The sequence below is a fragment of the Chlorocebus sabaeus genome, chromosome 10 (genome assembly GCF_047675955.1).
Source record: "Chlorocebus sabaeus isolate Y175 chromosome 10, mChlSab1.0.hap1, whole genome shotgun sequence".
Lineage (NCBI taxonomy): Eukaryota > Metazoa > Chordata > Mammalia > Primates > Cercopithecidae > Chlorocebus > Chlorocebus sabaeus.
The window spans coordinates 106531058-106809389 of NC_132913.1; the positions used below are offsets into that span (position 1 = coordinate 106531058).

General features: G+C 48.1%; 14 protein-coding genes and 1 pseudogene across 40 annotated transcripts; 6 read left to right on the forward strand and 9 right to left on the reverse strand.

The window, feature by feature from the left end:
• Positions 1-12350: 12350 nt before the first annotated feature.
• Positions 12351-19099, reverse strand: IHH (Indian hedgehog signaling molecule). The gene is made up of 3 exons (XM_007966333.3): positions 18192-19099; positions 15495-15756; positions 12351-13911 (listed from the first exon to the last, which is right to left on the reverse strand). Exons 1-3 carry the CDS (start codon positions 18504-18506, stop codon positions 13253-13255), a joined length of 1236 nt encoding a protein of 411 aa, XP_007964524.1. The 5' UTR covers positions 18507-19099; the 3' UTR covers positions 12351-13252.
• A 659-nt stretch (positions 19100-19758) lies between these two features.
• Positions 19759-121532, reverse strand: NHEJ1 (non-homologous end joining factor 1). Of its 2 annotated transcripts, none has more exons than XM_007966334.3 (8): positions 121417-121532; positions 118953-119129; positions 118236-118448; positions 107543-107681; positions 106567-106625; positions 36231-36348; positions 35387-35505; positions 19759-34604 (listed from the first exon to the last, which is right to left on the reverse strand). In XM_007966334.3, exons 2-8 carry the CDS (start codon positions 119127-119129, stop codon positions 34530-34532), a joined length of 900 nt encoding a protein of 299 aa, XP_007964525.1. In that variant the 5' UTR covers positions 121417-121532; the 3' UTR covers positions 19759-34529. The 2 variants fall into 2 exon arrangements, with proteins under 2 accessions (XP_007964525.1, XP_007964526.3); XM_007966335.3 differs by lacking the exon at positions 121417-121532 and adding an exon at positions 121295-121410.
• Positions 121533-121641: 109 nt separating this feature from the next.
• On the reverse strand, positions 121642-133068 carry SLC23A3 (solute carrier family 23 member 3). Of its 3 annotated transcripts, none has more exons than XM_038001501.2 (12): positions 131396-133068; positions 131101-131258; positions 130888-130985; positions 130606-130679; positions 130230-130411; positions 129773-129896; positions 129508-129622; positions 126727-126980; positions 124883-124988; positions 124063-124230; positions 122975-123070; positions 121642-122880 (listed from the first exon to the last, which is right to left on the reverse strand). In XM_038001501.2, exons 1-12 carry the CDS (start codon positions 131555-131557, stop codon positions 122585-122587), a joined length of 1833 nt encoding a protein of 610 aa, XP_037857429.1. In that variant the 5' UTR covers positions 131558-133068; the 3' UTR covers positions 121642-122584. The 3 variants fall into 3 exon arrangements, with proteins under 3 accessions (XP_037857429.1, XP_037857430.1, XP_037857431.1); XM_038001502.2 differs by having other exon boundaries at positions 130864-130985; XM_038001503.2 differs by lacking the exon at positions 126727-126980 and having other exon boundaries at positions 129508-129556; positions 129773-129865.
• A 384-nt stretch (positions 133069-133452) lies between these two features.
• On the reverse strand, positions 133453-139748 carry CNPPD1 (cyclin Pas1/PHO80 domain containing 1). 2 transcript variants are annotated; one of them, XM_007966340.3, is made up of 9 exons: positions 139648-139748; positions 138291-138378; positions 137753-137861; positions 137121-137202; positions 136522-136642; positions 136312-136440; positions 135686-135747; positions 134898-135015; positions 133453-134679 (listed from the first exon to the last, which is right to left on the reverse strand). In XM_007966340.3, exons 1-9 carry the CDS (start codon positions 139653-139655, stop codon positions 134137-134139), a joined length of 1260 nt encoding a protein of 419 aa, XP_007964531.1. In that variant the 5' UTR covers positions 139656-139748; the 3' UTR covers positions 133453-134136. The 2 variants fall into 2 exon arrangements, with proteins under 2 accessions (XP_007964531.1, XP_037857433.1); XM_038001505.2 differs by lacking the exon at positions 139648-139748 and adding an exon at positions 138622-139590.
• A 23-nt stretch (positions 139749-139771) lies between these two features.
• Positions 139772-145032, forward strand: RETREG2 (reticulophagy regulator family member 2). Of its 2 annotated transcripts, XM_007966337.3 has the most exons (10): positions 139772-140171; positions 140468-140574; positions 141282-141312; positions 141659-141794; positions 142217-142301; positions 142610-142753; positions 142917-143011; positions 143187-143322; positions 143561-143856; positions 143962-145032. In XM_007966337.3, exons 1-10 carry the CDS (start codon positions 139891-139893, stop codon positions 144175-144177), a joined length of 1527 nt encoding a protein of 508 aa, XP_007964528.2. In that variant the 5' UTR covers positions 139772-139890; the 3' UTR covers positions 144178-145032. The 2 variants fall into 2 exon arrangements, with proteins under 2 accessions (XP_007964528.2, XP_007964527.2); XM_007966336.3 differs by having other exon boundaries at positions 139775-140171; positions 143561-145032.
• Positions 145033-164312: 19280 nt separating this feature from the next.
• Positions 164313-167502, forward strand: ZFAND2B (zinc finger AN1-type containing 2B). Of its 4 annotated transcripts, none has more exons than XM_007966342.3 (10): positions 164313-164392; positions 164517-164589; positions 164874-164968; positions 165195-165326; positions 165417-165568; positions 165790-165882; positions 165961-166021; positions 166107-166174; positions 166827-166899; positions 167113-167502. In XM_007966342.3, the coding sequence occupies exons 1-10, from the start codon at positions 164324-164326 to the stop codon at positions 167155-167157; spliced, it is 861 nt and encodes a 286-aa protein (XP_007964533.1). In that variant the 5' UTR covers positions 164313-164323; the 3' UTR covers positions 167158-167502. The 4 variants fall into 4 exon arrangements, with proteins under 4 accessions (XP_007964533.1, XP_007964532.1, XP_007964535.1 ...); XM_007966341.3 differs by having other exon boundaries at positions 167217-167502; XM_007966344.3 differs by lacking the exon at positions 165195-165326.
• Positions 167503-167616: 114 nt separating this feature from the next.
• On the reverse strand, positions 167617-177102 carry ABCB6 (ATP binding cassette subfamily B member 6 (LAN blood group)). The gene is made up of 19 exons (XM_073020082.1): positions 175976-177102; positions 175513-175650; positions 174241-174421; positions 173953-174054; positions 173586-173769; positions 172539-172660; positions 171958-172067; positions 171692-171757; positions 171397-171522; positions 171160-171236; positions 171009-171072; positions 170811-170896; positions 170588-170645; positions 169943-170047; positions 168801-168975; positions 168567-168679; positions 168235-168329; positions 168085-168153; positions 167617-167900 (listed from the first exon to the last, which is right to left on the reverse strand). Exons 1-19 carry the CDS (start codon positions 176522-176524, stop codon positions 167789-167791), a joined length of 2532 nt encoding a protein of 843 aa, XP_072876183.1. The 5' UTR covers positions 176525-177102; the 3' UTR covers positions 167617-167788.
• Positions 177103-177204: 102 nt separating this feature from the next.
• ATG9A (autophagy related 9A) lies at positions 177205-187203 on the reverse strand. 7 transcript variants are annotated; one of them, XM_007966358.3, is made up of 16 exons: positions 187086-187203; positions 185989-186040; positions 185474-185605; positions 185322-185365; positions 184411-184475; positions 182924-183085; positions 182584-182725; positions 181619-182367; positions 181382-181535; positions 181098-181277; positions 180473-180721; positions 180101-180279; positions 179879-179996; positions 178909-179131; positions 178581-178726; positions 177205-178286 (listed from the first exon to the last, which is right to left on the reverse strand). In XM_007966358.3, exons 3-16 carry the CDS (start codon positions 185574-185576, stop codon positions 178281-178283), a joined length of 2520 nt encoding a protein of 839 aa, XP_007964549.1. In that variant the 5' UTR covers positions 185577-185605; positions 185989-186040; positions 187086-187203; the 3' UTR covers positions 177205-178280. The 7 variants fall into 7 exon arrangements, with proteins under 7 accessions (XP_007964549.1, XP_007964552.1, XP_007964553.1 ...); XM_007966361.3 differs by having other exon boundaries at positions 185989-186037; positions 187086-187195; XM_007966362.3 differs by having other exon boundaries at positions 186997-187124.
• A 112-nt stretch (positions 187204-187315) lies between these two features.
• On the forward strand, positions 187316-194515 carry ANKZF1 (ankyrin repeat and zinc finger peptidyl tRNA hydrolase 1). 3 transcript variants are annotated; one of them, XM_007966356.3, is made up of 14 exons: positions 187316-187441; positions 187792-187969; positions 189490-189602; positions 189824-189926; positions 190054-190247; positions 190642-190754; positions 190849-190996; positions 191277-191505; positions 191695-191850; positions 192695-193181; positions 193343-193454; positions 193577-193744; positions 193877-193962; positions 194186-194515. In XM_007966356.3, exons 2-14 carry the CDS (start codon positions 187822-187824, stop codon positions 194307-194309), a joined length of 2181 nt encoding a protein of 726 aa, XP_007964547.3. In that variant the 5' UTR covers positions 187316-187441; positions 187792-187821; the 3' UTR covers positions 194310-194515. The 3 variants fall into 3 exon arrangements, with proteins under 3 accessions (XP_007964547.3, XP_072876187.1, XP_072876186.1); XM_073020086.1 differs by having other exon boundaries at positions 191698-191850; XM_073020085.1 differs by lacking the exon at positions 187316-187441 and having other exon boundaries at positions 187448-187969.
• Positions 193345-204146, reverse strand: GLB1L (galactosidase beta 1 like). Of its 6 annotated transcripts, none has more exons than XM_073020088.1 (17): positions 203844-204142; positions 202205-202334; positions 201846-202012; positions 201466-201616; positions 201225-201285; positions 198044-198138; positions 197773-197947; positions 197628-197686; positions 197413-197534; positions 197263-197303; positions 196948-197066; positions 196560-196634; positions 196349-196438; positions 196104-196217; positions 195690-195821; positions 195380-195595; positions 193345-195218 (listed from the first exon to the last, which is right to left on the reverse strand). In XM_073020088.1, exons 2-17 carry the CDS (start codon positions 202274-202276, stop codon positions 194943-194945), a joined length of 1965 nt encoding a protein of 654 aa, XP_072876189.1. In that variant the 5' UTR covers positions 202277-202334; positions 203844-204142; the 3' UTR covers positions 193345-194942. The 6 variants fall into 6 exon arrangements, with proteins under 6 accessions (XP_072876189.1, XP_007964538.1, XP_072876190.1 ...); XM_007966347.3 differs by having other exon boundaries at positions 202205-202346; XM_073020089.1 differs by lacking the exon at positions 196104-196217 and having other exon boundaries at positions 202205-202346; positions 203844-204146.
• STK16 (serine/threonine kinase 16) lies at positions 204131-207593 on the forward strand. Of its 2 annotated transcripts, none has more exons than XM_007966346.3 (8): positions 204131-204210; positions 204591-204780; positions 205352-205571; positions 205808-205941; positions 206110-206230; positions 206357-206452; positions 206884-207005; positions 207112-207593. In XM_007966346.3, the coding sequence occupies exons 2-8, from the start codon at positions 204695-204697 to the stop codon at positions 207248-207250; spliced, it is 918 nt and encodes a 305-aa protein (XP_007964537.1). In that variant the 5' UTR covers positions 204131-204210; positions 204591-204694; the 3' UTR covers positions 207251-207593. The 2 variants fall into 2 exon arrangements, with proteins under 2 accessions (XP_007964537.1, XP_007964536.1); XM_007966345.2 differs by having other exon boundaries at positions 204167-204487.
• Positions 207594-208972: 1379 nt separating this feature from the next.
• Positions 208973-213435, reverse strand: LOC103217904 (tubulin alpha-4A chain). 3 transcript variants are annotated; one of them, XM_007966368.3, is made up of 4 exons: positions 212789-213435; positions 210697-210919; positions 210255-210403; positions 208973-210012 (listed from the first exon to the last, which is right to left on the reverse strand). In XM_007966368.3, the coding sequence occupies exons 1-4, from the start codon at positions 213014-213016 to the stop codon at positions 209041-209043; spliced, it is 1572 nt and encodes a 523-aa protein (XP_007964559.2). In that variant the 5' UTR covers positions 213017-213435; the 3' UTR covers positions 208973-209040. The 3 variants fall into 3 exon arrangements, with proteins under 3 accessions (XP_007964559.2, XP_007964560.1, XP_007964561.1); XM_007966369.3 differs by having other exon boundaries at positions 212914-213005; XM_007966370.3 differs by lacking the exon at positions 212789-213435 and adding an exon at positions 212554-212683.
• Positions 213436-227294: 13859 nt separating this feature from the next.
• LOC103217905 (tubulin alpha-1B chain-like) lies at positions 227295-231299 on the forward strand (annotated as a pseudogene).
• Positions 231300-239143: 7844 nt separating this feature from the next.
• DNAJB2 (DnaJ heat shock protein family (Hsp40) member B2) lies at positions 239144-246716 on the forward strand. Of its 2 annotated transcripts, XM_007966373.3 has the most exons (10): positions 239144-239296; positions 239574-239674; positions 240372-240481; positions 241509-241562; positions 241730-241852; positions 242641-242733; positions 242937-243039; positions 243223-243293; positions 244448-244651; positions 245807-246716. In XM_007966373.3, exons 2-10 carry the CDS (start codon positions 239610-239612, stop codon positions 245815-245817), a joined length of 834 nt encoding a protein of 277 aa, XP_007964564.1. In that variant the 5' UTR covers positions 239144-239296; positions 239574-239609; the 3' UTR covers positions 245818-246716. The 2 variants fall into 2 exon arrangements, with proteins under 2 accessions (XP_007964564.1, XP_007964562.1); XM_007966371.3 differs by lacking the exon at positions 245807-246716 and having other exon boundaries at positions 244448-244913.
• A 2756-nt stretch (positions 246717-249472) lies between these two features.
• Positions 249473-269165, reverse strand: PTPRN (protein tyrosine phosphatase receptor type N). 2 transcript variants are annotated; one of them, XM_007966374.3, is made up of 23 exons: positions 268949-269165; positions 267510-267560; positions 267157-267270; positions 263489-263585; positions 262327-262588; positions 261888-262242; positions 261330-261464; positions 260684-260718; positions 259738-260012; positions 259452-259538; positions 259082-259161; positions 258824-258888; positions 257668-257886; positions 257016-257216; positions 256768-256915; positions 256541-256614; positions 256226-256303; positions 256012-256131; positions 254799-254965; positions 251313-251366; positions 250678-250742; positions 250390-250463; positions 249473-250147 (listed from the first exon to the last, which is right to left on the reverse strand). In XM_007966374.3, the coding sequence occupies exons 1-23, from the start codon at positions 269061-269063 to the stop codon at positions 250076-250078; spliced, it is 2943 nt and encodes a 980-aa protein (XP_007964565.1). In that variant the 5' UTR covers positions 269064-269165; the 3' UTR covers positions 249473-250075. The 2 variants fall into 2 exon arrangements, with proteins under 2 accessions (XP_007964565.1, XP_007964566.1); XM_007966375.3 differs by having other exon boundaries at positions 261330-261461; positions 268949-269164.
• Between the last annotated feature and the right edge of the window lie 9167 nt (positions 269166-278332).

Below are 278332 nucleotides of genomic sequence, written 5' to 3' on the forward strand. Positions count from 1 at the left end.
ATTACGCCAGCATGATTAGTAGTTTTCCGGGAATCAAAGAATGTGGAACTCAGTGAGCTTTTCACTGGTTTTAACGGGATTCGCAGAATCTGAAACCTGCACTTTGGACATGACGACTTTTACGCTGTTTGTAGTTTCTATAATGATTTCCTTTTTGTTTTTCCCCAAATTCTTTTTGAAATGGTCAGCCTGACTCAGCTAGACCTTAGGGACAAGGAAAGTAACTGGTTCACTTTTAGGATAAAAAGAAATAGGGACTTTGGGGGCAGGGTTTTGTGTTGGCCCCAGGAATCTCAGTGGGAAAACCCCAAGGAGGAAGAACAGCTCATGCTAAAGGCGTCCTTGTGCCTCTTCACTGGGGAGCCTCCTTCCAGAGCTCTTGCCTGCTCAATGGTGGATTCTGGGTTTGGAAAAATTAAAGGGGATGGTTCCTCCTCTTAACAGGGCCCCTGTAGGCTCTGCTTCTGTAGGTGTCTACCTGCCTCTTAGAAGCCCTGATGCCTAGTGACCGCAACTGACATCGGTGGACTCCCAGGGAGAAGCCTGCGTGCTGGACTTTGCCCAGGGAGGCACACACATGGAAAGAGGCTTCACAACGGATTGAGCCTGAGGAGGGAAAAGAGGAAGCTGGGTTTGCTTTGAAACTCTCCCTTTCCAGGAGCCCAGAACCAGTGAAATAAGGGGTACTGGGACCTGTTGATCATATTCTCCCTAGACCCAAAAATAGATCATGGGGGAGGTGGCCAAGTGTGGTAGCTCACACCTGTAATGCCCACTCTTTGGGAGGCTGAGGCTAGTGGATCAGGAGTTTGGTCAAGAGTTCAAGACCAGCCTGACCAACAGGGTGAAACCCTGCCTCTACTAAAAACATAAAAATTAGTCGGGCATGGTGGCTCATGCCTGTAATCCCAGTTACTCGAGAGGCTGAAGCAGGAGAATTGCTCGAACCTGGGAGGTGGAGGTTGCAGTAAGCTGAGATCGCACCACTGCTCTCCAGCCTGGGTGACAGAGCGAGACTTTATCTCAAAAAAAAAAAAAAAAAAAAAAAAAGAAAGAAAGAAAAAAAAAAGATCATGGGTTCAAGACTGGGTGATGATACAGGAAACTGATTATCAGTATGTAGGAGAAGGGAGGAAGGATGGAAGGGAGATGGCCTCAGATCCTCCTGGCCTGGAAGCTGGGGTGAGGAATAATAAAGGTAAAAGCACACTCCATGATTTGAACTTCGACACACATACAAAAAAAAATACATTTTCTAAGCTTCTTTTTCCCAGGTATCTTCCCACACCCCTCTGCCCTCCATCATATAGAGAAGACCCTGGGCTGGGAAATCAGGCAGACCTGAGATTAATCCCCACTCTATTACTAACTGTCTGTGTGACTTTGGGAAAGTCACATGACCTCGGGCAAGTCACATGACCTCTCTGGGCTTCAGTTTCCTCATCTGTTACCTGGGGATAATTCTGAGAAAGCAGGTGGGAAAATTGAGTGATAAGGTATGTGTAAAGTACTTGACATGTGGTAGGCAATCAACAAAATCTCTCTCTCACAGAGAGAGAGAGAGAGAGAGAGGGAGAGAGAGAGAGAGAGACAGAGAGAGAGAGAGAGAACATTCACTAAATGGGAGATCTCTGTAGGTAAGCCACTCAGCCTTCTGCACACCTGCGCCTCCTACAAGCATCCAGCCTCTCTGCTGCATGCTGGAGAAGTGGGAAATTTTTGCCATCTCCACATCCTCCTGCTTTGTTTCTCCAAGAAGGAGGCTACCTTGCTGCTCTGGATGGAGAAAGACAAAAGGAGACACCAGGGTGCCTTGCTATCCAGTTACAAGTCCACCCAGATCCAGCACTTAGAAAGCCCTCTCCTGCCTCTCTCCGTCCTGAGATTCTGACTCCATTTTGAGTGTTGGTTCTGGAATCAGTTTGCATTCAAGTTGTACTTGAGGGATGGAGGCGAAAAGGTGGGCTCTCCTCATAAAAAAGGATGAGTTCATGTCCTTTGCAGGGACATGGATGAAGTTGGAAACCATCATTATCAGCAAACTATAACAAGGACAGAAAACCAAACACTGCATGTTCTCACTCACAGGTGGGAGTTGAACAATGAGAACACATGGACACAGGGTAGGGAACATCACACACTGGGGCCGGTCGGGGGATACGGGGCTGGGGGAGGGATAGCATTAGGAGAAATACCTAATGTAAATGACAGTTGATGGGTGCAGCAAACCAACATGGCACATGTACACCTATGTAACAAACCCGCACATTGTGAACATGTACCCTAGTACTTAAAGTATAATAAAAAATAAACAAAATAAAATAAAATGTAAAGGTATACTGAAAACAAACAAATAAACAAACAAACAGAAAAAGAAAAGGTAGGCACTCCCACAGAAGCTCCTGTCCTCAGAAATGAGTGGGGTGAGTATTCTCAGCCCAGTCTGGAGTGGGGGATAGAGAGCGAGAAAAGGTTGTAGCTAAGAGGGCCACTGGGTAGTTTAGGGCTGGATCTAGGAGCAGACAGAGGACATTCTCTGCATTAGAGGGTCATGGTCCCCTGCAGCTACTGGTATTGTAAGGTGTTAAGAGACTGGTTGCAACTCCAGTCTGAAAGGGCTGCCGGGGCCCAAAACTGGCAGGGTTTGGGGATAGACTGCCAAATGGCAAGAAAATTTAAAGGAAAGCATTCCTTTCTGCCTGGGACCCCTACAGGATTTTCTTTTAATTTTGTTCTTTTTTTTTTTTTTTTTTTTTTTTTTTTTGAAACGGAGTCTTGCTCTCCTGAACTGCACTGCCCAAGCTGGAGTGCAGTGGTACGATCTCGGCTCACTGCAAGCTCCACCTCCTGGATTCACAGCATTCTCCTGCCTCAGCTCCCTGAGTAGCTGGGACTACAGGAGACCGTCACCACGTCCCGCTAATTTTTTTTTTGTATTTTTAGTAGGGACAGGGTTTCACCGTGTTAGCCAGGATGGTCTCCATCTCCTGACCTCGTGATCCGCCCACCTCGGCCTCCCAAAGTGCTAGGATTACAGGCGTGAGCCACCGCGCCCGGCCAGGATTTTATTTTTATTTTATTTTAGTTATTTATTTATTTATTTATTTATTTATTTATTTATTTATTGAGACGGAGTCTTGCTCTCTCACCCAGGCTGGAGTGCTGTGGTGCGATCTCGGATCACTGCAAGCTCTGCCTCCCGGGTTCACGCCATTCTCCTGCCTCAGCCTCCCAAGTAGCTGGGAGTACAGGTGCCTGCCACCACGCCCAGCTAATTTTTTGTATTTTTAATAGAGACGGGGTTTCACCTCGTTTGCCAGGATGGTCTCCATCTCCTGACCTCGTGATCCACCCGCCTTGGGCTCCCAAAGTGCTAGGATTACAGGAGTGAGCCACTGCACCCGGCCCAGCCAGGATTTTCTAACTCTCCTATGAAAACTCAGGCCCCATAGATAACTTTCTCCCGCTATTCATTGTCCCCACCACAGGGTAGAAAGACATACAAGCTAATAGTAGGAGGATGGAGGAAAAATGACATGAAGTCTAATCTCAGAAAACTCAAGTTCAAGTCCTGGTTCCAGCTTTTAATAGCTGAGCAATGTCAGGAAAACGGTTAAACCTCCCTAAACCTGACTTTCCTCATCTGTAAAATGGGAACAAACAGGAGTGTAATCAAAATACGTAACAATTGGTAAGGTGTGTGCACCTATGAGCATGAGAATGGACCTGTGAGCTGGACACCAGCTGGCCTTAGAGCCAGAGCCAGGGTCCTGGAAGCCCACATTTTGCCAGGGTCATAAGGAAGCATAAGTAGTTTAGGGAGGGGACTGGAAGAGCGTCCAGGGCAATGTAGGGCTCAGTAAGTGACTGTTTACCAACTGGCACCAAAGTATTTCCAGATATAAACAACTAGTACAGCCATACTGTACTGGGTGCAAGTCACACCTAAGGGCAAATCCCTACCTTATTAGCTACTGTATATATGGTTGTTTATTTCAACTTGAAGTCCTTCCCCTTCTTGATCCTCCTCACTGGGGAAGGAATTGTGAGCACAGCTAACTACTTGTTTTCTTCTAGTCTAAACATTGCTCCTTCTCTGTGGTAGCTCTCCTTGCTGCCTTCACCTACACAGTCTCCAGCTGGTTCTATGACCAGCACCACGGACAGCTCCCGCTGGCCAGGCCATCCCCCTTTCTCCTTCCTCCAACCTTCTATCGCCTCTTTCTCCACTTACCCTAATGCAGAAATCCCGAGGTCTGAACTGAATGACAACACCCCTGAGAAGACAGTACAGTGGAGTGGCTAGGAAAAAGACTCTGGAGCCAAGCAGACTGGAATTTGAATCCCAACACCATCAGCTATCAACCGTATAATATTTTCCTTCATTTCTGTAAGAACCAGGTTCCTCATCTGTAAACAGGCAAACCTATAACTGCTACCTCAAAGGTTATGAGGTTTATGGGAGACAAAAGAATTAAGAAACTTAGCACAGTGCCTGGTTCATTACAGGTTCTGAGTCAATGAAGAACGCTGTTATTCTGTTACTTTCCATCTTACTTAATTCCTCACACCTTTTTCCACTCCATTTCTGACTAGAGCCCTCTCTCAAATGAAGGTGTTATGATATGACCACCAGCTCAGCGTGGCTGGCCTTCCTCAGTGTGGAAGTCAGCCTGGACTCAGGTATGGTAAGAGAGCCCACCTTTGACTGGTCCGTAAGATTCTGTGTTTGTTAGTTTTCTGTGTTTGTTCGCTATTTTTGCATTTTAAAATTTTTGAGTTAATTTTATTATTTTTCTTTTTAAAATTATTATTATTGTTACCAAGATAGGGTTTTGTTCTGTTGCCCAGGCTGGAGTACAGTGGCACAATTATGGCTCACTGCAGCCTTGACCTCCTGGGTTCAAGCAATCCTCCCACAATCCTCCCAACGCCCACCCAATCTGCCACCACCAGTAGCTGGGACTACAGGTGCGTGCCACTATGCCAGACTAATTTTTTTTTGTACTTTCATTGTGAAGATGGAGTTTCACCATGTTGCCCAGGCTGGTCTTCAACTACTGGGCTCAAGCGATCTTCCCGCCTCGGCCTCTCAAAGTGCTGGGATTACAGGAGTGAGCCACCACTCCAGTGGAGTTAATTTTAGATGTACCAAAGTGTCACGAAAACAATACACACAGTTTTCATAAACACTTCTCCCACCTTTCCCTTATGTTAACATCTTACATGACCATAGAACAAAACCAGGAAATTAACCCTGATACACAAATGCTATTAACAAAAGTATGGCATTTAGATATCTCAAGTTTGTCTGTTAGTGTTCTATTCCTGTTCCAGTAGTTGAGGATCCCACTTGGCAGTTAGTTTTCATGCCTACTTAGTATCCTTCACTGTGTCCTGAGTCTTTCCTTGCCTTTCATGACTTAACTGTTTTCAAGAGTACTGTCAGTTATTTTGTAAAAGGTTCATTCTGGGTTTGTGTCGTGATTTCTCATGATTAGAGTGAGGGTAACACAGAGGTGATATGCCCTTCTCAGAGCACTATATCATAGTGTTGATATGCATTATCAGTGATGCTAGCTTGATAACTGGCTAAAGTGGTATCTGCTGGGATTCTCCACTATAAAATTGCTATTTCTCTCTCTTTTTAGATGCTGATCATCCCCATCTTTTGCTTCTCTAGGATTAATAGGTCGAAACCAAGAACCCTGTCCTCACACTATCCTTTCCACCCCTACACTCCTAACCACTCTCCCAAGCCACACCCATTCCCTATCATCTACCTGATTCCTTTCCTCTGAGGTTTCCTAAGTCAGCCATTCAGAGGTATGTGCAGAAGCCAGATGCAAATGCACTTGGAGTTTGCTAGGGGAACAGGGTACTTTCTGAACTTTCTTGCTGAGGTCCTGCATTTTCTGCTTGCAGGGACATTCTGAGCAAATGTGGCTAGCAACGGTCCACAGGCGTGTCCAATCCAATTCCCAGCTCTGGCTGCAACCCTCGAGCACTTTCTTCAACATTTAACGTTTGGGTTTTTAAAATCTCTAATCACATTTCTCTCCAATTGACCATGTATAACTTCTTGCTAACCACAAGCTTGTATCCACGAGCTTCCTTTCTTCTAGAATCACTGCAAAGCTCCTCGCTTCTGTGGCGGTACTGCCAGAAAGGCAGATGTACAGTTGATTTTTTCAATCAACTGAATGTGGGGAGATGTGCTCATTCAATCCTCCCCTTTGTCACCATCTCCATCTGCCCCAAGTTTATTCCATTTCATAGTTTTCTTGTGCTGCCTCTTCAGATGACAAAGGGTTAGGCCACACCTCCTCCAGGCTCATGCAGTCTCCATTTTTAAAAGCCTTTGTGCCAAATTGTGTTTTGAGGCTCTGGAAAGCCTCAGGAGAAACCTTCATTAGTCCACATTCCCTCTTTGCCCTTTGTCCTGGTTACTATCGCTGTGTAAGGAGTCACTCCAAAATGTCAAGGTTCCAAACAGCCATTTTGTTTTGTGGTTTTGTGAGTCAGGAATTCAGAAGCAGCTTGGCCATGTAGTTCTAGCTTGGGGTCTCTCATGCGGTTGCATTCAGACTTTGGCCAGGGTTGCAGCCATCTGAAGGCCCGGCTGGGCTGAATGTCCAAGATGGTGCACTCCCATGGCTGACAATTGGCTCTGGCTGTTAGCTGGGGTGTCAATTGGACCATGGACTGGAACACCTCTCTATAGGTTAGGTGCACACACTCTCCAGCATGGCGGTCTTAGTGTAGAACCAGGCAGAAGCTGCATGGCCTTTCTGACCTAGCCTCAGACCAGATTTGAGGTAGACCCAGCATCTCTACAGGAGAAATGTCAAAGAATTTGTGGACATATTTTGACCGTCCCTCCAACCCAACCCTATCCTGGATCCCCTCACAGCACCTAGATCATTATTCCTCCAGAACTCCCTTCTCTAACAGCGTTCTGGTTACTACCAAGTTCATCAGTCCTTTAGGCTGAGGTGAGGAGTATGTCCCTCCCATCCTCTTGGTTTGCTGCTGTGGGAGACTTGGGATCTGGTCTGAACTCTGCTAATGTTTGATTTTTAAGAAAATGACTTCACCTCTCTGGGCCTCTGTTTCTTCATCTGCAAAGTAGGAATTAGGAACAACCTCATGTCACACACTGTTAGGATGAAAAAAGACATGTGAATATCACACGTAGCACACCTAATCCATAGTAGGTGCATAATAGATTATGGAAGATATGGCTGTGGGCAAGGCATTTTCCCTCTTGGGGCCTTGGTTTATTTATCTCTGAAATGGGGGTAATAATTCCCCAATTCTGCTTCCCCACATGGATGAGAGAGCTCTTAAATAGGCTGCAGGGAAGGCCAGCCCAGAAGTCAAACCCTGACCCTGCCTGGGCAGAAGGCCCAGCTGGGGTGGATGGGATGTGCATGCGTGCCAGGCAGCAGGTGTGACTCAGGCCGGTGAGGCACACAGGGCGGGGCTATATCTACCCAACCGAGCCTTATCAGATCCGAGCCGGCCACCACTTGGCCCCGTGAAACAAAGAGGCTTTGAGAACCAGGCTGAGGTGTGGGAGGTGGGGCCAAGCCCCAGAAGGCACAACTACCCAGGGACCAGAGGGCACAGGCTGGGAAGCTGCCACCACCTACCCTGCCAAGGAGGTTTGCCCTGAAGGGGCGCCCCCAAGGTGGGATGCTGGGTCTGTGTTCTCCAGAGAAGTCCTCCATTGTGGCAGCCCAGCCCTCTTTAGGACACTACCTGCTGGGGCATTTCCCTCCAGGCCCTCAACTCCATTCCTGCCATGGGATACAGCATTTCCCTTCCCCACCTCCCATTTTGAAGTCTCCCCTCCTCAAACTTCTAGCCCCAACTACACTGGCTCCCAATCCTTGGGCATGCCCTGAACTTCCCCTCTGTACATCTGCTCCTGATGATCCACCCACTTGCCCTTGCCCAAGTCACTCATACCCCTGAAGACCCAGACCAACACCAGCCCCAGGAAGTCTCTGAGCATTGCGCATCCTGCCCCTAGTCCTGTCTAATCGCTCTGCACTTCCTCTGGCGTCACACTGTGTGGAGCTTCTGTCTGAATCTTCATCCCTGGCAGAATCTGCTGAGCCTGGCAGAAGCCCAGGCCCACCAGGACCAGAATTGATGGTTGTAAAAGTTGTACACTGCACGGGGCTCTAGGTTGAGCGAGCAGGGGGACTGCAATCCAGACACACTCTGAAAGTCCCAGCATATACCCTGCACTAGTCTCTTCTAAATGGACTTCCTGCTCCGGGCACCAGACCAGGAGAGCTGACTTTTCTAGTTGAGTGTCCCTGAGGGAGCACTTCTTACTAAATATTTCAATGGAGGGCTCCTTTTTCCAGTTCCCACACAGGTGGCATAGGTGCTAGCAGTAGGCTCTGCTGTCTAAAGGCCATGTGCATTGGGTTCAGCCCTTTCCAACCAACACAAGACCACTCACTGTCAGAAGCCATTCTATCCTGAGCCCTGTGTGTCTTAGGGAAGATGGCTGAGTGCAGGCCTGCAGGGCTTCCAAAGAGCCATGCAAGCAGTGACTGGGGCTTTCCAAACAAAAGAGAGGAGGCCGCAAGGCCCGCCTGAGGAAGAGTACTTACGGAGAGGCCCCAGCACAGCCAGATAGGGGAACCAGGGTGCAGTGAGCTTCTATAGAAGGTAACTGGCCCAGGCAGCTCCAGAGGCCTTGCAGCCAGGAAGTTCCCCCATTGTGACTCCTAGACCCTGACACTCCAGGTCCTCCCAGGGACCTGTGGACTTAGGCACAGGTCTTGCATTTTGCCTGGACTGGGATATCAGAGGCTACTCTGAATTTCTTTCCCATACATTTCCAAGACAGAGCAGAGAGGCAGGCAGACAGAACAGGTGCTTGGAGGGTCCCTTGAACCCAAGTAGACCCTTGGATGACAGGGAGAGAGGATATCTCTACAGGAAAGCCCTGGACATCACCCTTACAGGTGCAGCCACTAAGGCCAAAGAAGACCAAGGTCCAAGGTCAAGGATGCTGTGGGTGGGGGAGCTGGATTTCCTATTTAAAACCCCCAAAGTTGACCTGGGCCCTTTTCTCATCCCCCTGGCTCATCCAACACTGGCTTCCATCCTGGCCACTCTATTGCCTAAGTGTCTACAATCCGTCACCTTCTTTATGACCCTAGAGCCACTTCCCTAGTCTAGGACACCAACTTCCCAGTAGTGCTTCCACAATTGTTCCCTCTGGTCTGCCTTCCATACTGTAGCCAGATGAGCTTTTGGAAGCAACCTAGTCATGAGCTTGCCCTGTTTGAGGGCTCCCAGGATTGAGTCCTATTGCACGCAACACAGGCTCTGTGTCATCTGCCTCCTGCCTCTCTCTCCACTTTGGTTTTTGCCAAGCCCACGTGACCTACATAACTTTACCATGCTGGCCTAATGGTGGTTCCTCTAAGCCTGCAAGCCCCCAAACCTTTGATTTAACTATGTCCTTAGCCTGGATCTCTTCCACATGCCTGCCAGGCAAACTCCTTCTTGCCCCATGTTGTAGCGTCATCGCCTTCAGGAAGTCTTCCTAGTCACCAGCCACTCCATGGTGCTTCAGGAGCCACTGTAAGGATGTCAGCCACAGCAGTTGGTGCACCATGTGGATATCCCTGTCTCCCACACTTCTCCCTCCCAACTTAGTTCACTGAAGACAGGCACTGCCTCTTTCCCCCAACTTGGGCACAGAGCCTGACATGGAGTGGCATCCATTAACACTGACTATGAGATTGGCCAACCGCGGCGGCTCATATCTGTAATCTCAGCATTTTGGGAGGCTGAGATGGGCAGATCACTTGAGGCCAGGAATTTGAGACAAGCCTGGCCAACATGGCAAAACCCCGTCTCTACTAAAAATACAAAAAATTAACTGGGTTTGGTGGCATGCATCTGTAATCCCAGCTACTTGCGAGGCTGAGGCAGGAGAATTGCTTGAACCTAAGGCAGAGGCTGCAGTGAACTGAGATCATGCCACTGCTCTCCAGCCTGGGTGACAGAATGAGACCCTGTCTCAAAAAATAAAAAAAAATAAAATAAGCATTGACTATGAGCGAACGTCACAGTTGTGGATGCAGCAGCCTTTGGGGCTAGGCTTGGGCCCAAGTGGAGAAGGAGGCGTTGGATCTGCACTGCCTGCGTCTGGGCAGTGCAAATGACCCTCCTCTGGGTCTCGGCACTATACAGAGGATGGGAGAGATTTGGGCCACCACACTGCAGACGCGAAAGATGATCTCCAGGCTGTCTCCTTGTTTCTTCATATCTGGGCCTAGGATTCCAGGAAAAGCTGTAGGGTCCCACTCCCACCCCAAATTTGTTCTTTTGAGGGACTGAATTCATACAAAGTTCTTTGTCTTTGAAATCTTTGAAATCTTTGTCTGAAGAATGAATTTGTTCCCTGAGGAGGCCCATCTAGAACAGAAAGGTCTAGGGACACCAAATGACTGTGTCTGCTGGACCACGTGTGCCCAACCCCAGTAGGAGAGGCGCCCCCCCCACTCCTTCCCCCATGACCTGGGGAGTCATCCACTGCATGCATCCACACTCACCAACAACTTGTCACTGCAATCTGATCTCCCAGGTAGAATGTCTACAGGGAGAGAATGTGTGAATGAATGGACGAGAACATCTTGACCTAGGCCTGATATTTCTCACTGTGAATGAGTTCATGAATATTTTGGTCCCTGTGAGCCTGGTCAGTAAGAGTCTGCCACAGAGAGATGGGTCCACTCTAGATGTGTTGACAAAGCAGATTTCCAGACCTCAGATGCTGAGTGTGACCTTCCAGAGAGAACCTGAGTTCCCCAGAGGAAAAGCTTGGGGGTAAAAACAATGTGCACAAGAGCCAGTCTGGAAGGATTCAAATTCTGCTTCTGTTGTTTGCTGTGTAATCTTGGGCAAGTTTCTTAACCTCCCTGTGCTTCTGTGTTCTCTTCTGGAAAGTGGTAATATTAAATGAAGTACACACCATGTATGGTCATTATGAGTATTAAATGAGCTACTGAGTGTAAAGATCTAGAATGATGCCTAGCAAGGGTTAGTCATCATTAAATGATAGCAATTATCAATACAGCCAGTGGAGCCCAATTTCTCCAGATGACATGGACCACAGAATAATGGTTTTCTCTGGCATTTTCTTCAATGGATGTGAGGAGAGGATAAGCTAAGATTCTGAACAGTCATCCCCACCACTTTCAACACAGTCATCTGTGTAAGAGGACAGAGCCTGGACAGTGGCACACTTCAACAACTAGCTCCCCAAGGTGGGGGGAAACCCTAATTTGTAGTCTCTGCCAATTTCCAGTGTTCTATGGCCACTGTGCCTATTTCAACTGACTCACAAAACTCCTGAAAATTTTGTATCACTGGCCCTAGAACCTCAGTTTATCTGTAGTGAGTATAGAAAAATTTGCCTTGGGATGGAGGGATGGAGGGAAAGTAAAGAAGGGGGTCATGCTGTCTTGGCAGTAAACCGGGCCTCCTCTGGACTAAGCAGTAGTTCTTGAGTGTGGCCCATGGACCATCTGCCATGTTTGGGGTGTTTACAAAACTAAGCTCCTGGGCCTTGCACTGGATCTATTAAAGTGGAATCCTGGGCTGGGCACAGTGGCTCACGCCTGTAATCCCAGCACTTTGGGAGGCCAAGGTGGGTGGATCACGAGGACAGGAGATCAAGACCATCCTGGCTCACACGGTGAAACCCCGTCTTTAGTAAAAATACAAAAAAAATTAGCCAGGCATGGCGGCAGGCACCTGTAGTCCCAGCTACCTGGGAGGCTGAGGCAGGAGAATGGCGTGAACCCAGGAGGCGGAACTTGCAGTGAGCCGAGATTGTGCCACTGCACTCCATCCTGACCAACAGAGTGAGACTCCATCTCAAAAAAAAAAAAAAAAAAAAAAAAAAAGTGGAATCCTGGAAGTGGGGCCAGGAATCATCTTTAAACAAGCTTCCCAGGTGATCCTGACGTTTCAGAACTGCTGGATTAGAGATCTCTGACCTGTCCGAGAAGTCAGAATAGTCCACAAGATAGATGTGAATTTTACAGAATATTTTCACACTGTGGTCCATTACCAACAGGGAAGAGTCAGAAGCCCAGGCCCCAACAGCACAAGGGCATGATTATAGATGAGTGAGGTGACCATGGACTAGTCATCTCTGTTCTCTCTCGGATCCATCCTTGTTTGGGGTAAATGGTGAGGCCAGTGTGTAAAGGCCCTGCGCTGCGCAGAGCACAGCTCTCTGTAGGGGCTTTGCAGAGCTACTGGGTGGGAATAGACCTGCAGGGAGGGTGGGAGGCCTGGAGTTTCTGTCCTTGGAGGAAGGTGAGCCAGGCCTCTCTGAGGAGGGAAGAAACCCTGGACATACCCTTCCAGGGCTCCAAACTATCTGTGAATTGTCCCCTCTCAGCATCTTGGACTCTGTGGCTCTAACAACTTAAATAATTTTTATTACAAAAGGAAGAAAAGACCAAAACATCCCCAAAATTCTCCCATGGGCTTCCCCCTCCGCGCCAATAAATAAGGTATGGGAGACTGACCAGCGGAAGGGGTGGGGATCATGGTTCAGCAGAAGAGGGAGCTTAGCCCGGGGGGTGGCAAGCACATCCAGCCCACTTCCCCCAGTCCCCGGCACTATGGTCACATTGGCCAGAACACAGAACTCTGCCCACTGACAGCAACAGTCTCTGGATGTGTCTTGAGGAGTGTGGCCGGGGAGGAATGTCATACCTCAGAATGGCCGGGATGGCTGCCCCACCCCTGTTGCCTTCCCAGTTCTGGACAGCATCGGGTCCAGCCAGCTCCATGCTGGCTCCCAGGGAATTTAGCAGCATCAACTGAGGTGCAAGCCCACCCAAAGGGGCCTAAGACAGATGGAATGGGCCCTCCCCAATGGGGGAGGCAGAGTATGAAAACTCATAGTGAGAGCAGGCTGAGTTGGGAGTCGCCGTGCCAGCCTCAAGGTCTGTAGGATAGAGGGGTCAACAACCACTCCCTCGCCAGCTCAGCTTGCAGCTCTATGACTACACCACGGCGGGGGTGGGGGACCCTGGTGTTGCCCAGTCAAGTCTCAATGATGTATCTCCATGGCAGAGGAGATGGCAGGAGCCAGTGCACCCCAGCACAGGTCCCTTCCAGGGCCAGCTCCCTCCTGGCCGAGAGGCTTCTGGACCCAGTACAGCAGATCCAGGAGGGCAGCGGTGGAGTCCTTTCAGCTCCCTGCCCCGGACATGCCCAGTGGGTGGAAGCTGCCCTCTTCTAGCAGGAGACGCCCCAGGCGGTAGAGCAGTTGGGGGTACCAATGTACACCCTCCCCAGGGGTCCAGCTGCCCCACGCCAAGCTGTGAAAGAGTCTCAGGGGCCAGAAGGCCAACTGAGCCAGGTGGTGGTCAGCCACGGCCGCGAAGCAGGATGCCACCACATCTTCCACCACCAGTGTCCCGTGCCTTGTGAGTGGGGCATAGGCCCCAAGGGCCACGTGTGTAGAGACAGCTGCCACGCGGGCAGGCTGCAGGCCTGGCACCCCAGCCACCAGCACATACTGGCCAGGCTGCACGTGGCTGGCAAATGTGGCCCGGAAGCGGGCTGCCGGCTCCGTGTGATTGTCAGCCGTAAAGAGCAGGTGAGCGGGTGTGAGTGCCAGGCGGCGTGGGGGGTCCTGAGTCTCGATGACCTGGAAGGCTCTTAGCCTGTGGGGCTCGCGGTCCAGGAAAATGAGCACATCACTGAAGGTGGGGCTCCCGTCCTCCCCCATGGCCAGCACGCGGTCTCCCGGCCTCACAGCTGACAAGGCCACACGCGCCCCACTCTCCAGGCGTACCTGGGCTCCGGCAGGGAAGCAGCCGCCTGTCTTGGCTGCGGCCGAGTGCTCTGTGGGAGAAAGGGACATGAAGGTGTTACTGCTGTGTACCTCAGCCTCCCGGTCACAACGATCCTCCCTTGGCCACCCCAGCCAGCCAGAGCTCCTCTTGCTCCCAGAGAGCCTCTGTCACCATATCCTGGCTCCTGCCCCCCACTTCCTATGCAGGCTTGAACCCACACTTCACTGCCCCCCATCCCCTCACTCCAATGTGATCTTCTGCCCCCTCCTCCCCAGCCTAATACTTTGCCAACGAGAGGAGCCCAGTAGGGCTCCAAGACCCAGTGGATGAGAAGGAAAGGGCTGCCTCATGAAGCGGGAGGTTGCTTAGCTCCTCCGAGCCCTAGATGTTTTGTTATTTCTCACCCCTTGCTCAGACACTCCCCAAAAATTGCCCTCTCAGGCTGATTCCCCAGGTTCTGTAACAGAGCTGGCCCTTTGAACATAGGGATGTGGGAGAAGCCCACCCAGTGGGGCAAAGGCAGACTCCTGGGCAGCCTCGGAGTGAATGGTTGGGTCAGGAGCAAGCCAGGGGCGAGGACACAGTCACCATCTTCAGTTCATGTGCTGAGTCCCTGTGCAGGGACAGGACACTGCGGCATCAGCAAGTGAGCTGGAGAACAGTGTTTGGGGGTCAGGAGTAATGAACAGAAGTGGCTGTCGTGGGCTGGTGTTTGCAGTGAAGGGTGGATGGGGCTTGCAGTAGACACAGTTGGCAGGGAAGTACTGAGTGGAAGGTTCAGGGTGTGGTTGTGGGTCAGGGTAGGGTCAGGAATATCAACATGTGGGCCTGGGCTCATTGTGCAGGTCTATGAGAGTGCGACTACTACATGCTGCCAGTGTGAAGGGCTGAGCCGGCAGCCAGGTGGGGCTAGGCTGGAAGCCACACAGGAACCATTTGGAGCCTCCATGGCTGGGTTCGGTGTAGTTGACAGGGTGCTGACAAGACTTGAGGGAGGGGTGAGACCCCAGTGCCTGCCGATTCTGATCAACAATGCGGCCAATCTGGGAAAATCCACTTTATTGAGTCCACTTTGTTTAGTCTGGCTCTCCTGGCTGGCTTTGCCCTGAAATGTCCAGCTTCAGGGCACGGGGGGTAGAGTTTGAGTTTGGGGACGCCTGCGCCCCAGGGAGGGCTGACCTGCAGCTGGGTGATGGGTTCGGAGCCTCTGGGCTCCTGGTCAGGCATGCAGGTGTCAGGGCATATCCCGGCCCCTGGCCCCACCACCCGCCTTACTCTGCACCAGGTGGGGTGGGGAGGCCTTTTCTGGCAGCCTGGCTTCCTCCATCTGTCCAGCTTGCTCTGTCTTGCACCTCCTGTGGCAGGCTCTGGACTGTGGGCCACCAGGTCAGCACCCAGCAGCCCTGGGACAGGGCCCTATCTCCCTAGGCTCCTACCATGACACTACCAGGCATGGGATGAGCAGGCAGTCAAGGTCAGGAGTAGCGTTGGAGAGCGCCGCCGATGTCCTCTTCCCCCGATCCCTGCCTCCATCCCTGGGTGGGCCTCTTCACCTTCTTGGCACTAGGCCTCCTGCCCACGCCCTGCGGCCCCGGCCCCGGCCCCGGGCCCAGCCCCCCGGCGGCGGCTCACCGGACTTGACGGAGCAATGCACGTGGGCCTTTGACTCGTAATACACCCAGTCAAAGCCGGCCTCCACTGCCAAGCGCGCCAGCAGTCCATACTTATTGCGGTCGCGGTCTGATGTGGTGATGTCCACCGCGCGGCCCTCATAATGCAGGGACTCCTCTGAGTGGTGGCCGTCCTCGTCCCAGCCCTCAGTCACCCGCAGCTTCACACCGGGCCACTGGTTCATCACGGAGATAGCCAGCGAGTTCAGGCGGTCCTTACAGCGCTGGGAGAGGAATGTGCGCGAAATCAGCTGGAGCGAAATCGGCGGGAGGAGACTGCCGAGGTGCAGGTGTAGGCGCAGCCTCGCCCAGAACTCTCCCGCCACACCCACGGGAGCTGGAAGCCCGGGAGGGTGCTGTCCCTCTCCCTTAGGAACAGAGGGCTCTGAAGTGCTCCCTCCCTAGCATACAGCCTCCCCCGGGGATCTAGACTGCACGACGGTATCACAAATCTGGAGGAGGCATGGAGGCAAGCGCCCTGGCGGCGCCTTCTCTGGTAGGTAGAGGTCCCCTGCCTCCCTGTGCTGTCTTCAGCTCTGGGTATCCATCCCTCCACAGACAGGACTACACCTTTCAGCGCCCGGTCCCTCTGTGCCTCCAGCAGGAGGGCCAGCCAGCGGCCGGGAGGGAGGAGTGGCAGCGGAGTCGACTGCCTGCGGCGGGCCTGCGAGGCGTGCAAGGCCCGAGGTGCCCAGTAGGTGTCACCGCAGCCTCAGGGCTGAGGCCTGGGGACGACGGGCTCTGGAGGCGCAGCAGGTGCAGAGCGTCTCAGCAGCTTCAGGGGGTGTGTTGGAGGGGAATCGCCGGCCTGCCTGGATCCCTCGAGCATCACCGAGGACTCCTGCCGGGACCCTCTTATAATCCCAAACCGGCCCACACCCCCGCTAGAGATGACAGGGCCAGGGAACCAGAAACCGGTGGACTAGCGCCAGGGCCACCCAATGCGGGGCCACATGCAGCGTCTTCCTCTGCAAGAAGCATAAGGGGCTGACAATCCCAGACCTCCAGGACCTCTGCACCGGTGGCCCGCCCCTATACCGTGGGAAGGAACTCCATAAACCAAGCTTCTGATCTCAGGGAGCCAGCTCCACCACCCTCCTCATGTGGAGTTGGAGTAGAGCCGTGCCCTGGGGGAAGGACCCAAGCGGCCATCCCTGGTTGCTGCCTCCTGGTGTGCCTGGGTCCTGAGAGCCCAAGGGACTGTGCGGCTGACTCTGAGAAACTGGGGCGGAGGCCTTGGCCTGAGGGGAAAGGCCCTTCCACCAGTCCTCGACTCTGAGATTCAAGGCGCCAACCAGTGTGGGCAGCCCAAGTTTCAACTTACCCCCACCCTGCAGAGCCTGGGCCTCACAGACCCTTGGACTCAGCCTCCTAGGAGCCAATAGCAGCTACAACCCAGGGCCTTGCAGGTCCTTGCTGGTGCACAGCCTGGCTGGGGGTGCTTACTGCCCAGGGAGGGAGTTCCGCTTGCTCCTTTGTAGACCCTGCTGTCAGGCTTCTAGCCCCCCACCTATGCCCGCCTGCAGCCCTGGTTCCCCGCCTCTCTCCCTCACTGCCACCGCCCCCTCTCGGGTCCAGAGCCCGGGCGTGCGCTGTCAATGATTGCCCAGCCCGTGGCCCGGATCCTTATCTGCATTCCTCGGCGCCCGGCCCGGCCCGGCCACCAGCCAACCTTCGGCCCCGACACCGGCCGGCCAGCCCCGGCGCCAGGGTGCATGCTGAGGGCCCTGAGTCTAGCTGCTCTTCCCAACGGATCTAGAAAGTCAGGGGCCTGCTTTCAGGGGGAAGCCTCAGGGGACCCCGGAGGAAGGGGGTGAAGGTCTCTCCCCTCGCGGACCTGGCTGCAGGGAAGGAAGTTTGCGCCTCTAAGCTTGGGTGGAGCGCGGGTCCTGCTCCCAGCATGCAGAGACTAGCGTCAGCCCTGTTCCCTGCCTCCTTCGGCATCTCAGCCTCTCTCTTCCACCACCAAGCCCAGGAATCCCCTAAGCTCAGTCCCAGAGCCCAAAGACCCCAATAACCTACCCTTCCACCGCAGTAGCACCCCTCAGCTCTCCGAACAGACACGTGGGCTCGCTGAGCGGGTTCCCTTTCCCACCTCCGCCTCCCCATTCAACTCTTCCTTGCTGTTCTTAACCCCAGACCCAGCCGGGACGGACGCTGCTCCTGGAGGGGGCAGCGCATAGAACCAAGAGCGCACAGGGAGGAAAGGCCGTGGTGCCCCTACGCATCAAGAGTTTCTTTGCCTCAGGGATGCCGAAAGGTTTCAAAATGAAAGGGGCACAGCTGTGCAGAAGGTTAGGCCAGGAAGGACTGCGTGGGTCCCGGAGGCGCAGGAGGCAGCCGGGTAGAGGTACCTCCGGGTGCCGCGTCTGGCTGAGCTGCCAGTACTTTGGGGCAGAGGAGCCGCCGCCAACCTGCTGGGCTGTGGGGCTTGGCAGCGAGGAGCTCTTCTAGCAGTCTCCGCCGGGCTTGGGGATGCCGACACTCCTGCCTGGACCCCTGGCCAGCCCATCGTGGGCAGGAGGCAGCGGGGCTTGGCGAGAGGGGCAGGTGCCAGGGAGTGTGCCAGCCAGTCGAGAAAAGGTGCCAGGGGGTGGGTAGGGCCGGGCAGGTGGCGGTGCTTCGGCGGCGGCGCGCTGGTAGGGCGGATCGCGCTCACCTGGGTCATGAGGCGGTCGGCGCCTGTGTTCTCCTCGTCCTTGAAGATGATGTCTGGATTGTAATTGGGGGTGAGCTCCTTGAAGCGCTCGGAGCTGCGAGCGATCTTGCCTTCATAGCGTCCGCTGGCGCCCAGGGTCTTCTCGGGCACGTTGGGGCTGAACTGCTTGTAGGCGAGCGGCACGAGTTTGCGCGGCGGTCGCCGGCGGCTGCCCACCACCCGGCCCGGCCCGCAGCCCCATGCCGCCGGCACCACCAGCAGCAGCAACAGGAGCAGGCAGAAGTGCAGTCGGGGCCGGAGCCGGGCGGGAGACATGGCCAGGGATCCCGGGGAAGCGGCGGGCGAGGGCTCCTGGTGGGCTGATGGGCAGGCGAGTCGACGGGAGCGCTGCGGGGGCTCAGGCGTCCGGGTGGCTCCGGGGGGTTCCAGGCGGGGGCGCCATGGGCGGCACGGTGCGGCCAGGGCCGGCGGGACTCAAGTGCGGGGCGGGGGCCCGGGGCCCGAGCTGGTGGCGGCGCGCTGTCCCCCTCGGCGCCTCGACTCTGAGCTGCCGGGCTCGCCGGCCGCCAATAAATAGGCCGGCCCGTTTGTTTTGGCAACGCGGCGGCGGCGGGGGGCGGCGGGCGGCGGGGCTGCGGGCCGCCGGGCTGGGCTGGGCTGGCCGGGCCGGCGGGCTGCAGGGCCCCGCGGTTAGCACCCCGGCCCGGCGGTCAGGCGGCTCTGGCGGAGCGGGAGCTGCTGCCGTCTGCGGCGCGGCCCGGGGCCGAGTGAGAGGGGAAATGGAAGAGATCCGGGCTCGGGCCCCGCGCAGACCGCACCCTACCCATGTCCCTGCCTCCTGTGCGCTCGACAGCGAACCTGCAGCAAGGGCAACACAGCCTCCTCCCCCTCGGGCGGGCGGCCCCGGCACTAGCCAGCCCTAGTCCCGCTCGCGCCTCCGCCGCGCGTCCGCCCGCCCGCTGCCCTCTGCGCCCCCTGCGCGCCCGAGTTTGCCCTCCCCGCCTGGACGCGCCCCACCCCGCCCTGGCCTCGCCTACCGGCTCTTCGCGGCTCTGGGGTGCCCCGCCAGGCGCAAACCTCCCGGACAGGAGCTGCCACCCCCACGGAGACCGCAACCCACGGCGCGGCCGGACGCGAGGGGCGGGGGGCAGTGACCGGACCGCACAGCCGCCTACGGCGTCCCCTGCGGGGAAGCAAACCCAAAAGGCAGGAGGCCGCTCATAACCTGGTGCCCCACCCTGGCCCAGGCGACGCGCCCTTTAGCTTGGTGGAGCTGGGTTCTGTATCAACCCGGTGCACATCCCACAGCCTGCCTGTTGGTGTCAAACTGGGGGTGGGGAGTCTAGCCTTTTGAAGAGTCAAATAGGGGGTTTTAAGTTGGAAACACTGTTAAAAGCGACAATATGAAGTTGCAAAGGGATAGGTCAATATGCAGAGAAGGGTAGCTAAAATGGTGACATCAACAGAATACCGAGGAACCCTGACTGACCATGTTAAAGAGGGGCCGCAAATATCTCAGTAACGAGGGCTTGCTATGAATGCCAAAATGATGCAAAGCCACCGGAACTGCTAAATAATTACTTGCTTCTATATTACACATTTAAAAGAACAGAGAATATGTAGAAACAACTAGGAACGTGAACATGTGTTATGTGTTTTTATACGACATTCGGGAAAGCTGAATGAATTAGGATCCCTTCTGTCAAAACAAGTAAAGGCAAGTGTGTTAAAGGCAAACAAAAAACATCACCACCACAACACCAAACTATATGATTTGACTGTAATAGATTCTACAAATCCAATAAAGGTAGAAATGAAAAGATGAGAAATAAAAAGGCTTAAAAATTCTCATCCAAATTCTATTAATACAATAGGTACCATTTTATTGGTACTTATATTCCTGAATATGGGAGTTATTAGATATTATTGTACTACTTGTTCTACTTGCATTATCTAATTTAAACTCAAAACAGCCAAAGGAGTTATTACTGTCCACATTTTACAAATGAAGATATTGAAGTTCAGAGAAGATGAACAACTTGCTAGTGGCTGAAAAGCAGGGATTGAAGCCTATGACTCTGGCCCAGCCCCAGTTTTCGCCTAGGCAGGTGCATTGTCCCTCTGTGCAGGACTAATCCGCCCAACACCACCGGGTTTGGGGCTGAAGTAGCTCTTCACAGACTTACTCACACTCTCTGGATCAGTTTTATAAACACAAATTCAGGATTGAGACTCAAGAGAGTGCTTAATCTAAGCGCTTGAAAGGAAACTGAGGCCCACAGAAAGAAATTTAGGATTGCTCCACTAGGAGTGGAGTGGTGCCTGCAATGTGGAAACAAAATGGATCGCCTCCTTTCCTCCCCTTTGCCCGCACCTTCTCCCCACCCCGCGTGTTCTTTCTTGCATTGGCATTCAGATTCTGTTTCCTAGTCAAAGATGAATGTTGCTTCTTTTCCCTGAAAGCTTTCCAAGAGCTTTAACTTGTATTTTCCAGGGCTCAAGAACTATCTCTGCGATATTCTCCATCTCCTTTCCCTCCTGCCCCACTACCTCAGATTTCTGGAGCAGGGTCAGTAACTCTCACAAACCAGACAAACAGGGGCTCTCTGTTTTTATGGAGCTGCATGAAAGAAAATTCCATAGGCTTCTGCGGTCACCTATCCCAGTGTTTAATAATATTCTTCTAGAGAAGTTTCGCCTTAAATTTAGTCTTTCTCCCTCCCTCTCTAATGCAAATTCAACTCATTCCTCTTTTTCTGGCCTTGGGGTTTAGGGCCATTATCCTGCTGATTATCCTTCATGCATTGTCTTGAAGAGTTGTTAAATTACTTTCAATCTTCTTTTCTCCAAGTAAGAGACAATTTCTTTAAGTTCTCTCAGAGGTTCTAATTTATAATCATTTATTAGTTTTTCCATTCTTCCTCTCATTTCTCCTCTCTCAGACTGTGATTCTAACCTATTAAATGCAAATCTGGTAAAGATCTGATCCATGTCAAATAAGTTCTTATGCTGTAAGTGCTGCCATAGCTTGCCATCAGGTGTGCCTCTGCAGCAGAGCCACCTCGTTGGTTGAGATTGGGCTTCACTAAGACCAGACCCTCCTCTGCCATGCTAACTTAGGAGCAGTGATAAGGGTGTATGCTGGAGAAGCAGAGGGAGACCAGTGTATCAAGTTTTTTCTCTCTGCCAGGTGCTTTACACAATTAGTAAAATCTCCACAAGAATCCTCTGTGCATGACATTATTCTCCTTTTACAAATCTATAACTCCAAGATCTAGTCGCCAAGTAACTTGCCTGGGGTCCCAGAGCTAAAAGTTGAACGCAGAGCTTTTTCACTCCAAAGCTATACTCTTTTCTCAGGACATAATGGTGCTCCAAGATCTGAATCTCAAATTTGGGTCAACATTAGTCCAACCTCCTTCAACGGAGGAAGGGCGGAGACTGGGAGCACCATAAAGTGACCTGGAACACTTTAAATCCAACCTGGGGCCTCAGTACCCGGGTCATTTCTTGGTTGCCTATGTTCTCAGCTGTTCAGTAGGTGTAGGGTGGCTTTTAAACTGGGCTAGTAGTTCCTTAGACCTATCAAACAAGACCTGGTTCTTTTTCTGATCATTGCCAGCCTCTGCCAGCAGTATTAAAATTGGACAGGGGCAGAGTATGCCACTCTGGAAGCTCCAATGGCCTACAGCCTGGGACATGTGACCTCATTATCAGGAGAGAGATGCAGTGATCGAGCCTCACTGGGCTCGACCCTCCTGAGCCTGCTGGTAAAATCACTTTCTTCTCTCACCTTTAGATCTCTTCTATCCTTCAATCAGTTCTATTTTGAAGATAACAAATTATCCATTGCTTTGGATAATACAATTAATTTTTTGTTTAGAAAAGTGAAAGTTAAAAAAAATTAGAAATGGAGGGAAATACATAATAGAACATAATTAAAATATCTACTTAGTAGACTACCATGTTAGCATTTTTAGTTAATCTTACTTTAACACTATATAGTACAAATACATTGTAATTATAGTATATACATGATATTCTATAGCATATCTTTACATTCATGTACATACTGCATAGGTCCGCACTTCTATAGTCAACTAGTATTTTTTCTCCTAATCCTGCCACTCGACTGGATCAATCCAGCTCTAAATCCAAGGGTGGTAAGCCACAACCAGACAACTTTCAGGAATGCAGTTAGTCCAACACCCCCCAGTGACCCAGTGCACAGCAACCCTGGCTCAGTAGAAACAGTGGACGTGGAAGTGGCAGACCCGTGCCTGAACACCATCTTTGCTACCTTCTACCTGTGTGACCTTAGACATGTTTCTGAACTTCCATTTCTCATCTATAAAATGAAAATAATACCATATACCTCATAGAGTTGTTGAAAGGGTTAACAAATATAAGCTTTAAAGTACAAATGTTACTTATAATTCACTTTTATCCTCTGCTGGGTTCACTTAGGAATAGCAGCAGTTTTCTGATTCCTATTACTCATCTAGGGGGAATACATAAGGAGGCTCATGTGTGGTGCCCCAAGACAGCAGTGGTGATTAGGAGCCCCTACCTCTTTCTATTAGTGAATATCTACCTTGATGCTATTGTATAACAGGCCCATAAGAACACAGAATGCAAACAGAAAAGTAGAAGATACAGTTGTCCTTGAGGAATTTACTATTTAACCTTAAAGATAAATCATGAAAATAAAAGACAATTACAAAGCCACAAATGCTACTCACAAATGAATACAGAATAATGCATTATAAACTAGATAGGCTAATAGATTAGATGAATTTGGTCTAGGAGAATATGGAAATAAGAAGTGATTAGCCTGGGGTTAGACCTCTTGGATAAAATCAGTTCTGAAGGAGGGAAGGGAATGACTGAAAAGAATGAAGAGGATATTCAGGAAAGGGGAGTGGTACAAGCAAAGATGATGGCCTAGTAATGAAGGGCCAAGTTAGATGATCTAAGAAAGAGAGGAAACCCTAGTATCATCTCACAAAACCTTCACAAAAACCTTATGAAGTTCACACTATTATCTTAATTTTACAAATGCAGAAACTCAGGTTCATAGCTTGTCCAATAGGGAGCTGGAGTTGGAATCCAGGCCCCTGTTGACTCCATGATAACAGTTTCTTGGTGAGTGATTCCCAGAGCAAGCATGCTGGGTTGTCCACCTCTGTTCAAGTCAACCATTTTCCTTCCTAAATTGAAGTAACTGTTTTTCCTCCTTCTAGAACTGTTACCTTCTTCTTGGGCTTTTAACACCTTATACTTTATTTGACCACTTCCCCAACAGGATGGTGTCACTCTGACTTCTACTGTTGATTTTTTGAAAAGGTAAGCAACTCCTTACCTTTTCAAAATTACCTTACCAAAAGGTAAGCAAATTTGGCCCCATGTGCAGAAATAAAAGCATACCTTTCAAGCCTCTGATCAGTCCAGGTCACATTTGGAGATCCAACTAGAGCCACTCAAAACTAACAATGCTTTGAAAGCTGGCTGTTGATTAGAAATGGGAATGTCAAGTTACCTTTGCTCAAACAATAAACTCATTACGAGGTACTTCAGAGAGAGTCAGGCATTAAAGACCTTGCTTTGATGACTTTGAAAAGCTAGGAAAAGGCAGAATTAGTTACAGAGTGTTTTTCCCTCAAATCAGAGACCAAAGATTGTGGGAAACTCTTATCGTATAGAAAGACATTTACAGAAAAAAAGACAGACATCTTTTTTATCTAGGGTTGGGCTCAGTGGCTCACACCTGTAATCCCAGCACTTTGGGAGGCCAAAGCCAGTGGATCACTCGAGGCAAGAGCTCAAGACCAGCCTGGCCAACATGGCGGAACTCCTTCTCTACTACAAATACAAAATTTAACTGGGTGTGGTGGTGCGCGCCTATAATCCCAGCTATTCAGGTGGCTGAGGCACGAGGATGGCTTGAACCCCGGAGGCAGAGGTTGTAGTGAGCCAAGATTGCACCACTGTACTCCAGCTTGGGCGACAGAGCAAGACCCTGTCTCAAAAAAAAAAAAAAAAAAAAAGAAAAGAAAAGAAGAAGAAGAAGAAAAACAACATACATACATATATCTCTGTACATAGATTGTAACACATTGACTAACTAATGAGTTTTTTTTTTTTTTCTGAGCCACCATGCCTAACCTTTATTTCTACTCCAGTCTCTATTTGAGAAGAAATGAGTTGCTTAATAGAAAATCTTAGAAAACACTAGTTCAGTTAATGTTCAATAACACTCAAGTGATTCCCTGGCACACCTATCAGCTTTCTGTAACTGGGTTGTACTAGTCTACCCACAGTCTCTTACCCGGTCCCTCTGGGTAGAGATGCTACCCTAAGGATGCTGGGGATCTGTAGCCAAAGAAAGCAAGAAAGGATACAGTCAATTACTTTTTAGTAACTTGTACTCTTAGCTTCTGCAAAATGACAAGTTTATTCTATTCTGGTTATAGCTAAAAAAAGGGTATTTAACTCTCACTCTTATCCTACAACAGAGTGCCCCAAACAAAACAGACTTCATTTATATCCACAAATTTCTAAAACCACCCAAGATACTGCTGGTGTGAACAGGGGTGTCTCATGTGTGTGATAATCTTTCTTCATTTATTCACTCAACAAAAAAAAAATTTTTTGAGAACCTACTAAGTGCCAGACACCATTCTAGGTGCTTGAAATGTGACAGAACAAAAAAACAAAACAAAACAAAATTCCTGTCCCCATGGAACTTTATTCTAGTAAACAGGAGTTGGGGAGACAGACAATTTAAAATGAACATAAGAACAAATAACTGGCCGAGAGCCATGGCTCATGCCTGTAATCCCAGCACTTTGGGAGGCCAAGGTGGGCAAATCAACTGAGGTCAGGAGTTCGAGACCAGCATGGCCAGCATGGTGAAACCCTGTCTCTACTAAAAATACAGAAATTAGCCAGGCATGGTGGTATCCACCTGTAATCCCAGCTATTCAAATGGCTGAGGCACCAGAATTGCTTGAACCAGGGGGACAGAGGTTGCAGTGAGCCAAGATTGCACCACTCCATTCCAACCTGGGTGACAGAGCAAGACTCTGTCTCTAAACAAATAAATAAATAAACAGGCTGGGTGCAGTGGCTCACACCTGTAATCCCAGCACTTTGGGAGGCCAAGGTGGGTAGATCACCTGAGGTCAGGAGTTTAAGACCAGCCTAGCAAATATGGTGAAACCCCATCTCTACTAAAAATACAAACATTAGCCGGGCATGGTGGTGCGTGCCTGTAATCCCAGCTACTAGGGAGGCTGAGGCAGAAGAATCACTTTAACTCAGGAGGGACGTTTCAGTAAGCCAAGATGACGCCATTGCACTCCAGCCTGGGCAACAGGGTGAGACTTCATCTCAAAAAATAAAATAAAATAAAATAAAATAAAATAAAATAAAATAAAAAATAAAATAAATAGTTGCACTTCAGTTTACAATGAACCCACTAAACCCACTGTAAGTTGACAATATCCTAAGTTGAAAATGCATTTAATATACCTAACCTATCAAATGTCATATCCTAGCCTACCTTAAACATGCTCAGAACACTCATATTAGCCTACAGTTGGCCAACATCATCTAACACAAAACCTGTTTTATAATCCAGTGTTGAATATCTAATGTAATTTACTGAATACTATACTGAAAGTGAAAAACAGAATGACTGTATGGGCACTCAAAGTACAGCTTTTACTGAATACAGATGGCTTTTGCACTATTATCAAGTCAAAAAATTGTAAGTTGAATCATCGTACATTGGGGACCATCTGTAATAATAATAATGTGTTAGAAAGGAATAAGAAAGGACTATGGGCAAAACACCACATTCCAAGCACCTAAAACAGGGTGAAAGGATTGGGGTGCAGCCAGCTTGTGGCAGGAGGGGGATGCAAGGTCAGAAGGCAGATTCCTCCGTTAAGTAGAGTGGTTAATGTTGGTCTCATTGAGAAGGTGCGATTTGAGCAAGGACCTGAAAGAGGAGAAGGTTTTCACCAACCAGGTACCTAGGGGAAGAGCATTTTAGGCAGACAGAACCATGGCATGTCATGGAAATAGCAAGGAGACCATTGTGACTACAGAAAATAAAGCTAGGCGGGAGAGTCGCAGGAGAGGAGGATGGAGTGAGTAAGCTTAACTTTCTACTTTCTGATCACGAGGGTGTTTTTCAAACTTTTTGTAAAGCTCAGAGTGAAGATAATTTACCCTTTAAAGAGATTTACGTATTGACATGTAAATATAGACACAACATAATTAAGTAAAAGTAGGTAACAAAACAGTATTTACATACAGGATTCTTTTAAACTTTAAAAGAGAGAGAGAGAGAGAGAGAGAGAGAGAGAGAGAGAGAGAGAGAGAGAAAGAGAAACCCTCTCATGGTTCTCACTTTCTCCTTCGTACACTTAAAAAAATTTTTTTTTCTTTTGAGACAGAGTCTCGCTCTGTCACCAGGCTGAAGTGCAGTGGCGCGATCTCAGCTCACTCCAACCTTCTCTTCCTGGGTTCAAGTGATTCTTCTGCCTCAGCCTCCAGAGTAGCTGGGACACAGGCGTGCACCACCATGCCCAGCTAATTTTTGTAATTTTAGTAGAGACGGGGTTTCACCATGTTGGCCAGGATGGTCTCCATCTCTTGACCTCATGATCCGTCAGCCTCAGCCTCCCAAAGTGCTGGGATGACACGTGCAAGTCACCTCACCTGGCTCCCACACTTGAAAAATTTGAGAGGAATGCTGGGTGTAGAGGCACTCACCTATTGTCCCAGCTACTCAGGAAGTTGAGGTAAGGAGATTGTTTGAGCCCAGAAGTTTGAGACCAGACTGGGGAACTCAGTGAGACCCCATGGGGGAAAAAATTTAAAAAATGAAACAATTTGGGGGAAAGAATCTATCCTTTAAATATCAACTTCAGGCTGGGCCTAATGGCTTTCCTTGAACCCAGGAAGTTGAGGCTGCAGTAAGCCATGATTGTGCCACTGCATTATAGCCTGGGAGAATGAGTGAGACATCTTAAAAATTAATAAAGGAAAATTTTAAAAATAAAGGGGAAATTTAACACAGTGATATTTTCAGCAAAAGGCAGAGAAGACTCCTCACTAGGACACCCAGCTTGTGAGGCAGCTGACTTCGAGCTTGTACTTGGCTGTCATGTACCTGGGACGTACCAGGCACAAGTCACAGCCACACTGTTTTTGGAGGGGTCACCAGTCAACAAGATGAAGTACAGGGAGGCCCCAGTTCCCATACTATGGACTAGTGAACGGTCAAACTGTGTGTGCATTTTTAGAGTTTGACAAATGAAAATAGCAGAACTGTGTCAAATGAAACTATTTAATCTGTTCATATAGGGTAGGGGTGGAGCAACAGCAGAGAACACTTCAGGGTTTCTCACCTAGGGTGCTCTATGATGACTCAGGGACTGGCCTGGCTCCTTTGGGTCATTGATCAAAGCCATTTTGAAGCAGGGACTGCTTAGTAGGAGCTGAGCTTTCCACCAGAAAGACAACTTAGGAAATAGTTCCTGGCTGTGAGAACCTAAGAGGTATCCAGAAGGATGGGAATCTCAGAGATAATGGCAGTCATCAAATGGAACTGAAGCAGGTAGAGAAAGTGGTTTCAAAAGGATCTAAAGATGATGGAAAACATTTCAATGGTTAAGCCACTTAGATAACTAATAGGAAGAATTCAGTGGGAAGAAAGATCCCCACTGGAAGCTCTAGAAAATGGGCTATATTGCTGACCAGGAAGGGAGATACAGGAAGCCTATAAAGTTGGCTTAAACCTCATGTTGGTTAAACATCATGGTATTCACAGACTCGAACTGCAAATGAGAAGATCCAGTGGGAAAACATTCCAGATCACTAAGGGAACGGCACAGGCTTGTAGGAAATGTATTGGGAATTAGATAGAGAAACCCACATTCAACAAGAAACAGGAATCCTTAAACACGCATTAACTCAAATTATATACTTACTGACTGCATTGAGTGCTTATTCACTATCACCACCAACAGGGGCATTATGCTTCTTGCTGAATGGCCACAAAAACATACTGCCTGTGTTCAATAAGCCCACAATCTGCCGCAGCCTCCTGAGTACCTGGGACTACAGGCGCACATCACCACACTAATTTTTTTTTTTTTTGAGATGGAGTCTTGCTCTGTCGCCCAGGGTGGAGTGCAGTGGTGCGATCTCAGTTCACTGCAGCCTCTGCCTCCCAGGTTCCAGCGATTCTCCTGCCTCAGACTCCCAAGTAGGCTAGCTGGGATTACAGGTGCGCGCCACCACATCCAGCTAATTTTTGTATTTTTAGTAGAGATGGGGTTTCACCATGTTGGCCAGGCTGGTCTCGAATTCCTGACCTCAGGTGATCCACCCACTTCAGCTTCCCAAAGTGCTGGGATTACAGGTGTGAGCCACTGCACCCGGCCCACCACACTAATTTTAAAAATGTTTTGCAAAGACAGGGTTTTGCCATGTTGCCTAGGTCTCAAACTCTTAGCCTCAAGCAATCCTCCCGCCTCAGCCTCCTAAAGTGCTGGGATTACAGGTGTAAGCCATGGAGCCCAGTCTCAAATTTCCCCTTTAGTACAATCCAGACACTCAATCTTTTCTTTTTTTCTTAATTCAAAATACCATTGTACAGCTTATCCTTCTGAAATGATCTATTCCCTTTGTCTTGCCATTCTAATTATGTAAATTTTCCTGCCAGATGTAATTCACACCTATGAAAGAGGGCAACACAACGGACACTACTACTACCAGAAAACCACTCAAGTTGGGCCATCAGTATCACCTTCAAATGTCATCACACTGTTATTAGTATTGCTGTCATATATGAAACAAAACCTAATTACCAGCTTTGCCTTCCGCAACTAGTGCCTCCTCATTCCTCCCACGTGACAGGACACCCTGAAATCCCCCCTAGGCAACAATGCTAAATGAAATTGGCAGTCTTTCCTTCTCGTGTGGCATCAGGCTTTTTCTGTCTTGAGTAAGGGCTGTCTTTATCATGCATGATTCCCAACAGTACTGCTCTTGACTCCTGAGTGGAGACCCACACCCTATGGAGCTTCTCTACTAGCTCCAACCCCTTTCACCACTCCCTGCTCAGCCTTTAAGGCCTGAGGTAGGAGGGAAAAGCCAGGATGAAGTGGCAGTCAAGAGGATCACCCTTCCCCTACTCCATTCTCCCCTCTCCTGTCACCCATTTCTGACTGGCCGTCAATCCTATCAGGGGTCCATAAAGCTGGGAGGACTCTGGCCCGGGAGAGGGGGGTAGGGGTTAGGCAAACAGGCCAGGGAGGCAGTTGGTTGAAATTTAACCACAATATTCTCAGTCTCTATTGTTTTGAGTGAGGCCCAATATTTCCACAGCAGGATTATAGGATCTGATTAACCATGTTAGACAACAATGCCGAGCTGGGATGGGCTTCCCCTTCCAGTTGCCAATATGAAAAAGTAAATACAACACATTTCAGAAGGGACTCCCAGCAGCCCCTGAGCCCTACTCCCCAATTCTAACTCTGCTACTGTTTTGGGCCCCAGAGTAAGGGGAGGGAGGAAGAGTGTGGCACTGCATGCTCCTTTAACTACTGGCCCTTGGCCCAGCAGGACAAGTAATCCTAGCACAATCTTCTCAGGTGAGTCAATGGCTGTGCGCTCCCCACACCCTGGAGCTCTTCCAGTGCTTCTTCCGGGTTCCCCTGGTAGACTGGCCCAGATTCTCAAGAACTCATGAGAGTTGGGTGCCGAGTGGGTGGAAGGGTAGCAAAATCTGTTGGACTCCAAACAGAGAAACTGAGTGGGGTGGGACTTAATAGCTGAGAAGAGTGATGAAGCCTTTACTAGAATACTTGGGTGCTACCTAATGATTTCCTATGTGCTAGGATAGAGAACTGAGAGCCCAGAGCTGAGAGGATACATAAAAGGCCACCACAAAAAAAACTCTCAGAAGATGGGATGAAAGATCAAGAACAGATAGACTTCTAGATCCTCAAATAGAGAAGGATTCCCTATGGTCCCTCTTCCTCACATAAGACAAGCTACCTCATACCCTCCACGCACTGGATATTCCACTCATGGTGAGGTCTTCTGAGGCCTTGGCCAAGAACACAAGGAAAAAACACAGAGCAATGAGCTGCCCTGGACAAGAGTACCCTGTAGCAGCTTCCAGGGCGTCACTGCAGCTGGGAACCCCCCTCCTACAAAGTGTGGGCTTCCTTCTCTTCCTGCATTCCCCTCTGTATCTAAGAGCCTAGCGTAATCCATTACAATTTTGCTAGCCCATACATTTATGCATGTTAGTAACAGAGATGAGGAACCAAGGTTCTTGAGCTCTGAGTTTGGTAGCTTCCTTGCAGTATGTCACTTATTCCTTTCAAACAGATTTTTCTTCAAGAAAAATTAGAAGACAGAAACTATTTCACAGCAGAGTTTAGAAAAACATATTCTGATTGTATCAAAACCTAGTTAACGTAAAATTATATTATTTAATGGTATAATACCCCTGCAGTGATATTTTCTGAGTTAAGGTTAACACTGACCCTGTTCTCAAAGAGTATAATCTAATGAAAGGATGAAAACAGAAAAGTGCACAAGAAATGTGTCTATTAACACAGTCTACATTAATAGCATAAGCAGAACAGACAAAGTGAGCTTACCGTATCATGAGGAAGGGCTATTAAGAGAATTTAGGCTTACCCTATACTCTTTGGAGTGAATTTGTGTAGTTTTGTAAGTTGGAGAAAATGAGAGACAGAATAAATGGAGAGAGGAAAATGCTCCTGGTGACAATGTAAGGAATGAAACTAGGAGGAGCAGCACAGCCTTTTCCATTCCCCACTCCTCCCGCCAGCTTTGTACAGAGTATACAAGGGGCCCCTGCTTATCTCCCAACAGATGTGGGCTAAGGAGGAGGTAAGGGCTTGGGAAAATGGGAGGTCTAAGTGAAAAGGAAGGAAAGAAAAGGGAGTCCAAATGTACTGCTGGATAAAAACAAGCAGCAGTAGGGCTGAGTATCAAGAAATGTGAGCATCTCTCCTTCCCCCAGTGCTCACTGGGTGCGCTGCACCAGGCCTGTGGAAGGATTTTGTTCTCAACAGGCTAGACTCTTTCCAGTTCAGAGCACAGGAGCAGGGATCTCACTCTTTGCCACCTTACACCATAGGAATTAGCTCCACAGGAGTCAGGGAAAGATGGAGACTAGAAGTTTTCTTTTTGCCTTCTCAATAACTTTACTATCCCTTGGAAATTCTCCTTGATCTGGGAGACTGGCTGCCTGGTGACAAGAGAAGAGAATGACCCTAGTGATATCTTTCAGGACTCAGCCTGAGCTCTGCTTTTAAGGGTTGCTGGGGAAATCCCCATTGAGGCATGAGAAAAGGAGGTGCTATCCAGCTGGAGTGGAAAGGGATGAGGCTTTCTCTCCAAGCAAAGAGCATGCCTGTTCTAGCTAACTACGGGGGACCAGCCGGCAAGGCCAAGTAGGCCTTGCAACCTAGGTGGCGCTATTTCTCTACTTTTTAGGTCGAGTTCCTGCAGGAACTTCCTCGAGGTCCCAAGTCCTGCTCCTGGTTTGCTGGCTTGCTCGTGTAAACCACCTTATATTATTTTTTTTTCTAAAAATACTCCAAAGCAATTGAAAGAGTCCCTTCTCCCACCAGCCAGCTCTGGCCCCAGCCCCAGCCCCGGGGAGCGGGCGGGTAGGCGGGGAGGTGGGCCACTGCTTTATTAAACACAGGGAAAACTAATATTTACGGAATAAAATTTATGGAGCAGCCACGAGAATTCGACCCTTTTATGTGCATGTAGAGTGGGGGTTGGGCCAGGCTGGGGGCCTCAGGGAGGGGCCCAAGCCAGGGGGCAGGGCTGGAATACAGCCTGGCTAGGCCAATTTGTCAAAGCAGGGATTTCCCTGGAGTTGCCTCAGGATGAATGATGCTCAACCACTGCCCCTAGTTTTTGGGGGTAAGGGCTTCAGGGCAAGAATGCCTATGGCAGGGCCTCTCGTAGCAATGTTTCTCTAAGGACGTATTTAAGCAATACCCCCATGGAGACAGCAACCTTTGGGGATGATGGGGGCAGTGGATGGAAGGTTACTAGCTATACTCTTACTTAACCTTTTTAGAAGGTCACACATTCTTTTTGAGAACATCAACATTTTGCTCTTAAGATTTTACCTACAATTTTGAGGGATTCACAGGCCTCTGGCCCCGCTGTGATGAAAAATGTCTTGAGTCTGTGCTCTTAAAGAGTACAGGGAATGCCCAGGGTGAAGAACCTGTATTTTCTCCAAGCTTGCTTGGGAAGCCTTTCCATTTCCCATGTGCCTTGTAGATAATGAAATCTGACTATCTAAATTATGCTGAAAAGAAACAAAAGATCGGCTCGGTGTGGTGGCTCACACCTGTAATCCCAGCACTTTGGGAGGCCGAGGCAGGTAGATCACCTGAGGTCAGGAGTTCAAGACCAGCCTGACCAACATGGTGAAACTCCGTGTCTACTAAAAATACAAAACTTAGCTGGGCTTGGTGGTGGGTGTCTAATCCCAGTTACTCGGGAGGCTGAGGCAGGAGAATCGCTTGAACACAGGAGGTGGAGGTTGCAGTGAGCCAAAATCGTGCCATTGTACTCCAGCCTGGGCAACAAGAGCAAGACTCCATTTCAAAAAAAAAAAAGAAAGAAAGAAACGAAAGGGCAAAGTAAGCCAGCTGATAGGCTGTTTTTATTTAGTTCCCAATTCACTTTGATGACAGTCACTACCACATAGTATACTCTAGGGTCCTCTGGTCTGGGGGTAAAGTTATCAGCAGTGACTGGGAAGGAGCCTTGGTGGAGCTCTCAGACTCTGCTAGCAGGAAAAAGCATGAGGGTAAGTCCTGGAGTCCTCAAGAGCTCCTTCCTTGAAGAGCCCCAGGGGAGTAGAACATCCTATTGAAAGGAGGCAAGGTCATGGGATACGGACGTTTACAGTGGGAGACTGGAAAGAAGGACCTAATGTCCTTTCTGGAAAATAAATGTTTTCATTAGTGTATATAATAATGCTGCGAAGAACTCAGCTGTCTGGGCTTAAATTCTGGCTGTCACTTATTAGCTGTACGATCTTTGATAAGTCACTTACTCATTCAAGACCCAATTTCTTAGTGGGTTAACAGCATCTTCCTCATATGATGACATGAGGATCAATGTCAGGTGCTCATTAGAGTACCTGGTATACATTAACTGCCCAATAAATGTTAGCTATTTATTATTGTTGTTCTTATTATAATTATTTTATTATTGTTTGATCATCTTCTCTTGAGACTTGACATCAGGACAGAAACACCACTATATATACAAGATATATGAATAAGGAGGCATTTAACCATCACAAGTAAATAAACCAGAAATGGGACAGGCATGGTGGTTCATGCCTGTAAACCCAACACTTTGGGAGGCTAAGGTGGGCAGTGATCTCACTAGAGCTCAGGAGTTCAAGACCTGCCTGGGCAACATGGCAAAGCCTTGTCTCCACACACACAAAAAATACAAAAATTAGCTAGGCATGGTGGTGTGTGCCTTTAGTCCCAGTTACTCAGGAGGATGAGGTGGGAGGATCAATAAACTACCCCGCATGGTAGTTTAACCTGTTGCCTATACTTTGGAAACAAAGAGAAAAATGCATTCAGGTTTGACACAGGAAAACAGCAATCATCTATCTATCTTGTGCCCACCATGAAGAGAGTTCTCAAGATCGAAGTTTCCAAATGGAGGTTTAGCTCTGGCCACTGCAGAGAAGTTTAAGAAGAATCTGAAGGACTGGACTGATGGCTAGACTTCATCCAGAGACAACAATGGGGTGGGACCCAGTGAAGTGAATTGGGTTATGAGTTCCACAGCATAAGTGATCCCAAAAGCAGGGGAGTGTGAGTGCTTCTTATTCCATGCAAAAGACAGAAGTGGGTCTCTGAGGAGTGTCGGGGGCTGGCTGGCTAGAGACTCTAGGGAAAGGTAGACAAGGCTTCCTGAGTGTGTGGTGCTTTCTTGCTGACTTGCCCTATATACCTAAAGTCCATGGTAGAAACCTGAATCTACAGAACCTCCACCAAAAGAGAGGAGAGCATGGGATTCTCAGAGACTGGCTTCCACTTGAATAGGAAGGCCAATTCCCTGTGGGCCTGTCAACATGAACTTCAGTTCTCTTGCCCTTACAGTAGGCCTCTGACTGGGTCACTGTTTTAGAAATATTGCTGCCATGCAAGCTTCTTTCAAGGTGAAGCTTGGAAGCTATTCTCCAAGTCCATCCTCAGCAGCTGAGGCCACAACAGGTTAACTGAAGAGCCCCCTTGGCTTCTTCCTCTTGACCTTTGACAGCTGAGGTCTCTGCAGAGGGCCTGAAGTACCCTAGAAAAAAGGGAACCCAAGTTAGTAGGGGTTTTGAAATAGTTCCACTGAAATTAGGAAAGGAACTTTCTTCCTCTCATGGCTCCTGGTTAGGATGAGACCTTCTTTTTTTTTTTTTCGCCCAGGCTGGAGTACATGGACACAATCATAGTTCACTGCAGCCTTGAACTCCTGGGCTCGAGCAATCCGCCTGCCTCAGCCTCCAAAGTAATTGAGACCACAGGCACATGCCGCCATATCTGGCTAATTTTGTTTTTTGTAAAGACAGGGTTTACTTTGTTGCCCAGGTTGGTCTCAAACTCCTGTCTTCAAGTGATCCTCCTGCCTTGGCCTCCCACAGGTTGTGATAACAAGCGTGAGCCACCATGCCCAGCTAGAAAGAAGAGGCATTCAGGAAGTGTCTGACATAGGTATTTTGAAGTCTATGTCAGGCAGCAAATGTGATATAAGACCCTAAGCAGGAGATGGAGATGTCCCTTTTCCCCCAAGGAACAGCCTTGCTGACTATCACTGGCCATCACTGGCCATCACTGGAAGTGGGATAAGGTGAAAGAGGAGTCGAGGCACATCATTCGTACAAGAACTACAGAGAAGAGACAGCAAGGGAAGATGTGCAAGACCAGGACTCTCCATCTAGACACCTACAATTTGGAGCCTGGTCACAAATACCCCTCAATATTGTTGAGGCAGTGCCAATGAAGTAGCAGTTCCAGGGACCACTGGTTTGGGGGATATAGGTGCCAATTCTCAGAACACCATCCAAGAAGCTGCTCATGACTTACTGTGGACTCCTTCTCAGGCACTGAGAGGGTTGGAGCTGAGGAGACCAGTTGTTCTGGCTGGTTTACACATTGGCTATGAATTCCTTGCGGGGAAGCACTGTTTGAGGTCTGAGGATCTCCTGAAATCAGAAAGATCAAGAGAAGATAGTGGTAAATGCCTTCTTCTTACCAGGAAGACATTAGTATTCACCAAGCATTCTGATAAAGGCCAGGGTTTGGTACAAATATATAAGTAGACAGAAGTAGCCACAAGTCCAACTTCCAGCTGACTTTTAGAAAGCCCTGTTTCTGCTATGAAGATTTCCCCAGACCCACTTTCAGCAGGTAGGATGAGAGTTTCCTTTACTCAAAATAGCCAGCTGTTCTTCTACATATTCCCTGACATGTCTCAGGTATGGAGATTAACTTTTTTTTTTTTTTTAAGAGATGAGGTTTTTGCTATGTTGTCCAGGCTGGTCTCAAACTCCTGGCCTTTCCTACCTTGGCCTCCCAAAGTGCTGGGGTTACTGGTGTGAGCCACTGCGCCCAGCCAGGGAAACTAATCTTTCTCCTGGTTCTTTTGCTAACCCTTCTAAGCACCTAGACCAGAGCCACCCAATCAAACTTTCTGCAGTGATGGAAATGTTCTGTGTCTGCACTAACTTGGTAGCCACCAGCCACATGTGACTACTAATCACGTAAAATGAGGCTGATGCAAAAGAGAAAATACATTTTTAGTATTATTTCATTTTTATTAATTTAAACTTAAATAGTTATATGCGGCTAGAAAACTATCATATTGGACAGCATAAACCTAGATCCTAATTGTATCCTCAGACAGACCAGGTACCTCTGGAGTGCTCACCAGTGCCTTGATGCTTCTGTCCCACTTGGACCTCTTGTTTGGTGACTGCCATATACAGATTCTGCAGATTCATGACAAAGGGCTTTCCATCACCAATGCTGCATGCCTCTGGCAGTTTCTGTAAGAGAGAGGAGATACTGTCATTGGTTACACTGTACTGCTGGAGAAGTGATCTAATACCCCACATGCAGAACTGGCATCAACCCCAAATGAATTAATATAAAGCAGTTAGATCCAATAGGGGGCGTCCATATCCAAGCCTGGTGGCACCAATATAAAGATTTCTCGGGACATCTCCTCTGAAGGGCAACTCCAAATGTGTATCTTATTTCCCCTAATCCTTAGGTCTATTATGTTTTCCCATGAATACCCTATAGATTTCTAGGCTCTTTTTCCAAAGGGATGATTTCCTAGAGGGCTACTTTAGGAAATTATTTCTCCTAAATTTTCCCTGAGCTGAACAAATTACTATTTTCATTAAATTCATTCCTAAACTAGAGAAACATGATAAAAGTCAGGATAAAGAAGAGAGAGCAAAATGGTAATGACAGACTGAAACACAAGAAAAAATTATGGAGTTGTGATGTTCAGGCAGAGGAGACAGAAAAAACAAAGCTGACAAAACTTTTGAGGCCCCCTGCCATTTTCCATTCCCCACTGCTGTCCCACACTCCTTTACTCTATCACCCACATGCTCACAGTGGGCTGAGATTCCTCCAAGGGGGTGAAAACTGTTCTTGAGGGGTAAAAAAAATTTACTCTTTTAAAGCATAAAGCGTGCACACACATACACACACACACACACAGCGTACATAGATTTTTTGGTATATCTGTGGCATTAAAATTTCCTCAGAGGGAGTGATTAGGCAAAAAATGTCTTAAAAGGTTCCTCAGGGAAGTGATAATTTTTAAAAGGCTGAGAAACACTGTTATGATTACATTATATTTATCCGTTTCCTTCACTACAGAATGAACTGTGGACTTATATCCAGAGCAAAATGATTTGCCTAGTTGTAGTTTCATACACTTGGCTGAACTGGGTTGAGGGAATGGCTGAAGACTGAACAAAGTGCAATAAAAATGAGATGAAAGAGTAGGGTATCTAGTGGTCCCAAACCTGGCTGCACTTCGGAATCTTGGAAAGGGCCCAGAACTATTTCACCTGTTCCTAGGCGTGCAAATCACCATGGTTCCCAGCCAAGTTAGCAGGTCCCCAAGAGCAGCCATGCCAGCAGCTCACATGGGAACCAACCCAAGAATCCTGGATTGGCCCATATCGTGGGTCAAGGGCACCTTTTTGTGCTATAAGGGCATTCATTTCTGAAAGCCCCTCGTGGGAGAAAGACAGAAAAGAGAAAGTGTGAGAAACAGGAAAGCAGGTGCTGAACCAGTCAGGATAGCTGAAAACCTTGTTGATTACCAGGAAATGTCACATACATTTCTACTCCAACCCTATCCCCATAAAGACTATATCAGGCCTGGACTTTCACTGGAAACCACAGGCAATGAATCAGTGCCCCGAGTCCAAACTTTGCCTCTAGCCAGTAATCACACTAGAAGTCTAACAGCCCTCTGGCAGCATTCCCTGAGGAATGAACTGAAACAGGGAAGGTAAACTATCAGGCCACACCACCTCTACCCTACCTCACTCTCCTTCCTAAGTTCAGCTCTCTAACTCTCAAGACACCGCCTTCAAAAGAGGGTTCTCTCCTCCACAGCCAGAGAGCCCTGATGGTGGGGAGGCAAACAGCTGCCCTCCTTCCTTATATATTGACCTCTAGCATCTCCCTTCATACTACCCAAGAAATGCAGCCTCTCTTAGGGTCACTCATACATGACTTGGTAGGCACTGTGCTGTCTACACAAAAGGGTTAGGCAGAATGAGGCAGTCCAGAGTCATTTCCTCCTGCCCTTTCCATGGAATCAAACAGATTCATCCATTTTTCAGGGTGACCTTCACTCAGCTCAAGTATTTAACCTCAAAATGAAGTTCCAGAAATGTTGGACCTGCGTCTAAATGTGGAAACTAATCTAAGCCCTTCCTCTGTCCTTCCCCTTCTCAGAGAGATCTGGTCCTGCAGTTGCTGGCAGTTATTCCACCTGACTATCTATTCTCAGAAAAGTCCTAGGAACAGCATATTGCTAGAATTGTCGAATACTTAATATATGCTAGACATTGCTCTAAGTACTTAAAATGTATTAAACCATTTTTGTGTTTTCTACTACTATTTCCCTGGCATCTAGAAGAACCCTGAGCTCACGGTAGAGGCTCAGTAACTATGTGTGAATAAATGAGCACGGTAGGCACTAGCATGACCCTGTTTGGCTGAGATGGTCCCAGCTAGTAAGTGGTGGCACAGGGTTAGAGTCCGGGCAGTCTGGCTTCAGGGCCCACACATATAATTACTATCCTATTTACTTCCCTGAACAGCAAAATTTTAGTCAAAAGGGCAATCCAGCTTCTCCGAGGATCACAACCTGCAATCCTTCACATCCCAGATGACCTGCCATCCAGCTGAGGAACAAGTTCCCCAAGGTGTCAAGAAAAGGGAGCAGATAAAAAGGAGACAGCTGGACCAGACTGGAACCCGTGGGAGCTGAGAGACCATACTCTTAATCCCATTCTAGCCATTCCCCATTATCACAGATTCCTTGGGCCTCATTCTCAAAATATACTAGGGAAGAGAGGTGGAGAGGCAGGAGCTTGGGAAAGAGAAACATTAGCTCCTGGGGCAGGACAATGGTAGTGGCTCTCTGGGGCAGGCAGCAGAGATCAAAGGGAGAATGCTGGAGTCAGGAGTAAGTAAAGTAAATAGTGCCCCCTGCTATAGGTGCGACTGAGCCAGGAGCACGATGTACCAGCCACAATGCGGGTCACTGCCCAAAGTGGGGAGGGAAAGAAGAGTCAGGTCAGCCTACTTGTAGAACGTGTTCATCTGATTAACCCAGAATCAATTCTAGTAAGCAAAAAAGTTACTGAGAGTCTGCTATGTGCCAGGCACTACAGGATTCAAAGCAGGGGAAACAGATGCATCAATCCTTCCCTCATAACAGGTCTGAGTTAATAAAAAAATAGTAACTCAGAGTCCCTACCTCAAAGAGTTCATATTTGCATGTGGGAGATAGGCAGACATATGTTGTTTGGTTCTATTTTTCAAGTGATTTACTATAACAGAGTTCTAAACAAAGGGTAATAGGGAACCAGAGAAGAAGAAAGGGATGAATTTTGACACAGAATTCTGCAAAAAGCATCAGAGGTGGTGACATCAAGACAAGCCTTGCAAAGTTAGACTTTGGATGTGCTGGAAGTAAGTGAAGCATAAAGGTGTGAAGACAGGATATGTGGATGTGTCTCATGGGAAACAAGACTAGGCAGCTAAGTTCACATTCACTAGTTTGCAAAGGACTTCATTTTTTAAGGTTATGCCCAAGGGAATTTCCTTTTGTTTCACAAAGTGGCTTTCTCTGCTCTACAACTGTTTGCCAAAGCTTCCTTGGCTCCAAACTAGCACTGATGGAACAGCGAGGAATCCAGAGCTGCTTCCAGGCTTCACTTTTTAGATTCTCTGTTACATTTACCTAAACTCTTAGTACTTCCTCATTACTTACTTCTAGTAGTGTGATTTTTCAACAGCCACAAGAGCTATATTACTCTCCCATCTCCAGTTCACTGGGACTTTGGACCCTGGTATACGGCCATACCAGAAACTTTAGGCAAACCAAAGTGACAGAAATCCTGTAGGGCATTTTATTTCCCCTTCTTGTCCCTGTTGCAGCCCATCTTGGTTCTGAGGGTCCAACCTCCCCTCTTTAGAGGTAACTCTCATCTTCGTGAGGTCTAAACTCACTCTCCCAGTGGTCCAGAAAACCCAAGACTCTCTCAGGATTTTCTAGAGAGCTTCCAATTAGCATTTTCAACTACAAATACAAAATCTGCCTCTCCTCCCTGCCTTACTTTCCTCTGAGTTTCAGAAAAGAAACTTCTAGAATCCTGGGTAAGAAAGGCTAGATCTGATCTACTGCTCACCCTATAAATATGGGCCCACAGTCTGAGGATACAGGTTTAATGAAGAAAAAGGGAAAATAAGCTAACTGGAGCTCTCCAGAGTCAGCCTTTGAGCATGTCTTTGGTTCTGGCATCCGCCCCAGAAACTGGCACAGCCCCAAGGCCCTGGCACTAACCATCACAATATCGCAGGGGCAGGGCTCACAACACGTGACTTCCCTAAGAGTAAGAATTCCGCTCCTCCCTCTTGCAATGTGGTAAACATTGCTGGTCTGGATACAAACTTCCTTCCCTCGGGAGCCCGGGTCTCCATTTAGGGAATCACGGCAATGTGAACCATCAGCTTCCCTTAGGAATAAGAGCACATTAGAAAACTCTCCTAAGGTCTCAAATGGCCAGGGAATTTGCCAGAATAAAGAGAAAGGAACAAGAAATGTAGTTTAGGAAGAAGACTCTAAAGAGAAGGACTCTTCAAGAAACGTAACTCCCCCTCTACCAATCCATTCATATTTAACAAATATTTGCTGATCATCTACTGTGGTGTTTGGGACTATTTAGATGCTGGGAATATGGTAGTGAACAAAAGAGATAAAATTCTCTGCTCTCTTGAAGTTTACATTCTAGAGGGGAGATCACCAACAAATATATAGCTAATTAAAATGTATACTCTGTGAGATGGTACTATTACCATCCAAATGAAATCCCTAAATCAAAGATAATCTGAAATGGCCCTGGATCCACGACACAGACCCAACTGCAGTAGTAAAACGCTGAGAGTCAGAAGGAAAGATGAACCCAATGCATGAGGATAGTATCAAGGTTTAAAAAAGAAAGCCCAAAGTAGCTTCTCACTCAAAGAGGAAGAAGCAAGGCTATTCAGGAATTAGAAAAAAAAAAAAGAAATACACTTTAAGTTCTGGCCTTAAGGTCTCAAAGATGTGGATTTGTACCTAAGGTGGTCTTCTACTGGCTAGCTGTGACACTGTGGGCAAGCCATCATACTTAATGGTTTATTGTGAGAGAGAGGGGAGGGAAAGGAGAGACACTGGGAGTCAGGCACTGAGGGATCAAGACTAACAACATTTATATCACAGAATATGTGAAAGAATTAAATGAGAGAATTGAGTAAGTGCCCAAGAAATGTCTGTTCCTTCCCTTTGCAAGGCACACTGAGACTTTTCTTGCCTGGCCCTACTCCAGCGAGTGCTAAGTGGACTTAAGAAATGCCCTAATGATAAAGTACATAGAGAAACCAGGTCTGATCCAATTACAGATGGTCCCTGACTTAGGATTTTTCTATTTTACTGATGATGTGAAAGTGATAGGCATTCATTACACTCCTTGACCTATGATGGGGCTATCTTTGCATAGTCTCATAAGTCAAAAACACAGTTTCAACTCAGGATATTTTCTTTCTTTCCCTTTTTTTTTTTTTTTTTTTTTTTTTTGAGATGAAGTCTTGCTCTGTCTCCCAGGCTGGAGTGCAATCTCCGCTCACTGCAACCTCCTTCTCCCAGGTTCAAGCGATTATCCTGCCTCAGTCTCCCAAGCAGCTGGGACCATGGGCGCCTGCTGCCACACCCGCCTAATTTTTGTATTTTTAATAGAGATGGGGCTGCACCATGTTGGTCAGGATGGTCTCGAACTCCTGACCTCAGGTGATCCATCCGCCTTGGCCTCCCAAAGTGCTGGGGTTACAAGCATGAGCCACCACACCTGGCTCTACTATTTTCAACTTAGGATGGATTTATTGGGATGCGGCCCCATTATAAGTTGAGGAGCATCTGTATTAACTTCTCTCCATTGGTGTCCCAAAGCATACTATTATCCAGTCAAGGTCCAGATCAGGGAGACACAGAAGTCTACCCAGTAACCTGTAGGTAGTTCACTGCCCACCATCACCACACTAGCCGACTCCTCGGTCTCTAGTAATGACCGAGGCAGCATGGCTTTTGCATCAGAAGGTCCTGGGTTTAAATCCCGGCTTTGCCAGTTACCAGGTATGTTACTAACCCCTTTTAGCCTCTGTTCCCTTACCAGAAAAATGAGGAGACCAACAGCTACTTTGATGAGGCTGATGGAAGGATTCCATGGGATGGTATGTTAAAGGGTGCCTGCTCAGAAGGTATTGTCTCCCTACCTCCCCCAAATAGCCCCTGCTTCTCAAAGCTCTCCTTTACTCTCCAATTCTTCAGGACCTACCCAAGAGGCCAAGGTTTCATCTTCATTCTCTCCACCCTATTTTCTGGGTGGCAAGTATAACAGTAAAGAGTAAAGTTCCTACTCTCTCCAGAAGCACACAAAGCACAAACAGCTTGCTTCCAACAACATTTTAGCAAGAGTATTCTGCATAGCCCAACTGATCCCACAATGCTTGAACCAAGAACTCTCTCACCACCATTTCCTGCTTCCTAATGTGGCTTGTGCAAATGCTCTGCTATGTCATTTCCATTTTCAAGTAATATACACTCAATAAGGGCTATCTGGAAAACACAAAAATACGACCTGCAGATATGGATCATAAAAATAGCTAACAGCCAAATGGTTTTTGAGGGGATTAATTTCAGTTTCCTCAGAGTCTGAGAGAAAAAATTCTCAGGACAGAGAAAAGAGGTAGGGTGGTGATATCTGGATTTTTAGAAGACAACTTTCATTCTCCTTTCTCCTCATTTCAAATTTTCCATAGCAGCTCACTTGGATGAGCTATCTCTGAGTTTCAGGCAATAACCAACCCTGATACTGGGTCTCTCTCTCTGTCCTCACAGAATACCCCTCTATCAGTTCACTGATCAGAAACCTTGGTGATTTGGGAAAACACATAGTACCCTAAATACACAAGGCACACTGCCCTTGAAGGTCCAAATGTGAAACTGAAGAGAGAGCTGACACTGCCCCTGTGTTTGGTCTGATTTAGCTTTGTTTGGGTCTGTCCCTGCAACAAGGTCTTCCCTGATCATGCTGCCCTGTTGCAGCCGACCTTGCCATGCTCTATGATTAGCCTCCAGCTCCTGAGCATCCACTCAGTGCTGGGCTATAAGGAAAAAGAACACACAGAAACCCAAACTTAATCTTGTGTTTAGGGACCTTGCAAATTAATTAAGTCATAGTCCAACTCGCCCTCCCGACCTTTAAAAACAAGGTGGGAGAATGGATGCAGCCATACAGTCATATATGCAAACATGCATGTATGCAATCTAGTCAAGTTACTAAATCACTTTCTTTGTGGCCTCCCTTCAAAATGAGATAATTTTGCTGCCTCTCTCTCACGATGCTGTAAATGCAATGGAGTAAGATAGGTGCAGAGTTCAAAAGAGTTTGAGACAAAGTCCAAGTCCTATGTATACTGTTCAGATTTTTCTGGTTCAGTCTGAGGCCTGGCTAGCTCTCTGGACTGCAGGGTCAGAAGAGGAGGGGGATGGGAAGAAAGACTATGAAAAGAGGTCCAAACAGAAGGCTTGAAAAATATTAGTAAGATTAACTTTGTAAATGCTTTCTATGTGCTAGGTAGTTAGGCTATGCATTTTGACACATTACTGCAATTAACCTCCACTGTTACCCTATCAGTTGGGCTCTAAAATCATTCTCATTTTATTTATTTTTGGTTTTTTTAAGTTACTTATTTGTCATGACTTGAAGCCCAATCTCATTTTATATATAACAAAACAAAGGCTTGAAGAGATTAAGTAACTTGACCAAGCTCACAGCAGAATGGGGAAACAGAAGGCCCAGGAAGTTGAACTCTAGAACCTACACTTGAATCACTCCACTATAATGCCTCTTACCAATGAGACATCCATTTCTCCCTGCCATCTCCTATCCCTGTAAGGAAATGGTCCCTGTTCTGAGATCTAGTGGCACTAGAAGCTGGCTCTCACTTCTCTTCTTAAATCTCCAAATAGCTCAAGAGGCTGAAAGAGGGAAAAGACAAAATGCCCTCTAGAAAAGGAAAGCCTTACTTCACCCCTTGAGTGTCCTCCAAGTATACTGGAAAATCAGAAAAATGAATCTCTGGTATGGGAAGTCTCTAGACTTGAATCTCCTTTTAAAATAAGTACAGCCCCTCAGAGTCATAGCAGGAAGGCCCCTCAGCTCTGCCCCCAAAGAAAAATAATGGTAAAGGGAGTGGAAGTGAAGGTGGGGGTGGGGCAGTAGCTCTCATAAGAGCCCTTTGTGGTGGCTGCCTCTGAAAGGAGGTTTTGCTAGACAAGGTGGAACTTCTCAAGGTGACAAGCAAATGGTACAGACTGAGCTGTGACCCTCTGCTTGCTCTATAGCCACCCCCTCCCCTTTGGAGGGCCAGAGCCTAAACTGTCCCTGGAGCCCCACCCAGCCCCAGCACAAACCATGGCTTTCTAGTCTGGAGGGCAACTAACGAGCAGCAGAGGGGCTTGGGGAACGAAAGTGGTTTCCTGGGGTGGACGGATCCTCAGAGCCCCTCAGAAAGTGTAGGAGCAACTCTCATTCGTTCTTTTCTCTACTCCCACTCCTTCTCCAAGAAGAACAAGCAGCTCCTGTCAGCTCTGGCTCAGGGAAGGGGCTCTGACCAGCCTAGCAGGGGAACAAGCAGTTTGAACATTATTTTAGTACCTCTCTCAAATTCAGCCACCTCAACATCCTCTTCCCAAATGGAAATGAAACAATGTGGTAGAAACTGGAAAGAACAAAAGCATCAGATTTAATAACAAAAAGAAAATCACAGCTATAAGGCCGAGAGTCTGGCTCTGAAAGCTCTTCATCCCTGCCCTGTGCTACTGGCACTGTGCAGGAGTGCAGATTCCTTTTTTTTTTTTTTCCTGTCTTAGTGGAGAAAAGAGGACAGTCAACTGAGTGTGTAGGGTACAAAATTGATTTAGAGTACCCTGCAGTATCCTCTGTAGGACCTCCACCACCAAAAGGATTCTCTTTCACTCCAGATTACACGCTTGACAGCTGGGAACACAGCCCATAGCAGCCACGTTCTCATGGACTCCCTGCCCCCATCCTGCCTGCTGCCCGCCTCTCTGGAGGGTGGCAGTGTCCTCTCTGCCCTGAGAAATCTTACTCTATAGGGTGATGCACCACCTCCCCCACCTGCCACACACACTGGAAATAATATAAGGTACTGATCTTCATGACCTTGAGGAGGTAAAGGTTTCTTAACAGGACAAAAACTATAAAGGAAAAGATTGATAAATTGGACTAGATTAAAATTAAGAACTCCTGTTCATCGAAAGAGATATTTAAGAGCGCAAAAAAGCAAGCTATAATGTAGGAGAAAATACTTGCAATACATATACCAACAAAGAACTCATTTCCAAAATATATTAAAAACTCTTAAAAATCAGTAAGAAAAAGACTTAGTCATACCTAAGTCTTAGTCATATTTAAATGACTGATAATTACATAAAAATGTACAGCACCTCATTGAGAAAATTAAAACCACAACAGAATATCACTACATATTCATCATAATGGCTAAAAGGAAAAAGGAAGATAATATCAAGTGTTGACAAAGAAATAGTACAACCAGAATTCTCCTAAACTGCTTGTGTGGTTATAAATTGATACAGTCATTTTTGAAAATAGTTTGGCAGTATCTATTAAATCTAAAAATATACACACCTATGACCTAGACATTCCACTTCTATGTATTTCTCCAACACAACTAGGTAAATACATGGTGGTATAGTTTTATAATCAAATATTATACAGAAGTGAAAATTTTAAAAGTATGGCTACAAAGAGCAACATGGATGAACTGCATTAACATTTTGAGCCAGGTGTGTGGCTCACACCTGTAATCCCAGCACTTTGGGAGGCTGAGGCAGGAGGGTTGCTTGAGCCCAGGAGTTCGAGGCTACAGTGAGCTATGATCGTGCCACTGCAGGCCAGCCTGGGTGACAGAGTGAGACCCTGTCTCAAGAAAAGAAAAAAAAAAAAAATTAACATTTTGTTGAGTAAAAGAAGTCATACACAAAATAGTATATACTATATTATTCCATTTCTATGAAGCTCAAAAACAAGCAAAATTAACTTAATGATCATATATTAGAAGTCAGGATAGTGGTGTTACCCTTTGGAGGTGGTAGATACTGGCAGATAATAGGGGAGTACTTTTGAGTACTGGAAATTTTCTAGCTCTTGATTTGGGTGCTGGTTACACAGCTATGTTAATTTTGTAATAATTCTTCAAGCTGTACACTTCTGATATGGGCACTTTCCTACATGCATCTTATACTTCAATTTTAAAAGTTTATTAATAAAAGATGAATCACTATGGAAAACAGCAAGGCAGTTACTAAAAATGTTAAACATAGAGTTACTATATGACCCAGCAATTCTATTCCTAGGTACATCCCCAAGAGAATTGAAAACATATGTTAACACAAAAATGTGAACACAAATGTTGGTAACAGCATTATTCATAAGAGCCAAAAGTAGAGACAACCCAAATGTCCATCAACGGATGAATGGATAAACAAAATGTGGTATATCTGTACAATGGTATTTTGTTCTACCATAAGAAGGAATAAAGTATTGATATTTGCTTTAATACATGAACCTTAAGAACATAATGCTAAGTGAAAGAAGCCAGACACGAAAGACCACATATTGTATGATCCCGTTTTTATGAAATACGCTGAATAGGCAAATCCATAAAGACAAAGAGTAGTGATTTCCAGGGGATAGGAGACAGGGCGAATGGAGAATGACTGCAAATAGGTATGGCATTTCTTTTTGGGGTGATGAAAATGTTCTGGAATTAGATAGTAGGTATGGTTGCATAACCTTGTGAATACACTAAAACCACTGAATTGTATATACTTTTGGTATATACTTTTTGGTACATTTCATGGTATGTGGATTATAGCTCTAATTTTAAAAACAAGTTTTAAAATAGATAAAGTCTCTATTCTCCCCATCTCTTTTGCCTATTCTCCACTCTATTTCCTCTTTTAGGAATAGATGCTCAGGCTCCCAACAGGCTTGGACAACTTTTAAAGAACTTTAAGCAGTCAGTGGAGCAGATACCTACCAGTGGCTGAGAGACTGGAGGTGGCATGGCATGTTGAAAGACCACAGGATCTACAGTCAGACAGACCTGGTTTTGAAAATAAGTCCACCACTTACATGTTTGTTTTATGATCTTGATCTTGGCCAAGTGACTTAATTTTCTGAGCCTCAATTCTCCCTCTATGAAATGAGTAAAGGAATTCCTACTAATGAGGGTTGTCCAAGGATTGTTAAATGAGATAATGTACGTAACATATTAATTCTGTTCCCTTGAGAGTTCCATGCACTCTCAACTATTTGAAGGCAACTAGGAAAATCACTTTATTTCAGCAAAAACAGTGTGGGCTCTGGAGTTCAACTGCTTACACTCAAATCCCTGACCCATTATCTCATCTCTAAGCCTTAGTTTCTTCAGCTGTGGAATGGGAATGATATTACTACCCGCACTATAGACTTATTATGAGGATTAAATGAGATAATGCAAGTAAAGTTCTCCCTATCATGCCTGGCACATAGGAAGTGCTCAATAAGTATTAACTGTTATTATTAATTCGATCATTAAACAAAATTGCCAAGGATACACTATAGCATGCTGTGTCCTAAGGATAAGACAGGGTTCACTGTCCTCAGGGAGCTCATAGTCTGGCTGAAGAGTCAGACACATAAACAAATAATTGTTCTTCAGAGCTAGTCACACACTGGAGCCTTTGATTCCCAGTCAACAGCACTAGGTCTGAGGCCTTATTAAACAAAGCCAGATATGTAAGGAACAGTGTGGGGTGGGGGCAGCAGTGAATAGACGAACCGTGAATCAACAGTAGGCCCTTCTTTTCCCACAAATAGCCTACAAAAATCTAGATAGGTATACAGACTTCCTCCTCTGAATTACTACTAAGGGGCCATCTGTGTCCTCCAACTTATTCAAGTGGCTGGTTTCTTCTTATCTTTCAAGTCTCAATTTAAATGTCACTTCTTCTGGCCCCCTGACCATATCATCTGAAGTGCTTTTACAGCATTCTATTCATTTTCCTCAAGTAATTATAATAATTTTCCATTATTCATTTACTCATTTCCTGTCTTCCCCATTAGGCTGTGAGTTCAGGGACCTAGAGTTCAGGGACCATTCATCCAGCAAATATAAGTACCTACTATGTGCCAGGCACTGAAGTATGTGCTGGGAATTCAGTTTCGGGGGAGAGACATGGCCACTGCCCTCATAGAGCTTACAGTTTGTATCTGTGGAAAAAGTTTTAGGATGCAGGTTTATCCCAGTTCCGGCTGAGGACTCTCTTATGACTAGCCCAGTTAGACAGGAGCCCTTGGCAGCCAATCTCTCACTGAGTCCAAAAAGCCAGAAGCTGAAACTCTGGTGATGTCTCAGTTCTTTTTTCCGCAGTCCTAGATTCCTGTGGAGTTTAAGCTAGGGTAAATAGCATAACCTCAGAGCCATTTCTGCAAGTTCTTTCCTTATAAAGCTATTCCTATCAGCATTCTAAGGGCAAACATGGTATCAGGCAAGAAACACATGGCTGGGGTGGAGGGTGGGGTGAGGATGGGGATAGGGAGTCAAGAGTCTCCCAAAGTCCTGTAGAGATGAAATGACTGAACTGGAAGTGTTGAGCCCTCAGCACCTTTCAAATTCGATGCCCTGGATTTCTCAGATGGCTGCTTCCCACAGTCTAAGCTTCTCTACCATTGAGTCTGACTTCGTTCTAAAGGCTGCTTCCTGCTAAGCTAGCCTGAGGTCTAGAAATGCTGAATTAAACTCTAGGAAATACATTCTGCTGCAAACTCTCTGGGGAAATGCCAAGGGAACACTGTTTTCCAGCACTGGGTGATAACAAAATTCAAAGGATTGTTGAAAAAGCTTCTTTAAATTTGTTATTAAATGAACAAGGGTATGTGTATATATGAAGTGTGTGTGTATATAAAATTAATGAATAAATCCTTGCTTAATAGCAGGAGATAATGTCCTGAGAGCAGAATCAGGGACAAAGTTTCAAGCCACATAAGCAAACAGACCTATTCATTCAAGAACTATTTACTTGACACCTTCTCTGAGCCACATTATTCTAGGTACAAAGAAATAAATGACGGATTGTGGGTTTAGCAAAATATGTTCAGTTCTATGATACAGGTCTATGTACAGTCTGCTTTGAGAGAAGAGCAGACCAGTCTGGGCAACATAGTGAGACTCTGTCTTTATAAAAAGTGAAAACTTAGCCAGGTGTACTGAGTGGCACATGCCTATGGTCCCAGCTACTCAGGAGGCTAAGAAGGGAGGACTGCTTGAGCCTGGGAGTTCAAGGCTGCAGTGAGCTATGATTGTGTTACTACACTCCAGCCTGAGGGACAAAGTGAGACACTGTCTCAAAAAAAATAGGAGTACAAAGGAAACCAATTAATTGAAATGTTATTATTCAAATATTTTTAAACTAATCTGTAATATTATAACATACGAACTTCTTTATTAACACATTAAATCATGAGATCTAGCAATGAGTCTAATAACCGTAATTTCAAGCAGTAATCAGCAAAAACTATATTTCAAGATATCTGCAGCAGTATAGAATGATATGAAAGTATCTGTGATTTCTACTGGTGACAGATACTTCTAATACACAGTGTCTTTTGCTTACATTTATAATTGAAGGAAATGCTAAATTCTAGTTACAGGTTAATGAAAATAAGATGCAACTTTCCCTCATTCCATTCATGAAACCCTGAACTCTAAGCATGAATTCCCAAGGCATCCATAGACCCCAGGGTAAAAACCCCTGCTGTAAAGATGTAAAGACTCTCATTGGGTAACAGTGGATGCATAATCAGAAAGCCCACATAGAGCCAGTTCAGAGTTAGCAGTAAGGGGAGCCAAAGCAAGATGCCAGTCAATGGTCTGCAGGAGTAGGAACAAATTGGCTGTAGGGGGCAGAGATAAGAGATCTTGAGATCACAGAGAAAGAAGCTGCCTGTCCAGTTCCTGTTAGGCATGGGTAGCCATCTGCAATTAGGTACCAAGAGACCACCCTGTGCCTATTCAGTAAATCCCCTTTTCACTTAAGCTAATTAAGGGGATTTTTCTGCCTCACAATTAATTGCTAATACTTCAAACAAAAGTGCTCAATGAAACATGTTTGCAAGACACTATGTATATCTGTGTATATTAACAGCCTTCCAGATGAGAAATTCCTTAATTTATAATCAGTTCAGGGTATGTATACTCCAGATTCTGTAAAGCCCACAGCGGCTGATTTCCAAAAATCTCCTGTAGAAGATACCACTGTTGAATACCTTAGGGAGGAGGGAAAGCTGCCTGTCCTCTACATAGAGGGCTACCCTGGCAGGCAGGGTGACTAATCAACAGGTAGACAGTGAACTCATAGGAGCCAGAAGAAAGGGAGCAGGATGAACAATCAATAGAGAAGCCAGGGCACTACCTGAAACTGTGCATCTTTAGGTTTAAGGAGACAAGGACAAGAGGGATATATAAATGGCCAGAAGAAGAATCCTAAGCTATCAGAGGTCCTCTTGCAAAATGTGTCTTAAAACAGATTTTCGATACTACTGACAGGGAAAAACTGAGGGGGATAAACTGTGCCCTGAACACAGAATGGTCAGTGCCTAAACTCCCACAAGACAGACGTAGATCTGGGGCCACTTCTGTGGAGAAGGGAACAGAATGACCTTGCAGGCCTCTCCAGCTGCTCTTCCCACTGTTTTTAATCCCACTAAGGGCAAACAGGAAAGGAGAAGTGACTGGGAAAGGAACTGAATATTACTATTAATTGTTGAAAAATATAGTTGAATAGTGGGTATATCGTGTTTGTTTTATTATATGTTCTTTTGTGTGTATTAAATACTTTATAGTAAAAATATATATATATATATATATATATTTTTTTTTTTTTTTTTTTTTTTTTTGAGACGGAGTCTGGCTCTGTCACCCAGGCTGGAGTGCAGTGGCCGGATCTCTGCTCACCGCAAGCTCCTCCTCCCGGGTTTACGCCATTCTCCTGCCTCAGCCTCCGGAGTAGCTGGGACTACAGGCGCCCGCCACCTCGCCCGGCTAGTTTTTTGTACTTTTTAGTAGAGACGGGGTTTCACCGTGTTAGCCAGGATAGTCTCGATCTCCTGACCTCGTGATCCGCCCGTCTCGGCCTCCCAAAGTGCTGGGATTACAGGCTTGAGCCACCGCGCCCGGCCAGTAAAAATATTTTTAAAAGACACCGTGAAACCAAATCAAACCAAACACACAATTGGAAAATGAAGTTACTTAATACAACACCAGCAGTGACTACCGAAGTCCAAGCATGGAACGTGTGTTGAGGAACATCTCCAGCCTGTGTCAATGCCTGGTCCCACTAGACTCCAAGTTTAAAGATGGGCAAGGATTCTGAGGAGAGGCTCTAGAGAAAAATAAGTTCTGGATACAAAGTCACTTTCCAGGAAATCAAGACTGGCAGGTTTTGAGGTTAGGAAGTCGAAGGGGAGAAGGTCAACTGCTAGGCCTGAGTTATCTGCCATCAGTTTAACTTAGAAGACTCATTCTCAACAGGGTACCTGCCTAACCCATAGCTGGGGTGGTGATGGAGGGATCTGATCTGATCTAAAATGTTAGGATGACCCTAGCATCCAGTGTCTGGGGAAAATTAAGCAAGACTTACTAGCCATTAAAAAGATCCCAGAAAAAGATGGAGGGTAGGGAGAAAAAAAGAACTGGAAATTAAGATATACTTCAATTCAGACCCCCCACTCAGAGCAGGAGTCTGACAGTACTGTGGAAACGGAGGTTGTGGCTGGGTGCTGGGAGAAGGGGACTGGAGAAAGAGAGAAGTCTGAATCTGCAGAAGAGTCAAGACGGCTTGATTTGGAAGAAGTTTTCCTAAATGGATATGATCAGGCTTGAGGCTAAGAGCTACTTCCTGAGACTTCTAGTTCCCCAGTTCAGAATTTCTGCATCCTTGTCCTCACTCCTGGCTATTGTCCAGGTACTCTAAAATGCCCAGATCATTTCTAGGTACAGTACATCTCACACTCTTTTGGGTCTAGGTTTCACTAAGCAGGAGAGAATGCCCTGGTTACTTAATTTAGCATTTCCTAACTGATAATCTCTCCACTTCCTTGCAGGAAGTCATAGCTGTGGGTGTAGGATTCCCATTGAGTGTGCTAACCCCCTATCCTCAGGCTCACTTAGGAGGCACAAACAGGCAGCCCTGACACCAGGCTGACCCTAGGCAACAGAACAGCACTCCAGGGTTCATCTCCAGGTGAGGGGATGAAGGAAAGACCAAATCTAGGCTCTGGTTACAGGGCATCTTGAACACCTGCTAATAATAAAACATTATCTGTCAAGGCCTTGACCCTCCAAACCACCAAAACAGAGGAAGAGGGTGGGAGAGGAATTTTAGTCCCTCTGATTTTCACCCCAGGTAATAACAACCCCCACTCCATCCCAAAGGCCACTAGCCAGAGTAGAAGAGCACCTAGGAGGATCTAAAGAAAAGACTGACCAAGGCATGTGGAAGACCACATTGGTCCCATCCTAGAAGGTGGGCAGTGGGTGTGGCTAAGGAAACACTTGGCTAAATCAGGTTTCTTCCTTTCCCATTTCCATTCAGCCTAACTACCAAGGTGGCTTTTGAAAGATCTGTGAGAGAGTAAGTCAGGGAAGACAACGGAAACAAAAGCCTACCATGATAAAAAGAGACCGACACAGTGTGTAGAGTTCTAGGCCAATATGCCGGGTCTCCAGTTTTGATGGGTATATCTTTTAACTGACAGATGATAAATTATTTGGTTACTAGTAGTCCTGACTGTTAAAAGATCTTACCATCAGGTTCTTAGCATGTGTTTCTGGGTGATATTGTACAATGCTTTAAACCTAATGGTCACTTAATAGCTGTCTCCTTCCCATATCATTCCCCATACAACTGAAACCTAAGTTAAAGACTCCTTAGCCTCTGCCAACTTCTTGTGGCCAGGCCTGGACTGCTTCAAGGAAGCCCTTACCACAGGGATGAGAGCTCACAGCCAATGGGGAGAGCACCATCCATAGCAGGGATTAATTTCTTGATTAAATTCTTAAGAGCCTAGGATCTAGTTCAGGGAGGAGGGGTATGGGTACTATTATAAATGCAATCAGAGAGCTAAGGGGCAGGTTTCAAAGTACACACAAAATTCAAAACATTTTCCACGAGGTAATGAGGAAGACTGAAAGCAGAAAACCAGATAAAAGCTGGCGAAGCAATAAATGTATCAATGTGACAACATCTGAATTGGGCCTAGATAGAGAAGCTTTAAAAAAAAAAACTGGCAGGCCGGGAGCCGTGGCTCACGCCTGTAATCCCAGCACTTTGGGAGTCTGAGACCAGTGGATCACGAAGTCAGGAGATCGAGACCACCCTGGCTAACACGGTGAAACCCCGTCTCCACTAAAAATACAAAAAAAAAAATTAGCCAGGTGTGGTGGCGGGCGTCTGTAGTCCCAGCTACTCGGGAGGCTGAGGCAGGAGAATGGCATGAACCCGGGAGGCAGAGCTTTCAGTGAGCCGAGATCGGTGACAGAGCAAGACTCTGTCTCAAAAAAAAAAAAAAACTGGCAAAGAGTAAGAGGCTTGATAAACCAAAATTTAGATTCAGGGAGACAGGTGGAGACTAATGTTAAGGAGCTCCTAGATACAAAGCATTCTACCTCATACAGAAACATGTCCTAAAACTCAACATCAAAGCCCAGAAATCAAGGAATCAAACTTAGAGAGGGCCACTTGGATCATGGATACATGTCTTTCTAAGATTTCCTTCTTCTAAATAATTCAAAGCAGGAGGAAAGTGAGAGGACCCATCTCTTGCTATTTATGTATTTTTTAATTCTTTGAATTTTTATTGCATAAAGTTGATAGAACTTTGCAAGACTAATCCCCCCTCAGGAGAAGAATACTTGAGGAAGCAGGAGAAAGAGTTGGCAATGACCTGGGAAAGATTCTGTAAACATAAAGTGCTGTAGAGATATATGAAATTACTACTCAATTGACTCAGATTTTCTGTCATTTTTGCTCTGCAATCATGCCTAAAAGTAGACAAGTATTAATTCAACAGGTACTTATTGAGGCCCTACTATGTTCCAGGTACTATTTCTGGCTACTGAGACACAGAAGTCAACAGAACATACAAAAATTCCTGCCCTTGAGGAGCTTATATTTTAGCAGTAGAACACCATCAATATTAGTTATGTTAGGAAATGTTCAATGCAATGGGGGGAAAAAAGAGTAGGGTAAAGGATTGGGAATGTAGGGATGAAAAGGTGGGTTGCAATTTGAAATAAAGTGATCAGGGTAGGCTTTGATGAGATGACATTTAGCAAGATTTGACAGTGTGGGAATTAGCCGATAGATATCTGGGGCACAAGTGCTGGAAGCAGAAGGCATGAGACAGGAGTGTGCCCAGGGTGTTAAACAAAACAGTAAGATGACCAATGTAGCTAGAGTGACGTAAGAGAGAGAAAGGTGGTTAAGAGATGAGGTCAGAAAGATTATAGGGATCAGATAAGAAGGGGCCTTGTGAGCCACTGTGACAACTGTTTTTACTTAGAGTAAAATGGAATCCCTTGCAGAGTTTTGAGCAAAGAAGTGGCATGAACTGACTCAGAACTTTAAAGAATCACTCCAGCTTCCAGGTTGAGAAGAGATTATAGACAATACCTGGCTTATGATTTTTTTGGCTTTACAATGGTGTGAAAGTGATATGCATTCAGTAGATATTCAGGGATATTCAGCATTTCATTATAAAATAGGCTTTGTGTTAGATGATTTTGCCCAACGGTAGGCTAATATAAGTGTTCTGAGATGCTTAAGATAGGCTAAGCTATAATGTTCTGTAGGTTAAGTGTATTCAATACATTTTCAACTTATGATTTTTTTTTTTTTTTTTTTGAGACGGAGTCTCGCTCTGTCCCAGGCTGATATTTTAAACTTATGATGGGTTTATCAGGAGGTAACTCTATCATAAGTCAAGGGACATCTGTATAGGAGAACAAGGATGGAAACCCAGAGACAACTGTAGTCCCCTAAGCAAGAAATGATGGTGGCTCAGATCAAGGTACTAGAGCAGAGGCAGATTCTGTATTTATTTTGAAAGAAGGGCCAATAGAATCTCTTGATGGATTGGATGTGGGGTATGAGAGAAAGACAAGAGTCAAACATGACCCCAAGATTTATTTGTTTCAGACACAGAATCTTGCTATATTGTCCATGCTGGATTCAAACTCCTGGGCCCAAGAGATCATCCTATCTTGGCCTTCCAAGTAACTGGGACTACCCATGTGCTCCAGCATATCTGGCTCAACTCCAAGATTTTTAACCTGAGCAAGTCTGAAAGGATGAAGTTGCCACTAACCAAGGAAAAGGCTATGGGATGAGCAGGCTTGATGTGGGGGTTGGCGGGAGAGGGGAGGAAATGAGAAGTTCAATATGAATATGTTGAGTTTGATCTATTAGACTTCCAGGTAGTTGAATATACAAGTAGTTGAATATACAAGTCTGGGGTTTGGGAGAAAGAACTGGGCTAAAGACACAGGGATAAAGATGATGTTTAAAGCCATGAGACTGAAAGTGATCACCAACAGGGCAAACATGGGTAGAGAATAGAAGAGGGCCAAGGACTGAGCCTTGGAGGTAGTGCAGAAGAGAAGAGATCAGCAAAGAAGATTGTGAAGAAGTAACTGATGAAGCAGAAAATAAAGCCAGGAAAGTGTATTGCTCTGGAAACCAAATGAAAGTATGTCGAGAAGGACTGAGCGACCAACTTTATCAAATGCTGTTTGACCAAATAAGATGAGAGATGAGAACTATTTACTGGATTTTGCAACATAAAAGTCATTAGTAACCTTTTCAAGAACAATTTCAATGGAGTGATGAGACCCAAAACCCCATTTAAATGGTTTTAAGACAGAACTGGAAGAAAAGGAAGGTAAGATCACAGTAAAAATAGACAACACTTGTAAGGAGTTTTGTAGCAAAGGGGAGTGAAGATGTAGGGTGGTGATTGGTGGGCAAACTGGGGTGTCAGATATTTTAAGGTGCAAGAATAATAGTACACTTGAATACTAATATAACAATGTTATAGAAAACAAAAACTTAAGGAGAGGGCAATTACTGAGCAATTTCTTTGATAGGTGAGATAGAATCTAATGTACAAATGGAGAGACAGCCTTTAGACAGAGGCAAGGCTACTTTATCTTTGCACACAGGTGGAAAGGCAGTGTCTGAGGGTACATATGTTAGCAGGAAGCAGAAGTATGGTTTAAGTCTGCAAAAGTTCATTTCTGACTGATTCTTCTTTTTTAGGGAAATTTAATTGTCTGGCAGCATTAAGGGTGCATTTGAGAGGCAGGGTCAAGAATTTAAATTGAAACTAGTCAGGCTGGGTGCAGTGGCTCACTCCTGTAATTCCAGCACTTTGAGAGGCCAAGGTAGGAGGATTGCTTAAGCCCAGAAGTTCGAGACAAGCCTGGGCAACACAGCGAGACCCTGTCTCTAAAAAATTTTTTTTAATAAATAAATAAAATGATGAAACTAATCAGCATGGTTGTTATATTTTGCTTTCTGACTACATTTGACTGCATAGGTATGGAGGAGGTAGAAAGTTGAGTTTAACTGTACACAAGAAATGGGCAATAAAATCAGGAGTACGTGCAAGGGAATGGTTATAATTGACCATAGAAGCTGGGTAAGGAAGGGAGGCAGGATATCACAGGAGTCAGGACAATGAAAAGTAAGGTAAGATCAATGGGCTGGAGCTCTCTGTAGGATTAAAGGAATGTTGAGTCAAGGCAGAAGAAGAGAGCTGGAAAAACAGGATGGAGATATGCTCAGAAAGTAAGATGTATAAAACTGAGAATATGGAGGAGTGCAATGATTGGTGATTACAAGGCCTAGAGCAGACTCTAGAACAGAGCTTCTAACAGTGGCACTACTGCCACTTTGTGCTGAACAATTCTTCAAGCTGGAGGGCTGTCCTGTGCACTACAGGACATTGAACAGTGTCCCTGGACTCTACTCACTACACCAGATGCCAGTAGCACTTCTCAAGTTATGAGACCCAAAAATATCTCTGGACCTTGCCAAATGTTCCCTATGGGCAAAACCTCCCCTTGTTGAGAACCACTGCTCTAGAGTATGTCCAGAGAAGTCAGTGAATGAGATAGGGCAAGAGTCAAGATAATTAGAGAAGTACTGGAGAAGGCAGTAGTGAGTCAGGAGCTAAACTCCTCAAGAAATGAGTGAGAATTACTCAGAGTCAGTGCATTTTACAACAGTAAAGAGTCCTGGGTGACAGGTTCAGATGCATCAGACTCAAAGCTGGGGCTTTTTAAAGAAGAGGGAGCGGACATGGTCAGAAACCAGCAATTAGAAATAAGGAAGACGTGTATCCCAGCTCCATACTCAGTAGTAAGAGGACTATGAAAGAAGAAACAGCCACCGTGTGAGAGTGCGGCAGAAAAGACATGGGAAAAGTCTTTAGGGGAAGGCCAGGTTTCTGACCAAGAAGGAGAAAGTAATGCTCGAGGAAGAGACTGAAGATAAAGAAGATTTTGCTGATTATAAACTATGAATTTCAGAAGGTACAATGGTAGGGCCCAGGAACCGGGGAAGGGTAGGAAAAGAGGACAGAATGGGGAAATGCAAGGTGTATTTCTGAAACTGGTAGGTGGCATCCAGTGGGAGGTCCACTGAGGGAAGGGGTGGTATAGTGGAGGCACATCGTTAATACAGGAGAAGGAAGCCTTCGGTTATTGTGGCAAGAAGGTGGACATAAAGTAAGAATCTTCTGGGAACATGGCACATGACATATTCACACTATAGTCAGGAATCACGCAGTAATTACCAACCCTAGGCTAGAACTAGTTTAGAACAAAAGGATAGTTTTCTAAGCGTCAACAGCTTTAATATGAGGAAGTTGATCAAAGAGATACAAATCTATCAGGACGTGAGAACAGGGTCTTCAAAGGTCCAGGAGCTAAGGAAACCTTCAAGAATGGTGAAACTTGGCTGCGCATGGTGGCTCACACCTGTAATTTCAGCACTTTGGGAGTCTGAGGTAGGTGGATTGTTTGAGGCCAGGAGTTTGAGACCAGCTTGGACAACATGGCAAAACTCGGTCTCTACTAAAATGCAAAAAAAAAAAAAAAAAAAAAAAAAAATTGCTGGGGATGGTAGTACGCACCCGTAATCCCAGCTACTTGGGAGGCTGAGGCATGAGAATCACTTGAATCCAGGAGTCAGAGGTTGCAGTGAGCTGAGATTGTGCCACTGCACTCCAGCCTGGGCGACAGAACAAGACTGTCTTTAAAAAAAAAAAACCGCAACGAAATATGACTAAGAATCCAGAGAATCTGATCTAGTGCTCATACACTCTGGAAGAGAATTAGAATGCAGATTCCCACAGGGACCAAGAATCCCACCAAGCCAGACAGGGTTGAGGAAAGTAATCTGGACCCAGGAAGCTAAGAAGTAGCAAAGAACTCTATCAAGATAAAGAATTGGTACTGGGAAAATTCACCCATTTATATTTCTTCCTCTATGGGCATTTTACAAAATTATTTTTAAAATACTAGTCAATTTAAACACTATAGATGTATATAAATAAAAGACTTATTCTCTTTAACTCCAATCCCCCCCTCAGAGGAAACCACTGTGAACAATTTGATGTGTATGCTCCCAGACTTTTTTTCTATTTGGCATAAACATCCCAAATGGGATGACATTACATATATTCTTATGCATTTTGCCTTTTTTTTTGTGTGTGTGAAACAGTATATCATGGTCATCTTTTCAAGGCCATTTATTTATTTATTTATTTATTTATTTATTGGGGATGGAGTCTTGCTCTGTTGCCCAGGCTGGAGTGCAGTAGCACCATCTTGGCTCACTGCAACCTCTGCCTCCCGGGTTCAAGCAATTCTCGTGCCTCAGCCTCCTGAGTAGCTGGGATTACAGGCGTGTACTACCACATCGGGCTAATTTTTATTTTTAGTAGAGATGGCATTTTGCCATGTTGGCCAGACTGGTCTTGAACTCTTGACCTCAGGTGATCTGCTTGCCTTGGCCTCCCAAAGTGCTGGGATTACAGGGGTGAGCCACCGTACCCGGCCTATTTATTTATTTTTGAGACAGGGTCTTGCTCTGTTGCCAGGCTGAAGCACAGTGGCAGGATCATAGCTCACTGCAGCTTCAAACTCCTGGGCTCAAGCAATCCTCCCACCTCAGCCTCTTGAGTAACTGGGACTACAGAAACATGCCACTGTGCTTGGCTAACTTTTTAATTTTTAATTTTTTTTAGAGATGGAGTCTCGATATGTTTCCCAGGCTGGTCTTGAACTCTGGGCCTCAAGTGATCTTCCTGCCTCGGCCTCCCAAAGCGCTGGGATTACAGGCCTCTGCCACCACACCTGGACTATCTCATTCTTTTTTTTTTTGAGACGGAGTCTTGTTCTGTTGCCAGGCTGGAGTGCAGTGGCGCGATCTCAGCTCACCGAAACCTCTGCCTCCAGGGTTCGAGCGATTCCCCTGTCTCAGCCTCCTAAGCAGCTGGGATTACAGGCACGTGCCACCACGCCCAGCTAATTTTTTGTATTTTAGTAGAGATGGCATTTCACCATGTTGGCCAAGATGGTCTTGATCTCCTGACCTCGTGATCCGCCACCCGCAGCTTCCCAAAGTGCTGGAATTACAGGCGTGAGCCCCGTACCCGGCCCTCATTCTTTTTAACAGCGTCATTGCATTACCTTATATGGATAAACCATAATTTATTCACATTTCCATAATGATGGACTTTTAAACTGTTTCCAATTTTCTGTATTATAAACAATGCTGCTTTGAGCATGCTTATTAGGTATTTTTGTATGTTAATAATTTTATACAGTACATACCCACTGGCTAAAGGACATATTTGACACTACCAAAAAAATGCCCTCCAAAAACGTACCAATATACCTTCCAACCAAAATTGTATAAAGTGCCCAATTCTTCATACTCTAGTCAGAGCTATAATAATCTTAATTTTTGCCAACTGATAGGAGAAGATCAACTCATTCTTGTTTTAATGTTAACTATTTTTTTTTTTTTGGTTTTCTTTATTTTGGTGGCAGGGGATATTTCAGTTTAAGAATACTGAAAACTTGCTGGGTGCAGCGTGTGCCTATAGTTCCAGCTACCAGGAGGCTGAGGCAGGAAGATCGCTTGAGCCCAGGAGTTCTGGGCTGTAGTGAGCTATGTCGATCAGGTGTCCACACTAAGCTCAGCATGAGTATGGTGACTCCCGGGAGTGCGGGACCACCAGATTGCCTAAGGAGGGGTGAACCAGCCCAGGCTGTTAACAGAGCAGGTCAAAACTCCCATGCTGCTCAGTAGTAGGATTGTGCCTGTGAATAGCTACTGCACTCCAGCCTGGGCAACATTTAAAAAAAAAAAAAAAAAAGGCCGGGCACAGTGGCTCACACCTGTAATCCCAGCACTTTAGGAGGCCAAGGCAGGCAGATCACTTGAGGTCAGGAGTTCAAGATCAGCCTGGCCAACATGGTGAAACCCTGTCTCTACTAAAAACACAAAAATTAGCCAGGCGTGGTGGTGTGTACCTATAATCCCAGCTACTTGGGAAGGTGAGGCAAGACAATCTCTTGAACCTGGGAGGCAAAGGTTGCAGTGAGCCAAGATCGCACCATTGCACTTTAAAAAAAAAAAAAAAAAAAGCCAAAATGGGGAAAAAAAACCCTGAAAACTGTTTTCAGATTAGGTTATATGCATAAACATGGAACCAAGAGGACACTATTTTTATTTATTTATTTTTGACTTTTTTTTTTTTTTTTTTTTTTTTTTGAGACAGAGTCTCGCTCTGTTGCCCAGGCTGGAGTGCAGTGGCGCCATCTAGGCTCACTGCAACCTCTGCCTCCTGGGTTCAAGCGATTCTCCTGCCTCAGCCTCCCAAGTAGCTGGGACTACAGACGTGCGCCACAATACCTGGCTAATTTTTGTATTTTTAGTAGAGATGGGGTTTCATTGTGTTGGCCAGGATGGTCTCGATATCCTGACCTCAAGGGATCCATCCGCCCAGCCTCCCAAAGTGCTGGGATTACAGGCGTGAGCCACCGTGCCTGACCACCATTTATTTTAAAAAACAGAATGACTGCTAAATGGAAAGAAACCTAAGAATAACAATATTACACATATAACTAATACTTTCAAATGCTTCTAATGTGCCAAACACTACAAATAGCACTCAAGTATATCTCATTGAGCTCTCACAACTCTAAAGAGAACATTATCCCTATTTTACACCAAAATAAACTGAAGCCAGGTAGGTTAAGTAAGTTTCTCAAAGTCCCGCAGCTAGTAATTAAGTAGAGCCAGGTTTCAACTCAGATCACCAGACTCTGGAGCCTCCATTTAGACCAAAGTCAGCTCAACTGAAGTCAAATAGCCAGTAAGTGGTACAGTCAGGATTCAAACACAGGTTTGCCTAACTCTAGAGCACACATATGTAAGGTATTTAATAGAATTTATATTATCTGTATGAATAATGCTATGATAGTCTTGGGAATAATTTATTATTACCCAAACATTTTTGTTGTTGTTGTTCTGGTTTTGTTTTTTTGTTTGTCTGTTTTGTTTTGTCTCAGGTTTAAAAAACAAAATGACATTGCCTTGGTTGAACAAAGTCAGGGTCACTGCCCTGCATGAATCCAGGAGCATCCTACTTTATGAGAATGGAACTCACTGGCGCTGTGCCATGCACAACCTGCAGGGCCAAACATGGTGGCCCCAGGACCAGGTACAGACTGACTGAAGGAAAAAAGGGATTTCTGCCTGCAACCATGCCAAAAGAGCTACGGGAAACAGTGCGTCCCCTAGTGGTTGAGAACAGTATTGACAGCTGCAAATGTCTAGCTAGAGAGCTCCAGAACTGACAGAATTAGGGTAGTTGCTGCAGTGAGATCAGCACACATGAAAACTTTAATTGCTGCTCTCTCTACCCAGGGTGTTCCCTTACAAGAGGGTGCAAGATCTATCCAGGCTACTCTTTGAAGAATCAGAGGTTCCCTAGGAAACAAAGGGGAATAGAGGAGAAGTATCACCCACAACTTAGGTCTCAAGAATAAGACGCCTACATAATAAACAAAGAGAAGAAAACAACTTTTACTACATGAGAGAAGGTGGTAGAGAAAGAGGGATATACATAAATAGACTCAAGACTAGATAATCAATGCTGGAAACTTCGCAGTAATCTTCCAAAAGGCACCCCCCCAACAACAACAAAAAAAAGAAGAAACCACTAGAAAATTAGGAAAACCTTGAAAATGTTCTCAAGAGGGAAAATGATGCTAAAAGAAACCCAGATGTGGTGAATATAAAATGAATGGAATTTTGGACTCATTCCTACTGTCAGCCTCTCTTAGAATTGAGGCAAAGGCAATTGCAGACTTGGGAAGAAAGGCTTAACTTGACCAAATTAAAATGGCCTAAAGCCATGAAGAGATCATGGGTAAAACAGAAACACACATCAGCTGGGGTGGAAGACAAGCACTCAGATGTATCACAGGAACTGAGGGAAATGAAGAGGATTCACCAAGGTAAACCTGATTATACTTGAGTGCTGGTCACTGCTTGATTGAGAGGGGATATTCTGCTTAAACACATCTTCTAGTTTAGTCTTTACCATTTGTTCCGCAAGCAGATTACTAATTTTCAAATAATTAGAAAGTATATTATAAAATAAAAAGAACACACCTCATAATCTTCCAGTAACATAGGGTGTTAATCAAAAGTATCAACTGTCACTATTGTCTAAGGTTTGTGCAGAATCCGGTCTGTTATTGATTTGTCAAAGATCTGGCTAAGAAGAACTATCTAGAAAGATGTAGGTGGCACCAGATTTCCACTGCCCAGACAGGAAAGAGACTTTTTTTTAATTCAAAGAACTTGTACAGTAAGACATGTGGTTAATTATCACAGCAATGGGACAGAAGGGAAACCCTGCCACATCCGTTTTGACAGCTCACTAGACTGCAAGCTCTATGAGAACAAGGACTTTGCTTTGGTCACTGCTCTGCCACTGCCTCTAGAACAGTGACTGGCACATAAGGGGTGTTCACAAAGTATTTAAAGAAGAAATATTAACAAATGCTGTTCCATTTAATATGTCTTTTTCTCATTCTTTCAAAAAAACCTCTTGAAATAAAGAATGAATTCTGTTCATTCTGTCTAATACACCATCTTCCTATCCTCTAATTAAGGAAATCTCATTTATGAAGGTCAAACTCAAATTTCTTCTCTTCCTTAAAGTCTTCCCTGATTCCTTTCTGCTGCCTACAATCCTCCCTCCTTCAAATGGCCACAAATAAATCTTCTTTATTCATTTTCCCATGGTATGTTACTTGGACCTATATTTGCTCTCATTTCGTTTTATACTGTATTTCAATTCAGTATTTACATGTCCAGTTCTTCCATGGGGTTACAAGCTCCTTGAAGGCAAGGTTTTGGTTTCAGTTATCCTTGAACATCCATCCTCTAACATAATGCCTTGCATATAGTAATTACTTAAATGTCTTTTAAGTTTAATAAAATAGAATTATATTCTTGGTGTTTAATAAGGCACCAGCAAATACTAAGTGCTCACTAAACGTTCATTCCATGAATGAATGGAAAGAAAGGTAATACCAGCAAAACTAAGCTGCCTCAAATCCCAGGACTAGGAGGCATCATGCCTTGAAGACAGAGAAATGGTCTCTTTCTCTTGGTTCTAAGAAGACTTTGCCTGGCTCCTGTGCCCAATATCAGCCACCCTGGCACCAAAACTGTAGAGATAAGTTTGAAGAAGTTCCAGGGAGAGTCACATAATTGACTTGGGGTGGGGGAGGAGGATAAAAAAGGAGCGATTAGGGGCGCAAGTTAGACAGATGGCCTAAGTGACGTCTGAGACTAGACACGATAACCTTCTGCTAACACTGGGAGAGTGTAAACACCCAAGAGGGGAGGAATTGTTTAGCCTGGTCCAGTGGGCTCAAAGTAGGAGAAAGGATGAGACAAGGGACGGGAGATCAAAGCCCTGTGACAGAAAGCCAAGCAATAGAGACACTGCTCTCCTTGGACTCAGAGAAAACAAGGCCATATACATTTTCACAGATATCTACAAGTGTTATATCCTCATCTTCGGGCATAAAGGAGGCCTACAACAGATGGATTATTGAAACTTAATACAAAGAGCCTATGCTTGGAACAGAAAGTCCTTTTACCATTATGCAAAATGTAGCTCCATACTCAATGTTATTAAACAGTGTCCAAAAAAACCCACAGACTCAGGCTGTGCTCATAAGTAAAAGCACCTTCAAGAGAAGATGAGAAAAGAAAAAGTAGAGTCAGCAAAGCAGTGAACTGGAATCCCACAGTTTGGTAAAATGCATGAAATCTCTTACCTGTGTTCTCATTTGCTGTTTTCCATTTTACTATAACAAAAACACCTCTCAAACTGGCATCTGCTGAAAAAATATTCATTTTTTCCTATTTCCCATTCTACTCCAAGTCTGCCTTCCAGTAAGCTTGAGTGGGCTTCAATGGTGCCCACAATCTTGACAGTGAGTGCTGAGAGAGAGATACAGAAGATATGGTGTCCTGCTTCAACAAGCTTCTAATCTACTTGAAGAGAAAAAAGGTATGTGAAAACAGCAAGAAAATAACTGCAAAGAAACGTATGATATATGCAAGAGAAAGGAGGATAAATAAACTATATAACTACTAATGATCTGTCAAATCAGGGGAAGATAACTGAACTGATCATTCAGGGAGGGCTTCCCAGTAGAAGTGAATTTTCTTCCTAAAGAGGAAAAATAGAAATCGATTGATTGAAACCAATTTATGGTTTACAAAAGCTAGAAGGAACCTCAGGGTGCATCCAATCAAAATTGCTCATCTGACAGATGAAGCCCAGGGAGCATAATAATATGCCCAGGTGACAAATCAAAAAAGTGGAAGAACTGGAATTCAAATCAAAGTATTCTGATTTCAAAATCCAGGGCAGGTGACAGGAACAAATGCAGAGAAGCAAGAAACAGCAATGTCTATCAGGAAGAAGGTAAGCAGACTGGCATGGTGGGAACAGAGGAACTGTTTCATAGAGTAAGGAGAAATAAGAAGCCCCAGGCTACTCCCAAATAATCTTAGTTGCTCCATATGGACCCCACTTCTCTCCCTCTCCAGGAACATTCACCATACCTTAAATTAGCGGCAGGTGCCCTGCAGGACTTCTGTATTTCCCATACCACATGCCCTGCTCTGGGGCCTAATCTCCCCCTAAGGGCCACAATTCTCACTCCCAGAGTCTGTAGTGGTTCTAAAGGCCCTAGAAGCTCCAAGATATACATATGGCAAAACTAACCAAGAAGTTACTCCACATACGAACTTCTTGTTCTGCTTACAGCCCCACCCTCCTCCCTTGCCCCACCAACACTGAGGAAACCAGATGTACAAACGGTTAACAGAGAAAAAAAAAAAAAAATCCCACCCAGACCACTTGAAACGCGGCTAGTCTGGCTGGGCTTCGAGTCTGCTCAGCGACTGCACCATGACTGCTATTTATAGCTTCTGGGTGCCCAGCCCAGCTTCCAGGTCACTAATTGTGGCCCAGCCCCGAGCCAACCCCCACACCTCCTCCCCCGCCCTGTAATACAGGGAACAAGATGAAAATCTAGCTTTGTCCAGCCCAGGAAGAATAGCCAGGAGTGAGATCTGAATCCAAGACCCTGTATTATATGCCTTGTGAACAGTATCAAAACTGTCCAGAAGGCTCTGCCCTCGTTCCACACATCTTGAAGAGCTGAGTGTCCCTCCTTCCACAGCAGCCTCCTTTCCTGAATTCTCTAAGTTCATCCAGAGTTGAATCCTGAGTTCAGTCTAACCCATACAAATGCTAGAGAGCGAGAGACGGGTTTTGGCTATCAAGGACACCAGCCAACAGTTAAGTAAAGGGCATAAGTCTTTGAGCAAGCATCTAAGCACCCATGGATTCATGTGTTTGCCTCTTCCTGGGATCTATTTGTTAGATTATCTGTCCATTTATTTGTGTTACTACTCTAGTCACCCACAAAAAAAGTACCCAGGCAGGAGGCACGCTCCGAACTAAACTTCTAAAAATTCTTTTCTAGCACTCACCAAATACATTTTAAAACCCACATATTCTTAGTTTCAGATAGAGGACCTGAATAAGATAGTTTTATGAGAGTGCTATAAATAAACCCTTCTGATTCCAAGATGCTATTATTTGAGTATTATTCTATAGTACTGGTTTTCCCCCTAGAGATACAGATTACCAGATTACTGAGATAGGCAATGATCCTTTTTTTTTTTTTTTTTTTTTGGCATATGAGGTTTTGTGAAGTTATCCTGGGTGGGAAAAAAAAAGTTTTAATAAGGCATAAGAGTTAATGGCAAAAAGACTCAGTGAAGCTTACTCTGTTAGTTCTGTACCTGTGCTACAGTGGGGCAACCACCATGGGCCACGTTCCCCACTGTCAATTCTACATCTGAACCCTTGTTCCCATCCCAATTAAACTTAACCACTGTCAAAGACATCTATATTCAGAACAAAGGACTGGGACTAGAGATGAAAGAAGAGTTAAGAGACTAAGAGTGAGATATCTTTTTCTTTTTCCAGTGCCCCAGCACCTAAACTATGGTTACCATTCTCAGACAGAACAATAAGCTCCCAACCCTCTATATCCTTGACTGATGCTGCCTAAGACTACACATCCCAATGCCAGTCTTTTCCTTCTCATTTTGGGGTTCATTTGGGCAACTGGATAATATGCCAGGGATTCTGGTTATTGGAGCCAGAACCAGAATGCTGCTGTGCTATCTCATCATCACCCACAAATACCAATTCCCAGCCCCAAATGGTCCCAAATCTTTCCTCCCAAGACCACAAAGGATAAAAAAAAAAAAGTTTCCAAATTAAAAAACTAAAACTGGCAACAAAGGTGCCCCATGGCAGTAACCTTTAAAACTGGCCATTAAAGTTTATAAGTCAGACGGGCACCAACGTGAAGGATCAAGAAGAGAAAAACAGCCCCCTCCCTTGGGGACCCGGAGCCACAGCCTTCCCCCTAAAGCCACAGAGCTGATGTCACAAGAAGCGCTTGCTGCATCAAGGGCTCTCTGTGTCCCAGCTACAACCATTCACAATGTAGGCAGACTCTGCGTGCTGGAGGCGGGTTGGCAGAGAATAAAGGAAAGGGGAGGGGCAAGGAGGCATGGGTTGGGAGTATATATGAGGTAGGGAAAGGTGAGAAAGGAGAGAAAAACATCAAATCTCCTCCTAGCCCTCAGGACTGCCTGTAATTCACAGGCCAGAAGGAAACAGGCCCTGTCAGACAGGAATACCACAGATTTTCATCAGTAACGATGGCATATTATGCAATAATCCTTAACTATCTTGGGATGGATAGTTTTTTGATATGTGCATATCAAACATTTTTTGGTAAGGGTATGAATAGTTTGAAAAAACTTCCAAATAATCCTAACCATCTCCCCGATTGAGTATGTACCCCCTATGAAGAATCATGAGCTTAAAGAGCCTACTTTTCCTTCCCTCCCTTCCTTCCTTCCATGTATTCAACAAATACATTTCGGGAGTTTGCATGTGCCAAGCATTGTTCTATTGACACTGGAGAGATAGCAATGAACACACAGACAAAAATCCCTGCCCTCATTGAGAATCCGTGTCTTCATAGGGGGTAAAACCAACGTAATTAAAAAGCAGAATCTAGGGGGTACCCACTGCACCCTGCAATCCCAGAACTTTAGGATGCCAAGGCAAGAGGACTGCTTGAGCCCAGGAGTTCGAAACCAGCCTGGGTAACATGGAAAAATCTCATCTCTACAAAAATAAATATATAAAAATTAGCCAGGCGTGGTAGAGTGCACCTGTAGTAGAGTGCACTGCACCTGTAGTCCCAACTACTCGGGAGGCTAAGGTGAGAGGATCGCTTGAACCCCAGGAGGTTGAGGCTGCAGTGAGCTGTGTTTGCACCACTGCACTCCAGTCTGGGCAACAGAGTGAGACGCTGTCTAAAAAAAAAAAAAAAAAAAGTAGAATCTGTGGTATATTGGGTATGGAGAAAAATACGGCAGAGACAGAGACAGAGACAGAAAGTGCTTGTGGGGTAGGGGTGGAGGTGGGGCTGAAATTTTAGATGGGGTGGCAGGGAAGTCCTCAATTAGAAGGTATCACTTGAAAAAAGACCTGAAGGAAGTGAAGGAATGAATCATGCAGATATCTGGGAAAGACCATTCTTAGCAGAGGGAACAGCAAGTGAGAAGGTCCTGAGGTGGGGCACCGGTCTCAGATGTTCAGGGAACAGGAAGGAGGCGGCCACCGCGGATGGAGTCCATATGCTACTGTTCATCACAGCGCTCCTCCTCCATTTCAGATCCTTTGGCTCTGAGGAGTCTGGGCTGACTGCATGTTGGACTGAATTGGCCAAGGCAGGAACATGCTCGCAAGCAGAAAGAACTTAAATAGCTTGGTGAAAAGGGACAGGGGTAGATAAGATGAGCTTAGTGTTAAAGTATTTCTCTTCACTTAAAACAGCTCAAAGTTCCTTTAAATAAAACATCACCCATCCTCACAAAATCCTTGCAAGGAATAAAGATCATATTCCTTAACCAAGAACCAGAGGTGGGGAAATCATTTTAAAGATGATTTTAGAACTGGAATAGAATTTACTCTTGATACCCAGACCAATGCTCTATTATTCATAAAAGCATAGTACTAAAAGGTGGAAGCCAGATTTATCTCACCCATTCTCCTCATTTACTCAAAAGGCAGCTGACAAAATTAGAACCCAGGTTTCTTGGATAAGGGGTAACACTACTTAAAAAGCAAAGTAGGGGATGGTACAGCTTTTAAAAGAGGGGACCAGCTCTCAAATCCTGCATTCTAGAAACTCTCCTACAAGGGAAAGATATGTGATGACACCAGCATTACAGAATACTAATAAACAGTATTCTCTGTCCCCTGACCCCTAGAAAAAAATCTAGTTATCCCACACACTAGGCCCACTCCCCTTATTTAGATGCCTTCGCCCCAAATGTCTTTCAGGAGACAGTGTGGCCAAGCCAGTGGGCTGCAGGTTCTGAAGATCAGAATTAAGTCTACAGTGTGAATACAGACACATACACACACACACACACACACACACACACACACACATATACAGTCAGTGGGAAGGAAGGGGAAAGGAAAGCACACACAACACAACACACCAGGGCAGCTGCAGAAAACAACTGCTTGTTAAGTTAAAATTAAACTCTGTACAAATATTGACCTTTGGAGGGGACAGAAACCGGTCCCATATTTACCAGCTTTATAAATGGGACTGACCACAGCTGCCCCACGCGTTTGGCCAGCATCATGGCAGGATGGGGCGAGGCCACGCTTTCGGGGTGGGGGGATGAATGAGAGGGGCAGGAGACATTTTAAACACTCTCTTAAATGTAGTTACTACTGGTAGGTCAAAGTTCCCAAAAGCCTTAAAAGGGGAATTTCTAGGAAAGCAAATAAGGCAGTCTCTGAAAGTGGGGGTCAGAGAAATAGGAATATAGTGGAAAAGGAAAGCTTCAGAGAGGAAAAAATTGCTAAAAAGAATGAGAAATATAACACAGATTGTAACTAAATGGTGAGAGCACTGGGGAGCTTATCCTTTTGAACCCTGGCCCTTGGTCAAAGCAAGAGTCATAAGGTAGAAGACCAGGTGACCAATTTAAGTAACCTAATAGAACAATTTAAACTGACCTGGTTTGAGTTTTGGCTCTGTTGCTTATTTGCTGTGTTACCTTGGGAAACTCAAGGACCCCCAGTTTCCTCATCTATAAAACAGGGATAATAATACAAAAATATTGTCCTAATTCACAAAGACTAGGACCAGCCATAAACTTCACACATATATAAATCATCATTATTATTAATTCTATTCCAGCTAACTGTGCACTTTTATACTCCAAACTGGCCAAAAACTGCAGTCTCTCCAGGAACAAAGTCAAGGGCTAGAAAGGAGAGCTTGACCTTGCCTTGAACTTGTAAAAGTCCCCTAGGGGCACACACCTAGACCCTTCTCTTCTTGCAGGATAACAGGGAGGCCAACCTGCTCAAACAGGCCCCAAAAGCCATACTCAGGTTGCAAAAGGTCCAGATATGAAGGAGGAGAAAGGACTAATCAATACTACTTCCCTGAAAGCTGATCTCTAGCAACCTGAAGTTTTTCAGGAACAAACATCACAGATGCTGGGCAACTTAGTTCTGTTCCAAACCCCTGAAACTTTGCCCTCTTTTATGCCCTCCTTTACACTCATGACTTTCACAATGAATCAGAGTAAGCAGAAAAAGACCAGATCCATCTCCATATGGTAGGACATGACACATACACACACACACACACATGCACACACACACACACATGCACACACACACACACATGCACACACACACACACATGCACACACGCACTCTGCCACCAAGAATCACAATTCTGAAAGTATTTCCAATAAAAACACATGAAAAGATTTTGCTGAAATTAGTTGTCCAGTTTTACAGAAAGCTCTTGTGCCTTTATGTGGTATGTTGTTTATGCTATACATCTTAAAATCATGGGGTAGGCAGGCAGCTATCATGACATATGAAAAAGGCAACGACTAAGTCAAAGTACTTTACCTCCTCAGTGCTAACCAAACGTGTCACCAGCATCTTTTGACTTTGCTTCACTTGTTCAATGTTTTACCTTAATATATTACAGTTTATATTGTTAAACGTGTGTCATAAAATATAAACAATGTACAGCAGAACCAGGTCAGCAATTCAGGAAGAATTTCCAGCGCTGCAGTCTCTGTGGTCACAGGGCAAGATGATTTGCATTTAGTGCACCAAATACGTGCTGAAGCACAAACTCAAAACAAATTGAGGAGGGAGAGATGGACAGGAATGGAAAAGGGAGGAAAATGGAGAAACTATCCTCCAGGTAGGGACCAGCTTCCTTGAATTCTGATTCAATATATGTATTTTTTTGTAATCTGACATTTTTACCACCAAGAACTTATCTTAAAATGTAATCATTATTTATCTCTATAACCCTCTTTCTCTGGCTTTGTCCTTCTTCAGAGGCTCCAGATAACTGATAAGCCTCCAAGTTTAGCCACTCAGGGCCTCCAAGGCTTTTGTTCTGACATAGAAAAGAGCCCTTTTCTCAGTCCACTCTCATTTTTCTCCCCCACCATAAGTCTTAGTGTCACCTTCTATAAACTATAGAGAAGTGGAGTTAGCTGGCCTTACCTGTATGAGCCTAAGATCCTTGGCAAACCTATGAAGCTATAGCCAGAAATGCTATCATTTCCAAGATATTCTATACTTGGAATACCTTTCTAGAAAAGGGAGAGTTATCATAATGATGACCGTCACCCATTTAATACTCCAAAAAAAGTTCTTCCCTCTCATTCTCAGCAACAATGCTCACAGGAGAAGCCCGAAACAGAACTCAGCCTATCACTCTTCAGGATCCTCCTCCCACAATATTCTCATCCAAATAAAACCAACGCCTTAGGCAGGGAGGTTTCTAGGCTAGGAAAGTGGGGCAGGGGCTAAAAACAAGCATCTTCAAAAGCAAAATATTCTTAGGGAGAAGTTCACGGCTTTGAGCACATTAAGGAAATCTATGAAAACACACACACACACACACAAAAGCCCAGAAGGGGACAAACAATTGTCATCCAGCAATTAGAAGTGACATGTCTAAGGACACTTTGCTTATGAAGGGGTCTCCTCACTCCGCACCCATAGCTCCATCTGTGAGACCCTGCTGATCACCTCCCAGACTAAATTCAGGCTGCCTACATTCAACTCGATTCAGCAAAATGCAACCCCACATAGGATTTCTAGTTGAATATTGTTTGTTTCAGTGATCTCGTACTCTCTCCTCGTCAAGCTCGTATATCGGTCTCAGAGAAGTCCCTAAGCAGATCATGTGCCTAGACTGATTCCTTTTAGAATGTCTTGGCCTAAGCAAGCAAAATGTCATTACTGGGGGCTTCCAGACAGAAGGGCACTCCAATATTGAAGATGACAGTAGCATAAGTACTGCACAGGCCTACAAGAGGTAATGCTTACACAGGCCTAAGAAATAGAAAATGGAAGCCAAGATCCCAGGAAAATGCTCTGATGCAGCCCAACAAGAAGGACAAGAAGGGGACTCTTACACAGAAACTGGGTAAGGCTGGGAGCAGACTGCAAGCATGAAGAAGTGACCCACAGACCTGGAGAACATCTCCACACACCAGTGCCCATCTAATTCTATATCTGGGGCCCAGACATGGCAGAGGTTTCTGATTTTATAAGAACTATATCTGTAATGCAGAAACAACTAAATTTCGAGCATGCTAGGAGGCATCCCTCTACTGTAGTCTCTGAAGCCCCTAGAGAAGTAAATAAGGAAACATTGCTACTGGGTACCAGTGAGTGCTGCTGACTTACCAGGCCTAGGAAATGCCTGAACAGAGTCTTATTCAAGCCAAGGGAAAACGCTGTTAAAACACACAAAACTCCTTTGACTAATGTGAGAGGGGGAAAGAGCCTCTATAATTAACAGAAACTGTCACAGGCATTGGGGGCCTCCAACGTGTTCAATGCAAACCACTTGAAAAGACCCGGTCTTCTAGGAGATTAGGGTTTGTGAGTGGGGCTCCAACAGACTGGGGACAGCTTTTCCAAAAGAATCCCACCATATTTAAAAAAAAAAAAAGAAGAAGAAGAAGAAGAAGAAGAAAGGGGGCAGGGGGAGGAAAAACCCAAACCTCAGCTTAATGTTTTTCCACCAGTGGAACTAAAAAGCAAAAAAGAAGAAGAAAAGTCCAAATGTAACCAGTTTTCAATTAGGGCCTAATTAGAAAGAAACGTGGCCATGCTATTACAGATCTAGGAAGGAAGAAATGTAGTCAATGACTTTAGTTTGGGCTGAGCCATCCACTTGAAAGCTATGATGATTAGAGGGATAATTTATGGTGAGAGATGGCAGAGGGCAAGGGAGGAACAGAAGAAGAGAGCCTGGGGGTTGACTGATCATGCAAGTCAAGAGCCTGAGCAAATAGTCAAAAATATGTATTGATCAGCCACAATCTGCAAAGCATTACACAAAGGGCTAGAAGGAGAAACAAAGATCACAATAGATATAACTCTGACCTAAAGAGACTTATAAATACTGTCCCTGCAAAAAGCACCCACCTCTTAACACTCAGCCACTGTATACACATGCACAAGTCTTCAGAGAAAATTCAACCTTGACTTCTTTTCATACACAAAGTCCACTCCGACAACCCATGTGGGCTGTCTCTGCATTTTTCCCAGCTCCCTACTCATTTGCAATTATGACATACAGAGACCCCATAAGAAAAAGATGTTATCACATCAAATATAATTTCTGGCTTGGAGTGGTGGGTCACACCTGTAATCCCAGCACTTTGGGAGGCCGAGGCGGGCAGATCACAAAGTCAAGAGATCGAGACCATCCTGGCCAACATGGTGAAACCCTGACTCTACTAAAAATACAAAAATTAGCTGGTCGTGGGTACACATGCCTGTAGTCTCAACTACTCAGGAGGCTGAGGCAGAAGAATCACTTGAACCTGGGAGGTGGAGGTTGCAGTGAGCTGAGATCACGCCATTGCACTCCAGCCTGGCGACAGAGTGAGACTCCGTCTCAAACAACATCAAAAATATATAATTCCTGAATGAAGTGATTTGGATTTGCCTCCGCCCTCAAAAGAAACCAGTCAAGGTCTATACCCTGGCTCAGGCAAGCTGAGACACTGCATCAAAATGGAGAAACTTAGAACAGCTGAAAGAGCATTTCTTAATTTCCTTTTTATTTTTTTAAATAAAAATAAAAAAGATCAAGTAAGGTTTACACATTGCAATTGGTGGATATATCTCTTAGGATTTTTTTTTTTTCCTCTTTGAAACAGGGTCTCACTCTGTAGCCCAGGCTGGAATGTAGTGGCCTGAGCACAGCTCACGGCAGCCTTGACCTCCCAGGCTCAAGCAATCCTTCCAACTCAGCTTCCTCAGGAGCTGGGACTACAGGCATGCACCACCACACCTAGCTAATTTTTGTCTTTTTTTGTAGAGACGGGTTTCGCCATGTTGCCCAGGCTATCTCGAACTCCTGGGCTCAAGCGATCAACCTGCTTTGGCCTCCCAAAGTACTGGGATTACAGGCGTAAGCTACCATACCCAGCCTTTCTGCTTTCTTTATGATCCCAAAGGATTCAGGTCCATTTTCTGTAAAGGCCATAATACATGAGAACAAGCAGAAAGAAACTGGGGATGGGTACCCTTGTATATGGCTATAGGAAGGAACGGATCATCTGGTTCCATTCCACATTTGCAACAAACAAACCAGTTTGATTGGGAGAGGCATGGAATACTTTCTTCCCCTTGCTCTGGGGTACCCTCTCCTTTGTTGATTTAGTTCAGGCAACTTGGAGGAGGGACAGGAAGGGCTAGGGCAAACATGTCACAGCCTGCAGTGAATAGAGCCAACAGAAAGGAGAGGCAAAGAACAGAGCTGAGAGGAGAGGAAAAGAGGAGAGGCCTCTCTTCCCATCCCACAACCTGGGCTCCATCCAACACAAAGTTAATTCCTAACCTCGGCTTCACCACCCTGCCCACTGCTTGCATGATTTATCCCCCTATCTGCCTGCATCGCCTTTACAAGCCTCCCAGCCCTGCAGACCATTATAAAAGCTGTCTGTGCTGCTGGCTCGACCTGGCCTGGCCCAGGCTCCTGCCACGGTAACCCTTCTCCACCCCTTCATTTTACAAGTCTTCCGCCATCATGGAAACCTGAAATCCCACGAAAGAACAGTAAACATTGCAGGGGAAAGAAAATACCTAGCCAGGCTACTCTGGACAGCAGAGTCACAAATGGACTGATGTCTCTAAGCCAGGGATGAAGGCCTCTAGGCAACAGTGAGCTACCTTCTTGCCTGGACTCACCTGGTCAGTAACAAAGAGATGCACACACAGATGCCAATCCTTCATGGGGCACAGCCAAGTATCCTGGTGCCCTGGGAGTTCCCAGGCTCAGAGAATCAGCCAGAATGTTGGGGAAACTCACAAGTAAACACAGGTGTCAGGTTCAGAGAACCATGTGGAAATGTGAAATTTAAATAACGGAAAGAGACTAAACATTTTTCAAACCACGAACTCAGAATCAGCTCTGTCGCCTTCTTATGGGCTCCAAAGGGAGGTGATATGGTATAGTGGAAGGAGCATAGGCTTTCAATTCAGCTGAATGGGTCTGAAAGCTGGCTTCATCACTTATTTATTAGCTATGTGACTTTGGACAACTCATATTTTCTGAATCTCAGTTTTACTCTGTATCATAGAAAAATACCAACTTGTAAAAAGGTTGTGAAGATTAACAATAAGATTTACAGCCAGGATGCCTGTCATACAATAGGTATAAAAAGTTGTAGCTATTAATTGTTATTTGGGATGTTAGACATCCTAAAATGGGGATGTGGTAAGGGTGAACAGGTCCTATTCCTACTCCATGCAAATACAGCCTTTTTAATAGGTTTCCCCTTTATTCTATGCGGTTCCCTTTCTACACCAGATTCTACTGTTTGATCTCCTGGCCAGGGAAAGAGCCAAAGAGAATTTCCTAGGGGAGTATTCTTTCCTACCCACTGCTGTGAGGACCCCTGCCCCTTCATGACTTTGAACTCACATAACCTAGCTCTGCTCCTGGCCCTTCTCACTAGGCCCCCATTGGCTTCTTCAGCCTCAGTTTATAAAGGCTCTTCTTCTTTCTCTTCAGACGCCTCAAGAGAACCTGCCAGCACCCAATGGATTTCATTCTTTTCACGAAATGTTGGACTGCCCTATTACAACAGACTCTAAGCCAGAAGTGAGGGTTCATACCTTCCCCGAACTAACATAGTGGAGAATGGACACTAAGGAATTCTCCAGTCTCTGGGGGTCCAAAATGCTCTGCCAAGGAGACTGAGTGCTCCCCAGAGCTCCGTTATTCACTTGGGGGTAGGCAGTGGGAAGATGGAGGGGGAGGGGCCAGGAGGGCAGGAAGAGAAGAGAGCCTTGATTCAGGGGGCCAGACTGAGTCCGCTACAGGCCAGGCTCCGCTGAGGTTTCTCGGGTGAAACACGCCTCTGTGATGGCTGTGTCTGTAAAGCGGATGGAAATGCCCATAAAGCCGTATCAAACCCTGTGCAGAGAAGGACAGGGATATATATAGAATCAGGAACCAAAGGGGCCACAGGGGATTCAGGCGGACAGCTCCGCCCAGCCCTTAAACCCGCCCCAGGGAAGGGGGAGGCCCAAGGAACAAGCTGAAGGAATGAAGGCTGGAGACAGCCCGGCGGGCTTATGAAGGGAGTGGGGAAATTAGGGGCGTCAGGGACAATGCTGGAAGAGAGCTAACGACTGAGCTGTGGGAATCAATGGTGGCTGGTGGGAGCTGGGGCCCGCTCCAGCACACAGATAGACACTAAAGGGCAGACTCGGAGTTTCAGCAGATCCTGGGGGAACTTGAACCGTCTGCTTTGGTGTCCCACAGTCTTGACAGTGCTCTGCTTCTTTCTCAGGACCAACAAGCCTCTAACAAACCGCTTTCCCTGTTTTCTTCCTCTGCATCCCCACCAGTACCTGCAGTTTAAATTAGTCGAGGGGCCAATGTTCTCCATGCCTCACTCCCTTAACCCCACTCCCAGTCTCCCGCAGAGATGAGAGTTGGGGGCAAGTGAAAAAAAGAAACCTATCTGTAAAGAAGTGTCCTGAAGCAAGGAAAGTATTTCAAGACGGACATCTGTCAAAAGACAGAAACAAATTCACAGAAAAGAAAAAGAGGCTCACAGAATGAGACAATAGTGTAGAAACTATGGCATCTGGTGGAATTAGCCCTAAAGGAGTCTTGCCTGGGACAGAAAGTGAACTGTCTTCCACTCTGGTTTGCTGGGATCCCCCTCTCCCCATCAACCTTCCTGTCAAATCAGGACGTTAAGGGTAGAGATCCCAGTGATGGGGAGCTAGAAGACATTAAGCCTACAAGAATTTCTTACCTGAACAACAGCCAGGGTAACCAATCTCCCACTCCCCCATCCCTATTTCAGAAGAGAATCCCTCCCCCTCACAAACCTGAGTCTTCCCCGCCACCATGCCCCTGGCCCAGCACAAGTAGGACAATGTTTTGGCGCCACCTGCTGTCCTTTCATGACAACTGAGTAGAATAGATCTTTGAATTGAGTGGACCTCAAGCTTACCTTCCTTAATTCACCATAAATCCTAAAGGAACTTAATCCAAGAGAACAGAAACCATAATTTCTATTAAAGGGAGTACTCCTATGGAGCACACTGGAGAAATCCAGTGCTCCAATCTTCTTCTATTTCCTTGGACCCTAACTAGCCAGAACCTTCTCATAGGATTTTTACATCCAGTCCTACAGCTCTTTGTGAAGTTCCTTCTCCAAGAGTCTAGCCGATTTGAGAATGACGAATACTCAACAAACCCTTTTGCTACTTAATAGAGTCCACATATTTTGAAATTAGCATATCACATTGTTTTGGTTTTCTTGGTTTGGGGCAGAAATTCTAATTTAGCACTGAGAGGACATGATCTAGTGTTTGTCATCAAACACTAATAAATGCAGTATCACCCAAAAAGCAATGACTTCGATATATTATGCTGCTGTATCATTGCTATGATCTTCACTCTGGGCAAACATTCTAATATGTAGTAAATTCACTGAGCAGTCACTTCATCTCACAAAGATAGTTTTTCATTCATTTAACAATTTCTATAGCCCCTATTATATGCCAGCCACAAACTTGAGGTACAGTGGGAAGTGAGTCACACAAGGTCCATACTCTCAGAAAGGCTACATTCTAGGATCATTTATCTGACCCAACAAGGTAGTGTAGCAATTTCTCATTCATCTTAAAGAAAATCTATGTGAAGAGCAAAGATCAAGACAAAAATATAAACAGGCTTTAGAAAAAAGCAAAATAAAGAAATGTAAGAAGAAGGAATCAGAGTAGGTGGCAATTAATGAGTATATAAAAAATTGTTAATATTATTCTTTCTGGCTATGCTTTTCCCTAAACCCCATTCCTGGACCTAACTCTAGGAACTGCATGCCAGCGTCCAAGGTCAGCTTCCTCAGACCTCAAGATTTACAAGTCTTTGTAGAAAGAATGAAGAAGAGGTGATATTTATTCAATACCTAGGATTGCTAGCTTAAATTATATGCAAGTATTTCCCCAAATATCAATTCGGGAAATATGTGGGGCTCCATCAAGTATACTGCCATTTGTAGAAGAGAGAGAAGTCTCTGATCGACCCTAGTATGAGGGGAATAAATCTAGGGGAATAGAGAGCCACCAAATCTTAGGGCTAGCCATGTCCTCTCCTAACCTTGTCCTCTAATTGTTCCAAGCAGGGCTATACTATACTTATCATTATGTAAAGAATCTTAAGGAAATCACCCGGGTGCAGTGGCTCATGCCTGTAATCCCAGCACTTTGGGAGGTTGAGGCGAGTGGATCCCTTGAGGTCAGGAGTTCGAGACCAGCCTGACCAACATGGTGAAACCCCATCTCTACTAAAAATACAAAATTAGCCGGGTATGGTGGTGCATGCCTATAATCCCAGCTAGTGGGAGGCTAAGGCACCAGAATGGCTTGAACCCGGGAGGCGGAGGTTGCAATGAGCCGAGATTACACCATTGCACTCCAGCCTGGGCGACAAGAGCAAAACTCCATCTCAAAAAAAAAAAAAAAGAAAAAAGAAAGAAAGAAATCTAGGAAAGGAGTTCCCAAAGCTTCCCTAGTAACATAGTAACATAATCAGGTCAGGTAAAAAATTCTTCTCTCCACTTCAACTACATCTTTATAATTCAAGTTAATCCTTTCTTGTACTATCGTGAGCAAAATGCAGGAAAGCTATTTACTATCCTACATGTGTTAATTTTCCATAATTAAAAGAATGAACTACCATTCAATCTACTCTCTGAATTAAATAATTCCATTGTCCTTGGATTTTTCTTATTTATTCTATGTCCACCTCTTTTATTATTGTTCTGATTCTTTCTATGGGCATTAAGGCCCCCACGGTCTTCTTTCACACGAGACATTAAAATCTCAAGAGCAGCTGGGCACAGTGGCTCATACCTAAAATCCTGGCACTTTGGGAGGCCGAGGCAGGTGGATCGCTTGAGTCCAGGAGTTTGAGACCAGCCTGGGCAACATGGTGAAACCCAATCTCTACTAAAAATACAAAAAATCAGCTGGGCATGGTGGTGTGTCCCTATGCTCCTAGCTACCCAAGGGGCTGAGGTGGGAGATCAGTTGAGCCTGGGAGGTCAAGGCTGCAGTGAGCCCTGATTGTGCCACTGCACTCCAGCCTGGGCAACAGACTTAAATAAATAAATAAATAAATAAATAAATAAATAAAAATAATGAAAATTGTTTAAAACCTGAAAAGTTCAACTAATGCTAAATACAATGGTAGGGTGGCTTGGGGTTTTCATGCTATTCTTTTAATTACAGTTTGGAATTATATTCATCTTTTTAAACACCCAAAATATACCAAGAACTATATCGCAACTGGGAGCCCTTACTAGTTAAATCTTTCAAGAAAACAGGTGGGGCAACATCTCCCACCTAAGGAGTAGAAGACCACTTTATAAGCAGAAGTTCTATTCAACAAGAGACTAGACCAGATGGGAAGCATCTGACAGCAGGGGCAGCAGCCATGGCTGGTAAGTAGGGAGCCCAGGAGGGTATTTACAGCCTTGTGGAGGGTTAATCAAGAAGTCACAATAATTTTTTTTTTTTTTTTTTTTTTTTTTTGAGACGGAGTCTCGCTCTGTTGCCCAGGCTGGAGTGCAGTGGCCGGATCTCAGCTCACTGCAGGCTCCGCCTCCCGAGTTTACGCCATTCTCCGGCCTCAGCCTCCCGAGTAGCTGGGACTACAGGCGCCCGCCACCTCGCCCGGCTAGTTTTTTGTATTTTTTAGTAGAGACGGGGTTTCACCGTGTTAGCCAGGATGGTCTCGATCTCCTGACCTCGTGATCCACCCGTCTCGGCCTCCCAAAGTGCTGGGATTACAGGCTTCAGCCACCGCGCCTGGCCAAGTCACAAAAATTTTACTTTACTTTCCTTAGATCCATGCACCTTTCAAGAGCTCCCTGGGAATCTTTCACTAATATCCCCACCAGGGAATGACTACCTCATCTGTCCTCACTGAGCACTTCATGTTTGTCTTTATTATAGCACTCTTACTTTGGTAAGATAAGTGTGTGTACACCTATCTCCCTTTCTAAGCCATATGCTTCTTGGGGGCAGGAATCATGTTAGTTACCTCTGTACCCTTGGGACAGTAAGTACTTAAATATGCTAGTTTCCTATCCCCCATAGTACTGGTACGAGAACCTAAACCCAGTGGTATTCAATAAATGCAGGATAAGGATGATAACATTAATAACAGCCATTCAGCACAACTCCACTAAGTTGCCAGACCAGTTTAGGATATTGGCATGAAAAATGCTTTTTCTCCTGGCCCAGACATTTACTCTTAAGATTTGCCTCCTCCTCAATAGACTCCAGGAAATAGGGTTAGTTTTAAGTTCTAGAAACTCTAATCATTCCTGTTTTCTCCAAACTAAGGGCCTGAAGGAAGACTGCAGATACCTCATGAATATTGATGAGCCTCTGCGGTCACATGAATATTAACAACACCCTGTGGCTTTCGGGAACAGCAGCCCAGCTAGAAGGTCTAATATTAACCTTGGCTAGGCCCAAAAGGTAGAAAGCGCATATGCCCATACATCCCCATGGGGAGTAAAGAGTGGATAGTGGAGGCCAGTTTGGAGCTTGGCCCCTGTGCAAACACTGGGCACACAGGCAGTTAAGAAAGAACTAAACATGTGTCCTACGTCCCTGGCACTGGGGGGCTCTGTTAGTAGCTACCCAGGCAGGAATCCCCAATTCTCAAGCTTTGCAGAAGTTAGGATGTAGAGGCTAAATCATAATTCAGAAAAACACTGGTGGGGATATACTGACCTAGTTCAATAGCTACAGCAAAGGGGTAGAAAAGGTTGACAGTCAGATTACATAAGACAAAAACCAGAATCAAATTATAAGGCTCAATTAGGCAACAAAGACATATTTTGTAGATCACACATTAACAGTAAGTAAAGTTCTATAGACTGGAGTTTCCAGCCCCATACCCTCCCACGAGACTAGTGGACACAGAGAACAATGACTGAGACTTAAGCGGAAAGCTATTCTAGGATTGATGCAGTGAGAGACAGAAGGAGTCAGATTCTTTTTGCACCTACAGATCCTCAACCCAGGAAACATCAGAAAGAATGATGATCATTATTAAAAACAAACAAAAACAACAAAACAAAAAGTACTGTGAATCAGAGTTGACCAAACAAACCCATGTACTCCTAGCCCTGGGTCTAAGTTCAAAATCTACTTCTATGTCACATGACAGAACTATTAAAAGAAAAGGCAGGTTAAGTAACCCCATGCAGTGGCTGGAATTAATGCTAATAAGATTCCTGCTGTACTCATCCACCAAGACAGACTACATTTAAAACTAGAAAAGTGCCTCTTTACTCGCCTAGCCTGATCCTACTCAAAGGCCTTGACCCCTTAGCTCTGCCTGAAAAGCTGATCCAGCCCCCTTCACCCACACTCAAGAGGAACAGAGGCCTGTAGGCCTAGCCCAAGCTGAGGTGGTGAGAGGCCACACCTAGGAAGAGGGTGGGGGCTACTCTCAGGCGCTGTGTTCTGTCACACAATTACCATATTATGTAGCTCTAATAAAAAGAAATACTTGAAGTTTTATTAGTGCCATATAATAAAGTATTTATAGAATCCGGGCGGTGGGGGCAGAGGCAGAGAGAGGGAGAAGGAAATAGGAGGAATCGAAATTGTTAGCAATAACCCTAGCAATGGCAGCCCCCAGCATTAGCCACCCTGGGCAAACCTCAAAGCCTTCAGCCTGGGACATCAGGCCAGCTGTCATCAACCTAGATCAGCATGGCTTACTGTCCACTCCCTCTACAACAGTCTGTCTCTGACTTCTTCCTGGTTAACAAAGAAAGAGGTGAGGAACTGGGAGTAGTAGGGAAGAGGAATAAAGAATTGATATCAGCAAAACTGTGGAGCCTAGGCCTGAAAAGGCTGGGAAGCAGAGGAAAGCAGGCATCAGTTGAAAGAATGAGTGGAATGTAAGCTTTAAAAGGTTCCATTCTGGAGCTAAATTGGAGTTCTCACCATCCAGCATATCTGACCATTTTGAAATTTGCCCAAACAGGGTTTTCCATCACTGCACTGTCCCCTTCTGCACACCTTTCATACCCCCCACTCCAACCACACTCTCCACTCACCACCAGCACCACGAGAGGAGTGCACCCCACACCTACTCCAACCACACGACACACACCCACAGCTTCTCCCACACCGCCCCTCCTCACACATGGTCCTCACAGCCACAGGGCACACACATACAACACGCTCACCACAGCACACTCCTTCTTAAGGCCACGGGCTGCCTGCACTTCCTGGGCATCTTCCCAACTTAAGACACGTCCTAGATAAAAACATTTTCGGAGTCTACAGCACTCTTTAATATTTTAAAATTTTCTATTACCCAGAAAATCTCTCCAAAGAGAGAGAGAAGTGAGGGCTGTGACATTATTACAGAGAAGACTATAAACAGAACAAATATAGTGCTGCTTTATTACAAGGCAGTGTGGGGTTGGTGGCTGGCTGATTACAGGGCCACTCCCCAGAGCTCTCTGCAGTCCCAGACCTCAATAAAGGCCAGACTTGAGCTGCCTTCAACTGAGGGGCCCCCTAGAATCCCTTCAGATTCCAGTCCAGGATATGATATCTGCCTTGGTTGAAGATAAGGAGGAAAGCAAACACAATCTAAGAACGACCATGCTTGGCAAAGAGCCACTAGACCATCTTCTCAAAGGCAAACACAATTAGGATGGTTTGAGTTTCTTGGAATCAATAGATTCTAAACTTTGGAAATTAAAAAAGATAAAAAACCTAGAGAGATCAAGAACAATTGATAGACTTAAAACCCATACACATCATAGATAGTGCAGAGTTAAGGGGGAAGAATGGATTAGAGGACAGAAACAGAAGCAGCGCAGCTTGAGTGACTAAAGCAACCCATATTACGCATAAAATCATAGAAGGAAAGAGTGGGAAATCCACAAGTCCTCTCTCCTGGGCTCTGGGCACACAGCGTCCCTTCTTGAGTGACTCACACTGGGATCACCTTCACCCCTGCTTCATGTGGTAAGAGCCTCTTTATAAGGAGACACACCACGAGCCTTCTCCTCCTCCACCCCTGCGAGTCAGGGCAATTGCGTCACTGACCTCCACACACACTCACTCCCTCCTCTTTCCAGCCGGCCACCACACAAGGGATCTTGTCTTGTGGTCCCTGAGATCCTTTCATCTGGGCTCCAAACCCACTGTCACCTTGGCCCTGAATCACTCCCCAGGAGACACTGGGAAAACAGAGCTGGACAAAGAGTGTCTGGGTCCTGTATGGCTAGAATTTACTGATCCCTGCTGGTGAGAGAACCCAGGCTATGCTCTTCTCTGCCCAAAGGCAGGGCACAGGAATAATTTTTAACTTGGCCTTGTGGCCAGCCCTGCCTACAGACTAGGTGTCCACTGATTTGGGTGATACCCAGCCCCTAACAGCTGAGGGATAAAAAGGGCTGAGAGGAAGCCCTAAAGGTTCTAGCTCCTCTGCCTTACTTGTTCAGTGGCTGAGAAATTGCTAGAGTTGGAAGAGTGCCAGCAAATATCCCCCCAGTTCTGCTCTCATCCCACTTGGCTATTCTGTTCTGAGGGTAGCCCCAAGGAAAACATTTTGGCAGTTGAAAATGTTACTGTTTCTTAGATCCTTCTCCAAGATAGAGGATTCCCTCCAACTGTGTCTTAGCTCATTTCCACGTTTCATGGTCCTAACATTTTTCCTTGACCTTCTGTGTAATGATATTCCACTTTGGGGCTTTGTCATTTTTCTGTAATTTCAGAACCTGTGGTTCAATGGGCAGATTTTAGGATGAGTTACAGGAATGCTGTTTACTCTCTGACTTTTCTCCCTTTTCAAATATCTTTTATTAGAACAAAGTCTCTAAGATAGCATGGGATAACAGGGAAAAGCTCTGCACTAGAAAGTCAAAGGACAAGGCTCTGTTTTCCACCAATTACTTGTGCAACTCGAGGCCATTCAATTTTTCTGAGCCAACCCATCGTATCTCCTCATCCTTAAGTGGCCCTAGTGGGCTTTCAAAACAAACAAACAAATCCTCAAAACTATAATTATGTCACTTTGGTCTTCTTTTTATCTGAGTAGGTGATCAATATATTTGTGTTGAACTTTACTCAAGGAAGCCTGCTCATTTTACCAGGCAGTTATGCAAATCAAATGAAATCAAAAAGGCAAAAGTTCTCTGCAGAATTCATAGTAGTACAAAAATTTACTGAGTATTTATAACGGATCAGACAAGTTAAAGACATAATATCCCTACCCTTGGGGAACTTACCACCTAGTAGGAGGAGCCAGAAAAATCAGTAATTATAGTACAGTGTTGATATGGCCTATGATAGAGCAAACAGAATGGCACATAAGAAGGGTAAGTAAACTGAACTCGGAGGGCCAGGGAGAATTCCCTAGAGGAAATAACATATTCACTGAAATCCAAACAATGAACAGGAGTTACCCAAGTGAAAAGGTGGAAGGGGGTTTCCAGAGGGAACAGCATGTGCCAAGGACTAGAGATAATGGAATGATGGGCTCTAGCAACTGACAGCAGTTCACTGTGACAAAAGTGTAGATCTAAGAAGCAAGGTGGAGAGTGTGGATGGGCTTTGGGGAGTAAGGGTTAGTGTGGCCTAGCAGAAGAGTAGCAGATGAAGCTGAAGATGTAAGTTTTGGTGGCCAGATCATAAGGGCCTTAACGGTCTTATTAAGAAGTTTGGACTTTATCCTAAGGACAGCAGGAAGCCACTGAACAGTTTTAAGCAGGGACACATGACCAGATTTACATTGATCAGCAGCTTCCATTTGGTTTATTTTCCCGACTGTAGATACCTGGGGCTAGGGAGGTGTCAAAAAGAAAAGAAACAGAGGTTCAGACGTGGCCTACTTCTTTTCTTTCCATGGAACCCAGCAGGTTCCCACTCCCTTCCTCATGGGACTCTCCAGTCCTTTAAGTGTTTAGCTTACTTTCCACACAGTCTTCTCTCTCAGTCAGTCCCCTTACTCCTCCCTCTTTTTCTGGCAAAGAAAAACCTTTTATGATGTGGCAAGTCCTTTCCAATCAGCTGTCCTATTGACCTGGGATATTAGCCTCTTTTCTTGAATATTATCCCCTCACCAGCAACCTCCAAAGAGGGCTGTCAAGTAACCCTGCCAGTAATCTACATTTCTAATCCAAGGCCCATTTCTTATCTCTTACTTAAATTCCACCAACTCTGCCAATATTTACTTTTCTCCTCAATCCAAGATCTCTCAACCTCTAAAAACAATTTGGTGGCCTCCTAACAGAAGACCAAGATATGCTGACCAAACAGGTGATCAATCTGAAAGGCCTCATAAGAAAGACCTCATATCTAGATGATAATGATAAACTAGCAAATGAACTCTATGAAAACATTAATTCCTTTTCTTTCTTCCTTATCTCCTCTTAAACTGCAGTTTAAGGTTTAAAATCAATCCCATACAGGAAAATCATCATGGTCATTAATTTTATCTCTTGGCACTACCATTTAACCTTAGAATCAAAGAACCTTGGCACTGGAAAATAAACCTTTAGTCCAATCTTCTACCTCAGTGTCAGAGCTCTTTGGCATGACTTGGCAATTGAGATCAGATTGCTTTTTACTGCCTGAAATTTCCTGAGAATTCCTTTTTCTACTCATCCCCACTGAACAGGTTTAGAGTAAGACCTCTATATCCATTAGGAAATAGCTCAACTCACCAGGTCTTAAGCTTCTAGAACAATGCTATTCAAAGTGTGATCAGCAAACTGGTCAGTGCTGGTCTGTGAACTCTTTGTAACTAGCCCATGACGCGATAAGTATAGAAATTGAGTGTAAGCATTTTAAAACTTTTAAAGTAACTTGACATTACCAGGACATCAAAACATGTGTTCAGAGGACTTATGTCAATGAACAGAGTATAGTACAGTTTGAGTACTACTGAACTTGTATGGTAAGTCACATATGGTACATGCTGCACACTAGTTAGGCACATTAAGACCACAGGTCAGATTACTTTGAAACGCACTATTCTAGAAAGTTTTCGGAAGGGAAGAGGATAGGTCTGGTGGTAGTGGGGCTAGCTCTCTTCTTTTTTCCCTCCTCTGGGTACAATAGAGAGTGAATCTGCTACCTCGGATGAGGAACAGGAAGCTGCTCCCACCAAGCCACTGACTGTATGGGGTGAAGAGGAGGGCAGGAGTTGGTGGCCAGGTTATCAGGCAATAACAAACTCAGCATCCAAGCACGCGACTTCCAGCAATGCAAGGAGCTTCCTTTGTTTTGGGAAAACAAGAGCTGCAAGAAGCCTCTCCTTGACACGTTCTTGCCTGGCCTCAGGAGAAGCCCAACCACCCCTGACACACAAATAGGAGAGTCCTGGCCAATGACCGGCCAGCCAGAACCCTGACCACAACCCCTGTTTGCTTTTCCTTTTCCACCACTTCCTCAGTTCGAGGGCCACTGTGGGGCCATAAGTAGCTGCCAGCCTAGGTCACCCTTCAAGAACTTCACCCCCAATGACCTAGTACCTAGTCCATACAACTCTTCTAATGCACTTCCTATAGCCTACTTTCTATCCCCCATATGGTTTGGTCTGAGAGCAAGGGCTTTTGGCCCCTTCCCTAGAGTTGCAGGTAAAATTAAGTCTTGGAATACCACTCTAACAAAGGCCATGGTATGCTGTAGCGAACTAAATCCAAGAAGATCATCATCTAGCCAAGTGCCCAAGAAGAAGAATATTTGAGGCTTCAATAGAATATTCTGGGCTGGGTGTGGTGGCTCACCCCTGTGATCCCAGCACTTTGGGAGGCCAAGGCGGGTGGATCATGAGGTCAGGAGATCGAGACCATCCTGGTTAACACAGTGAAACCCCGTCTCTACTAAAAACACAAAAAAATTAGTCGGGCGTGGTGGCAGGCACCTATAGTCCCAGCTTCTTGGGAGGCTGAGGCAGGAGAATGGTGTGAACCCGGGAGGCAGAGTTGACAGTGAGCCAAGATTGCGCCACTGCACTCCAGTCTGGATGACACAGCGAGACTCTGTCTCAAAAAAAAAATAAGAATATTCTGAACAACTATTTTTTTTACCTAAACAAACTTACTTGATTGCATTAGATCCTCAGCTTCAAGAATTCAGTTATCATCAAGACAGAAATATGTAAAACAATATGCCTATACATGATGCAGAATGTCAAAACTAAACTTCCAAAGAGTTAGCTAGGAAGTTTAGAACCAAAGACCAAAAATCCAAAACCTGGGAGTCTAACTCTTGGAGGCATAAACAGAAAAAGAGTCTCAACTCTCAGACTCACATGAAGGTGCCATCTAATCTAAGACGAAAGACTTTGGGACATTTTCTCCAAGAGCTCTGAGAAGTGGGGCTAGCAAGTCCCACCTATGACTTTGCTATGATAAATCAAGAGCCTTGGGGACCAGCAAACCTTCCTCCCTCTCTGATTAATCAAGGGAGCTTACTCTTTATCCTGGCAGTCCAAGAGCCCAAGCTTCTATGAAGACTAATTTGTCCTGTAAGGGGAGGGATGTGGGGACGGGACTCCCCCCACTCCAGGCCTCCTTCATGCCAAAGGAGGAGGAAACAGAATAAGCAAAATAAAATTCATAAAGCGAAGCAGTAATTATGGTGTGGTCAACAAGAGGCTGCTCCTCAGGCCCATCATTATGTGGCTAAATTTAACGCCCTGCGCGGCCAGGGGAGCCGTGCGCCCCGGGCACGGTGTGTCCACACAGACGCCAGCTCCGCCACCTTCACCCGTTCGACGGCCGCCAGGGCTGCCAGAAAGCAGGTCACAATTTTTTTTATAGTCTGTTTACCAAGATGCTGTTTTTACTGCCGAGGTTTCTCTCATTTTATCTCTTTTTCCCTTTTCCCCAAACAGACTGGCCTGTATTTTCTGTCCTGGTTTTTTTTTTTTTTTTTTTTTTCTTTCTCCCTCTCTCAGTTCTATTTTCAGAACTCTAATTTTATATGGTATGTCCCTTCTTTTTTTTTTTTTGGTAAATATTTGCCATAACTAAGCCAGGCACATCCAGTTTAAAAGGCTCCGTCCCACAAAACATCAGGCCTTTAATGATATGCATCTCATTAGCGTGTCCTATGAAAGGGGGTATAGAAAAAAATGCAACTTACAGACTTTCTCACTTTTTATATCTAGAGAGACCTATATTTATATATGAGGATAAGCCAAAAACTGACGTTCTGAGCCCCAATACAAGGCTAGTACAATGGTCATTTGATTCAGACTTTGAGACCTCAGAAGCAGTTTCAGGAGAGAGGGGCTACTGGTCGGTATTACTGCTGGTCCTCCCAGGTGGTTCTGACAAGGTAAGTACAGTTAGAACCAGTCCTCAGACCCAGAAGTATTAGGGCTCTCTAGATCAGAGGAACAAAACTCTGGGAAGTCCTCTGACACAAAATTTCCCAAAATGGCTGTAAGAAAACAGAGTGGCAATAGGGCATCAATATTTCCCTCCTTCTCTGGCTGATAAGTTAAAGAAAGGGAAGTTATGAGTTAAAAGAGTGCTTGAAGAGATCCGTTCCAAGCTAGAACTTCCACATCTCCCATTTACTATCCAAAGGCTTCTCCAGCTATGCTGAGCCCCAGAACTGAAGGGAAGATTTCTTTCTGTACATGTTAGGTTGGATGAAATGGTTGAGTCCACTTATGGTACTGAACAAAAGGCACAGCATCAAATAAGCACTCTCCAAATACTTGTCTCTGATGTGCTTTTAAATCCAGTTTGAGGCTGGGTGCAGTGCCTCAGGTATATAATCCCAGCACTTTGGGAGGCTGAGGCAGGAGGATCGCTTGAGGCCAGGAGTTCGAGACCAGCCTGGGCAAAATAGTGAGACCCAGGATCTACTAAAAATAACAAAAACATCAGCCAGGCATGGTGGTACATGCCTATACCACCTACTCGGGAGGCTGAGGCGGGAGGATCTCTTGAGCCTGGGACATCAAGTCTGCAGTGAGCAATGACTACACCACTGCACTCCAGCCTGGGCAACAGAGCGAGACTCTGTCTCAAAAAGAAAACAAAAAACAAAAAACAAAAAAACCTGCAGCTTGACATTCTAAGATGGTGTTAGAGGAGCCCCCAGCATTCAGTGTTTTTGATAAGACATGCTGGGGGAGAGAAATAGATACATGAATTGAAAGACCCTGCATGGCTGTTCAGGTAGCACCTCCTGGGGACTCTATACATTGCAGGGGTCACCAAAGGTCCAGAGTCTCTAACTCAGTTTTTATTAGTTCATTTAGGGATGTTCAGACTTTAGAAGATTGGCTGATGTTAACTAAAAATTATAAGAGACTAATTTTGAAATTAAAATGCCAATTTATTAGTTTACAAGGTGAAGTGTAGTCCAGTTACTAAAATATCTTCAGCTGCTTTTTCCTGGGAAGCTGAATAAATATTGAGAATGCTACTTGTTAAACACAGGAAAAGGGCAAAAATCGGCAAATAGCTTTAGAGGATAGTCTACAGACATTGTGCAAGCTAGACATTCATCTCGTTCTACTGTATCAGTGTTTTGGCATTGTGCTAGATAAATTAATAAATAATTACTCCTTGGTTTTTCTTGTTTTGGATTCTATACAACTCTGTTCCTCTGTTAGTACATTTCCTCACACATCATAAATTAATTACATAAAGATTTTTCTTTAATTGCTTGTAAGAGTCTAGAGGTATACAAGACTAAAAGTGGCAAGAAAGGAATGTGGAATAAGAAAAGAGGCAGTACTTGGGGCACAGTGCTCTAGCTTTGAACCATTTTCCTACCTTTTAAGTTAGGTCTCTATACTGCTCACAAATTGGTCTCAATCTTGCCTACTGCCCACAAAACTTCCAACACGTATAACACGTGGCAAGGCAATCGGACATGATGGAAGAACATTGGACTAGAAGGTCAGAGTCCTGGGCTCTGGTGCAAGGCAGGGTCCTGGGCTCTGGTACCAAATTCTACAATTGTTTGTCTATGTAGAGTTATTTTATCCTCATGGACCCCAATTTCCACATAAGTAAAAGAGAGTGGCTTGATATAGCCTTAGATTGATAAAGTCACTTCAAAATTCCATGGCTCTAATCTGGACAAAATATTTAAGAGGCTGTAATTTCCTTCATTGAGATACTGGCCCAGGCCCTTGAGATTTATAATCTAGTTTCACGAGCAATGTATTTATAAACTGTTGGATAGATTACTCTGCTGAGAGCTAATCTTATCCATTTTATATTGATTCTTCTTTACACCTCAGTATGAGAGGTTACCCCAAATTTAGGGGGGATACTCTGCTTAAGACTTGCATTTCCTGTGTACTCACTAAACTCAGCAATTTCACTGTGCTCTTCCCCTAGCTGCTGGCGGCTGCAGAAAACAGAATGCAGTTGCCATCAACTATTCCTTCTTTAAATCAAGCAGTATTATCCTATCTCAGAATTTATCTTCATTGCTAGCTTTACCCATACCAAATTAGAAGGGGTTCTCTGGAGTAAAAGATTCTAAGAGAGCAATGCATAGCATCAGAATTGCTCAGGCTTCAAGCATAAGATTAACAAAAGCCAACGAGCTTTTAAAGGATTCCCTCAAACCACCACACTTCAGGAAAGCCCCTTAGATTGTGTAACTCAGTGAAAGATCTAGTTGTGTCTTTTCCTTCAGCAGCCATTCCCCACGTAATATTCCTCTGAACTCTTACCTCAAGAGTAACTTCTTCCAAAAATACTTTTCCCAAACTGGCCTGCTATGAACCCCAGATCCCATCCAAATGCCAAATGAATCCATTTCTTCCTCCTCTCAGGTACTCTCTCTCTCTCTCTCTCTCTCTATATATATATATGTACTCTCTCTATATATATATGTACTATATATGTACTATATACACACACACACGTACTATATATATACTATATATGTACTATATATATAATGTATTTAGAATATTCGTTGTAGATATGTAAATTCCAGCAGTTTAATCTGCATCAAAAGTCCATTTTTAAGGGCAGAAAACATGTTTTAACTTTTCAGTATAATTCCATCAAGTTTCATATCTTCAATGGGCTTAATAAGTACTGTCCACGAAGAGTTTAAACTTCTAAATAGAAAAACAAATAGACCAAAGATCTCCCACACTGAATGAAAAAAGTTATTCTGGGATCTTCTGGCAATTTCTCCCTTCACAATTCCCTTATGGAAGATAACAAGGATGTCTGTGAATCCTGCAGTCTCATTTCCTAAACACTGGACAGCTAAGCTGCCAACCTACAGGACTCAGCCTTTATAGAACTCTCACTTTTCAATGTGGCCCACTATGCAAAAGAAATATCACCCATAAGTGAAGGATATAAGAGAACGCGTTGGGTATACTGTTAAAATTATGAAGCCAACAGACCAGGTAAAACTTAGAGGTCAGTTGTTTGACACTTTCTTTGTTTTCTCCTAATTTCTACAACCAGAGACAACATGTCCCAGTGTGAGAGATTCCTCTCATGCCACCACCTTTAAAAAGGCTACAACCAGGTACCTTCTATCTACAAGGCCCTGAGGTAGAGTTAGAAATTACAAGAAGAAACAAAATGAGCAAGACAGTTCTGCCCTTGAGTACTCTGTAAGCTAACAGGGAGATAAGCATAGCAATTCTTAGAATACGAGGCAAAAGTGATAAGTGACACAGGAAAGAGAAAGCATTGAGAGTTCAGAAGAGGAAAATAATATAGCTTGTGATTTTACTTCTGTCCCTTTCACTATTTCTGTCGTAACAGAAAGGTCATTTAACTATCTGACTCTCTTTTTAAGTCAGGGAAATTAAATGCCCTTGGAAAAGACTTTAAAAATTATTGGATGAAAAGGCTGCCTCTCCTGGGGGAAAGAAGCTGGAAGTATGCAGAAATCTAGTCATCTATCTTCAAAGTACTGCCCATCCCTTCATGCCATCCACAAATCCCAGAGAAAGAACTAATCCTTCCACTTGGCTCAATACCACAGGTTCCTGCTTCCACACCATTCCTTTCCCTTCATCAGCATAAATTTTTCCTTTTCTACTGGTTTCTCCTTTGCCTTCAAACACATATGCACCTTTCCATCTTATTTCGCTTAACTACTTCTAGCTCTCCAGCTATCGCTCATTTATTTCCTTCTCATTGTGAAACTTCTCGGGTGAAGAGTTCTACACTCATTGTCTCCATTGCCTTATCCATTCATCGTTCTTTAACAGCCTGCTTTCTTCTGATATTGCCCAAGACCATGAATTGCCTAATGGCCTTTCTTCTGTCAGTCAGTTACCCCTTCTCTTTGGTCTCTCTCCTGCACATGACACTGAGGCCATCCTTGGTGATGGAAATAGCACCGGATTTGAGTCAAGACAAATATGGGTAAATCAACTGAATGGTCTTAGGCAAATTAGTTCACCACTGAGCCTCTGCTTCTTTATCTTTCAACTGAAGATATCACCTAGCCCACAGGTTTGTTGTAAGGATTAAGTTATAACTTAGATAAAGCACCTGTGTCTAGCACACACAGAGTACGGACTTTATATTTGTTAGTTACCCTTTCTTGGCTAATCTACTATGCTATTCTGATTATCTTCCTATCTCACATTTCCATCACTGGCTCCTATTACTCCTTCCAGTTATGACTGTTCCCCAAATCTCAATCTTTGGGTCTTTGTTCTTTTTTCCATACTCTTCCCAGTTAAAGATCCATCCATTCTCATGGCATCAAATATCACTTCTTTGTAGAAGATTCTCAAATCTATTTCTGTAGATCCTTTTTTTCTACCTGAGCTTCAACTGTACTTTTTCAACTCTTTCCTAGGCATTCTCACTTGTATGTCCCATAATCCATTTATGTTCAACATGTGGCCAGGTGTGGTAGCTCACGCCTGTAATCCCAGCATTTTGGGAGACCAAGGTGGGTGGATCACGAGGTCAGGAGTTCGAGACCAGCCTGGCCAACATGGTGAAACCCCGTCTCTACTAAAAATACAAAAATTAGTCGGGTGTGGTGTGGTGGGCTCCTGTAATCCCAGCTATTCGGGAGGCTGAGACAGGAGAATCACTTGAAACTAGAAGGCGGAGGTTGCAGTGAGCCGAGATTGCGCCATTGTACTCCAGCCGGGCAACAAGAGCGAAACTCTGTCTCAATGAAAAAATAAATAAATAAATAAATATATGTATATATTCAACGTGTATGTGAAAAAAATCTTCATCTTATGTTTTTAAATTAAGTCTAATTATAAATAAGCCATTGATTTTGTAGAAAATAGGCTAAGGCATTATTAAATGACCATACTGTAACAAATGGATTTTTATGAAACCCTTCTACTAGGGGGAAGAGGAGGGAGACTCAACTGTGTAAATCTTCACAAAAATCTCTGGAGGTACATGAAGCTTATAGGTTAGGCCCAAAAGGGCTAGGTATTTGTCAGAAGTAAGACATCAAGTCCGGGCACAGTGGCTCATGCCTGTAATCCCAGCACTTTGGGAGGCCAAGGCGGGCAGATCACTCAAGGTCAGGAGTTTGAGACCAGCTTGGCCAACATGGTGAAACCTTGTCTCTACCAAAAATTTAAAAAAATTAGCCAGGCATTGTGGCAAGTGCCTGTAATCCCAGCAACTTGGGAGGCTGAGGCAAGAGAATTGTTTGAACCCAGGAGGCAGAGGGTGCAGTGAGCTGAGATCGCCCACTGCACTCCAGCCTAGGGGACAGAGTGAGATTCCTCCTCAAAAAAAAAAAAAGAAGACATTAAACATCAATCATCACTGCCTCACAAATCAAATCTGAACCATATTTCTCAGACTGCAGATTTAAAGCAAGTAAGAATGGCTCACGCCTATAATCCCAGCACTTTGGGAGGCCGTGGCAGGCTAATTGCTTGAGCCAGGAGTTCAAGACCAGCCCTCGGCAACATAGCGAGATCCTGTCTCCAGTAGAAAATAAATAAATAAATAAACCAAATGAGAGACTGATGGTGGATTTGGTGGAGCAAAACAGAGGAAAAAACAGTTTTCAATTTGGCAGAGTTGGTAACTTCCTCTGAGTAAAGTAAAATATACAACCCCCTGGAGCGGAGTCTGTTAAACTATGCTAGCCTATCTGGGTCTAGATATAGGAACATGCATGATTTTGTTTTCCACAGGCCCCTACAACTCTCTATTGTCTTCTGTCCAGCCTGATATACATATTTATGTAATATGACTGGCCCCTGTAGATATATGATTTTATAATATCTGGTTTTGAGATTTTTTAGGATAAGAGAATTTGAGATATGGGAAAGTCCTTTGCTATTGGGATTCTTAGAATCAGAAACCCAAAATGGATAATTTTTACCCACTTTGTCCTCTTTCATTCTTTTTTTGAGACAGTGTCTTTCTCATAATGTATTCCCTCTTGGTTTCTTTCCTTTTTTTTTTTTTTTTTTTGAGACAAGGTCTCTCTTTGTCACCCAGGCTGGAGTGCACTGACGTAATCTTGGTTCACTGCAACCTCAGTCTCCAGAGTTCAAGCGATTCTCCTCCCTCAGTCTCCCAAATAGCTGTGATCACAGGCCTGTGCCACCAAGCCCAGCTAATTTTTGTATTTTTAGTACAGATAGAGTTTTACCGTGTTGGCCAGACTCATCTCAAACTCCTGACCTCCGGTGATCCACCCACCTCAGCCTCCCAAACTGTTGGGATTACAGGTGTGCGCCACCACGCCTAGCCCCTACTTGGTTTCTTGATTTGTTTGTTTCTTTGAGATGGAGTTTTGCTCTGTTGCCCAGGTTGGAGTACAGTGGCACAATCTCAGCTCACTGCAACCTCCGCCTCCCATGTTCAAGTGATTCTCTTGCTTCAGCCTCCTGAGTAGCTGGGATTACAGGCACCCACCACTGCACCCAGCTAGTTTTCTTATTTTTAGTAGAGATGGGGTTTCGCCATGTTGGCCAGGCTGATCTCAAACTCGTGACCTCAACTGAACTAAGCCACCACTGAGCCATCACTCCCAGGCCCATTTGTACTTTCTATATTGATTTCCTTTTTGTTCTCTCTCAAAATGTTAACAATTTTTTTTTTTTTAATTACTTTAAAATGCGGGGCACAGTGGCTCACGCCTGTTATCCCAGCACTTTGGGAGGCCGAGGCGGGCAGATCATGAGGTCAGGAGATCGAGACCATCCTGGCTAACATGGTGAAACCCCGGCTCTACTAAAAATACAAAACAAAATTAGCCGGGCGTGGTGGCGGGCACCTGTAGTCCCAGCTACTCGTGAGGCTGAGGCAGGAGAATGGCATGAACCCAGGAGGCAGAGCTTGCAGTAAGCCGAGATTATGCCATTGTACTCTAGCCTGGGTGACAGAGAGAGACTCCATCTCAACAAAAAAAAGAAAAAGAAAGAAAAAAAATTACTTTGGCCGGGCGCGGTGGCTCACACCTGTAATCCCAGCACTTTGGGAGGCCAAGGCAGGCGGATCACAAGGTCAGGAGATCGAGACCACAGTGAAACCCCGTCTCTACTAAAAATACAAAAAATTAGCCGGGCGCGGTGGTGGGCGCCTGTAGTCCCAGCTACTCGGGAGGCTGAGGCAGGAGAATGGCGTGAACCCGGGAGGCGGAGCTTGCAGTGAGCAGAGATCGCGCCACTGCACTCCAGCCTGGGCGGCAGAGTGAGACTCCGTCTCAAAAAAAAAAAAAATTTACTTTAAAATTTCTAACAAATTTCCTTTTGAAAGCATAAGCCCTTATAAACCTTTGCAAAAGGAAAATAAAGAAAGAGGTCTTTTTAGCTATTCTTGAGAAAAAAAGAAGAAGTGGTGACCCCTGGTTACTACAGGATTCAGAAGAGAAGGCGAAATTTAGAAAAAAAACTGTAGTTGAGAAACATGCAGAGCCATACCTTCCTCCCTGGAGATTTTCATTCCAGATTTCATTCTAGAATGAATAAGCCTTCATTCCAGAGCTCAAATACTGGTACATTCATATTTTCAATAAGGAAAACCATTCTTTTATACGCCCACGGTTTAACTGACCCCACCCATGATCTTCCTAGTCTATCAATGGCATCACTATTCTTCAAATCACATAAGCATATGACCAAGAGCCTAATCTTCCTAAAGATTACCTTCATATGTCAATTCTCCAGTCAAAATTTTCGATGGCTTCCCACTATCTGCAACAGTAAATAATAAGTGCAAGGAGTATGTGCCCCATCTCCTTCCTAGGAGATGTGTCCCTGCTTGAGAATCACTGCACATAATGACAGTTGTTAACAACTGAACTAAGTGGAGAAATAAACGTTACAGGCAAAAAAAAAAAAGCTGAAAACCACTTTCAGAATAAAACACTAATCTGCCAGCCCAACATTTAAGGCTCCCACAATTTAGCCTCAAGTTATTATCTTGCTAATTTTATTTTCTACTAATCCTCATCCATTCTTATTCTTATTTTCCATCTTTTGCCCACGTGCTTCCCACCTAAAATGCCTTCCACATAGTTTTCAATCAAAACCTCAATCAAAGCCCAGTTCAAGTCCTGCAATTTATAGAAAGCTTTTTCTAATCACTCCATTACTGTGGCCCTTATTATCATTAACTAAGCACTGTAAGCTCTTTGATGGCAATATTATCATACCTTATATGCTCACAGAACCTCATTCAGCCCACGTGCACCTGACCGAATACTGAAAGGATGAACTAACTGCAAGTTTTTCTAGGTCAGAGAACTGACACACACAATAGGAGGGAGCATATTCTCATGCATCTAGACTTATCCTTCTTTATGATGCCCGCAAGGATACTAAAAAACACCCTGAATCCTATGACTTGCTCTACCTATTGAACAATAGGTGCATGGTAAAAGGGCAGCCCTTCCAACTGTGGAATTGGAGCCCTTGTGACTCTATGACTAATTTTCTTTCCAGGATTTTGTTAAGTACTTAATCTTTTGACTTTTGAGGTGTCAGTCTCTTAACTGGCTCTAAAAAAAGAGAGGTTCTGGGATTTCTCAATAATAAAAGATTCAAGCTTTATATATACTTCATCCCAAAGTTGGGACTGCCTTTCAGAAAACATAAATGCCAAAGAAATAAGGCAGGTAGTAGAATGGGAATATAAGCTATTCATCTATTACATGTGAGGCTGCCTATGTCTAAGGCTACCAACAGGTGATTATTTGATGGCCTATTCGTAAGATGAGGAAAATAAAAAAGAGTGGGAAGATACAAGTCCTTCATCTATTCAACAAACACTTATAGAGTCCCTACTATGTGTGGAGGCGCTGTTCTAGGCACTTGGGCTAGATCAGTGCACAAAACATACATCTTTGTCCTTGTTGAGCTTACACTCTAACTGACAGGAAGTAGACCATAAACAATAAGCATAATAAAATAAGTAAATTTTATGGCAATATGTTGGAAACTAGATGCTATGGAAAAAATAAAAAGTAGAGGATGGTAAGGTGAAATTGGAGTTCTAAGGTGCAAGGGGGAGAAATGGAGCTTACAACTTTAAATGAGTGGTCAGAGTACACTCTATTGGGAAGGTAACATTTGAACAAAGACATTGTTGTAGTCCATGTAGATGGAGGTAGTCTATGTAGCTATGTCTCCAAATTCTTTGACACAGCTCCCCTTAAGAGGTGAAGTTTAATTACCCTCCACTTAACTGTGACCTAGACTTAGTGACTCATTTCTTTTTTTTTTTTTTTTTGAGACGGAGTCTCGCTCTGTCGCCCAGGCTGGAGTGCAGTGGCCAGATCTCAGCTCACTGTAAGCTCCCCCTCCCAGGTTTACACCATTCTCCTGCCTCAGTCTCCAAGTAGCTGGGACTACAGGCGCCTGCCACCTCGCCCGGCTAGTTTTTTGTATTTTTAGTAGAGACGGGGTTTCACCATGTTAGTCAGGATGGTCTCGATCTCCTGACCTTGTGATCCACCCGTCTCGGCCTCCCAAAGTGCTGGGATTACAGGCTTGAGCCACCACGCCCGGCCAGACTCATTTCTAATAAAAAGAATACAGTGAGATAGTGATAGAATGTAACTTCTGAAATTAGGTTATAAAAGGACTGCAGGTCCATTTGGTCTTGGTTTCATTTCTCATTTTCTTTTTTTTCTTTTTCTTTTTTTTGAGACAGAATCTCATTCTGTCGCCCAGGCTGGAGTGCGCTGGTATGATCTCAGCTCACTGCAACCTCCGCCTCCTGGGTTCAAGCAATTCTCCCACCTCAGCCTCCTGCGTAGCTGGGATTACAGGTGCATGCCATCACATCCAGCTAATTTTTGTATTTTTAGTAGAGAAGGAGTTTTGCCATGTTGGCCAGGCTGGTCTTGAACTCCTGACCTTGCCTGTCTTGGCCTCCCAAAGTGCTGGGATTACAGGTATGAGCCACCACAACTGGCCTTGGTCTCTGTCTCTTGGATCACTGGCTCTGGAGGAAACCAGGTCCTGTGAGTAGCCCTATGGACAGGCCATGTGGCAAGAAATGGCACCTCCTGCCAACAGCCACATGAGAAAGCTTGGATATGAATTATCTAGATCTTACAATGACTGCGTTTACCAGCTGACATATTGACTGCAACTCATGAGAGATGCTGAGCCAGAATCGCACCCACTAAGCTGCTCCCAGATTCCTGACTCTCAGAAACCTGCAAGATAATAAATGTGTGTTATTTTAAGCCATTACATTTTGGGACAATTTGTTACACAACAATGGATAACTACTACAGACTTTAAGGAAGTGAGGAAGTTGGCCACACAAATATCTGAAGAAAGAACATTCCAGGCAGAGGGAACAACCAATGTAAAGGACTAAAGGCAGGGCATGCTTAGAGTGTTAGAAAAACAGCAAGAGGCCAGTGTGTATGCAGTGGAGTGAATGAGGGAGAACTGTAGGAGATGAGGTAAGAAAGGTAAGAGAGTTCTATAAGTTCATATAGGGTTTTACAGGCCATGGTGAAGTCTTTGGATTTTACTCTATACATGAAGTGTTAAGCCAGTGAAGGGCTTTGAGCAGAAGAATATCATGATGTGTCTTGTAACTTAATAAGATTGTTTTGTTGATAATAGGCCAGGAGAGGGTAGGAGTAGCTGCAGGATACCAGTAAGGAGGTTTTTGCCATAATGCAGGTAGGAGATGATGGTGGCTCCAGTATGGTAGCAGCAGAGATGGGAATATGGGCATAGTTTTAGGGTACAGCCAACAGGATTTGCTGACGGACTGACTGTAGGAAGTGAGAGGACAGCAGTCAGGATGACTCCAAGGTTTTTTCACCCAACTAAAAGTGAAAGAATGAACCTTCCATCAACTTAGATGGGAAGGGGTTGTTGGAAAAGCAAATCTGGGCATAAGACTGGAAGTTCAATTTTGGACATGTTGAATTTAAGATATTTTTTAGACTTCTTCATGAAAATGTTGAACAAGCAGTCTGGAGTTTCAGGGTAAGATCTACAGTGAAGAATAAATGTGGGATTCATCACAAGATGGTATTTAAAGACGCTATAGTGGAATGCCAGAGGAGCAGGCTGAAGAGGTCAACAGGATCAAATCATAAATGATCATGTGTGGCGTGCAAGGAGTTTGAACTTTATCCTGTAGGAAACTGGGAACCACTAAAGGATTCTAAGCAAAAAAGTGGCATAATCAAGTTTCGGTTTCAAAGACATCACTCTGACAAAACTACAAGTTCAACTGCAGGGGAATAAGAACTGACCAGGAGACAAGTTAGGAGGCTGCTGCATGGTCAAGCCAAAAAAGGGACAGAAAGGCCAAGCACAGTGGCTCACACTTGTAATCCTAACACTTTGGGAGGCCGAGGAAGGTGGATTACCTGAGGTCAGGAGTTCAAGACTAGCCTGGCCAACATGGTGAAATTCCATCTCTACAAAAAATACAAAAATTAGCCAGGTGTGGTAGCTCAAGCCTGTATTCCCAGCTACTCAGGAGGCTGAGGCATGAGAATCGCTTGAACCCAGGAGGCAGAGGTTACAGTGAGCTGAGATCATGCCACTGTACTCCAGCTTGGGCAACAGAGTGAGACTTGGTCTCAAAAAAAAAAGGGGGGGGGTGGGGGAAAGGGGAGAGAAAAATGGCTAATCTCAGACAACGGAAGCTGGAATTGAGAAGACAGGCAGATTCAAAAGACAGTCAATAAATTAGGCTTTGAAAGTAAGGACAAAGAGGAAAGTGGGTGACTCCCAAATTTCTAGCTTAGAAAACTGAACGGATAATAGTATAATTCCCCAATTTAAGGAATATAAAGGAAATAGTCTGGGGGAGTAGATAATTCATTTTGGACATGTTCAGGATGTGCTTTATGTGGGACATCCAGGTGGAAATGCCAAATATGCAGAAAGAAATATGGGCCTAAAACACAGTGGAGATATAAAATTGGTATTCAGTGATGTACCAACAATAGTTGACACTGGTGTCTAGAGGAGACGACCCAGAGGAATGAAAGTGTAGCGTCAGAGGATCAGGGACCTGATCCTGGGAAACACTAACCTTTAAGAGGCAGGCAGAAGATGGAGAGCCAGTCAAAGAAACCAAGTAGAACTGTGAACAAGCTTAAAAGGATGGCAATTTTCAAGTTAAAGCATTGCCCATCTTCCCCAAGTGATATAAGCTGTTGCTTCATAAGAGCAGCAGTGACTATCTTCAAAGCTTAAAGTATCTGCTCTAGAATCAGGCTGCAACCAGACAGGAGCTGAAGACAGTAACTAAAACTAGACAGAATATAACAACCATGGCTGCATTTAGGATGCTAAGTCAAATCAACGTTAACTATAGCCCCCTAATTTCTTAGCTAAGGTATTATACTGAACAGATTATTTAAGACTTACAAGGCATTCAGAATGCAGCAGTAAGAACAACTGCTATGCTGAATACCCTCCTATGAAGAAAGAGGAGGAAAGAATTGCAAAATCTCCATCTCTGCTAAGGGACCCCTACCAAAGGAAGCCAACTTCATGCAACTGCCCAGGTTTTGGTGTCAAGAGCTGATTCCTAGCCAGGGGTTGCCAGCTGTAGAGGGCGGGGCTCTATTTTGGGCTGCCTGCTGTCCCTGAGCCTGGCCGCGTCTGGTTTGAGCAGCATGCAGCCCCAGTGACTCACACACCCATGCAAACCGCCTGTGGCTCAGTGGCATGGCCTTGGAATGCCAGCCTTAGGCCAGCTCCCTCCTCACCCCATTACACTGGGATAAATAAATAAAGAGCCCGCCAGCAGCCACACAGCCTGATGGCAACCAGATGGAGAGAGCGAGGCATGGACAGGGCCAGGGGAAGGAACTCCCTCCAGTGGACTAGACTGAGAGTGGGCTCTGCCCAGTCACCCTAAACTTCCTTTTTCATACAGTTCCTACTGCCATATAACAACAGTCCCTAAGTCCCTGACTCTTCTTTCACTCCTAAAGATGCCTCCCAACTCCCAGTCCTATAAAATGCCCTATATAGGGTTCTTGGCCTCCATGAAGATCATGCCAACAGACACCCCACCCAGCCTTGACTTGAGTCAATATTGTCAGTATTTCCCCTCTAGTTAGGCCACTATCAATTGGCTACTTGGGTTCCCCAGAATTGAGAAATCAGAGGCTCTTAGAGAGAGTGGAAAAACAAAAGGACCAAATAGGGAGAAGTAACCCCTGCTCAATTCTTATTTTCCCGAGCCTCAGTATCCTAGCAACCTGCCTGGCCTACTGCCCCCTGTGCCTTATTGTCTATAGCCTCTTGCCTAGTAATAATCCCAATGAGAATTTTAAAAACTGACCCCAGGCAATGACCGCATGGCCCTCTGACACCAGCCCTGGCCCCCCTGCGCCTTCATCCCGAGCTCTCTCCCTGGTTTGTTTATCTTCCTATTCCATGTTGCTTATTTTGATGGCACATCCTTTCAGTTCAGTCTTGGGTGACCCCATGACCCTTCTGTGTCCTGTTTGTAGGACCCCGGGCAAGCAGAGTAACTAAAAAGATGCAGTAGTCATAAGAAGTTCCACAGCCCCAGTAGGAAACCTTTCAGTTCTAGCAACTATACAGGACATTCTGAGGACAGTGCAATGACCCCAGAGGTCACAAGAATTCCATATTATAGCCCTTATATCTCTCCTAACTGGTGTGTACAACCAGTTAAAGTAGCAAAACAAAACAGAGATAATCCTAGACTATGTGTCAAGAAATGTGGGAAGTCCTAAACATAAAGCTACAGCTATATGACCTTAGGCAAGTCACTTAACCTCTCTGAGGCTCAACTTCTTCGTCTATAAAATAGAAAGCTATAACTACAACTACCTATCTCTCACTTCCTTTCCAGATAAAATAAAATTCTACAAGTCTATAAGATTGATCCACCTAGAACCTACAGGACCAGTATTCTTTAAGTAGCTGGTTCCAAAACACTAATACTCTTCCTGTGCTGCCACCTAAATTCTATATGCTTTCTCATTCAATTCTGCAAGGCTCCTCTCCCAACCTATAGTATAAAAATGATGAGCCTCTAATTTTACAAATGAGAAGTGATTTATCCAAAGCTGCAAAATGAGCCATGAGAATAACTGAAGACCCCAAATACAGGTCTAATAAGCAACACTGAGCCAGGTGCAGTGGCTAATTACACACCTGTAATCTCAGCACTTTGGGAGGCCAAAGTGGATGGACTGCATGAGGCCAGGCATTCAAAACCAGCCTGGACAACATGGTGAAACCCTACCTCTATTAAAAATACGAAAATTAGCAGGGCGTGGTGGGGCACACCTGTAATCCCAGCTACTCAGGAGGCTGAGGCACAAGAATCTCTTGAACCTGGGAGGCAGAGATAGCAGTGAACTGAGATCACCCCACTGCACTCCAGACAAAAAAAAGTAACATTGTATCCACAGGCCACACTGTCATAATTTTTATAAAATTCCCCTAGCTTAGACTTATCAAAATATTAACCCAAACTTATCGAAGACTTACTACCTCTAGGCACCATGCACAGTGCTGGGGATATAGAAACGCATTCAGCATGGTCCTTGCCTCAGAGAGTCCACAGATCAGTGGAGGAGAAAGCTATAGCCTTGCAAATGTACAAACAGTAATATTACAATGTTATAAGAGGTAAAACAGCCGGGCGCAGTGGCTCAAGCCTGTAATCCCAGCACTTTGGGAGGCCGAGACGGGCGGATCACGAGGTCAGAAGATCGAGACCATCCTGGCTAACACGGTGAAACCCCATCTCTACTAAAAAATACAAAACAACTAGCCAGGCGAGGTGGCGGGTGCCTGTAGTCCCTACTACTCGGGAGGCTGAGGCAGGAGAATGGCGTAAACCCGGGAGGCGGAGCTTGCAGTGAGCTGAGATCCGGCCACGGCACTCCAGCCTTGGCGACAGAGTGAGACTCCATCTCAAACAAAAAAAAAAAAGAGGTAAAACAGAGGTATAATCCAAGGTACTATTGCAGCAGGGAAGAAGAATAGTCCTTACAAGCAGAGTACAGAAAGGTCTCCCAAACAATGTGAAGCTGACATCTGGAAGATTAATTGAAGTTTACAAGTTAGGACCAGGCACAGTGGCTCATGCCTTTAATCCCAGCACTTTGGGAGGCCAAGGTGGGCGGATCACAAGGTCAGGAGATTGAGACCACAGTGAAACCCCATCTCTACTAAAAATACAAAAAATCAGCCAGGCATGGTGGCTGGCGCCTGTAGTCCCAGCTACTCGGGAGGCTGAGGCAGGAGAATGGCGTGAGATCAGGCCACTGCACTCCAGCCTGGGCGACAGAGCGAGACTCCGTCTCAAAAAAAAAAAAAAAAGAAGTTTACAAGTTAGATAAGGCCAGAACATTAGGCATTCTAGATCATGGGAAGAATGTGTACCTGGAGATAAGAAAAAACAGCATTTGGGGAAATTAAAAGTCATTCCATATAGCTAAGGCATAAAGTACATAGAGAAAAATGTTAAGAAGTCAAGCTGGGTAGGTTTGCAGGCACTAGATCAGGAAGAGACCTCTCTACTGAGCTAAGAACAAGCCTTGCAGTGCTTAACTAAGGGGATGAGGCAGGGAACCAGTATGTTATCCCCAGACTTAATACCTAAACTTATAGACCGGGGAAGCTATCTAAGAGAAAAACGGCCTAAGAAACCTCTCAGTCACAAGTTTAGGTTTAATAGTCTCTCTTTACCCATAAAAACTTGAAACCTTTTCTAGGCTGGGCATGGTGGCTCACATCTATAATCCCAGCATTTTGGGAGGTCAAGGAGGGTGGATCACTTGAGGCCAGAAGTTCAAGACCAGCCTGATCGACATGGTGAAATCCTGTTTCTACTAAAAATACAAAAATCAGTTGGGTGTGGTGGTGCATGCCTGTAATCCCAGCTACTTGGGACGCTGAGGCAGAAGAATTGCTTGAACCCGGGAGAGGGAGGTTACAGTGAGCCAAGATTGTGCCATGGTACTCCAGTCTGGGTGACAGAGCAAGTGAGACTCTATTTCAAAAGAAACAAAACAAAACAACAACAACAACAACAACAAAAAGACTTGAAACCTTTTCTGTTTCAGGACTTAGCAATACAAGTTTTCCTTCTTCTCCAGACTTACAATTGCTTCAGTACCTGGACTGAGCACCTATCTCACATTTTTTGCATTTAGTGTTTAGACCCCAACCATTGTAGCTCAGTCAATGCACAGAGGCAGAACGGGAGGTTCCAAATAAAGAATACTTGCTTTATGCCTAGCTCTTTAAAAAGTGCTAATTTAGGTTTCAAAAGAGGTATGGGACAGAGACCCTGTCCACAAAGACCTTACAAATTAATCCAGAAAACAATGCAGAAATATAAATAATCTATATATATAACACCAGATTATAATAGCATTATTTAGTTACATGATAAAGTACCAACTTGGGTAATATATATAATTAGAAAATGGGGCAATAGGCTGGGCACAGTGGCTCACACTTGTAATCCCAGCACTTTGGGAGGCCGAGGCGGGTGGTCACCTGAAGTCAGGAGTTCCAGATCAGCCTGACCAACATGGAGAAATCCCATCTCTACTAAAATACAAAATTAGCTGGGCGTGGTGGCACACACCTGTAATCCCAGCTACTCCGGAGGTTGAGGCAGGAGAATTGCTTGAACCTGGGAGGCAGAGGTTGTGGTGAGCCGAGATCGCACATTGCACTCCAGCCTGGACAATAAGAGCGAAACTCCATCTCAAAATAAAAAAAAAGAAAAGAAAAAGAAAAAAGAAAATGGGGCAATAATACTAAGGTACTAACTGTATAACCAACAAGTCACAGAAGAGTGAGGGAAGAAGATCAATACTGACTGGCATAATCAAAGGTCACTATTATTAATACTTTCCCTATTTGGCATTTAATAGATGTTTCTTTTGGCTGAGCTCAATCCTTAGAAGGGAAACCTAGGCAGGAGCTTCTGACAGGCCAGAATTATCTACTCCCCATTCATTCCTTTGCCAGTCCCCTTGTATAAACACTGTGATTTTCCACAACCTACTGTGCCCACAAGACAGCTCCCAAATGGTAGCCCTAAGCTTTTTACCTTCGTCTCCTGCTGGATCCTGAAAGGGCCTAGACAAGTAACGACGCCTACCCTTCTGCTCTACAGTCCAGACCTTATGACCAGACCTCAACAAGCAAAAATTTAACAACTGGTCAACCAACATTTCCAAGGTTAGAGAATTCTAAATGAAATCCCTGGTACTTTAACAGAGATATTTTATAAGTATCAATCAGCCCACTTTCGCCTCCTCCGTTCTTTCCCCCTTCTTCCCCTCATCCTCCCTAAGTACATCTCAAGCCTTATCAGACTTTCTATGGGCAACTTTTTTGGACAAAGGGCATTCCAACCACACAAGCCACCTAATACCCAAAACACAAGTGGCCACTCAGGCACCTGGAAAGAGGAAGTAGGGCAAAGACACACGAGAAAATAACAAATACCTTACCTCTATCATAAATTGTTCCAAGAAGGAATTTTCTTCAAATGGTTCTGTCTTCAATCGATCTGTAATAAGAAGGAACAGAGAAAAGAAACATGAGTCATATAGCATAAGCTTCTTACCTGATAGAAAGGGAACAAAACAGGGTTACTTAGGAAAGAGAAGGAAGGTGCATCATGCAGAGACACCTAGTTCAGTGGGAGAAGAAGGGCTGAGAGCATGTGGGCAAACAGTAGTGGGAGAGGGTGATTAGCAACAAATGGCAGGTTTGGTAGTAGCATCTGCTCTAGGAGTTTTTCCTGCCACAAAAACAAAGGCCAAATTGAATTTTTATTCTGAAGTTGGAGCCATGAAACTTCCTAAACTCCCAAGTCCCTGTTGCTCTGGTACAATTCTGTATAGCTATTGGCTCCTTTCCAAAGTCTTGCCCCGCCATTGCCTAGGGCATGTCTGGACTCAGTTACAGCTTCTATTGGCCACTTGGGCTCCAGTCAGGTATTCAAGGCAGAGAAAAGTGTCACCCAGGCCAGGCACAGAGGCTCACGCCTATAATCCCAGCACTTTGGGAGGCCAAGGCAGGCAGATCACTTGAGGTCAGGAGTTCGAGACCAGCCTGACCAACATGGTGAAACCCCATCTCTATTAAAAACACAAAAAAATTAGCCACGCATGGTGGCGTGCGTCCACAATCCCAGCTACTTGGGAGGCTGAGGCAGAAGAATCGCTTGAGCCTAGGAGGCGGAGGTTGCAGTGAGCTGAGATCACCCACCACACTCCAGCCTAGTTGACAGAGTGAGACTCCATCTCCAAAACAAACAAACAAAAAAGAGTCACCTAGTATCAAGACTCCAGTTTCTGATAAGTATTCAGCACGCATCCTGGGGGAAGCACCTCTCTAATGAAAATGAGTCTCCCTCTTTCCTAAGACTCTTTGACTATCTATACCACTCCCCACCCAACTCCTCCAAGAATGTCCTCTCACCTCGAATCAGCGTAGCCCCACTCTCCTGGTAGTCTTGGATCTCTAGGTCTTTCATATGAAGCAATGTTGCTAGCTCCCTCACTTGGCACTGTAACGCCAGACTCATGCCCATCAGAGGACGAATCAAATGTTGGGAGACCTTTGATGGAAGAGATATCCATTAGCCAAATACTCTTATAAAGTACTCTCCAATTCGGTTTAGGTACTAGAAAAAATACTGAAAATAAATGTTCTTACAGAAACTTATAGTTTCATAGGCAAGTAACCCATTTACATGAATGTAAACATACATACAATAATTACACATATTAAGAAGGTGGCTGATGCAGTGGCTAATGTCTGTAATCCCAACACTTTGGGAGGCCAGGGCGGGTGGGTCACTTGAGGTCAGGAGTTTGAGACAAGCATGGCCAACATGGTCAAACCCCACCTCTACTAAAAATACAAAAATTAACTGGGCTTGGTGGCAGGTGCTTGTAATCCCAGCCACTTGAGAGGCTGAGGCATGAGAATCATTTGAACTCAGGAGGCAGAGGTTGCAGTGAGCCAAGATTGCACCACTGCATTCTAGTCTGGGAGACAGAGTGAGACTCTTTCTCAAAAAAAAGATCCCACCAGCTGAGATGGCTCATGCCTATAATCCTAGCACTCTGGGAGGCCAAGGTAGGAATTCACTTGAGTCCAGGAGTTCAAGAGCAGCCTGAGAAACATAGTGAGACCCCATCTCTACCAAAACAGAATTTTTAACATTAGCCAGTCATGGTAGAATGCATCTATAATCCCAACTACTCAGGAGGCTGAGGTGGAAGGATCACTTGAGCCGAGGAGGTCAAGGCTGCAGTGAGCTGTGATCATGCCACTGTATTCCAGCCTGGGCAACAGAGCAAGACTGCATCTCAAAACAACAAGAAGAAAACAAACAAACAAACAAGAAAAGCAGAAGATCCAAGTATCCCTCAAGAAAGTAAGTGTGGCAAAAACAGAGTACACTAGCTAAAGCATTAACAGAAGACAAAAATCAACAGAAGGTAAAGACCCTTGAAAGTCAAATTAAATACAGACACTAACAGCCACTTCAGGGCTCATGATAGCCCAGAAGGAGCCTGGAGTTTCAGTCTGTTCCCACAAATGCAGTGTAGTCTAAGGTTATTGTTAAAATAGAAGCAAGCCACCTACCAAGAACTAGCCTAGGAAGGTATAAGCCAACCCACTCTACACACAACCCTTTTTTTTTTTTTGAGAAGGAGTTTCACTCATGTTGTCCAGGCTGGAATGCAGTAGCACGATCTCAACTCACTGCAACCTCCACCTCTCAGGTTCAAGCGAATCTCCTGCCTCAGCCTCCTGAGTAGCTGGGATTACAGGCACGCACCACAATGTCCGGCTAATTTTTGTATTTTTAGTAGAGACGGGGTTTCACCATGTTGGTCAGGCTGGTCTCAAACTCCTGACCTCAGGTGATCTGCCCGCCTCAGCCTCCCAAACTGCTGGGATTACAGGTGTGAGTCACTGTGCCCAGCCCACACCCCCCATTTTTAACAAGAGGTAAGAAGAATGCAAACACAGCCATAATGCTGTACAAATAGGGTAATATTCTCATATGATAAGGTGTAGCTATATAGAATAATCATTTAATTCACCTACACAAGGTGTCCATTAACCTGTCAAGAAAAAATAGCTAGGCCGGCACAGTGGCTCATGCCTGTAATCTCAGCATTTTGGGAGGCCAAGGTGGGAGGATTGCTTGAGTCCAGGAGTTCGAGTCCAGCCTGGGCGACGTGATGAAACCTAGTCTCTACAAAAATTACAAAAATTAGCCAGGTGCGGTGGCACATGCCTGTAATCACAGCACTTTGGGAGGCTGGGGTGGGAGGATCATGAGGTCAGGAGATGGAGACCATCCTGGTTAACACAGTGAAACCCCATCTCTAATAAAAATACAAAAAAATTAGCTGGGCGTGGTGGCGGGCGCCTGTAGTCCCAGCTACTTAGGAGGCTGAGGCAGGAGAACGGCATGAACCTGGGAGGCAGAGCTTGAAGTGAGCTGAGATCGCGCCCTGCACTCCAGCCTGGGTGACGCAGCAAGACTCCATAAAAAAAAAAAAGGCCGGATAGTCAATATTTTTCCCTTTGTGGCCTATCCAGTCCCTGTTGCAACTACTTGACTCTCCTGTTGTAGCACAAAAGCAACCACAGACAATATGTAAACAAATCAGGTGGCTGTGTTCCAACAGAGCTTTACAAAAACAGGCAGCAAGCCAGAACTGGCCCATGGCCATAGTATGCCAACCCCTGTCCTAGACCTGAAAAAGGAGTACTTTTAGACAAGATACCCCAACAGGCTTGAAATGAGGAAAAGGTACTACAGTGTCCCATATGTGCAAGCCAGACTCACCTGGATCCAGATCAGACGTCTGGCCTCTTTCAGACCTTTGTGTTTTCATTTTCCATTCATTTTCTAGGTAAAAGTTACTACTAAAAGTTCTAATTGTGCTTTGGCTCAAATTAAGAGGAAAAGACTTTTTTCCACATTTCTGTTAGATTAGAAGAGAAAAGACTGGATGTGGGGAGGTGGAAAGAAAGGAAGTTAGTGGCGGCAGCTTTTGTACCAAAACCAAAAACCAAGAAATGGAAGGGTTCTGGCACAGAGGGGAGAGCCAGAAATAAAGTCCAGCTATAGATACTAGACTCTTCCTTCTACTACATAGCACATCCCAACCTGGCACTGACCCCCAGTTGAGGTCCTTAGGAAAAACTTAACCCTCTAGGAATTACTGTTCAGAATGTGGCAGAAGTTCAGCTTTGGAAAAATTTATCTGCTCTACACTCAATCTTCTTTCCTAGGAATTGTTTTGTTAAATTTGGTCCTGCTGGGCGGGCATGGTGGCTCACACCTGTAATCCCAGCACTTTGGGAGGCCAAGGCAGGCAGATCGCTTGAGCTTAGGAGTTTGAGACCAGCCTGGGCAACATGGTGAAACCCCATCTCTACTAAAAATACAAAAAATTAGCCAGGTGTGGTGAGGCGTGCCTGTATTTTCAGCTACTTGGGAGACTGAGGTGGGAGAATTGCTTGAGCCCAAGAGGTGGAGGTTGCAGTGAGCCGAGATCACACCACTGCACTCCAGCCTGGGTGACAGAGTGAGACCTTATCTCAAACAAACAAACAAAAAAAAAGTTTGGTCCTGTTTAAGTAGATCAGGAGGAAAACAGGCAAATACTTGTATAAATGACAGTGAATATTTGATGACTTGAATTGAAATAATTGTCATTACTACCCAAGCAGCAACACCATCCAATTGGTGGCAGCACTGAAACAACAGAAACTCCTAAATTAATAACCAGCTTCCCTCTGGATAGCTACCTCAATAGCAATTTCTTTGAGTGACAGTAAATATTATATAACAACATGAAACATGACAAGGAACAGATTTTAATTAATATCATGTCTAATTAAATATGATAATGCCATACCAGGCAACTGAAATTATCTGTCAGACCCCAATGTCTATTTGGTTTTAAAAAAGTTTTTTTATCAGTAAATACTGTAACTGCTAAAATAATTTCATACGATTGGGTTACATCATTCTGAATTATTGAGGTATAATTCATTTCAAAGTTAGAGGAACACTAAAATGATTTCCCTTAGACCAGATAGCCTTAACTTAATGATCAGTAGAAATTGTGAAAATATGTGTTAATGGGCATATGAGAGACTAGATGAAATGTGTAAAAAAATCCCAGCACTTTGGGAGGCTGAGGTGGGCAGATCACTTGAAGCCAGGAATGAGAGATCAGCCTGACCAACATAGTGAAACCTGTCTCTACTAAAAATACAAAAAATTAGCCAGTCGCCGGGCGCGGTGGCTCAAGCCTGTAATCCCAGCACTTTGGGAGGCCGAGACGGGCTGATCAAGAGGTCAGGAGATCGAGACCATCCTGGCTAACACGGTGAAACCCCATCTCTACTAAAAAATACAAAAAACTAGCCGGGCGAGGTAGAGGGCGCCTGTAGTCCCAGCTACTCAGGAGGCTGAGGCAGGAGAATGGCGTGAACCTGGGAGGCGGAGCTTGCAGTGAGCTGAGATCCGGCCACTGCACTCCAGCCTGGGTGACAGAGCGAGACTCCGTCTCAAAAAAAAAAAAAAAAAATTAGCCAGACATGGTGGCACACACCTATAGTCCCAGCTACTCGGGAGGCTGAGGCACAAGAATCACTTGAAGCTGAGAAGCAGAGGCTGCAGTGAGCCAAGATCATGCCACTGCACTCCAGCTTGGGTGACAGAGAGAGACTTCATCTCAAATAACAATAATAATAATAATAATAATAATGTGTAAATAGTTCAAAGCAAATCCACAGACACTATAAGGAAAAATCTTGAAGTGCTTTAGGATGTCAGGGATACTCCCCGTAATTGATAGACAGCAATATATGAAGATATACAGTTCATCAGTCAATTCAACAAGTATCTGGGTTCCTAATATGTACTCTGACCCTATGAGGCCTCTGCCATCAAAGAGCTCACAACAGTTAAGGAGGTTAGGAAGTTGGCCGGGCGCGGTGGCTCAAGCCTGTAATCCCAGCACTCTGGGAGGCCGAGGCAGGCGGATCACGAGGTCAGGAGATCGAGACCATCCTGGCTAACACGGTGAAACCCTGTCTCTACTAAAAACATACAAAAAACTAGCCGGGCGATGTGGCGGGTGCCTGTAGTCCCAGCTACTCGGGAGGCTGAGGCAGGAGAATGGCATAAACCCGGGAGGTGGAGCTTGCAGTGAGCTGAGATCCGGCCACTGCACTCCAGCCCGGGCGACACAGTGAGACTCTGTCTCAAAAAAAAAAAAAAAAAAGGAGGTTAGGAAGTGTAATAGATATAAAAATAGGAGTTGCTAATCTTTTTCAGAGGAAAACCTATACATAATTTTCTCCAAAGTCTTCAGATTTTCCATAGAAATGTTCATAAGTCATGAGCAGGGGAGCAGAATGATAGGTCTCCATCTCAAGATGAATCAAGCTGGATGTGGTGGTACACACCTGTAATCCCAGCTACTCTGCAGGTTAAAGAGGGAGAATCACTTAAGCCCAGGAGTTCAAGACTAGCCTGGGCAACATAGTAAGACCCCCATCTCATAAACAAACAAACAAATAAACAAAAAAGATCAAGATGAATCATATCAGGAGATACAGTGAAGGCTGGAGTACAGTAATGCAATCACAGCTTACTGCAGCCTTGAACTCCTGGGCTCAAGTGATTCTCCCACTTCAGCCTTCCAAGTAGCTAGGACTACAGGCACATGCCACCACACCCAGCTATTTTTTTTATTTTTTTATTTTCTTGTAGGTACAGGTTTCACTATGTTGCCCAGGCTGGTCCCAAACTGCTAGTCTCAAGCAATCCTCCTGCCTTGGCCTCCCAAACTGATGGGGTTACAGGCATGAGCCATCATCCCCAGCATCTCTTTTATTTATTTATTTATTTATTTATTTTTTATTTAAAGACAGAGTCTCCCTCTGGCCAGGCTGGAGTTCAATGGCACAATCTCAGCTCACTGCAACCTCCACCTCCTGGGTTCAAGCAATTATCTTGCCTCAGCCTCCTGAGTAGCTGAGATTACACGCATGCGCCACCATGCCCGGCTAATTTTTGTATTTTTAGCAGAGACGGGATTTCGCTATGTTGGCCAGGCTGGTCTCGAACTCCTGACCTCAGGTGATCCACCTGTCTCGGCTTCCCAAAGCGTTGGGATTACAGGAGTGAGCCACTGTGCCTGGCCCCAGCATCTCTTTTAAAACGAAAAGTTATGGAGTTGAAATATTTGCCCTCACAGGTCCACTATAATGTTAAACATAAGTAATATTTCATATGTGCCTTTATTTAATCCTCACGACTCGACAGTAAGGTTGTGGTTGATTTATTTACAGATGAAGAAACTGAATCATAAAAATTCAGTACTTATCCAAATTAATACAAGTAGTCTCAAAGTGGTGGAGCTGAGTTACAAATTCAAGTCTGCTGGTTCTAAAACCTATCTCTTTCTGCCACTAAGAAACCTCCGGGCGCGGTGGCTCACGCCTGTAATCCCAGCACTTTGGAAGGCTGAGGCAGGTGGATCACGAGGTCATCCACCTGGTCTTGAGCAGATCAAGACCATCCTGGCTAACACGGCGAAACCCCGTCTCTACTAAAAATACAAAAAATTAGCCGGGCATGGTGGTGGGCACCTGTAGTCCCAGCTACTCGGGAGGCTGAGGCAGGAGAATGGCGTGAACCCGGGAGGTGGAGCTTGCAGTGAAACAAGATCGCACCACTGCACTCCAGCCTGGGCGACAGAGCAAGACTCCGTCTCACAAAAAAAAAAAAAAGAAAAGAAACCTTTGGATGTGGCTCCTAGGAATCAAAAAATGTCCAAAGACATGACAAATCTGAAAGCTAAAATGTGGAATATCAAAATTTATATTAGACATTAGAAAGAACAGACAACAGGAAACAGAAAGAGATGAAGTCTGTCATAAATGAAGATGGACTCAGTGTTAGAACACAGAGACCTGGGGCCAAGCGCGGAGGCTTATGCTATAATTCCAACTCTTTGGTAAGCCAGTGTGAGAGGATCGCTTGAGCTGAGGAATTCAAGACCAACCTGGGCAATATGATGAGACTTCATCTCGAAAGAAAAAGAAAGAAAAGGAGGGGGAGAGGGGGAGAGAGAGAGAGCAAGCAAGCAAACAGAGACCCAAAACCTAACATATTCCATAATACCCTTGTGGACTTAGGAACCATTAGCTTGTTAATGTGAGGATGTTATGCTGGAGAAGTATGAGGAACCGGTATTCTCCTCTTTCCTGTATAACTGGAAGGAGTTAAGCTGCATAATGTCTCTGAAAGACAATTTGGCATTATGTTATGTGGCAAGATTAAAAGATACAAATATTCCTTGACCCAGCTATTCCACTTAGGGGAATTTACTCACACATTTACATGCAGAAAAAGTAAATACAAGGATAGTTACCGTATATAACAACAAAAGACTTAGGTGTCTACTAATAGCAGATCAATTAAATATATGATACATTCATGAAATTAAATGCTATGTTGCCATTAAAAAACACAGGCCGGGCGCGGTGGCTCACGTCTGTAATCCCAGCACTTTGGGAGGCTGAGGTGGGTGGATCACGAGGTCAGGAGATCGAGACCATCCTGGCTAACACGGTGAAACCCCGTGTCTACTAAAAATACAAAAAATTAGCCGGGCATGGTGGCGGGCACCTGTGGTCCCAGCTACTCTGGAGGCTGAGGCAGAAGAATGGCATGAACCCGGGAGGCGGAGCTTGCAGTGAGCCGAGATCGTGCCACTGCACTCCAGCCTGGGCGACAGAGCGAGACTACGTCTCAAAAAAAAAAAAAGAAAGAAAACACAAAGGTAGGTCCTCTGAATGTGTTGATATGAATAATCTCTAAGTTCTTTTTTTTAAGGCTGGCCAAGTGAAGCAGTGGGTAAGTTCTACAATTAAGTGAAAAAAGGAAGGTACTAAACAGTGTGTACAGCAGGATACTATTTGTCAAAAAATACACATATACACAGATATATATTTGGTTATATGAGGATATATACACAGTATATACACATATAGCTTTAAAAATTCACAAGAAGCTGATATTGGTAGTTGCTTTGGAGGAAAAGGAGGGACTAGGGAAAGGGGTAGAAAGACCTATTTTTTCACTGTATACACTTAAATGCTGTTTGAAATGTTTGCCTTTTTCAAGAATTACTCATTCAAAAAAATTAAATGAAAACGATCACAAGAATGAGTTACAAACAAAAATTATGACTGTGTGACCTTACAGACATACACACAAGCCTGAAATAGTATCCACCTACATCCTTACCCGAGTCCACTGGCTCTTTTTCCATATAAAGCTCTCTCAGGTTCAGGCATTTCCCTAGGGGGGCATTCTTCTTTTAATGATAAGTATTTTATTTTAACTTGAAGCACAATTGTTCATCAATTGCTCAAATCTAATTTCTTCCTATGGCAAACCAAGACTCATCCCTCCCTAAACACTGATGTCTCTTTCCTTTAATGTAGTTCCCCAATTAGAGGAATTTGCCTAGAATAGCTAGTTTTTCTTTACATACTTTTATATTATATTGTATTCTATATTACATGTTATATTGTATCATTACATATTATACTATATATTACATTATATCATTATATATTATGTTAATATAGATTAATATAACATGTTAACATAACATGTATTATATATTACATATATTTATATGCTAATCTATATAATATAGATATTATATAATTGTAATATCATTATACTAGTGTTCCTTACTGTATTCTTTTGAAAGAAGAAACTATTAGAGTCCATGAGGCTCCAAGGAGAACTGCCTCCACAATCACACTACGTATTCTGCATTTCTAGGTCCATGTAATGCAAAATGAGATTAGCTATTGCTAGGGATTCCCAAAGGTCACCCAAATGGTTTGGTCCCAGAACAAACATTATTGAGGAAACACTGCCCCCTGGTGTTACTTAGTAAGTTTAAATGTTTTAAACCAAATAGATAAAATATGGGATGGGGCCAGGCTTGTAATCCCAACACCAAGGCAGAAGGATTGCTTGAGGTGAAGAATCTGAGACCACCCTGGTCAACACAGAGAGACCCCCATCTCTACAAAAAAAATTTTTTAATTTTTTTTTTTTTTTTGAGACGGAGTCTCGCTCTGTCGCCCAGGCTGGAGTGCAGTGGCCAGATCTCAGCTCACTGCAAGCTCTGCCTCCTGGGTTTACGCCATTCTCCTGCCTCAGCCTCCCGAGTAGCTAGGACTACAGGCGCCCACCACCTCGCCCGGCTAGTTTTTTGTATTTTTTAGTAGAGACGGGGTTTCACCATGTTAGCCAGGATGGTCTCGATCTCCTGACCTCGCGATCAGCCCGTCTCGGCCTCCCAAAGTGCTGGGATTACAGGCTTGAGCCACCGCGCCCGGCCTAATTTTATTTTTTAATTTATTTTTAAAATTTTATTTATTTATTTACAAGATGGAATATTTCACAAGAAATTCAATTAAAATAAACAAATGTGAGTATATGCTAAGCACTGTTGATAGGCCTTAGAAGTTAATAAATGAATAAGTAATTCTCTCAGCACTCAGTTCTAGTTTTACTGGGCTCCAGATCAAAAATAAACATCAGCAAACAGTTTCTCAAAAACTCTTTCTATCCAGTCTTCCATTGATGCCAAAGCATCACATCCCCTGTGGGAGACTAAAGAAGAAAAAAATGATGTCCTCTTGTCTTCCGATCCCTCTGCTAACAAATCTATACTCTTAGGTTTCGCAAAGAAGACCCTGTCCCCTAAGTGCTACTGACTGAAACCCTGTCTGTTATTCCAGAAAACTAGTCTTTAACATCCACTCTTCATTTCTAATAAAATCTCTTGGGAAACATAAAGCTATGAGTTAGTAGAGTATATTATCCCCCTACTCTAAAAATGAGGCTTTGGACCAGACTATTCTGGGATTCAAATTCCAGCTCATTTATTCATAAGCTGATGGCTTTGGACAAGTTACTTTCAATCTCAGTATCCTACTCTGAAAAACAGGGACAATAATACTTATCCTGAAGTACAGCTGCAAGGATTAAATGATGAGATAATGTTTAGAAAGGTACCTAACACTGGTACATATTCTACCCTGTTGCCAGAATATTCTTGATAAACCATGAATTGGATCATGTAAAATTCCTGTTTAAAGTTTTTCAGTGAATCCTGTTGCCTTTGAGATAAAATCCAAACTCATTAGAATCCTTCAAGATCTGGCCACTGCCTCCCTCATTTCTCATGCCTTCCTATCTACACAGCAGTCATGAAGTTCCCGAACTTGCCCCTCACTTACACATCTCTACACCTCTTGCCTACAATGACTTTTCTATTTATTTTATCCTACTCATCTTCAAAACTCAGCTCAGTAACAGTCTCTTCAAAGAGGTCTTCTCTAATCCTCAATCATCCAGGGTCTACCTCAATCAAAGAACCTATCATACTTTATCATAATTTCCTGTTTGTCTTCTCACTAGATTATGAACTCCAGGAAGAGGCTATATTGTTTCAGGTCTGGATAACCAACAATTAGCCCATAGTAGATGCTTTTAAAATGCTGAATAAATTGGCTGGGCACAGTGGCTCACGCCGGTAATCCTAGCACTCTGGGAGGCCAAGGCGGGTGGATCACAAGGTCAGGAGACTGAGATCATCCTGTGAATGGTGAAACCCCATCTCTACTAAAAATACAAAAAATTAGCCAGGCGCGGTGGTGGGTGCCTGTAGTCCCAGCTACTTGGGAGGCTGAGGCAGGAGAACGGCATGAACCTGGGAAGAGGGAGCTTGCAGTGAGCCAAGATCGCGCCACTGCACTCCAGCCTGGGCAACAGAGCGAGACTCTGTCTCAAAAAAAAAAAAAAAAAAGGGCTGAATAAATTAATTAATGCAAAAAGACACTCAATACTCTGCTCCTTTTGCAAGGAAAGGATGTAACAGTCAAGAATCCTTTCTGTCTTCTGTATAGTCAAGGAAAGTTTTCTGATTGGAGAATTTCAAAGTTTGCAAAAAAATAAAAGCACCTAAAGCTTCATCTCAAAGCAACTGGCATCCCTCCCCCAACCCCATATTCAAATTGCACTTACCAGGGAAGGACTAGCTAGGATGCAGTGGAAATTCCAATAGAAGGGGAGGCCAGAGAGCTCACTCCGCACCCGTAAAATCAGTGCATCTGCCACATGATCACAGGAGAAGGTAGCTTCGCTAGGGTGAGCAGCGTCCTTCAACAATGGGCGAAGCAGATTATCCAAATGACAGAGGAAAGCCGCAGGAGGAGCAGTGAGCCGCTTGTTCAGCTCCTAAACAGACAGCAGTGGTACACAGTAAGGGTGCTAATAGGAAACTAATTCCCTCATAAGTAACAGCAAAGGAAAGCCCTGGTTAACATGAAGACAACGGACATGAGAGGAAGGGGACAGAAGATAAAAACATCACAACGGGAAAGAAGAAAACAAAAAGAAGACAGTCACAAAGATCAACTGGCCTACTTCAAAATTCTGCCTTGGGGAAAAAAAAAAGGTCTATCTAGATCAAATAATATATTCATTATCATGCATAGGGTAGAGAAACTAACTTTTTCTCTCTCTTTCTCTTTCTCTCTCTCTCTCTCACACACACACACACACGAAGATTCCAGGGCTACAGGCAGAAGTACAGGACATTAACTGGAATTGTCTCAACCCAATTCAACCTTCCTTGGGAATCTACAGGCCAGCAAGCTGGTTGATGTTCACATCCCCGACCTTCACTAGGAAAGAATGGTATCCTCACCACCTCATAGCAGTACTTCTCTTCATACTTACCTTGGCTCGCTGGCTGACCACACTAGTGTCCACCTGTTCATGCCACACCTGTTGAAGATCTGAAACTAACAAGGCATAGCCCTGCTTGCTGATAAAAACCTTGGCCAAGAGGGAGTTCTCAGCAAGCTGTAGCCACGCCCACGGCTGCATCAACAGGCCTTGCTCCAGTTCTTCCATCTGCAAAAAAGTCCTCATTTAGTAAAGTGCCTCAGGGTCATGCTGGCCTAAGAAGGGTACCACCTAAACCACTCTGTATCAACTAAAATCTCATGAAAATCCTCCCTGATAAAACAGAAGGCATGGATTTACGTTCTCCCAGTATACACCCAGCTGATCACTGACTTTACTACCTTTGGCCACTAAAAGTATATTTAAAATCTTGAGGGTTTTTTCCCCCATATTATGTTCCTAGAGGACAGAAAATCTTTCTTCCACAGTGTTTAAGCCTCAACATGTTGCTGTTAGTATTTCTGCTTTCTAATACTATAGCATAATGTGGAAACCTAAACCCTTCTTATTCCACCTTTATCACATTGCTAATAAATATGTCACTGCTATCCTTTCCCAGAACTAGAAGAGAAGGAATAGTTCTTGTCTTATAAAACATCATAAGTCATAGTGTCAGGGCCAGGAAATTCAAAGTGTTTGATCATTATCTAAAAACAGAGTTTAGGAAGCTCTCAGGATTTTTTTTTTAAATCCCTAAAACAGAGATTCTTAATCTAGAGTCAATGCATGTGAATCCTCTAGAATTGTAAGAAAATGTTATGCATACATGTATATATGCATGGGGAGGGGGAAAGAGGTCTACAGCTATCATCAAACTCTCAAAGGAATCCATGACACAAAAAGAGCTAAGAACCTGTGTCCAGGAGCAACAGAAAAGACCTAAATTTCATTTCAGCAAGAACCAGAATGACTAGGAAATCATGAATACAAGGCAGAGCACATCACAGAGGTAAAGACTGAATTAACTTCCATTTAACTCATCCTCCACATTCCCACTCCAGTGCACTGCCACCAACGACACCATGCCCAGCCTGGAACCCCTGCAAAACAACTTTTCTATCTCAGCAGCTAAAGTAGTAGGCTTAACCTAGTAGACAATCAGAACTACAGCTGCTTGACAGAGAATGTGATTGTTTTTCCTGTGGGGGAGAAAAAAAAGATGACAATTTCCTTCATTATTCCAGTCTACAAATACAAAATGAAGAGAAGTACCAGGAAGGAAAAATTTAGAATGTAAATAACGAAATTCTTTATTAAGTCTGATTGACTGTCATTTCCCCTAGTTTTTGAAGTGTGACCTTGTGACTTGTGACATAACATATATATATATGCATAGATACATATATATGGTGATCTTTCTTTACGGCATCCTCAAAGCCTTGTGTTTGGAGGATGGTGTTTCCGTCACATTTCCCACATGCTGCTCTTATGGGGACAGAAGTGGTCATGGGATGATTAAGCCAGTCCTAGCTGGACAAGAGCGCCACATTGCCAAAGGTCACAAACGCAAATAAAGTCGCCAAACCCTTTCATCTCCCTTATAGGCACACCCCAGTGTACTCTAACAGTTGCCAAAATTGGATTTACTATTCTAGCCCATTCCTTCGGAAAGCCCGGAAGTTCAGAACCCTCAAATTGATGGGTTTTGTTTGTTTGTTGGGTAAAGGGGGAGGAGTTTAAAATGCGGCCAGCAGTAACTGGCCCTATAAAAAGGCGGCCTGACACATTGGGCACCAGACCCCGGCTGCCTGCTCCCACCACACGCGTCCCGTTCTGCGTCCGAGGCCTCCACATTTCATTCTTTTCTTTTTTGCTTCAAGGCTGCCTTTAGCATTCACATTAACCAGATTTACGGGTTTATTTCTCTTGAGTGGAGGGGCGCTGAGGGGCATCCCGGCGGAGGGGTCCCTTGAGAACCGTAATCTCCATCGAGTTCTGCTCCTCAGCAGTGACTGCTCCGGGCAGTTCCTCCGATGCCCTGCAGAGGGCAGTAGGGGCCCAGAGAGCATCGCGGCTGGGCCCCGCCCGGTCCCCCTGGGAGAACGCGAACCCTAGGTCCCATAATCACAGCCCCACCCCAGGAGCCGCCGGGCGTCCCCCTTCCACCCGCCCCAGCTAGAAGAGCCTTCGCCATCCGCCTTCCCATTTCTACAGCACTGGCTGCACTGGGACGCGGCTCGGGATCCTTCAAGGGGCAACAAAGCCGGCCACTGGAGGCTTCGTCGCACCAAACAGGCGGCCAAGGAATACCCTCACTCGAGCCGCACCATCCACGCCGGGCCGCAGCCGGCGGACTGCGCACGCGCGGCCCCGCCTACCCCCGGAGGCCTTACCTGGTACCCGGCAGCGCGCGCTCCCTCCAAGTAGAAAATGCCCGAGCCAGGCCCAACCCGCAGCGTCTGAGCAGCCCTTCCCTGGCTTGCTCCTGCCCGGACTCGAGTGCGATTCCACCTACCGTCAGCGGCAGCGAGAGCGCCTACCCTCCTCGCCGCACGCACGCTCTCTTGCCCGCTCGCGCAAACCGAAAGGCCTAGAGTAAGAGGCCGATTCCCCCCCCGCCAAGAGGAGGCAGGGTCTTGGGACACAGGGGCGGGGCCTATGCCTGGCATGGGCGGGGCTTCTGGGCCTGGGACGCTGATGAGAGGAGCGCCGCAGTGGCAGGGTAACTGGAGGAGAGGCCGGGCGGCCAGCTAGTAGAGAGGTAGTGGCGCGTCTTGAAGTCACGCTGGCCGAGTAGAAGGAATAGCGGGCCAAGCGTAGGAAAGGGGAGCCCGGGTTTGGATTTGTCAAACTTGAGTCACTTCTCTTCCCTCCCCTACCTGTCCAGTCTCTTTTTAACAAAATAAGGCATGGAAGTTCCGTAGGTAAGTTCTCTCAGGTCCTCCACCAGCACTAGAGTTGTTGAAGGAAGGAGTCTCCCAGGCATAAGTCCCATAATCTGATCTCATCCTTTACCTCTCCTGCCTCATTTCTCCATCATCCCCGTACTTATGCTCCTCACTACTGAGAAATTTGAAACCCCTCAGCTATCTTGGACTTTGTACAACTCATAGCTTTGCTCAAGCTGGACCTCGAACCTGAAAAACCAAAAATCCTCCTCATTTGTCAAGGCCATCCTCATTGCTTCTTGCATAAAGCCTTTCCCACTGTCCCCAATCAGAATTCATTATCCCTTCCTCTTTGCTCCCACAGCATTATTTTAATCTTTATTACAGATTGCTTTTTGCTTTGCATTTTCGTTAGTAATTACAAAGGTCTTTTTAAACCGTAAATGCCTTGAGAGGGCATGGACCCTGTCTTAACCCTGTAGTTCCAGGACCTTGCACATGGGAGATGCTCAATAAGTATTAAAGTGAATGCTGGGGTTCAAGTGGCATTGATAGTACACAGGCAAAATCTCATTCATTCATGGTCCGCTAAATCATGGCCTCTGCTCTGGAATAGTTAGGCCTAATTAAGACAAGGAAAGGCAACCCACCCTACTAGGAAATGGAACCTCTAGGCAGGCCCATGTAATATACACACACATACCCTCTGCCTACGAGAAAGAACAGTTTGGGAGCTGATTCTCCAGCAGATGAGAGTTAGTGCTAAATTAACCAGAGCAGAAGTAGGCATACCGGTCATTTCTGGGACCTAAACCCTTCTCTGCTAGATTCAAGGCATGGCTCCCCTGAGCCAGGCAACAAGTCTGCCATCTCTTCTGGCTCAGAGGAGCCTCCTTCCTCATCCCCAGGGTCTTCAGGCAGTGGGCAGAGGCAGTGGAGAGGCTGGGGGATGCAGGGACACAGGTTTTGGATGGGGAAAGGAAGTCTGTACACTTGAGCAGCCTTCTCCCTGGGCTTCTGAGGCATTCGAGCCTCTTGCGCAGTGAAAAGAGATGGTAGCCCTTGACCTAGGCCTCGCTCAAGCTGTGTGCCTGCAAAAGAGAAGTTTGTCAGGCCATTGCCCATCCCAGGGAGGGATGGCTTCCTGGCCACTCCCCAGTCTGCTGGGGCCTGGCCTCAACTTACCAGGAATCGTGTTCTCTAGTAGGAAGCCTGAGAGTCCAGCCAGGAAGATGGGCTGTGTCAGCAGTGAGTGCAGTAATACATCCAAGGGGCTCCAGCCTATGAAGGGTTGGGGCCAGGCAGGAAGGGAACTCTGATCCTATATCCAAGCCCAGGAGTCTTGCCCTCCCAGACCTAAACCTAAGTCTTGGACTAAGGACAGATCTTTCTGAATTGTCATTTCATCCCTCTCACCCTTTGTCTGTCTACTCTCCACTTTCCAAATCCAGGCCTTTCTCACAGGATTCTTGCTCAACACCCTATGTTTTGATCATCCACACACCCTCCATATACGCTTTGACTATTCCAGGTTCCCTTTCTCTAGAAAGCTTAGTATTTAAGCCCCAACCTCATCTCCCAGTTTTTACCCTCTATGCTCTATCCTGGGTTTTTCAACCTCAGTCCTACTAACATCTTAGACCAGATAATTCTTGGTTGGGGGTGGTGGTACAGGGGGGATGTTCTGTACAGTGTAGGATGTTTAGCAGCATCTTTCTATGCACTGAACCCTAGTAACAACTCCCTCTTCCTCCATGTATAACAGCCAAAAATGTCTCCAGACATTGCCAAATGTCCCCATGGGGGCAAAATCACCCAGTTGAGAACTGGGTGGGACAAATTAAGCAATTTACTGCTCTCAGGACATATCCTAAGACTTCCCACTTCTGTGTCTTTGTATAAATGATGGTTCCTTCATCAGGAATGACCTTCTCACCAAAGATGTTTAAAACTTACCATCCTTCAAGACCAGCTCTGTTACTGGATCACCTCAAACAGAAGCTATCTCTCTTGCCACTGAGCACCATAGGTCTTCATCTGAACCTTTCTTGTTATTTTCCTACACATCTCATCTCTTTTACTATGCTGTAATAAAGGGAGGCACCTTTGTATCCCAAATGGCTAGCATAGTGCTCAATAAATATCCATTAAACAAATGAATGAAGTATTTACACCAAAGCCCAGAGAAGGCTGTGGGGCCAGGAGTCCGGGGAGCCTGAGCCTCAACTCCTTGCTTTCCTGCTACTGAGCAACTCCTCTTCCCTTCCACCTACCTGTGCTGAATAGGACTGGGGCTTCCCGAAACCATCTTGGCAGCAGCAAGGCCATGAAGATAGAGAAGCCCACAATGAAGATATTTCGCCCAGAGTCTATGTCAGCCAGGTAGAAGCTGGAGAATCCAGCAGACAAAACCACAGCCTGGGTCACCCCCAGCACCCCACCTGTCTCATACAGAAGAAATCAAGGGGGTCAGGAGGAATCAAGGGGGCTCACATAGTGTGGAGTATTGCAGGGCAAGCAGGTTGTAATGGGGAAAAAATAAAACCCAAGAGACTGATTTTTTTTTTTTTTTTTTTTAGAACAAGTCTCACTCTGTCACCCAGGCTGGAGTACAATGGTGCAATCTCGGCTCACTGCAACCTCCGCCTCCTACTCCTGGATTCAAGCAATTTCTCCTGCCTCAGCCTCCTGAGTAGCTGAGATTACAGGCATGAGCCAGCATGCCTGGCTAATTTTTGTATTTTTATTAGAGACAGGGTTTTGTCATGTTGACCAGGCTGATCTCGAACTCCTGACCTCAAGTGATCTGCCTGCCTGGGCCTCCCAAAGTGCTGGGATACAGGTGTGAGCCACCATGCCCGGTCTGAGGTTTTCTGATTCTTCAGGAAGCCCAGAAGCCCAATCAAGAGACCAAGATGTTAGGCTGAGAAATTGAGACTGACACATGCCCATATCCATCCATTCATCCATCTATCCATCCATCCATTCATCCAGGAAAGCTATTTAGAAAGAAAAGGTGCCATCCTAAAGAACTGATCGGGCCACACTGGGGAGTACCAGTTCAATACCAGCCCTGTTGATACATCCACTCACCAAACACAGGCAGCGGGATGGTGGTGAGGAGCTGAGCCAACCTTGGGGAGAGTCCAAGCCCCATGCAGAGTAGCCCCACTAAGTGAGCCACTTGCTGAGATCCAGCCTGCGTGAAGAAAAGACACTGGAAAACACAACCACTTCCTCGGACTGTCCCAGGTCTTTGCCTTACTGGTTCCTTCTCATCATTTGGATTCCAGCTCAAATGTTACTCTTCCAAGAAGCCTCCCTGGCCAGTCTTAATGTGCCTCCTTTCCATCCCGCTATCCTGATTTTTTTATATAACACTTACTGCCTTCTGAAATTTTCTTTTTTTTTTTTTTTTTTTTTTTTTTTGAGACGGAGTCTTGCTCTGTCGCCCAGGCTGGAGTGCAGTGGCCGGATCTCAGCTCACTGCAAGCTCTGCCTCCCGGGTTTATGCCATTCTCCTGCCTCAGCCTCCCGAGTAGCTGGGACTACAGGCGCCCACCACCTCGCCCAGCTAATTTTTTGTATTTTTTAGTAGAGACGGGGTTTCACCGTGTTAGCCAGGATGGTCTCGATTTCCTGACCTCGTGATCCGCCTGTCTTGGCCTCCCAAAGTGCTGGGATTACAGGCTTGAGCCACCGCGCCTGGCTGCCTTCTGAAATTTTCTTCACTTTTTAAAAATTTTTTTATTTTTTGAGATGGAGTCTTGCTCTGTTGCCCAGGCTGGAGTACAGTGGTGTGGTCTTGGCTCACAGCAACCTCTGCCTCCCATGCTCAAGCGATTCTCCTGCCTCAGCCTCCCGAGTAGCTGGGATTATAGGTGCACGCCACCACACCCAGCTATTTTTAGTAGAGACAGGGTTTTACCATGTTGGCCAGGCTGGTCTTGAATTCCTAGCCTCAAGTGATCCGCCTGCCTTAGCCTCCCCACATGCTAGAATTACAACATGAGCCACCATGCCTGGCCCACTTTTTTTTTTTTTTTTTTTGAGATGGAGTCTCGTTCTGTTGCCCAGGCTGGAGTGCAGTGGCCAGATCTCAGCTCACTGCAAGCTCCGCCTCCCGGGTTCACGCCATTCTCCTGCCTCAGCCTCCCAAGTAGCTGGGACTACAGGCGCCCACCACCTCGCCTGGCTAGTTTTTTGTATTTTTTAGTAGAGACGGGGTTTCACGGTGTTAGCCGTCGATCTCCTGACCTCGTGATCTGCCTGTCTCGGCCTCCCAAAGTGCTGGGATTACAGGCTTGAGCCACTGCGCCTGGCCCTGACCCACTTTTTTTTTTTTGAGACGAGTCTCGCTCTGTAGCCCAGGCTGGAGCGCAGTGGCCGGATCTCAGCTCACTGCAAGCTCCGCCTCCCAGGTTCACGCCATTCTCCTGCCTCAGCCTCCCGTGTAGCTGGGAGTACAGGCGCCCGCCACCTCGCCCGGCTAGTTTTTTGTATTTTTTTAGTAGAGACGGGGTTTCATCGTGTTAGCCAGCATGGTCTCGATCTTCTGACCTCGTGATCCGCTCGTCTCAGCCTCCCAAAGTGCTGGGATTACAGGCTTGAGCCACTGCGCCGGGCCACTTTTTTAAAAAGATACTTTTTTTCCTTCAACTGTCTGCGTCTCCCTCTATGAAGTCCCCAAGAGAGCAGAACTTTATGTGACTGGTTCTTTGCCCCAGCCTTGGTACTGTGCCTCATGCACAGGAGTTCCATGGTGATTCGTTCACTTCCCCACTCTCTTAGCTCAAAGTCTAATCTTAGGCACCTCCCCAAGTGAGACAGTTGATGTGAGGTGCTGGGCGCACCTGGCAATCAATCGGTATAAGTTCCCTTCCTTCTCCTTCCCCTCTAGCTCCACCCCACCCCACCCCCATCCCAGGTCCACATACCTGGATAAGACCCACTTTGCCCACGTTGGGGAAGCTGGATGCAGTGCCCATCGGGCTTCCCAGCAGTCCGGCCAGCACACTGCCCAGCCCCTCCAGGCTCAGCCCTCGACTGCAGGCATGTGGAGGTGGGGGAGGCAAATGCAGCAGCCGGCCGCACAGGGCATAGCAGCCCAGGGAACTGGTGGAGGCTGCCAAGGCCATGGAGATGCCTGCAGCCAGAGCTCTGGGCGTCAGCAAAGGCCAATTCCACTCACCTGGGGAGGGAAAAGGAGCCACTTTGGGGCCAGACTCAAGTCAGGAGTACCCCCTGCCTCCAACAGCCTGTGCCACAAGAATCCTAGATGCCTCAATGTCTTTGAAGATAATGTCTTGGGACAAAACTACTGAACTCTAAGGAGAAAGACCCATCCCTTTACCATGGTCTACAAGGTCCTCTTTGGTCTGGCCTTCCCTCTCTCTGCAGCCTCATCTCCCAGCACACTCTGCCTCACTTCCTTCACTCCTACCACACTGGCCTTGTTGTAGGCCTTTGTACATGCTGTGCTCCCAGCCACCACAGGACCTTTGCATATGCATATCCTGTAACTAGAATGCTCTTCCCTCCTGCCTTTGTCTAGTTAGCTCCTACTCATGTCTTCCATCTCAAATCAGTGGCCACATCCTAAAGAATATCTTTACTTAGGCCGGGCGTGGTGACTTATGCCTGCAACCCCAGCACTTTGGGAGGCTGAGGCGGGCGGATCACCTGAAGTCAGGAGTTTGTGACCAGCCTGGCCAACATGGTGAAACCCCATCTCTACTAAAAATACAAAATTAGCCAGGCATGGTGGTGCATGCCTGTAATCCCAGCCACTTGGGAAGTAGAAGCAGGAGAATCACTTGAACCTGGAAAGTAGAGGTTGCGGTGAACCAAGATCACACCATTGCACTCCAGCCTGGGTGACAAGAGTGAAACTCTATCTCAAAAAAAAAAAAAAAAAAAAAAAAAAAAAAAAAAAGTATATCTTTACTGACCTCCCGGATAAATTCAAATTCCCTATTATAAGTTTTTTGGTTTATTTGTTTTAAGACAGGTCCTTGCTCTGTTCCCCAGGCTGAAGTGCAGTGGTGCAATCATAGCTCACTGCAGCCTCAATCTCCTGTGCTCAAGCGATCCTCCCACCTCAGCCTCCCAAGTAGCTGGGACTAAAGGTGTGTGCCACTGTATCAGGCTTTTTTTTTTTTTTTTACTTTTAATAGAGACAAGGTCTCACTATGTTGCCCAGGCTGGTCTCTAACTCCTGAGCTCAAGCAATCATCCCACCTCAGCCTCCCACAGTGCTGGAATTTCAGGTGTGAGCCATGGTGCCTGGCATTTTATTTTATTTTATTTTTATAAACAAGGTCTCAGTCTGTCGCCTGGGCTAAAATGCAGTGGTGTGATCATAGCACACTGTAGCCTCCAACTCCTGGGCTCAAGGGATCCTCCTGCCTCAGTCTCCTGAGTAGCTAGGCCTACAAGCATGTACCAGTAGGCCCAGATAATTTTTTTATGTTTTGTAGAGATGGAGTCTTGCTTTGTTACCCAGGCTGCTCTCGAAATCCTTGCCTCAAGCAGTCTTCCTGATTCTGCCTCCCAAAATACTGGGATTATAGGTGTGAGCCACTGTGCCTGGCCTTCATTATAAGCTCTTAGGACACAATGTATCTCCCTTTGGTTACAGTTCCCACAGTGGCAATTTTATATTTCTTTGGGTGACTCTTTAGTATCTATGTTCCCCAATAGACTGTAAGCTCCCTGAAGGTAAGTGCTGTGTCTGTCATGGTCGTCACTATGTCCCCTACCATGTGCCTAGCACATAATCAGCACTCAACAGATCCTTATTAAATTAATGAAAAACCAGCCTGGACAACATGGTGAAATCCCATCTCTACAAAACAACACAAAAACTAGCCGGGCATAGTGGTGCACATCTGTAATCCCAGCTACCTGTGGGGCTGAGGCACAAGGATAACCTGAGCCAAGGAGGTTGAGGCTGCAGTGAGCCATGTTTGCACCAATGCTCTCAGCCTGGGTGACACAGCAAGACCCTGTCTAAATAAATAAATAAATAAATAAATAAATAAATAAATAAATAGAAGAATGGGCAAATTTCACATACGACGCCTCAAAAGCAATCTTTATGCATAGGTTGCCAAGTCAAATGCCCATAGGGGCTGGTAATATAAATGTGTTCATTGGGTAAGGAGTATTGGTAGTGAGTATCAGGGGTTACAGAAACAATAGATGTCTGTCTCCTAACACTGACCCAAAAAAAACACCTGCAGTGGGATGGGGCACAGTGGCTCATGCCTGTAATCCCAGCACTTAATCAAGCAGATCACTTGAGCCCAGGAGTCTGAGACCAGCCTGGGCAACATGTTGAAACCCTGTCTCTACAAAAAAACAAACAAAAGTCGGCATGGTGACACACACCTGTAGTCCCAGCTACTCTGGAGGTTTATATGGGAGGATCACCTGAGCCTGGGAGGTTGAGGCTGCAGTGAGCCATGATCACGACATGCACTCTAGCCTGTGTGACAGGGTGAGACCCTGTCTCAAACAAACAACAACAACAACAACAAAACACCTGCAGTGAGGGGCTAGCATTGTCTGTCTCTCAGACTGGTAATTTCTCTCTCCTGTATGTTTTGAAAAAACACAGCATTTAACTCAGACATAAAATCCATTAAGTTCTTTGAATTCAAATAAATAGATACCTTTATTTGAACAAGAGAATGGAGGACTAGGAGAAAACCTACCTGGGTGAGGCAGCCAAATCCATGGTGCCTTGGTGGGGGCAGACAGTTCCTGGGGGATAACACTGAACCCCAAAAAGGCAGAAACGATCCACACACAGGCCACTGGGATCAGCACCTGAGCGGCGAGACTGAGGAAATAACTCCTCCCCCAGAACCTTCTGAGCCACCCTTGGAGGGTTAGACAGAAGCCAAAAGGTAGGGGATGGAGTGAGCACTCCAGGCCAGCCCTTCTGACCTCTACTGCCCTGCCCAGACCCACACATACCGAGAGGAGCCGGAAGGCAGGGAGAGGAGTGTGAGTTGATGAAGCTGAAGCTCGCCTCCAGGGGCACACATGAAACTGGCTGGAGCCCAGGTGCTGAGAACAGACCACCATGAGCAGGATAACCCTAAGAGAGAGAAGGTTTTAGGAGCAAGAGGCATTGGGTATCCTGAGGCATGGGAAATGAGGTGGGGGTAGGCAGAATACCATAAAAGTGGGGGGTGGTCCCAGAGAAGGAAACTCCCTTGGAAGGAATAGGAAGTCACCTTAGGGGACAGCAGAAAACAGTGTGAAAGTCAAGGAGACCAGAAGAATCAAGGGAAAGTCTTGGATTCCAAATATAAAATATGTCCCTATTCCAGTCGCTGCTGAATCTGGTAGGACCAGCAGCTCTGCCCTCCCCTTGTCCTCCCATACACCCCCACTGGGCACCATCCCATGCCTCTCAGGACTCACGTACAGCAAGGCCAACCCCCAGTGAGCGGAGCAGAACTGGGCTACCTCCCTGTGGGCAGAAAGCCCTGCCACAACCAGGCTGGGAGCCAGCACCAGGGGCCCACAGTGGGGAAACACGCGGCCAGGACTCCCCAACAGCCCCATCGTGCCCTGCAGCAGTCCAGATACCACCACTGCCCCGGACACCTGGTAGAAGAGAGGAGAGGTTGGAGAGAAAACATTCTGTTCAATCAAACTGGCCTCAGCCTGGTCTTCCTAATTCTAGATATGGGTTCCTCCCCCAACTCCTTTCCAGGAGCATCTCAGTCTCTGCATAATGGAAAGAAGAGCTCCCCGAAGCCTGGCACCACCCTTATCCCTTCTCACCTCTAGACACCCACCTCCTGGAGAGAAGTGTTCCAGTGCCGCAGGCCATGGCAGCTAGGTCCCCTACACAGGTGCATCATGAGGGAGGCTAGGAAAAGTTTGGGGCATGGAGAAAAGAAAGATGAATGGGATGGAGACCCATTGCTCTACAGTAACACTCCTGGCACAGGTCCAAGCCCCCTACAGTGCCTCACAGTCTTACCACTGCCCAATCTCAATCCTGCACCCACCTACACCTGCACGCTCAGATGAGAACCCAGCCCCACCATTACCCATTGCCCTTGTTCTGTGCTCACAGTTTCCAGGTGTCTGGATGGCCAGAGGTAGCTTCTGGCTGGTCAGCACCAGAGCAGAGATAAGGAACTCTAAGGATGGAGCCTGGACAAGAGGCAGCCTGTAGGAACAGCAGCCCCAGCAGGTCTGGAAATATGTGGCAGCCAACAAGGCTCCCCCAAACCTCTCCCACCCTTCAGGACTCTGCCCCCTCTCTCCAGGGAGGTTCCTCTCACCTGCTGCCCATCCAAGTTTGCAGGATGGTAGACACACCACATGAAAAGAAGCTGGAGGCCAGGAGCTGAGAAGGGGAGTAAGAGAGTCCTCCTGGGGAGAGACTGCAAAGCAGGAGCAGGTGGGAGACACAGAGCAGAGAAGCCATGACCAAGACATGCTGCAGGTGGAGGAATGGGGAGGGCAGTCTTCAGAGAAGTGGAAATACCTGCAATACTTCCAGAGGCTTTCACATCTACACCTACTTCCCCACACACACCATCAGGCAGCACCAACTCCTGCACCTCTGCCTCCTACCTGCAGAGCCAGAAGACAGCTGAGGCCCCAGGGCAGAGATCCATACAGAGGGTCCCAAGAGTGGGTGGAGGGATTCTGGGGAGCAGGTGGAGGCAGGGGAGCCAGGGCATCCTGGGAGCCCACTGATTGGAGTTGGTTGGGATTGAGGGGTGATCGGCTCATGCTGCCCTGCCTTTCGCTTTGTCTTGGCTGCCTGGGACCAGAGTTAAGTAGAAAGTAAGAGGTCAGAGTTTGGGTGAAGCCTGGGGTGGGGAGAAGGTGGGGAGAGGGTGGGAGTGTCAATGAAGCGGAGCAAAGGTATAAGGAATTTGGGGCAGGGCACCGCCTTTTCACCTTTGCCCAGCTGTTGTGCAAATTCCATCAGCCATTAACTGGGGAGCTGAGTTCTGGGGCCCTCCTCCGAGAATCTTCTTCCAGATTTCCTGTCCCTAGACCAGGCTGTAGAAAGTAGGATAGGAGGGGTAGGGAGGAGAGGAGCTCTTCAAAATAATCTGGGGAAATTTTGCAGACTTTATTCCCTTCCATTTAAAACCATCACTATTTGATCCACAGTCCTCACCCCTTGCAGTACCAAGGCCCCTGGACTACTTCAAAATGAAACTTGTGGGGTGAGTGTGGTGGCTCATGCCTGTAATCCCAACACTTTGGGAGGCCACACTGGGTGTATCACTTGAGGTCAGGAGTTCAAGACCAGCCTGGCAACATGGTAAAACCATCTCTACTAAAAATACAAAACTTAGCTGGATGTGGTGGCACATGCCTGTAATCCCACCTACTCGGGAGGCTGAGGCACGAGAATTGCTCAAACCCAGAAGGCAGAGGTCACAGTGAGCTGAGACCGCACCACTGCACTCCGGCCTGGGTGACAGAGGGAGACTGTGTCAATAAAAAAAGAAAACAAGAAACTTGTGGATAATATATCCTACATCACATGTGACAACCACAACTACCTGAAACGTGCTCACTGTAAAGAATAAAATTTATAGTAACATGTATTTCATTATGTGAAGGCTTAAGCACAACTAAACCAGAAGACAATGAAGTACAATGAAGTAGTCCAATCCCACACCCTATGAGAATCGCTGTGGTTGCAACAGCTGCAATGCCAGCTGATATTGGTGCTTTATTGGTGACTCTGATGTTGTAACCCGATTTTCCAAAATGCAAACAAACTCTTGGTTAAAAGGTGCCAAGCAAAACAAAGTCATTTTAATTTACAAGGGAATGAATTCCTAGCAAACTGAGTGTTTTCAGAATGCTACAAACACTATTTCACGTTTACATGTGCAAAGATTGTTCTAGGCTCAGATAAATAGGGTTTTCATATACATAAAGCTAGTCATTCAAAAGTTGTCTTGGGAATTCTTCACAGCAAGGGAGGTCCGAGCATTTCAGGATGTCTAGCGTCCCGCCCAGGTTGAGGAAATGCCAGTAGCATTCCCTCGAATCCTTTTGACAATGAAAAAATGGCCCATAAATCTCCAAAATACTCCCTAGGGGGCAGAACCACCTCTTCCAAGAAGGATCCTCAGCAGTCCCAAATACCCTCAGCCAAGCTGCCCAGATTGTTTTCCTTCTTCCAGTGATGACCCAGCCTTGGAGTTCTTCAAGTTCTTGGAATTGTTAGGCACCATGTGACCATCACCATGTGTCAGACCAGTTAGGAGGTCAGGAGAGAGAAGCGTCCTGGTGGCTTGCCTTCAGGAGCTCACAAGGCTCTGCTGGATACAAGGCCTGGCCCCTCTCCACGATTTGTGCTTCGGGATCCACAAGGAGAGTGCTCACCCAGAAAGTGACAGACGGCCAACTCAGGCACAGGACAGTCACCCTGTGTGTCCCATGGCACCCCAAGTTGAGCAGTACTAAGGGCCCAGGGTCCTAGGAGCAGGAACAAAGTTGGAAATGGGAGGTTACGCCTATCAAACGATAGGAAAGTCCTAAGATGAGGCTGAGAAGAGAGTTTGTGAGATACAGGATCAGGGAGCAGGGAGGCTTGGATGGCAGATACAGGGAGGAAAGATCTTCAAGGGCTGCCGCAGAAGGAAAAGTCCAGGCCATGCAACTGAAACTGTTTATTGAAACCTCAGTTCTACAAAAGCGTGAAAAACCCTGATACAAAGCAGTGGCCAGAGAGGCCTGGGAAGAGAACACCCGGGAGAGGAACCAGAAGAGAAGGGAACCTAGGAGCAGGACACTAGAAGACTGGATGACAAAAGGTCAGGGTTGAAGGTCCCAGCAGTCCTTGGCTCCATTAGACTAAAGCTAAGGAATGGGAGTGAAAAGGTTCCCTGCCTCACCCAGCAGCTCCCACCTGACCCCATCAGTCCCTGGCTCTTCTGCTTCAGGGACATCACACGGGCCCATGCCAACATATCCTTTCTCCTCTCACCCCACTTCCCTTATCTCCCACCTATACCCTTCCATCCTAGAGAACTCAAAAGTAAAAGTCTAGAAAATCCCAGGTAGGCAGAGAGGGGCTTCTCCTGTGTCCATCTGGGACATGTCCCTGGTCACCAAGCAGAAGTTCTCCCTGGCACCATCACTGTCCTGGCCAAGCAGCCAGCCACTAAGATCTAGGAGTGACCTTCAGTCCTTCTGCCCCACCACCCCGTAAGCTCCCACCCAGGAGGACAGGGGACCTGCCAAGGACCCAGAGAGGCAGACAGGTTCTAAATCAAGCTTTGCTCCTCCAGGCTCTCAGAAACTCCCAAACCCTCTTAATGCATTCCTCGCAGCCCTACCTAGCCTGGGAAAATGAAAGACTTGAGGCGAGCCAGCTCCATGACACCGAAAAGGGAACATCGCTGAGGCTGAGGAAGTGACGGGGGCACCGGGCTCCAAGGCCAGTGGGGAGCCAGGCCATAGGTATGGTACCAGGGGCTGGACAGCACAGTGGGGACCGTATGGTTGGGGTGGTGGCAGGCATGGCAGGTTGGGGAGTCTCTCTGGAGCTTCTGACAAAGGTGGCAGTTATGAAGAAGAGTGGGAGGGGCAGGGGGGTCTGGGGGAGGCAATGGTGGAGGAGTCAGTGAGGCCAGAAGACTGCCCCAGAGTGACCGCAGCCCTGTGCTGCCTTTCAGGCAGCTGGAGACATTAGCGGGAGGCGGCAGGCACTGTGGCACAGAAGCTATGCAGGGCGCCAGGAGGCAATGGGAGGTCAGTCCAAGGTCAGGCGGCCCAGGTGCAGGGGTGCAGGACAGCCCCAAGGACTGATGTATTATGGCCACCGATGCCACAGCCAGGGCCACACTGCTCACATATGCCACAGCTAACAGGCAGGACAGCTGCAGGAGAGGAGGTAAAAAAGGATTCTGTCTTTAACACATTCACCCCTTGTCTCTAGAAACTTGTGTTCCAGCTGGAGGTCTCTATAGCCATTTATACCCCACTCTGCCCATCTATTCCCAACCCCATATCCTGGGCCTTTCAGCAATCACTTCACACCATCCCACCCTACACACCGGCTTGCTCAAGCTCCCTATCCTTCCGAGCCCCTCCTCACCTTTACCAGCCGCTGGCAGAGGGAGCCCAGGGCCAACTGCCAGGTTGGCTGCTCCAGCAGTACACACAGGTCTGTGTAGGTATACCAGCCTCGCCGCTGTCCCTGCTGCTCAGCCACACTGGGGGAAGTGGAGAATGACAAGAGTATGCAACTGTCCTACAGCCAGCCTAGTGGCATCCTCATACCACTCAGGACTCACCAGGAAACACTGGGAAGCTTGTTAAATCCAGATTCCTAGGCTATATGCTGATCAGAAACTAAGGGTGAGACCAAGACCTATATCTTATTTTTATTTATTTATTTTGTTAAGACAGGATCTTGCTGTCTTCCAGGCTGGAGTGCAGTAGTGCAATCATAGCTCACTGCAGACTTGACGTCCTGGACTCAAGTGATCCTCTCATCTCAGCCTCCTGAGTAGCTGGGATTATGGGTGTATACCACTACAACTGGCTAATATTTTTTTCTGGTAGGGTCAGGCGTCTTGCTATATTGCCCAGCCTGATCTCGAACTCCTGGACTCAAGCAATCCTCCTGCCTCGCCCTCCCAGAGTGCTAGGATTACAGACCTAACTACCATACCCACCCAAGACATGTATTTTAAATAAGCTGCTTCTCACCTTCCCCAGGGTGATGAAGAAGAGGACAGACAGGTCTGAGAACCACTATCTTGGCAATTTTCTTTCTTGTCTCCTCCCTCCCCCAGTTACAGAGACTCATCTCTAGCTCCTATGGCTGAGGCCTCAGTCCCCAAATCCCTCGAGCCCTTCTTCCCAACTTCGAGAACCTACCAGCTCTCCAACCAGCTCAGCACCTCAAAAATCTCCCGAGGGTCAGTGTAGAGATGCCAATCCTGTGAGTAAGGAGAGAGGACATCAAACCAGACTTGGATGAACCACAGTCATTTAATAATAAGAGCCATAGCAAGAACTACAACCGCCACTATGGCTAATGCGTATTTGGCACTTACCATGTGCCAGATACTGTCTCAAAAGCTTTTACACATTAATTCATTGAATCACCACCTGCCTGGTTTCACATTATACCCTCCACTAAGAGGGGAGAAAATGACTCTGAGAATGGTCCGTGCCCACAAGGAGCTAAACATCTAGGGGGAGAGAAAGTATGGACACGAATACTCAGAACCCAATAGGATAAACTCTGACTCAGAGTGTACCCTGTGGGGCCCTGGAGGAATAGAGGTGAGGAAATGTTCCGCTCCTGGTCTCACTGCTCTAGGAATCTCCAAAACCTGTGGTTAGTACTGAAGAGATAAGAAAGGAAGACACTAACACAAAAGCACAAGAAGACAGAAAGAGGAATGATAAACCAACAGAAGACTGAGAGAGAACAAAGGACTAAAGGATGATTAAAGACGGGTCAGGGAAACTGAGCGAGAGAGAGAACAGCTACTCACCATGGCACTCAGGAAGCCCCTCTCCAAGGCATTGAGAGTGGGCACGGCCACACCCCCAGCAGCTCCCCATTCATCATTGAAGACCTCCTCCTCCTCCCCTTCATCATAGAGGTACTTACTGGCCACCATCTGCAGAGGAACCAGAAGTGGTGGAACAGAATTCACAGCAGGCTCCTGGCTCTCTAGGGAGACGGGGAGGGGGTATCTTACCATGGAGATCAGGAACAAGTCAGAGGATGACACGTGCTGCAGGTAGTCTGGGTTTCGGTGGCGGAGCCGTTCAATGTACACCAGAGCCAGCATCATAGCACATGGGGAGATACATGCCTCCCTGGGTGGTAGAAAGGATCACTAATTAAACCCAAGGGTCCTTCAGTTCTTGCAAGTCTTATGATGCTTGCTCCTGTCTTTACCTCTTATCTTTGGGGAAAAAAAACTATTCTTGGCTGGGCACAGTAGCTCATGCCTATAATCCCAGCAATTTGGAAAACCAAGGTGGGTGGATCATTTGAGGCCAGGAGTTCGACACCAGCCTGGCCAACATGGTGAAACCCCATCTCTACTAAAAATACAAAAATTAGCCAAGGGCGGTGGCATGTGCCTGTAGTAGCTACTGGGGAGGTTGTGGCACAAGAATCACTGGAACCCAGGAGGTAGAGGTTGCGGTAAGCCAAGGTTGTGCTGCTGCACTCCAGCCTGGGTGACAGAGCGAGACTATCTCAAAAAAAGAGAAAAGAAAAGAAAGAAAAAACGATTCCCCTTTCTCTAGGGCCCAAACACTCTCATCCTATCCTCAATTCCAGGCTCACCGGGACACATGAGCTACGTATTTCTTCTGGAGTCGGCGAATAGGGCTGGGGGCTGCCTTCTGGAGCAGTTCCACAGCAATGTCTGCAAGGGACAGAAGGAAGGCCGAGTGAGCAAACAAGCACCCATCCACAACACACCAGTCCCCACTGCTAGCAGAAGAGCCAGATCTGTATTTTCTGAGGCCTTGGGGACAGGACCATAGTAACAAAATAGAGATCAAATTCTCCCACACTGAGACAAAAAGCCCATTCCAAGTTTGAATTTCAGCTCATTCTAACAGGAAAGCTTATTGCTGTCACGTGAAACTATCCAGATTTGTCTACCGCTGCTGTTCATCTGTGGCATAAACATGCCTTGTTTATTTGGGAAACGTATGATGGATATCCTTGGAAAATTAAGTTTTCAATACATAAATCAAGAGTGATTTATATAGACATATGTGGCAGCAATGTTTTTTATTCATTTGGACTAATAAGAATGAGAAATGCAAACTGCCCTCTTGAACCAAGTACCAACAAGCTAGCAATGAAGAGACAGTGCAGCCACGGGGCAAACCTCGAGTCATTTTAGTGGCTGATGACAACCCCATTTTCATGCTTCTCACTTGTCCAGTCACAAAACACTGCCTAACCTGCCACCGGGCTGGAGAGCTCCTCCAGGCTGCAGTCGGCTTCCCAGTCCCAGCCATAGTAGAGCCTCCTTCGGATCCGGGCACTCAGCTTCTGGTGTCCTGGGAGGAACTGAAACAGGGCAGGGGCAGTGGAGGGTGAAGGGCAGGGAAAGGTATGATGCAGCTCCTGGCTCTGGGCTGGAAGGCGGTGCGGGGGACAGTCCGGCCTCGCTTGCCAGGGGGCCCGTGCCTCACCCAGACCGGCGTTCTGTCAATCGTTTGCCAATGGCAGCCTGGTCCACAGAGGGAGGAATACCCTCACCCCCATCGAGGGCTCCCTGGAAGAAGTTCTCCGAGAAGGGCCCTCGTGTGGCCACCCCTACCCCCATTCCTATACTCCGCGACTCTCCCTCCGGGCCCAAGCGGCCGCGGCCTCGAGGAGGCACTGCTCGAGCAGCTGCCGCCCAATCCCGGCACAGCAGTCAGGAGAGCTCGCGGCGCCGCTTGGGCCCGGAGGGGCGCGCCGAGAGGCTGGGGAAGGGGCGGGCCGCCCACTCACCGTGAAGTCCTGGAAGCCGGCGAGGGAGAAGGTGCCTTCTTCGTCCAGCAGGAGCCCGGTCAGGTCCATCGCACCGCCAGTCGCCGCCCTGCGAAGGTGAACGGAAGGAAACGAGTTGTAGGGGGCTTGCGGAGCTGTCCTTGCCCGCCTGTCCACCTGCCCGCCTGCCTCCCCGGGCTGGCCGCCGCCCTCGCCCTCGCAGCTCCCTCCCCGGACAGCGGAAGGCGGGGCCCGGGCTGGCGGGCGCCTCTTCCTGTTCCGCCCCGGGCTTGGCGCGGAGCGAGGCCCTAGGCCAGGGAAGCGAGGCGTCGAGCAGCCGGGCTGCGCTCACCTCGCGGAGCAAAAGAGACCCGGCTGCGAGGCGCGTATTCCGCCTGTGCCGCGTCCGCCCGGCGTTTACAAGCCGCTGGGGTGCCGCCCGCAAGTCAGCGCCTGGCACTTTCTGCCTCCAGTCTAGCCCAGCCTCCCGCGCCGACCCGCGGGCAGGAGCCGGACTCGAACTCCTGGTCTCACCGAACGTGACCAAGTCCCAGAGCTGAGCCCCAGGCGCCCCTGAGAAATGGGGACACTTCCTAGGGGAGCACGCCGCACTGAGGATGAACAAGCCAGTAGGACCTTTCCGTAGCAATGGAGAAGTTAATGTGAATAAAAGGAAACGCACAACAGGAAGCTGTTCCTAGTTGCTTTTTAGAAGGAGAGATTATACACACTTAGCAATGCATATGAAAAGCGTCTGAAAGGATACACGACATTTAGCAGTGGGTGAACTATGAAAAGGAAGAGAAACTCAGGGTTTTTTGTTTTGTAGTGTAATTTGAACTTTTAAACCTAAGGCTACTGCGGAAATTGTGATCTTAAGCGAATGTAAGGCCTCAAAAACGTGTCAACACGTCCACCCAAAAGTAAACTGCACCCACCCAAGGTTTTGTTTTTAACCCATCTCCCGCCTCCGATCTCATGATTGAGTAGGCCGAGGTGGGAAGGAGCTCCGGTATGTGGAAGTGGGAACGTTTAAGTAGATAGGAAATCAACAACTTTTCTGAGTTGATGAAGCTGTTTTCGAGTCTGTCGAGTCACGCGCTGGTGTGTTTGTTTGCCCACTGAGGGGAGGGAACTGGGAGGGCCAGTGCGATGAGGGTTGAGTAATGGGACGGCCACCGCCCTTCCCGAGCAGAAGCAGATCCTACTGGGGATACTGGGAGTCTGGAAGCCCACTTCCTGCTCCACACCGTGGATACCGGGGCAGCACCACACTCCCTAGCCGCCCTGCCCACTGTGGGATAAGAAAACGGGCTCGACTGCCCGGACCGGGACCCGGACTTGGACCCCGGGTGACTTCGGCGACCAGAAAACGAACCTGTGCATGCGAAGGGTCAGCGGCCGCCGACGAGTCAGCGGCAGCTGCCAGCGCGCACGCGCGGGCCGCCCTATCCGGGCGGTTAGGCCGCGTCACGTGACGGGCTCAGCGCTCCGCCGTCACGTGACGCCCGTCCGCAGCCTCTGCTGTCCTCCGCGGCGCCCCCTTCCGCCTGACGCGCCCCCGGCGGCGGCCGCGCAGCCCTGGCTCCTCGCGGGCTCGGGCGGCGGCTGCGGCGGGGCTATGGCGAGCGGCGGTGGCGGGGGTAACACCGGCGCGGGTGCGGGGCCGGGGATGGGCCTGAGCCTCGGCCTGGGTCTGGGTCTGAGCCTAGGCATGAGTGAGGCCACCAGCGAGGCAGAGGAGGAGGCAGCCACGGCCGAGGCGGTGGGACGCCTGGCCACGACGCTGTGGCTGCGGCTCCGCGGCTGGGAGGCGGTGCTGGCGGCGGCGCAGCGGTTGCTGGTGTGGGAGAAGCCGCTGCACAGCCTGGTCACGGCTGCCGCGCTCAACGGCCTCTTCTGGTAACGGCCGCGGAGGAGGGGGCGGGGCCGGGATGAGCGGGAGAGCTTGGGAGGGAGGGGTCGAGAGCACCATTCCCCTTTCTGGGTTATCACTTGGCCTGGGGGGCATGACCCGTACCCAGTGTTTGCAGGCTGACATCCCCTTAGATTTCTTCCGTCTCTGAGTCGTGAGTCGCGAGTCGCGAGTCAGGCCTGGAGGTGCCATTCCCCCATCAGTAGGCGCCTTTCCACCTTCTGAGATGGATGCATGAGTCTCTGTCACCCACTCACTGCTGAGGTGCCTGTCTCTCCCTAAGGTTGCTGTCTTCCTCGTCCCTCCGGCCCTTTTTCCTACTCAGCGTCTCACTTTTGGCCTATTTTCTGCTGGATCTCTGGCAGCCTCGCTTTCTCCCTGACGTGTCAGGTGAGTGTTTCTTCATTCGGTAAGCACCCATTGGGCACTTGCTTGGTGCCTGATTCCGCTGGGTGGAGTTAAATGGTGAGGGGAACGTACAGCAGGCCACCTGCCTCCCAGGCATAGCCCACTTCCTTTTTGTAGGGAATTCCCTAAAATGAAAATTGCCCCTTTCCCAAATTAATGCTACTGTAGGTGCAGTGGTTAAGATGGTGAAGTCTGCAGCCATATTGCCTGGGTTCCATTCCCTGCTCTGCCACCTACCATGTCTGTGACCTTGTAAAAGTAGCCCAATTTCTGTTTGCCTCAATTTCCTTATCTGTAAAACGCGGATGATAGATTTTACTTCATAGAGAGGTGAGAAGAGGATTAATGAGTTAATACACATCCTATGCTTATGATAGTGCTTTACATGTAAGCTGTATAAATAGAATGTCAGTGTTGTTTTTCTTGTTATCCATATAATTTGCTTAATAGGTGACAGGCTTTGTGTGAGTTGCTTGGGAGATAAACATGAGTAAAATGTAGTTCTCATGTTGGAGAAGATTAATGTCTAAAGAAGGAGACAGAGGCAAACAAAAACATGTAACAGCTCCCCCATTGGTATCTGAAGAAAGTGCTCTGGGGCTGCAGAGGAGGGACAGCTATTTCTGCCTTGGGAAGTGTCTCCCAGGGCCCCTACCACTCAATAATTTGCCCCTCTCCGCTCTCTTTAGCATCATCCCCAGAGGAGCCACACTCTGACAGGTGAGTAGAGGCCACCTCTTGAAGACAAATGCCCACATCCTGTCCTGCTTGCCGGTGCCGGTGTCACCAAGGAGCAGGGCAGTGCCCCAGCATTGTGAATGAACTGGTAACAAGCCATGGGTTTTTCATGGTCCTAGGCACCTGTGTAGGTGGTTTTGTGCCTGCTTCTTTTGGGGCAGAGGGTTGGTTCCTCCTGGCTTTGCTTCCTAAGACCAGGACAGCCTCCTTTTGGGAGGTGGGGTTGTTTGCTTTTTTAGACTAAAATATCATTGGCATACTCAGAGGGATTTAAGTGTTTAGGAATCTGGTATCTGAGGCCTCCAGGGGTTATGTCATGTCTCCCCAGTGAGGGTGCGGGGTCAGGCGCCCGGCCGCACCTGCTGAGTGTGCCCGAGTTGTGCAGATACCTGGCTGAGAGCTGGCTCACCTTCCAGATTCACCTGCAGGAGCTGCTGCAGTACAAGAGGCAGAATCCAGCTCAGGTAACCTCCCCTACATCATATAACAGTTCACTACACTGAAGGGGTATAGAGGTGGCGGGGAATGGGAGCAGAGCGATGTAAATTCCCGGGTTGAAGACCCTGAAAGAAGAGGCCTGGGCGCCTTTTTGAGGCAACATTCACAGCTAGTCCCTGGTGCAGGAGGCAGTCTCACCTCAGGAAATAAGCTTCTGATAGCCTGACGCTTTTCTCCTGCCAAGGCAGACAAGTGTGAATTATAGGTGGTGGGTACTATCTATTGGCAGCTTCCTGAATTGGTGGTCTTGAGCATCCTCTTAAGCAAACTGGACCACCCCATTCCTCGAGGACATACCTATCCTACCTGCTGAGCAGTAGTTTTTTACCCAGCTGAGCGGGGCGCATATCTCAGCGTGTTGTTCTTAGACTTGTGCTCTTCTCTGCAGTTCTGTGTTCGAGTCTGCTCTGGCTGTGCTGTGTTGGCTGTGCTGGGACACTATGTTCCAGGGATTATGATTTCCTACATTGTCTGTGAGTAGGGTCTGTCCCTGCCCTATTTAAAGCCCTCTCCTTTCTTCTTTCCTTGGACTGACCCAGAGGAAAGACTATGGTCTCTCTGCTCAGTTTCTGATTTGTAGAGATCTCCAGGGATGCTTTAGTATTAGTAACTGTGGAAGACTTAACCTGGGGAGGAGGGCAGTGGATGTGGCAAGAAGAGGTTGGCACAGACTTGGGAAAGGACCTTGCCTGCCTTCAGCACTTCAGTTTAGGGACCAGGTGAATGGGGGCTCTTAGGAAATTGACGTAGGGAACTCTTAGTTGACATTCTTAACCCATAGTGTTGAGTATCCTGCTGTGGCCCCTGGTGGTTTATCATGAGCTGATCCAGAGGATGTACACTCGCCTGGAGCCCCTGCTCATGCAGCTGGACTACAGCATGAAGGCAGAAGCCAATGCCCTGCATCACAAACACGACAAGAGGAGTAAGGGGCTGCCCTAATCCAGGAGGGTGAAAGAGCGGGCGGGCCTTGGCTTGGGGCTCATGCGATGCCCTGGAATTGAGATCTTCTCCAGTTCTTTAACTGTATTTGTCTCCCCTCCCATCATTCATGCTTGGTCACTGCTCTACTACTCTTGCTTTTCTAGAGCGGCAAGGGAAGAATGCACCCCCAGGAGGTGATGAGCCACTGGCAGAGACAGAGAGTGAAAGCGAGGCAGAGCTGGCTGGCTTCTCCCCAGTGGTGAGGTCCAGGGAAGACGGGGTGTCAAACAGAAAGCCAGAGGAAAAATATTTCTGCTTTGGAGCTGCCACCTCCAAAGGATGTGGAAGCCAGAGGTTTTGGGAGAGGGGATGCTCCTGATAAATTGGTTCTCTTAGCCCCTTACATGTCGTGTTCATCCTGGTTCTCCTGCCAGGTGGATGTGAAGAAAACAGCATTGGCCTTGGCCATTACAGACTCAGAGCTGTCAGATGAAGAGGCTTCTATCTTGGAGAGTGGTGGCTTCTCCGTATCCCGGGCCACAACTCCGCAGCTGACTGATGTCTCTGAGGGTACGGGGAGCCCTTTGTTGCCCTGCTGCACCCCCCACAATCTTTGTGTTATCTACCATGGGTACTTGCTGTGCTCTTTGGCCCACTGACTCTAATTCTACTCAGCTCCAAAAAGACCTTAACACCTAGGGCTTGGCCCAGCTTTCCATGTCTTGAATTCTCATCCTTAAACTCATTGGCTGTTGTGGCTAATCAGAGCAGCAGCAGGCCCATCCCTAATTCTTTGTTCTCTGCACAGATTTGGACCAGCAGAGCCTGCCAAGTGAACCAGAGGAGACCCTAAGCCGGGACCTAGGGGAGGGAGAGGAGGCAGAGCTGGCCCCTCCCGAAGACCTACTGGGCCGTCCTCAAGCCTTGTCAAGGCAAGCCCTGGACTCAGAGGAAGAGGAAGAAGATGTGGCAGCTAAGGAAACCTTGCTTCGGCTCTCATCCCCCCTCCACTTTGTGAACACGCACTTCAATGGGGCAGGGTCCCCACCAGATGGAGTGAAATGCTCCCCTGGAGGACCAGTGGAGACACTGAGCCCCGAGACAGTGAGTGGTGGCCTCACTGCTCTGCCCAGCACCCTGTCACCTCCCCTTTGCCTTGCTGGAAGTGACCCGGCCCCCTCCCCTTCCATTCTCCCACCTATTCCCCAGGACTCACCCCAGCCCCTGCCTGCCCCTGAGGAAGAAGAGGCACTCACCACTGAGGACTTTGAGTTGCTGGATCAGGGGGAGCTGGAGCAGCTGAATGCAGAGCTGGGCTTGGAGCCAGAGACACCCCCAAAACCCCCTGATGCTCCACCCTTGGGGCCCGACACCCATTCTCTGGTACAGTCAGACCAAGAAGCTCAGGCCGTGGCAGAGCCGTGAGCCACTGGGGAAGGAGCTGCAGGCACAGTAGGGCTTCCTGGCTAGGAGTGTTGCTGTTTCCTCCTTTGCCTACCACTCTGGGGAGGGGCAGTGCGTGGGGAAGCTGGCTGTCAGATGGTAGCCATTCCACCCTCTGCCTGCCTGCCTGCTTGCTGTCCTGGGGGCATGGTGCAGTACCTGTGCCTAGGATTGGTTTTAAATTTGTAAATAATTTTCCATTTGGGTTAGTGGATGTGAACAGGGCTAGGGAAGTCCTTCCCACAGCCTGTGCTTGCCTCCCTGCCTCATCTCTATTCTCATTCCACTATGCCCCAAGCCCTGGTGGTCTGGCCCTTTCTTTTTCCTCCTATCCTCAGGGACCTGTGCTGCTGTGCCCTCATGTCCCACTTGGTTGTTTAGTTAAGGCACTTTATAATTTTTCTCTCGTGTTCCTTTCTGCTTTATTTCCCTGCTGTGTCCTGTCCTTAGCAGCTCAACCCCATCCTTTGCCAGCTCCTCCTATCCCATGGGCACTGGCCAAGCTTTAGGGAGGCTCCTGGTCTGGGAAGTAAAAAGTAAACCTGGGGCAGTGGGTCAGGCCAGTAGTTACACTGTTAAGTCACTGTAGTCTGTGTAACCTTCACTGCATCCTTGCCCCATTCAGCCCGGCCTTTCATGATGCAGGAGAGCAGGGATCCCACAGTACATGTGCCAGCACTGGAGTTGGTGAGCATGCGCTGTGTCTTGAGATGAGGAGCTTCCTTACTGCTCCTCTGGGTGATCCAAGTGTAGTGGGACCCCCTACTAGGGTCAGGAAGTGGACAGTAACATCTGTGCAGGTGTTGACTTGAAAAATAAAGTGTTGATTGGCTAGAACTGCTGCCTCCCTGACTGTGAGCTGCCTTCCACACCCTGCACTGCACTGCGTTCTCTCCTCACCCTTACCTGCTTCACCCTAGTCTGTTCTGGCTGTTTATTACCTTGTTGCAAAACACGGCAGAAGCAAGGATTACCTTGACAACCCTAGCTTCTCCTTAGCCATCTTCCCTGACAGTGTGATCTGTTTAGTGAGATTTAGCATGTGTGAATAAAGTGTATGCAGGAGGAAGTTGCCTTGTCTTCCCAATCAGTAGAAATTTGGGACCATAACAATTATGTTTGGCCGGGTGCGGTGGCTCAAGCCTGTAATCCCAGCACTTTGGGAGGCCGAGACGGGCGGATCATGAGGTCAGGAGATCGAGACCATCCTGGCTAACGTGGTGAAACCCCGTCTCTACTAAAAAATACAAAAAACTAGCCGGGCGAGGTGGCGGGCGCCTGTAGTCCCAGCTACTTGGGAGGCTGAGGCAGGAGAATGGCGTAAACCCGGGAGGCGGAGGTTGCAGTGAGCTGAGATCCGGCCACTGCACTCCAGCCTGGGCGACAGAGCGAGACTCCGTCTCAAAAAAAAAAAAAAAAAATGTCTTCACCCATCTACGTGCTAACAACTCAGCCCAGATTTGTCTATGCTGGGGAAGCCAAACAAGCAATAGAGGACCTTTACAATTAGAAATGAGTTGGAGCCAAGGAACACTGAAGAAATAGTATCTTAACAGTCACTGAGTCCATTGTATGTGCTTGGCTCTGCTCTGAGTGATTTATAGGTATTAAGATTTTTGCTCACAGCTCAGATATGTACTATTACTAACTTCATTTTATAGACAGGTTGTTTCCTGAAGGCCACAGATACCAGTAAATTGTGGAGCCAGAACCCAAACCCAAGCAGTTTTGGCTTCAGCAAATGCATCAAACAGCGCCTGTCTATTAATAGGGCACAGGTAGGAAGATGCACAAGGATGTGGGAACTATAGAGAACCAATCTGATAACCTTGGCTTAACAGAGTGGACATGGCAAGCCTTCCTCTGCACAGAACTGAGCAGATGGCCTCCTTTATGAGTTCATGTCCTCCGCCTTCAGCTGGAGGTACCATATGGCAATGCTACCTGTCTTTCTGCTGGAGGTACCATATGGTAATGTTACCTGTCTTTCTGAGGTTGACTTTTATGCCATGTCTTTCCTAAGTGTGTAAGAATTTTTCTGTTTGCTTCACATTTGACTGAGAATCATTCCAGGGTTTGACTGAGCCCCTGTCCTGTGTCACTGAAGGAACTTGAACTTTTCCATCATTTAGAGATTTCAGAGGGGAATGGGAAAACAGTTCTAATCAATAAGCAAGCAATTCAAGAAAAAGAATTAACCAATCAGGCAATGGCTGCCACATGTCCTATCTTTAATCCATTTTCTTATTAAGGTTGGACATTGACAATAGAACCAGAAGCTTGTAGCTGGATCAAAATATTCTCCAGAGGCCTGGAGTTTGATGAAGTTCTATTCTTTTTTGTTTGTTTGTGTTTTGAGATGGAGTCTTGTTCTGTGGCCAGGCTAGAGTACAATGGCGCAATCTTGGCTCACTGCAACCTCCGCCTCCCAGGTTCAAAAAATTCTGCCTCAGCCAGCCAAGTAGCTGGGATTACAGGTGCGTGCCACGATGCCTGGCTATTTTTTGTATTTTTAGTAGAGGCAGGGTTTCAATATGTTGGCCAGGCTGGTCTCGAACTCCTGACCTCAGGTGATTCACCCACCTCGGCCTCCCAAAGTGCTGGGATTACAGGTGTGAACCACGGCGCCCGGCCTCATGAGGGTCTATTCTTTACATTCACCATGGTCTGATAGTTGCTACATGTTTGTCTATGATTTTTTTTTTCTATTATCAGGTGTCTTGGCCGTTTTATGCCCCATGATGAAAGGGCTAAAGGTTTTCATACGAGTAAAAGAAAAAAGCAGAAATTTGAAACCTACAATTAAGCTAAACAAAAATCAATTGGAAAAGTACGGGTTGGGGGCCGGGCGCGGTGGCTCAAGCCTGTAATCCCAGCACTTTGGGAGGCCGAGACGGGCGGATCATGAGGTCAGGAGATCGAGACCATCCTGGCTAACACGGTGAAAGCCCATCTCTACTAAAAAATACAAAAAACTAGCCAGGCAAGGTGACAGGCATTTGTAGTCCCAGCTACTCGGGAGGCTGAGGCAGGAGAATGGCATAAACCCGGGAGGCGGAGGTTGCAGTGAGCTGAGATCCGGCCACAGCCCTCCAGCCTGGGCGACAGAGTAAGACTCTGTCTCAGAAAAAAAAAAAGGAAAGTATAGGTTGTGGGGAGAAGAGTTGGCTACATGTTTATGTTCGGGGAGGAGGCAGTACATTTTAGCTATGTATTCAAACAGCTAATAGTTTAATGTTGCTGCTTGTAAACTTAATTTTAGGCTGCATTAATAAAAGTATAGTCTCCAAAACAAGAAATGTGATAATTCTAGTGTACTGTGCACAAACATTCTAATAATTCCAGAGGATGGCTTGCTATGCTTGTGGGCAAATTGTAGTATGTCCAGGAGATGACTGCTAGAAATGAAGGCTGAAAATCATCATAAGACAAACTGTTGGAGGAACTGGGAACCTCTAATCCAAGAAGACGGCTGAATTAGTTCACATCAGCTGGCTTCCAACTTCAAAGGTTTGTCTGCAGGACTTCAGAGGGCAGATACGAGTTGAGTTTGGTTGATAATAGTGCTAGGTAGAATTTAATTTTCTAGTCAAGGGAATATTGCAAAACAGTAAATTTAAATGATCTTCAAAAGTATAATGATCAAGGGCGGTGATTCTAAGAATAACTCCATCATGGAAGGACAATATTATCACCATGTTTTGCTTTTAGTTTCCAACTAGTCAGCTTGGACTTCTCTTCCTCTGTCTGCTCCCTTAAAAGTTGGTATTTTGGGCCAGCGCGGTGGCTCACACCTGTAATCTCATCACTTTGGGAGGCCGAGGTGGGTGGATCACAAGGTCAGGAGTTTGAGACTAGCCTGGCCAACATGGTGAAACCCCATCTCTACTAAAAATAGAAAAATGAGCTGGGTGTGGTGTCGTGTGCCTGTAGTCCCAGCTGCTCAGGAGGCTGAGGTGGGAGAATCACTTGAACCTGGGAGGCAGAGGTTGCAGTGAGCCGAGTTCATGCCACAGCACTCCAGTCTGGGCAGCAGAGCAAGACTCCATCTCAAAAAAAAAAAAAGAATTATTCTGAGATTTGACCCTGGCCTGTCTTTACAGCAACAGCAAACCCCAAACAGCTTGTCCTTTCCACTGCTCAGTTGTGCTGCCCTCCCCCATCTCTGCTCTACACACACACACACTCTATCCCTTCACTTGCAAATGTCTCACTTTTTTTTTTTTTTTTTTTTTTTTGAAATGGAGTCTTGCTGTGTCTCCCAGGCTGGAGGGCAGTGGCGTGATCTCAGCTCACTGCAACCTCCACCTCCTGGGTTCAAGCAATTCTGCCTCAGTCTCCCAAGTAACTGGGACTACAGGCTCATACCACCATGCCCAGTTAACTTTTTGTATTTTTAGTAGAGATATGGTTTTATCATGTTGGTCAGGCTGGTCTCGAACTCCTGACCTCAGGCGATCCACCTGCCTCGGCCTCCCAAAGTGCTGGGATTACAGGTATGAGCCACTGCACCCAGCCCAGCTAATTTTAAAAATATCTTTTAGAGACAAGGTCTTGCTTTGTTGCCCAGGCTTGTCTGAAATTCTTGACTTCAAACAATCTTCCCACCACAGGTTCCTGAGAAGCTGGGATTATGGGCATGAGCCACTGCACCTGTGATATGGTTTGGTTGTGCCCTCACCCAAATCTCACCCTTTAGGAAATGACTAGATCATGAAGGCTTCACCGTCGTAAATGGGATTAGTGGGCTGGGCATGTGGCTCACCCCTGTAATCCCAGTACTTTGGGAGGCCAAGGCCAGTGGATCACTTGAGGTCAGGAATTCGAGACCAGCCTGGCCAACATGGTGAAACTCAGGAGGCAGAGGTTGCAGTGAGCTGAGATTGTGCCATTGCACTCCAGCCTGGGAGACAGAGCAAGACTCTGTCTCAAAAAAACAAAACAAACAAACAAAAAAGGCTGGGCAGGGTGGCTCACACCTGTAATCCCAGCACTTTGGGAGGGCAAGGCAGGTGGATCACCTGAAGTCAGGAGTTCGAGACCAGGCTGACCAACATGGTGAAACCCCGTCCCTACTAAAAATACAAAAATTAGCCTGGTGTGGTGGTGCACATCTGTAGTCCCAGCTACTAAGGAGCCTGAGGCAGGATAAATGCTTGAACCCATGAGGCAGAGGTTGCAGTGAGCCAGGATCATGCCACTGCACTCCAGCCTGGGTGACAGAGAACCTGTCTCAAAAAAAAAAAAAAAAAAAAAAATTGGAGTTACTGCCCTTATAAAAGGACTTGAGATAGCCTAAATCTGTTTGCCTCTTCTACCATTTGAGGACACATAGAAGATGCCATCAATGAGGATGGGCCCTCACTATACACCAAAGCTGCTGATGCCTTGATCTTGGACTTCCCAGCATCCAGAATTGTGAGGAGTAAACGTTGATTGTTTGTAAATTATCTAGTCTCAGGTATTTTGTTATAGCAGCCCAAATGGACTAAGACAACACTTCAGTAAAAAGTGTTAATACCAAAGTGTACTGATAATTTATTTCTGCATAACAAACTACTCTAAAGTTAGCAGCCTAAAACAACAAACATTATCTCACACTACTTCTGAGGATTAGGTATCTGGGTAGTTGGCTGGGTGTGGTGGCTCACGCCTGTAATCCCAGCACTTTGGGAGGCTGAGGCGGGCAGATCACGAGTTCAGGAGTTCGAGACCATCCTGGCCAACCTGGTGAAACCCTGTTTCTACTAAAAATAGAAAAAAAATTAGCCAGGCGTGGTCGCAGGGGCCTGTAGTCCCAGCTACTCGGGAGGCTGAGGCAGGAGAATGGCATAAACCTGGGAGGCAGAGCTTGCAGTGAGCCGAGATTGCGTCACTGCACTCCAGCCTGGGTGACAGATCAAGACTCCGTCTCAAAAAAAAAAAAAAAAAAATAAGCTGGGTGTGGTGGCACGTGCCTGTAATCCCAGCTACTCGGGAGGCTAAGACGCAAGAATCGCTTGAACCCGGGAGGTGGAGGTTGCAGTGAACCGAGATCACACCACTGCACTCCAGCCTGGGCGACACAACAAGACTCCATCTCAAAAAAAAAAAAAAAAATCCACCTCTTGAAGGGAGAAGTATCAAAGAATTTGTAGATACAGTTTTAAACTACCACACAAAATTTATCTGGAATTTATATTAAAGGATTTTGACTGACAATGTACTATTTTTTTTAATTAAAAAGACAATTTATCTTTTTGATAAATTGGGAAATGGGAAATGAACAAATTTAGTCATAACTAAAGAAATATACAAACAAGTTGGGTGTGGTGGCTCATGCTGAGGTGGTAGGATCACTTGAACCTAGGAGTTCGAGGCTAGAGTGAGCTATAATCATACCACTGCATTCCAGCCTAGGTAACAGAGTGAGGCCCCATCTTAATAAAAATAGGCTGGGTGCGGTGGTTTACACCTGTAATCCCAGCACTTTGGGAGGCCAAGAGTTCAAGACCTGCCTAGGCAACATAGTGAGACACCCCCATCTCTACAAAATATATATATTTTAAAAATTATATATATAATATATAATAAAAATTTAATTATATATTTTATATGTTATATATTGTATTATATGTTATTTATATATTATTTTAATTTTTTATTAAAATTTTATTATATATATAATAAAAAATTAACCAGGTGAGGTGCTTGTGCCTGTGATCTCAGCTACTCTGGAAGCTGAGGCAAGAGGACCGCTTGAACCCAGGAGGTTGAGGCAGCAGTGAGCCGTAACTGAGCTACTGCACTCCAACCTAGGCAACAGAGCAAGACCCTGTCTCATAACAAAAAAAAAAAAAACCATAAACGTTTGTTAATTATCGAGTATGTGTTAGCCATAGAATTCAGTGCTTTACATGCATCATTTTATTTAATCTTCATCACTCCACATTGATGTAGGAACTGATTTTTTTCCCCATTTTATAGATGAGGAACTGAAGGCTTATTGAGGTAAAATGACTTGGCCAGAGTCACGCAGCTGGTTGTGATCACAATACCATTTTTCAGAATTCTGGTATTCCCACATATCCTCACATTTTAAAGTACCAAAACGGAAATTTAGGTGAGGTGAAATAATTCCTTTTATTTATTTATTTATTTTTGAGATGGAGTCTCATTCTGTTGCCCAGGCTGGAGTGCAGTGGCACAATCTCGGCTCACTGCTACCTCCACCTCCCGGGTTCAAGCAATTCTTTTGCCTCAGCCTCCTGAGTAGCTGGGACTACAGGTGCGCGTCACCATGCCCGGCGAATTTTTGTATTTTTTTTAGTAGAGACGAAGTTTCACTATATTGGTCAGGCCGGTCTTGAACTCCTGACCTCTGCCTGCCTTGGCCTCCCAAAGTGCTGGGATTACAGGCGTAAGCCACTGTGCCCGGCCCTAGATGAAATAATTATTTAAGCATTAAAAAAAGAAATCTGATTTCTAGATCATTTGTAAATGAGGTATAGCTGCATTAAAAATTTGAACACACAAGAGCCTATTTGGAAAGCATTGTTGCATTCCACAGACTTCAAAAGGAGGAAAAAATGTTAATGGACAAAACAAGCTTCTGTTACAACAATAGTTAATCTATTAAAGAGTTCAAAGACTCTTTAAACAAGTAGACCTTAGAAATAGGACATTAAATTTTAAATGAGTTTTCTGCATCAGAATCTCAATCTATATTCAATGAAATTGAAGAAGATGGATATAATGCTCCGCATGGTGGCTCATGCCTGTAATCCCAGCTCTTTGGGAGGCTGAGACAGAAGGATCCCTTGAGCCCAGAAGTTTGAGGCTGCAGTGAGCCATGATCATGCTATTGCACTCCAGAATGGGTGACAGAGCGAGACCTGATCTCTAAAAAATAAATAAATAAATAAATAATACTTGAAAAAAGAAGATGGATTCAAACCAAAAATATGTCCTTTGAAGCAAAAACTAGAGCTTACCAGAATTTAAAACAAAAACAAAAACAAAACACATCTATGCAAAGAAACAAAAAAAAAATTGTTCAAAAGATCTCATCCAGCACCATGAGAGCTATTAAAAAGGAAAAAAATTAAAACTCCTCAAAGTTACCAAACAAAAGATGAGATTATTTAAATGAGAAATAATCGAATAACTATGTGAAGTTAAATTATAACTATCTTTTTACCATTCTCCTCAGTAGTATAACACCAGAAACAGCTTTTTAGAAGCTAGCAAAATTTGCACAAAAAATACATTTGCAACTTAACAGTAACACTTTTATATATTTTAAGAGATGTCTATTCTTTTTTTTTTTTTTTTTTTTTTTTTTTTTTTTTTTGAGGCGGAGTTTCGCTCTGTCGCCCAGGCTGGAGTGCAGTGGCCGGATCTCAGCTCACTGCAAGCTCCGCCTCCCGGGTTCACGCCATTCTCCTGCCTCAGCCTCCCGAGTAGCTGGGACTACAGGCGCCCGCCACCTCGCCCGGCTAGATTTTTGTATTTTTTAGTAGAGACGGGGTTTCACCGGTTTAGCCAGGATGGTCTCGATCTCCTGACCTCGTGATCCGCCCGTCTCGGCCTCCCAAAGTGCTGGGATTACAGGCTTGAGCCACCGCGCCCGGCCGAGATGTCTATTCTTTAAAAAAGCAGGCCAGGCATGGTGGCTCATGTCTGTAATTCCAGCACTTTGGGAGGCCGAGGTGGGTGGATCATTTAAGGTTAGGAGTTCGAGACCAGCCTGACCAACATGGTGAAACCCCATCTGTACTAAAAATACAAAAATTAGCCGAGCAAGGGGGCACGTGCTTGTAATACCAGCTACTCAGAAGGCTGAGGCAGGAAAATTCTTGAACCCGGCTTGAACCCGGGAGGCAGGGGTTGCAGTCAGTGAAGATTGTGCCACTGCACTCCAGCCTGGGTAACAGAGCGAGACTCCGTCTCAAAAAATAAAAAAATAAAAAGAGCAAATAATTTTATTTTCAATTATTTATGATTACATTTTCATTTTTATTAGTTTAATTTTTTACTTCAACATGTTATTCTATCTGTTGATGTATACTAAAATAATAATTATGTTTAAGTCATATTTTTACATTTAGTTATATATAAATACATACATAAGTATTTGTCTTTCAAATGTGTTTAGCAATTTTGTTTTTAATGCTGAACATTTTGCTTTAAAAATAAATTACCATTTTATGTAAAGTAAGTACTGAAATACCAGTGAAGTCACTGTGCGCTGGTCTTTCCATTTCTAACCGCTGGTAATTACTGGCACTGGGATTTGAACTCAGAATAGCTCCAGTTTTAGATTTCATTTAAATCAGGGTTTCTCAAAGACTGTACTACTGACTTTTGAACCAGATAAGTATTTGGTGGTAGGTGAGGCTGACTGTTTTATTCATTGTAGAATGTTTTTTGTTTGGTTGGTTTTGGGTTTGTTTTTGTTTGTTTTGTTTTGTTTTTTGGAGACAGGGTCTCACTTTGTTGCCTAGGCTGGAGTGCAGTGGCATGAACACAGCTCACCTGCAGTCTAAACCTCCTGGGCTCAAGCAATCCTCCCACTTCAGCCTCCCAAGTATATGGGGACTACAGGTATGTGCCACCACTCTCAGCTAATTAAAAAAAATTTTTTTTTTAATTTTTAATTGTTGTGGGTACATCGTAGGTATATATATTTATGGGGTACATGAGATATTTTGATACAGGCATGCAATGAGTAATAATGACACCAGGGCAAATGGGGGTATCCATCTCCTCAAGCATTTATCCTTTGTGTTACAAACAATCCAATTACACTCTTTTAGTTATTTTAAATTTACAATTCAATTATTTTTGACTATAGTCACTCTGTTGTGCTAGCAAATACTAGGTCTTATTCATTCTAATTTTTAAAATTTTTGTAGAGCCTGGGTCCTGCCATGTTGCCCAGGCTGTATAGAATGTTTAGTATCGGCCGGGCACGGTGGCTCACGCCTGTAATCCCAGCACTTTGGGAGGCCAAGGTGGGCGGATCACGAGGTCAGGAGATCGAGACCATCCTAGCTAAAACGGGGAAACCCCATCTCTACTAAAAATACAAAAAAATTAGCCGGGCATGGTGGTGGGCGCCGGTAGCCCCAGCTTCTCCAGAGGCTAAGGCAGGAGAATAGCGTGAACCCAGGAGGCTGCGGAGCTTGCAGTGAGCGGAGATCGCAACACTGCACTCCAGCCTGGGCGACAGAGCAAGGCTCCGTCTCAAAAAAAAAAAAAAAAAAAAAAAAAGAATGTTTAGTATCATCCTCGCTTGCTTGCCACCCATTTAATGCCAAAAGATGCCCCCCTCCTGCTTTCCCACCCCCCAAATATCCCCAGGAGGCAAAATTGCCCTGGTGGATCACCACTGATCTAACTGATAGTACCCTCTGGTTACATGGAAAAACTGCTAAACTTGGAAGCAAGAGGTGAGTTTGAACCCTAGTTTTGCCACCTGAATATAGATGTTTATACACACACATTTCAAAACAATACAAAAATTACCTGGCTGTTCAGCTTCATATCTCTCCCTATTTCCTGCCGCTAATGGAATATTCCAACACCAGAACAGCAGGTATTTATAACCCTCCCTTCTCATTCCTCTCTTTGTATTTGCATCTTTCAGTAAGGACCACATTTCTGTCCATCTCACTTGGACAATCCTGAGTCACTCTTCAAGGCTAAGCTCAGACAAGCTAAAGACAGGCCCCCGAAAGGTAGAGGTGGCTAGCCCCATGGCAGGAGAGGGCTTAGAGGCTGTGATGAAAGATTCAAAGCCACTAGGACCTTGGTTTTAATGTTAAGGGACCACTTAAACTTTCCTGAAGATGAGGCTAATTCTGGCGGAGGGAAAACAAAAGCAGCCAAGAAGCTTCTCAGGACGTAAAACTGAGGAACAGAGCTCAAATCTGACTCAAGAAAGCGAGTTTGAAGAGACAGAACACAAATAAGTTCCTTGAAAACAGATTCCAAACAAATGATAGGAGGTGGGGTTCAGGAGAAGGTCCAGGCAGCCTCTCCTCTTTTCTTTCTTTTTCTTTGAGATGGAGTCTTGCTCTTGTCACCCAGGCTGGAGTGCAGAGACACGATCTAGACTCACTGCAACCTCCACCTTCTGGTTTCAAGAGATTCTCCTGCCTTAGCCTCCCGAGTAGTTGGGATAACAGGTGCCCACCACCACACCTGGCTAATTTATGTATTTTTAGTAGAGACAGGATTTCACCATGTTGGCCAAGCAGATCTCGAACTCCTGACCTCATGATCTGCCCCCCTTGGCCTCCCAAAGTGCTGGATTACAGGTGTGAGCCACCGCACCCGGCCGCCTCCCTTATCTTAACAGACAAACTCCTCAGATTGCAGGGTTTTTTTCATTTTGTTTTTTTGTTTTTGAGATGGGAGTCTCGCTCTGTCACCCAGGCTGGAGTGCAGTGGTGTGATCTTGGCTCACTGCAATCTCTGCCTCCCAGGTTCAAGTGATTCTCCTGCCTCAGTCTCCCAAGTAGCTGGGACTACAGGCGTGTGTCACCATGCCCAGCTAATTTTTGTATTTTTAGTAGAGAGGGGTTTCACCATGTTGGCCAGGCTGGTCTCAAACTCCTGACCTTAGGTAATCCACCCGCCTCAGCCTCCCAAAATGCTGAGATTACAGGCATGAGCCACCACGCCCAGCCTGTTTTGTTTGTTTTGTTTTGAGATGGAGTCTCCCTCTGTCGCCCAGGCTGGAGTGCAGTGGTGCAATCTTGACTTACTGCAACCTCTGCCCTCTGGGTTCAAGCAATCTCCTGCCTCAGTCTCCCAAGTAGCTGGGATTACAGGCATGAGCCACCATGCCCAGCTGTTTTTCTTTTTTTCTTTTTTTTTGAGATGGTGTCTGGCTCTGTCACCCAGACTGGAGTGCAGTGGCATGATCTTGGTGCACTGCAACCTCCGCCTCCCGGGTTCAAGCAATTCTCCTGCCTCAGCCTCCCGAGTAGCTAGGATTACAGGTGCCCACTACTAAGCCTGACTAATTTTTGTATTTTTAGTTGAGACGGGGTTTCACCATGTTGGCCACGCTGGTCTTGAACTCCTGACCTCAAGTGATCCGCCCACCTCAGCCTCCCAAAGTGCTGAGCTTACACGAGTAAGCCACCGTGCCCAACTTCTAACCTCCACTTTTTAAAAAATAATTTCCTCCCATCTAGTTTCTGTTTTGGGCACTCCTGTTCATAAAATCTTGAAACTCCTGGACTGATAGTCTACTTTGCTTATTTTCCATTCCTTACATTTTTTGTTCTACTTTGTATATTTTCTCAACTTTATGTTGTACCCATTCTTCGGAATGTGCTATATTTCTGTGATTATATATTTTTAAAAATCTAAGAGCTTTATTTTCTGAATATCCTTCCCCCCGCAACCCCCCTCTTTTTATGAGATAGAATTTCACTATGTTACTCAATCTGGACTCCAACTCCTGGGCTTGAGCAAGCCTCTCACCTCAGCCTCCCGTGTACCTGGGATTAGAGGTACACACCATCACGCCTGGCTTGAATATCCATCCCTTTTTATGCTTTTTTGCTCCTGTGTGTTAAATGAAAAATCTGCTCCCTGGGCCGGGCACAGTGGCTTACGCCTGTAATCCCAGCACTTTGGAAGGCCGAGGCGGGTGGATCACCTGAGGTCGGTAGTTCGAGACCAACCTGACCAATGTGGAGAAACCCCATCTCTACTAAAAATACAACGTTAGCCAGGCATGGTGGCATATGCCTGTAATCCCAGCTACTAGGGAGGCTGAGGCAGGAGAATCGCTTGAACCTGGGAGGCAGAGATTGTGGTGAGGCGAGGTCGTGCCATTGCACTCCAACCTGGGCAACAAGAGTGAAACTCCATCTCAAAAAAAAAAAAATCTGCTCCCTGAATATAGTGTATTAATCTTAATCATTTTTTTTTTTTTTTTTGGGACAGAGTCTTGCCCTGTCACCTAGGCTGGAGTGCAGTGGCACCATCTCAGCTCACTATAACCTCTGCCTCTCAGGTTCAAGTGATTCTCCTGCCTCACTCTACGGAGTAGCTGGGATTACAGGCACCTGCTACCAAGCCCAGCTAAATTTTGTATTTTTAGTAGAGACAGGGTTTTACTATGTTGACCAGTCTGGTCTCAAACTCCTGACCTCAAGTGATCCACCCACCTTGGCCTCCCAAGGTGCTGGAATTACAGGCATGAGCCACCACGCCCGGCCTAATTGTTCTCTCTCTCTTTTTTTTTTTTTTTTTTTTTTTTTGAGATGGAGTCTTACTCTGTCGCCCAGGCTGGAGTGCAGTAGTGCCATCTCAGCTCACTGCAACCTCTGCCTCCCAGGTTCAAGTGATTCTTCTGTCTCAGGCTCCTGAGTAGCTGGGACTATGGGCGCCTGCCACCACACTGGCTAATTTTTCTATTTTTAGTAGAGACGGGGTTTCACCATGTTGGCCAGGCTGGTCTTGAACTCCTGACCTCAGGTGATCCGCCCACCTCAGCCTCCCAAAGTGTTGGGATTACAGGCGTCAGCCACTGCCCCCAGCCCTGATAATTCTTAATAAGTTATATTATTATATTATTAGTAGTCTAGTTATATAAATTATATTTTTATATTCCCTGTATTGTACCTGTTTTCCTCCCCACCACCATTTATGTCTTTATTTTGGCTTCTGTCTTTCGTGGAAGAGACTTACCTCCAGTCCTGGTTTGCTCCTTCATATTTGAGCACAGGCACTTAAAGGCCAACTGAATGCTCTCTAAAACTCAATGATTTGCATCTTCCCTGCAGCGGGAGGTGGCAGAGACAACCATTGTGTTGAGATCCCTCAATGCCCAGAGAATTTTTAGGCTGCTAGGTTCTCCCAAAGAAGAACCCTGCAGCCTCCAGCCTGGGGACCATGAACCTGGCTGCCAGTGCTCTAGAGCCAGGAGAAAGAAGCTGCAGTTTCTCTCCCTCTCTACCTTCAGCTGCCCTGAAGCCCAGGGCCCTACTGGTTCATTCTCTCCAGAGAGCCCATGTACCTCCTGCCTTTCCTGGGGCGGGGGCAGTGGGAGAGGGGCAGTCACCCAGCTGCCCAGGCTGGAGGAGGGAACATGGGGGTCTAACTGCTCCTTATGTCGACTTTAAACTCACCCTTCATTTCCAGCCTCCTCCTTCCACCCCCACCTTTGGAAAGCTTGATGTTCCCAGTCCCAAGCTTTTCAGAGGCTCCAAAGTCAACACTGGCCTGCTGATTGTTGTTCGCACCGTTTCAACTTCCTCGGACCCCAGTCAGTTTTCCTTCTTCCATCAGCTTTTTAGCTCCCAAAATGTTTTTGTCATATCTTCATGTATTGTTTTCGCCTCTGTTCTCCTTATTGTTTTACTGTTATTTCGGTAGGCTTTGGGAAGGAAGCAAACATAAAATCACACGCGTTCATTTTACCACATTTTACAGAGTCTGTCTTTCACCTCTCGCCTCTTGCACCCTCAGACTCCTCTAAGCTCTACGTGAAGGTCATCTATAACCTTTGCACTGCTCTCCCCAGGCCCGCCTCTGGCTGGAGAGCATTTTGCATCTTCTCTGCCTGGAGCACTCTTACTTTGCCTCCCCAGCCTCACTCTTGGCCATTACTGGCTCCCATTTCCGTGTCCCGCACCTTCCCATTAGAGTATGGGTTTCAAACTTGGAGTTATGAAATTAGTGGGCTGTGAAATCAATTCGGTGCAGCTTAAACAACATTGATTTTATATTTATATACATTGGGAGGAGATGTAAGATATATTTCTTACTGTGGGTCAAAGTTGAAATACTTGAAAAGCCACTGTATTTGGTCCTTCTCACTTTGAACTAGTTGCTGCATCTAAGACCTGATAACTCCAGTTGGTATTTAGCTGGAGTTAAAAAAAAAAAAAAATATATATATATATATATATATACACACACACACACACACACACACACGCACACATTTATATATTTTAGTGGATTGAATATATATGAAATCACTGTAAAACCTGTTTTATGGTTTTGTAAAAACCATATGTATGTAAAATAGTTATATGAATCTGAACTATTTGTCTAAACTAGGCATCTAAAATGAGCTCACGGGAGAGCTAGTACACCTAAGGACAAATGGCTGAGTATTGTCACAAAGATTGTCTATCACACATCCAAGGGAGCAAGGCAGCTCAGGGAAGGCAGTCATGCCAGCCAACTAATCTCCTAGGATCTGAAACCAGCTTCAATCAAACAGCTTCCCCATCTTGGTTCTCTCACTTAGATATTTAAATACCTTGCACTGATAAGGTGTTTGATTTTTGATAACCCATGGAGAGATTTGGGATTTTCTACAAACACTCTGAGAAAAATCATCACTTAAGATTCCTTTCTTCGGGTCGGGCATGGTGGCTCATGCCTGTAATCCCAACACTTTGGGAGGCAGAGGTGGGTGGATCACAAGGTCAGGAGTTCTAGACCAGCCTGGCCAAAATGGTGAAACCCCATCTCTACTAAAAATTAGCTGAGTGTGGTGGCGGGCACCTATAGTCCCAGCTACTCGGAAAGCTGAGGAAGAAGAGTTACTTGAACCCAGGAGGCAGAGGTTGCAGTGAGCCAAGATCATGACACTGAACTCCAGCCTGGGCAACAGAGCTATACTCCATCTCAAAAAAAAATAAAAAAACCCAAATTCCTCTTTTAATTTGTTAAGGAGGGGCCAGCAGTAGATTTTTGGGAGGCAAATTTGTATGATGGAAAGAACATAGAACTGAAGACAATACAAAAATTTGGGCCCAGATTCTGACTTCTTAGCAGGTAATGTAATCTCTCTCAACTTCAGTTTTTTTATCTGCAAAATGGGGATACATGATATCTACTTCAAAAGGTTTTCACAGGGGATTAAATAAGCTAACACATGAGGAAGAGCAGGACTCAACAATAAGTGCTAGTTTTTCTTTCCATTTCTTTTTTTTTTCCCTATTTATTTATTTATTTATTTATTTATTGAGACACAGTCTTGCTCTTTTGCCACCATGTCTGGCTGATTTTTGTATTTTTAGTAAAGACAGGGTTTCACCATGTTGGTCAGGCTGGTCTTGAACTCCTGGCCTCTGGTGATCCTCCTGCCTCAGCCTCCCAAAGTGTTGGGATTACAGGCATGAGCCATCTTGCCTGACCTTTTCTTTCCATTTCTATATGCACTGTTTCACTAAGGGTCAATTGAGAGGAGGAAAACCATTGAGACAAATACCATTAAACTAATATTCAAGTAGAATTGGAGCCAAGACACCTTTTCTGACTATGCTCACTTTGACCTTGTCTGCTTTAGACCTGCTAAAGCTAAGATAACTGGTATCTGGCTATAACTATGCCTGCGAATTTATAGGGAACCTATGTCTACTATCCCAGTGAGAGGCTGCAGCTCATAGTTACCCACAGCTAAAGTGCAAGGCTGCTTAGCAGGTCTGTGTATGCTTTGTTGGTCTACAATAAAAGAGACTTAAGCAATGCTCAATTGTTGATTGATACCTCCTGAAACAGCTTATTCAAGTTGCAAAATGTTATTTGATTTCTCTCTCCGTGTTCTCCTGGATTCTTTTATTCAGGAAGCAAGGAGGCTACATCCAAACTGTGTATTGGGGAATGGTGACTTTGGTTTGTGCAGGCACTCTTTTTAAATCGTGGGACGACAGCATCACCCAATGAGAAGACCCCTGGGCTGGTAATCAGCACCGAGAGCTTAGTCAGGACTATAACCCATCAGTCAGAAAAATGTTTGCCTGGGAAGAGAGATAGTACTGTGAGAGCTTCATTCACTTTCATTGTGGTCGCTGGGGTCTCTGAGGTAAGTCTGTTATGGCATGGTATGGTCTTGATATGTGTCCCCTCCAAATCTCATGTTGAAATGTATTCCCAGTGTTAGAGGTGGGACCTAGCAGGAGATGATTGGAACCTGAGGGTGGATCCCTCATAAATGGCTTAGTGCCATCCTCTTGGTGATGAGTGAGTTCTAACTCAGTTAGTTCACATGAGATCTGGTTTTTAAAAGACTCAGGGACCTCCCTCTTCTCTCTCTTGCTCCCATTCTTGCCATGTGACATGCCTGTTCCCCCTAGGCCTTCTGCCATGATTAGAAGCTTCCTGAGGCCTTACCAGAAGCTGAGCAGATGCTGGCACCATGCTTCCTATACAGTCTGCAGAACCATCAGTAAATTAAACCTCTTTTCTTTATAAATCAACCAGCCTCAGATTTTCTTTTTTTTTAAAGACAGGGTCTCACTTTGTCATCCAGCTGAAGTACAGTGGTACAATCATAGCTCACAGCAACTTCGACCTCCTGGGCTCAAGTAATCCTCCCACCAAAGGCTCTCGAGTAGTTGGGACAACAGGTGGATGCCACCATGCCCAGCTTTTAAATTTTTTTTTTTTTTTTGAGACGGAGTCTTGCTCTGTGCCCCAGGCTGGAGTGCAGTGGCGCGATCTCGGCTCACTGCAAGCTCCGCCTCCCGGGTTCACGCCATTCTCCTGCCTCAGCCTCCCGAGTAGCTGAGACTACAGGCACCCGCCACCTCGCCCGGCTAATTTTCTTGTATTTTTAGTAGAGACGGGGTTTCACCGTGTTAGCCAGGATGGTCTCGATCTCCTGACCTCGTGATCCGCCCGCCTCGGCCTCCCAAAGTGCTGGGATTACAGGCTTGAGCCACCGCGCCCGGCCTTAAATTTTTAAAAAAATTTTCATTTATGTATGTATGTATGTATGCATTTATTTATTTATTTATTTTGAGATGGAGTCTCACTCTGTCGCCCAGGCTGGAGTGCAGTGGTGCGATTTCGGCTCACTGCAAGCTCCGCCTCCCAGGTTCATGCCATTCTCCTGCCTCAGCCTCCCGAGTAGCTGGGACTACAGGCATCTGCCACCACCACTGGCTAATTTTTTGTATTTTTTTTTCCAAGATGAAGTCTCGCTCTGTCATCCAGGCTGGAGTGCAGAGGTGCCATCTCGGCTCACTACAAGCTCTGCCTCCCGGGTTCACACCATTCTCCTGCCTCAGCCTCCCGAGTAGCTGGGACTACAGGTGCCTGCCACCATGCCCGACTTATTTTTTTTGTACTTTTAGTAGAGATGGGGTTTCACCGTGTTAGCCAGGATGGTCTTGATCTCCTGACCCCGTGATCTGCCCGCCTCAGCCTCCCAGAGTGCTGGGATTACAGGCATGAGTCACTGCACTCGGCCAACTTTTTTATTTTTTGTAGAGAGGGAGGCCTTGCTGTGTTGCCCAAGTTGGTTTCAAACTCCTGGGCTCAAGTGACCCTCCCACCTTGGCCTCCAAGGGATGGGATTACAGGCATGAGCCACTGTGCCTAGCGAGGTATTTCTTTATAGCAACATAAGAACAAATGACTACATGGCACTTCAAGCATTCTGGCTCATGCTCAAAAATGAGATCTGAAGATTTTTATTTTTTGAGTTCCACAAGGCTTTGGTTATCTGAGCATTTGTAAAGTGGGAGTGGGGAGAGCAGCAGTGTTTATCTTTGCTTAGTCTGCTCCATACACGTTTCTCCAAACTGAAAGCCTACAATTCTTTTTATTTTTGTAGAGACAGGGTCTCACTATGTTGCCCAGGCTGGAACTCCTAGGCTCAAGTGATCCTCCTGCCTCAGCCTCCCAAAGTGCTGAGATTACAGGCGTCAGCCACCATGCTGGGACTGGAAGCCTACAATTCTAAATTGTACTGATTAATATATATAGAGAAAAAAAGGAATAAACGAAATTCTTAGAATCAAATGATTATAATGAGACTGGAAAACAATTATTTGAAATCTGACAGTTTATATATGGAAACAAAATAAAAGCATTTATAAAGTCCTGGAAGTAATTTAAAATAAAAAGAATATTGGCCGGGTGCAGTGGCTCAAGCCTGTAATGCCAGCGCTTTGGGAGGCCAAGGCAGGTGGATCATGAGGTCAGACCAGCCTGGGTAACATGGTGAAACCCCGTCTCTAAAAACACAAAAATTAGCTGGGCACAGTGGTGTGCACCTGTAGTCCCAACTACTTGGGAGGCTGAGGCAGGAGAATCGCTTGAACCCGGGAAGCAGAGGTTGCAGTGAGCCAAGATCGCGCCACTGCACTCCAGCCTGGGCGACAGAGTAAGACTCTGTCTCAAAAAAAAAAAAAAAAAAAAGAATATTGATCAGGTGTAGTGCCTCACGTCTGTAATACCAGCACTTTGGGAGGCCAAGGCAGGAGGATCACTTAAGGCCAGGAGTTCAAGACAAATCTGGGCAACAAAGTGAGACCTCCATTTCTACAAAATAAAAATCTAAAAATTAGCTGGGCATAGTGGCTTGTGCCTGTAGTCCTGGCTACGTTTATTTAATGATCACTGAGAATATTCTAGGCTAGTGTTGAGTGTGGTGCATGGGCAATCTGTGTCAGAATTCCTTCAGGTGCTTCCGACTGAATTAGAAGCTCCAGGACCCGGAAATCCGCATTTTAAACTTGCTCTGTAGGCGATTTGGATTCACACTAAAGACTGAGGACCACACTGCTCTAGGCACTGTTAGGTGCTGGGACCTAACACGAAACAAGGTAGACGTGGTTCTTGACTTCCCAGTATACTTATATAGGGGCTGGGGGACAGCTCATTAGTGATATGGGTGCTAGAATGGAAGAAGGAAGATCACATAGCAGGTGCACCTAGTTCAGACTGAGGAGGGTACCAAAGTCGACACTGGAGGAGGGATCTGCAGCTCTAGAGATATCTGTACTTCAAGGAAATATGGGAGCTGTCAGCTGGTGGAGACGAAGGGCAGCCGTGACCGTGAACAAAATGGCCAGGAAGAGGGCATCGTGTGTGAAGCGGGCTAAGGACCGAATTGTGAAAGACCCCAAACCACCCAGCCTTCCACCCCCTAAGATATCTGTCTTTGCCTTCGCTGGCCCTTTCGCCCGTCCCTGATCCCTCAGAGAGACCCTCTGCGGAATACGCCCGCGCCCAGGGTCGCGGAGCAGCGCACGAACATACTGTCGCTTCGGCACAGTCTTCCGGCTCTCAGCCTCCCGGAGCAAGGCGGGGTTAGGCTCGACCCAGGCGCTCCCCGGCTGCCGGGAGACAACGCCGGACGCGCCAGCCCTGCGTGATGACGTCAGCGCGCCGCGCGCGCCGAGGGAGGAGCGGGGGCCGTGGGCCTGCTGGCGCGGGGGCTCCGGTAATACGGGCTGGGCGGGGGAGAGGAAGGGGCGGGGCAGGGAGCCCGCCAGAGTGCGGGGTCGCGGTCCGGACCCGGAGCACGAGCCCTAGAGCCTCTCAGCACTCGTCGCTTCTCCTAGCAGACCCCACCCGGCCTGGCGATGGAGTTTCCGGACCTCGGGGCTCACTGTTCGGAGCCGAGCTGTCAGCGCTTGGGTGAGGGGCGGAGCGTGCGGGGGGCGCGGCCCAGCGGAAAGGGACTTTGAACCGCAGGTGGGGAGGGAAGGGTGGGTTTCCAGGCTGGCAATGCCGGGGGGCGGGGCTTGAAGTTGGGGGGGGGATCAGCGGCAGAGGGGGCGGGGCCAAGGAGGTAATGGGCTTGGGAAGGGGCGGTGTGTCGCAAATAGGATGGTGTTTTCCTTCCGCTGAGTGGAAGGCTTGAGTGAGAGAGAAGAACATGGAGGTCCCCCTGTACCTGCAATCCGACTAACTCTCTGCAGATTTTCTGCCGCTTAAGTGTGATGCCTGCTTAGGCATCTTCTGCGCAGACCATGTGGCCTACGCCCAGCATCACTGTGGATCTGCTTACCAAAAGGTGAGGGGGCGATCCTCAGGGTGAAAATGGGCAGATGGAGAATGCGTGCAGAATCCCCCAAATCCGTGTCTTACATTTCTTCTCCCTTTTGTCTTTCTGAGGCTGTCAGTGCTGGGAAACACTGTTTTTTTGAGTGTTTGTGTTGGGTCCTATCCAAGTTCTTTCAGGACCAGAGATTTGTTGGACTGGGGTGGGCCACACACTGACCCTTGCTCCTTGACTATAGGATATCCAGGTACCTGTGTGCCCTCTCTGTAATGTGCCTGTGCCTGTGGCCAGAGGGGAGCCCCCTGACCGTGCTGTGGGAGAGCACATTGACAGAGACTGTCGCTCTGATCCAGCACAGCAAAAACGTAAGGTAAACATTGTAGGGGTCAGAACTACGGATGCCTGGAAACCCAAACAGCTAGTCAGTCTCAGCAGGGACAACCTTCTCACTTCACCTCAGATCTTCACCAATAAGTGTGAGCGCGCTGGCTGCCGGCAGCGAGAAATGATGAAACTGACCTGTGAACGGTGTAGCCGAAACTTCTGCATCAAGCACCGGCACCCACTGGACCATGATTGCTCTGGGGAGGGGCACCCAACCAGCCGGGCAGGGTAATTGCAGCCAAGTCTTCTACTTGCCTTTGGGACTATTGCATTCTTTTGGAACTGACTCAAGCTCTGTCGTTACAAATTGGGGAGCTTCAACCATATCCCTGTCGGCTAGGGGAGTCTTTTAGCTTCCTTTTCAAGTGCATGTTTTTCCAGAACTCCCCTCCTGAATTCCTGGGTAAGGCTGGTTCTTGGAGACATGCCAACAATATCTTTCCCTACAGACTAGCTGCCATCTCCAGAGCACAAAATGTGGCTTCTACAAGCACTGTCCCCAGCCCAAGTCGAACCATGCCTTCCTGTCCCTCTCCCAGCAGGTAGGCCTGCCCGTTTCCCTGCTCCCTGTTTTTCCCTTTCACACCTCTGACCTCTACCTCTTCAATGTTTGGTCACAGAGCCACAACCCAGTCTCCATCCTGGACAGCCCCTCCAGTGATTGCTTTGCAGAATGGCCTGGTGAGTTGGGAAGAGGTTGGATGGACAGAAACAAACATACAGAGAGTGAAGTCCAAGGACACTGGTCTTCTTTCTCCCTTTGCAGAGTGAGGATGAAGCTCTGCAGCGGGCCCTGGAAATGTCCCTGGCAGAGACCAAACCCCAGGTTCCAAGGTATGCTACCCTCTTGAGAAAGGGCAAGCTGTGGGCAAGGGTTTGATCTGGAGGGAGGTAGGTGGGACCACTCTGACAAAATGCAAGATAATCGCTGGCAACTTGGGCTCAAAATTAAGATGAACTGTATCATCCTTGACAAGTTATTTAACCCATAGAGCCTTCATTTCCTCTATAAAAACGGGGACAATACTAACACCCACCTTGTAGTGTTGCTATGAAGATTGAGATAATTCCCAGCAGTGCTTGGCACCATGAGGCCGGACACACACAGAACAGATGTTCAAATTTTTTTTTTTTTTTTTTTTTGAGACGGAGTCTTGCTCTGTCGCCCAGGCTAGAGTGCAATGGCCGGATCTCAGCTCACGGCAAGCTCCGCCTCCCGGATTCAGGCCGCCATTCTCCTGCCTCAGCCTCCCGAGTAACTGGGACTACAGGCGCCCACCACCTCTCCCAGCTAGTTTTTTTGTATTTTTTAGTAGAGACGGGGTTTCACCGTGTTAGCCAGGATGGTCTTGATCTCCTGATCTCGTGATCCGCCTGTCTCGGCCTCCCAAAGTGCTGGGATTACAGGCTTGAGCCACCGCGCCCGGCCAGATGTTCAAATTTTAGATCCTACCATCATCCAGCTTAAACTGTTCCTCCCTCCCAGTTGTCAGGAGGAAGACGACCTAGCTTTAGCACAAGCACTGTCAGCCAGTGAGGCAGAATACCAGCGGCAGCAGGTATGAGGCCGGGGTGAAGATGGGTGCTGCAGTGGGAGGGAGGAAGAAGTCAGGGATGGGGGTTCTTCTGAGTAGTGCAGAGTTTTGGAATGGTGGTTGTCCTTTGGTTTTCAGTATGACTCCAGCCTGTGCTGAGCTCTGAAATGAGGGTCGTCCCCTCATTTCCTTGACGTTGCACCCTGTCTTCCCTTCCTTCCCCTCTCCTTGCTCCAGGCCCAGAGCCGCAGCTCGAAGCCATCCAACTGCAGCCTGTGCTAGGGCCCTGGGCTTGGGGAGGGAGGTTCACCTGAGGAGGACTGTGGCCCTCACACCTCTAGGGTACACAGGGAGAGGCGGCCCGGAGTAGCCTGGAGGGCAGAGACAAGCAGGAGTGATGTGGAGGTCGCCCTGGGAGCCTCTGGAAGGCCTTGCTAGTGTTCCAGCCGCATGGGAGAGAGCAGCTAGCAACTGTTGCCTGGTTGGGCCCTCGGTGGATGCTGGCCAGGCCCTGCTCTCAGTCCTTTCATCATATCATCTCCCTTTTGCTGGAGCTGCCCTGACATGGAGTGGGCAGGAAGGGTCCTGGAGAAAATAAAGGATCTTGGCAGTTGATAGGACATACAAGTGGTGTGTTTCTCTCTCCTCTTTTACCTCAAACAGAAAAGCCATGTCAGGAATGCTCACCTGACATACGGGTGGAGGCCCACTGCAGTACCCCACCCCACAAAGCCACAGTGATCCTCACACAGGCCACATTTTTATTTCCCCAAAAGGTGTTTTTCTGAAAGGTCCCTTTCCCTTACTATAGCTAGCACCGCACCCCAAGACCAGGATGAAATAAGCTACGGAAAGGGCGTACATCTTATTCCCTTCTGGGTTAGTCTTTGAGAGGGAAGTGGCCAAACTTTTGTCATCGTTCCATGGTCTGAGGCATAGTGTCTTCAGAGGTTTCTTCCTGTCCCTGCTGCTGCAGCTGCCACATGTCAGCATACACCCCACCTCGGGACAACAGAGCCTCATGCCTGGGGTGAGGAGGAAAGTGTGAGTCCCAACCATCAGTTTTACCCCAAGGGTCCTTGCCGCCAGCCCGCAGAGAGGATGGGATGGGCAAGGGAGGTCCCCTCCAGAAGCCTCTGGGACTTCATGCCCCCTTTCCTGGAGCCCTCAATTCAGAAGGCCTGTCCTTTTGATCTATGTGTCTCTTACCGTCCCCTCTCCACGATGCAGCCATCCTTGATGACGAGGATCTGGTCAGCATTGACCACAGTTGAGAGCCTGAGAAGTCAAAGATCAGTTGCCTACTACCCCACCCAAAGTGGCCACACCGCCAGCCGCCCCAGGCCTGTAGTCCTGTACCTGTGTGCCACTACGATGGTAGTGCGGTTGGCACAGACTTTGGCCAGAGAAGCCTGGATGGCCCTCTCATTAGATGTATCCAGCGCTGACGTTGCCTGTAGAGAGGGTCCAGGTAAAACTGTTCCTGCCACTCAAAACCCCAATGGAAGGAGGAGGCAGGCTGCTGGCTGAGGCCTCAAGAATATACAAGAGCCTCGTTTGGGCTTGAGAACTGTAAAGTGTGTTTTGTGAGATGTGGATTCATGATATCTGTTCTAGGTGGGGGCAGGGCCCAGCAGGAATGGCTTGAGCATACACAAGGGAAGAAGGAGGGGAGGAGACCCAGGGCGCACCTCATCCAGCAGAATGATGTCCGGAGCCTTGAGGATGGTGCGGGCAATGGCGACGCGCTGCTTCTCCCCACCGCTCAGCTTCAGTCCCCGCTCACCCACCTGTGTCCTATACCCTGTGGATATTACCCACCACACGTTTCTTACGTGGAAGAAACAAGAAACGGAGGGAACAGGGGTCAGAGATTAACAGGACAACACCAGGAGGGGAGGGGACTCTCTGCAAAGGAATCTTACCTTCAGGGAAAGCCATAATGGCATCATGGATGCCTGCAGCCTGAGCAGCAGCCTCCACCTCATCATTCCCAGCTGTGACACGGCCGTAACGGATATTGTCAGCTATGGTGTCATTAAAGAGAACAGTATCTTGGGGCACAACTCCAATGTGAGACCGGAGAGAGGCCTGGGTCACCTAGGGCCAAAAGACCACACAATCTGCCTTGAGATACCTCCAAGTCCTGGGAGGGAGCGTAGGCTGGCCAGAAGCACATGGGATAAGAGGCCCTGTTAAGAATCCCACCATCACTGCCCCAGATCTTAGCCGTGTGGGCAAATCACTCCTCTGTGTTTCCCCATCTTCTCTTCCCGCTTCACCAGATTGCTGCCAATGTTTGGTTTTGTTTTGGGATAGAGTCTCACTCTGTCACTCAGGCTGGATTGCAGTGGCAAAATCTCGGCTCACTGCAGCCTTGACCTCCTGGGCTCACGCAATCCTTCCACCTCAGCTTCCTGAGTAGCTAAGACCACAGGTGCTTGCCACTATGTCAAGCTAATTTTTAATTTTTTGTTGAGATGGGGTTGCCGGGATACGCTGCCCAGCCTGGTCTCAAAATCCTGGACTCAAATGATCCTGCTGCCTTGACCTCCCAAAGTGTTGGGATTACAGGTGTAAGCCACCACACCTGGCTACAGAAGATCTTTGTATCTTTGTTTTTGTGTGTGTATGTTTGTTTTTTGTTTTGAGACAGGGCGTTGCTCTGTCACCTAGGCTGGAGTGCAGTGGCATGATCACAGCTCACTACAGCCTCCTGGTGGGATTACATGTGTGCGCCAGCATGGCCAGCTAATTTTTGTATTTTTTGTAGAGAGGGTGTTGTGCCATGTTGCCCAGGCTGGTCTTGAACTCCTGGGCTCAAGTGATCCACCTGTCTCGGCCTCCCAAAGTGCTGGGATTACAGGCATGAGCCACCTTTGTAGCTTTTATGGCACCACACAAATCCTTCATAGGACTACTTTACTTGTGTGACTGTAGGTCATATCATGCTAGAATGGCCCTAGTTTGTGCAAGGGTGACATCTACTCTCTCTGGACACCCAGCCCTTATCACTCCTCCACACACAGACCAGACCCCTAAACTACAATCTTCTGAGCAACCTTACCTGTGAAATGTCCTGCCCGTCTATTCGGATGCAGCCAGAACTGATGTCATAGAAGCGAAACAGCAGGCGCAAAATTGTGCTCTTCCCTGCCCCAGATGGGCCCACCTGTTGCAATGGAAACAGTGGAAAAAATCTCAGGCCCACTGGCTTTTTTTTCTTTTCTTTTCTTTTCTTTTGAGATCGAATCTCACTCTGTCACCCAGGCTGGAGTGCAATGGCACAATCTCAGCTCACTGGAACCTCCGACTCCCAGGTTCAAGTGATTCTCCTGCCTCAGCCTCCCGAGTAGTGGGATTATAGGCGCCCACCACCACGCCCAGCTAATTTTTGCATTTTTAGTAGAGATGGGGTTTCACCATGTTGGTCAGGCTGGTCTCAAGCTCCTGACCTTAGGTGATCTGGCCACTTAAGCCTCCCAAAGTCCTGGGATTACAGGCGTGTGCCACCACACCCGGCTGAGGCCCACTGGCTTTTAAGGTTCCCTCTCCAAGAGATCACCGATGTCCGTGGAGGCTGCACCATTCAATCCTGTTGCCTGTCGTGACTGGGCTCTCTGACTCCACACCCTGGGTCACGAGCTACCATGGGCACTGAATGAGGGAAACTTGAGGCATCTGGGCCAAGTGGCCTTGAGTCTCCTCTCACCAGGGCCAGTGTCTGTCCAGGCATCACAGTGAAAGACACGTCCTGCAGAGTCTCCCGCCTGCAAGGAAGGGTGGTTTCTCAGCAGGCACCTTCCATCACCAGAGCTGCTAGTAGGCCCTGCCCCTCCCCTGCCCAGGCTCTTTTCTAAAAGCAGGGATTCAGAGCAGTGAGAAGCAGGAAGGCAGTGTGCAGAAAAGCACAGAAAAGCAAAGGAAGGCCTCACCCATCGGCGTAGCTGAAGTGCACATTCTCAAACTCAATTCGGCCCTTCTGAAAGCGAAGGGGCCCTGCTCCAGGAAGGTCCTTCACCTGGAAGGGCACCACCCATGTGTGCTGAGGTTCTCAGCTTTGTATTTTCCAAGCACAAGAAACACCACACAGCTCCTCCTTCCCCAAACCCTACTCCTCTCCTTTCACTCACTTCTGTCTCCTCTTTAAGCAAGTCAAACATGTTCTCCATGTCAATGAAGTTGGTCTGGATCATCCTGCAAAAAGGTGCTGGTTAGGACTTCTCTGAGTAGCCAGGAAATAGTCATGTGCCCTGGACAGGTGAGGGCCAGGGCTCAGATTACCTGTAGTAGGTGCCAAACCAATTGAGGGGCATGTACAGCTGGATGATGTAGGTACCAAAGAGCACATAGTCCCCAACCTGTGGCGATCAAGGAAGCGGACCACGTCACGGGAGGCCTGCAGGCTGCTCTTCTTGTGTCACCCTGCCCACTTCCTAGCCAAGAGCCTGGTGGCCCAGACACAGGCCCCAGGCCCCCTTTTCCTTGTGCCCCACTCTCTCATCCAAGATCCTGCCTCACCTGTAGTTTCTGCTCACTGACAAAGTATGCACAAAGCAGGGAGCCGGCGAGGAGCCCAAGCCCAATCACCAGGTTCTGGGTCTGATTTAGTAAAACCAGTGAAGCGCTGGACTTCCACTCCAAACCCTGAGGGCAATAACACAGGAAGAGGAATGTCCTATACACGATGGCCATCAGTGAGTCCAAACCTGGGCCCAGGCCCCTTCCACCCCAACACTCGACTATTACTCCCGGCCCTGAAAATTCTACCAGGCCAGGGCATTATTCTCTGGAGGCCTCAAACTAGCATCCTCACCTGATATTTGATGATGGCCTCTCGATAGCGTTCTACTTCATAACTCTCGGCGTTGTAATACTTCACCTGATGAATTCAAACCAAAATTGTTTGGCATGGGCACAACACATGGCACTCGGGTCATTCCCCCCAACTCTCAGTCCTCGTTCCTTATTTCAAACATCACACAAACGTCACACCCCCAGCTCTCTGTCAGCCCCAGTGGTCCTAGCCACACTCCTCCACATCTCCACACCTTACACCACTGCCACTGGGGCCTCTGTTACCGTCTCAAAGTTTAGCAGAGAGTCCACTGCTCGTGCCCGGGTAGCGTTCTCCTGTGTGTTCATGGCGCGGCGAAACTTGGTTCTCCACTCAGTGACTACAATGGTCAGGGCTGGCGAGTGACAGGATGGGGAGCAGAATAGGACATCATCCCCAAAAGCAGAGACCAAATGTCAATGTCCACTACCTGCCATATACACACTAAACCTATGCTCAAGCCCAGAGACCCAGATTCCACAGGGAGGCATCTCTGCAACCTGTACAAAGCCTCATGTGTAGAAAACGCTTTTGGTAAACAAATGAAAGCAAGCTGCATCTTGTTACACAAATGAGGCTTCCTTGACCTGTGTCCACGGCGCAGACTTAACGTGACAAGAATGTCCTTCCCCAGCCCCTCAGCTAGATTGAGCTAAGGTTTGATTTGACAGAAGAGACCCGCCCATCACATGAGGAGCACCAGGAGCCCATTCAAGTCCACCAATCCAACACCTCCCATAGGTGGGTCACTTGAGTGGGGGCAGAGCTCATGGCCAAGGGAGTCTCTGGATAGTTCACGGAGATGGTGTCACCCAGCAGCACTCACTGAGGTAAAGACTCATGCACAGGAACACAATGAGGCCAAACCAGGCGTTGAAGAACATGCTGAAGTAGATGATGCCAATGACGATGTCGGCCAGCGTGGGGATGACATTGAACACCAGGTAGCTAGGAGGGCAGGTCAAGTGAATAAGAAAGGTTTGGGGGCTTAGACCCAGCAACCCTGCCTCTAGACATTTCAGGGTAGTGTTTTATTTTCAAGCAACAGACTGGAACCAGTCTTAATTGATTCTACCCTCAAGAGGTGGGTGGCTAAATCAACCACGCCCAAACTACAGAATTCTAAACTACAGAATTCTCTGTATCAATTACAATGAATGAGGGAGACCTTCAGGCATGAAAGAAAAGCATATCTCCATAATGTTCTGGTAATAAGCAACTCTGAGAATGATGGCTATGTCACAATACCATTTGTTTTAGCAAAAACCTCCATGATACCATATTAGTTATGTGAGTCTGCATATATAGTATATATGTAAAAATGCAAAAAAGCAGAACCCAGCCGGGCACGATGGCTCACAGCTGTAATCCCAGCACTTTGGAAGGCCAGGTGGGCAGATCACGAGGCCAGGAGTTCAAGGCCAGCCTGGCCAACATGGTGAAACCCCGTCTCTACTAAAAATACAATAATTAGCCAGGCACGCTGGTGCACGTCCGTAATTCTAGCTATTCAGGAGGCTGAGGCAGGAGAATTGCTTGAACCTGGGAGGCAGACGTTGCAGTGAGCAGAGATCACACCACTGTACTCCAGCCTGGGTGACAGAGCGTGACTCTGTCTCAAAAAAAGAGCAGAACCCAACATACTAACCAGTGGGAAGCTCTGAAGAAGTGAGGGCAGCTCGAAAGAGATTTGCCCTCTGCTTGCATTACCTGAGTTATTAGGAGAGCATGTATACAATAATCCTATGATTTAAAAAACACTAAGGTGGGAGGGGCAGCTCCTCAGGCAAGGTCTGTTCTCTTCCTCCTACAGGCCCCTCTCCCTGCCTCTCTGGCTCCACCCTCCCACATGCCCTTTCCACTGGGGTGGCACCTGAGCAGCCCTGTGACACTGGATGTGCCCCGATCCGCGATCCGCAGCACCTCCCCTGTGCGGCGCCCCAGGTGCCAGCGCAGTGAGAGCTCGTGCAGGTGGGAGAAGATGCGCAGCTCCACCCGCCGAGACGTGAACTGCTGCACCCGGATCCACAAGAAGGTGCGCAGGTTGCTCACAAAGCCTGTAGGGAGCCAGGGGAGGCCTCAGTAGGGCCTGGGAGCTGAGGGATGTCAGCCCAGCACCAGGAAGTGAAAGGTCTGAGAGCACATGGGGGCTGGGGAGGAATGCTGGGAGAGGTGGATGGTGAGGGAATGCCTGTGGGAGGGGACTGTACCTAGCAGGGTGAGGGCGGAGTCTCTCATACCTGTACTGCCAGTGCCACCCCCCTGGAGGAACTTGAGGAAGACGTAGCTGGTAACAGTCCAGGCCAGAGAGCTCCAAGGTGCCTTCTCAGTCAGCAAGTTCACTGTGGAGAAAATGAGTCAGAGCCCACTTAGGGCACCCAGGATTCTCTTCAGGCAAAATGGCCCCAGGTACCAGCCACAGCCTCTTTCTGACCACCCAGCTCTGTCCCACCTCCCTAGGTAAGGACCACCCCAGCCACCAAACTGATGAAGGACCAGCACACTGAGCTGGCGCTCCTCCTGCTCACCAATGTTCCTATAGAATATAGGCACCAACACGTTGAGTGCCCGTTCCAAACCCATGAGCCCCAGGCAGATGAGCACCACCAGCTGCAGAGCTGGACTCCCTCGAGGCCACAGGTAGCCACTCAGGAGGCGGAGCTTCCTGCCAAAATCTCGCCAGGTAGACTGTTGGGCTGTTGACTGAACCTAGGATGGTGAAACACGTAGGAGGGGAGCTCAGAAATCAAGCAAGTGCACTAGCCAGAAACCCATTAGGGAAAAACATATTGGGTTATGGCTCCCAAGTATCTCAGACCCACAGGTAATCCTTGATGGGGTCAGAAAAACTAAGTTGCAAACTGATATTTGGAAAAGAAGCATTTCATTTTGCAGGGAAGGAATGATGACAGGGAATGAAATGAAAAGACTCTAGGATTCAGAAACTGAGGTGAGGCCTGGTGCAGTGGCTCATGCCTGTAATCCCAGCACTTTGGGAGGACGAGGCAGGTGGATCACCTGAGGTCAGGAGTTCAAGACCAGCCTGGCCAACACGGTGAAACCCCATCTCTATTAAAAATACAAAACTTAGCTGAGTGTGGTGGTACACACCTGTAATCCCAGCTACTTGGGAGGCTGAGGCACAAGAATTGTTTGAACCCAGGAGGCAGAGGGTGCAGTGAGCTGAGATCGCGCCACTACACTCCAGTCTGGGCAACAGAGCAAGATTCTGTCTTAAAAAGATGCTGGACGCGGTGGCTCATGCCTGTAATCCCAGCACTTTGGGAGGCCGAGACGTGTGGATCACGAGGTCAGGAGATCGAGACCATCCTGGCTAACATGGTGAAACCCCGTCTCTACTAAAAAATACAAAAAAAAAAAAAAAAAAAAAAAAAAACTAGCCGGGCGAGGTGGCGGGCGCCTGTAGTCCCAGCTACTCTGGAGGCTGAGGCAGGAGAATGGCGTGGACCTGGGAGGCGGAGCTTGCAGTGAGCTGAGATCCGGCCACTGCACTCCAGCCTGGGCTACAGAGCGAGACTCTGTCTCAAAAAAAAAAAAAAAAAAAAGAGATCGAGACCATCCTGGCCAACGTTGTGAAACCCTGTTTCTACTAAAAATACAAAAATTAGCTGGGCATGGCGGCATGCACCTGTAGTCCCAGCTACTCAGGAGGCTGAGGCAGGAGAATCGCTTGAACCCAGGAGGCAGAGGTTGCAGTGAGCCAAGATTACGCCACTGCACTCCAGCCTGGTGACAGAGCAAGACCCTGTCTCCAAAAAAAAAAAGAAACTGAGGTGTACCTGGCTCCTTTCCACATCTTGGTCCTCTTCATGAACCTGCAATGTATAGGACTGGGGACGAAGTCCAGGAGCCCAGAGACCCAGGACAAACAGCCCTCCAGAGACCACATACCGCAGCACCCACAGGCTAAACTGAACCTAGAATGAAATATAAGTGGAGAGAGTATCATTGAGGATAAAATTTCATTGTATTACTACTTATAATAGGGCCAGAGACTGGTGTCATGAACACATGCAGCACTTACAGGCTTAAAAAAAAAAAAAAAAAAAAAAAGCAAAACCACAGTGACTCAGCAAAGACACACCCCACCAGCTGGCTATCAGCTCCCCGCAGGACTCAGCCCCTCCCTTCTCCCTTTACTTAGAGGCATCCTAAAGCCTGGAAGCAGTGTGACTGGACAGGCAGTGCTTTCTCCCAGGCCCAGCCGGGCAGAGGCTTCCCCCTCCCCACAGAGTCCCTCACCTGCTGGCCCAAGTCCGCCCTTGCCCACCACCACTGTGGGCTGTTCCAAGACACTAGGGCCAAGTTCTCGGCTGCAAACGCCACAGTCCAGAGGAGCAGGAGACCCGGGCTGTGCCTGAACTTGATCCAGATGCCCATTGCCAGACGCTGCCGTGCCTGGCTCCGCTCCACGACGAGCAGCCACAAGCCACAGGCGCCGGCCAGACTCTCCAGCACGGAGGCCAGCAGTAGGTAGCTTGGCAGTGGGGCCCCCCGGGCAGTGCCCACCCGGCCTGCCAGGCCGGCCAGGGGCAGCGCCACCTGAAATGTGGCCAGAAGCAGCTGCAGCACGTAGGGAGAGACGCGAGGGCCGGCCCCCCAAGACAGCGAATCAGTACCAGCGGGCCGCTCCCGGGGTCTGCAGGGAAGAGCCAGCACCAAGGCCAGAGCCCCCAGCGCCATCCGCGTCGAGGGCACCAGCGTGAAGAAGAAGCAGGGGCTCAGGCCATCCTGCATCCAGGCCGGACCCACGGGCCCTTCGGCCTCGCAGTAGTTGCCCACAGTCACCATGGCAATGCGTGGACGCCGGCCGAGGCTAAGGGCACTGCGGGACCAAAGGACGGGACTGATCACTCGGAGAGGGGCGAGGACATCCGGGTGCTCAGCTCACGTAGCCGCTGGGCGCTAAGCTGTGGGGGTCCAGGGAAGGGACGCACGTGGACCAGGCCTCACTGCCCACTCCCCTCGCGCACGCGCCGCCGCCACGCACTCACGCAGGGCACGTACGCCGTCTGAGCCCGGCCCCGCTGGCTCTGGGCATGGGACCCTTCCGCCGACTGCAGGCCCACGGGAATGCTCGGTTTTGGACTCGCACCGAGCTCCACGGCTGTAGCCCCGCCCACATGACCGCCCCCAGCCCCTATCAGGGTTCCCATTGGCCAAATGTCTCCGAAGCGGGGCGGGGGAAATGGTGCACGCGAGGAATGCAAAATAGAGAGGCAGAGCCGGCTTGTTTACGTGCTCAGGGCGGGAAATCTGACCACCACGTTCGGCTGGAAACCTCCACGGAATCGTGGCTTGAGGCTGGAAACAGACCTCCACGGAACCGTGGGTCGGAAGCTGCCCTTCCACCAGCCGCCTAGCTCAGCGTATCTGAGCGACGGCCTAAAAATAACTTTCTTCTAGACCCCGGCCGAGTCCATCCCATTTCTCTTGTTCCCAGGATTCTAGCCGCGCGAGACAAGAAGTAGTCTGGTCAAACTCCCTTTTTATTAAGGGTTATCAAGCTGTACACGGTCCGTACCCTGCTCCGCTCCGAGTTCGGGCAGCGCAATTCACCACTCTCCCAAAGCCGGACCACAGCTGGGTGAGGGGTGGGTGGGACAGAGTAGGAGCAGTCCCAGCATGCAGTGCAGCAGCCCAAAGCCTCGGGCGAGGCATCGCCCTTCATCCCCCTCCAGGGGACAGCGAGATGCGGGCCAGAGCTCTCTTGCTGGGACGTACACAGCTGAGGTCACCCTCCAGCCCGGTCTGTCCCATGTGCAGGTGATGGGGGGTACGATAAGCAGCAATGAGGGCCCAGGAAGACCTTAGTCTCCTGGGGACCCATCCTAAAAGTTGGAAAGGGCAGCAAAGTATTTCCATCCTGCTCCTACAATTTAGAAACCACCTTTCTTAGTGTCAAAAGATAGCGTTGAGGGGAGCTGGAAGCTAGGGCCTTCACCCCAACGCAAAGCAAAAGCCGAACGGAATGGGAGCAAGCAAACAGAACAGGAGCAAGCAGCACACACAGGCCAGTGATGTGCAGGAAGCGGAGAGAGGTGAGCCGGTTGCAGCACTGGGCAAGAACTGCGGGTGAGGTAAGGGCCACAGCCTGACCTGCTCATCTATTGAGGGGGCTAGGGAAGGTTGCAGGGGTTGAGGGTCCAGGCCCAACCTCCCCACTCCACAGTTGGCACAGGTTCTCCCTGCTTGGCAGCTTCTGTGGTGGGCAGCCCTCTGGGGACTTGCAGGGGTAGGTGTAAAGGTGGCAGTACTGGGGCTGGGCTGGGGACCGGTTTCTAGCACCACACTCTGAGCCAAGGGGGTCCTGGGGATGAGGCTAGAGTCCTGTGTGCCCTCGGTTCCTCGGCCCCAAATTCCTCTCCTGGGGCTGTGGCAAGCGCCCAGTGTTGGCACCTCCATTGGCCAGGCACAGACACACAAACACCACACACGTGGGGCCAGGCAACACTCAGAGGAGCCCTCCCATGGCAGAAAGACGGGATGGGATGGCAGGGCAGCGGTGGCCTCCATCCTGGGCCATAGGAACCCTGCTCAGCTTTGTCTATACCTGTGGAGAGAAAGGGTTGGTAACAGAGATAATCTTCAGCTACTGGTTGATACCTGCTAGCCCCATAGAAACCTAGAGATAAAGGGACAAGAAAGGTTGATTCCTGGGGAGGTAAGGAAAGGAAAAACCAAGCCCTGCAGAGCAGTTGAGAAAAGAAGGGGTAGTGTATTTTGGAGGGGAGGGTACAGAATCTCTGCGTGGGGGTGGAGCATACCTTCCTTCCCCTGAAAGGCCGTTACCTCACCCTGTAAGTTACTACTTCTGGCACTTGTTCCTAGGCCCTGGGGCCCTTACCTTGTGCACCTGAGGGGGTAGCTCATCCTCCGAGCCCTCTTCGGGCACGGGCTCAGGGTGCCTTGATGCCGACTGCCCATCTTCCGCCCACCCTCCAAGAGGCAGCCGAGAGAAATGAGAGGGAGCCCGGGGCACTGTGCCAGGATCTGGAGACAAGTAAGAGTAAGCATACTCACCGAAGGAACACAAGAATGAGGAACAGGCTGGGGGCTGCTTGGTGGGTGAGTCTTTGGGCCTGGTCCCTTAGACCTCTTTCCTCCCCTTGAGAGGCCCTGGAAGAACTACTCTTCCCTGCAGCCTGTTTCCTTCTATACCCCCAACTGGATACCTGTGATGCCGCCGTAGCGCCTCTGGAAGCCCCCGTGCAGGGCGGTGGTCTCGGGAGCTCCAGGCCGGGGTGCTGCACAGGGATAGCTGGCAGAGCGAGGGATAGACTGGGGGGCCCGGGCGCCCTCACCCCCTTCATCAGGGGCGCTTTCTCCACTCTCATCACTCTCCCGGCGGTGCCATACATGCCGCTCAGGTTCAGCCTGGGCCTGCTGCTTGTGGAGCTGGAGAAATGGGGGGCTCATTAGTGGTGGACAGAAGGATGTCCATCTGAAACAGCTGCCCTCCAACCTGGTATCAGTCAGTTGCTGCTTTATCCCTTCCCTGAGAATCCTTGCCTCAGAGCACCTATTATGTTAATAGTGTGTAATATACCTCTGATCTTTGCAGGTTACATTCACAGCAGATCCCCCGAAGCAGCCTGTGTTGTAATGGCCCTCATTTTACCTATTCATTTGATTCAAGAACCAACCGACTGATGGTCTAAGGGCCAGGCACTCTTTTAGGTGTGGAGAGACAGCAGTGAACAAAACAGACAGAAATGCCAGCCCTTGTGAGGCTTATATACTGGTAGAGGGGATACAGAATAAGCAAATAAATAAGGAAAAAGCATGGCATGTCACATGGTGCTAAATGCTATGGAGAAAACTAAGACAGGAAGACTCAGGAGGGTGGGCAAGGAAGCCTACTGAGAGTGATCAGAGAAAGTCTCAGGGAAACGGCAGCTGCAGAGACCTGTGAAGAAGAAGGAGGAGGCCATCTGGATATCCCAGGGAAGTGGATTCTAGGCAGGGGAAACTGCAAGTGTGTGAAGGCCCTGGATGAGAGCACGCTTAGCTAAAAAGGATTTTAAGAAAGTAGATATGGGATTGGGGGTGGCAGAGCAGGTAAATAGCAGAGAAGGGTTTGGAACCCCAGTCTTACTTCTCTGCATCTAAACCCTCCACTCTGTTTTTCAGCTGCGTACTCACCTGGTGCATATAGAGGGCATGCAGGCTCATCTCTGTGGACGCGTATTCCGACAGCACCAGGCTCTGCAGCTGTCCTTCCCACACGCTGCTCCCGGAGCTGGCTGTCCTGGCATCCACCCTGTCTCTCCCAGTACAGACAGACAGCAGCTGTGAACTTTTCCAAGACCCACACAAGCTGCTGAGGGCTGCCATGCCCTCCCATCTTGGTCCCCATTTACTCACCCAGAGCCTGTCATGGTGCTGTGCGCCCGGCCTGTGGGCGCCTGCACGGGTTGCAGCGGGGAGAAGGAGCGCAGGGCAGAGGCCACTTCAGCCCTGTGCCTGGAGCCCTGCAGGTCTCTGGGCAGTGGAGGGCCCCGGCAGGATGAGCCAGCTACTACATTTGCAATAAGGCTCAGGGGCTATGAAAGAAAGGGGTAGGTAGAATTCTTAAGGAACGAAAAAGGCCTCCGGGGTCCTGTAGTATTCCGTATCTCAGGCCCCAGTGGTGCATACTGAAGAGACAGAAGGAAGCCTTCCACCCCATGCCCGGTCCTCAACTCCCAGCTCCTGAAGTCCACTCTGCCCATCATCTCCCAGTCCCCAGGAACACACCTCAGACTCAGATTGTAAGGACTGGATAGACGTAAAGAGGGCATTTTCAGGGAGCAGACCCCCTTGGGCGAGGCTAGCAGCTGCTCCATCCCGCTGAACCTGCTCCTTGAGGAAGCCTAGGAAGGCTGTGCTCTCACGCGGTGGCTGCCAGCCAGGGTTGGTGATGGCAAAGTGCATGAGTGACAACTCTGTCTTTCCATCTTCGGCTTGCTGGTACACTGAGGCCTCTGTCTGCCCAGCAGACAGCCACTGCACAAGGAAGAGCAGAGTAAGCAGGACTGTTCTCTGCCAGGAGCCTTCCTGCACCTTTCCTGTTAGTGGAGAGGCCTTACCCTTGGAGGACGGAAACCACAGTGCACTGTCAATCTTTCCCAGGGGCCCTGGTGCCCCCCAACCCCAGGTGGGGCCGCATGCTGAGCCAGCTACTTGTGTTGTGCCTTTCTTAAGGGAGCTTGGCCAAGGGTGCAAATTAGGGCTGAAATCCAGCCCAGGCTCCCAAGCAGTGTGCCCCTGGTATAGGATTGCCTTTGTGTAACTCAGAAGAGGTGTCTTTTTGCGGTTTTCCCAAAGACACTGTATGTTCCAGCATTATCCCTGGCCACCTGGGTCCCTCCTCTCCCAGTACCTGGGGATGACCATGCTGGCGAACATCCATCTGAGCAAAGGAGCAGGTATCTCCCACACCAACGACCTCCACGGTGAAGTTTCGGAAGAAGTCTATAATCTCCAGGGCCCGTGGGCGCAGGCAGAAGATGAGGATGAGGGGTGTGACAATGGGGCTCAGCAACTCTTCCAAAATGAACACCTAAAAGGGCGGGACCAAGGTCACAAGCGAGCAGGAGGGAGCCCAGCCCTCACCACCAAGCTACCAGCCAGTCTCTAGCAGGCCCTAACTCCAACTCCACTCACTGCCTTGTACTGGAAGAGCTGGGCAAACTCGTCCCGGGTCTGTGAGCGGTGGGCATTACCCTGCCAGTGGTCAGGCATGTAGTGGATGTGAGCGAGGATCACGCGGAGCAGCTGCTCAGGGCAGAACACCATGTGCTGGTCCGGGATAAAGGACCTAGTGGGATCAGGGTCATGGTGAGATGTAAGCGTTTCCCAGGAATGCTAGATGGCTTGCTCCCACCCGCGGCCCTGGCCCACCTGCACACAGTCACGGTGACCCCCAGGAGTGTGACGGTGGTCAGGACGTGTTCCACAGCCAACACATCTTCGTCATAAATGGTAAGGGCAATAAGCACGGCCAGGATAGAGCCAGCGAAGAAGGCTCCATTCTTGGCCAGCAGTGTCAAAAGAGGTGACAAGAAGCAATTCATGTACTTGGAGGCAGGCTTGTAGCCACGGTTGAGGCGGGACTGCAGCTCGTGCTCCAGCTCGTTGAAGTGGCGGAGGTAGCAGCGGCCATAGAGTGACCAGCAGCGTGCTCCCAGGGCCCCCGGCTCCCGCTTCAGCACCTCAGCATAGCTGAAGAAGGCATAGAGGATTTGCCATATGAGGATGAGGGGGCACAGCAGGAAGTTAGCGATGCCAATCCACAGGATGCGGTTGCTGAGGCGCTGGGCCAGCTCTAGCCGTTGCCCCCCACGTTTGTACTCGGCCTTGAGGCTCCATTCATTGAGAAACAGAGAGCCAGGTCCCCAGAAGAGGATCAGCTCAAAATTGTACTTGAGGCCACGGGTGAAGAAGACGGCCTCCCCGAGGCCAGGCAGGCGGAAGCGCAGAGGCAGGAGGGATTTGTTAACCAGTGCCACCATGTAGTTCTGGAAACGGAGGATGCGGTGGTAGATGTCCAGTTCTGTCAGCTCACGTTTGTGGATGCAGATCTGGTGCTCCTTCTGAGTCTGCACGATCCGGGCCTGCACTTCCTGCCACGTGCAATACGGAAGGGCAGACTGCAGGGTGAGGTGGGGAAGAGACAAAGTATGGAAGGTGGAGTTGTTGCCTCGACCCCTTTGCCCTGTATTAGAAGTGAGGTTCAGGGGTTGTGAGCTTAAGAGATACTTCCTGACCTGCCAATGACAGATAAGGACAACTGATGCCCAGGTATACACCCATACCCCCCAATACATCTTAGACTATGGGCTAAGTGCCCAACTTCCCAGTCTTACCATAGGGATGCGCAGAGCATGCAGGTAGAAGGAGTGGATCTCCCAGTAGCAGCAAATGTTATAGATGAACTTGATAAGCCGGTGGATCCAGAAGACACCAGCAATGAACAGGATGGTGATAAGGGAGCCATTTTCCTGAATCCTGGTGGGAAAAAAGAAGGGGAGGAGAGGTGTCCCTTGAGGAAGGAGTCTTGGCAGAGACGCTGCTATCCTGAAGTATTTTTGCAAGACTGAGCCTGAGTCAGTTCTGGAGTATGAGTTGCTGCCTCAGACTCCACTCTATTACCCACCTGCTAGCAGAACTCAAGGCTATGGTGTCCTCTTGAATTGCAGCCCTTACCTGGCACTACAGACCTGAGCAGGCAAAAAGGCGTCTGGCAGAGTGACCTTGACAGGTTCAGTAGGGTGAAGACTGTGGTTCACCATCTTGTTGGCAAATAGGATGTCATAGTCCACGCAGCTGACCAGGAAGGTAGTGAAGGCAACCACAAAGAGGAACTGCCTGGAGAGTTGGAAAGAAGGAGTGCAGTCTGAGAGCCAGAGAGGCCCCAGTGAAACCCAGTGGGAAGAGAAGAGTCTGGAGGTGGCAGAACAAGACTGGGAACTGGAAGGGCCTGGAGAACTCCCAGTGGGCCCTCTCTGCTCCTCAGCCCCACAGAACTGTCTCAGGCCCACTCTTTGCTCTTAGCCTCAGCTGCCACAGCTGCAGCCTGCTTTACTCACCTCATGGTAACCTCAGCCACCACTTCTGGACTCTTGAAGGTTTCATCCTGTGGGTCTCTGATCTCCAGTCCCTGATTGTCTTTTGAGGTTGTAGTTAAAAGCCCTTGGGGGAGTTTTCTGATTGAAGGAGGGCTTCTTAGCCCCTTCCCCTTTGGCACTTCTATATGGCTTCTCTCTCCCAGGAGGCTCTCTGCCTAGGAGCAGGCCATGGTACAGCCGAGGCAGAACAGAGGCTTTTCTCTGTGGCTGGCATCTCTGAGACCTCCTGACTGAACAATGTACTTTCCACTGGAGCGTTGAGATGATCAAGGTCAAGACCTGAGTTCTTTTTTCTTTTCCTTTTTTTTTTTTTTTTGAGAGACAGTCTCACTCCGTCACCTGGGCTGGAGTGCAGTGGCACAATCTCAGCTCACTGCAACCTCCACCTCCCAGGTTTAAGCGATTCTTGCGCCTCAGCCTCCCAAGTAGCTGGGACTACAGGTGCGCGCCACCACACCTGGCTAATTTTTGTATTTTTAGGGCCTCCCAAAGTGCTGGGATTATAGGTGTGAGCTGCCGCGCCCAACCAAGGCCTGGGTTCTCTTCACGGAAGAGATAAGCCTTGGAAAGCTTTTCTTGTGAGAAAGCTTGGCCGGGCATGGTGGCTCATGCCTGTAATCCCTGCACTTTGGGAGGCCAAGGTAGGTGAATAACCTAACCTGAGGTCAGGAGTTCGAGACCAGCCTGGCCAACTTGGTGAACTCCCATCTCTACTAAAAATACAAAAACAATTAGCCAGGCATGGTGGCACATGCCTGTTGTCCCAGCTACTAAGGAGGCTGAGGCAGGAGAATCACTTGAACCTGGGAGGCAGAGACTGCACCGAGCCAAGATCGCACCACTGCACTCCTGCCTGGGCGACAGAGTGAGACTCACTCCATCTCAAAAAAAAGAAAGGTGAAGCTGTAAGTTTTGGTGCCACACCCAGTCCCTGAACTACAGAGGTTTACAAAGTTTTAGCCTAGGACTGAGTTGTACTGGCAGGTTGGGCCAGGCGTGAGTGCAAGGAGAGGAAAGACTAAGACATATTCTTTCACCACATCATCTGTCCCTTCTTATACTTACATGAGCTCAAAGATCTCCCCAATGAGCATACATGTGAAGCCATTCTTCTGGTGCAGATTATAAACGTATAATTGTTAAGAAAAAGTGGTCAGTAAAGACAGCAGGTAAGAGCACAGACTTTGGTATCAACACACTCAAGCTTAAGTCCTGGCTCTGTGACTTTCTAGCTGTGTGACTTTACCAAGTTACTTAACCTCTCAACTTTTGTTCGTCCACAGTGGCACATTAGGAATGAATAACACTTATCTCATAGGAGTATTAGGTCTGAGATAATGCATGTAAAGTATTTAACACAGAGCTGACACAGAATGAGTCAAAAGATGTTACTTTTTACGATTATTAACATCCCATCAAAAACGAGGCTCGGCTGGGTGTGGTGGCTCACGCCTGTAATCCTAACACTTTGGGAGGCCGAGGCGGGTGGATCACTTGAGGTCAGGAGGTTCAAGACCAGCCTTGCCAACAATGGTGAAACCCTGTCTCTATGAAAAATACAAAAAATAGCCAGGCATCGTGGTAGGTGCCTGTAATCCCAGCTACGTGGGAGAGTGAGTGACGCAGGAGAATCGCTTGAACCCGGCAGGTGGAGGTTGCAGTGAGCAGAGATTGCCCCTGGACTCTAGCAGCAACAGAGACTCCATCTCAAAAAAAAAAAAAAAAAAAACAAAGGAGGCTTACCCTTAGAAAGGCTCCACAAATTAACACCACAAAGTAGATATGGGCACACGGATCCTGGTAAATGTGGGCTATCATTACTTAACGATGATTTCACCAGCCTCTTTCAGCCTCAGGATGAGCTCCCTTCCCCATTCCAGGTATTAGAGTCAAACCTACCCCCACCTTTCACCAGAGACCCGGCTTAGAGAGACACTAACGGTCCCAGAGCTCCAACTCAGAAACACAAAGGATATTCGAGAGAAGAAGAGGTCAAGGTTTTCAATATGGTGCCACGGTGCTGTGGGATAGGAACAGAGATGTCAGAGCTCTGGGAGAACACAAGCCCCTTGCTCCCTCCATGGTCTTCCATCAGCTCTCCCTATGGCTGTCATGTCCAAGAACTCACACTTGCTCCCCTCAGCGACGTGCACCAACAGGTCCTCCTCCCCTGGGGGTGAATCACTGTAGGAGGCCTCTAGGCGCTGGTATTCAGTGTCAAACTGTGCCATCACCGCCACCCCCTGTCCACCTTGACCACCTGCCAATGAGGAAGAAGAGACCCTGATTCAGTTCCAGCTGCTGCCCATGGGCTGCCCTGCCTAGTGCAAAAAGGAGTAAGAAAGTACCCTTGGGCTTTGTCTCCACTACCAGCCTGCTTGGCTCAGAGGCAGAGAAGTAGTAACACAACGAAGGCAGTAAGCTCAGGGCTGGGGGGGCCTTAACTCTGGCCAGTCTGGGCGTCTACTGCTACCTTCCTGGCCCAAAGCCAGAATCTGCCCCTTTGTTGGGGGCTGTTTCATCTTCTATTTAATGGACAGAAAAGTCCCTCCCCCACCCATCCTGGAAACCCTGGTCTCCCAAGAGACTAGCAGGTTGGAAGCACTTTGCAAACAAATGTTTGAGAAAAGCACATGGCCCTACCAGCTCCATGGACAGTATGTGCTCCACTCCAGCCCTCGATGCTCTGCAGCTGCTGGAGGAGAAGATGTCAGGCCCCAGAGAGTGGGGAGTGGGGATAAAAAGGAACCCAACCCTCCCACCCATCCACACCCCATGAAGAGGAGGCCAAGCATGGGGCAGAAAGGCTGCAGTGAGGAAGAAGCACCCTTCCAGCCCAGGACTACGAGCACTTCCTCTGGCTGCGCTAAACAGGGCCACTCTTCCAACTCCAGAGTCTCAAGAAATAACTTAGGGACCCCATGGAGAATGAGTGGGTACAGACCTGAGGCCAGGGGCCCCTTTGGACTATTTCTCCATTGCCCCACCTTAGCCTCAGAAATGACATACTTCTCAAGGTCCACAAAACCCCAAGAGAGTCTTTCCTGAAGAGGACCTTTCTGGTCACCCTCTTCTTACTTCCCTAGCACCAAAGATCCAGCCGGTGAGCAAACCTGCTGGATGGGAAACCTTGACTGGGTCAGTGTAGACCCCCGATCCTAGGTGAATTTGTGGGTTCCCTAGGTCCTGGGAGCCAGGCATGGTCGTGCTACTCACCTGTCCGTGCAGCCCCTGGGGGCCGTGGATCTTGGCCCAGCCGGGCCCCGGTGGGATTCCCTGGGCTAGTGAGAGTCCTGGCCCTCAGGGAAGTCACCACTCACAGGGTCCGTGTGGACCAGGGCCCGTGGAGCCCCGGCCGGCTGGGCCTGGGCTCAGGGGTTCCTGCGGATGTTGCGGGGATCGAGTCAGCCCTACAGCTGATAGCCCAGGTGGGCTGGCTTGCCTCTCCACATCCAGCCGCGGCGACCGTGGACCGGAGTCCACCTCGCCCCAGGGTCGCCCGGCCCCAGGCCAAGGGCTGGCAGCTCCCAACAGCGGACAACCTTGCGCGCGGCCCCGGCGCCCGCGCGCGCCCTCGTCTGCGCGCGCCCGCAATCAAAACATTCCGGCTGCACGCCCCCGCCCCGCCGGCGGCGCCCCTTCCCCCGTTACCTGCTGCGAGCTGACTTAGGGCTCCGCAGGCACCCCTGGGCAAGGCCAGACACGGGCCCTGGGATTCCAATAACCGTCTCACGTCTCACCTCAGAAACAGCGACCCGTGTGATTCCAGAGGCTCCGCCGGCTCTGCTCGGCCCGGCCCGATCCGGAGCGCTAGGCCCGGTGTCTGCCACTCACTGTCACCCGCAGCCAGGCTGGCCAATAAGCACGGGGGGTGGAGACACAACTGCCAATTCTTGGCTTCAGGGACGAGACTAAAGGCTCGAGGCGGGTCTTGGACAGTCAGCGGCCCAATAGTGTGCTGTACGTGGGGCGGGGCTCAGGTGCGGACGACGCCGGTTGTCCTCTTCGCTGCTCCGTAGTGACGGGGATTGTTGTGCTGCAGTAATCCGGCTGTCGACTTGAAGGCTTGCGTGCGGCTCAGCTCCCGGGACGTTTGGTGCGGCTTGTAAAGGGCGTGGGCGAGTTTACGTGGGCCAGTCATTGCTGGTCGCATGGGTAACGAAGAAAGTTCGGCTAGGCAACCTCAGTGATTTTTAACTCTGTTGGACTCGATTTGGGAGCTGGATGCCCATTTCATTCTTTTGTGGGCCGAGCCTGGGGGTTTGAGAAACCGGGCTGGGGTCAAGGTATTCATCTCACCGCTGGTAGCAGGATGAGGGACTTGCGGTGCAGGAGAAACGGTGCAGAAGACTTGCGGTGCAGGAGAAACAAAGTCAGGCAGGCAGGGGACGCAGCAGTAGGATCTCGGTTGCAGGAGCTCTGTTTCTGACACGCTTTCTACTCCAGGAGCTGCTGCTAAGTAATTTCTGCTCAGCCATGTCGCCGGCTCCAGATGCAGCCCAGGCTCCTGCGTCGATCTCCCTGTTTGACCTCAGCGCGGATGCTCCGATCCTTCAGGGCCTGAGCCTGGTGAGCCACGCGCCTGGGGAGGCTCTGGCCCGGGCTCCGCGTACTTCCTGTTCAGGTATCCGGGAAGGTTTCAGTGAAACGTGACAGGGCTCCTTAGAGCGTATTGCTCGTTCAGGGAACACATTCTTATTGGTATTCCTGAGCTTAGGAGACCAGTTGATTTATCTTTCTGCTTGATTAAATTAACTTAATCTCTGGGTAATTTCCAGCACAGCCCTTGTTTTCAAACAAGTCTTTTTGCCATCGCATATGTCTCCTCACGTTAACACCATTCCTTTCAAAAACATTTTAAACTTTGTAAAGTTCTCAGATATATTCCACATTTAACCGGGCGCCACTCAAATTATTCCTTTTTGCTGAATATAAAACAATGTATTATTGTTTTATTGTTTTGTATATTTGTATTTTTTTGTATATTTGTATTTTTTTGTATATTTTTTTGTATATTTGTATTATTGTTTTGTATAGCTTTATTTTTTGAGAGTCTTGCTCTGTCGCCCAGGCTGGAGTGCAGTGGCACCATTTCCGCCCACTGTAATCTCCGCCTCCCGGGTTCAAGTGATTCTCCTGCCTCAGCCTCCCAAGTAGCTGGGACTACAGGCCCGCACCACCACGCCCGGCTACTTACTGTATTTTTAGTAGAGACGGGGTTTCACCATGTTGGCCAGGCTGGTCTCAAACTCCTGGCCTCAAGTGATCTGCCTGTGTCAGCCTCCCGCAGTGCTGAGATTACAGGCCTGAGCCACCGTGTCGGGCCTGTTTTGTGTAACTCTAGTTTGGCTAAATCTTTTCTTGCACCTCTTCTTAGACAAACTGTACACTAATTGAAAATATAAACTTTAAAAAATAGCATTTGGGAAGTGGTTTTTGTACAGTTAAAAATAATTTTAAACTGAACTGAAATTATTTTCTTTAGGATTCGCCTAAACAATCTGTTTGGCTAATTTAAATTAGAGAAGACTCAGACTCAGACTCAAGCCAGTGGGGAGGACTTGCATTCGCTGGATCTCGGGGGAGGGCTGCATTTGAGAAGTTTAACCGACCCCAAGGCTTTTACCCTCATCGGGTTCTTTTCCAGAATGCCCAGGGCCAGCTTTTATTTACATTCATTTTACTTTATTTTTTATGTATTTTTTTTTTTTGAGACAGAGTCTCACTCCTGCCTGAGCCTCCTGAGTAGCTGGGACTGCAGGCGCCTGCCACTAAGCCCGGCTAATTTTTTGTATTTTTAGTAGAGACGGGGTTTCACTGTGTTAGCCAGGATGGTCTCGATCTCCTGACTTCATGATCTGTCCGCCTCCGCCTCCCAAAGTGCTGGGATTACAGGCATGAGCCACTGCGTCTGGCCAATTTTATTTCCATTCATTTTACATGCATCTTTTTAGAAGTATGTTTATTGCATTAAGTGATTGCTGTACTGTTTATTTCATGACTACTAGAGTGTAAATTCCTTGAAGGCAGTATCATGTCATCTCTTGTATCCTCCTCTGCTTTGTATATCACACACTGAATATAATTCTTGTCACTGTGGATTTGGGCTCCCTTTCTATGTCTAATTCCTCTTCCCTTATTTAGGCTCAGGGGAGAGAGAAAGCCCAGAAATAAAGCTACTCCAGGGTCCTGTGGATATTTCAGACAAGTTATTCTGTTCATCCTGTGACCAAACCTTCCAGAACCACCAAGAACAGGTAATAGGTCAGGTGCAGAGCTAGATGTTAGAAGCACAAGTGTAATGGTGGGTGAGGAGAGGTAGACATTTGATTTGTCTTCATAAAGGTCCATGCTTTGACTGAGGCAGTTGGTATTACCTGGTCGTACTTCCTAGAATTCTATAACTGATCTTGGCCAGTACACAAGGCCAGGCTGGGGCATATTTCTACCTTTATCTCACTCTTTGTCTTTGTACTAGAGGGAACATTATAAGCTTGACTGGCATCGGTTTAACCTAAAGCAACGTCTCAAGGACAAGCCTCTCCTGTCTGCCCTGGACTTTGAAAAGCAGAGCTCCGCAGGTGATGATTGGTAGGGGGACCTATGTAGGAGTAGGACATGGAGGTATAAGAAAGCACTAGTTTAGAGTTTGAGGAAAGAACAAAGATGGGGTACCAAACTTGTGTATCTCGTGTTGTCTGTCCTCAGGAGATCTTTCCAGCATCTCGGGATCAGAAGACTCAGACTCAGCCAGTGAGGAGGACTTGCAGACACTGGATCAGGAGAGGGCTACATTTGAGAAGTTTAGCCAACCCCAAGGCTATTACCCTCATCGTGTTCTTTTCCAGAATGCCCAGGGCCAGTTTCTTTATGCCTACCGCTGTGTCCTAGGCCCTCATCAGGCAAGTGACAGTACAGGTTGTATGGCTAACCCCAGCTTTTTGTACACCCAGCCTAGATTTCCCTTAGCCTAGTGCATTTCTCCCTGCTTCTCTTCCTTCCTGTTGGGTGTGGGTATCACGCTTGACAACATAGTTTTGGATTGAAACTGGCTTGAATTGTGGAAGGATTAAGTTTAAGGGAATTAAGTTTGGAAACAAACCAATTTAGTTTGAATTGTGCTTCTACCACTTCATCTTAACTACCTCTCCAAGCCTCAAATTTCCTTGTTTGTCAAATGGAAACAAGTCTCAGGGTGGTAATATTAAATGAGATAATGTTTGTGAAAATTGGCCCTTGGTTTCTTGCTCTCAGTGAATGCAACAGATATGTTTCTGATGCTTCTCTGTCATCAAGGATCCCCCAGGAGAGGCAGAACTGCTGCTACAGAACCTGCAAAGTAGAGGTCCCAGAGACTGCGTGGTGCTCATGGCTGCAGCTGGGCACTTTGCTGGTGCCATATTTCAAGGGTGAGAGGGTGCTGCATGGGGGTAAGGATGGAGTGGATCCTGTTAGCTAGGGAGCACCAGCTGGTCTCCAGTACTGAGTCTGTGCTGTCTACAGAAGAGAAGTGGTGACACACAAAACCTTTCACCGCTATACGGTGCGGGCCAAGCGGGGCACAGCCCAGGGGCTTCGGGATGCCCGGGGTGGGCCATCACGCTCTGCTGGAGCCAACCTGAGGCGCTACAATGAAGCCACACTATATAAGGTGAGTTAAGCCTTTTAGATCGGGTGGTACGGATCCATACTCTTTGCATCTCAGTTTAACTCACTTGTTAAGTAGGAAGGTTTTTGACTCATATCCTTCCAATTTTCATTATAAGTAGACAAAGGTAGATGAGGGATTCCCCAGGAGCCTTAGTCCTCTCATTGTTTCTCCGTGTTATCCTCTACTTTCCACTCCTTGCACTTCTGTGGGCCATTTTTTTAGTTGGAGATTTAAAAATACCAAGTAAAGGTATGCAGGACTGAGTTACTCTCTTCTCTAGGATGTTCGTGACATGCTGGCAGGGCCAGGCTGGGCTAAGGCGCTGGAGGAGGCTGGTACAATACTGTTGCGTGCTCCCCGCTCTGGCCGGTCTTTGTTCTTTGGAGGCAAGGGGGCACCCCTGCAAAGGGGGGATCCCCGACTTTGGGATATCCCCCTCGCCACCCGCAGACCCACCTTCCAAGAGCTACAGCGTGTGCTCCATAAGCTGACCACTTTGCATGTCTATGGTGAGCCTTTACTCCAGATCCCAATTCCCTAGACCTTCCTGTTCTCTCCAACCTAAGCCTCCATTCTCATTGGTATATCCAGAGGACTTTCTAAGCCTTGCACTGCAGCCCAGCTACATCTGCATTGAGAGAAATCTGCACTAGCTTCTCCTCAGATAAGGTTGAGAAAGATCTTTTGTTTTATGGCAGAAGACGACCCTCGGGAAGCAGTCAGACTGCACTTACCTCAGACACACTGGAAAACAGTAAGAGAGGAGAGAAAGAAGCCTACTGAGGAAGAAATAAGAAAGATCTGCAGTGATGAAAAGGAAGCACTTGGGCAGAATGAGGAATCTCCCAAACAGGGTTTGATTACTATCTGGCAACTGTCAGATCTGAGTTTCTGTCCTAAAAATGTGGTGGCAAATTCCCTACTCTCATAACTGACCCATTTGCTTATTTAAACACACACCCACACAGTGTCTGTATCTTAGCAATTACTGAGACATGTTTAATGACCTTTCCAAATCTATTATCTCTCTTTTTTTTTTTTTTTTTTTTTTTTGAGATGGAGTCTCGCTCTGTCGCCCAGGCTGGAGTGCAGTGGCGCGATCTCTGCTCACTGCAAGCTCCGCCTCCCGGGTTCACGTGATTCTCCTGCCTCAGCCTCCGAGTAGCTGGGACTACAGGCACCTGCCACCATGCCTGGCTAATTTTTTGTATTTTTAGTAGAGACGGGGTTTCACGGTGTTAGCCAGGATGGTCTCGATCTCCTGACCTCGTGATCCGCCCGCCTTGGCCTCCCAAAGTGCTGGGATTACAGGCTTGAGCCACCTCGCCTGGCCTATTATCTCTTTTGTTATGGATGTTTCCCCAGAGCTAAGAAAGTCTTCGCGTGGAGCGTGGATGTGTTGCATGGATCTCACATAGTTTATCTTTGATTGGATGCTGTGGTTTGAGGCTGAGGGCTGCTTCCATGTTTTCCTCTATTGTGTAGCATCCTAAGGCTGCTCACAGGGAGAGTCCAGCGACTTGTTCTTGTCTGGGCTGAGAGTCTCATTTCTGCATGTGATATAATGGACTCAACTCTTGATGTGCTAGTTTATCTGGGTGACAAAAACAATTTCATTTCAGGCTTTCATTCTTATGCATCTGCTTCCACCCTCTGAAAACTCCCTAGATGGATTTCACATGTCAGGTTTTTCCCTAGGTTCAGGGTCAGAGGGAGAAGATGGCTTTCAGGTAGAGTTGGAGTTAGTAGAGTTGACTGTGGGGACTCTGGATCTTCGTGAGTCTGAAGTATTGCCCAAGCGGAGAAGGAGAAAAAGGAATAAGAAGGAGAAAAGCCGAGACCAGGAGGCTGGGGCACATCGGACTCTTCTCCAGCACCCTCAAGAAGATGAGCCTTCTGCACAGTCATCCCAGGCAGTTGCAGCCCCCTTGGGTCCTTTGCTGGATGAGGCTAAAGCCCCTGGTCAGCCAGAGCTCTGGGATGCACTGCTTGCTGCTTGCCGAGCTGGAGATGTTGGAGTGCTGAAGCTCCAGCTAACACCCAGCCCTGCAGACCCTGGAATTCTGTCTCTGCTCAGTGCCCCCTTGGGCTCCAGTGGCTTTACTCTCCTGCATGCAGCAGCTGCAGCTGGCAGAGGCTCAGTGGTTCGTCTGCTGCTGGAAGCAGGTGCCGACCCCACTGTGCAGTGAGTAAAGGTCCCCATCCTGAGTCATTTTGGGTATAGAGAGGATAATTTGGAGGTTAAAGTTGGCACTGGCTACTTGACAATATTCTCTTGGTCTGGTTGGGTGATGTTAGGAAAGGCAGGAGGCAAGTTAAACCCATTTTTGGAGTTTTTGCGCCTAGGGACTCTCGGGCCCGGCCACCTTATACTGTTGCGGCTGACAAATCAACACGTAATGAGTTCCGAAGGTTCATGGAGAAGAATCCAGATGCCTATGATTACAACAAGGCTCAGGTCAGCTGGAATAGGAGGGACAAGCAGAGTGGGAACGCATCACCGTTCCTGGCTAGATCCTTTCTACTTTTTGCAGTTTTACCAAGGATAGCTTATAGGGTCTCATATTTGAAATCCTCCAGGTGCCAGGACCATTGACACCAGAAATGGAGGCACGGCAGGCTACACGGAAAAGGGAGCAGAAGGTAGCCCGGCGGCAACGGGAGGAACAGCAGCGGAGGCAGCAGGAGCAGGAGGAGCGTGAACGAGAAGAGCAGCGGCGATTTGCTGCCCTCAATGACCAAGAGAAAGTGAGACTGGAGGTTCTCTTGTCCATGGAAAGGTTTCCTTTGGTCTAGCCCCTTCCCCAGCGTGCAGCTCTCACCTCTTGGTGCCCTACTCACCACTGGGGCCTTGTCCTTAATACAGCTTGTCTCCCTCAGAGAGCTCTGGCTGCAGATCGCCGACTCACTGCCCAGTTGGGAGCCCCTACCCCTCCAATCCCTGACTCTGCAATCATCAATACTCGGTATGGGGCGGGGGATGAGGGAGTGGGTGTACTGTAATGTTGCAGGGACCATTGGGGGCAGGTGAAATGAGTGCCTGCACAGTATTCAGAAGGGTTGTTGAGATTTGAGATGTTCTGGCAGATGCTGCAGTGAAAACAGAAATGGCAGGAGGAGGGATGGGGAGAGCGTGGATTGGAAAGTTTCTGGGGTACCTGTCCAGCCATTTTTCTTCCTCTTGTTCAGACGCTGCTGGAGTTGTGGGGCATCCCTCCAAGGCCTCACTCCCTTTCACTACCTCGACTTCTCTTTCTGCTCCACACGTTGCCTCCAGGATCATCGCCGTCAGGCAGGGAGGCCCTCTTCCTGATCTCTTACAGCTCTACCTGGGGCCAACTCAGGGACCTGAGGACACATTCACAACAGCCCTAGGTTTTCTCATCCCCATGAAACCAGAGGTTATTTGGAAGATGGGGGTGAAGGACACTCGGGAACCAGGGCAAAGACAGGGCCACAGAGGCATGTGGAGCTGGTACTGTCTCTGGAACTTTAATCACAATAAAGTTTGGCAAATAATGTGTACTTGTACTTACATTCAGAGGCATTGTGGCCTTTAGTTCCTTATGGTCACCATGGCCAGCACCAAGGGATCCTGCCCACTCCATGTCCCAGGTCCAAGGGTTACCTTTTTTTTTTTTTTCTTTTTTTTTTTGAGATGGAGTCTCACTGTCACCCAGGCTGGAGTACAGTGGCACGATCTCCACTTGCTGCAACCTCCACCTCCTGGGTTCAAGCAATTCTCCTGCCTCAGCCTCCCAAGTAGCTGGGATTACAAACAGCCCACCATCACACCCGGCTAATTTTTGTATTTTTAGTGGAGACGGGGTTTCATCATGTTGGCCAGGCTGGTCTTGAACTCCTGACCTCAGGTGATCCACCCGTCTCAGCCTCCCAAAGTGCTGGGATTACAGGCGTGAGCCACCACACCCAGCCTACCTTTCTTTCAGTGCCCACTTAACTCCATTGGTTCAGAGGCACTCAGTGTATCAGCTGAAAGGGAATTGATATGTGTCCTGTGCAAAGTACTAGTGCTATTGAGGATAGGCTTATCCAAAAATTGGACTTGGGGCTGGAGAGGTATATTTTCTAGTTCCAGCAATGTGATTTTGTTGAGGGCTCCCCGAGGAAACAGCAGGAATCTTGGCACGTAGAGGGTCTGTTGTGGCCCCCGCTTTGTCCAGTATCGGCCCAAGTTAAACCCATTGATCCAGACTTGGCCCTGGGGAATAGGGAGCAGGAAAGAGGGGAAAAGAAAGGGTCAGCTCTCCAGGGGTAGAATCATACCCTTTTGGGTTTCTAATCAGAGGATACTTTCTGCTCCCCTCCTGTGATTTTTCTCTTTTACCTCCCCGCTACCCAAACCACCACCATTAGCAATACCTTGGTCCATCCAGGTAGATGTAGAAATGTGTCCCCAACTGAGCCTAAAATTGGAAATGTTTTGGAGTAGAATGTGGGGCCAGAAGGAGCTTGAGGATATGGCCATTTTGGCAACTGGAGGGGGAACCACCACTTTACAAGGTTATCAATTTTCAGAGGGAACATCATCCACTGGGTAAGGATTGTTTGCCCCAGAATTGGTGGCTCCAACAGGCCCTGTAGGGAAGGAAAATGAAAAGTCATCATTCACTAAGCTTTGAGGCCAAGCTATCCTTAAGCCCTGGGATGTAACTAGGCAAAGCTAGCTCACCTTGAAGTCACTGCTGTTAGACCCAAAACTGAGCCTCCCCATGTTCTCCACCAAGATATCCAGTTTGGATCCCACTTTCCCCATCAAAAATAGTTTGTCTCTCATATTCCGCTCCAAAACACCCTGGAACACCTGTGGATAGGAGATAGGATAGCAAGGCTCAGCGTTAGCTCTTAGCCACTACATAGGAAACCACATTAGGATACTTATTTGGAGGGCAGAGAGAATGTAGCCATCTATCACCCATCTATTCTAGAACTCTATCCTTAAACTCTGCCTCATCCAAGCTTATCCCTGGAATCCTCTGCAAATGTGAGCAGGCAGATGGAAAAGTGTAAATATGGGGAACTTAAGGCTAATGCTTCCTGGGGAAGGGAGGAGTTTGGGGCTTACGGCCTGGAATTAGGTTCTCACCCCATCCACCATCACATAAGCACGGTCATGGACTCCATTATTTGGCACCCAGAATGGTGTTGGTTCAAAAATGGTATGGGTCATATAGGTTCGGTACAACATGAAGCCACGGTCCTGGGTGTGGAAGAATGAGTACTTCAGACAAACAGAAATAAAAGAGGACACTGTGGCTATAGCCAAGGGACTTTTGGCTGTAGCTGTTGAGGGAGGTTGTCATCTCCACCAGATGTGGGTTTATGCCTTACCTGCTTGACAGCCTCAAAGGTCATTGGCAAGATTGAACGAATGGGCCCACTGGGGCATAACAAGTCTAGGAAAGCCAGCAAATGCCCAACCTATTAGAATAAGGGAGAAGAATCAGAATATCAGGGAAGTTTCTGGATAGAGGACAAAAAAGAATAGGCTACCTAGAAAAAAAAAGGTGTGATATTAGAGAAAAGATGTGGAGGAACTTACCAGGTGCAGAGTCAAAGGTCCAAGCATCATCTTGGGGCTGGGGGGAGGTAAAGGTCCCAAAGGAACTTCCTGGAACTGAGCCCAAATTCTCTCAGGAGCCATAGGAAAACCAAAGAAAACAATACCTATTCCAAGACTCTAGGGCAGAGTTCCTAACCTGGGGCCCAGGGAAGGGCTTCAGGGGTCATGGAGGCTCAATAATTTTGCACACCTGTGTGTCTTCACACATAGTTCCATTTGGGTGAATGGGAAATACTTCAGTGGGATGCTCAGAGGGCTCTGTGGCCCAGACAATAACCACCAATTTATGGGATCCCTTTACAATGTGGGCACTCCCTTCCTCCAAATAAATAAAAAGCCTTTGGAGCTTAATGAAGTGGTAGGGTACCTTGCTGATGACATCTCGAAGAGCAAAAAGCTTAGGTGTGGGGTCCCCTGCTTCAGATATAGGTGCATCATAGTCATAGCTGGTAGTAATTGAAAGGAAGCGTCCCTTCTTATCGGCACCTGAAGTTGAGCCAATTTAATTCAACATCTATTTCAGATGACAGGCACTACTAAGCATGCTTCATGCAGAGAATTTTGCCATCAGAGGGGGCAGTGGTGGCCATATTCAGCTTCTAGACATCCTAATCCATCTGGCCCTTAGATTCTAATTCCTTCTTACCTCCCTGCTTCCATCCCAGGGACCATCTGGACTCACCATTCCAATATCCAAAGTTGGTACCTCCATGGAACATGTACCTGAAGTGAGAGAGGGTGGGGGAACAGGTAAAAGCTGACTCACTGAATCTTAACTTTCATCCCCAACTCCCAGCTACAGATTCATATTGCCCCCAGTGTCTTTACTTACATGTTCACACTGGCTCCCAACTTGAGCATGTTCTCTAGTCCTTTGGTTACAGCTGACACAGACCGTGTGGAGTGATTCTGGCCCCAGTAATCCAGCCAGCCTGTGTAGTACTCAGAGTTTACCTAGAGTGTGAAATGAAAGAAGCTGTGAGTGAGATGGAACTAAGCTGGACCCATTCCTATCCCTGATTCCCTGATTCCCCTCTGGCCCCTCACCAATGGCCCATGGGGTTCATACTTCCGAAGCAGGGTAAAGATTTTGGTCATGTTGTCAGCTGTGAAAAGGAGGCAAAAGAAAAAGATAAATATCGTGGAAGAGGTGTCCCTTCCCCAGACTCCACTCCCAGCCCTTGCATGAGACCTGGGCCAAAATCTACAGTGGTATAGAGTCCCTGGAGGGAGCCACACTTGAGTCCTTCAGGCCCATCTGTGGTGAAGAGCAAGATCTTTTCTCCTAGTAATGCACGGAAGAGTCCAGCCAAGTGCCTCATGTAACTGAAGTCACAGGCTCCGTAGCTACCGTATTCATTCTCCACCTGCCAGAGGGGAGGGAAAGTGGAACCCAGCTATGGGATTGAGGTCAAGGACCCCTTGTACCTGTTTCTCCTGCCCCAGTCACTTCCCCTTTGTACCTGAATGCTAATGATGTTGCCCCCATTGTGGTAAAGCCATGGATATATCTTGGGCAGCAAGACCTTGAACCAGGAGTCTACTGCGGCAAGGAAGTCTAAAAGAAGGAGCAGAGCTTCTGCGTTAGGGGCTACCATCACACTTGCTCACCACTAAATATGGGAAGCAATGACTCTTGTCAAGAAATTCCTAACCCTAAGCACCTTGTATGTTTGCCTGTCAATGAAATTTGAACATAGGAAACCTTGAAGTAGTATCTCTTAAAAACAAATGTAGGCTGGGCATGGTTGCTCATGCCTGTAATCCCAACACTTTGGGAGGCTGAGGCGGGCGGATCACGAGATCAGGAGTTCAAGACCAGCCTGGCCAACATAGTGAAACCCCATCTCTACTAAAAATACAACAAAAAATTAGCCGGGTGTGGTGGTGGGCACCTGTAATCCCGGCTACTTTGGAGGCTGAGGCAGGAGAATCACTTGAACCTGGGAGGTGGAGGTTGCAGTGAGCGGGGATTGCACCACTGCACTCCAGCCTGGGCGAGAGTGAGACTCCGTCTCAAAAAAAAATAAAAAAAGTAAGATGCTTATGTGAATTTAATGGTATCTACACAAAAAATAAACATAAGAAAAATGTTAAATACATAGCCTAGAACTCTTATTATGTAATCAACTTATACCTGAGATTGGTACAAAGTAGCATGGGAATTCACAGAAATGTAGAATGTCTGACCTGTACCCTGATGTAACTGACAATGCGGGTGATTTAAATAAGCAATTAAAACATTATTATATAGGTTGAGTACCCTTAATCTGAAATTTAAAATGCTCCAAAATTTGAAATTTTTGAGCATCAACATGATACAAGTGGAAAATTCCACATCTGACCCTTTAACTTCTGATGGTTCAATGTACACAAACTTTGCTTCATGCACACAATAATTTAAAATATTCTATTCCTGGCTGAGTGTGGTGGCTCACACCTGCAATCCCAGCACTCTGGGACTCTGAGGCAGGTAGATCACTTGAGCCCAGGAGTTTGAGACCAGTGGGACAACGTGGTGAAACCCTGTCTCTTTAAAAAAAAAAAGACATGGCCTGGCATGGTGGCTTATGCCTGGAATCCCAGTATTTTGGGAGGCTGAGGTGGACGGATCACCTGAGGTCAGGAGTTTGAGACCAGCCTGGCCAAAATGGCAAAATGCCGTCTCTACTAAAAATATAAAAGTTGGCTGGGCATGGTGGGCATGCACCTGTAGCCCCAGCCACTCAGGAGGCTGAGACAAGCGAATTGCTTAAATCTGGGAGGCGGAGGCTGCTGTGAGGTTACATCATGCCACTGCACTCGAGCCTGGGTGACAAAGCAAGACTCCATCTCAAAAAGATAAAATAATAAAACATAAAATATTGTATTCCCTAGCAAGGAAGGAGGATAAAATACAGTGGTAAGGCTGGGCGCAGCGGCTCATGCCTGTAATCCCAGCACTTTGGGAGGCTGAGGCAGGCAGATCACAAGGTCAACAGATTGAGGCCATCCTGGCCAACATGGTGAAACCCTGTCTCTACTAAAAATACAAAAAAATTAGCTGGGTGTGGTGGCGCATGCCTGTAATCCCAGCTACTCAGGAGGCTGAGGCAGGAGAATCACTTGAACCCGGAAGGCAGAGGTTGCAGTGAGCTGACACTGCACCACTGCACTCCATCCTGGGCAACAAGAGCGAAACTCCATCTCAAAACAAACAAATAAGAATGGTGGTATATGGGGAGCCTAAAATATAGAGGGAGTGGCCAGGTGTGGTGGCTCATGCCTGTAATTCCAGCACTTTTGGAGGCCAAGGCGGGGGTGGATGACCTGAAGTCAGGAGTTTGAGACCCTCCTGGCCAACATGGCGAAAACCTGTCTCTACTGAAAACACAAAAAATTAGCCAGGCAAGGTAGTAGGTGCCTGCAATCCCAGTTACTTGGGAGGCTGAGGCAGGAGAATCACTTGAAACTGGCAGTCGGAGATTGCAGAGAGCCAGGGTCACGTGACTGCACTCCAGCCTGGGCAACAGAGCAAGACTCCGTCTCAAAAAAAATAAAAATTTTATGTGTGTGTGTGTGTGTGTGTATATATATATATACACATATATACATATATATATATATGTATGTATAGAGAGAGAAAAGAGAAACCAGGAGGGCCTCCCCAAGGTGACTTCTGCAGGAAGCTTGTGGTGAAGGAGCACCACATGCAAAGGCATCAAAGCCCAAGGCCTGGTGGGTCTGAAGAACAGCCATGAGGCCACTGTGGCTGGAGCAGAGTGAACATGGGGGAGAAACGCAATAATGTCGAGGAGGTGACTGGGGCCAATTGTGTAGGACCTACCACATTAAGGAATTTATGGTTCATATTCAGAATGAGATGAGAATCTACTGGAGAGGTTTAAGCAGAGAAATGACAAGATCTGAGATGTATCTTTAAACTTGTATTTGAACAGGATCACACTGGCTGCTCTACTGAGAACAGATTGTATGGGAGAGAGGGCAAACAAGGGAAACCAGTTAGGAAGCTATAAAATAAGCCAGCTGAGAGAGATGGTTTGGACCAGGGTGGAGGCAATGGGGGTGATAAAAAGCACTTAAATTTAATGTTTGTGACGATACAGCTGATAGGATTTTCTATTTTTTCAGACAAAGTCTCTTCGATCTGTCACCCAGGCTGGAATGTAGTTGCTCCATCTCGACTCACTGCAACCTCCGATCCCTGGGCCCAAGCAATTCTCCTGCCTCAGCCTCCCAAGTAGCTGGGATTACAGGCGCCCACCACCTCGCCCAGCCAATTTTTTGTATTTTTAGTAGAGATGGCATTTTGCCATGTTGGCCAGGTGGGTCTCAAACTCCTGACCTCAGGTCATCCACCTGCCTCGGCCTCCAAAAGTGCTGGGATTACAGGCATGAGCCACCGCCCCCAGCCGTTTTTTTTTTTTTTTTTTAAATCAGTTTCTTCCACTATATTATAAGCTCTATAGCACAAGGATGGGGGTCTGTCTGGTTCCCCAGTTTCTAGCATCCTGCTAGGTATGACAGAAACACTTGGTAAATGAATGATGACCTCCAATTTGGGAATGGTGTCTTCTGCTTTTGGCACCCAAATGGCCCTTTTTACTTACTTGCTTCTGTGTTAAATCTTTTGTCTCAACTCACCTGGATCTGAGGTTCTCAGACGAATTTCAGGTTTTCGAAGCAACCAGGATGGGAGACCCCCCTGAGACAAACATAAAGAGAACAAAGAAGCATGTAGGTTTTGTTTTGGGGTGTGGTGGGGAAGGTAGGAAGCAAAGGAATTGAGTATAGTGCTGGAGATGGCCCTAGGGTGTGGGCAGATGGGAGTAGTCTAGGAACTGCACAAGGATAACTGGTTCTATCCCTTTTCCAGCTAACTCACCATCTCCCACTCTGCACAGATGTAAGGTCCTGGTCTCAGTATGACCAAAAGGTTCGCTAGAGCTGCCTCATTCAGAAAGGCAATGAGGTCCCGGCTGCCATTAAAGTTATAGACCCCAGGCTGTGGCTCGTGGTAGTTCCAGGGCACATAACTGAGAAAGGAAAAGGTTAATAGGGCCCAAGGTGGAGAGATGCCAGGGAGGCCTAAGGGCTCAGGCCTTGCAGGGAATCTCCAGAAAGCCGTTGGAAGGAGGTCCTGGCCTGCCCTTTCCCACCTGTGGCCTAGGAGTCCTGGCAGTCTTCCTGTCCCGACCTCCTTTCTAAGGGGGCGGTAGAAAGAGGAGGTCCCATCCCTCCACGGCTCTTGCGAGCACTTCTTACAACTGTATGGCGTTGAGGCCGCTCCATCGCATCTTCAAAAGCCGGTCGGCCCAAAGCACCCGCGGTACCCGAAAGTAGTGCAGGCTGCCAGATACATAGCGGAACGGGGCCCCGTCTAGGAGAAACCTGTCATGATCCCGATCCACTATGAACGACCGAGTGTCTGCCTACAAAGAGAAAGAGACGCTGCTCAGCAGAGGCCTGGGTCGAGGGAGCGTCCAGGTTCAGCGCCTGCCAAGAGCGGAGGAGATGGAACTACCCCTGCCGGTTGTTTGGTTGTTACTTTGGACTTTCTCTCATCCGCTGTATCGGATCCCACGTCACCGCACCCGGCCGGCTGGTTCGCCGCCTCATCTTACCTGGGGCAGCAGTAGCGTCAGGCTGAGCGGCAGCAGCAGGGAGCGAAGGCAGGACGGCTTCTTGGGAGCCATGGCGCTTACAGCGCTCCTCTAGACTGAGACGGCGGACAGACCGTCACGTGTCGGATTCCTGGGAGGGAACCTCAGCGAACAAGGGGGCGGAGATCACCTCAAGTTGCCAGGCGGTTAGCCTGGACTTCCTCTCCAGCCTGCAGCCACCCCCTTACTCTACTAGTTTGTAAAATCCTCTACATCGTGTTAAAGTGCAGTTCACGAACCAGCTTCATCAACGTCACCTGGGAGCTTGTTAGAACTGGAGAATCTGGCTGGGCACGATGGCTCACGCCTGTAATCCCAAAACTTTGGGAGGCTGAGGCGGGTGGATCACTTGAGGTCAGGAGTTCAAGACCAGCTTGGCCAACAGGGCGAAACCCTGTCTCTACTAAAAATACAAAAATTAGCTGGGCCTGGTGGTGCGCGCCTGTATTCCCAGCTACTCGCAGGGTGGGGGTGGGGGTGAGGGCTGAGGCAGGAGAATTGCTTGAACCCAGAAGGCGGAGGTTGCAGTGAACCGGGATCCTGCCACTGCACTCCAGCCTGGGCAACAGAGCAAGACTCCGTCTCAAAAAAACAAACAAACAAAAAAGAAATGCAAAACCTCAGATCCTACCTCAGACCTATAGAATCAGAACTTGTATTTTAACAAGATTCCCAGGTGATCCTAGGCACCTTTGAAATCGAGAAGCATGGCTTTACTTGACTGGGGGCCCTGAAGACAGGGAGTGCCCTGTTCATCTCAAATCCTCAGCTTCTAGCACAGGGTCTGGCACAGAGTAGGTTAAATCTGGATGAATGAATGTCAGAACCAAAGGGCTAAAACAGGTTCAGAATCAAGGGAAACTGTTGGAAAATCTTCAGGGTGATCCGGGGTGTGGAAGGAAGGAACCAGGTCACGAGAAGGACCTCTTTCCTGGAGAGCACTGTTTCAGCAAAACAGCAATTCCCTCCTGGCCATTCCACCTTCTTTGGAAGTGCACCCCTCTCCAGCTTACCCTGCCTGCCTCAGCAACAGATGTTAAGGACAACTGCTTTGTGCCAAGGCTTGGAAATTTGTGAATTTCCTTTCCTTTTGACTTTACAATCTCAAGAATGGGATGTGAAGATCAGGGTAATAATAATTACTGTTTATTGACATGTACTGAAGGCTATGTGTCAGATATTGCATTAAACACTGTACATCTCATTTAATCTTCAAACAACTCCATGAAGTAGATAATTATCATTTCCATTTTACAGAGGAGGAGAGGAAAGGAGGGAAACATTAAGTAGCCTGTCCAAGGTCACACAACCACGTTAACAGAGCTGGCGTTTGAACTAGTCAGTCTGGCCTCACAGTTAAGCTACTTAACCTTAGGTACTATTATACCTATTTTACAGCTACTAAAAGTAAGGATCCGAAAGGTTAAGTAACTTGCCCGAGGTTACACATCTAGTATGCTATTAACACTCAATTTAGAAACTGAAAGTCTGGTTCACAAGCCTGAGCTCTTAACCACTGAGAGTAGAGGTAGTGGGATACAGGCCAGAGCCCGGAAGGTTGTAAGGGATCAGGAGATCAGGCCACCAGACCCGTCCCTACCTGGAATCCCCTCCGGGCTGCAGTGTAGTGGCCGCTTTCTGCCCCAGAGCGCCGGAGGTATGAAGCCTCCTACCTCCAACATTGGGAGATGGAGGTCCTGGGGGCCTCGGGCCGAGCCCGGCTTTGCTCCCCTTTGGCGCAGATGCCTGCGTCTTGACCCCCACTGAAGGCCAAGTAGAGAACCCGCACCAGGGTCCTGGGACCCGTCCACCCCTAGACCTAGCTCGCTCTGGGCCTCTCAGCTCCGCGCCCCCACATCCTCCAGATGCCCAGCGGTTGCTAAGATACCGCGGGCCGTTACGCCGCCGCGGACTGATGATGTCAGCACTGCTTCCGGTCGGTGGCGCTTCGCTCTGTCCCGAGCCAGGTCAGTCGGGGAGTGCAGGCTGGCCCATTCCGGACTCTGGGCTCCTAGGCCGGGGGTGGGCCCTGCCAGGAGTGGGCGTGAGCTTCGCACGTCCTCTGAAACTACGCTGTGCTCTGCCTTTGCGGCGCGACGGGCGTGGGAGCGGGGCCTGCCCAATGGTGGGCTGGGGTTGGAGGAAGTGGCCCGGTAACCGCTGTGTGTCCTGAGGCCGTAAGGCCCCTGACCCCCCCGCTTGAAGCTGGCGAAGGCGCAAGGCCCATTTTCTCTAGACAATAGTGTAAGTTCCAGAGACCTGGGCCTGAGCTCTCCGCATTGGTACTTCATGAGTCGTCTAGATTGTGCCGGACCTGTGTGAGACCCTGCCGTTTTTTTCTTTCCAGCATGATCCGCTTGGCCCCCAGCGCATCTCCTGGAAGAGCCCACTCACCCTGGACGAGCTCTTCGGTAGCCTCAGACTGTCCTTGAAGAGGATGACTGAAACATTATGGGCCACGCGCTGTGTGTCTGCTCTCGGGGAACTGTCATCATTGACAATAAGCGCTACCTCTTCATCCAGAAACTGGGGGAGGGGTGAGTGTTTGGAAGTCAGTTAACTAGGCCTCAAGGTTGTGGTCATTGAAGGAAAGCGGTGTGCACGTGCTTGGGGCACAAGGGTTTTATCCCTATCCCTATCTTCTCTTACCTGACAGAGCCTAGCTACACAGTATCAAGAAGGTGGATTCTGGAGCCAGGCCTGCTAAATCCACCTCATGTGACCTTGATAAACCATGTTTTTTTCGTATGCTTAATGGAGATGATTATTATCCCTCACTGATGGAGTTGTGAGGATTAAATGAGATAATGTGTATAAAATGTCCCACCCAGTGCGTGGTTCTTAAGTACTTGATAAGTGTTGGCTATTATTTATTTAGCATCTGTCACGTGCAGAGGTCTCTATTACGACCATAGGACCTCAAAGATTTCTGTATCTCTGCTCCTGAGGAGCTCACAGTGTAATAGTCTTAAGATTTCTCTTAGAGCCACATCTTGGGAGGGTTTCTGCTAAATGGGAAGGACACCCCACTCCCCACCAGGAAATTTCTCTAGGTCTTAGCCATGTGGGAGATGACCATGACCCTTCATTGACCCCTTTGGCCCACAGTGGGTTCAGCTATGTGGACCTAGTGGAAGGGTTACATGATGGACACTTCTACGCCCTGAAGCGAATCCTGTGTCACGAGCAGCAGGACCGGGAGGAGGCCCAGCGAGAAGCCGACATGCATCGCCTCTTCAGTCACCCCAACATCCTTCGCCTCGTGGCTTACTGTCTGAGGGAGCGGGGTGCTAAGCATGAGGCCTGGCTGCTGCTACCGTTCTTCAAGGTCAGAAAGACTCCTGGTTATGGAGAGGGTTGCAACAGAGCCACCTACCCGTGGGCTATGTGAGCAGTCCAGCATGTTAGGAAGCAGGGACCATGTCCTGGGTTTGGCCACTTTAGATTTTGAGTTTGAGGTGTGTATCATGAAAGGGCTTATAGGCTTTGACGTAGGGAAGGGATCAGGCCTAAGGAGCAGAGGCTCCAAAAACGTCTCCAACTGTAGGGAAACTTGTGTTGCAGAGAGGTACGCTGTGGAATGAGATAGAAAGGCTGAAGGACAAAGGCAACTTCCTGACCGAGGATCAAATCCTTTGGCTGCTGCTGGGGATCTGCAGAGGCCTTGAGGCCATTCATGCCAAGGGTTATGCCCACAGGTCAGTGGGAGGACCCTGTATGCTTGCTGGGGCCCAGAGGAAGAGCCTTACCAAGAGAAATGGGAGGTTTCTGTTCTCCCAAGAAACAGCCTGTATGATTCTTTTGCTCGCTGGGATTCCAGCCTTCCTGTCCAGAGATGCTCATAGGTCACTTCTACTTCCCTACAGGGACTTGAAGCCCACCAATATATTGCTCGGAGATGAGGGGCAGCCAGTTTTAATGGACTTGGGTTCTATGAATCAAGCATGCATCAATGTGGAGGGCTCCCGCCAGGCTCTGACCCTGCAGGTAAAAGAATCTCCAGGTTCCTTTTCTCACCTGTTCCCCATTCCCACCCCTTCTGGTGCATGCCCCAGTTTGGTCACATGACCATGACGAGTGCCCCACTTTTGAGCTCTGGGATCACTGTTCCAGGACTGGGCAGCCCAGCGGTGCACCATCTCCTACCGAGCCCCAGAGCTCTTCTCTGTGCAGAGTCACTGTGTCATCGATGAGCGGACTGATGTCTGGGTGAGGAGCATGTGGGTGGGTATCTGGGTAGGGAGGGCTGTGGCTCTGTACCTGCTGTGGAGTAGAGTAGGTCGTTGGTTTCTGTTGCATGGGGCCCCAGGAACCACAGTATGTCCCCATCCACTTCAACTTCCTTCCTGGGAACCGTCACTGATACTATACCCAGTTGCACCGGATGTGGTATAATCCCTGCCCCGAACAAGGTGAGTACAGCTCAGTGTCAGTACTGAAGACACTGGCTAAGCAGGGGCTAAGCTAAGCAGGGGCTGCGGAGGCCTCCAACCAACTGGCAGTTTCTCTGTGCCCTGGTGGTGCCATGTGGCTGAGGTCAGCTTATTCTTTTTAGCTTATGTAGTCTTTTACCACAGAAGTAAGGGGAGCGATGTCATCTCCATTGGTCCCCTTCTAGGGACTAACCAAGTTATGCTCAGTCCCTAGGCTGCGTGCTATATGCCATGATGTTTGGAGAAGGCCCTTATGACATGGTGTTCCAAAAGGGTGACAGTGTGGCCCTTGCTGTGCAGAACCAACTCAGCATTCCACAAAGCCCCAGGTGAGCAAGCAACGAATGGGGCATCAAGTATTTCAGACTCCCCCCTGGTATTAGCTGAGTTGACAGATAAGTGTCATCCAGTCACCCTGCACTCCTCCCTCCACAGGCATTCTTCAGCATTGCGGCAGCTCCTGGCCTCGATGATGACCGTGGACCCGCATCAGCGTCCTCACATTCCTCTCCTCCTCAGTCAGCTGGAGGCGCTGCAGCCCCCAGCTCCTGGCCAGCATACTACCCAAATCTGAAAAAGCAGCAAGTTGAGAAGATGGCCCCTCGTGCCTCAGAAAGAGGTTCCCATCCCTCATTGGAATCTCTACCCATTCCATCCAGGACTGCTCTTACACTTGGGGGTAGCGGGGTCAGGACAATCATCTTAGTCCTGCATCTGCTCTTCTGCTTTCTTCCAAGAGCAAAACCTGGGCAAGGGGCCTTACTGAGTGGGAGTGGATGGGGGTTGGGAAAAGGGAAATGGTGGGATACGGAGCATGGCTCTGAGCAGGACTGTTGAGCTCACATAGTGTTCTGCCTCCAAATCTGGGAGCAGGAGAATGTATAAACAAGAATAAAGTGGAAGCAGATTGGTGTGGATCTTAGTCTCAGTGTTCCTAGAGTGAGAGAAGAGGTGCAAGGGGCCCAAAGTCTGGTTGCCATTTCCAGGAGAACTGCCTGGGAAGGAGGAGGACTGCTGCAGAGTCAGCAATGGTGTGACTTCATTCCACAGGAGGTTGGTTAGCCGTGGACAGTTCTAGCTCATCTTAGATCAAAACTTAAAGCTGCTTGGGCTCAAGCTGGCATTTGCCTGTGTCAAGAACCAGGGCCCCCTAAAAGCACTCAACTAGTTCTTTCCTTCCTTCACTCCTGGGGTGAGTAGCTTAGTCAGAGCAACCCAGCCGGTTTGCCAGGCAAGGGCCTCTGGGTGGAGACACCTGAGGAAGCTTTGGTACAGGGAGATTACAGGTCTCCCATCCTCAGCCTAGGGGCAAGGGGAGTGGAGGTGGCAGCAGCAACTGTTTTTGGCCCATGTCTCCCTGATCGTTCAAGCTCATACATGGTTAATGATTAATGAGGCAGTGTGGTGTGGCAGTATCCAGCTGCCACTTCCTGCCTACTCTGCTGAGTAAACAGGGGCCCTGTCTTAGCTGGGCTTCAAACCTGTTCCCTAGGGAAGAGCACTGTTCCCTGAAACACCAGGGAAGAAAAGCAAGGGCAGGGTTGGCATCTCCTGCTCTTTTGCGATCCAAGCCTCCTCCCCCCAACCATGTCCACCCCATAGGCTGACATCAGCATGGGGCCTGGGGCTCCTGTTAGCAAAGTTGAAGCTTTCCCCAGGGCCCTAGCAGGAGTCTCCCACCAGCTAGCACGGAGGCTGAGGCCAGAAAGAAATCACAAACAGAGGGGAGATGACCTGACTTTTAATGGCACAGCCCCAGCTCCAGCAAAGCAGCAAGACAGGAAGCTATGCAAAGCTGCTCAGAGGTGCAGTGGCACAAACAACTCTAGGAGATCGCCTGTGTTCCCTCCCATCCCCCAAGCTTATGATGTGGCTCCATGCCCAGGAACTCTGGGCCAGCCCAGCCCCACTCCCAAACCCTCATAATGCACAGAGGAGTCTGGGCCAAGCCTTGCTTCCAGAGTTGGTAAATGTAGAGGCAGCAGGAAGAACAGGGTAGCAGTCTAACTTTCAAAGACAGAAACCACTGGATTAAACTCCTACTTGGAAAGGAACTGAAGACTCATCCTTCAACAGTTTGTGCCTGGATTTGGTCCTCATTTCCTCCCTATACTGAATACCCCTAGGGCTTCGATTTAAAGTCCCTGGGGTTATGCTTCCTGGGCCTGGCAAGGGCCCCTTTGCAGGTCTCACGTTCGACGGAAGGGATAAGGGTCATGAACAGGAAACTGAGAGCAGCAGCAGCATGAAGGGGAAGGCAGCAGAAGCTCAAGCACTCAGAGGGGACAAGAAACCGTGCAAGGAAACTGTTTATTTCGAAAGGATTTTGCAATAAACATAGTGAACAGGCTCCAGGCAGCTGGTTTATTCTTCTCCCTCATCCTCGTCCTCATAGGAGTCGATGCCCACCTCCTCGTAATCCTTCTCCAGGGCAGCCATATCCTCACGGGCCTCAGAGAACTCACCCTCCTCCATGCCCTCACCCACGTACCAGTGCACAAACGCCCTCTTGGCATACATCAGGTCGAACTTGTGGTCCAGGCGGGCCCAGGCCTCAGCGATGGCTGTTGTGTTGCTCAGCATGCACACGGCACGCTGCACCTTGGCCAGGTCACCCCCAGGCACCACAGTGGGAGGCTGGTAGTTGATACCAACCTTGAACCCTGTGGGGCACCAGTCCACAAACTGAATGCTCCTCTTGGTCTTGATGGCGGCAATGGCAGCGTTGACATCCTTGGGCACCACATCTCCACGGTACAGCAGGCAGCAGGCCATGTACTTGCCGTGCCGGGGATCACACTTCACCATCTGGTTGGCAGGCTCAAAACAGGCATTGGTGATCTCTGCCACCGACAGCTGCTCGTGGTATGCCTTTTCTGCAGAGATGACTGGTGCATAGGTGGCCAGGGGGAAGTGGATGCGAGGGTAGGGCACCAGGTTGGTCTGGAACTCTGTCAGGTCCACATTGAGGGCCCCGTCAAAGCGCAGAGAAGCCGTGATGGAGGAGACGATTTGGCTAATGAGGCGATTGAGGTTGGTGTAGGTTGGCCGCTCGATGTCTAGGTTGCGGCGGCAGATGTCATAGATTGCTTCGTTGTCCACCATGAAGGCACAGTCTGAGTGCTCCAGGGTGGTGTGGGTGGTCAGGATAGAGTTGTAGGGCTCGACCACGGCTGTAGACACCTGGGGGGCTGGGTAGATGGAGAATTCCAGCTTGGATTTCTTGCCATAGTCAACAGAGAGCCGTTCCATCAGGAGTGAGGTGAAGCCAGAGCCAGTGCCCCCGCCAAAGCTGTGGAACACTAGGAAACCCTGAAGTCCTGTGCACTGGTCAGACTGAAAGGCAAGAATGAGAAATAACTGTTTAGGTAGGGGAGGGGCCTGAGGGACTTTTATCACCCGGCTGCATAAAGCGCAAGATACATCAGCAGTCAGGGCAAATACTGAGGATGCCATAGCAGCACCACATCTGAGACCATGTACAGTTAGAGATGACTCCCTGAAAGGGATCTGAAAAAAATACTCCTGACCATTAGCACAGTCTCAAAAGTTCCCTCCCTCCCAAGACAAATTCTCACCAGCTTCCGGATCCGATCCAGCACTGGGTCAATGATCTCCTTGCCAATGGTATAGTGACCACGGGCATAGTTGTTGGCAGCATCCTCTTTCCCAGTGATGAGCTGCTCTGGGTGGAAGAGCTGTCGGTATGGGCCATTTCGGATCTCATCTGGAAGGGCAAAACCCACAAAACTATGCTCAGCAGGGACCTTCCTCCCCCAGGGTGGTAGCTGTGGCCAGATGCATGGAGGACTCATCCTCCTGCCAGCCTGAGATATCAGTGTGTGAGAGAAACCCAGACCGGCTGCCCAGGCCAGTCTGAGATCAGCTTGCCTTCTGCAGCTTCAAATACAGCTAGGAATTTTCAGGGCCAGGAATGCCTGGTCTAAATACCCTCTCTGTCCAGGGAGAAGCTTTGAGTCATGCTCCACCCCCTTCAGTTTTGTCTCCACTTTCTCTCACCAATGACTGTAGGCTCCAGATCCACAAAAACTGCCCGTGGCACGTGTTTTCCAGCACCAGTTTCACAGAAGAAGGTGGTGAAGGAGTCGTCCCCTCCACCAATGGTCTTGTCACTGGGCATCTGCCCATCAGGCTGAATCCCATGTTCCAAGCAATAGAGCTCCCAGCAGGCATTGCCCATCTGGACACCTGCCTGCCCCACGTGGACTGAGATGCATTCACGCTGAGGGATAGAGAGAGGGGACACAGCATGAGCCCCACATCCACAAGTCCTCACCTCACCTCGCAAGTCTCTCTTCCACCCTATCGCCTACCAGCTAGGATGACTCAGTTGGCAAGAGTGGAGGCTTGGGGCTGGGCAGAGGTGAGAAGAGGCTAGCAGCCTGCCCGGGCTCCCAGGTACAGGACTCCCCACCTGGATGCACCCAGCAGGGCAGGCCAACCTCTTAGCCCACTTCTCAGTGAGGAATCTGTCAAGTGAGCTCTGTGGCTCCACATGAAAAAAGGTTTCCTAGAGGTATGGGTTTACAGCTAGAGGCCTCCCCATTTGATTCTTTGCTTTGAGTATGAACAGCTAGACTTCATAGAACCCTTTCCCTCTTTCTTTCCTGTAAGCTGCAGAGGTGTCTCAACCATCCAATCTGGCATCAACTGACCACACGCCATCAGGATGCCCTCCTCCCTCACCTTTAAATCCTATCTGGCTCTGGGGATCAATCCCATCTGGTTCCTCTCCCCACCTCCACCCCCACACCCTGGGTGTCTTTACCACTTTCATCTCCCGTGTCAGCCCGCACGGAAATAGGGAAATAGCGACGGTAATGCTTGTAAGCTCAGACAGCAGGGGCCAGCAATAAGGTTTGAGGGTACTGGGACACTCACTGCCTTAGGCTCCGTCCCTGTCAGCCCCAAATTAACCTCTAAAGCACTAAAGTCCGGCAGGTCCCGCGCGCCCTTCCCACACCGAAATGGCGGGGTGACGGTTTCCAAATACCCAGAAAAGGAAGTGGAACCTGTGGTTAGGCCCCAGAGGTAACCCGCCTTGTCCCGGGCAGGGTGGGCGCCATCCTGCAGCCCAGACCTACATCCGCTCTCCCTGTGGAGTCTTTCCAGTTATTTCCCAGCCCAAACCGGGGATTGGGTTTCGGCCCCCGCTCCTGGGCTATAAATACCACCCCCTACATGCACCTCTTCCCCCTCCCCCCCAACCTGGCCTCGGCCCGCGCAGTGCTCAGCGCCAGCTGTCTCTGCCCATCCGCGCACCCGGGCTCCGGCTGGAGAGGGCCGGCTCGCTTCAGGAGGCCGAACTCCGTTCCCACCACCCCTCTCAGCTCAGAAGCGGGGTGCTGAGTCACGAGTGGGGGGTGATTCTGTGGACAGTTGGAATGCATACACAGAGGAAAGGGGGATGTGGCACCAGGTAACCCGACCCCCTTCCACCTTCTAGTGCCAAGCACGTGCTCGGTCAGTGCTGGGGATCGGGGACTGGGGATGCAAGAGGGCAGCCAAGCGCGTCTTCTTTCGCCCGCGGAAAGGACGGGGCGCGGGCCCGCGTGACTCTCATACAGAGTCGGGACACAAATGCTCGGTAAGGCAGGAGCAGAGTGCCAGAAGGGTTCCTCTCTGTTACTGAAGAGTTGCACTCCACCCCAAGCCCCAACCCCAGCCACCGAAGGTGAACTACACGGCTCGGCCAAAGTCACCAGGAGGGGGTTGGGGAGGGAGGATGCAAAACCCTCGCACCTCCTGGAGACCTGGAACGCCTGGTGGAGGTCCCCGAGCATGCCTGGAAGGAAAGTTCCCCAAAGGAGAGGGGCAATTAGGGGACAGGCGCGACCCCGGCGGGGCCGCACTCACCATGGTGAGTCCGGGCGGTGCGTCTCACGTTGAGTCGGGGTGACGGGTCTCAGTGAGAACTGCGCTAGCTGCAGTGCCGCACCGCCCTTATAGGCGGGAGGCGGGGCCCGCGTTCCCCGCTCGCCCACTAGAGGCTGGGCGGCCGGCAGGCCACGCCTCCCAGGAGGGGTAAGAGGCCCCCCGAGGGGAGGAGCCTGGCCGCGTACCCTACCCAAGCTGCGCACTGGTTCCTCACCTGTCGGGCTGGGATTAAGAGTCGCGACTCGGGCTTTAACCATTCTTTCCTCGTTTTAAGCCTACTCGCTGGGCTCCCTAGGGCCTCCGCGGAGACGCAGGGTGCTGTGGCAGGGCGAGTCTCACCTGCACCTGCGTCCTGGAGGCACCAGTCATCCAGATGTTCCGACTTAGGTCGGGAGCAGGCGAGGCTGTCCTTCCCAAGCGGCCTCAACTGGCCTTCACCCATACCCTTCCAGCCCCGCCTCCCAGGAGACTCGGGCCGGCTGTGAGGCTGTGGCGCGTCCCCGGGGAACCCTTGCCAGCTGCCTGACGCTTCCTGGTCCCCGGCCCGGGCGGCAGGCTTTCGCCGACGCCTGTGGGCGGCCGAGGACCCAGAACTGCACAGCCTGAGCCCCAGAGTGCCGATGCCTTAGGCCCTCCCGCAGAGTCGAGCCCCGCAGCCTGTCTGCCCAGGCCGACCCCGGAATCTGCCGCGGCTTGCCGGCGGCTCGCGGGTTAGTGGCCCCGTCATCAGCGCTGTCACTATGATGCCCTCGCCGCGGGCACCTGCCCGCTCTCCTGCTGCCAGAACTGTGGGAGTGCTGACCCGGAGACCTCAGGACCTGGATTCTCTTCCAGGCTACCCTGTGTGACCTTGGGCAAGTGACTTAACCTCACTGAGTCCTTGACATTTTCGTGGGTGAAAAGGAGACAGTGATGTCATAGTGGAAACATTGTTGTAAGCTATCAAAATATCTGTTGACTCTGAAGAGAAAAGAAGAAAATCGAGATTCTCATATCTTGGATGATTCTTTCGCGGTCTCTTCTGTCTCTAAGCCAAGAGCCGGATCTGCAACCCGCACGTTAATGGTCTCAGCACTCTGCCCCAGGTCTCCGCAGAAGCCCTTCTTTCTACATTTCATTCCATTCTCCCCACCCTATCTTTTCAAGCTACTTCTGCTTTCCCACTCTCTCTCTCTCTCTTTTTTTTTTTTTTTATTTGTCCGTGTCTTGCTGTGTCACCCAGGCTAGAGTGCAGTGGTGCAATCTCAGCTCATTGCAACCTCCATCTCCCGGCTGAAGGCCATCCTTCTACCACATCCTTCCACCTCAGCCTCCTTGGTAGCTGGGATCACAGGCGTGCACCACCATGCCCAGCTTATTATTATTATTGTTATTTTTGAAATGGAATTTCGCTCTTGTTGCCCAGGCTGGAGTGCAATGGCATGATCTTGGCTCACCGCAACACCTGCCTCCCGGGTTCTAGCGATTCTCTTGCCTCAGCCTCCCGAGTGGCTGGGATTACTGGCATGCCCCACTATGCCTGGCTGATTTTTGTATTTTTAGTAGAGACAGGGTTTCACCACGTTGGTCAGGCTGGTCTCCAACTCCCGACCTTAGATGATCCGCCCCCTTTGGCCTCCCAAAGTGCTGGGATTACAGGTGTGAGCTACCACGCCCAGACTTTTTTTTTTTTTAATTTTTAGTAGAGACAAAATCTCGCCATATTGTCCAGATTTGTCTCAAACTCCTGAGCTCAAGCGATCCACGCACCTCAACCTCCCAAAGTGCTGAGATTACAGGCCTGAGCAACCACCCCGGCCTGCCTTGCATTTTCTAATTGTCTACCTTTACTGGGGAAAGTCATCTGGCAGTGCCCCAGGTGCTGCTGGTTTGCAGATCTTAAGAAACCTGTCTTCCCGGCTCTACATCGCTTGGAAAGGATTCACCCGACCCTCCCCCATCACCTGACAACACAACACAATACCATGAAAGAACTCGTGATGGCAACTCTCTATCAACAAAATAGGCAAGGCATGGAAAGGAATATAGTGAAGTATGACAAGGTCTCTCTTCCCAGTAGACTTGCCTTCTGGTTGGGAGAACAAGACTCATTCATAAAAAGAAAACTGCCGGACGCGGTGGCTCAAGCCTGTAATCCCAGCACTTTGGGAGGCCGAGACGGGCGGATCACGAGGTCAGGAGATCGAGACCATCCTGGCTAACACAGTGAAACCCTGTCTCTACTAAAAATACAAAAAATTAGCCGGGCGAGGTGGCGGCGCCTGTAGTCCCAACTACTCGGGAGGCTGAGGCAGGAGAATGGCATGAACCCGGGAGGCGGAGCTTGCAGTGAACTGAGATCCGGCCACTGCACTCCAGCCTGGGCGACAGAGCAAGACTCTGCCTCAAAAAAAAAAAAAAAAAAAAAAAAAAAAAAGAAAAGAAAACTGACAGGGGCATATAATGAGGCTGCTTTGGGGAATAAGGTCATGGTCTCTACAAAGGAAGCGTCCGTGGTGACTACAGGACACATGGCAGTAGGTTGCAGACCTTCCCTGAACCTCTTTTTCCTTGTGCTCTCCTATCCTAGCAGAATGAATGTAGTAAGAGACTTGAGCTATCTTAGGAAAAACCCTAAACCTCTTTGACCTTCAGGTGCAGATTCTTCATTTGGAAAACTGGGATAACAACTTCAGATTGTGAGTATCAGATGAATTTAGAGATGTACATATTCACATCAAGGCACTGTGTAAGTACCTGTGACATTTGTTTTAGTGTATATAGCACATCATGCTGTAGTTATTTGTGTACATGTCCATCTTGCTATTATAGATAGCAAACTATTGCAAGTAAGGACTGTGTCTTATTCATCTTTGTTTCTAGCGCCTACCATAGTGCTTAGCACATCTGGTTAGCATTTGCTAAATGTGTGTCAGAAGAATTGTTTCACTTCAGAGATGGTAGGCAGAAGAATGCCCCCCCGCCCACAAAGATATCCACATCCTAATCTCCAGGACCTGTGACTGTTACCTTACATGGCAAAAGACTTTGAAGATGTTATTAAGGTAAAGATCTTGAGATAGGGAAATAATCCTGGATTATCCCAAGTGGGCCCAATGTAATCTCAAGGGTTCTTATGAATGAAAGAGGGAGGCAGAAGGGTCAGAGTCAAAGAAGAAGAGGTCAGACCTGGTGTGGTGGCTCATGCCAGTAATCCCAACACTTTAGGAGGCTGAGGTGGAAGAATCACTTGAGGTTAGCAGTTTGAGACCAGCTTGGGCAACATGGTGAGACCCTGTCTCTACCAAAAAATTAAAATTAAGAAATAAAGAAGAGGTCAAAAGTAAGTAGAGGTCAGAATGATGTGATTGTTGACCTTCAAGAGGGATAGGGACCATGAGTAAAAGAACATGGGCAGCCTGTAGAAGATGGAAAAGTCAAGGAATAGATTCTCCCCTAGAATTTTCAGAAGGAAGGCAACCCAGCCAACACCTTAATTTTAGTTCTGTAAGACCCTTTTTTTTTTTTTTTGAGACAGGATCTTGCTCTCTTGCCCAGGATGGATTGCTGTGCAATCATGGCTTACTGCAATGTTGCTCTCAAATTCCTAGGCTCAAGCAATCTTCCCACCTCAGCCTCCCTAGTAGCTGGGACTACAGACAGGCACCAGCACACCCAGCTATATATATACATATGTGTGTGTGTGTGTGTGTGTGTGTGTATATACAGATAGATAGACAGATATAGATATATATATTATGGCTGGGTTCAGTAGCTCACACCTATAATCCCAGCACTTTGGGAGGCCAAGGTGGGAAGATCACTTGAGGTCAGGAGTTCGAGGCTAGCCTGGCCAACATGGTAAAACCCTGTCTCTACTAAAAATACAAAAGTAGGCAGGCATTGTGGTAGGAGCCTATAATTCCCAGCTACTCAGGAGGCTGAGGCAGGAGAATTGCTTGAAACCAGGAGGTGGAGGTTGCAGTGAGCTGAGACGGAGCCACTGCACTCCAGCCTGGGTAACAGAGTAAAACTCTCTCTCAAAAAAATATACATACAGCCAGGTGCGGTGGCTCACGCCTGTAATCCCAACACTTTGGGAGGCCAAGGCAGGCAGATCACTGGAGGTCACGAGTTCAAGACCAGCTTGGCGAACATGGTGAAACTCGGTCTCTACTAAAAATACAAAATTAGCCAGGTGCGGTAGCACATGCCTGTAATCCCAGCTACTCAGGAGGCTGAGGCAGGAGAATTGTTTGAACCCAGGAGGCAGACGTTGCAGTGAACCGAGATTGTGCCATTGCACTTCAGCCTGAAAACAAGAGCGAAACTCTGTCTCAAAAAAAATTATACACACACACACACACACACACACACAGTATATATTTTATAGATATGGGGTCTTGCTGTGTTGCCCAAGCTGGTCTAGAGCTTCTAGCTGTAAGCTTTCTCCTGCCTCAGCCTTCCAAACTGCTGAGATAGGCATGAGTCACTGCACTTGGCCCATTTTGGGCTTTTTTTTTTTTTTTGAGATGGAGTCTCTCTGTGTCACCCAGGCTGGAGTGCAGTAGTGTGATCTCAGCTCTCAGTGCACTGCAACCTCCACCTACCAGGTTCAAGCAATTCTCCTGCCTCAACCTCCCGAGTAGCTGGGATTACAGGTGTGCACCACCATGCCCAGCTAATTTTTGTATTTTTAGTACAGACAGGATTTCACCATGTTGGCCAGGCTTGTCTCGAACTCCTGACCTCAGGTAATCCACCTGCCTTGGCCTCCCAAAGTGCTGGGATTACAGGCATGAGCCACCATACCTGGCCCCATTTTTTTTTGTTTTTGTTTTTGTTTTTATTTTTGTTTGACACAAGGTCTGGCTCTATCACCCAGACTGGAGTGCTGTGGCACAGTCTTGGCTCACTGCAACATGCACCTCCTGGCCTCTAGCCATCCTTCCACCACAGCCTCCTGAGTAGCTGGAACTACAGGTGTGCACCACCATGCCTGGCTAGTTTTTTTTTTCTTCTTTTTTTTTTTTTATTAGTAGAGATGAGATTTCACCATGTTGCCCAGGCTGGTCTTGAACTCATGAGCTCAAGTGATCTGCCTGCCTCAGCCTCCCTGCACGCTGGGATTATAGGCAGGATTCACCGTGCCCAGCCCACCTGGCTCATTTTGGACTTTGGAACTCCTGCCCTGGCAGATAACAAATTTGTGTTGTTTTAAGCTATGATTTTTACTATAATTTGTTACAGTAACAGTAGGAAAATAATACGACAACAACAGAGGTGTGTAGAAGCTACCATCTTAAGATGGGCAACAAGCTCCCTCTAGTTCGCCACAGTCCTCATCACTCTCTGTGTCTCCCTGACACAGAACACACGTCTGTTGTCCTTTAACTTCATACGATCAGCCCACATAATACATTTATGATACCCTGGCCACTGTAGCTAAGAGTTTACAACCCTCGAGCATGCTTTCTAGCTGACAAAATGGAGAAGACATGGGTGCAGGAAGAAATACTCAAGGTGGTCAGGAGCGGTGGCTCCCGCCTGAAATCCCAGCACTTTGGGAGACTGAGGCAGGCAGATCGCGAGGTCAGGAGTTTGAGACCAGCCTGGCCAACATGGTGAAACCCCATCTCTACCAAAAATCCAAAAAAAAAAAAAAAAAAAAAATTAGCCGGGCGTGGTGGCAGGCACCTGTAATCCCAGCGACTCAGGAGGCTGATGCAGGAGAATTGCTTGAACCCGGCAGCAGAGGTTGTAGTGAGCCGAGATCATGCCACGGCACTCCAGCGGGGGCAACAGAAGCAAGACTCCATCTGGAAAAAAGAAAGAAAGAAATGCCCAGGGCATGTTAGTGAAATACAGATTCTGCTTCTGATTGTGTGTGTGTGTGTGTGTGTGTGTGTGTGTGTGTGTGTGTATGTGTCCTCAGGATGTATACAGATCCCCAGAATTAGGGCCATAAACTCTGGGTGAGTATGCAGGTAATGGTCCATTTTACCAGATTAAAAACTTTTAGATATTCACAGACATGTACAGAATCTAGAAAATGCTGCCAGATGTTGGATTACTTTTCTAATTCACTCTCCTGTTGAATTACTTTTCAGCCCATCTACCTACATGTGTACTCTCCCTCTGGGTCTCTCTCCCTCTTCTCCCTTCCCATTATCATCTCCATCTTTTCTGACCCCTTCCCAGCGTCTCACCTTTATCTTGGAGCAGAGCAGCAAGGTATTCAAAGTTTAAAATGTTTGCACTAACTCCATCTGGAAGAGGTAGAGTCACAGCCTTAGTGATGTTCACCCTTCAGTTTTTCCAGACTGGAGCATCTCCCAGCCATCCTCCTTCTCACAGCACAGCCTTTACAAAACGGTAGCCCTATTCATCACATATCCATGAATTCACCCCTCAATACTCTCCCTGCAGACTTGACTCACATGCCCTGCTGAGACACTTTTGCCAAGGTCTCTAGTGGCCTGCCTCTTGCCAAATCCAAAGGCCACACATCTCCATCTTCATCTTTCTCAGCCACTCACAGCAGCATTTCACGTGGTCGATTCTTCTTTCCTTCTTGAAATTCTTTTTTCTTGGTTTAGATGACAGCACTGGCTCCTAGCTTTTGTCCTGGCCCCTCCTTCTTGGTGGTCTCTGATAGTTTAACTTTAAATGGTGTTCCCCATAGCCCAGTCTCAGGTTCTCTTATTTCCTTCATTTATTTTTCTCCCTGAAGGAGCAATTGTTGAAGCCTGGTGATGAATATATGAGGTTTTATTATATTATCTCTACTTTTAGGTATATTTTTAATATTCATAATAACAAGTTATTGTAACATTTTTGGAATTATTTAAAAAGGAATAGAACTAGAGTATATACACTCCCATACAATAGTGAAAGAATAGGATAAAAAGAAATGAATGTCATATATATGCTGATGACTCAAATTTATATCTCCATTTCCGACCTCTCCTCTGAACTTCAGATTCATATGACTAATTATCTTCTTGACATCTCCACTTGAAAGTCCATTAGACAACTCAAACATAACACAGTCAACATGGAACTCTGTTTTCTACCCTCACCCCACTCCCTGCCAAAACTGCTTCTGTTCTAGGCTTCCCAGTCTGAGTGATCATCTTCCTCTCAAGTACTTGAGTTAAAATCTTAGGATTGGCCAGGTGTGGTGGCTCATGTCTGTAATACCAGCACTTTGGGAGGCCGAGGTGGGCAGATCACCTGAGGTCAGGAGTTCGAGATCAACCTGGCCAACATGATGAAATGCCATCTCTACTAAAAATACAGAAATTAGCCTGGTGTGGTGGCAGGTGTCTGTAATCCCAGCTACTCAGGAGGCTGAGGCAGGAGAATCGCTTGAATCCAGGAGGCAGAGGTTGCAGTGAGCAGAGATTGCGCCATCACGCTCCAGCCTGGGGGAAAAGAGTGAGACTTTGTCTCAAAAAAAAAAAAATAATAAAATAAAAATAAAATAAAAAATATAAATAAATTAATTAATAGATAAAATCTTTATTTTAGGATCATTTTTCTCTCTCTCTCCTCTCCCTCTTTTAAGTTAGAATTTTTTTGGCTGCAAATAATGGAAAGCCTAACTCATCAGTGGCTTGAACAATGAGGATATTTATTATTCCACAAGAAATCTGAGTATAGGGCCTTTCCAGGGTTGATTCAGTCATGTCACCAATAACTCCAGTGTTTCTAACTTTCTGCTCTGTCATCGTCAAAGAGCGGGTGACATCTTCCCTCAGGAACACAAGATACAGCAGCTCTAAGTATCATGTCCTTATATGACTCTGTCTTAAGGCAGGAAATGGGGGGCTTCCTCCCACATCTCTTTTTATCGGGAGAAAAACCTTTCCTTGAAGCACCCTAGCAGACTTCCCCCTTCTATCTCACTAGCTCTTGCCTAAACCAGTCACTGGAGGGAGGGAGTTAAATGGCCATGGATGGTTTGGACTAATCTGTACACACCCCTAGGTCTGGGGGAAAGCCATCTTCCTTGAGCAAGTGCAAGGGTGAATATTCAAATAAAATCAGGACCTTGCCAGCGAAGAATTGGGGCAGGGGCAGGCAAGGCTGTTGAGAAGCTCTGCCACCGCCTACACTAGTATGTCCTTCACTTTACTCACTTTACTGCCAACCCAGCTACTTCTCACCACCCCCTGCTACCATCCCGTTATTCCTAGATGCCTCCAGAAGCCTCTGAACTAGCTTCCTGCCTCTAGGCTTGAAACTCTAATGCAGTCTCCACACAGCAGTTGCAGTCATCTCTCTGAAACACAAGCTAGGCAATGACGCTTGCTTCAAACCCTCCCGTTACACTTATATAAAAGCCATTCCCCTTCCAAGGCCCCTCACCGATATGATCTCATTTTTTGCAGCTCTCTCCCTTCCTCACTCTGGGTTTTTGGACACACTGGGCTGGTTCCCACCTATGAATGTTTGCACTTGCTTATTCTGTCTGTCTTGAGCACCATTTTCTAGATCTTGCCTCCCTGACTCCTCACCATTCAGCCCTCAGTTCAAATATCACCTTCTGGCCGGGCGCGGTGGCTCACGCCTGTAATCCCAGCACTTTGGGAGGCCGAGGCGGGCAGATCACAAGGTCAGCAGATCGAGACCATCCTGGTTAACACGATGAAACCCCGTCTCCACTAAAAATACAAAAAATTAGCCAGGCGTGGTAGCGGGTGCCTGTAGTCCCAGCTACTCAGAAGGCTGAGGCAGCAGAATGGCGTGAACCCGGGAGGCAGAGGTTGCAGTGAGCCGAGAATGCACCACTGCACTCCATCCAGCCTGGGCGACTGAGCGAGACTCTGTCTCAAAAACAAACAAACAAACAAACAAACAAAAACAAATATCACCTTCTTATAGAGTGGCTTCTTCTCTGTTCAGTCTAAAATAGCAGCCCCTGCATATCTTTCCGTCCCATTATCCTGCCTTGTTTTCTTCACATGCTTATTGCTATCTGGAATGTTCTTATTTGTTTATTGTCTGTCTTCCCCACGAAAATGAAAGCTCCATTTTATTTATTTTTGAGACAGGGTCTTACTGTGTCACCCAGGCTGGAGTGCAAGTGACATGATCCTGTCTCACTGCAACCTTGACCTCCTGCACTCAAGTGAGCCTCCCTCCTCAGCCCCCCAAGTAGCTGCAGCCACAGGCATGTGCCACCACACCCAGCTAATTAAAAAAAATTTTTTTTGTAGAGTCAGAGTCCCACTATGTTGCCCAGGCTAGAATGTAAGCTTCTTAAGAGCATAAACTTGCCAGGCATGGTGGCTCACACATGTAACCCCAGAACTTTGGGAGGCTGAGGTGGGCAGATTACCTGAGGTCAGGAGTTCGAGATTAGCCTGACCAATATGATAAAACCCTGTCTCTACTAAAAATACAAAAATTAGCCAGGTGTGGTGGCATGCGCCTGTAATCCCAGCTACTTGGGAGGCTGAGACAGGAGAATTGCTTGAACCCGGGAGGCAGAGGTTGCAGTGAGCCGAGATAGCGCCATTGCACTCCAGCCTGGGCAACAAGAGCAAAACTCCATCCCCCCTACAAAAAAAAGCATTAACTGTTGTGTTCATCACTGTATCCCTAGCACCTGAAATGGTGCTTGGCATACAGCAAGCACTCAACATTTTTTGAAGAAATTAAGAGTATTCACGGCCTCTTATGTTTTAAACCAGCTGCATTAAAATGCTTTAAAAATCTCAGTCTTGGCCAGGCACAGTGCCTCACACCTACAATCCCAACACTTTGGGAGGCCAAGGGAGGTGGATCATCTGAGGTCAGGAGTTTGAGACCAGCCTGGTGAACATGGTGAAACCCCATCTCTACTAAAAACGCAAAAATTAGCAGGGTGTGTTGGTGCATGCCTGTAGTCCTAGCTACTTGGGAGGTTGAGGCAGGAGAATTGCTTGAACCCAGGAGGAGGAGGTTACAGTGAGCCAAGATCACAAAACTCAGTCTTTTCACTTTTCTTTATGTAAGGCAGCTGACTGCCATTAGCATAGTTTTCTTTTTGGAGTTAGTGATACCTAGGCTGACTCTGAGAGTCCAACTCCCAAGGCCAACTGGGAGAAGTTTGAGTGCTACACAAGAGAGTTTTGAGCCCAGTGGGCCCTCTGGGCCCCAGATCACTCCATCTGGACAATAATTCCTGAGGTCCGTGGTTTCATGGGCCAACCCAGTAGAAGGCTGAGCTTTCTTATCTTCGATGTGTTGGGTGGCTGGATCTCCTCTTTGGGCCTCTTTGTTCCAGGTGGGAGACAGAAGAGTTCTAACCTTCAGTCTGTAGCCAAAGCCAGAGTTAACCAACTTGAGATCATTCCCTAGCTTACTGGGATGAGAGGGGCTCTGAAAAAGCCCCTGTTTCAACTGTACTATGTAACACAGTGGCTGAAAATTCACATTAGCAACTACCTCCTGGATAGGGTTGCTATATAAAATACTTTTATTTGCTAAATCTGGCAGACCTAGTTCTGGTTTTGGCTGCTATCTGGAAGAGGGACTGGAGAATTGTACAACAGTCCCCCCTTACTTACAAGGATATGTTGTAGGGCCCCCAGTGGATGCCTGAAACTGCGGATAGTACTGAACCTTGTATACTGTTTTTTCCTATACATGCATACCTATGACCAAGTTTAGTTTATAAATTAGGCACAGTAATAGGTTAAGAACAATAATAGGCCAGGTGCAGTGGCTCATGCTTGTAATCCCAGCACTTTGGGAGGGTGAGGCAGGCAGATCACTTGAGGTCAGGAGTTTGAGAACAGCTTGGCCAACATGGTGAAACCCCATCTCTACTAAAAATACAAAAATTAGCCAGGTGTGGTGGCATGTGCCTGTAATCCCAGTTACTCGGGAGGCTGAGGTGGGAGAATCGCTTGAACCCAAGAGGCAGAGGTTACAGTGAGCTGAGATTACGCCACTGCACTTCAGCCTGGGTGACAGAGTGAGGCTCTGTCTCAAAAAAAAAAAAAAAAAAAAAAAAAAAAAAAACAGGAAAAAAAAGAACAATAATGATATAGAGAAATAAAGTGATGGTAATAATATGCTAGCATCACTGCTCTTGAGCTGTGGAGCTATTATGAAGTAGAATAAGGGTTACATGAGCAGAAGCATCGCCACGGTCAATCTGATAAGGGATCCGGCTACCCAGTGGCTAATGGGTAGGTAGTGTCTACAGTGTGGATACCCTGCACACAGGGATGTTCTAGACAGGATGGAGTAGGACGGCACTAGATTTCATCACACTACCCAGAATGGTGTGCAATTTAAAACTTATATATTGTGTTTTTCTGGAACTTTCTCTTTAATATTTTCAGACCATGATTGACCGCAGGCAACTGAAACTGCAGAAAGTGAAGCTGTGGCTAGTGGGGGGCTACTGTGTGGTGTGGTTTCCGGGCAACATGAGGGCCCATTTGAAGCTAGTGGCCATGCATTCAAAACATCAGTTGGCATGGTTCTGGATCTATGACCACTGTTTAACTGGGTGAGTGCAGACACAGAGCTGGGGACAAAATAAATTTAACCAGGGTTCTGGTTTAGTCAAACAAGGACGCTGAAGCTAGCAGGAGGCAAGAGAGTTGACAGGTACAGAAGGGAGTGACCCTGGCTGGCCACGGAACTGAAGACTGGGAGGAAGGAAATAAAGACTAAGGAGGGGCTGCTGTGGAAAGAGGGGAAGCAGAACCCGAGTCCCAGATGAATCTTAATTCCAGCACTAATTAATCCCCACGTGATCTCAGGCAGGACACTAGGGACTTCAATTTCCTTTTCTTCATCCTGGGAAAGGAAGGCCCTGCCTTGCCTACCTCACAGAGTTGTTGAGGGATTCAAAGGAGGTATGGGGAGAAGGTGCCTTAAGAAGCATAAAGCAGACTAGGTGCAGTGGCTCACGCCTGTAATCCCAGCACTTTGGGAGGCTGAGGCAGGTGGATCACCTGAGGCCAGGAGTTTGAGACCAGCCTGGCCAACATGGTGAAACCGTGTCTCTACTAAAAATATAAAAATTGGCCAGGCCTGGTGGCAGGCATCTGTAATGCCAACCAATCAGGAGGCTGAGGCAGGAGAATCACTTGAACCCAGGAGGTGGAGGTTGCAGTGAGCTGAGATCGCACCACTGCACTCCAGCCTGGGTGACAGAGCAAGACTCCTTCTCAAGAAAAAAAAAAAGATGCATAAAGCAGGATACAAATGCTAGAGACTAGCCTTTTTATTTCAGAATTTTGCCTAAGACGATCAGGAGACTCCTTTTCTGGGGACATAAGGCCAGGCTAGAGCAGCAGCGACTTGCCATGGGCTAGGAGGAGATGTTTAGGAAGTGCCTTGAGGCCCTGCTTGTTTAGACCTCATAATACTACCTCTCCCCATTCTCCAGATGAGAAACAGAGAAAAAAAAGAAGTTAAGTGCTAGTCACTATTAGAGGTGGGATTAAAACCAAGCACTAGGTTGCTTGTTCTATGATATTCTGAGTTTTCAAGCAGAATGTCCTGAGGCTTGATCTCTTGGCTGAGGACTCATCATTTCTGGATCATTGTAGAGATCTTCTTAGTCCCACCCACACTTAACTTACAGTTGTCACCAACCCTAGGGCAGGGGAGTGCAGGGGGTTTGATGGGTGGGGGCGGTGCTGGAGCTCAGGGCCTTGATTTCTAAATCGTCTTCCACCTGTGAAGTGCAGGCTATGCCACCAGGAAATGGGATTGCGTGACTGACAACAGGTAGCATGTACCCAGGGTCCTGGATACCTGTGTGGAGTTACTAGCCCTGGCCCCTCCTCTGCCCACCTCAGCTGGCTCCCCTGTTTGGGTGCAGGCCCAGTCCTTGCCTGGTGCTCTGTGACCAAGTCAACAGGCCCTGCCCTCCCAGGCAGTTTCTAACAACATACACCCGCTGAAAGCCACCCAGAGAGTATAAAGAGGAGGCTGGCTGGCTGCTGCAGGCCTCTCACAGATCCATCCCTGCTCACTATCCTGCAGCAGACAGAGAGACAGGACCCCAGCCAGCCCCTGTCCAGGCAGCATGGTGAGTAGAAGGGACTTTTATAAATTAGGCACAGTAACAGGTTAAGAACAATAATAGGCCAGGTGCAGTGGCTCATGCCTATAATCCCAGCACTTTGGGAGGGTGAGGCAGGCAGAAAGCATGCAAGTGAGGGTCCCAGTGGGCCCAAGATATCTGGCGTGAAGGTACCTTGGGAGTCCAGATGTTGATGGGGCTACAGTATGTGGTGAGGTGGGGAGAGGGAAAGAGACTTCCAGATGTGGCTGTGGCCCCCAAGTGTGCAGGTGTAGGGGACATTGCAGGGGGTAGGGAAGGAACGTTCGATGGTAACCAGGATGTGGGGCTGAGCCTAGGCTGAGGAGCAGGGCTGCTGAGGGGGTCTGAATTTAGGCACGGGGAGTGTGGGGGAAGCAGGACTTCAGCAGAAAGTGTAGGCGATTTCCTCTGCTGGCTGAGAATCTCCAGACCCTGGGCCTTGCCACGGTTCACCACTGGGCTGTGGCCCCACCTTCCCACCATAGGGACACAACCTCCATGGAAGCTTCTCCCCTCTGGTTCCTCACTCCACCCTGCCCATCTGCTGTGCCTTTGTCTGACCTCTCATGTCAGTTACAGATCAGTGGGGAGAAGAAGGAGGAGGGAAAGGGTGGTGCTCCCATCTGTCAAGAGCTGGCTGTGCCTGGGGCTCATTTGATATCTGTTACCCACCTCCCTACCAGGCAGGATAGAAGAACAGTTAAGAGCATGGTTGGTGCCAGGCCGTCCCTGCTCTTAATATTCTTGGTTTTGCTCATGACCTTGAGCAAGCTACTTGACTTCTCTGAGGGTCAGTTTCCTCATCTATAAATTGGGGGTAATAAAACCACCTACCTAAGGTGAATGTGGTAAAGATTAAATGAGATAATGTGTATAAAGTGCCACCTTCACCTGGCACCTTATTAGCGCTTAATAAGTAGAACTAAGCAATGTAACAACACAGGCTGTTGGCTATGAGATTCTTCTCTTTCTACAGTCATGAAAAAGGTGCTAGGGAAGCTGAGGTGAAATGACTTGTACTGGGTCGCAGAGAGATGGGGGTTTGAGGCCAGGTTTGTGTGACTCCAGAAACGGAGTTCTTTTTTTCTTTTTTTTTTTGAGATGGAGTCTCATTCTGGAGTGCAGTGGCGCAATCTTAGCTCACTGCAACCTCTGCCTCCCAGGTTCAAGCGATTCTCCTGCCTCAGCCACCTAAGTAGCTGGGACTAGAGGCGCATGCCACCACACCCGGCTAATTTTTGTATTTTTAATAGAGACAGGGTTTCACCATGTTGGCCAGGATGGTCTCAATCTCCTGACCTTGTGATCTGCCCGCATCGGCCTCCTAAAGTGTTGGGATTACAGGTGTGAGCCACTGCACCTGGCCAGAGGCTGAGTTCTTTGCCCCAAACCTGCTGCCTCCAGTGTGAGACATCATTCCTGGAGGGGCCAGAGACACCTTGCAATGGGCTAGTAGTTCTGGGGGCCAGGACGGTGTCTGGGTCTGTGGACAGAACTGGCTGGTCAGGCTCAGAGATGCAGCACCAGGCAGGTATTTGGTGAGCTAAGGCAGCCCCAGGATTGGACCTGGGATTTCTCCCATCCTTGAGGTCTCAGCTCAACTCATTATCTTTTTTCTTTTTTTTTTTTTTTTTTTTTTGCAACAGGGCCTCACTCTGTCGCCCTGGCTGGAGTGCAGTGGTGCAATCTCGGCTCACTGCAACCTCCGCCTTCTGGGTTCAAGCAATTCTCCTGCCTCAGCCTCCCAAGTAGCTGGGATTATAAGAATGCACCATTTTTGTATTTTTAGTGGAGAGGGGGTTTCACCATGTTGACCACGATGGTCTCAAACTCCTGACCTCAAGTGATCCACCTGCCTCCACCTCCCAAAGTGCTGGGATTATAGGCGTGAGCCACTGCGCCCAGCCTCAATTCATTACCTTCTCTTACTATGACATCAGGGATTGAGGGTAGGAAATTGGAAGGGGAACCCAACATGCACGGCACACCCTGGTGTGTGTTAGGCAGTGGGCCAGGCACTTTTCATGCATTCTTTCATTTAATTCTCATAGTTTTTCTAGGAGGGGGCTCTTATTATTGTCCACTTTTCAAAAGGAGAACATTGACCAAGAGGTTAAGACTTTTGCTCAAGACAAGTAGAGAAGTAATGGGGCTGGAATACAGATTATTTCTGGATTAATCTCAGTCATCTAAAAATCATGAAAAGTTAGGCCCTTGTGTTATATAAAAATAGTCAGCGAAGTGTTACATTTTTGGAGAAGGCATCCTCATTAAACAATTAAGAAATATTTCAGGAATGCGAAAAGGTATAAATAATAATATGATAGGCTGGAAGGGGTGGCTCACGCCTATAATCCCAGCACTTTGGGAAGCCAAGGCAGGTAGACTGCTTGACCCCAGGAGTTTAAGACCCCCCTGGGAAAGATAGTGAGACCTGTCTCTACAAAAAAATTTAAAACTTAGCCAGGCATGGTGGTGCATGCCTGTAGTCCCAGCTACTCCGGAGGCTGAGACAGGAGGATCCCTTGAGCCCCGGAGTCCAAGCCTGCTATAGTGAACTATGATCACATCACTGTACTCTCGGTGACAAAGTGAGATTCTGTCTCAAGAGAAAAAGAAAAGAATAATGTGATGAACAGCATCTATCAAGCTTGAGAAATAGAATCTGTCTCCAATTGCATCTATCTGCTTCCCCTGCCAGAGAGCACCATTATTCCAAATTTGGAGCTAATGTCTCCTGTGCTTTATCTTTGTACTATTTTCCCTTGCTTCCCTCACCAATGACTCCTAATTTCTTTCTGGACACTGGGGGTTGATTATCTTGCACTTCTAGATTCATTTGATCCTTTCAGTGTTCCTCACTGAGACAGGCACTTAGCAAGAGTCTATAATCTCAGAACTGCCCACATCTTCTGCTTCCCCCAAGGATTTTGGCCCAGCTCCTAGAGCCAATGCCTGTTGCTCCTCAATGCCACCAGTAAATGCTTAGACGCAGGAGGTGAGGCAAGCAGAGTAGAGTCCAGGAACCTTGGCCCTCAGTCAAAGAGCCACTCAAGGAAGGCAGGCAGGAACCATGTCCAGGCATGATGTTTCCCTCTGTGAAGGCCATTCTCTGCCCTTTGCCCACTCAGTGTGAGTGCATCTCAGTCCATGTAGGGCAGGCTGGTATGCAGTTGGCAATGCCTGCTGGGAGCTCTACTGCCTGGAACATGGGATTCAGCCTGATGGGCAGATGCCCAGTGACAAGACCATCAGGGGAGGGGATGACTCCTTCAACACCTTTTTCAGTGAAACTGGGGCTGGGAAACATGTGCCCCAGGCAGCGTTTGTGGATCTGGAGCCTGCTGTGATCGGTGAGTGATGATGAGTCCCAGCCATGACCTTGTCCCTGGGTACCACAGCAAGTCCTACTCCGTAACTGCAGAGCATGGCATTTGTGGTATAGCTTCCCAGGTACTGCAGCCAATTAGAACTCCAGATGTACAGAATCACTGTTACTCAGCTCCTGAGTCTGTAGGCCACTGCACATCCCTTTCCTTATTGAAAAACACATCCAAGCAGCACAAACACATCCAAACAGGTAATAGCAGCAGCCTGAATGCAGCCTGAATGCAGAACCTGGGAGCTGGTGACCCCACTCCCTTCGGGTACCCTGGGGCTCCAGCAGCTGTATCGTAAAGGGAGGTAGAGCCCAAAACTCTGCCCATTGCGATGAAGTTTGAACAGGTACATACCGCCAGATCTTCTATCCAGAGCAGCTCATCACAAGCAAGGAAGATGCTGCCAATAACTATGCCCGAGGCCACTACACCACTGGGAAGGAGCTCATTGACCTGGTACTGGACCGGATTCAGAAGCTGGTGAGGAAAGGGGCTGAGGGCTGGGGCAGGAGGAATGAACCTGAATTCCTGTTGGGAGGTAGTCTGGACACCAGATTGGGGAAGGACAGCTTCAGCTTCTGGGAGAAACACACAGGATCAGGACCAATGAGGAGAGGTCCTGCACTCTGATCAGGGGGGCCAACTGTAGCTTCCAGCCTGGAGCTGGTGTCCCCTGCATCTCTGAAGTGGCTGGCCTGGTGCTAGGCAGGGTGTCCACTAAGGCAAACATGTTGATGGGCTGCCTGGCCAAGTTGTGGGGGTCCACAAGCATTCCCAGGATACCACCTTGTGTTACAAGGATGTGGGCAGAAGTCCCTGTGAAAGGCAGAGATTCAAAGAATGTCAGCCCAAAGCCTCTGTGATTGGCCTTGACTTTTACAAAGGATGGGGATGAGGTTCCTGGATTGTTGTTCTTAGTAGTGAAGCCCTCTAGAAACATCCAAAGTTAAATCAGCGGGGCATGGATATGATGGTGGGTGGAGTTGGCAAGTTATGACAACAAGATGAGGAAGCCCTGGAGTCCTGTGCACTAGTCAGCCTAGACAGCCAACTCCACCCACCATCATACCCCTCTTTTCCAGCATACAACAGAGCTCTGTGTTAAGGACCTTAGGAGATTTCAGAGGAAGAGGAACAGGGAGGAGAAAGGGTGGGCCCTGGGACCTCTCTATGAGGATCTCTTTTGTGCTCTTGGAAAAGTCTTCCAAGGAGTTCGTGAAACTTTTGGGAATTTAAAACAGCACCAGTTGGTTCTTTCCTGTCCATCAGCTGTGCTCCATGCCCCACATTTCCCCTCCCCTTCCCTATCTAGGCTGACCAGTGCACAGGACTTCAGGACTTCCTGGTATTCCACAGCTTTGACGGGGGCACCGGCTCTGGCTTCACCTCACTCCTGATGGAGCAGCTCTCTGTTGACTATGGCAAGAAATCCAAACTGGAATTCTCCATCTACCCAGCCCCCCAGGTGTCTACAGCCGTGGTCGAGACCTACAACTCTATCCTGACCACCCACACCACCCTGGAGCACCTCAGACTGTGCCTTCATGGTGGACAACGAAGCAATCTATGACATCTGCCGCCGCAACCTAGACATCGAGCGGCCAACCTACACCAACCTCAGTCGCCTCATTAGCCAAATCGTCTCCTCCATCACGGCTTCTCTGCGCTTTGACGGGGCCCTCAATGTGGACCTGACAGAGTTCCAGACCAACCTGGTGCCCTACCCTCGCATCCACTTCCCCCTGGCCACCTATGCACCAGTCATCTCTGCAGAAAAGGCATACCACGAGCAGCTGTCGGTGGCAGAGATCACCAATGCCTGCTTTGAGCCTGGACGGTGAAGTGTGATCCCCGGCATGGCAAGTACATGGCCTGCTGCCTGCTGTACCATGGAGACATGGTGCCCAAGGATGTCAACGTTGCCATTGCCACCATCAAGACCAAGAGGAGCATTCAGTTTGTGGACTGGTGCCCCACAGGCTTCAAGGTTGGTATCAACTACCAGCCTCCCACTGTGGTGCCTGGGGGTGACCTGGTAAGGTGCAACGTGCCATGTGCATGCTGAGCAACACAACAGCCATTACCAAGGCCAGGGCCTGCCTGGACCACAAGTTCGACCTGATGTATGCCAAGAGGGTGTTTGTGCACTGGTATGTGGGTGAGGGTATGGAGGAAGGTGAGTTCTCTGAGGCCTATGAGGATATGACTGCCCTGGAGAAGGATTACAAGGAGGTGGGCATGGATAGCTTAGAGCGGGGGGAGGAAAAGAAGTGGGGGATGAGTACTAGGGGAATATTGCCTGTCTGTCCTACATAAAGTGCTGTGGCCTTATTGTCTCACGAATGTCTTTTTCTCTTGGGAAAAACCATGTGGGGAGGGCTTCTTCTCCATGAGAGATAGGAACACTGGTGTCCTAGCCTCTATTCCCCAGAAAGCAGATCTGATTTTAGATTTCATTACAGAGTGCAATTACAGCGAACAGAATGGGGGCCAAGGGAAGTAAGGCACAGAAGGAGGAAGAATTCACCCTAGAGAAAATGCAGCTGAATAAACGGCATCTCAGAACCATCCTTGGGTGAGTGGGCAGGTGAGGGCTGGGGGTGGGGTTTATGCACTGGCTCTATTCCTCCACTGGTTAAACCTTCGCCCCATCCAGCATTAACTCCTCTGCACTGGTGGATTGCACACACTTCAGCTGTAGAGTCATCAGGAAACCCTGGGCGAGGAGGAGGTGCTGTTAAGTTGAACATATGTGAAGTTGGTGGGACCCCACATGGAGCTGCAACAAGAGCCCAGTGAGGCCAGGAGGATCCGAAGTGACCCCTAAAGTAATCTAGTGCCCGCTAGCCCCTCCTGAGATCTGGAGGCTTGTCTTCTCCAGGCAGGAGTTTGGGGTAATAGAGAGCCCTGATACTGGAGTTGGTTGAGGCAGAAGAATGGTGCAGTGGCAGCCACAAAGGGAGAATGACTTGTAAAGGTAGGACTGTAAGGGTAGAGATTACCTCCCAGTAATCTCTGTCAACACTCACCACTGTTTTTTTTTTTTCAGATGGAGTTTTGCTCTTGTTGTCTAGGCTGGAGTCCAATGGCACGATCTCGGCTCACTGCAACCCCTGCCTCCCGGGTTCAAGCAATTCTCCTGCCTCAGCCTCCCAAGTAGCTGAGATTACAGGCTAATTTTATGTTTTTAGTAGAAACAGGGTTTCACCATGTTGGTCAGGCCGGTCTCCAACTCCTGACCTCGGGTGATCCACCAGCCTTGGCCTCCCAGAGTGCTGGGATTAAGGGGTGAGCCACTGTGCCCGGCCCTGACATTCACCACTTTTTGATGAAAACAGTTGACCTTTTATCAGTCCTGTGGCATTATGCATGCACAGCTTCCCACCTCCACTTCCAAACAGACGGAAAACTTTAAATCCTAAGGCTGAGTGAGGCAAGATAATCGTTTGAGCCCAGGAGACGGAGGTCGCAGTGAGCTGAGGTAGTGCCACTGCACTCCAGCCTAGGCGACAGAGCCAGACTCCATCTCAAAAAATAAATACAATACAATACAACAACACAACACAACACAACACAACACAACACAATACAATACAATACAATACAATACAATACAATACAATACAATACAATTTTTGTAAGGACAGGATCTCACAATGTTGCCCTGGCTGGTCTCAAACTCCTGGGCTCAAGCAATTCTCCCACCTTGGCCTCCCAAAGTGTTGAGATTACAAACATGAGCCACTATGCCTTGCTAAAAGGGCTGACTTTTAAATCTCCATATATTTGACTTATGTGTCTTTCTATCAACTGCTTTCAAACTTGGGAAGGAAAGAGGTGTTACTCTGGGAGCCCTTCATACCCCAAGAAATAGCCATCATTTAGTGAGCATCTACTATGTGCTACGTTCTGTATCCATACAATCTTGTTTAATTCTGAGGTTAGTACAGTTATTACACCCACTGGAACAGAAGCTCTCAGACAGGCCTTGGACTGTTTTTCATTGTTCTCATTACCCCAGTTGCCTGGCATATTAGATGATTAATATTTGTTGGATGAACTTGTTCAATGAATGCCTATTTTATAGATGTGGAGACTGAGACTCAAAGACTCGCCCAAGGTGATAAATGGAGGAGTCGGGATTCAAACCCAGGTTAGCCTGCGCCAAATCACATGTTGCTCCCCCACCTTTTTCTTAGGTGCCCCCACTTCCTACCCACAGTGATTCTAGGCACCCCTCCAGACGCCACCTCTTCTGAGCCTGCCAGGTCCCCAGTGCCCAGACAGTGACTCAGGTGCCTCAGGGGCAGGGAGCAGGTGACGCTTCACACTGCCCTGCCCAGGCTCTGGGAAGGAGAGCATTGATGTAGAGGGGAGAGTCCCAGCTTCTGGGTCTGAATGGGGGTAGAGGCTTCTTTGGGGCCAGGTTTTGGGGCTATCAGTGCCCTTTGGAAAACATCCCCCAACATCTCCTAGGAGGTGGTGAGGGTCTGGGAGAGGCCAGGATTGGGGGTGGGGAGGGAGGTGAGCTCTTCACCTGCCAAGATGGCTGGGGATCCAGAGAGGCAGCTCATCTCCCTTCCTGTCTGCTGAACCAGCCAGCCCACCCTGGGTGGTTATATAGCTATCTCCCTGACGTCTTCCTGCTAGTAATACTCTGCTGACAGGCCCTGGCAGGCCTGGGTTGGACTGGGCGTGGGTGTGGAGAGGTGGCAACCCAGACCTCCTGGGGCAGCTGGGAGCACCACCCAGCTTGGCTCCTGGGGACTCCCTCAGTGCAGGGGAAATGCTTTCATCCCTGACACTTCTAAAGCCAAAGTACAATTGCCTTCTGCAGGCAGACAAAAGAGACAGGTTCCCAAGCTCAGATCCTACCCAACAAATTTATTCCCTGGTCTCTGATGTGTCAGGAACATGCCTGACTTCAAAGCTGTGTTGTCACCATTCCCTCCTTCTGGAACGCCACCTCCCCCTGCTTGTCTCAATGTTGCCATTCCTTCCAGCTTAGGTCACAGCCATCCAGAACCTACCCAGCCCCAGGGAGCTCTCTCTCTTCTGGATTCTTTCAGCATCTACCTCTGTCTCTAGTTTTCATTTGGCGCTTGGCATGGGCTTCCTTGTATGATAGCACTTGGCTTCTTATCAATGTCTTATTTCCCCCAACTCAATTTTTAACAATCAGTATGAATTTGAACAGTTATTAGGTGCATATGCTTCAGAATTCGAAAAGTATCAGAGAGATTTAGGAACAAGAAAAATAAGTCTCTTTCATCTTGTCCCGCTCTTGGCAGCCACCACTGTTAATGTTTTTGTTAGTGTTTCCTTCCAGAGATGTCTGCATATGTATAGGTTGAATATCCCTTATCTGAAATGCTTGGGAACAGAAGTGTTTAGGATTTCAGATTTTTTCAGATTTTGAAATATTTGTGCATACATAATGAAATATCCCAAATATCTTGGGACTGAAACCCAAGTCTAAATATGAAATTTACTTACGTTTCATATACACCTGATACACATTGCGTGAAGGGAATGTTGTATAACGTTTTAAATATTTGTTTTGTTTTGTTTTGTTTTTTGAGATGGAGTTTCGCTCTTGTTGTCCAGGCTGGAGTGCAATAGTGTGATCTTGGCTTACTGCACCTCTGCCTTCCAAGTTCAAGTGATTCTCCTGTCTCAGCCTCCCGGGTAGCCGGGATTACACACGGTTGCCACCATGCCCAGCTAATTTTTGTATTTTTAGTAGAGACAGAGTTTCATCATGTTGGCCAGGCTGGTCTCAAACTCCTGACCTCAGGTGATCCTCCTGACCTCAGGTGATCCTCCCACCTCGGCCTCCCAAAGTGCTGGAATTACAGGCCTGAGCCATTGAGCCCAGCCTATGTTTTAAATAATTTTGTGCATGAAACAGTTTGTGTATATGAGGTCAGGTATGGAATTTTCCACTTGTGGCATCATGTCAGGTACTCAAAAAGTTTTGGATTTTTGAACATTTCAGATTTTGGGTTTTTGGAATAGGGATGCTCCATCTGTACTACCATGCTTGTATGCACATTCAGCATACACTTTGTTCTACACCTTGTTTTTTCACTTAATAATAAATCTGGAAGATGGTCCATATGAATACCGTTAGCTATGCCTCATTCTATTTGGTCACAATATAATATTCCATCATATATCATACCAACACTTGTTTTACCAGTCTGCTATTAATGGATATTTAGATTGTTTCCAATCTTTTGCTATTAAAAAGAATGCTGCAACACTTGTATTTTTTTTTTTCATGTATAACCATACATTCTTAGAATTGAGATTTCTGGGTCAAAGATTATGCATTTTAAATCTTGCTCTCTTTAGAAGTCACACCAGGTCGGGCACGGCGGCTCATGCCTGCAATCCCAGCTACTCAGGAGGCTGAAGTAGGAGAATTGCTTGAACCCAGGCAGCAGAGGTTTCACTGAGCCAAGATTGCACCATTGCACTCCAGCCTGGGCAACAAGAGTGAAATTCTGTCTCAAAAAAAAAAAAAAAAAGTCGCACCAAATTACCCACCCTCCCACTACCAATCTATAAGAAGGCCTGTGCCCTCAGCCTTGCCCATACAATGTATTCAACTTTTTGGTCTTTGTCAATCATCCAATAAGAGAAACAAAGTGTTTTTTTGGGGCCATGTGCTCAGGTGTGGTGGCTCTGGCCTATAATCCCAGCACTTTGGGAAGCCGAGGCAGGTGGATCATCTGAGGCCAGGAGTTCGAGACCAGCCTGGACAACATGGTGAAAATCCGTCTCTACAAAAGACACAAAAATTACGGGCACATGCCTGTACTCCCAGCTACTTGGGAGGCTGAGGCAGGAGAACTGCTTGAACCTGGCAGGTTGCAGTGAGCCAAGATAGTGCCATTGCATTCGAGTCTGGGCGGCAGAGCAAGACTCCACCTCAAAAAACAAAACAAAGAAAACCAACCCCCCCAAAACCCCAAAGCATTTTGCTGTAGCTTTATTATTATTATTCTTTTAAAATTTATTATTATTTAGATGGAGTTTCACTCTTGTCGCCCAGGCTGGAGTGCAATGGCATGATCTTGGCTCACTGCAACCTCCGCCTCCTGGATTCAAGTGATTTTCTTGTCTCAGCCTCTCCAGTAGCTGGGATTACAGGCATACACCACCACACCTGGCTACTTTTTGTATTTTTAGTAGAGACAGGTTTTCACCATATTGGCCAGGCTGGTCTCAAACTCCTGACCTCAGGTGATCCACCCGCCTTGGCCTCCCAAAATGCTGGGATTACAGGCATGAGCCACCATGCCTGGCCTGTTGTAGCTTTGGTTTACGTTTTTTTTTTTTTGTGAACGAGATTGAGCATCTTTTCATATGTTTAAAAGCCAGTATTTCCTCTTCTGTGAGCTGCCTGTTCCTTTGTCCATTTTAAAATGGCATTGTCTTTTATTAGTTGGGATTTCTTTGTGGACAAAGGAAATTAAACCTTTGTCTACTAGATGTGCTCCATATAATTTCCCTCGGTTGTCATTTGTCTATGTCCTATCCCCTTGAGCACAGAGACTGGAATTTAAGCTTCTTTATATTCTTATTTTATTTTATTTTATTTTATTTTTTTTGAGACGGAGTTTCTCTCTTGTTGCCCAGGCTGGAGTGCAATGGCACGATCTTGACTCACCGCAACCTCTGCCTCCCGGGTTCAAGTGATTCTCCTGCCTCAGCCTCTGGAGTAGCTGGGATTATAGGCATGCGCCACCACCCCGGTTAATTTTGTATTTTTAGTAGAGACAGGGTTTCTCCATGTTGGTCAGGCTGGTCTTGAATTCCCAACCTCAGGTGATCCACCCACCTCGGCCTCGCAAAGTGCTGGGATTACAGGCGTGAGCCACCGCGCCCTGCTATATTCTTATTCTTAATATAACAAGACATACACGGTAGGTGCTAGACAAATGTCTGTTGGGACGGCAGAGTAAGAAGAAAAAGGCAGCACTTTGGGAGGCCGAGGCGGGCGGATCACAAGGTCAGGAGATCGAGACCATGGTGAAACCCCGTCTCTACTAAAAAAATAGAAAAAATTAGCCGGGCGCAGTGGCAGGCGCCTGTAGTCCCAGCTACTCGGGAGGCTGAGGCAGGAGAATGGCGTGAACCCGGGAGGCGGAGCTTGCAGTGAGCCGAGATTGCGCCACTGCACTCCAGCCTGGGCGACAGAGCGAGACTCCGTCTCAAAAAAAAAAAAAAAAAAAAAAAAAAAAAGAAGAAAAAGGCAGAGATCTGGAAAATCTGGAGTGACTTAACCCAACCACTCTTTCCTCTTATACCAAGGCTAACTCTTAGTCTTTGTGTCAGTCAGGACTCTTGTAAACAGCAGAAGCTAACTGGCAAATTGTTTCAAGTTCGCTGCCCCCAACAATTACAGAGATATCAGATAGCACTGGAATCAATGCAAGGGCCAGCAAACAAGTGTCAGCAATCAGACAGGCACCCAGGGAAGCTGGGCAGCCAGCACCACACTCAAGGTTGGGCACAGGACAGCCTGTGTAGGAGACTCCTGTCCCCTCCACCCTCCGCTGTGATCCCCCTACTCTCCTCCCTCATCTGCGGCACTAGCACTGACATTTCCTCCTCCAGACACTAGAGGCCGCTGTTGGCCCCATCGCCTCCACCGCCGCCGCAGAAATGAATTCCTCAGCCAGCCCTGCTTCTCCGTGACTTGCTCCAGATTCAAAGTCCCAGTTGGAGCATCCGATTGGCGGAGCTCATGTCTTCTGCCTGCAACCCTAGAGCCAAGTCAGGGAGAGCAAGCATTGGGGCTTTGTGGCAAATAGTGGCATGCTTCCCATTAGGGCCCGTGCGATGGGAATTCCCCAAATGTAGGCAGGAGGTTCTGATGGTGGGCGGCCAGGAAAACAGGACACTCACACCACCTTCCTCCCTTACGTCCGGCTCAAGCCCTTCTCGTTGGCGAAGTGTTTCTGGGTCCCCCAGCCTAAAGCACTTTTCTGGACTCACATAACCATTATTGCTTGAGCCAATCACGATGCCAGCGAGGACCGCAGTAATACCTAATATGTACCATGTCTCATTTGATTTTCAAACAACCCTAGGCACTACCTATATTTAGTGAGAAAAAAAGAGTGCTCAGAGATTTTCCCAAGTCTCACAGTAATGCCAGGTTGTACTGTTTCCAAAGCCTTGGGTTTCCCAGCGGGCCACACTGATGGGCTGGTATCTTATCAAGTCCAAGCTCTGCAAAGGCAGGACTTGGGCCACATTCTTCTTTATACGGCCTGGCAGCATCTTGAATGCAGAAAAATGCTCAGCTAACGCCTGTGGATTGGCCTGGATGGGATCAAGCAGGAGACAATTCTGGAAGGTTTCCTAACCCTCCCATGAGGCCTGAACCCAGGGAGCATTTTGCAGTGGAATAGGCCTAGTCAGGATCAGTTTGGGAAGACTTGAACCTGGGGAATTCCGTTCTACTGTCCCCTTTACCTCACCTCCCCCAAATGTGTCCAAACTGTCAACAAGAGGTTTGCAGATGTTCATTATTTATTCATCCTACGGGTAGTTTTGAACCCCGACAGCTGCTCTAATAGACCAGTGAGAAAAAACACACAATTCCTGCCCTGTGAAATCGACATTCTAGTGGGTGAGGTGAATGGTAATAAAAAATAATCAAACTAATAAATGCTAATTTGTGGCTCTAAGAAGACTGATGAAGGAAATGCCACGAGATGCTGTAAAAGGCAGTTCTGACCTACTCAGGAAAGCCAGGGCAACCTGCTGGGGGACCTGGGGCTGGAGCTGGGAGCTGAAGAAGGGGGAGGAGTTAGAACTGCGGTCGGGGGAGGGAGGGAGGAGTATGAGTCCTCGAGGTGGGTGAGTAAGCATGGATCATCGCTTATGTTTATAATAAACTGACAGAGGGACCTGGGGGCCGGGCGGCTTGTTTGTGGGCTGCCCCAGCCTCCGTGCGAGCAAGTCTCGCCTGGATGGAAGCGGGGCAGCAGTCTCCTAGGTCCCAGCTGGGGCTGACGTCGTCCTGGTGCGTGCCCAAAATAGCTGGCTCCGCCCTCTTCTCCCGGCAGCCCCTGCAGGCCCCCACCCCCGCCAGGGGACTGGCGGAGCGGGCCTTCTCCCGGTCTCTAGTAGTTTCCGCGCCGCTGACGCATGCCTGCGCGCACAGCTGGGCCGGGCGCGTCCTACGCAGCAGCCGCGAGCCGGGCTGCGGGTGCCAGACGGTTCCCGGCGGGGGGCAGGGGCGGGGCGCCGCAAGAGGCCGGGACTCCCGGCGGAGGAGGTGCAGCCGGGGGCCCGGGTCAGGCTGGGGGCCCTGGGTCGGACTGCTGGAGTTGGGGGGCCCCGATAGGGCTCCTGGGCCTGGGCGTCAAGATAGCACTTGGCCCCGGCCTTCGGGGGCAGATAAGGCTGCGGGAGGGAGCCTAGTCACCGGCCGCAAGCAGAGCCTGGTGGGCTCCGCTTCCAACTGGGAGCGCCTCCCGCCACCCGGGGGGAGACTGCTGCAGCCACAGGGAGGGGCTCTTGGTTTTTTCCGCCTGACTCCTTCTCTCCTGCAGCCCCACGGAGGCCCGCTTGACGATTGACCAGTTGCCATGGCATCCTACTACGAGATCCTAGACGTGCCGCGAAGTGCGTCTGCTGATGACATCAAGAAGGCGTAAGTGCCTCCGTGTGCAACAGAAAACCTCTCACCCTCCACCCGCCACCACCATGGGGCACTTCAGAGTGACACCTGTAGGTGTCTGAGGGAACCAGGTCCTTAGAAAGCACTGGGGTGGGGGGCTTCCTCCGAGTGACACCTGCAGGGAGGAAAGAGACTCCTGGTAGAATATAAGGAGAACGTCCAGAGAGTGAAGTAGTTAGTTCCGCTGGGAGCTGCACTGTGTTATGAGTTGTTCTCCAGTGGATCTTCCCCTCCTTCTCCTCCTCTCCCCTCCCCTCCCTTCCCCTCCCCCTTCCCTCTTCCCTCTAGATTTGGGCATTCTCAGGCTGCAGTGCAAAGATGCCGAGGCTCTGTGAGGAGGAGGGGCCGGTGTCCCTGTACTCTTCGAGGCCACATGTGCCCCAACCTTTGCAGCCCCAGTCCAGCGAGCCCTAGGGAGGGGCTAGGGATAGGACTTCTCACCTTGGCATTGTATCCGCTTGTACATGTGGTCCCAGCACTGGTGGCAGATGAGAGAGGGTGGAACTTGATGAAAACATCACAGCAGAGGCAGCCCTAGCAGCTGGGGTGGACTGGGACACGGCGGTGAAAGGACAGTGATGGGCTAATGGGAAAATGGGTCGTTCTGTTCCTGGGTGGGAAGTGCCTGCATTTGTCCCCCAACCCTCTCCTCTGCACCCACTTTCTGCAGGTATCGGCGCAAGGCTCTCCAGTGGCACCCAGACAAAAACCCAGATAATAAAGAATTTGCCGAGAAGAAATTTAAGGAGGTGGCGGAGGCATATGAAGTGCTGTCTGACAGTAAGGGCCCGAATCAGGCAGGACCCAGCACATCACTCCCTACTTCATGCCCCAGCTCACATTTTCTTAAAGCAATGTCTCTGCCACCCTAGTTTCCTCTGTGCCTTTTTCCAGCCTGACATTTAAGCTCCCCCTCCCACAGGGACAGCTCAGTATCTGCTCCCCAGAGTCTGGTAGGAGTGACTGGCATGAGACCTGCAAGGAGAAGGAAGCAGGGCAGGTAACTCATGTGAGCTGAGCCTCCTGCATGCCAGGCATTGGTGGGTGTCATCTCCATGAGTTCTCACAGCCGTCCTGTGAGGCAGGTTCTATCACTCCCATATTACAGGCAAGGAAACAGGCTGAGAGAGGTGAAGTAACTTGCTCAAGGCCATGCAGAGCTGGAATATGAATTCAGGTCGGCCTTTTTATTGATTCATTCAAAATGTAATTCACTGAATGCTGACAGTGTCTGGCACTTTCTGGGTTCTGGGGAAACTGGAGGACAAGCAGGCACTGTCCTTGCCCAGAGGGGCAGGGAAGACCAACACTCACCAGGCACACACACAGACAGTTACAGTTTGTGAAGAGTATTCTAGAGGGAAGAAACGGGGCAGGTGGAGTGTTAGGGAATAACGTGCACCTGCTTTTGTTCTGGTGGTTGTAGAAGGCCTCTCTTAGGAGGTGACATTTAGGCTAAGCCCCGGTGAATAATAATGTAGTAATCATTAGCTAACATTTATTGAACACTTCCTATGTGTCAGGCACTGGTAGGCAGTTTACGTGGATGGTCTCATTTGATCTTTGCTACAACCCTGTGCATTAAGTGCTGTGATGACAGCCATTTTCCAGATGAGAAGAGGTCGGCTGTGTGAAAGGCTGAGTTGCTGCCTAAACCTATGGCAGGGGTGCCATGGGTCCCGTGCTGTGCCTGCCTTCCCCCGCCAAGTGTCAGAGTGTCAGTGTCTGGACAATCCTTTGAGCGTCCTAGCCTGGAAGGGGAGGCCATCCCAGAGGGAGGGTGAAATGATCTGGTCTCTTTTTGCAGAGCACAAGCGGGAGATTTACGACCGCTATGGCCGGGAAGGGCTGACGGGGACAGGTAGGTGGAGTGACGAGGTCCAGGAATGGAGGTGGGGCAGGGAGGAGAGGGGCAGGGCAGATTCTTGCAGTGGAGGCTTTTTCAGACTCCTGGCCGTGCCTTAGGTGAGGTCCCCAGCTCAGGGCAGGATGCATGCCCTAAGCTCTCTCCTTATCCTGCCTTTCCAGGAACTGGCCCATCTCGGGCAGAAGCTGGCAGTGGTGGGCCTGGCTTCACCTTCACCTTCCGAAGCCCCGAGGAGGTTTTCCGGGAATTCTTCGGGAGTGGAGACCCTTTTGCAGAGCTCTTTGGTGAGTGGACGCCGGAAGCCTCTGAATGGCTCAAATTCCCCTTCCAGGCCTGTCCTTCCATCATTTGGGAGGCCCTGAGGTAGAGGCTGAGAGGGGATGGGAATGCCATGGACAGAAGATTTTGTGGAGCTGGGTCCAGTGAGAGCTGGGACAGAACCATACATGTGCCAGAACCCCCATGATCCAACAGTGACACTTCACAGACTCACTTTATTAAATGACAACGACAATAATACGCTGTTAGACCTCTACAGTAAGAGCTGTGAAAGCAAGACTCAAAGCATCTTGTTAACAATATTATTATTATTACCTATAAAACAGATACTGGTATTTTTTAATGATTGATATGTGCCAAATATTTTACATTCCCTAATTCTCTAGTGAACCCTGAGAGGTGGGCAATTTTATCTCCATTTGCAGATGAGAAAACCAAGGCACAGCCAATAGCTTAGAGTCACATAGCACATGGCAGAACTGGACTCCTAGCTGTGTCTGCCTGTCATCGCGTCATGATGATTTGCCTGTACTGAAAGAGCCATCTGTCCTCTATCCCTCTGCCCCCTCCTTCCTTCCTTTATTCTTTATTGTGGACAGAATTAACTAGTGAGCGTCTTCGAATTCAATATTAAAAAGGAATTTAATTATAAATAAGCCCAACTAAAAAGCGGAAAAGAAAAACCCTACCCAGTTGGTTAGCATTTATACTTCCAGACTTAACAGCAGGGCTCACACACTTTTGGGGGGAAATGTCATTACCAGATGATTGCTAATCTGTTTACTTGTTGCAGATGACCTGGGCCCCTTCTCAGAGCTTCAGAACCGGGGTTCCCGACACTCAGGCCCTTTCTTTACCTTCTCTTCCTCCTTCCCTGGGCACTCTGGTAAGTTTTGCCCCTTCCCACTTTTGCAAGCTCCGATTCCTGGAACCCTTGGACTGAGCTTGTTGCTTTTCCAAGCCTGTCTCCTGTGTTGGGAGCCCTGCCTCCAGCAGCCCTGCGAGGAGGCCTGGCGCCTCGGTGACCACGATAGGCAGTGCAGTCTTCTTCTAACCACCTCTCCTCCTCCTCCCTTGTCCCGATGCCAGATTTCTCCTCCTCATCTTTCTCCTTCAGTCCCGGGGCTGGTGCTTTTCGCTCTGTTTCTACGTCCACCACCTTTGTCCAAGGACGCCGCATCACCACACGCAGGTAAGAGCTCCTTCTGGGGCCATAGAGGTGTAAGAGGTCTGCTGGGTAGCTGTATTCAAATAGAAAATTGGCTTCTTGAGGGCAGGGCCCAGTCTGCACTCTCTACTGCGGTGGCCAGAACTGTGACCAGCACCTGCAGGAGTCCATCACTGCTCGTTGCCTGAACTGTGCTATCTCCCACAGAATCATGGAGAACGGGCAGGAGCGGGTGGAAGTGGAGGAGGATGGGCAGCTGAAGTCAGTCACAATCAATGGTGAGGAGTGGCTCCACCACCCAGCCCCTGGCAGGAAGCCCCAGCCCCAACCTCAGCAGCCTCCTCCCCAAACTGCTGCTCTCTGAACTCGCTTGGGGCTTGGGAGGGAGTGGCAATAGGCCAGACTGGTAGGATCAGAGATGGCAATGCTGGGAAGGGGGCGGAGGAGTCTCACGAAGCCATCGCCGTCACTGTGAGTGGGGTGCCTTACATTTGCAAAGCACTTTACTATTTTTAAAGCACTTCCAGATATACGATATCCTCTGTATTCTTCAAGCATCTGGGGGAGTACACAGGGCAGATGGTATCCACTCAGTTTTAATTTGGGGAGCCTGAGTTACAGCATAGTTAAATGACCCTAACTTCTAAGTAGCCCAGGCTCAAGACTCTTTTCTTCCAAGTAAGGGGAAGGGCCAGGAGTCAAACTCAGGACGCATGATTCCCGGAGCAGAACTGTCTCTGCAACACCTTGCTGTGCAGGACCGTCACCATAGCTCACCTTTCATGCCTGCTGACTCCGAGCACTGTGTACCAAGCCCTTTACATGGGCTGATGTATTTAATCAGTGGAACAATTTGAGTATGAAGGCACTATCATTCCCATTTTCTTTTTCTTTTTTTCTTTTTTTTTTGAGACAGGGTCTTGCTTTGGTGCCCAGCCCAGCACGATTATGGCTCACTACAGCCTCGACCTCCTCAGCTCAAGCAGTCCTCCCACTTCAGCCCCTCGTGTAGCTGGGACTACAGGCGTGTGCTACCATGCCCAGTTAATTTTTAAATATTTTGTAGAGTTGGGGTCTCACTATGTTGCCCAGGCTAGTCTCGAACTTTTGGGCTCAAGTGATCCTTCTACCTCAGCCTCCCAAAGTGTTGGGATTACAGGCATGAGCCACTGTGCCCGGCCATCATTCCCACTTTCTAGATGAGAAAAGGGAGGGGTAGGGATATTGAGTGACTTGCCCAAGGGTAGGAGCTCCTACCTGGTAGAGCTGAATACTTCCCTGTGCTCAAAATCACAACCCTAGGTGCCAAAATGCATGTGTGCCAATTCCAAATGAGAGACTCTTAAGTGGTCAAGGTCATTACTGTGTGAAGCAACCTGGCAGTAATACCCCGGCTCAGGTTGGGGCCTCATGGTGGCTGTGACTCTTGCAGGTGTCCCAGATGACCTGGCACTGGGCTTGGAGCTTAGCCGTCGCGAGCAGCAGCCGTCAGTCACTTCCAGGTCTGGGGGCACTCAGGTCCAGCAGACACCTGCCTCATGTCCCTTGGACAGCGACCTCTCTGAGGATGAGGACCTGCAGCTGGCCATGGCCTACAGCCTGTCAGAGATGGAGGCAGCTGGGAAGAAACCCGCAGGTGGGCGGGAGGCACAGCACCGACGGCAGGGGCGGCCCAAGGCCCAGCACCAAGATCCAGGCTTGGGAGGGACCCAGGAGGGTGCGAGGGGTGAAGCAACCAAACGCAGCCCATCCCCAGAGGAGAAGGCCTCTCGCTGCCTCATCCTCTGACCACCAGGCCCAACCTGACCTGATCCAGGTCTTGACTGGGGGTCTGGCTCACTGTGGGAAGAGCAGAGGGGAGTATCCTGAGTTGTAGGAACTGCTTTGCAACTCCATGCTCCCTCCATGAGTTTCCCTCCCAGGCCCCCCGCACCCCACTGTGGACTTGGGATTTGCTGTGCTCAGCCCAGGACTGATAGGTCCCTGGTGAAACCCAGGGTGGGGGGTGTCAGGACAGTGGAAGGGCCCGAGGAGCCAGGTTGCATTTATTGGATGGGGAGCTCCAAAGGGCATTAGTGGTTTGGGCTGGGCCTTTTGTGCCCAGGTCCTCTGCCACCTGTGTTGCTGATGGTGTCAAGGAAGGAGGACTTGGCCTAGGGTTGTCTGAGCCGGAGCCGGCAGCTCCACTGGGGAGCAGCGCAGGCGGAGCGGAGCCTCCTGCTCTCCTGGTCCAGCTGCAGACCCCCAACCCTGGTTTCTGTGCCATGTTGTGCTCTGACTGTCTCTGTTGCTTCTCTTCTGGTGTTGCTTCTCCTCCCTCCCATTCTCTCTGCAACTCCCTGCGGGCCACGTCGCTTGCTTTCACTGCCGTCTGGCTAGGACTCCCTTCTTCCTTCCTTCCCCGAGAAGGCCTCAATGTGGCGAGGAAGATGCTGGGGCCGGTAGGGCTGTGAGGTCTTCTGGGGAGGCTAGCTGGGTGGGGCGGGAGCCTCTCAGCTGTCCGGATTCAGAACTGGAGCCCACTCCTCCTCCCTTCCTCCCGTTGCCTCAGCCTGCCCTCACCCTCAGGACTAGGCAGAGGTGAGGCTGGCTCACTCTGAAGAGGTGGGATAGGACCAGGGGGAACCAGGAGGGAGGCCTAGGTGGGGACTCCACCCATACTGCTTCCCTACCATACATCAGGGCTCAGGGAGAGGCCATGCGGCCAGCCCAGGTCTGCATGCTGAGCCCCGTCCTCCACAGCTTGCCGCTGATGCTCTCTCCTGTCACCCCGCCCCCGCTCTCTCCCCAGATGTGTTCTGAGCTGGATGCCGGGATCCAGAATCGCTGCACAGTTCCAACAGGACAGCGCCCTCCCCCATGTGCTGGGAGGGGACCCTCCATTTCTCCCCCTCACCCATGCTGAGTGTAGAGCCGGGGCCTGGGTAGTGGGTGGGGGCCGGGTGGGAGGCGGCAGTAGTCTTAGCCTGTGCACTCTCTTCCTTGGGTGTTTCGTGCTGGCTCCTGGGAACTACAAATCCCAGAGTGCGGTGCGCCCGGCCTCATTTCTGATAGATCCCGCTTGGGGGAGGTGGTGCGTGGTTACTGAGCTGTGCATCTTGGGACATGTAGTAGCCCGGGTCGGCTTGTCACTCGCTGTGAGATGGGGAGATTGTGTCTTTTGATTTATCCCTGGAGGGCTGGCAGGGTTGTAGATGAAGGAGGAATGATCTGAGCGTTGGTTCCCCTGACACATCTTGCTAGCCCCAGGGTTAGAGTGGGCAGGGCAGAGCCGTGCAGCACCTGGGAGAGGTTCCTTTCCCATGGGCAGCCTGAGGTCCCAGGAATAAGCCAGGGCGAGTAGCATGTCCGCCTGAGCAGAGTGTGGCCCCAGAAAGCTGAGGAGTGTGGGCTGGCAGAGAGCTTTGAGGGCAAGGCCACCCGCAGGGGCGTGTGTGTGGCGGGGCTTGGCGTGTGATGGCAGCTCCAGGCATGCCGCTGCTTGTATGGCTTTCTTTGGCCTCTGACCCTGCTGCCCATTCTTTCCAACATCACAGATGAGGCGCCTCTCCTCCTCCCTGCCTGGGGATCCCGGTGGCCAGGGAGGGGAGTGGTGGAGCTAGCCGCCATTAACACTGAGCCTCAGAGACGAACCAAAACGAGCTGGGCTGAGCTCAGATCCAGGGGGAAATGCTGGAAGTCAATAAAACTGAGTTTTGAGAGCTCGGTGGCATGTTGTGTTCTTGTGTTCCTACTTTCCAGAGTGGCCCAGGAGGGCCTCTAAGGGACAGTGGGTGACACTTCAGGCCTCACACCTCCCTTTATGCCCCTACAGCTAGAGGTGCAGGCCTTGCCAGTTGAAGGCAGAAGTGCCCTCTTTGACCAGGCTGCCCTCCCCAAGTATGTTATGGAACACCAGGCAATGCTCCATTCTTTCCTTTCACCTCTTGGGGGCCCACAACCAGCTTTCTCTAGCAGCTGATGCTCCCCTTATGAGGGGCCTCACCCCTTAGCACTCCACAGCACAGCTAGGACCATACTCAATTAAGACTTAACTGAGGCCGGGTACGGTGGCTCATGCTTATAATCTTAGGACTTTGGGAGGCTGAGGCAGGCACATCACTTGAGGGCAGAAATTTGAGACCAGCCTGGCCAACATGGCAAAACCCCGTCTCTACTTAAAAAAATACCAAAAAAAAGAAAAAAAAAAAAAGGCCGGATGTGGTGGTACATGCCTATATGCCTATAATCCCAGCTACTCGGTCACTGAGGCAGGAGAATCGCTTGAACCTGGGAGGGAGAGGCCGCAGTGAGCCAAGATCAAGCCATTGCACTCCAGCCTGGGCAACAGAGTGAGATTGTCTCAAAAAAAAAAAAAAAAAAAAAAAAAGACTAAAAGCACAGAAAGCTGAGAACACACAGTGAAACCTTTAAACTGTACCCCCGCGAAGCCCACAGACTAAGCCCCTGGGCAGGTTTCATTGGCTCAGCCCAAGGTGTGAGCCAGTGGCACGTGGAGTGGCACGAGTCCAGCCCGCCTAGGGCCCAGGGCCCACGGAAGAAAAAGCCAGGTACCCCTTCCCTTTCATCTCCAGCCACCGTGGTGGGACAAGCACCTTTCCGTTGTCAGGGAGGGCTGGGTGGCTCCCCAGGCCTCTCTTCCATTCTAGGACGGGCTCTTGCTTCAGCATCAATCACCAAAGGGCTTCTACTATATTTTTCTCAAAGCTAAGAAGCAGCCTACCCTGAAAGAGAAATTTCAAACTTCCATCCTGAGTCAGGTGGAAGTTTGCAAATGGCTGTTTCATCTACATCTGTCTAGCCCTTGAGATGGCTATCACTGGTGCTGAACCTCAGCAGAGTGTGGGTGAGACAGCGGGAGGGCCTGTGGTCAGCTGGCGGGTCCCTTTACTCCTGCTCCACGGCAGATGGTGTTTGCCCTGTTTCTTATTTAAGGAGACTGAGTCTCAGCATAGGTAAGTGGCCCTAACTCCCAAGTAACGCCAGGCCTAAGGCTCTTTTTGCCTTATTTCATGTCCACCACTTCTGTCCAAGGACACCTCATGACATGCAGGTGAGTATACCTTCTGGGGCCATACAGGGTGGAGGGTTCTGGGAGCTGCGGTGAGACAGTGTGTCCTTTATCCCCAGGGGAACGCCTGTCCTAGCATCTCACAGGCCCAGCCTGAACTCACTGTCAGAGTTTTGCTATAGTTTTGCCTAAGGTGTGGCAGGCACTTCGCTAATATCACCTTGTTCAGGCCTCACCTCAATCTGGCAGCAGAAAGGCACAAAGCAGCTGCCAAGAACTGAGTGGAGGCAGGGCGTGGTGGCTCCTGCCTGTAATCCCAGCACTTTGGGAGGCCATGGCGGGCAGATTTTCTGAAGCTCAGGAGTTCCAGACCAGCCTGGGCAACATGGTGAAACCCCATCTCTCCTAAAAATACAAAAAATTAGCCGGGCATGGTGGTGCATGCCTGTAATCCCAGCTACTCGGGCAGCTGAGGCAGGGAAATCGCTGGCGCCCAGGAGGCAGAGGCTGCAGTGAGCCGAGATCGCACCACTGCACTCCAGCCTGGGTGACAGAGCAAGACTCTGTCTCCAAAAAAACCCCCAAAACAAAAAAAAGAACTGAGAGGAGAGGTAGTAGAGAGGAGGTTAGTCAGCCAGGTGCAAACTCTTAACTTCACCTTACTCTCTATCTATCTATCTATCTATCTATCTATCTATCTATATTTATTTATTTATTTTTTTTTTTGAGACAGAGTCTTGCTTTGTCACCCAGGCTGGAGTGCAGCGGCATGCTCTCAGCTCACTGCAAACTCCACCTCCCGGGTTCAAGCGATTCTCCTGTCTCAGCCTCCCAAGTAGCTGGGATTACAGGTGCCCAGTACCACAAATGGCCTTTTTTTTTTTTTTTTTTTTTTTTGTATTTTTAGTAGAGACAGCGTTTTGCCATGTTGGCCAGGCTGGTCTCGAACTCCTGACCTTAGGTGATATGCCTGCCTCGGCCACTCAAAGTGCTAGGATTACAGGCGTGAGCCACCATGCCCGGCTAATTTTGTATTTTTAGTAGAGATGGGGTTTCTCCATGTTGGCCAGGCTGGTCTCCAACTCCTGACATCAGGTGATTTGCCTGCCTCAGCCTCCCAAAGTGCTGGGATTACAGGTGTGCGCCATTGCGCCCAGCCACCTTACAATCTTACAAGTTGTGTTATGTGTTACCACAAGCAAGTTCTGTGCCTCAGTCTTTCCATCTGTAAAATGAGACTCATCATGTAAAGCACCTCGGAGACTGCTGGCCACGTAGGAAGCCTCTTTCTAACCTAGCGTTCCCGCCTAGGAGGGCCTTACTGGCAGCTGGTGTTCTCCCGCTGTGCTCTCTGCACCTTCTGAGAGATCAGCAGGGACCAGCTCCGGGGTTAGGCTGGGTTTGGAGTCCAGATGCCCAGCGGACAGAAATGTGTAGGAGTCTGGGTTGCAGCTGCACAGACAACACACTAACTTTATTCACACTGGTACAAAAGTAGATTTTTCTAGAAATGTTCTCTTGCACCAGAAGGAGAGAGGTTGAGCAGCACATGGTGGGAGGGTGGTGGGAGGAGGCTGGGCATGAGGCCAGGGAGGGCGGAGCGCCCAAGTGTGAGTCAAGGAGGCAGGCCTGGGGCTGAGAAGCAAGGGGAGCCAGGTGTGGCGACCCTCCACCCTGTTCTTCCACATTGGAGCATAGAGGGGCACACATAGATGTTGGGGGAGCTCCCAGAAACACAGGAGAGCCACAGGAGAGCCAGGCCAGGGAATGTAGGCAGGAGAAGGCTCTGGGTAGAATTGCTGCCCACGTCCTTTCTTCTCCTGGCTGCAGCACCCCCGTGGGATGCCCCAGGCTCTGGGATGCCCCGGGCTCTGGCATGTGTGAGGCTGGGCAGGCATGCCTCTTCTGGCTTCCCCTTCCTGACTCTTCTAGAAGGGCTGAGCATGCCCAAGAAGTGACCGGTGGGGCAGTGAGGAGTGGGTACACAGAGATGCGCACACAGGCAAAGAGGGACAGAGGCTGGGCTGCCTGCCAAGGGGCCCCAGGGTCTCACTGGGGCAGGGCCTTGAGGATGGCATTCACCTCCTCCGCCACGGCTGTCAGGGCAAATTCAAACTGGTCCTGGGGAAGGGCAGTGGCAGGATGGTCACGGAGAGGCCTGACCTCTGCTCTGCCCTCAAAGTGGGGAGTTTTCGGTGGGGGTGTGGGGCCCTGGGCAGGTCCCCTGGGAGGAGGAGAGTCCTCCTGGAGGAGGGACAGAGGCAGGTGGGAGAGGTTGGCAGCTGCTGCTTTCCCTGGGGTGGCCAGGAAGTGGGTGCTAGGGAAGGGTGGCAGCTGGGGTTGGGGCAGGAAGGCAAGGTCACCTTAGAGCGGACAAGGCCAGGTCGCTGGTCACGGACGTGCTCCAGGGTGGCAGCGATGTCAATCTCCTTCACTCCTGGAGATGGAGGTGGGGATGGGACTGCTCAGGGGGTGTCCAGAGGAGGATAGGACCCAGAAAACCTGGGGCCTCCTGGAGGCAAAGAGCTTTGGAGGACTGGGCAGAGCCTAGAGGTTGACAACCTGCTCCTTCTGAGCTCCCAGGACCCTGTGTGCTGGGGAGCCTCTAAAAAGGGCCTGGGGGCTGCGGGCGCCATGGGGAAGCTCCCTACCTTTTGCCATGCGGTTCAGGACCATGTCGATGAGGATGTAGGTGCCGGTCCTCCCCGCACCATCACTGAAACAGGAGTTAGTGACAGGTTTAGCTTGCAATGCAGCAGAAAGGAGGAGGGACTGAGGAGGCCTGAAGGCCTGGGGGAGGGGAGGACACTGGGTGACCCCTTTGGGTTGGCCTGGAGAGGGAGTGAGTGAGCCGAGATGAAGGAAAGCTCATAGCACCTACACGCTGGGACTTGGGCCTTGAGAGGGGAGTCTGTGACTTGTGGGTGTCACTTGGGCAATAGGACAACCAAAGAGGAGAGCCATGGCTCAGCCCTGAAGTGTAGGCAACAGGAGGGAACTGGATGGGCCTCTCTAGCCTTCAGCAAACTTTTTGTGTATGGGGGCCAATGGTCAATATTTTTCAACTTTGTGGGCCACATACAGTTTGTGTCACATACTTTTCTTCTTTTTTCTTCACCCATTTAAAAATGTGAATGCCATTCTTAGGTCTTGGCCACTAAAAACAGGTGGTGTGCTGGATTTGACCCATGCCTGGTTTGCTAGCACCAAGGGGACAGGCAGGCAATGTGCACAGGAGACGCACACAGGGAGTTGGACCACAGAGAGGAACCTCCTCTCCACCCACCTGCAGTGCACGATGATGGGGCAGGAGCGGCCCCGGTAGCACTTGTTCACCTTCCTGCAACAAGAAATGGGTGTGAGGGCCAGTGGGCACCAGCAGAGAGGGAAAGGGAAGCTGAAACACATGCCATGGACCTCTCTTTCTTCCTTTTCTCCCCACCTGCCGGGGGCAGAGGGGGAAGATGGTCGGAGAAAGGAGCCAGGGCTGGAGGCAAAGAACCAGAGCTGGTGTGGGTGGCACTGGGCTCGCCTTACAAGCTAGGTGCCCAAGCTATGTGCCTGGAACAACTGATTTAACCTCTTTGAGCCTCAGTTTTCTTACCTGTAAAATGGAGGATAGGAAGAATAACCTCCTTAGGGTTCTTACAATGATCACATGAGATAACCCATGTAAAGAGCTAAGTGCCAGGTCTGGCACACAATAGGTGCTCAATACATAGTAGCAACTATTAATGATAATACATCATCATATTAAGAGCCGCCTCTGCCCAAGTCCAAGGGAATAGGCTTTCTGGTGACTTCAAGGGTGTCCGTCTTGCTACATCGTTGCTCTGCCCCTCTGCCATCCTCTATGACCACCCAGGCTATTCTCCTCCCAACTCAGGCTCCAGTGGTCCTTAACAGTTGTGACATCAGGCTGCCCTGGGCATAGCATTCCCCGGGCCAGGGGAAGACAACCCCAACCCCTCAACTCGGGACATTGTGCTACTGTCTGTCTCCCTGGAGCAGTCTCACTTCAGCACAGGCATTCTGTGGTCACATGGACATTCTGTGGTCCACTTGGACCTCAGACCTTTCTCTGCTGCTCCTGACCACGTCTCAGTGAGGAGTAGGGGGCTTCTCCATCTCTCAGTGAACCCATCTAACCTGCCCTTGTCCTTTATGACCTTTCTGCTTTGGGAGTCACCTGCATACTCCTGATATCCCTGCAAGCCAGAACTAGGGAAGATCTTCTTAGGGGTTCTCAGATTGAAGTTTGGAACTTCGCAGTCATTCAGCTATGGGACCAGGTGATTTAGAATGGCTTTATAGGAGTCCACATGGTTTTCTAGCTCATTGGCTGTTATGTCAGAGGGCTGGGGTAGAAAAGTAGTCACAATAGTTGTTTTTGTTCATTTAATGATAATAGGCAGCATCTAGAGTTAATTGAGCCCTTGCTATGTATCAGGCACTTATGCTAGATTTTACATACTTCATCAAATCTTGCAACAACCCTCTAAAGCAGGGGTCCCCAATCCCTGATGCATGGACCAGTGTCAGTCTGTGGCCTGCTGGGAACCGAGCCGCATAGCAGGAGGCGAGTGGTGGGCAAGTGCGCGTTACTGCCTGAGCTCCGCCTCCTGTTAGATCAGCCATTGCAGTAGATTGTCATAGGAGTACGAACCCCATGGTGAACGGCACATGTGAGGGATCTAGGTTGCAAGCTCCTTATGAGAATCTAATGCCTGATGATCTGAGGGGGAACAGTTTCATCCCCAAACCACTCCCTCTCCCAGCCATGGAAAAATTGTCTTCCACAAAACCGGTCCCTGGTGCCAAAAAGGTGGGGGACCTCTGCTCTAAAGCGTGTGTGATCATCCTCATCTCACAGGTAGTGGCACGGAGGGAGGCCAAGGAGCTTGCTCAGGGTCACTTTCTTAGGGTCTCTTTTATTAATTTGTTTTTTTTCTGGGGGGGCTGACTGAACTGCATTTATTTTGTTTTGTTTTGTTTTGTTTTTGTTTTTTTTGAGAGGGAGTCTGGCTCTGTTGCCCAAGCGGGAGTGTGGTGGCACGGTCTCGGTTCACTGCAACCTCTGCCTCCCAGGTTTAAGAGATTCTCCTGCCTCAGCCTCCTGAGTAGCTGGGAATACAGGTGCTTGCCACCATGCCTGGCTAATTTTTGTATTTTTAGCAGAATGGGGTTTCACCATGTTGGCCAGTCTGGTCTTGAACTCCTGACCTCAAGTGATCCACCCACCTCGGCCTCCCAAAGTGCTGGGATTACAGGCGTGAACCACCGCGCCTGGCCCCGAACTACATTTATTAAGCAACAATTTATTTGTTCTGGATGTCTAATGCCAACTGAGTTTATATAATTCCAGCCTAAAGCAATCTTTTAGCTTATCTGTGCAGCTTTAAAACAGATCCGTGCACTAGTTCTATCACGATTTTTTAAATGTGGAAAAAAGGAAATAGCTCTGATACCCTGGCACTGCTTTCAAGATGCCTGTGTCTCAGGCCTCAGGGATCCCAGTTAGAAACTGCTGTCCAGAGGTTCAGAAACTATACCCACGTCCCCACCCCCAGCTCTGCTCCTCTGTCCAGTACCTAGAGACATTAGACCAGCTTGGCAAGGGACAGAGAACCAGGAGAAGGGTGCAGTGCGGGTGGGCCCCTGCCCTTGGTGGCAGGCTTCCCAAGTACCTGTCTGGGGCTGGGAAAGGCAGGGGACGCTGGAGGGCTGACCTGTCTTGGTGTGAGTGTTGGAAAAGGGTAAGCCCCTCAGGTAGCCCCTGTCTAGTCCCCACCTGCTCCACTGAGCCCCCCAGAATCCAGAGATCCTCCCACACTCCTTTTGACAATCTTTGCCTCTTCCCTGTCCCCCTTGCTCCCAGCTCGGGGTGGTCCCCGGGCCACATGTCCTGTCTGTCCATGCAGCAGCCACACCTGCCAATGATCACTTTTGTGACTATGCAACTGGAGTGAGAATACTAGCTGCAGATCACAAAAATGACACTGGCAGCTGTGAGGGAGAGAGAGAAAGAGGGAAGAAGGGAGAGGGAAGGACAGAGAGAGGAAAGACACGCAGCGGGAGGGAGAGGGAGAGACGGACAGAGTGGCAGAGAGAAACTGGCAGACAGGGGAGGGAGGTGGAGAAAAACGGGGGAGGGGACAGAGAGGGAGAAATGGAGAGAGAAAGAAAGGGTGAGGCAGACAGAGTGAGACAGAGATGGGGAGAGAGAAGAGGAAGAAAGAGGAAAGTAAAAAGAATGAAAGCCACATAAATAAAAAAAAAGAGAGGCGGAGAGACGGAGAGGGATGAACGAGGGATGAAGAAGAGGGATGGTGGGAGACGGGCAGGCGGGAGTGAGAGACGGAGGGGGCAGCGAGGCAGCGCAGTGCAGGGCCTGGAGACAGCGGGGCAGGAGGGACCAGGAAGGAGACAGGAAGCAGGGACCCCGGAGAGGGAGGGGAACCAGAAAGCGAAAGGCCCTCTGGAGGAAGCAGGTGGAGGAGAAGGAGCCAGTCCCGGGAGCGTGAGAGAGAGGGAGCGGAGCAGCAGCGGCCGGCGCGCAGCTGGCCTACGCGGGTGGTGGAGCCGCGGGGACGGGCACAGCCAGAGCCTCAGGCCTGGTTTTAGGGGTGGGAGCGTGGGGTCTGGAGGGGGCGGCCAGAAGTCAGAGGCCGAGGCTCCAGGCCCGACCCGGGGCTCCAGGCCGAGCTGGCGGGCGGACCTCGGCTCCGCCCCCGCCCAGGCGGCCCCTCCAGGCGGGGGCGCCCGCGCTCACCTGCGGAAGTCCAGCAGGGGCCGCGTGGAGGCCGGTGTGCCCTCTGCCGGCCAGCTGAGGAAGTGGAACTGCGTGAGCGTGCGCGTCTCCAGGGTCTGCACGTTCTTCAGGTAGAAGCTCCGCACCAGAAAGTCCTCGCACCAGATGTGCTCCGACACCAGGTTCACCTGCCCGGCAGGGGCCCAGACCTGAGCGCCGCGGGCTGCCCCAGTCCCAGCGTTTGCGCGCGCGCTCCTCGCGACCTTCTTGGTCTCTCCAACCACCCCCCGGCCTCCCAGGACGATTCAAATGATAAGTTCCAGCGGTCCCAGGAACCCTGGCTACCTGTCACTTATCTACTGCTCAGGACCATTGGTAGCTTTTCCACCCAGACACAACTATTGTTGTGAGCCTCTCGAGGTCGGAGTTTCTCCTCCCTCTCCCTCGCAGGGTCTGCCAGAGTGTCGGTGCTACACGTGCCATAAACTTGGATGAAATTCTGTAATACTCTTATTGGATTTTTTTCATTAACCACCAGCAGGACCAATGAAAGGCTTTTTAAAAAACCGTCATGTGCTTATTTGGTGGGGAAAAAATTACTATTCAGGCTCATCTGGTGATGAGAAGCTTCTGTTATGTTCTTAAGGTCTTTTATCTTAGTGGGGGCTCACATTCTCCCATTTGTCTGAAATCTTTCTCTTTCCCCTGCTTGGCCTCTGCCCAGTTCCCCCTCTTTCTCCACCCCTCCACCTAGTCTCTCTTCGAATGAAAAAGTTTGTTTCTCTTTTACATTAGTAACATATACAACAGGTATTTCTTTCTTTGCTTTGGCCGCCAGGAAACTCAGCTAAATTAGGCTCAATTAACATACGTCTTAATCTCAGTATTTGGGTATACTTATCTTCCCTGTCTAATATACACTTAGCTGTTAGCTTCTTACCTCGGTTTTGGTGGTTTTATAGTTTTATTTCTGTGCCTTTATCATAAGTCTCTATGAATGTTTTTTGACTCTAGACAGGATACACACACACACACACACAATGTACATATGTGAATATATGTGTATGCATATATGTGTTTATATATATTCATATATGTATGAATCATGAGCAGGGCCAATAAAAGGCTTTTTAAAAAGACTGTTGAGTGCTCATTTGGTGAAGAAAAAGTTACAAAAAGGCCATCATCTACTCTCCCCACATCCATTGTCCCCTTGCTGTGGGGCCCTGCTGACCTCATATACATGATAGAGGGAGGCACCCTCATCTGGCCAGTAGCGGTCACACTGCTTGACACCATCCTCCACCAGCGGGGTCAGCATGACGATGACGGTACAGCCGCTCTCCCACACCATCTAGGGACAGAGACCCAGGTGAGCTTCACTCTAACCTCCCTGGGACCTGGCTGGCCACAAGGACCCCAGAGAAGCCCTCCCTTTAAGAGCCCACCTGCCAGAAGTCTGCGATGGTATGGGACAGCGGGCCCTGCGTGGCTATGTAGGCTGGCATCCGAGGGTCATGCTCAATCTGGAGGCAGGGAAGATACACCATGAGCCAGTGTGGGAAATGCCACTATGGACAGGCGTGGTCAAAGCAAGTGGGTCAGGGTCTAAGAAGGCTGGCAATTCCCCCTTTCCTTGCTAGGATATCAGGCCCCACCACTCCAGGGGGTTGGTGGGGTGGGAGGTGACCATGGGGAAACGGAGTGCCTAGGGCCAGGATAATGATGGGGCAGAGGTGGGGGCTGGAGTCAGGGCCACTCACAATGGGGCTGGCGTTGATGTAATCGCTCCGAGAAGGGCTGCTCTCCACTTTCAGTTTTATGCGGGCATGGTCATCTGTACACCCCACCCCAGATGGCCCTCTGGTCATTGGCGTCGCGGGACCTCTGCCACTCAGCCTCAGCCAGAAGCCCAAGCCCTCACCCCAAGCCCTCCAGACCTCACAGCAGAGAGAGGGCTGGGCCAGGTTGACCAGTAGGGTTCACTCACAGGGCAGGAAGTCAGGATGCCGGTTCTTTTTGATGTTGCCCTCCCCTTGCGCGGTGGCACAGGTGTTTGGCTCTGCTTGGTAGGCACAGAGGGCCTGCCACTCCTTGGCCAGGCGGTCCCGGTTCCTCAGGTGATCCTCCATGTATGCCTGTGGGGGCACCACGGTCTGGCTCTGGCCCACACAGCCAGCCTGGCCTCTCTCACCATCCCATTCCTTCACCCACTCTGAGCTCAGGCCCTGTCCTGACCAGAATCATGTGTCCCGTGGAGATGTCCATGTTGGCTTGGGCAGGCTCCTCGCACCAGGACGGAGTGCTGCTGTGGGAGCTGGGGCTGGCCTGGGCTGCGTCGCTGAACTGGGAGGACACACTGCTCACCCGCGAAGGCTCCGGCGGACCCTCTGCCCGGTTGAACAAGGACTTTGTGGCCATGTGCTGGCGGCACAGGTCCTGTGGAGGAAGAACTAGGTGAGGTCCAAGAGTCCCCTGAAACTTTTCAGCAGGGCCCTGGGTTCAGCTCTGGGCTCCTAGGCTTGTCCTTGACTGATTTTCAGTGAAACTCAGCTCCTCTGGGGTAGGGTCTTCTGCCTGGCCCTGATCCTTTTCAGGGTTGTTCTGCTTGGGTGGTGCTTATGTCAACCTCAGACGTGACAGAGTGGAATCCCAGAACCCCAGAAGCACAGCACCAAGAAGAACCTTAGGCACCGTATGCTCCCAATTCCCATGCGTTCATAAAGGCCCATACCATACTCCCTCCCACCGGGGCTTCTCCAGCCCCCACTGGACCTTCCCGGGGATGAGGGCTCACTCCCCATTCAGTTCCTACCCTTACTCCACGCAAGACCCAGACTCCCAAGCCCCTTGCATTTCTTCTGCTCAACCAGCTTCTGGGGCTGCACACCTGGTACTCAAAGGTAGTGTCACCATGGGCCCCCTCAGGCCCCAGGGCTGCCAGGCGCTCCTTGTCCCGCTGCCGCGCATGCTGCCGCACGCACAGAGCCACAGCCAAAGCCACCAGCAGCCCAGCCACACCTGCCAGGGCCACCAGAGTGAGCAGCACTGAGCGAATGGGAGAGGTGCTGTGCGCGATTCGGGGAAGGACTGCAGCTGCCTCCTCCCTCTGTGGGAACAAGGCTAGAATCAAGGGAGGCAGTGGCACGGGGAGATTTCAGAGCTGCTCCTCACCCTGCTCCCCTGTCACAGCCCCTGTTAGGACATCTCCTGGGGCAAAGCTGGGAGAGTAGGGGTATGGTGGTACAGCCAGATGGGCTCTCAATCCCCATCGGATCAACTCAACTACAGTGCAGTGCCAGAGGCCCCCACCAGGAGTATTTGCATTTAAAAACGGACGGAGAACCCTAGGAATTGAATTGTAGAATGTGAGGCATCCATGTTGGACACAGAGGACAAAGATATTTTGAGTACAGGCCAGGCGTGGTGGCTCCCGCCTGTAATCTCAGCATTTTGGGGGGGTCAAGGTGGGTGGATCACCTGAGGTCGGGAGTTCGAGACTAGCCTGGCCAACATGGTGAAACCCCGTCTCTACTAAAAATACAAGAAAAAATTTAGCCGGGCTTGGTGGCAGGTGCCTGTAATCCCAGCTACTTGGGAGGCTGAGGCAGGAGAATCTCTTGAACCTAGGAGGCGGAGGTTGCAGTGAGCCGAGATACAGCCATTGCACTCCAACCTGGACGACAAGAGTGAAACTCTGTCTCAGACAAACAAACAAAACATATTTTGAATATAATGTCCTTTCTGTGCAAGGTGTTCCCTTGGAATTTGGAGACTTCGCTCCAGCAGACTAAGGGCGGCTCAACTAGTTCTCAGGCCTTTTTACTGCACACGGCTGGTCCTGCAGGGAAGGGACACCTGCGCCATCTGCTGGTAAGAAAGAGAACTGCAGGGGGAGGGGCTGTTTGAACGAAGGCCGCGCCCACCCAGCCGGGCCTACGGACACCTGAGGTTTCAGCTCCAGTTCTCCCTCTGGCTTGCCTCCAGCTCTTGTGGACAATATCAGCCCTCGGGGGCCTTTGACCGATTCTCCAGTTAGCGCATACCTGTCCCACTCCTGTCTGCAAGATTTGGAGCCCTGTCTGTGCTTCCAGTTCAGACTTCACCAGCCCTGCAGGGAGGACAAAGGTCAGGCTCGCTCCAGTCCCATGTGGTCTCCGTCCTCTGTCTTGCTCTGCCAAGCGGCAGGCAGGGCCCATGTGGGCTGGGAACCTTTCAAGGGGGCATCAGCCACAGGCTTGGATATATCCACTTAGGAATGGGGCTGGGGCCAATCCTGGGATTGAGGTCGCAGAGATATTTACCTGCTTGTTGGGTCACATCAGCCAAAGACAGGTTCTGCTCATTGTGCCGGATGCGGAAGGTGAGGGCTGGTCCCACCACACTGCCAGATAGGAGCTATGTTACTGCCTTCTCCACCCCAAACCGAAGCCCTCTCCCCATTAGAGCATGGGGCTGGAGCAGATCCGGCATGCCCTACAGGGGCGTCTGAGGCAAGGAAGATGCTAGATGGGGCCAGCAACAGGCTGGGTGTGGCCGGACCTTCAACACAACTAGGAGCATCCCTGATCTCAGAGCTTGTCTGCCCTTCTTCCCTCAAGCCCCTCCGGCCATCTCCTTGCTCAAGCTGCTTTCTAGATCTCGGCCACTGCCCCAGCAAGATGCCAGCCCCACCTGATGTTGATGAAGCTGCCCGAGGACATGTGCACATGCTCAGCCAGGATCTCCAGCAGCTTCACTCCTGCAGCCAGGCTCAGGGGCCTGGAGATGGGAGAAGGCAGAAGAAGGAAAGTGGGGCAACCCGCTCAGTCATTTTCTTAAAGCAGGCCACTCCAGGGGTGCAGAGCAGCCCGCCAGTTCCCTGTCCTTGCACATTTGCACGTTTTGCTCTCTGCTTCTGGCCAGGCAGGCCAGCCCAACTCCCAGCAGACCGGAAGGCTTCCCAGGATGCAGCCCTTACTTCTGGTCAGTGACGATGTAGCCGTATTCCTCCGCTGCTGGTCGGGCTGAGGGCTGTCCTGCCACTGTGGGCTGGCTTTGGCCCAGTGGGCTTTTCTTCTCTAGCAGGACAGATGTGGCAGCGGGTCTGGCAGCTTCCGGAGGCTCAGAGGAGACAGGGCTTGGCACCTGCTGAACTTCACTGGAGGTGGGGCTGGCAGTGGGGTGTCCAGGCATGGGGGGTGTACGGGCTGGAGGCTCTGCTGTGTCTCTGCCCTCCACTGGCCCCTCCATTGTCTGTTTAGAAGAGGGTGGAGGTGTGGCTTCTGGACAGTGCTAGGGGAAGGGGTACCCTGGACTCGGAGCTCTCCACAGTTGAGCTCAGGACCTGCTTTTCGCTTTCTACCCCCAGGGACCACTGCGGTGCTGGGTACAGAAAGGACACCAGAGCATCTGAGACAAGTAAGTGGATGCATGAATGGATAAAGGATTGAATGATTGAAAATGGTCTGTACTAATCCACAGAGTGGGCCTGGAGACAGAAAACCCCTGCAGCAAGAGAAGCTGGGGTGAGGGCAAAAGACAAACAGTCAGGCAGTGGTTTCTAGACTTTTGTTTAGCCACAAAGTCTTAGAAATCCAACACATGAAACAGAAAGAAGCAGAGCTCCTCCAGCTACAGAAGCTCAGGAAGGGCTCCCTGCTCGAAACTTCCCTCCTCCCCTAGGATGATCTGAAACGATTGCAGTGGAAAGAGGAATGAATTAAGAATTTGGTTTTCTGGCCCCAGTTCTGCCATCAACTTGTTGGGAGACCTTAGGCAATAACTTGTGGTCTCTGGGCCTTGGTTTCCCCCCAAAATGAGGGGTGGGAGGATCAGATTCTGGGTCCAGAGTTTGAGTTTTAGGTTTGGCAAGGGGGCGTGCTGCCATGGAGTGATTATCAGTCAAGGAGGTGCTGGGGACTCACTTTCTTGATATCAGCTCCAACATTTACAGCCCCTCCTGCAAGACAGGAAAAACAAGAGTCTGGAAAAACAGCTGTGGCCAAGGTCTACACAACACAAGTGGGAGAAAGGGCCAGAGACCCTGAACTTGGTGCATTTGCTGTGGTCTTCATCTCAGTCAGTGACCATGACCCTGTTACTGTCTCATCCTAAGCCTGGCCTCATTCCTCTTTGCTTCCTCCTCCCAATTTATTGTTTTATTAGCTCCTCCCTCTGCCTCTGCCATTGGCCATCTCTCTCAAAGCTACTCTTTGTTCAATTATTTCTCTACACATCAATTACTGGCTTCTCCTTAGCACTGGCTATGCCCGTTTTTAAGCCTTCATTGTCACCAACTCATCCTTCCCGATGCCTTTTTCCTGCTCACACCCTCTGTTGGCTGCTTTTTCCATTACTTCCACCCTCTAGTCTTTCCTGATCTAACTCCTAAGCTCATCACCCTACCCCCTTGCTCCCTGCCTTGCTGGCAATGACCCTGTGTCTCAAAGGAACTCTCTCCCCTAAAGCCTGACTTTTCCCCTCCAGGCTACTCCAAGTGGTCTTGAGGCAGGGCAAGCGGCCTCCATGGAGCTGGGAGATGGTGGTCCCTCCCTCTGCCTGGACACTTACCCAGATTTCTTCCTGCACCCTTGGGCAGTAGCTGCAGCAGGGTCAGGAGTGTGGAGAGCTGCTCAGGGGTCAGCTGACGCAGCTCTACCCCATAGCCCGCCAGCACAGCAGCCAGCCTCTGCAGAGCCGCATCTGCTGGAAGTCAGACACAGAGCTCAGGGCTGATTCCGTGGCGAACTTGTGGGATGCTGATGAGTGAGTGAGGATGGGAGGGGACTAGCATATTAAGAGACTCTTCCCAAACACCAGTACACCAAGGGGTACCCTCCGTTTCCCAGCCCTTGTCCACACTTTGCGGGAAAGGTCTTTCTGGGACCCAGATCAAACTTCAGGACATTTTGACTCTCCACTGCAAAGAGTCACGTCAACTCCACTCCCCACAGTGTCTCCACCACTTTCCTAGTGCCTGGCATAGAACAGCTTGTCAGTAGACATTCCTTAAGTGTATGAATGAATTTAAGGACAAGTTAACCAAGGCATGGATTGTCAGGGAAGGGCCCAACCATGGTTCCCCCAAAGCAGCCCTCACAGGGAGGTGGATGCTGAGGACCTTGTTACCTGGCTGCACTGCTGGGGAAGCAGGCTTCTCTCCATGACCCCCTAGTCCTTCCTCCTCATAGCCCTCTGGGGAGTCCTCTGCCTGGCTGCTGACCCCTTGTTCTGGCAGCCTTGGCACCCTGGCCCTGCTGGGTGCTGGCAACTCCTGGGCCAGATAGAGGAGCCCAGAGTCCTGAAAAAGCTGGGCAGGTGAAGGCCCTGGAAGGTCCCCATAGGAGTGGCCAGGGTGGTCCCCAAATATGCCCTTGGAGGCAGTTCTGCTGAAGAGGGCAGGGGCTTCAGCCTTGGGCAGGGGGCCGACACTGACCATCCCTGGGGAGCCCTCTGAGACACGGGAGCCATCACGGGAGCCAAACTGTGAAAAACCAGAAATCTGGGTAAGAGCAGAAGTCTGGGCTGAGAGACTGCGGTCAGGGTGGGACCAGAGTCAAGGGCTTACCTGGTGGAACAGGTAGGGCTGCAGCAAGGCAGGTTCGTAACTCAGGGCAGGGTGGGGAGGCTGTGGGGGCAGCAGCAGGTGTTCCAAGAGAGGGGGGAGCAGCTCAGCCTGCAGAGGGGACAGAGAGGAGCTGGCCCCAGCTCCACCTCTGCCCACTGGTGGTTGTGGAAGTCGATGCTGGGAAGCAGGGGCGGATCCAGTGGGGATGTCCTGTAAAAGCAGCTCCCCAGCAGGACCAGGTCTCCTGGGTGCCAAGCCAGACCTGTAGAGGAAAGCAAAGTGTGTGTGTTGGAGCCGGGGGAAGGGCATAGAGAGCCTGCAAGGCAGAACTAGTTGGGTCCAGGCAGGCTCAGCAGTTAAGAGCAGGCCTGACCTCTTTAGAAACTGGGTGACCTCAGGGGAAGAGAGATGGGCTGGGTGGGCATGGGGAGGGACCAGAGGGCCAAGCTGAGGGCAGAGGTATCTGCCTGCCTGGTGAGCATGGCTGGGTCTCTGAAACAGCTGCAAAGGCTGGGTAATCATGAGGCTGGGGATGGAGAAGGGGCAAACAGGAGCAGAGGAAGGCAGCCAGGAATTTATCTAGATGAACTGTGGCTGCAGCTGTCCCTGTTGCCCCATGTGCCATGTCCCCACACCTGGCTCTCCAAGTATATGTCCAAACATTTGGGACTGCTCCTCCACCCCCCATCACTATGCCGTCTTCATCCTGGTATTCACCATCTGAGCTCCGTAAACCTCATTTACTTTCTCTGCTTTGCAGAGTCTGGATGATGTCTTTAGAGGCCCTAACCACAAAAAGATGATGGCGGCTCCTGTCATATAGAAATTCACATAATAATGAAATGGAATATTGAACAACTTCAGTCCAACACAATTCTAATTTCTCCCATGATGACTACATTGATGCTTCTTTTAAAGTATCCAATGTAAAAGTTTTTCAAAACATTTAAAAAATGCCCCTGTTTTTCTGGATCCCTAGAGATGAGCTCAGCTCCTGTTGGCCATGTGAGCATGTCAGAGAGTGACCGTTCCTGCACCTCTTTACCTGTGTCCCAGCGTGCTGGCCTTGGTGCCCACTTCCTTCCCCTTCCCTGCATCCATTAGGACAACCACAGACTCACCAGCCTCACCATTGCTAGAGTTGTTGAGAAAGGCTGCCTACCTGTCCCTTGGACGGGGCTCTGGGGGGCGAAGCCTGGGAATGCGCTCCATCTCCTGAGAGATCACATACTGGGTGAGGTCATCATGCCAGGACAATCCTGTCAGGAAAAAGGATAGCGTAAGTTGGTTCAGGAGTCTGGGGATCCAGTAATGGGGACCACTGGGGATCAGAACTGTACCCTCTGCCCTGCAGCTCATGGGGTTTGTCAGAGTAGAGGGACAAACTCAGTGGGTGATCTGAGCTGTCCTCTTCCCACCCTCAGTTACAGCTATTGGAGCCAGACCGCCTGGGTTTGAATCCTGCCTTTGCTACTGATGTAACCTTGGGCAAGTTGCTGAACCTCTCCAAGCCTCAATTCCCTCATCTATAAAACGGGGATTTATACCTCCTAGGATTGTTATTATCATTAAAATAACACATATAAATATCAAACAGTTAGAATAGTGCCTGTCATGTAGTGAACTTTTAACAAATGCTATTACCATAATTATTATTACTATTGTTATTATTCTTTGTGTTGACCCTGAACCTCAACTTTCTCTGTAAAGTGGAAATGATACATATTTCAGGAGGCTGTTGTGAGATCAAGGGTGATCAGGGAAATCAAAGTGCTTAGAAAACTCTAAAGCACAATCCACATGTTTTAAACATGTATAATCATCTTCAGTGTTATCATCATCATCACCATCATCATTATCATCATCATCTTATTCATAGACAACTCTCCTGTTTGACTCTTTCCCCAAAAATCTCTGCTGTCAGGAGTTATTCTAAAGGAATAATTTCCCACTTTTCACCCTCATTTTTTCTTCTCTGGTTCTGGATTTAAAATCTGTGCTGCTCTTAACTTGTATTTTGGTATCTACCAACATCCACACCTGCCTCCTTGCTTATTCACATTAGATGAGCTGTCTGTGTTCCTATTTAAAGCCAGTTCCTCTGAGCTCTAGATTTCGTCCCCTTTCACCTACTCAGGAATATTCTCCTTGCAATTCTCTCCTCTTTCCTACATGATTTCCTTTGTTCTCTACTGAATTATTCACATTATTCCCATGCAAACAATATGCAATTTCTTCCATCTTAAGAAAATTACTGCTTGATCCCACGTTCTTCTCTAGGGATCACTCCATTTCTCTGCAGGAAGACTTCTAGAAAAAGTTGTCTGTACTGACTATATCCAATTCCTCTCTTTCCATTCCCTCTTAATCAACTTTATTCAGGATTTTATTCCCAACTATTCTACAAAAGCTGCTCTCATCAGGATCACCAGTGACATCTGCATGTCCAAATCTGGTGGTCAATTCTCATATCTTGTTTTACTCATCCTGTAATCATCATTTGACACTGTTGGTCACTCCTCCTCCTTGGTACACTTTCTCTTGGCTTCTGGAACAATGAACACTATTGTTTTTAATCCTACTCCACTGGCTTCCCCTTCTCAGTCTCCCTGAGAGGAAGTTGATGATTCCTCTTTTTCTTCTGGTCCTCATTTTTTTTTTTGAGATGGAGAGTCTCGCTCTGTCACCTAGGCTGGAGTGCAGTGGTGCAATCTCGGCTCACCGCAACCTCTGCCTCCTGGGTTCAAGTGATTCTCCTGCCCCAGCCTCCTGAGTAGCTGGGATTATAGGCACTTGCCACTACAGCTGGCTAATTTTTGTATTTTTAATAGAGACAGGGTTTCGCCATGTTGGTCAGGCTGGTCTTGAACTCCTGACTTCGTGATCTGCCTGCCTCAGCCTCCTAAAGTGTTGGGATTACAGGTGTGAGCCACCGCACCCGGCCTGTTCCTTTTAATGTAAGAATTATCTAGGACTTGATCCTTGGTCTTCTTCATAGACACTCAATCTTTTGGTTAGCTCATCCACCTCATGGGTTTAATTACCATTTATATGCCAAAGAATTCCAAATTTATATCTACAGTTGAGACTTCTGTCTCTCAGAATCCAGTCTCATGTATGCAACTTCCCACTTCACTTGAGTAGACATCTTAAACTCAACATATTCAAAGCTGAACACCCCCACAAAGTTGATCCATTTGCAAGTTTCCACATTATAATTAGTGACATCTCCACTGATTCAGTTATTCAGTGAATAAAACCTTTGACTCCTGGCTGGGCGTGGTAGCTCACGCCTGTAATCCCAGTACTTTGGGAGGCCCATGCAGATGGATCATTTCAGGTTAGGGCTCAAGACCAGCCTGGACAACACGGTGAAGCCCTGTCTCTACTAAAAATACAAAAATTAGCCAGGCATCATGGTGCGCACCTGTAATGTCAGCTACTTGGGAGGCTGAGGCAGGAGAATCACTTGAACCTGGGAGGTGGAGGTTGCAGTGAGCCGAGATTGCATCACTGCACTCCAGCCTGGGTGACACAGCAAAACTCTGTCTCAAACAACAATAACAACAACCAAAAAACAAAAAAAAAACCCAAAAAAAACCTTTGACTCCGCTCTTTATAACCATATCCAATATTTCACGAAATAATGCTGACTACCTTAAAAATAAATGTAGAATTCTGTCATTCTTCATTCCTTCCCTGCAATCACCCTGGCCTAATCCATATTCATCTCTTATCTGAGTTATTGTAGTTTTTGTTTGTTTGTTTTAGTAGAGTGAAAGCAGTTTATTAGAGAAGTGAAGAAACAAAAGAATGGCACTCCATAGACAGAGCAACCTATTGTGGCTGTTTTTAGTGGTCCTCCTCACCAACTCTTGACTCCATCTATTCTAGTCTCACTACAGCAGCAAAAGTGATGCTTGTAAAGTGTAAATCAGATCATGCGCCCCTATGCTCCAAATCTTGTAATGGTTTCCTTCTTTACTCAGAGTAAAGCCAATGTCCATACATTCCCCTATGAGGCCCTAAAGTGATCCACATCCCTTCCCCCATTACCTACCTGACTGGACCTTCTACTCTTCCTCTCCATCACTCCTCTACAGTCCCCTGGCCTGCATGGTGTTCTTCAGAATTGTGCTTTTGTCCTAGCTGTTTGGTCTGCCTGAAATACTCTTCCACTAGATAACCTTCTGACAAACTCCCCTATCTCCTTAAAAAGTCTCTTCAGATTTCATAGTCTTAATAATGTCCACCTTGACCACCTGATTTCCTGATTTAATACTGTAGCTTTCTACCTCACCACTTTGATCCCTTTATCCTGCTGTAATATTCCATGCTATTTATCATCTTCTAAGACACTATGTATTTTCTAACTTTTATAGTGTGTTCCCTCCCCTTATCCCCCAAACATAAACTCCGGCAAGCAGAGATCTTTGTTTTATTCCCTGACACATTCCAAATACCTAAAACTATGCCTGCTACATAGTCAGTACTCAATAAATACTTGTTGAATGAGGAATTGGGTGAGTGGAATATTATCCTGGCTGAGGATTCCAGAGTTCTTGGCTCTGCCAGGGAGAGGAACTGGTCCTAAGGAGATGGAAGCTGGCCTTTTCCAGTGACTTCTTCTAGAAGCCTCCTTTGGGCTTCTCCAGAGAGTCCAAATGTGAATAGCCCATCTCTAGGGTTCCACCTTTCACTCCAGCAAGATCTGGGAAGATGAGGCTCCAGCAGTGGGGGTGATAAGAATATTCCTTGTAGAAAAATATTCTTCCCCACCCATAACTAACCCAGTTCCAATCTCTCTCCTCCAGTGCACCCAGACCTTACCTTGAGACATGAGTTGTCGGAGCACACCTTGTAAGCGTTGGAGAACTGGGGAGGTGACTTGCAAAAGGGGCCGGGCCTGCCCCACTCCCACCTGGCACTGCCCAAACAAGCCATCTGAGGGCACAAAAGTGGTGTCAGCAGGGGGCTTGAATAAGAGGCTTTCCAAAGTCCAGGTTGCAAATGAGCAGTACTCTCTTCACCTCCTCCCCTACCTCTCCTCTTCCAGGCAAGTCTTCCTTCTTCTCAAGTCCAGTAGCCCTCTTCCTTTCTGGGCCTTCTCTCCCCTTCTAGTTTTTTATTACCCCTCTCCCCACCCCCCCATCTTGTGAGTTCTATGCTTGGGCCTCACTCACCCTGAATACAGACTTCCAGGTGAGAGCAGAGCCTGCGGTCAAATAGACAGCCTGTAGAGGAACAGGTGAGCAGAGGCTCAGACACCCACACACAGAGAATGGGCAGATGGGTGGACAGGCTGGGAAAGGGAGAAGCAGATGCAATTTATTCTTTCATTCTAAAGAAGGCCTTAAGCTGGGAGGAGAGTAGGAATCAGGCCTGAAATTCTTAAAAGGAATCATGGGATCTAGTTTTGGATTTTAAGAATTTGTGAGTCTGTATCCTTAAAAGCCTGTTTGCTTAACTGAGTGATGGGGAAGAAACCTTCCAGGTGCAAGGAGAGAGACTCATAGAATTACTGTAGGAGAGATTTTGGCCAAATTCTGAAAGGGGAATTTCCTTCCCAAATATCCAAAAGCATCCTATAATGGCTTGGAACTCAGAAGAGGTGGAAACCCTAGCACACTTCCCCCGGTCGGGGGAAAGAGGGTATGGGTGGGGCTGGGGAGGGTGCCTCTTAGGCAGCTCTTCCCGCGCTGTCCCGAGCCGTTGGCGCTGTCCGCGGTGCTGAAGCTCTGAGTCTGGCGCCGCCAAGGGCTCGCCTGGAGGCGGTTACCAGAGAGGAAGGGGTCACAGAGCGAGGACTGTCCACTAGACCTGAGCGCTCTGTTCTGTTCTGCCAACCCACAGCGTCACAGGAAGTACTCTGCCTCTCGGGCCTCCAAGCCCGGGTGGGGAAAGAGGGCGCCAGGCGGCGAGGCTGCGCCCCTTCCCCCACGCGCCGTCCTCCTACCCCCACCCCCCGCCCGTGAGTCAGCGCTGACTGTCTCTGTCCGCACAGATGTGAGTCAGCACCAGGCCTGGCTGTGGGGAGGGGGACAGGAGAGGACCCTCCCCTCTTCATCCTCTTCTGCCCCCTCCCCGTGCTGTCCCCCGTTACAGGAGATCAAATCGCTGCAATCAGCCTTTCTAGGCTTACGGAGAAACCCTGGTCTCTCCCTCGGCGCAGCTGGGACTCTATGCCTGCGGCCCAGGTTTCCACTGCCCAGAGATCACCGTTCCCTCATCCTCCCCGCCACGTCCCCGCCCCCTCCTCTTCCCATTCCTCAGCGCCTGTCACCGCCTCCCAGGCGCCTCGGAGCAACTGGCTTCTCCTGTGGTCTCGCAGCCGGTCTCTAAGTCCCTCTGCCCACATGCACCCCGCGTCCTTCTCCCCAACCTGCAATTTTCCCCTGAGCCCAATTCTCTAAGGTCCCGCCCCCGTATTCCCAGCCCCACCTCCAGGCCTACGCCCCTTTCCTCCCAGACGCCCTCTCACCTTCCTCATCTCGCATGCCTCCCCCAACCCACATTCTACCCGAGCTTCAAGACATTTCACCCCCACCCCCAACGAGTTTCGCTCCAGGCCCCAAGCTGCTCCCCGCCCCCCACCACCCGCCAGCCCAAGTTTCCTCCTGACCGTGGGCACTAACGGCGCTGCAGCCCCCCGGGCGGCTGCTCAGCAGCAGGAGGCAGAGGAGCAGCCGGAGACCCCCGGATCCCCCGAGACTCCCAGGCCGCCGCGGGCGCCGCATCCTTCCGAGCTCCGGGCGCTCGCTCCCGGGCCGGAGCCGCAGCGACGCTGGCGGGAGCCTGCCGGAGGGGCCGAGGCGGGGCCTGCCGCTCCCCACCTCCCTACGAGGCGGGGTCTACATGCCCCTCTCGCTGCAACGCGGCCAACAGCAGGCGGGTGCTGACGACACCTCCACCCCCGACTCGTAAGCTAATTTGCGTCACATATGGCGTAAGAGCCCTGTCGGAGCGGGGGACCTACCCAGCCCATCCCTCCTCCGTCAAATAGTAGGCGCTTAGCTAGAATTCCCACTTGGCCCCACCCCTTTTTGACCTGTAGCCCTCTTCTAGGACCACCTCTGTCTCCCCGCCCCAGGGTGGGCAAAAAGGGTCAAGTTGAGTGGGGGGCCAGGAAAGATAGGTGGGTCCAGAATGATAAACCCGAAGACGAGAAGCAGAAAAGTGGGTAGAATAAGTACTCTTACTCATTGTCATTGATGGTATTGGTCTCTTCCTTAAGAAGAAGTGGTTAGGCGTGCCTAGATTCCAGTTCTAGCAGGGCATCTACTAAGAGTATGACCTTGGGCACCTTGTTTAAATTGTCTGCGTCCAAGTTGCCTGATCTGCAAAGTGGAGGTACTGATAGTTAGTATCTGCCTCACACGAAGATTGTGAAGATTTCGTTAGTTACACTAATGTGGATCACTTAGAAAGATGACTGGACTGGTACATACTCCATGCTCCATACATATTAGCTTTCATCATTAGCTTTTATTTATTTTTATTGAGATGGAGTCTTGCTCTTTGGCCAGGCTGGAGTGCACTGGTGTGATCTTGGCTCACTGCAACCTCCACCTTCTGGGTTCAAGCCGTACTCCTGCCTCAGCCTCCCTAGTAGCTGGGATTACAGGCACAGGGCACTTTGCCTGGCTAATTTTTGCATTTTTAGTAGAGATGGGGTTTCACTTTGTTGGCCAGGATGGTCTTGAACTCTTGACCTCAGGTGATCCAACGGCCTCCGCCTCCCAAAATGCTGGGATTACAGGTGTGAGCCACCGGGCCTAGCCTCATCATCAGCTTTGACTCTCCTTTCTCTCCCCCTGTGCCAACTCAATCAATCATTTCATGGTTTTTGCCTGCAAAATACATCTCCCATCAGTCCACTTCTGTCCATCCTTACTACCTGAACTAAAACACTGTACTCTTTCACCACAACCACTGCAACAATCAGCTAACTGCTCTTTTGCTTCCACTCTAGTCATCCAATAAGTAGGGGAGTGAGCTTCTTAAGTTCAAGTTTGATCTCCTTCCTCTCTTGCTTTCCAGTAAAATAAAATAAAATTTAAAAAGGACAGAAATGCATAATGAATAGCTACACACTCATCATCCACACTTAATGGTTATTGATGTTTTTACCATATTTGCTTCTTTTTAGTATTTAAACATGAATGATAGACATCATGACATTTCTCTTCTAAATATTTCATTATGCATCTCCAAGAAATAAGGACATTTTCCTGCATAACCTAAGTGCCGTTACAACACCTAAAAAATTTACAATAATTCCTTAATATCATTTAATGCTCAGTTCATATCCAAATGTCTCAGATTTTTTCCCCCAAATGTCTTTTCTTTTCAGGTGTTTTGTTCAAAATAACAGTCAATTAAAGACAACCACTGCCTTTGTTATGTTTCTTAATTCTCTGTAAATTAGCATAGACACTATCTCCTGTTTCCCCTCCCCCATTTTTGACATCGTCATGTTTATAGACCAGGTCAATTTTTCTTTAGAAGTCTTCTTCTGGGTTTATCTAATTGTTTCTTCATGTTGCATTTCCCTGTATTTCTCCAGTGTATAACCTGTATATCACCTGTATTTCCTGTAAACTAGAAGTTGTATATGAAGTCTTGATTGTATCAAATTAAAGAATTTTTAAAGCAAAATGCCTCTCATTGCATCATTTCAGGAAGTACATGATGTCTGCTTGTTCTATTAGTGATGTTTAAATTGATCACTGATTTAAGATAGAGACAGCCAGATCTCTGCATGTAAAGCTGTGTTTTTCTAATGTGACCAGCATGTAATCCTTGGATGATACTTTGGCACTGTGAGACTATATAATTCCTCATCAACTTTTCACCTAATGGCTTCACTATTCATTGGTGATCCATCCTTTATTAAATGATTTCATTAGAGGTTGCAAAATGGAGAGTTTTATAATCCTATCATTCCATTCACATTTATCACTTATTTTATTTTGTAAAGAAGGGCTTTCTCTCATCAACTGGGTTTAGTTTACACTAAAATGCAACTCCAACTGGAAAGGTAACATACATTCTTGGTTTTTTCTCTTTACCCTTTTGCAAAATAATAAGTCGGTGTAGTGTTGTGACCTCTAACAGTGACTAATACATTTTTAAACATTTATTTACTTATTCAGAGTCAGGGTCTCACTCTATCACCCAGTCTGGAGTGCAGTGGCAAGATCATAGCTCACTGCAGCCTTCAACTCCTGGGCTCAAACAATCCTTCTGCCCCAGACTCCTGAGTAGCCACCACCATGAGCCACTATGTCTGGCTAATTAATTTTTTTTTTTTTTGTAGAGGCCAGGCACAATGGCTCATGCCTGTGATCCCAGGACTTTGGGAGGCTGAGGCAGAAGGATCACTTGAGCCCAGGAGATTGAGAACAGCCTGGGCAACATGGCAAAACCTTGTCTCTACAAAAAAATACAAAAATTAGCTGGGCGTGGTAACACGTACCTGTAGTCTCAGCCAGGTGTGGTGGCTCATGCCTGTAATCCCAGCTACTCAGGAGGGTGAGGCAGAAGAATTGTTTGAACCTGAGAGGCGGAGTTGCAGTGAGCTGAGACTGCGCCATTGCACTCCAGCCTGGGTGACAGAGTGAGATTCCATCTCAAAAAAAAAAAAAAAAAACAAAAAAACTTGTATCCATTTTTCTGCTGATGGACATTTGGGTTGTTTCAGGTTTGGTATTATTATGTATAATTTTTTTTTTTTTTAAGACAAAGTCTCGCTCTGTCACCCAGGCTGGAGTACAGTGGCACAATCTCGGCTCACTGCAACCTCTGCCTCCCAGGTTTAAGTGATTCTCCTGCCTCAGCCTCCTGAGTAGCTGGGTTTACAGGTGCACGCAACCACGCCTGGCTAATTTTTGTATTTTCAGTAGAGATAGGGTTTCATCATATTGGTCAAGTTGGTCTCTAACTCCTGACCTTGTGATCCTCCCGCCCTGGCCTCCCAAAGTGCTGGGATTACAGGCGTGAGCCACCGCGCCTGGCTGTTATTATGAATATTCCTGTACACACGTCTCTTGTGTACATATGTGTGCATTTCTCTAAGCTAGTAGTTCTTGAACTGTGGTCTCTGGACCAGCAGTATCAGTATCATCTGAAAATTTCTTAGAAATGCAAATTCTTAGGTTCCAGAACTACTGAAGAAGCAACTGTGAATGTGACTCTCAGACTTTAACAATCCCTCCAGGTGATTCTAATGCATGCTGAAATTTAAGAACCACTGTATACCTGGGAGTTAAATTGATAAGCCCTAATAGTGTATGTTCAACTTTAATGGCTAATATAAAACTGTTTTCTAAATGAATTGTACCAATTGGCTGGCCTAGCCAATTGGTACAATTAATTTAGCCAATTGGTACAATTTGGGAGGCTTAAGTGATCCTCTCCCACTTAAGCCCCCCAAAGTGTTGGTATTACAGGTATAAGCCACTGCACTAGGCCAGTGTCATTGATTTTAGATCATTCTGATTTTCTAATATATGCATTCATCACTATACATTTCCCATTAAGCAATGTTTTTACTGCACACCACAAATTGTGATAATTTGTATTTTCATTTTTGTTTAATTTTAAAATTTCTCTTGGGGTGGGGCACAGTGGCTCACATCTGTAATCCCAGCACTTTGGGAGGCTGAGGCGGGCAGATCGCTTGAGGTCAGGAGTTTGAGACCAGCCCGGCCAACATGGCAAAAACCCGTCTCTACTAAAAACACAATAATTAATCGGGCGTGGTGGCACATGCCTGTAATCCCAGCTACTCAGGTGGCTGAGGCATGAGAATTGCTTGAACCAAGGAGGCAAGACAAAGGTTGCAGTGAGCCAAGATTGTGCCAGTGCACTCCAGCCTGGGTGACTGAGCAAGACTGTCTCAAAAAGATAAAAGTAAAAATAAAATGAAACAAAGTATCTCTTGAAACTTCTTTGACCCATGGGTTATTTAGAAGGGTGTTGTTTTTCAGATATTTGACGATTTCAGATATTTGAGCTATCTTTTTGTTATTGACTTCTACTTTAATTCCATTGTGGTTGGAGAACATATTTTGTATAATTTCTATTCTTTTAAATTTGTAAAGGTGTGTTTTTACAGTGGTCTGTCTTGGTGAAAATTCCATGTGAGCTTGAGAAGACTATATTTTGGCTGGAAGCAGTGGTTCATGCTTATAATCTCAGCAATTTGGAAGACTGAGGCAGGAGGAACACTTGAGGCCAGGAATTCAAGACCAGCCTGGGCAACATAGCTAGACCCCATCTTTACAAAAAAAAATTTAAAAATTAGCCAGGCATGGTGGCATACCAGATAGTCCTAGTTACTCAGGAGGCTGGGGCAGGAGGATCTTTCAAGCCCAGGAGTTCAAGGCTATAGTGAGCTATGATCACACAACTGGACCCCAGCCTGGGTGACATAGTGAGACCCTGTCTCTAGAAGAAAAAGAATGTTATTTTGCAGTTTTGGGACGGTGTATTTTTTTTTTTATAAATTTATAGTTTTATTAAGACAAAAACTGACAGTGTAGTATGAAGTTTACATTTAAACAAAGTTTACACAGAAATCTAATACATACCTAAAAGGACTTTACAATGTACCTCTAGATGTAAGTCTAGACAATTATCAAGAACTGATAGATCTCATGACTCAAGACAGAGCATTTTGGGTATCAGTTACTTCTTAGGATTTCTTAAATTTGTGTGTGTGTGTGTTTGTGTTTTAAAGTGAACCACTGCCCAATATGAAAGTTTAATCTTCTCCTGAGACCAATGCTTTTGAAATCACTAAACTCTTGGATCAATTCAGTGAAACTTGTGCTGTCAGTGACTGAACCCTGCCAACAATGGTTTCAGAGTTCAACGCTCAAAAAAGGGAACGGCTCCAAGAGTTCTCCCCACTAAAAATGGCCCAAGAGTTTTTCCCACTAAGAGCATGGGCCCTTGTCTTTCCCTACTGTCTTATCTCCTCTACCACCCTCTTCCTCTTCCCTAACACTTCAGCCAGTGGCTTGGATGAACAAGCTGATATTTATAACTTCATTACTGGAAAAGAAAGGGTCTTCTAATTTCAGGAATTAGCATCACTGAGACAGAATAATCTGCTTGTATTGTATACTCTCCAATAAAAGACTTTCCCTCCTCATCAATTTCCATCTCCAAAATGGGAACTTTGGTAACTTATGAACTGGCTTAGTCCTTCGTAGGAACAGCAATAAGTTTAGGCAGGGAACACCTTGGCTAATAGGTTTCAGACATTCACAGCTTTTAAACAGTCTCTCACAATCCTTATTTATGGTGCCAATGACATTGTTTTTTAAGGTAAAATATTCTGGACATAGAAGCAAATCATTAGTTGTCTGTTCTTTTCCATTGCTTCACCATTTCCCCTATCAGGCCCCAAATGTTAACCAAAATGATGCTATACATCTCCCTTTGTCCCCTCCCCATCCCTCCCTCCCCCAAATAATACACCAGTAGTAGCCAAAGACTGCACACATGCTATGCTGTAAAAATGCAGTTAACACTGTTGGGAAGAAGGCTGTGGGCTGTGAAGATGCTCAATGTAGATCTTCAATCTACAGTATTTTTTTTTTGCTTTCCCACACACCCAATTCTGCAAGTTTTGTCCTTCATAGAAGGCCCTTTGCTTTTCTCAGCAAAGTGCAGAAAAGGTTGCCTTGAAACACTTATCCCCTTTCCCCTCCACTGGGATGGGTGTGCAAACAGCTTGAAACGGCTTTAAAGCACTTGGGCTGCTGCAGGACACAGAAACTATACTGGGTCTTCAAAGGACATCTTCTCAAGCCACCTGTATGGTGTCAAGACAAGTAGAACTCCTTTCCCTGGGATGGTGTATTCTAAATGTCGACCAGTTCTGTTTGGATCATTTATAGCCTTACAGATTTTCTGCTTGCTTCATCTATTAATTACTGATAGAGTGGTGTTGACATCTCCAACCATAAAAGTGAATTTTTCTATTTCTCCTTTAAGTTTGATCAGTTTTTGCCACATGTATTTTGGCATATTTAGTTCTTTTAAAGATATATATATATATATTTTAGACCAAGTCTCACTCTGTCACCCAGGCTGGAGGTCAGTGGCTCAATCTCGGCTCACTGCAACCTTCACCTCCCGGGTTCAAGCGATTCTCGCGCCTTAGCCTCTTCAGTAGCTGGGACTACAGGTGCCAGCCACCACACCCAGCTAATTTTTGTTTTTGTATTTGTTTTTGTTTTTGTTTTTGAGACGGAGTTTCACTCTTGTTGCCCAGGCTGGAGTTTAATAATAATATAAAATAAATATATTTTTATATATATAAATAAATATATTTATATATATATATTTTTATATTACTCCCTGTGGTTTCTGGTTTCCTGTCAAAAATTATAGTTTGGTCTTCATATGTTTGAATATAGCGAGCACAGATGTTTTATGTTGGAACCAATGTTTTTCATTGAAATCACTGTGAGTCTGTTTTTGTTATCTATTGTGCAGAGCGTAGTATTTGGAAAATTATTTGTAGAAATAGTTTAAGGTTTTGATGGATTTTCATTTATGTCTGCAGGTACCTGAAAGCACTAGCAATCTAATATAACCTTACTCCAATTTCAGAGCCATACTGCAGATTAAGCAAGGGTTACTACTTTTGTATCTTTTTTTCTTTTTTTTGGAGATGGAGTCTTGGCTCACTGCAACCTCCGCCTCCTGGGTTCAAGTGATTCTTCTGCCTCAGCCTCCCAGAGTAGCTGGGATTACAGGCATGCACCACCATGCCCAGCTAATTTTACTTTTTTATCTTTATGCTTGGAGTTTGTTTCTTGTTCCTAGGCCAAAACAGGGAGAAGTTTACTAGAATTCTTCCTTTCACAAGCCCTGGATTCTGACATCTACTCCTCTAGCTCCACAGGCTGTCTAAATCAGTGTTTTCTCTACTTCTTTTTTTTTTTTTTTTTTTTTCCGAGAGAGAGGGTCTCTCTCTGTCACCCAGGCTGAAGTGCAGTGGTGCAACCTTGGCTTACTGCAGACTCGACCTCCCAGGCTCAATCAATGCTCCTGCCTCAGCCTCCCAAGTAGCTAAGACTACCAGTGCGTGCCGCCCAGCCCCACTAATTTTATTTTTTGTAAAGACGAGGTCACACTGCATTGCCCAAGCTGGTCATCTACTTCCTTTTTTTTTTGAGATGGAGTCTCGCTCTGTCGCCCAGGCTGGAGTGCAGTGGCCAGATCTCAGCTCACTGCAAGCTCCGCCTCCCGGGTTCACGCCATTCTCCTGCCTCAGCCTCCCAAGTGGCTGGGACCTCAGGCGCCCGCCACAACGCCCGGTTAATTTTTTTTGCATTTTTAGTAGAGACGGGGTTTCACCATGTTAGTCAGGATGGTCTCGATCTCCTGACCTCGTGATCCACCCGCCTCGGCCTCCCAAAGTGCTGGGATTACAGGCATGAGCCACAGTGCCCGGCCAATCTACTTCTTAAGAATGGAAAATTTCTCCAGCAATTTCTGCAATTCTCCATTGCAGAAAAAGCCTGTAATTTCTCCATTGCAACATTGGGTCTACTATCTCTGGATTCTGTTCCTCTCCTGGATCTTGGTCTGTGTCAGTTTCTCCTCACTCTCTTGCTTGCTCCTTGATGGTTTAAAAAAGATTTTGGTAATTTTTCACCCACTTTTTTTTTTTCTTTTTTTAAGGCAGAATTTCACCCTGTTGCCCAGGCTGGAGTGCAGTGCTGTGATTTCAGCTCACTGCAGCCTTGGACTCCCAGGCTCAGGTAATTCTTACTTCAACCTCCCAAGTAGCTAGGACTCCAGGCATGCACCACCATGCCCAGCTAATTTTTATATATTTTTCTGAAATGTGATTTTGCTATGTTTCCCAGGCTGGTCTCAAACTCCTGAGCTCAAGTGATCCACCTGCCTCAGTCTCCCAAATTGCTGGGATTACAGGTGTAAGTCACCTTTCCTGGCCTGAGTTATCTTTTAACTCCAGCCATTGCTGCAGCCAGCAGCAGCATGTAGGCATCATCTGACACCACTTGAGTCACCTGCACTAAATATCTCTTGTTTTTGGTTTGAGTATGCTCTGCTACGACAGTATTAGGCACTCCTGGGAATCTGTTCAGTCATTCTCATCCATGAAAAACCTGGAAGTATGAGGAGATTAACGTCCCATAGGCCAACTCTTGATCCAATGGTGGATGGAAACTAGAAGATAAATAGTTTTCTTTCTGAAGGACAATTGTAGGGTATATCTTGTACATGATGCTTAAAGAGTCCCCAGAAGAACTGATTCCCAGTGGCTTACAACTCATTCTGTTTCACTGTTTTCATTCTCCCACTCTTTTTTTATTTTCTTTTTTTATTGTTATACTTTATGTTGATCTTGTGATATCTTCCCAAACTAAACAACCCCTATACAAGACCTTATTTCACAGTTTGACTTTGGGAGGAATCAGTCTAAGACAAGTTGTCTTCAGCGGAGGCCTGAGGAGTATGAGCTTGAGGTAACGACCTAGTGCATTATTACCAGAAGCAGAAATTGAGGAAAAAATAAATATAGGAGATATTACAACATGTGTTGACGAAAATGATCAGACATCCAAAGGGCTTGAGGTAATGACCTGGTGCATCATTACCAGAAGCAGAAATTCAGGAAAAAATAAATATAGAAGATACTACAGCATGTGTTGACAAAAATGATCAGACATCCAAAGAAAAGATAATGAAGTAGGAAAGAGACAGGAGGACACAGCTGTGATGATGTCCTTAAATGAGCTCCCAGCTTTAACTCTTCAGAGTAAATCCATTTTCCTTCTCCAACTAATTCTCCAGATATTCCTATTCTGTGAATGGCACTTTTATTCCCTCAGTCACAACATCTCTAAATTCAGGTTAGGCTCCTCTCTCAACAAAGCCCCATCATCTGCACTAGTTTGTTAAGGCTGCTGTAACAAAGTACCATAGACTGGGTGGCTTTAACAACAGACATTTA

Coding starts and splice junctions, on each gene's coding strand:
- IHH (XM_007966333.3), bottom strand. CDS start 18,506: ATGTCTCCCGCCCGGCTCCGGCCCCGACTGCACTTCTGCCTGCTCCTG. Junction 15,757..18,191: donor CCGACCGCCTCATGACCCAG/GTGAGCGCGATC, acceptor TTCCTCTCCCAG/CGCTGTAAGGACCGCCTGAA. Junction 13,912..15,494: donor GCATTGCTCCGTCAAGTCCG/GTGAGCCGCCGC, acceptor TTTCTCCCACAG/AGCACTCGGCCGCAGCCAAG.
- NHEJ1 (XM_007966334.3), bottom strand. CDS start 119,129: ATGGAAGAACTGGAGCAAGGCCTGTTGATGCAGCCGTGGGCGTGGCTA. Junction 118,449..118,952: donor TGGTCAGCCAGCGAGCCAAG/GTAAGTATGAAG, acceptor CTGTCTGTTTAG/GAGCTGAACAAGCGGCTCAC. Junction 106,626..107,542: donor TGGGGCTACGCTGATTCGAG/GTGAGAGGACAT, acceptor TTCTTATTACAG/ATCGATTGAAGACAGAACCA.
- SLC23A3 (XM_038001502.2), bottom strand. CDS start 131,557: ATGAGCCGATCACCCCTCAATCCCAACCAACTCCAATCAGTGGGCTCC. Junction 126,981..129,507: donor GATTTGGCTGCCTCACCCAG/GTAGGTTTTCTC, acceptor TTCCCTCCCCAG/GTGAGTGGAATTGGCCTTTG. Junction 124,231..124,882: donor CATCCCGCTGCCTGTGTTTG/GTGAGTGGATGT, acceptor TGTATGAGACAG/GTGGGGTGCTGGGGGTGACC.
- CNPPD1 (XM_007966340.3), bottom strand. Junction 137,203..137,752: donor GCTCTCCAGCCCGGTGGCAG/GTTAGGCAGTGT, acceptor TGTCCCTTGCAG/ACATTGCTGTGGAACTGCTC. Junction 135,016..135,685: donor CTGAGCTGGTTGGAGAGCTG/GTAGGTTCTCGA, acceptor CACTTCCCCCAG/TGTGGCTGAGCAGCAGGGAC.
- RETREG2 (XM_007966336.3), top strand. CDS start 139,891: ATGGCGAGCGGCGGTGGCGGGGGTAACACCGGCGCGGGTGCGGGGCCG. Junction 140,172..140,467: donor GCGCTCAACGGCCTCTTCTG/GTAACGGCCGCG, acceptor TCTCTCCCTAAG/GTTGCTGTCTTCCTCGTCCC. Junction 142,754..142,916: donor TCACAAACACGACAAGAGGA/GTAAGGGGCTGC, acceptor TTGCTTTTCTAG/AGCGGCAAGGGAAGAATGCA.
- ZFAND2B (XM_007966341.3), top strand. CDS start 164,324: ATGACGTCAGCGCGCCGCGCGCGCCGAGGGAGGAGCGGGGGCCGTGGG. Junction 164,969..165,194: donor GTGGATCTGCTTACCAAAAG/GTGAGGGGGCGA, acceptor CCTTGACTATAG/GATATCCAGGTACCTGTGTG. Junction 165,327..165,416: donor CAGCACAGCAAAAACGTAAG/GTAAACATTGTA, acceptor ACTTCACCTCAG/ATCTTCACCAATAAGTGTGA.
- ABCB6 (XM_073020082.1), bottom strand. CDS start 176,524: ATGGTGACTGTGGGCAACTACTGCGAGGCCGAAGGGCCCGTGGGTCCG. Junction 171,073..171,159: donor TGGTTTGGCACCTACTACAG/GTAATCTGAGCC, acceptor ACCTTTTTGCAG/GATGATCCAGACCAACTTCA. Junction 168,976..169,942: donor ACGGGCAGGACATTTCACAG/GTAAGGTTGCTC, acceptor TTTTGGCCCTAG/GTGACCCAGGCCTCTCTCCG.
- ATG9A (XM_007966360.3), bottom strand. CDS start 185,576: ATGGCACAGTTTGACACTGAATACCAGCGCCTAGAGGCCTCCTACAGT. Junction 182,726..182,923: donor GCTCAGGTCTGTAGTGCCAG/GTAAGGGCTGCA, acceptor TTTTCCCACCAG/GATTCAGGAAAATGGCTCCC. Junction 181,278..181,381: donor AGCTCTTCCAGTACAAGGCA/GTGAGTGGAGTT, acceptor CCGCCCTTTTAG/GTGTTCATTTTGGAAGAGTT.
- ANKZF1 (XM_007966356.3), top strand. CDS start 187,822: ATGTCGCCGGCTCCAGATGCAGCCCAGGCTCCTGCGTCGATCTCCCTG. Junction 191,506..191,694: donor GACCACTTTGCATGTCTATG/GTGAGCCTTTAC, acceptor GTTTTATGGCAG/AAGACGACCCTCGGGAAGCA. Junction 191,851..192,694: donor TGAGGAATCTCCCAAACAGG/GTTTGATTACTA, acceptor GTTTTTCCCTAG/GTTCAGGGTCAGAGGGAGAA.
- GLB1L (XM_073020088.1), bottom strand. CDS start 202,276: ATGGCTCCCAAGAAGCCGTCCTGCCTTCGCTCCCTGCTGCTGCCGCTC. Junction 201,617..201,845: donor GGCCTCAACGCCATACAGTT/GTAAGAAGTGCT, acceptor TTCCTTTCTCAG/TTATGTGCCCTGGAACTACC. Junction 201,286..201,465: donor TCTGTGCAGAGTGGGAGATG/GTGAGTTAGCTG, acceptor TGTTTGTCTCAG/GGGGGTCTCCCATCCTGGTT.
- STK16 (XM_007966346.3), top strand. CDS start 204,695: ATGGGCCACGCGCTGTGTGTCTGCTCTCGGGGAACTGTCATCATTGAC. Junction 204,781..205,351: donor ATCCAGAAACTGGGGGAGGG/GTGAGTGTTTGG, acceptor TTTGGCCCACAG/TGGGTTCAGCTATGTGGACC. Junction 207,006..207,111: donor AGCATTCCACAAAGCCCCAG/GTGAGCAAGCAA, acceptor CTCCCTCCACAG/GCATTCTTCAGCATTGCGGC.
- LOC103217904 (XM_007966368.3), bottom strand. CDS start 213,016: ATGGGTGAAGGCCAGTTGAGGCCGCTTGGGAAGGACAGCCTCGCCTGC. Junction 210,404..210,696: donor TCTGGAGCCTACAGTCATTG/GTGAGAGAAAGT, acceptor TTGCCCTTCCAG/ATGAGATCCGAAATGGCCCA. Junction 210,013..210,254: donor TGGATCGGATCCGGAAGCTG/GTGAGAATTTGT, acceptor CTTGCCTTTCAG/TCTGACCAGTGCACAGGACT.
- DNAJB2 (XM_007966371.3), top strand. CDS start 239,610: ATGGCATCCTACTACGAGATCCTAGACGTGCCGCGAAGTGCGTCTGCT. Junction 240,482..241,508: donor ATATGAAGTGCTGTCTGACA/GTAAGGGCCCGA, acceptor CTCTTTTTGCAG/AGCACAAGCGGGAGATTTAC. Junction 242,734..242,936: donor CTCCTTCCCTGGGCACTCTG/GTAAGTTTTGCC, acceptor TCCCGATGCCAG/ATTTCTCCTCCTCATCTTTC.
- PTPRN (XM_007966374.3), bottom strand. CDS start 269,063: ATGCGGCGCCCGCGGCGGCCTGGGAGTCTCGGGGGATCCGGGGGTCTC. Junction 260,719..261,329: donor GGGTGCAGGAAGAAATCTGG/GTAAGTGTCCAG, acceptor CCTGTCTTGCAG/GAGGGGCTGTAAATGTTGGA. Junction 257,217..257,667: donor ACACTACCTTTGAGTACCAG/GTGTGCAGCCCC, acceptor CTTCCTCCACAG/GACCTGTGCCGCCAGCACAT.